The sequence below is a fragment of the Urocitellus parryii genome, chromosome 7 (assembly GCF_045843805.1).
Source record: "Urocitellus parryii isolate mUroPar1 chromosome 7, mUroPar1.hap1, whole genome shotgun sequence".
NCBI lineage: Eukaryota > Metazoa > Chordata > Mammalia > Rodentia > Sciuridae > Urocitellus > Urocitellus parryii.
Genome location: NC_135537.1, coordinates 67,746,252 through 68,024,336, shown reverse-complemented (window position 1 = coordinate 68,024,336; position 278,085 = coordinate 67,746,252). Strand labels below are relative to the sequence as shown.

Genomic DNA, 278,085 nt, shown 5'->3' with positions numbered 1-278,085 from the left:
CTGAGAGTCTTAAATAAGATGGATGCTACTTCTGAATGTGGCTCCTGAGTCTGTAGGTGGAGTTCCTATGTGACTTAGTAGACAGATAGCAAGGCCTAAGGCTGTTTTATGTGAACACTGCACAACACTTTCGCCTCTAGAGGGCACTGGTTTTTCAGATACCAAGGGATATAGGACCTTTTCTTGAAAATCCTGATTTCCAGCAGTCTAGGAAGCAGTCCATCCTCAGAAATGAGGACAGGTAGACCAATGAGACTTAAATACTCAAGTTCCGACATCAATTCAGCTTAAGGACTGTGTATTTTAATGAAATGAAAATAGCTGCTGTACTGATAAAGTGAGATTACAGACAGCTTTTATTAAAATTACAATTTATGAGCCAGGCAAGGTGGCACATGACTGCAATCCCAGCTTCTCAGGAGGCCAAGGCAGGAGTTTCTCAAGTTTGAGACTAGCCTCAATGACTTAAAGAGAACCTATCTCAAAGTACAATTAAAAATATATACATATATGGCTGGAGATGTAGCTCAGTGTCTGCCTAGCACATATAAGCCCCTGGGTTTAATCCCCAGTATCAGAAAAAAGTATTACAATTTGTGTTTTTCAAATTCAGTTTAATATCATATACTTTAAAAAAATTATTAATTTTGTACAATTAATTCACTCTCCTTAAACCACTGATTTTTAAAAGTATTGCATAAACCATTAGCTTTTTAAAAATTAAGTATTGTAAAACTCTTGAGTAAAATGAAACTATAGCTATTGCAAAAATAAATCACAGTTTCTAATTCACCTGTTCATTCAACAATTAGTCATCTATTGGAGCCAGACAGCGGACTGAACTCTAGATATATACTGATAAACAAACACAAACACAGATGCTGAGTTTGTGGGTCACGGAGATAACAGCCTTCCAATAGAGACAGAGAGTAATCAGTCACTCAAGGAAGTTTAAAAGCAAACTTTGGAAATATATGTATCATGAACAGAGAAAGATCAGACAAAGCTTCTCAGAACAAAACCAACCGAGATCTCAATATAGCTAGGGGAGGAGATTGATGAGAGAAGGAAATATATTCCTTGGTACTTAAACTAGAGAAATAAAAGGAACACTGACATATGCTGTTATACATGGGATGTTATTATGTACCCATATATAGATGGTTTCTAATACACCATCAAACAATACAGCAGATATCAGTAGAATTATATTCCATTTAGCAAGGTGAGATGTTTTAGAAAGTGTGAATTTCAAATGATGTTAGTAAAAGCAAGTGATTCAAGGAAAGCCCATAAGCCACTCCTTGATATCATATGCACTACATGTAAAAGTGTTGTGAGATGAACCATTCACATTTTGAAAAGGAGAACTCAAAGGATCTTCCATGATTGAACTCAAGGGGCCCTTCTCTGAGGTGGAAAATTGGCATTAGAACCATAGTGGTGGTGAGAGGGAATTAAAAGCTAAACTTCCTTTTTTGTTTCATTGATGGGCTCTTGACCGTTCCCTTAGGGACACTTAAGAACTTTTATATACTTCCGTCAATTGTCACATATGGTTAGGGTATTGTAAGAAATGACTAGTACGTTAGCACAGAATCTGCAATGGTATCAGATGAATTATTTGAATATTCAACACAAACAACATACAAGAGCGTTAGGGTACAGGGTTTTGAATTTACATTTCATACCTCAATAAGCTCAAATACCACTCATTTTGAAGATGGGATGTGCCATGATACATAGCTCCAGCAAATAAAATCCTAATTCAAAGACTGTCCAACATAATGAATAAAGGCATTTTTTGTTACCTATGTTACAATTTTGATTACCTCTTACATCTATGCCTCTTATATTATTACTATTATTAAATGAAACTCATGCTATCACTTTATAAATTTCAAAGGAATATATAAATTGATCAAGATTCATTGTGTTGAGTAAATTTAGAAAAGAAAAATACAGATGAATGCTGTATGTAAACTGAAAAAAACTGTTAGTTATCACTCCAGCAGTATCTTAGATAAAACTGTAGAATAATTTTGGTGATTCTTCTGTAAAATTTAGAGCTTCTGTATTTCAGGAGAACAAATCAGTTAATTCCTATTATGTTTTATGATTTTCCAAAGTTAAAAATAATGTCTCTTTTAAGGAGAAGTTACAAAGCAGATGAAGTTTTTAAAATCTGTTTTTATTGGTGCATTATCATTATACATGACAGTGGGATTCATTATGCCACATTCGTAGATGCAAGTGACATAACAATCTCATTCTCTAGTACCTTCTCTTTTTCCCCCTCCTCCCTCCCCCTATTTTTCTTGCTCTACCAATCTCCTTTCTATTATTATTTTTCCACTAGTGCATTATAATTATAGATGGGATTCATTGTGGTCTATTTGTATGGACATAGGATAATTTGGTCAGTTTAATTTCCTAGTACTTCCCATGCCCTCTCTTCCTCTCTCTGTCTTGAACCCTTTCTTCTTTATTGGTCTTCCTTCTATTTTCATGAGACGGGGATGAAATTTTAACATACTCACGTCTATAAATACGTAGAAAGAATAGAACCATAGAGGAATAAGTGGGAAAAAAGTAGACTGGAAGTCTCTCTAATCATTTAGAAAGATGTTAAAAATTTTGATGTGTGAAGCCCACCCAGATTGGGGTTAGGCTTAGGCATTTTTTTAAAAAAGACTCCTTGGGAGGTTTTAAAGGGCTTCCTGGGTTGAAAGCTGCTGTTCAACCCACAGCAGAGAGATCTGATGCAGAGAGTTCTTCAGTTAAGTAATGTGGAAACACCTGCCGACCATGCATCTCTCTGGAGGAATTTTCCATTCCTGAGTTTCCTAAGAAAACACTTACTGAAGATAATGGCATCTGTGTGATTAGACACAAAATAAAATTTGTTTTTACATAGTTTAACACTAGGAGCAATATCCAAAAACAATATTCCTGTCTCAGGTTTTCAACAAATCCTGTGTCTAACTGTAATAAAATACATTTTTTTATCTTAAAATACACTTTTTATCTTCCAGACCTTTTATCAAATGTCTACTATGATGTGCCAAGCATTATAATAGGAATGTTTACATGCAGATTGTTTTCTAGGGCACTTGTTAAGAAGTTACTCTCTCCTTGCCTCTCTAAATCAGAACTAAGTACCCTGGCTTCAAGGATTTGAATATGTGATCTGGGTAGATTTCATCCCAACTCTATAATTCATCAACGGGTTGAATGAATTATACAACAAATGGAAAGTGTTCCGCTATTATCATGTACTGCAAGGCACTGTACTGGGCGTTGTGGAGGATCCAGAGGTGGTGGTGACGATGACAGTGATGGTGATGGTGGTGGTAATGGCGATGAAGATGATAGTAACTATCACTTTAACTAGATTATTTCATTGAAGCCCTACAAAAGTATAAGTGGTAACATGAATCAATTTCTTTTAACCCCTAGTTGTCTCAAAATGATATTACAATGTTATTGACTTCATAATACTATTGACAAAGATTCTCCTTGACGGAAGATTGGTCAGATTTTCCTTTAGACTTCAATCCCCTTGTTTCTCTCTGTATCTGGCCTGTGCTACCCAATTGTAGCAAGAACTGTGTTGTAAGTTTAGAGAGAATCTCCCTCCTACCTCAATATCTGACAACCCTCAGTATCTCATCCAGTTCCTCATCTCCCACCCTTGGTATCCAATCACCCTGACCTGCCTTGAACAAGCATTTTATAAGGTTCATTTAACCAGAATCTTCCATATCCCTGGTGTTTATACTGGTTTTACACTGTTTATACTGGTTCATACTGGATTCAGAATGGATTCTAGTGCTATGCTGGAGTTCTCTTTTCTCCTATTGCAATAGTTCCTGAATAAAACCTACTTATTCTACTAAAATGGGTGCTTTTGTATCCTCATTTATAAAGGAGGAATGTAAAATGGGAGAGATTAAAGGAAACACCAGGGTTGCCAGCCAGTGAACAATGAACTCAGACTTTGAAACCAAGATGGCTGATTCTGTACCTAAAACTCATTTCAGAGTTGTGCTTCAAGAGCTTGTAATTCCAAGGGATTTCTCCCAGATGTACTTCCTTGCTTATCAATCTGTGACTCAGATAGGTGGTATATGTTAAAGCTCTAAGTTGGAGTACTATCTTTAAAGAAGGAATGACCAATAAATGTGTTCTCTAACGAGGTCCAATTTGCAGCTCTAGTGTCAAGGACAATATCCATTTGGTTAAGTAAAGCTCTGAGAGATGTGTTACTGAAAAAATATTGACTGAGTCTTGTCCCCTGCTAGGAAACATACTATGTATTTTACATGTGTGAAATTTAAACAACTTGTTACTTAAGGTCAACAATTGCTGTAATAAACCAAGGAGACTTCAGATCCAACAGATGTGTTTGATAAAAATGTCTGTAAACAGAACCTTGATCTGTGATTTTGCCAATAGCTTCTACTCTGTTCACAGTAGCTTAAAGATGTCTCTTATGATAGTCAACTAAAAAAAGAAGACAAAAATAAGGAAGGTCACTGTTCGGGGCAAAAAGTCTCTTTTAATAGGGTTTCCATTACAAACAGATGGTTCTGCAAATTGTCATCTGAGTGTGGCCAAGCAGCCTACAAAAGCAATAGTATACAAAAACCAAAACACAGTGGGTTTCAATCCTATTTGGTGGTAGTTTAATAGGACAGTCCTGAAGATACATCTTCACATCTTAAATCTAATGGAGTCTCCTTCAAATGGATGCTTGCCCTGCCCAGGTAACAGACATGTGAAAAAGAGAAGGAAATGCTAAGTTTCCCTTTTGAGATTGACAGTGCACTTATATCATACCTAAGTCTTCTACAAGACATATATATTATTTGACATGACACTCATTCTCATTTAACAAAGAAACAACCCATCAGGTTATCTTGTGACTTCTCCCAAGCATGATCATCAAGATTGAGGCACTAAAAGCTGAAACTGGAATCCTTGTGCTCTGCTACCAAATTGTCCTTCCATAACCATGTTAAATCAAAAAAAAAAAAGGCTAAATGAAGTGGGAGAATTGTAAATGACAAAAGGAATCCCTCTGTATTGGTGACCAGAAGCTGTTCCAAGACCCCACAAATGATCACCAATCTGGGAAGCAAGTTCTCTGCCTTCTGGTCTCTGCATCAAGTAGATCATGGCCTTCCTCAAATCTCTAGTGTCTACAGTGGATCTTTGCAGACATATGTTAAGATAATGGCAGTGATCTTGTACTCTTTTATACTTTCTCCCTTGTTTTGTCCAAGTTTTCTCTTTCAAGTGAACAGTCAGTGCTCATGAAATTGTAAACAATCCATTAGCTTTTGATCTGCAAGGCTGTCTGTAATGCAGAGTGTTATGGTTTGAATGTGAGGTGTCCCCAGAAAGCTAACATGTGCGATAATGCAAGAAAGTTTGGAGGAGAAATGATTGGGTTATAGTCTTAGCCTAATCAGTGAGTAATTGAAGTGGTAGGGTGTGGCCAAGGGGAATTGGGGTGTGGCTTTGCATGGGAATTGGGGCGTGGCTTTGCATGAATATTTGTATCTGGGAGTGGAGTCAGTCTCTCTCTCTCTTTCTCTCTCTCTCTCTCCTTCCTGATGTGAGCTACCTCCCTCTGCCACACTCTCCCCCAGTGATGTTCAGTCTCACCTTGAGCCCCGAGGAATGGAGCCGTCCTTCTATGGTCTAAGACCTCTGAAACCATGAGCCCTCAAACTTTTTCTCCTTACAGTTGTTCTGGTCAGATGGTCAGATTCTTTAGTCACAGCAGTGAAAAAGCTGACTAAAACACAGAGTAAGAGGTCTTTGTCACTAACAACATGACTTTGTTAAGATCACTCTCTGAATGTTAGTGGAAGGAGCCCAAAACTGTATGGGTGAAGCTAAGCTGCATCTGCAGGGAATGAGAAAGGAAAGGTCCCTTTCAGAAAAATAGAGTCACCTTGTGAAGATTCTTTTACACACACACACACACACACATTCTTGGGTTCCAGATGTGCAAGATCAGATGGGCTCTGATGCTGGTGGCATCTCACGGTGCTGCCCACCTCAGGCAGGGTTCCTCCCCTACATAGACTCTTCTCAGAGGCCTCAGGGCCCCCCATGAGGTAAGCACAGTCACCCCTTCAATAGGGCCCTCCACACCCTGTCAAGTCTCCCATGCCCCTTCAACAGCTCTACTCTTGCTCCTTCCAAAATCTTCTGGAGGCCTTATGAAGTTTCCAGAAACCCTGCATGCTCTGCAGTCAGTGGGAAGCTCTACCAAGACCACAGTGAAGCCCCATCACTGAAGCCCCACTGCTCTGTCATTACAGAGGGACCTCTGTGATCCCTCAAACTTCTTCTGAGGCCTCTCTTCTTTAGTCTCTTCCATTCTCTTAGGTTCCTTTCCAGACACTAAAAAGCTAATGGAGTCAGTTTAAAGGATTGGTCCTAGAAATAAGAAACTAGATTCCTGAACAAGGTAACTCCTACCTGGGACACAATCCAATCCCCTCCTAAAAAAAAAATGACTAGAACAGGACAATCTTGGGAGTGGGTGGGATAGTGACAAGCACTTCCCCACAGATCTCTCAGCCCCGGGACCCTTGGCATGGTTATCCAGCAAGTAGCCCCTAAAGCCTTCTCTGTAACTTTCTTAGATACCTAAGCGAAATATTCAAATGAAGAGATATTCAATCCAGCACTTGTTTAAATATACATCATTGGTTCCCAAGATTTCATCCCTATAGCAAGGCAGATCCACCATTCAATATCAATATTCAATATGATGGTGTTGCCCTCTGGTGTTCAAAAAGGGAGGAACTGTAAGCAGGAGTTTTCAACTTCAAAATACTCCTCACCTCAAATCATCCTTGAATTTTTGTATCCCAGTGTCTCTCCCTAGCCACCTAAGGTTACAGGAATTGCTGAGAAAAACACTCACAGAACCAGCCAGAGGGGCATACCACGTCCACAGAGGATGCAGACCTTTTGTTATATTCTTCTGAAACTGGAATTTTGCGGTGCATTGAAGTCAATTGGAGGATTTGAATTAAAACTTTACAAAAATCTGATTTTGATCATTATCCTATACATTCAGCGAAATACCACACTGTACCCCATAAATATGTACATTTATGTGTCGATTAAAAGTGAAGTAATTTTAAAAGTTTTCAAAGAAAAATAGTTATTATAAATATTTATAAAATAAACATAGATATTAAAAACTTGTTTTAGAAGTTTCTGTCCGAAAGCAGCTGATGAACTTCTAAGACCTCGGATCTAACTGCTCACCGGCTGGGTTAAGACAGAAGAACCTGAGAGATCCAGGTAGCAAATGTCAGCAAAAGACCAAGAATCCGCCAGAGACATCAGCTGATTCACAAACCATGAATAAATGCCTGCGGATGCTACTGAGGTGCCAAGGCCAAGAGAGATGTTTCCTCCCTCTCTGGGGACACAATGAAGAGTTCCCCAAATGACAGGTCGCAGCCAAAATTTCCTTGGCCAGCATGATGATCAGCTACATGTAAAATGACCAGTTTGTATATAATTCACATCAAATTTTAAATCTTTGTATGCATCCAGGAAAATCTGTGTCCAGGATCTCCATTACTGAAGCAGCGTCAGTCTGCTCCTCCAGCCCTGCTACATACTCTGTCTTCACTGTGGATGTTCCTGTGACTCACAGGCGCTCATCCTCTCCAGGACCAGCCCCAGGTCTGACAACTTACCCATCTTCTCCCAAGATCATCCTGTCTTGCTGCTCTAACCATCCTCATCCCAATCATCAACCTGGTGACCTTTGGTGTCCCTGTAGCCCTCCAGGTCATTACCCTTTCTGCTGTATAACCCCTTACCTTACTCAGATCCCTGGATGTCTCCCACCTTTTAATTCTTACACTCTAGCCTCACCCTGCCCAAATGCTCTGGTTTGGATATATGGTCTCCGCGCCAAACTTCTGTGTTTATGCAGAGAATCATTTCACCTCTAATATTTTCATCTTCCCTGTGGCCTTTCCCCTTGTCTGAGAATCCCAGCCAAGCATGAAGTGTGTGATCTGTTCATGGATGCCAGTGAGACCTTTGTGCCAGGGAAAGCATCAAGTCTCTGGACACCTTTCAAATTCTTTATACACCTTTAAAGTGTGCTGCCTTCTCAACAAAGCCTCCGCTACTGGCCAAGCACCTGAAGTTCATATACCCCTTATGTTTTAAGAGGAAAAGTGGAGTGGTCTTGAAAACACAAGTTTTATCTTCCTTTCTTTTGAAAACTGTTATCTATCACCAGGGGTTGAGTTTCCTTGTGTACCTGTTTGGTAAGAGTATTCTCAAGTGTCCTTGTCTGGAAATCAGACAATCCACCTTCCATTCCTGTGATTCACAGGTTCACAGCTCAGGAAGCAATAGAAGCCATGAGCTGGAAAGCCAGACCAAGGTCTGAATTGGAAGCATCAGCCCACAGAACCCAAAAGCATGCGTGCAGTCCTGCAAAGGTGCCATGTTGAAGAATCCACTGGGTGGATCCAATGCTGCAAATGGACTGATGAGTGATTTTCTGTAAACACATGGTATGAGCCAAAGCCACTTCCGCTGGGAATGAAGGCCCCAAGTGAGTCACTGCAATTCCAGACAGATAGGAATCTCAGCTCTTTCCTGGTCCTTTCACTGAAGCATGCAAACCAGAGGGAATCTGCTTCTATCAATAAAAGAACTTCTATATCCCCATTCAGCTTCCAATACCTTTCATTGTGCTTTACACCTTCATTATTGGTCATATAAATGGACATTAGAAACATATGCTCACCTCCCGTGGGGATGGTGCCACCTGGGTGCCTTCCCACAAACCCTGCCTTGGAGATGGCTCCCTCTTTGACCTGCCTCACTCCGTTGAAGTGTATCTGTGGGTTATGCCTGAAGCTCTTCCTGGAGAGCTAAGTCACCTGGAGATGGGTGACTTAGCTTTTAACTGTGTGAACTTGAATAAGGGACTCATCTTCCTGAGTCTCAGATTCTTCCTTTTGCTGTTGCCAAAATGAGTAACACTGGAAGGACCGCTTATGTTGTCATGATAAAGGGGACTCCAGGAGCAGCCAGAATATACCATAGGAACCAAAGGACAGAGGAATCCTCTTTATACAAAATAAGCTTAGGAGCTTATGGTGAAGTTTACCATCAGACAGTGATTCCTTAGAACACTAATGGAAATGGAAAATGAGGAGCAGCTGCATGTTAGACAGTGAATGAGGAGAAAACCAAATAAAGGGAAAAGCCTGACCCATTCCACTCGTGAGTCAGCAGACAGCACACACCTATAGAACTACTGACTCATGCACATTTTATGCTGGTTTTATGGGCATATTTTGAGGAGGGATGGAACAGAACTGGACTGGCCCCTGGAGATGTTTAAGACAATCTAGGACAAGCTTGGTGACTCTGAGGACAGCAGTTTAAAAAGGGATGGCTCACAGTCTTTTGTTGACCCTGTCACACTCTCCCCCTCCCAAGGCAGAGTTGGGTAGTGGGAAGAACAGAGTTGTCGTGAACACTATTAATCACACAACGCACATGTGTGCAGGTTTCAATAACTGTAGCAACTATTAATGTTCTAATGAGGACCCCCTCAAAGGAAAAAGGAAAGTGGAACCCTTCTAGGTAGCTCCAAGTTGCACTCAAGTCCAACCAATTCAGACACGTGAAGATAAGAATGAGTCTCTTGTCCCAAAGCTGTCCCTGAGATTTGAGCCTTCAGTTCTCTTCCAACCCAGGTAAAAGACGCAGGGACTTGGAAGGAAACACTGCACCAAGAATGGAAGGTGCTGACCACATCGATTAAGAGTACCCAGCTGAGGTATTTAGGCCTGGGTTGGAACCCTGGTTCTGCCATTTACTAACAGTATTGCCTTAGACAAGTTACTTAACTTTCTGAACATCAGTTTCCTTATCTCTCAACTGTGGAAAAAAAAAAAAACTTGTTAAATAAATAGCTGGTGAGCAAATGGGAATAGACTTTTTCTTTTTCACATGGAGTCTTTGTGGCTATTAAGTGAGATAATTATCTGGTAGGTATGATGGTTAATTTTATGTGTCCATTTGATTGGGCTGCAGAGTGCCCGGATATTTAGTCAAACATTATTCTGAGTGTGTCTGTGAGTGTGTTTTGGATGAGACTAACATTTGAATCAGTAGACTAGGTAAAGCAGATGGCCTCCTTAATGAGAGTGGCCCTCATCCAATCAGCTGAAGCCCTGAGTAGTACTGACGGACTGACCAACCCTTGAGTAAGAGAAGGAAGGGACTGTCCTTTCTTTCTGCCTGACTGCCTCTGGGACAATTTTTTTTGTTTTTGGTTTTGATTTTTTGTTGTTGTTGTTTTATTTCCACCTCTGCTCTCAGTCTCTAACTGAAATATCCACTCTCCCTGGGTCTTTGGCATTTCAGTATGGATCCTAAGACTGGTCAGCTTCCATAACCATGTGAGTCAATTCCTTATTTTACAAATATAATCTGTTTAGCTCTGTTTATCTGAAGGGCCCGGACTAATGCAATAGGTGTTTAAAGGGAAAAAAAAAGATTTTATGATCACTATTTTACTTATCTGCAAATTAAGCAAAAAGTAGTCCCTGTATGTAAAGTTGTTATAAAATTGCAATGTTGAAGAAGCAGGGGGAAATGCCTATAATGTGCTGTTCTTACTTGATCTTGAATTTGATCTTCTAAAACCAGAACTTATAAGTGTGTATGTGTGTGTGTGTGTGTGTGTGAGAGAGAGAGAGAGACAGAGAGAGAGAGAGAGAGAGAGAGAGAGAGAGAGAGAGAGAGATTGATTGATTCTGGGAAAGACATCTTAGATTTTCATTTGTAACTACTCTCTATTTGTATAGCTCTCTAAAGTTTAAGAATTGTATTATTTGTATTACGGTTTTACCATTCCTTACCTATGATGAAATCACAGAAATGCAGACCTGACTGCTAAAGAGAGTGAAGAAAGACCTCAATGGCTGCCTCTGTCTACACCTCACAGAGGTGGTGAAGGACTTTTATAAGCATGGACCCAGGAGGAAACCAACAGTGAGATTCCAGACACAGGAAGAAGAGCTATGGAGAACCTCAAGAGATTAGTAAAGAAAGAACATGCCACAAAAGGGAAGACCACTGGAGGAGGAGGAGGAGGAGGAGGAGAGGAGGAGGAGAGGAGGAGGAGGAGGAGGAGGAGGAGGAGGAGGAGGAAGAGGAGGAGGAGAAGGCATTCCATATGGGGGGAGGAGGGCATCCGCTTACCAGCCAGGGAGGAGGGGCAGTGGTGGCAGGAGAGGGACAGATAAGTCCACCCTGACTGGTCATGCTAGAGATGTGCTGCTTCCTGACTGGATGAGGGTGACTTAAAATGATTTGTAAGGAAAGAAGAAATAAAGTCAGAAGAATCTTTAAGCTTGATTCCTTTAAATTTATAAGGAGAACTAAAGCAGAGAGGGCTCCTATTGGTATTTATCTCTTCTTGTATAGGCCATGACTTTGAACGAGAAAGGAAAATGTAGGAAAAGGATTCAATTTTTTTTTTGGGGGGGGGGATGACTTTGGCTTCCAGAGGATAGACACTAGCAAGGAATACCACTGTCTCCAAAGGCCTTCAGACGGCCTGGCTGGCAGAAGGCACCTCCTCATGAAGATTTCAACTGAAATCTGAGTTGGGGAGGAGGAAAGGATCTATTACAATTTGTACTATGTAAGGGCAGAATGTTCTCGTTTGGATCTGGAATACCCTCCAAATTCTCATGTGTTAAAGGCTTGGTCCCCAATGCAACCATGTTGAGGTGGGGTTTGGGAAGTGATTGGATCATGAGGCTCTAACCTCATCAATAGATTGGTTTATTGTTAGGATTCTAATTGGATGGACTACTAGGAGGTGGTGGAAACTCTAGGAGGTGGGACCTAGTTGACGGAAGGTCTTGCCCCTGGCCCCTCCTCTCTTTCTTTGTCTCAGCTTCCCAGGTGCCATGAGGCAAAGAGCTTTGCTCCACTACACCTGCCCTGTGATGTTTTGCCTTACCATAGGCCCAGAATCAATGCAGCCAAGTGACCATGAAAGTGAAAGCTCTGAAACCATGAGCCCAAGTAAATCTTTCCTCCTTGAAGTTTTTTCTCAGGCGTTTTGTCACTAAACAGAAAGCTGACTAACACAGGGAGGAAGAAAAGGTCCATCACAATTTATACTACAAAAGGCCAATATTAAATACATGCTCAACATGTCTGTTTTAGTTAGCTTTTTTGCTGCTGGGACTAAAGGACCTGACCAAAAACAACTGTAAAGGAGGAAAAGTTTATCTGAGGGCTCACAGTTTCAGAGGTCTTAGTCCATAGAAGGCCGGCTCCATTCTTCAGGGCTCAAGATGAGGCAGGACATTGTGGGGGAAGAATGTGACAGAGGGAAGCAGCTCACATGTTGATCAAAAAGTGAAGAGAGAGTTCTACTCTCCAGATACAAAATATATACCCCAACACCACGCCTCCAAGTCCCACTTCCTCCAGCCACATCCTACCACTTCAGTTATTAATCCCTACTAGGGGATTAATTCACTGATTGGGTTACAACTCTTATAACCCAATCATTTCTCCTCTTAACCTTCTCTCATTGTCTCACATGTGAGCTTTCAGGGGACATCTCACATCCAAACCATAATAATTTCTTAGGAAAAAAATAAAACAGCATGAAGACTATCAGGAACGATGATCCTGGGCACAATTGCTTATTTATTAAGGTTTATTGACTAGGTAGGTGCTCTAGAGACTATATAGCATGTAGTTAAAGCTCTAGGTCCATATCAACCAAAAGTTCTAAAAAGTCCTATTGTCTAAGGGGATCCTGATCAGCTTCGTTGAAAATCTCATCTCTGAGAAGGAAAGAAATCCTGTTGCATTGAGCTTAATTCTGAATCACAAAGAGAGACTCACTGATTAGCAGTGGAGCTGTGACACTTTGGGATTTATAAGTAAACCCTTCATGTAGTTGAATAAGTACCAGAATTTGGAAAGTGTATTTCACAGATTTAGAGAAAAGATCGGTTTCTTGCTCAAGGAATATGATCTGATCAGAAAAATTGATGCTACTATCACAAGGAGGAAGAAGAAGGATGCACTAAACGCAGGTGGCTGCAGAGGGAGTTCTCTGACTTCTGATTTGAAAAGAGATACGTGAAGAAAAAAAAAAAACGGAAAGAGAATACGATTCACAGTGAGACTGGTGAATAATTTGAAAGAGAAAGATCCTCAGGAGCTGAGGACTGAAGACAAGGAAAAGGACACACGAGAGCACTTATAACCCATATTTTACTTAAATGTCCATTTGTAGAGGGCTTGTGAAAGGAATGTAGGATATGCCACTGCAGACATCAAGAAGAACAAAGCAGATCTGTATGAGGTGATATAAAAATAGTATAGCAGAAAACATTTTCAAGGTTAAAAAAATGTGAGCAAGGTATTATTGGGCCCAAACATAGAAACACATCTAAATGAGAAGACATCAGGTTATGGGGACCTTCTTAAAGACAAGCACCAAAAGCATTCTCAGGAAAAAAGAACTATGTTCACTGAGAAACAACTGGAAGATTTGAATGTCTTGTTCAATAAGAAGCCAGACCCCAGTCTTTGAAAGAAATAGCTTCAAAAATGAACATGGCATCCATTAGTACTGGAGGTTTGGTTCAAGAACAACAGAGCAAAACTCAAAGCACAAGGCAAACCTATTTAGCAAAGCAAGAAGCCCAACATCAATTACCTGTGGGACGCATTAAGACAAGTTCTTCCCAGACAAGTGTGGACAGAGCACCCAGAGCCCTGATGGTGCCTATCCTGTGACCCTCGTATATACAGATTATTTAGCACCCTCATTCCAACTCAACATATGCCCCAGTCTTAAAACCTCACAGACCATTCTGTTGGCTACAAAATAGTCCATTTTTTACTGTTGCCCAGATCCTAATATATACCACTTCTATCCTGTTCTCCAAGTTTCAATTCAAGTTCTTTTGCCTCTTCATCTCTACAAAATAGTAAAGCTGGATACAAAAGTGCACATATTTTTACAATTTATAATGATTCCCATAAAAGGGAATGCATTCCAGCAATGAGAAACAAACTATAGATATATAAAACAACATGGATGGATTCTTTTCTTTTTGGGGAAGTGTGGGATACCAGGGACTGAACTCAGGGGTACTCGACCACTGAGCCACATTCCCAGCCCTATTTTGTATTTTATTTAGAGACAGGGTCTCACTCAGTTGCTTAGTGTCTAATATATGATGGCAAAACAGCTAGTGATTACCCATGTGGTACAAATAATCTAACAGAAACAGACACATGACAAATGTATTGGGGTGATGGAAATATTTCATGTCTTAATTAGGGTGGCAGTTACTGGGATGTAGAAATCTGGATGTATATGTAACTATACATCCAAAATATGTGCATTTTATTTTACATAAATTATACCTCAATAAATATAATTACATGTTGGAATTTGTTCTCAAAAGCAAGACATAGAAGAGTCTGTACATTAATCTCATGTAAAAAGAAAATGAATTTCTATGTATGCATATGTATATACATGTGTGCAACACAGAGCACATACTCAGACACACTTGTGTATATATAGAAAATTTCTGGAGCATATATAAAACTTGTAAATTTCCATGAAGAAAAGGACTAGGATCTGGGATTGGAGGGAGAATTGTTTTTTATAGCATAACATTTAATACTGCTTAAATTGTGTTTTTTAATATGTGCACATAGAACTTTTCAATTAAAACACGGTCATCTTTTCACAAACTGTGTTTGGGGCAGGATCTAAAGGACTTGGATGTGTTCAATGCTTTAGGTGACCACGCATGGCAGCAAGGAACATCCCATCTCAACAGCTGATGCTTCCCCTACCTGCTGTGATCAGTCTGCCCTTTCCAGGGTACTCTCCATATCACTCCCAGTGTTCTCCTTCAAAAGCACAGGTTTGCCTAAGTAAATAAACCCTTGTTGCCTCCTGTTTCCTACAAGATAAAATCCAGTCTTCTTAGCAGGGCATTAGCAGGAAGAGAGGCTGTGCCATACACAGGATCATTTCTAAGCCATTTCTTGGCCTCAACAGAATTCTGGAAGTCTTTGCTCACTCACCTCCATTTAATTCATACCTGATCGATCAACCAGGCCTAATCAATCCTCCTTTTGAAAGCCTTCTGAAGTCTATTGCCTTTCTGTCTTCTCACTGTCACTACCCTAGACCAAGTCGATCTTCTCTTTGGTTTACCCTGCAAGCCTCCTAACTGGCAGCCCTGTCTCCAGTCTTTCTCCACTCCCATCTGCATTCCTTTAAAATGAAAATATTACCCCATAATTGCCTTGCTTATAACCTATCAAACCTGCCCTTGAACTTGAGCAAAGCGTCTTTAGCGGGGGCAGCCCCCTGGACTTGGCCCCTGCCTTTTTCTTCAAGGTCATGACTTACCAAATCCTTCCTCTTGATTTGGACTCAATTTCCACTAACTGCTGTTCACTGTTCAGTTCTTGGACACATCATTCTCTTTCCTCTGAGTCTTTCACATGATAGTCCTTGTCTTCAAACATTCTTCTACTCCCTTTGCCCTGGTCTTACAACCTACCTGGTCTACTCCTTCAGCATGAAGAGTCATAAATAATAAGAATGTCATAAAATAATGGAGGTAGAAAGCAAAGAGAAGATGGTAGAAGCAAGAGCCTCTTTGAGGCAGGATTCCCATAGGAGGCTGCTTCTAATGTAGTCTCAACCACCAGAAAAGATAAAATTGCTCAAGGTCAAATTAGAAGAAATATCAGTGAAATAGAGGAAGGGAATTGAGGGGGAGGGATAAGAGACAAGATAGGGAAGAATGCTGGAATAAATCTGACCTAACTTTCCTATGTACATATGTGAATGTATCACAGTGAATCTCACCATTGTGTACATCCACAAGGCACTAATTGCATGAGGAAGAGCATGGAGATAAGGGTTGGGCAGCCTGGAAAATGGAAATGAGCTGGATCCATCTGGTGCATAAGGGGTGGGGAGGAATGGGGGATTGGGTGGCCGATCAAAGCCAGAGAGGGCAAAGTGCCAAGGAAAGGAGTTAAGTCCTTGTTTGTGCAACAGGAAAAATGGGAACTATTTTTAAACTGGGGAGTAACAGTCTCTGTATTTTAGGCATGACCAGTAGAGTGTAGAGAAATGCAGCTGGGGAGACAAACCATCTTAGGGCAAGATGATGAGGGCTGGACCAGGTGGGAGCAAGTGGAACCAGCTGGAAGTGCTAGATTCGAAAGAGATGAGCAGCCATGAGTCCATGGGCTCGACGTCCCAAAGCCGGGGTAAAGACAGACAGACACAGGAAACACAGAGTATTCCACATTCTTACCAGAGTAGCTGGCAGGATAGGTCATTGGTTGAGATGGGAACCACACAAAGAGAGCAAATTGAGGGAAGAAAATGAATTAGATCTGGGACATATTGATGCTAAGTATAAGCTCAAGAAGTTGGTGTGCATAATTCAGTTCAGAAACGACCCGTGCAGCACTTTGCACAGAAACCCCTGTCTAAGACCAGGTGCAGTGGTGTATACTTGAATTCCCAGCAGCTTGGAAGACTGAAGCAGGAGGACTGCAATTGTTGAGGTTAGCCTCAACAATTTACCAAGGCTCTAAGCAACTTAGTGAGGGATTAAATTAAAAAGGGACGGGGATGAAGCTCAGTGGTAAAGAGCCTCTGGGTTCAATCACCAGTACCCCTGCCCCCAACACACACACACACACACACACACACACACAGAGAATGCACTGGCTAGAGTCCATTTCATCCTTCCCAGTGCCCATATGTTTCTGTGACTCCTGCTTCCCACATCCCAGTGAAGCAATGTAAATGTTTACTGTGCATGCAAAGAGCTGTAAAATCAAAGGGAGAGTGGACATAAGATTAGTATGTGGAAGATCAATCCTACAGGGCCAAAATTTTCACTAGAAAATGCTTCTTTCCCCAAGCTTGGGTCAGTCATGTTCTGACTTCAAGTTCCCTCCCACATCCCAGTGCTTCCCAGATGAGCAGCCAGAACACTCTGGACAACTCCTCTTCTCTGCTCTGAGCCCCTGGGGGTGCTTTGAAGTCCACAGTGTGCACATTTTTCACATAGTTATGAAGTTCCTTCTTTGCTTTTGAACTCTTTGCAGGTGCACACCTGTTCTCCCTAACTAAATTTTTAACTTTTAAAGAGGATGATTTATGCCAAGCATTTCATTGTTACAGTGAAGTGGTACAGTTTCAGGTACATAATACGTTTTCAAAAACTGCAAAAGGGATTGAAACTGATATTGAATTATTTGGGGGTAGAAAAGAGAATGAACAATAACCACCTTGAAATGACAAGGTATGATAGGAGATGGAATATTGGTTAGAGGAGTGAGATAGTGTCAGTTCCTAAAGTAGAAAAGAACATATCCTAACATAAAAAGGTGTTGTCCTTCTTTTAATAACAAACAACTTTGCATTTTAACTCTACTTGGAGAGAGGATAATACTGGCATTTAGATTGCCATCTGGGGATGGGGGGGCATAGCTCAGTGGAAGACTGCTTGCCTATTGTGCTGAAGGCCTTGGATCTCCAGCACTGCCAGAAATAATTAATGGATCAAATTGTCAACCAGTTATAAAGTTATTTCTTGGGACCGCCTTTAGTTTATAAACAATACTAGTACAATAAAATACTGAACTTGTCATTTACAGTTAATTATGCTCAGTAGTGCTAAACCACCCCTGAATGGCAAAACCCAGGGAGAATTTTTCACTTCCTTTCGTTAGACTTTTATTACTGTGGCCGTTGCAATGGCCACTCAAAGGAAGCATTTTCCTGACTCAGTTCATGACCCAGAAGAGGTGGGGCAACCCAAGCACTAGGGGGGACAGGGTGATCTAGGAAGGTATCTGTGGGACAGGAAGAGGGGACACAGGAAGTTGTTGTGTTTGTGTTGAGAGTTGATGAGGGCCACAGGGCCTCCAATCCCAGGATTTCCCTGGCTGTCCTTGTATTGTTCTATAAATGTCACTATATAGTACAGGCTCCCAACTAGGATCCCCTTCTTCCTCTCCAGGAAGTGAGACCCACAACTTTTCGCTGTCAGTAGGGGCAAGTGGGAACAGGAGAAGCCAGGCCTCAAAGTCAGTGGCAGGGGCTGGGGATGTGGCTCAAGCACTAGCACGCTCGCCTGGCATGCGCAGGGCGCTGGGTTCGATCCTCAGCACCACATACAAACAAAGATGTTGTGTCCACCGAGAACTAAGAAAAAATAAATAAATGTTAAAATTCTCTCTCTCTCTCTCTCTCTCTCTCTCTCTCTCTCTGTCCCCCTCTCTCTCTTTAAAAAAAAAAAAAAAAAGATGTTGGGTCCACCGAAAACTAAAAAATAAATATTAAAAAGCTCTCTCTCTCTCTCTCTCTCTCTCTCTCTTTTAAAAAAAAAAAGTCATTGGGGCCTACTCTCAGGAGCAGTGAGAAGGATGCTCAGGAGGGGGTAAGACAGGGCTTGCATCATAATTATGCTGAGGGCTGGACCCTCTATTCATTTCAGAGCATACCTTTCCTTTTTAAGATTCCCACAAGGTACAGGGTAAACAGCAGGAGAGCTCCTTCAGGGCCCTCACAACACCCGTTGGCTCTGGGTCACATTCCTTTCCGGACTTCACCAGGCCCCAGGTTACAAAGGCCTGGTTGCACAATTCTTAGTAGAGAGGGCATGGGGGTTGGGCTAGAATGAAGGGGAGGGCCCTGTGTGTGGCCAGATGCCAAGGCAGCCAGGTGGGGGCAGTAAGAGAATCTAATGTCTCAGTATCTCTGCAGAGGTGACATTCTTTTACTGCCCCCCTACCCCCCCCCCTTCCAAAGCCCTCAAATAAGACTTGTCAAGCTGCATCTTCTTGGTTAATCGGAGGGAAAACATTTCAAAACTTTCCTTGGCATACCTGTGTTTCAGTTTACTGAATAGAGGAGACACTTGAAAACCACAATCAAGAAGCTGACACTAAAGCTCCTTTTAGACCTCTGTTTTTCACAATTGGCTTGTTCTTGCCATTTTATGCTGTAGCAATGTATTACACAACATTCAAAATGAATATGGTAGCTGTTCCTGTTTAAACCCTATGCCATGATAGACTACTTTGGTAATCTTTTTTTTTTTTTCTCCCGGTTGGTAATCATTTCATAATTTTCTTTTACTAAAGACAATCTGTATGAAAACCGAGAAATATATGGATGATCTTTTTCGGAAGCACAGTTTTTAGTTGTCTCTAGAGAAATCTAACAGCCTTGGAAATATTCATTAGATCTTTCTAAGGCTAATGATAGAGCTGACAACTATAAAAATTAAGACTAAATTTATCTTGAGCAATTCACGATTTCTTTTCTTTTTCTTTCAGAATTTGGGTCTTTGGACAGATATTAATCTATTTGCAATGAATTCAATTGGAAAAACTCTAAATCCTTGTGACCAAGAGTGCTGAAGTTGAAACTTGCAGATTAATTGTAGATGTCAGACACACACACCTCTACATAAAACGAACCCTGTACAAAGCTGAGGAAGCTCCTAAGTTACCAAGAAAATTCCAAATAAACTATGAATTCACGTTATGAATTTGAGAAGGGTCATCTAGGAGATGCTTTAAGTAATTAGGATATTTACCACTGATGTGTGTAAGAGCCCCACATGAGTTAGATAAATATTTATTCATATATCCATTCCCAGGGCACACATACATACTCATAAACAAAGTATGGTTCACTGAACTGGGAAAGTAAGGCCACAGGAAGACTATGTATCTATTACAAAGCAAAAGCTTACAAGTTGTATAAATGCTTTTTTTTTTTTAACTTTTAATCAAGCTTCAATCACAGTAACTTGACAACTTCCTTGATAAAAGGTTCTGGAGCTACAGAAGGTAGAGGGCTATGGTGGATAGTGTCCCCTATATAGAGAACATGTACTCACCAACAACCACATCAAGGTGATAAAATGAGATGTCCTCAGTTTAGGATATTCTAACTTGGAAAATGAGCTAGTTTAAATATGAACCAATAAATTCATTCAATATGGGTGGAGGGCAAGTAAGAGGACTTATGCTTTAGTGCCCAGCACTAACTGCTAGACATGCTTAGCCAAAACACTTAACCTTTCTGTGCTTATTTCTCCTGGAAACAGAACTATTGGAATGGATGATCTCTTCTTAAACCCCTGCAGCTCTAAAATTTTGTGATATGTGACTAAACAACGGCTGGAGAACATTACAATCAATAAATATAAATGTAGAGTTAGAACATTGTGTTTTGTGGAAGTTATCTTAGGTGAAGCCTAAACTTGGTTTTCATTGACTATAAAACGAATGAAGTCTAAAAACTGGACCAATGAAATTTTAACTTCCAAGGTCTTAAGAGGTTGGGCCGTAATCTGATGGTGAAAAGCGTAGTAACTTCTCTAGATGGAAGTTGAATGTGTGCTGTAAAGTTAATGTGCAAGCAAGTTTTGTTTTTATTCAGGTCGCTCCGTGTTTTACGTGCTTTGGGTTATTGCTATTTTTAGAGTGTGCAGGCATTGGTCTTACTGGGGTGGTATATTTGCTCATGATGTGTTAGAGGCCCCAAAGCATTAAAATTGTGTCCATGATTACTCACGTCTCCTCCTTCCCTTTCTCTTGCCACTGGAATCCCCTGAGGGTGATGGATCTACCTGTCAGAACACTGGGTTGCTGCAACCATGGAGGGAGTGTCACAGTAAACTCTGATCTTGCAGGCAACTCCCGGTGAGTCTGCCTGAGCTGTCCTGTGCTCTGACTCTGGGGTCGCCATGTGCTAAGACCCAAGGGAGTCCAAATGGAGATGAGTCAGGGCCTGGCACCAACCCTGAGCTCCTCCCTGCTAGTAAACAGAACAGCTAGCTATTAGCTTCACTTGGAGCCTCTCAGGGCCTCCAAGACTCCAGGAAGAAACAAATACTTTAGAAGCCAAAACCCCAAGGCAAGGTAAAGAAAACAGAACTGTCCACATCCCCAGCACTGATTTCACGGCCTGTGTTCCTTAGAGGGGGAGGAGCTGTAGAAGGTTCCAGCTGAACTGTTTGACTTAACCTCTCAACCATAAGGGCTTTCTCTTTTCACCATTCATAAGAGGTGGCCTTTTGCCTTTGAAGTTTGGGAATTTCACAACTAGACTTTGGGAGTAAACCTTGGTCACTAATCCAAAATACATTTTTTTCTCCCCCCTTTCTTAACTTTTTAAATATTTTTTGCACTATTTTCTATTGAAGTGCTTCTTTCATTTAACTTTTTTTATAGTTTACTCCTCCCTGTCATTCTGGGGAGAAGCTATTAAAAGAAAACCACTGGATAGAAGAATATCACCAGATAACAAATGCGAATGGATCTAGAAAGTAATTTTGCACCAAACACTTGAAATACCTGTGTCTTTTGTGTTTTTCCAGTGCTGGGGAGAGGTTGGTAAGTACAGGCTAAAATCTTTGGAAATGTCCTCATGTTCTGGCTTCATGGCAAGTCTGGCCATCTGTCAGGAGAATGTGTCCCAGCTCTGCTGCTGCTGGGACCGCCTCTGGCCTTCCCTCTGCCCCTTTGGAATGTTACATTACCCTAAATTATCTGGGATGTCAGCTCTGTACTTATACTGTTCTTCCTAAGCCTGGAGATTCCTAAGCCTGTGGGTCTCCCCTTCTTCTCCTTTGGGTACCAGCAAGTTCTGTTCTGAGCGGAGCAAATGTCACCTACCTGAACTGGAGGCATGGCTGCTTTCTAGGTCCTTCAGGTAGCGTCCCACCTCTGCTCTATCAATAACTGAACCTCTGTTCCTTTTGCATCTCAGAAGTCGAGGCCAAGCCTGGGCTGGACATTGTGATGTCATAGAGCAGAGTCCTTGCCCCTCCCCATTGTTCAGCTGAGACCCTCCTGAGGGCACTTCCTCTCCTGCCCAGGGGGAGGGGTTGGGAAGGACACCCCTCAGTTTCCATTCAAAACCTCCTTTGGGATCTCAAAAAAAAAGAATGCCTTGGCAAGTCATAAACTGACCCACGAAATTACGAGGTCTTACATAGGAAGAAACCTTGGAGATGAGAGTCTAATGACTAGATTTCTCAACTAACTCCCTTGCATTACAAATGAGGATATTGAGACCCTGCAGGTCCAAGTGGCAGTATAACGAGAGCCCTGGGGCCTTCCGTATCAGCCTGCATGGACCACACTGCATTCACACCTGCTCTCCTCTCTGAAGTCGATCAACAGCAGCATTTTTATTTATTTATTTATTTTTGGTAGGGAAGACCATTCTTGGTTGAATTCACTTGCAACAAATGTCCATTTGGAAAATGTGTGTTATGAAAAGAAACGAGAGTCTGGGTGAAGATCATGAGTTTTTCTGACAACTATAGGTGCCAGGAATAGCTGGCTTCTGGTCTTAGCCCAGACGCAGAAATCTTAAGCCACCAGACCAATTCTTGATTAACAAGTAATGTGACTTCTGAGTAACTGATGTTTTCACTGAGATTTGATGATAAGCAATAAAGTTCAAATAAAAGTAAAGAATCTGTGTTTACTACAACGCCATATCAGCTTACAGTGTTTGCTGTGGAGGGGACAGGAAGGAACCAACGCTCAGTTACAGAAATGCATTCTCCTTGCAACTTAGTTCTTTTCTCTTTCAATTTCTTTACCTTTTCTACACTATCCTCATATGGTATTAAAGCCATTACCTGTGTTGCATGAGATGACTTGTACCTGTGAAGTCAGGGGACCCTATTTTCAGAATCTCTCCAGAAGGGAACATATATTGCACTTTTTAAAAATACCAACAGTTAACATTTTATATCCTGCTTCAGCATTTACAAGCCATTTTCACATATATCATTTCATTTAATCTTCACATCTCGGTGAGGTAAACAGTGTATTATTTTTAGTACAATTTTATAGATGAGAAAATTATAGCTTAGAGAAGTTGTGACTTGCTTAAGATCACAAAGCCGATTACATAGAAAGGTTAATATTAACTACACACCAGATCTTCCAGCCAAGCATTTTCCCCACCACACAGCTTCCCCAGGGTGGGAAAAATTGTCATTTGGTCTCAGAACACACTTGAAGGCTCAGCATTAAGCAACCCTTTGAGTAATGAAGAAGAAATTATTCCCATGGGTCATAAATACTATTTTACTAACCTCCTAAATGTCTTCATAAAAACTTAAAGAAATAGTTAATAAACACTAATTTCAAGCTTTAATATAATTATTGGTGTTCCATGTAATGCCACATCTGTGAATTCTCCTAAGGGAGCCGTTATGAGTAGGCACTATATTTTGCTACAAGAGATTATTTGAAGTATTGTTTATAATAAAAAATAAATTAGAAGCTCAACATTAGAAAAGTGATGGAATGGATTGTGTTGAACTCATGAAAACAAAGTTGTTGTTCAGAGTTTCCCAAACTTTGATCATTCATGCACCATCTTTGGAATGTTGCCACCTACACTAAAATTTACTCAACATTTTCCTTTAAATGAACACGTGTTTTACTAAAATCAGAGTATTTAAAGATATTTTAATCATAACCTAGGTAGATATACAGCACCAATTATCTGAAATGTTGGATAATGATAAAAACAAATATAATGAAAACAAAGTAATGCTATTAATGTATTACTTTGGTCCTGATAACCAGCAGAACACATATGACTATTAATACCCTTTTTATTTCCATCAAAACTCCATCTTTCTGTACTAAAAAATATAATAATAAATCTCTTTTTTTAATCACGTACCTATATCATATTCAATGAAGAAAAGAAGTGCATGTCTAAATTCAAGTCTCAGATATACTCATATTAATCTTACATACTAAATCAGTAACCCCCAAGACTTGCTTTAGAGATGATCTTGCTTAGAACAAGGTGTTCCCATGGAAGAACATGCAAGAATTAGGGCCCCTTTTCCCAAGTTTTATTCTTCTAGCTGCTACCTCAGAGTGGGGACTAGATCCTTGCTGTGTTTTGTCTTGGAGGGGCTGTACTTAGTCTATTACAGTCTGTGGAGGTATGGGTTACAATGCTTCCCCTTAACATGCATCTCTGTAATGAAACCTAAGTACTGCCTATAGCGAAGATGGGCACAGCCCCACCCCTGTCAGATGAGGCTCCAGGTTCCTAAGTAGTAGAATGAGGAAGCCTGCTCACCTCCATCAATAGGCCTTCTTCAGGTCCAGTGAAAAAGAGATATTTATAAAATCATTCAAGGGTTTTGCTCATTTATAGAAAGAGATTTTGTGTGTGTGTGTCACAGGGAGGTGGAACTTTTGTCAACACTTAAATTCCATTTTAAGCCAGAATTTCTCATATTGTGGTCTACAGATTACCTACACCAGAATCACCTACTTCATTAATATGTGTGTGTATATGTGTGTGCATATATGTGTGTGTGTGTGTGTGTGCCTTTCGTATCCATAGCTTCACATCTGCAAATTCAACCAACTACAGATAGAAAATATTTTAAAATAATTGTGTCTTTAGTGAACATGTACAAACTTTGTTTTCTTGTCGTTATCCCCTAACCAATACAGTTTAACAACTATTTACATTATCTTAGGCACTACACTCTTGAGACGGTTTCAAGTACTGGGATGGGAGAGCATGGCTATATATGCAAATAAGGGATTTGAGTCCCAAGGGGGGTTCTGGAAGCAACAGACATGATGGGAAACTGTATGTACAAATACACACACACACACACACACACACACAGATTCCAAATCTCCAGATGGGGTGAGGGACCCACAGTTAGTCAAGCCCTTCAGGGAAATCTGATGCACACAATCCCTGTAGCCAGAGGTTCCCCAACATCAGAACAGAAGTGTGACAGTGCCTAGAGGGCCTGTTAAAACAGACTGCTGGCTCCATCCATCAAGTTTGTGATTTTGGAGGAGGGAAACCCAAGAAATGACATTTTTAACAAGTTCCTGAGACTGATGGTTGAGACCACACTTTGAGAACTAGTGCACTTGGCCCAAGGAACCAGGTAGATCTAAGGGCATTTCATAAGCCTAGGAAATACAGTATGGGATCCTAATTTTTACCTACCAAAGACTCAGAAAAGGATTTGTTTATTAAAGCATTTCATTCTTTTTTGTTCCTGTTTTTCATTTTCTAATTATGATTTTTTCCTATGAATTATTTTTATTTTCCCCACTAAGATACTTGCAGTCTGTGTCCTTCTATTCAGAATTCTCCAAGATTTAAACAAATCGTTTTCCTTTATTTTGTAGTTTTAAAATGTGAGAATTCCAATGAATGAACACAACAGACGCTTGACTTTTCAGATGCCTGCACTGATCTGGTTTCAATGACCCATTGAACACCAGTGTCAGCATAGCAACAGTTACCAGGGCTCTGCCTACAAAATCTGTAAAGGATCTGAACAAACTACGTTGCAGAGATTTTAATTAAGCTTTAGTGACTCTGAAGCTGGACTCTCTTTTAAAGGATGTTATTAGAATTCAAAGTAATCCTGAAAAATACATCTAAGTCCAGGCCAAACTACTTATGCCAAATAGAAATGTAAGCATGCCTGTAGAATCAGAAAGATCTTTCTGTGGAATCAGAAAGATAGTGTTAATGTTTGTTCCTGTGAGATCCACCTCATGTACTCAAAAAAATAAAGCACAATATTTTCTCAAACAAAGGTAGTACTGTATACCTCAACGGAATTCAGTTTTAAACACTGCTAATGACATTATTAAAAGAAAAATGTTAGCCCAGCTGCAATAAAACATTTTCAGGCCAGTAAAAGTAGTTTGAGTTAAATGCTTTACAATTATTGCCCTTGAAAGGTTAAAATAATAAGTGACCACAGATCCAAGAAATACAATGCTTAAGTAATTAGCAGAGAAATTTTATGCTGTATCATCAGTGAAGTATAAGGAGTGCCATGGCTTAGATTCTGTAAGGTGATCCCTGCAGGACTAGTGCCTCCCTTTGCTCTAAGATTCTTCTCTGAAGAACAGAAAGCTATATACAGGATAAAGAACTCAAACGTTTTGGGAACTGAAAAAAAATATTTATATTTGGCTTTGTAGTACATTTGTTTAATTCTCTTTTGACAGGGCTGCCTGATCTTTTGGAAATGCTTTAAACTAAACATAAGACACACTGTGAAGACCTATATTCTCCAAAACTGGAGCTGATGTTGGTCTAACTTTCCCTAATCCATCTTCTCAAAAAAAATGTTTCTGCTTCTTACTTTCATCACAGAAATCTGCATCACTTCTTCTTTCTTTACTTCAAGTAGTGACAGCTAAAGGACACTGTCAGGCCACCCTCACTACAGTCTGTTGGAGACTGAATGTTTCCCCCATTCATGTGTTGAAACCCAATCTCCATTGTGGTGGTAATAAGAGGTGAGACATTTGGAGATCAATCATTTGTGAATGGATCAGTGCCTTATAAAAGGTCTGAAGGGAGCTAACACAGGCTCTTCTTCTCTCTGCTTTTCCTCCATGTGAGGATACAGTGTCTGACCCCTTTGGAGAATGCAGAAACAAGTCGCCATCTTGGAAACAGAGAGTAGCCCTTACCAGTCACAAACCTGCTGGTACCTTGCTTGGACTTCTCAGCCTCTAGAACTTTGAGTAATAAATGTTTATTATTTATAAATTGTCCAATCTTGGGAATTTTGTGACAGCAGCACAGATAGGTCAAGACAGAATCCAACCTCAATTATGCCCTTAGCACAAGGCATCTATCGCACTGTGTTCTCTGCACTGTCATTGTAACCTCTCCAATCTCCTGAAACCTCTCTTACCTTTTACTCTCTCATTCTTAGCAGTAAGACTTGTCTCCTCTGCAAAGAACACAGAGCCATTACATATTCTGTCTCCCACTCAAACCCACACTGCTCTGAATGTCCACTCTTAACTTCTACCTTCAGCTCAGTGGAGAGGCATCCTCCAGACACAGCCCTTGTGCCCTATGCCTCCTGTGGTGCTTCTTCTTTGGGGACTTGCCCCTTAGATTATTCTCTTTCGCTGATTTCCACCACAGTCTCTGCTGGCTTTCTTTTCTCAGCATAAAAACATTCTCACATCTCTTCTGTTTATGAAAACACAAAACCTCCCTTAACCCTGAAACATCCCTGCCACAATATAGCACTTTCAATTTTCTCCCCTTGTCTAAGTCATCCTGATGAAAATAATAATCTATTATACTTCCCTTCAAGTCATAGTGCCAATGCCCAAAGTAAGATAAGGAGGATGCAGGAGGATACAGATTTGAAAATAATTTTATATCTCAATCCCCCTTCATGACATCACTATCCAACCCTCCCAGGACTTTCTTTGAGCTATAGCTAGAAGACAGACTACCCACAGCCTTGCCTCAAAGACAATTTCCAGCATTTTAATGTGATTTTTCTTATTATAATTCTGTTTCCACTACATCTGGGAATGGAGTGTGTTCAGTTCACTGTCAGAAGGACACAGAGTTCCTTCTGGTTACTCATCAACTGTTTCTGTCACATCTCAGTGTTGGGATCACAAAGATGTAAGCACTCAGCCATTTCCCCACACCCCATGAGATCTTGGCATCATCTGTATATTCCCTTGAATCCTTTGACCTGCCTACTTTTATTTCTACTAGACTACTTCTGATCACTTGCCCTTTCAGTGTATTCCCCCTCTGAATTCCTCCTCAGTTTAATACTCTGGTAGCATTAAGTAATCTTTTCTCTTTTGTTTCTGTAGTCACTCCTTGATTCCTAGGATCAAATTGACTTGAAGACAATTGAGGGTTAACAGTAGCCTTTTTAAAGAAAAGGTGGGTTGAAAAGACTATCATGTTAAACCCAGGCATCAATTTGACATATGTCCCAATTCACAAGTCACTGAAACGTGAAAAGTGGGGGCTACTATTGGACTATCAGAAACACAGTCCTTATTGATTACTTGCTGCGAAGGGCTGCAAAGGGATAGAGACATGATACCTGTCAGAAGGAACTCCTCAGGTGAGTAGGGAGGAGACATTACACACCACTCAGAGGCAACTATGGGGAGGTGGCCAGCACCTCGTTGGGGGTTCTTCCTGCCAAGGAGGGTGTAAGCCACCAGAGAAATTAAAGTCTAGAATAATTAGTAAAGAACAAAAGATAAAGTCAGAGTTAAGTTTAAAGAATTGGAGCACCTGATAGGTCCAGTCCATGTAGGAGCTGGGGCTAGACAATTAGAAAATGGCCCCCATGGCTTATTTAACAGGGGTAAGGTTTCAAGGGCAGAATCTTGCTTAATGTCTTGCAGTCAGCAGGTTGATTGGCATCTTGGCAGGTCACACCCATTTCTGAGAGGCTATGTGACTACAGCAGATCACCCCATCTCCGGTGCTGTGTGGGATGTGGCAGAGAGGAACGGAAATTCACAATGTCTCTGGGCAGTCAACTGGAGAAAATGTCCACAGGAAGTTCCCAGACACCAGATTATCCTATTCACTAGGTTACAATGTGCAACACACAGCCCACGCACAGCTCTCAACAGGTAAAGCAAATGTTAAAGTAATGTTATTAAGATTGCCATTTGGGAGCTAAATCTTGAGTTCAATTCTTTGCCTAATTTCTTCATCTATAAAGTAAAAATAATGATACCTGTTCTTCAGGACCACTAGAAAGAAGAAATGAGATCCTAAAGGTAGACTTCATCATAATAGGAGCACAATGAAAAAATTCTTATTGATAAGTCACTATGATTTTTTAGTACTAATTAGCCTTATTATATTATTATGTTATTGAGAGATAAACCAGATATGCTACAGATTGAAAGAAGGAAGAGATCATCTTTTCTCAAAGACTCAAGAAAGATTTCATCCAGCAGTAGCCTTTGTGAAGAGCCTTTAAGGATGGATGAGTGACTCCTGAGGAGGGCATGATGAAGGACCATTTCTCTCTACAGTCCTGACACAGGGACGAGCCTGCCAGTGGACCACATCTAGGGCAGACAGGAAACTTACTTTGTACATGTTAAAATTTATAACACTTATTTGTGATTGTACCTGTGGAATTCACTTATTCTATAAATTCCTATTTATATCTTTGCTAAGAAATAAGCAATACTTATTGAGGTGTTATAATGTTCATAAAATAGTCAAAAAAGCAAATAAAGGATATTTTGAATAAGTGTTATTGTGAAATAATTTCAAAAGCATGTACTTGTTATTAATGACAGGCAGTGTATTATGTACTTCTTGGCTTGTCATCCTGTCTCTGAAGTACATGTTGTAAAGGAAGAAAAGTGGGTAATTATATTTCACATGAACATCAAATTGAGTGTTCCTTCCTTGTAGTTTTGTAATGTAGAATTGTGGCATGATTGTCCCCAGTGAGTGCCAGGAAAAAATGAAAAATAAATGTCTTTTTTTAAAAAAAAAAAAGTCTCTTAGATAAACAAGTAAAAACCTCTTAAAGTGGTTTGTAGTCACTGAACATAGATGTCCCATTAAAACAAACTCCATGGATAAGTCTAAATTCTATTGGTACGTTGGCATTTTATTGTATCAAATATTGTTTAGCATGAGATTAAATATATAGTTTTTATCTCAGTGAAATAAATATCAGTGTTATTATTAATTAAGCCATTATTGGCAAACTGAAATAATTTTGTATAAAAATAGCTTTAACTCTATCTGTATTGGTCTTAACTGGTGCAAACATAGTTCACAAAATGAACAAATAATTTCTCAATTTTGGTCTTTAATTGTAGAGGTTAATTTTTGTCTCAGATGTCTATTTTAATCTTTGCCTTCAAGGTGTTTATTGGAAAAACACAGTTGAAGGTGTGTCATTAAGATTTGTGTATTCTTCATAAAAAGGATCCAACATATATTATTCTAGAACATAAAAATCTTCTAACATTCAATAGAGGTTATGTCAGTAATATCCTTAGCTCAATCTCATTCCCAGGGTATTTCTTCCTACACACTCTTCTCTGAGAATATAGTTACTAACTCGATTTGTAGTGTCACTAAATATTAAAGTTTGAGATAAAACTCTACATAAAGAATACTTTATTGGACGCTAGTCATTTGGGAACATTTCTAGTAACTCTCCTGAGCGTGATATTTGGAAGACTCTAACCTAAGTCTTAGATTATCCTGTAGAGGCCCCTCAGCTTTCTCCCCAATCTCCTTGCTCACCTTTACATCCCGTACACAACCCTTCCTGGGTTCCTTAACCTTTTCCAGTTCAGTTTAATCAGTTCTTGCTCTCATGATTCCAAATAACAAATCCTTGGTGGCTTGCAATAACAAAACATTAACATCATACCATCATCCTGACAGGTCGGCAGCAGCAGTTCTGCTCTGTGCTACGGGACAGTTTTGGGTCTCTTCTGTGAGCCTCTCATTCTGGAATAACTGAAGATATCTATCAGGCACAAGCTCTCATTTATGGTGGAGAGTAGGAGGGAGCATCAGAAGCTGAGAGTTCAAGTCCAGTGTTGCCAACACACTCAAAGCCTCTAAATCATGTTCATTAGCCCAAGCAACTCACATGACCAGCCCTGACATCAATGGAGAGGCTAAGACACTCTTAACGAGGTAAGGAAAGGGAGATGGAAGTGAGTATTTGCTGACTAGAGCCCCTACTCAATATATAATAGAGGAACAGAGAGGATGACAAAAATAAGCAGCCTGTTCCAAAGGGGAAATAGTCATTGGACTGTGACAATTCTGAAATTCCATTGGGCAAGCATTCTGCTGGACAGGCCTGCTAGGCAGCAGAGGGAGCCAAAAAACCTAAATATTCCTACAACCTTGCTTTCACCCCAGCCCACCTCCACATACCACCCCTGATTCTTCAAAGGGGAAAATGGCCATTGACGGAAACCAATGAGTTATTGAGCATGTGATATCAGTTCCACAAATTATAAAACTATGTCCTGTATCCACTTAACCCTTATCTCTGTACTACCAGGAAATAAATCAAGAGCTACTGTAAAGTTAGCAGAATAGGGAGGGAAGGAAAGAAGGAAGGAAGGAAGGAAGGAAGGAAGGAAGGAAGGAAGGAAGGAAGGAAGGAAGGAAGAAAGGCAGATGAGAGAGAGAGAGAGAGAGAGAGAGAGAGAGAGAGAGAGACTGACTTTAGGAAATTTGGAATTTCTATTTTTTTAGGGTTCAAGAAATTAGAAGAAAGCAATTCCTGACTGAGATAGGAGTAGATGACCTCATGAAATACTTTAAGACTCTCTGGCTACATTAGTAGGAGTTGGAAAGCCTTTTTCTTTATTCCTTCCATTTCATGTATCACACACAAATAGTTGAGCAGAGTCAAAATTGACTGTACTGTCAGGAATAATCCATGAAAATTGTGTTTACTCATAAACAGATCCCTCTTCCCTAACTATATTGCTATTCTCTTTTGGAACTATTTTTTTTATTTTTTTTTTAGTTTCATTTTTCAGTTGTTGGTAGACCTTTATTTTATTTATTTTTATGCGGTGCAGAGAATCAAACCCAGTGCCTCACACATGCCAGGCAAGTGCACTACCGCTGAGCCCCAGCCCCAGCCCCTTTTGAAACTATTTTAATCAAGACTTTTGTTGTTGTTTTCAAGTAATATAAATCCACATCAAATGTACTCAAGCAAAACCAAATGAGTACAGGAAGGATTCTAGAGTATCTCATAAAACTCCAGGTCAAGAAAGTGGAATTTGTGAGTAACTGGAAGGAGAACTATAAAAATGGTAGCCAAATCTTCACAGTATGTGTTGGTATTTATGCTTTCATGTAACTGCTAATACCACTCGCCTTGTAGAGTAAGCCATTGGTGGGTGCAGATATAGTCATGGCCCGAAGGCACCTTATTTCTGTGAAGTGAGTCAGGGAAAAGTTCTCATCCCAATGGTACCAATGGTAGTTAACCATACAAAAGACTCATAAGGCATGGTTAAGAGACATGCTGACTCTGACAAAGCTGTAGACAGTAGCTGACTTCTAGAAGGGACTTTTCCAGTTGAGGTTCACACATTCTTGTATGCATCTGTCAGGACCACAGACCAGACAAACAAACTTATTTTCTCACCATTCTGGATGCTAAAGGTCTAAGATCAAGTGTTGGTATGGTTGATTGCTTCCTTGGCTCATAGATGGCTGCCTTTTCCCCACGCTTCACATGGTCTTCCTTCTGTGCAAGTCTATAACTTAATCTCCCCTTCTTGTAAGGGCACCAGTCATGTTGGATTGGGACCTATCCTAATGGCCTCATTTTTAACTTCATTCCTTTTTTGAAGACCTTTTCTCCAAATACAGTCACATTCTGAAGTACTGGAAGTTAGGACTTCACCATATGAATTTGGTAACATAATAGAGGACCTTCCCTTTTAAAAAGTGTCCTGTGTGAGTCTGTGCAATCAAAAGACCCTAAAGAACTCTATTAAGATTTTCTGATGTAAACAACAGGAAAAAAAAATTCAAACAGTTGTAAGAAAAAGGGAATTCACTGGGTCAAGGAACTAAAACGTCTGAATAGTATCATTATCTTTAAGCATGTCTGGATCCAGAATGAAAATACTGGCATCCTGTCTGTCAGGGTTTTGGGCTAGAAATAGATGGCTCCATCTGATTGGATTTTAAAAAGATGACTACTTACAAAGATGAAGACATGGTTTAGGGAAATTACAGGGCATACTGAAGTACCAGAGCAAGTAACAGTGGGACATTTTTACTATCTCAAGGACTCAAGAAGCAAAGCAGGAGGGGTTACCGGAACCTGAAGGCTGAGAGTTGTGTGGAGAAGGTCCCCTGACAGGAGCTGAGGCCTTCAGGAGAGAAATGCAGCCAGTCTGAGGAGACCCCACAAAGAGGGAAATAAATGACCCCATTTTTCTCTCATCTCCTGACAGTACTCCCACCTGGAGGCCAGTGAGAAGAGAGTTATTTAGTCGGCCAGTAGAGGAGAGGAAAGGGTGGACTTAGAACAAGTGGAAAATACCCTGCACTATCACACAGACCTGCTCGTGTGCTCTCCACCCTCTTCCCACCCGGGGCTCAGTTCTTCACCCTCACAGCTTGCAATCTGTGAGAAGAGAATTTCTCTTGCCCAGAAATTTTCCAACAAAAACCCAGAATTTAATCCCATTGACCTGGCTTTGATCACCCAACCCATCTCTATTTCAATCTGTATTTATGCCCATCTCTAAAACAATCCCTGTGGCCAAAGTCTGACTGAGCGGGTCAGGATCATCTGAATACCCGTGGAGCTAGGAGGATGAGGTCAATCCCACAGAAAACGGAGTGTGGAACAGGAGAGTGACTACCCAAAGCAAAATTAGCTATCATTACCAAAAGAAGGGGAGATACATAGAGACTGGATAGGTGAAAGCAGTCTATGCACATTACCCAGGTGACTTCCAGTACTCCAGTACCATCCTTGCTTGGTACAAGGTACTGACTGACTGCATTGATTGGATACAGTGTGTTTTGAGAACTAGTCATTGCACATAGTTGCTGCTCAATAAACGTTTATAGAGATTTGCTGGAATATAAATTTTAATAATTATCACATTCGAACTTCATGGACAGATTTATTTTTCAATTGGCTAGCCGGCTTTTCTGAATCCAGAGGATATTTTTTCCACTTCTAGTCTTTATTGTGATCATTATGAATGTTGACTTATGATTATTAACTTCTTGTTTGTAGAAATCTATATTTACATCCAAACACTGCCTCTTTCACAGTTCTGAATTAGTTTGTAAGCCCTGTTTATTTACTTTCATTAGACCACAGTCTTGAGAATTTCTGGCTTATTTACACACATCACCAGGTATTTTTTTAGACTCATTTAGCAAAAGATCATCATGAAAGAGGCAATAAACTAAAGTAAGATTAGAGAACAATTTAAATTTAACTGTTAATAAAGCTTCTTTGTTTCTGCCCGTTAAAGATGCCTATCAATGTTCCTAAGAGCTATTTATTAAACTGATAAAAAATGAATATTGTCTTTAAAAAGTCAAACTGCCTTTATCTGATCTCAAAGGTGAGCTTGTAAAATTAATCCTTCTGGTGTTTGCTTGTCGTTCAAGCAGAACTTTTCTTCTGCCCACACCCACTAGGTTTTTGTTCAGCTCCAGCAAGTTTTTGGCAGCGATTCTATCAATGGCTCTGTGAATGGGAAGCTCTGCCAGTAGGACTTGAGCAACATTTTGCAGGGGGAGAGCAGGAGGTCAGATTGAGCAGACATTAAAAATCAACGAATATCCAAAGTATATGAAGCACCCTTGTTAGGATTTTAATGCTACTGAAAAATTTCAGATAGGGAACATTCCCCTAGCTGTTGCCCATATTCTGGAGAGTGCTATTTATCTATTCCATACAAATTTATGGAAGGCCTTCTTGGTGGGAGGCTCTCATAGGTAGTTAACAAGATAAAAACCACAGGGGACTCTGCCTTAATGGAACTTGCTCTAACCGTAGGTCCCCTAGTGCACTGTCATGGCATCTGCAGGTTTGTCTGTGCAAATACATGTGATACCGTAAACTCCCTGTGCACACTCACCCTTGCACAGAACAGTATTAGTTCCTGAGATGTCAGGGAGAACACGAGAGAAAGCCTGAAATCATAAAACATCCCTTTCTCTGTTATCTCTGTGCAAAGTTAACCAGCAGGTTAAAGAGCTCCCCAAATCTCACTCATTTGATTTTAGAACACATGATGCACCTTAAGAGCAGAAGATTTAACTCCTTTCTGGCCTTTAAGTAAACATGCCCTTTATCTAAATTCCTGACTCTTACATGAAGGCTTTCAGGTCATTTCAGCTCATAATGGTCTTAGCATCTCCTTATTCTCAACTCTTTATAATACTTGGGCTTCATTACATACTCCCTCATAGTAATATCTGATTTTTGGATGTCCCCTTATGCTTCCTGAGGGCAGGGACCAGATTTAATGCCTCCTTATCCAGGGCAGACGGGAGCTTTATAACCACTGACTAAATTGACATGGTTGCTTTGCCTAGGTTAATATTAAACTTAGTTTGCATTTGTGGGCCATAAACCACCCAGTAATTAGAGGGCCATTTAGTAGGAGCAGCCCTGAATGTACCAGTAATGGAATAGATCTTGTCTGGTGGGTGGAGGAAGTAGGCAAGGCCTAATAAATATCCAATAAATTAGGTCAAAACTGACCCAGGAGACATCAGACGGGGAAGAGTTTATACAAAATTTATTTGGTGCACAATTCCCTCATTTAACAGAAAGGAAACTAGGACATAAAAGTTGCAGTTTGCTTGAGGTCACATTGGGTTAGTGATCAATAGATCCCAACCTATAGTTCTTCACCAAGTCTCTGAAGGGTAGAGTTAAGTTTGGGAGCCAACAAGAGGTAGAATCAATATGGTATTTGCTAAATCCTGATAATAACAAACACCAATTTTCAAATGCTTTTTAATGTTTCTGGTGCCATGTCAATTGATTCCCATATGTTCCTTCATTTAATCTTCACAACACCTCTGAGAGAGGTACTGTATCAGTCAACATCATTCCATGTGAGAAACAGAATCAGTCACACACATACACACAAGCACATATATACGTGTATATGTACACATATATGTATATATGTAGTAGGTTTATGTGATTATAGAGTTTGACAGGAAAAGTCTGACCATCAGGAATGGCAGGCTAAGATTTGGGGCACTAGGTGAAGCTGCTGTCCATAGGTCCATAGGTAGAATTTCTGCTTCAGCCAAGCCTCAATCCTGCTTTTAAGTCCTTTCAACTGATTGAACTAAGACCACCCAGATTATCTAGGATTATCTCTCTTAAAATCAACTGATTCTGGACGTCAACCATCTACCAAGCAAGTTCATAACACCTAGAATGGTGTCTTGTTGACTAAATGGAGACATGCCAAGTTGACACAGAAAACTGACTAATAAAAGTACTATTATTCTGAACTAGTTCTCCAAGTCCCAGGTTGGTGAGTAGCAGGCTGGACCTAAGCCTATTCTGCTTGTCTCATAGTCCATCTCAGCCACACAGCATGTAGTCTCTGTGTGCAAACTTGGGCATGTTCTTACATTGCTCTGAGGTTTATCCCCCATGAAAGGGAGAAAATCATATTTGAGGCACTGTGAATTGAATAATAAAAAGTGAGCTGTTAGCATAAGTAGGGACTTAACAAGAGTTAGCTTCCTTTCCTTCCCCTTTATGCCGTATCACATGCTCACACTCACGCACACGGGAGCTGTGCTCCTAGTCCAAATAAAAATTAACCCTACAAGACAAGCCCTAGCTCAGAAGTAGATTTCTTTCTGAAAATTTACACAAACACTGCAACTTTCAGGAGTGGCACATTCTTGTCTTTCTCCACATATATTCATACAATCAGCTTTACCCCAAATCTCCATTCTGCTTCAAATCCTGTCTACCAAAAAGATGGATCTATTTTCTGAGCCAGGCAAAGGAGGATTAAATGGTTAATTCATTAACTCTGGCTCTTGTTCTCTGACCTTTGCTTCTGCCTCATCTGAATTTGGTTGTCTTTTCTAAGAAAAAAGGTGTTTCTGCCTTCTTGTCATAGTTGTAGGAAATGGTCTCCTGTGCTGGACATTTCATAAATATCTTCCCCAAATTCATTATTCTGGTACTCTTTAGAATGCTGAAAGTTGTCTGCAAGGGTAAGACAATTGGATCTGTGAGGAATTCTTTTGTCTCCTAGACTTGGTAAGGCAAGAAGTAATTACACCTATTGGATTTTCAAGACAAGGGCAGTCACAATCCCAGGTCTAATAAATTTTCCAAAGGATACCACCTGATATTTTATGGTTTATCTTCCCAAAGTTGAAATCAACACTTTTAAATCTTCATGGCCATTAACTCCACCAAACGATAATGTTACTTCTCACTGGAAAATGACAACTGCATATTTTCTGTATCACCAACCTGTATTTCCTAGTGGGGGAGCTGATATTTACGGAATGTCTCACCTGCCTCTGCCTGTCATTCTCTAGCACATCTCATGGTAGCCCTTCTACACCTGATCCAGATGCAGCTAGAGAAAAAATAAGCTGAATCTCAAGTTAGCTTTGATGTCTCAAGCCTGAGGTCCTTCTGTGACAACAATTTATCTTATTCTCTCATTTCCCACTACCACTATTCCAAACCTCTCTGTGCTGTACTCTCAGCAGATGAACTTACCAAAGCCCTTGCAGAGAATTTCTTTCACGTTCTTGAATTGATCACCTCCTTCATTTCCACCAAAACTTCCTGTATCTGTTACTCTCCTTGCTCCAGTCCCTTCACTCTTGGAAGGACAGATACTCCTGTTCAAGGTCAATCCCCACTACATCTATGCAAGTTCTATTCTGGACTTCTAGCCTCTTTACCCTAGCTCCCACTCAACAACATTTAAACAGGTTTTCTCTAAGGCCACCAGTGATCTCCCAACTGCCAAGACCAATGGACAATTTCCTTTCCTTATTAGACTTGATCATAATGAAATATTTGACACTTTCTCCTTAAAAGATGGTTCCAAATCTCCAGGACACCAAGGAGTTTTATATCAGAATTGTTCATTGACTCTGTCCTTGAACCTGCTTTCTAAGCTGCTCTTCTGATTCTTATTTTCTTCTCATTCTGTACCTTCTTTGGATGATGTCCAGGCCTGACCAGCATTAGTCAGGTCTGCTCCCTCCCCACCCCACCTTCGTGCTGGGAACCCACTAAAAGCTGCCCAGCTGCAGCTGCAAGTCTCTGCAGCTCAGGGAAGTTCTCCAGGCAGAAACTTTGACCCACTTTTCAGAACCTTCTTCTCTCATTTGGTTTCCATCCCACTTCCTGGTACATGAAGCCTTGCTCTCTGCTAAGCCTTTTTGCATGCATGACTTATTTAGAGGATCAGCCTGGCTTTTGATTCCACTATAACAGGAACAAAATCATTAATGCATGAGTCCTTTCAACCTTTTCCCTCCTCTTGGCCTCTAAAAGGATTCTGACTTTGTTGACTTCATTTTATTCTCCTCCTCTACATTCCCGAGAATAACAGATTCATTCCTTGGAGAAATTGGGAGGGAGATAGGATCAGTGGAATCTACGATAAGCAAAAGACTTGTCAGTACAAGTAGGTATGTTTGAGAAGCAGTGTGTGATGAGAGGGAAGCAAATGGGAAATAGACAGGGGCTTTACAAAGTGTTACTATGGTCTGTGTGTTCATTCAAAATGTTAAAGAAGCTGGTGCTCTAGCTCAGTGGTAGAGCACTTGCCTAGCATGTGGAAGGCACTGGGTTCAATCCTAAGTGCCACATAAAAAATAAGCAAAGGAAATAAAGGTATTGTGTCCATCTACAATGAAAAATATTTTTAAAAAATGTTAAAGAAGTGCAAGCAAGTGAAATAACTTGAGTTATGTGGACAGTGATTTTGGGGTTTTGGAAGGCTTTCTTTATGACAATTTTGCTGTAAGGATAGTTCACAGGATTTTTTTTAGCAAACCACACCTCTTCACAAAGCTGAACCACAGAGTCCCCTTTGGATATCACTCCTGCAACCCAGACTTTCTAATATGGCCCTGAGGTGATCCTGGGTGGGACAGAAGGTCCAGGGGCTCAGCTGGCTTCACAAATAAGGCTCTGGGTTCCGAACTCAAAATCTTCAGATCAGTCTATCTCCTGAGCTCCAGAACAGGGCACTGAACTGCTTACAAGACATTTCATTCAGACATTTTGAAGACCCCTCATGTTCTACTTGTCCAATGTTATCTCTTTATTTTTGTTATTTCCTCCCCTTGATGTCATTTTTATGTCTGTCAGTAAAGGACGTCACCCTCAGCTAAGTCACTTAGGACAGAAAACTGGGAGTCACCTTTCCTGATGATAAACCTTCTCATGTAGGTGGTCACCCAGCTTCTCATACTTCTTAAATAAAGAGAGATGCTAGGGGCTGGGTTGTGGCTCAGAAGTAGAGCACTCACCCAGCACATGCGAGGCCCTGGGTTCGATTCTCAGCACCACATAAAAATAGATAAATAAAATAAAGGTATTGACAACTACAACTAAAAAATAAATATTTTTAAAAAGAGAGAGGTGCTAGACAACTTGATGTTTCCCAACCCCTTGAAGTTTTGAATTTGTTTACAATGTCATGCCATTGAATATTCTGTTGCTTGTACAATCAATGTTCTTCTATTCCCCACTTACACTCACCTCTTAAACATTGGATGATGCTTAAATTTTTTTTTCTCCAAAGTCTTCCTTGATTGTCCCAAGAGGACTTGATCACATTCTTCTTTGTACCTTCTTGAACTTATCCATATCAAGATAGTCTCACAGTGTCCTGCAATTACTTTATGTATTCAACAGTCTGTGCTCCTAGACAATAAAATCCTTGAAAGAGAAAATTGTTTTTACTTTTGAATCCCTAACACCCAGAAGTGTGCTGGTTTCTACTAACTGCCCAGTAAATACACATTTATTAATTACTTAGTTAACAAATGTTAAGAGCCCAAATTTAAAGATGTGAAAGATAAATTTCGTGAAGTTAAGTAATTTCCCTAAAGTTGTGCAATCACTAAGTGATGAAGCAGGATTTGAACCCTTTCTATTGCTACCAAGACCGTGTCTTTTTTATAACAGTAATTGCACTGCCTCCTGGCTGGTAAATGCTCTTGTACTTTAGAAGTTGATGTAAAAATGTTCCTTGCTGACAGTGAAAATGTCTCTTTATGGTGACATTTTTGGGATGTTTCTTTGGAGACATTTCAAGGATGCAGGAAGCATTTCAACAATTCTGTGCTCAGTGCTTATCTGTATGCTCATCGCTGAAGTTTTCCCAGGGTTTTCTAACTTCTGAGGCCTTTTCATCAGCATTTATTTGACAAACCCTAGAGGAGAACACTGTGGGAAAGAAAGTAAGTCAAAGTGGGAGTCCCCCAGCTCTACTCCCTGTGGTTCCTGGAGGGTCCATTTTCAATGCCAAAGGCACCCTGGAGACAAAAGAGGGGAAAGAGTGTTTAAAAGTTTATTTTAAAGAAATGAAAGGACACAATGGAGAGAGTTATTTAGAGGGACAGCAAGCACCTACCTATGTATTTTTCAGAAGTCAGGTAGACCAGCCATTAATAGCTAATGAATTTTTTTTGGGGGGGGATTAATTTCTGAACCTGTATCTTACTCATCTTATCTAATTGGTTCCCAGGATGCTGTGGCATGTGATGTCTGGATATAGCATGTCAGGAAAGGAAAAAAAAATGTTTGGCAGCCCACATTTTTTTTTTAATCATTTGGTCCTTCCCTGTTCAAGGATAGAGAGTGAGTCAAATTCATATTATTTATTTTGCTCAGTCAGAATAACTTTTGCAATTCTTATAAGAATGTGGAGTAATATACATTATTTATTGATTTATTTATTTAAATTGTACTGCTTTCCTTAGTGAATGGCACCTGCATGATCCATAAGCAGAAGCAAGGAGGGATAGGCAATTACAACAGAATTAGAATACCTTATTGTATGCTAAAATATGCGTTTGGATCTTTTCCTCCAAGGAGTTTAAGGCCCTTTACAGAGCCTTCATTACAAATAAGCATTCATTTTCTAACACCCCAGGAGAAAAATACAATGTATACTTTTCAACCCTATTTTATTCAACTATTTGGGAAGAGCAGTTAGCGACCCACTCACGGAGGGAGGAAAGTAGCGGACATTCATTTTAATTTGTTCCACCAACATTTGCTAAGCACTTTCTATGCATCAGGGACTGTGCTCTGTCCTCAGGATAGATTACACAAATAGGGTCTCTATTCTTGGCAAACGTACAGGGAAGGAGGAAAAAGGTTGTAGCAATTGTGTGCTCAACTACAAGGGCTGTGAGGGTCACAAGCATAAGATCATGGGTAGGGACAGGGATGAAGGAAGGCTGCCCCAAAGTGGCACTGGGTTGGGGTGGACAAATAGAAGAAAAGCCAAGAATATTAAAGGCAGAGGAAGCATATCTGTCTTTAATAAACAAAGAAGAGAAGACAAACTCTGGAAGGTTTGAGTAGAAGCTTGGAGGCAGGGAGTGGTAGTCCTGAGGAAGGCACAGAGAACAGAGTAGATAGGACAAAGGCCTGAGGTGTGGCCCAGGAAAGAACTTCCAAGAAATAGCCTCCCAGCTCCCTGGCTATCAAGGGTATATTAACCTGCCTCTGGGGGAACATTACCATTTTCTAGGTATGTCCTCCTCCTAGAGAGCTCTGAGAGAATCCTTGCCTCAGAGTTCACAGAGCTTGTTCCCTGTAGATGAGGGACTCTCAGAGTCAGGGAAACTAGCATCCTTCCACCTTCCCCTCCACAAAGAATTTAACAAGGAGCCTCCTGATCCCAAATGGAATCAGGCCTTCCTAAGAATGCAAACCATGCAGGCTTTAGCTCTCTCATCAGGGGCAGCCACTAGCTGCAATCCAGTGTTGCCTCCAGCTAGGTCATCATAACCCTCATTGCATCACCCTGGGGGACCAAGCACAAAGCCCCTGTCCTGTACCTCCTGTCCCATGGTTTCTGATAATAGCTCAGTAAATCCTCACATACAAAATGACTCCTGAACTATTATTTGATGATAACAGATTGATGCTCAATAAACACTTACACATAGTCATTATAGTGGGTCTCAATGGCCAGAGAAAAACAAAGAGGAAAGAAAGGAAGCAGAGAGAACTTCCACGGATCAGAAAGAAGTAATCATTTATATTAATTTACTGTGCATACTTACTAAATCACAAGTCCCATGGCTTAGCATGTACACGTTCTCACTTAATATTTATGACAATTTTTCTTCCTCTTCTTCTTCCTTTTCCTTTTTCTCCTTATTATTATTATTATCTCTATGTAACAGGTAAAGAAACTGAGTCTCAAAGGAGTTGGGAACTTTCCCAAGGCCAAAGGTGTCGTTTTTGGACTACAGATCAGGGTTCTTACTAGTCCCACCAACTTTGGGTAAGTGAGGCAGAGGCCCTTACTAGTCCCACCAACTTTGGGTAAGTGAGGCAGAGTGTTAAGATATTACAGTTCTTCTTGAGAATAAACAGCATGAGATTCTGCCTTCAGTTTTAATAACTAGAGATAGATTTTTCTTGGGAGAACCTATAGACTGAACCATCTTTCAACAATCTAGACCATTTCCCCTGGATATTCTAGATCACCTGGCCACTCCCTCTACCTCCCTCCCTCCCCCTATTGATTATCTTGAAGGATATATCATATCTAGTTATCTTGATATATATCTTGAAGGATATATTATATCTAGTTTAATTATCAACCTCCCAGAAATGACTATGATCTGGCTTAGCAGAGAAGTCAAAGATTAGGATCTGGGATCTAACATATGATGTCGTGACAGATGCCCACATTAAATGTATGCTTTCCTGAACATAGACTTGAGACTTCCCATTAGATGTAAGAACAAAAATTTCTCATAAAATTATCCATAAATAACTAGTGGGTGGTTTTAAGAGCATTACTTTTTTAATGCTCTTTGGCTACCAGATTTTCAAAAGTTCCACAAGAAGATCATCTAAAGATTAAATATGAATGTACATGAAGAACCATGACTTTGCTCTACCTAACCTAAGCACAAACTTTTATGATTCATTTTATGTATCTAGGAGGTAGATGTTCTGTCTTATTTAGCCTGCAGATAACATATTGTTAAATAAGTAAGCAGTAACATATTTTAGAAGAGTCTGAGAGTCAAAAAGAAATAAATGAAAATGAGAAAAATATGCCATCATATCGCCATGTTTATAAACATAAGGTAAGTTTATAGTTAAATGAAATAGAATTAAATACACTAGGTTATTCTTTTTTAATATAGTCAAATGATAATAGTTGCTCAGTTGAACTGGAAAACTTATTTAAAATGTTGTTTTAAGCATCAGACTTAAAAACTCATATTTGTTTTTACCTTCTATTATTCATTCATTGAGGTAGTTAATGAGCACCTACGTGCTACAGGGCACCATTCCAGGGAGTGAGGGTACACTAGTGAAGAAAACAAATTGTTCTCTTATGAAGCTTACAAATTCTACTGGGAGGAAACGGACATGGATTGATAAATATATGATGTGTCAAATGGGGGAGACAGTGAAACAAGTAAAAGCTCTGGAAAGTGATTATTTTAGATAGGAAAACAGAGAAGCCCTCCATCTTTGGTAGAAAACTAAAGGAAGTGAACACAAGAACTGAGAAAAGAACATTCCAGAACACACCAAGGAACTGAAGAAAGGATATTCCAGGAAGACGGAACAGAAAATACAAAGACCCTGATATGATTTGAATGTTTTTTCCAAAACTCATATGAAAATCCAATAGCTATTAACAGTATTAAGAGGTGGGACCTTTAAGAGGTGACTAGGTCATGAGGGGATCCAGAAGGCCCCTGCAGTTGCCATGCTTTTGGACTTCCCAGCTTCCAGGACTTTGGTAATAAATTTCTTTTCTTTATAAATTGTCCAGCCTGTGGCATTCTGTGATAGTAGCAGAAAACAGACTAAGACAGATCCTGAAGTGTGAGGCTACTTTTCATGTTTGAGGGACATTGCTAGTAAAATACGTGAGATTTAAACCTTAACCATAAATATAAAAACTTTTCCATTGTTTTAATTTTCTCATCAAACAGAAACAACTTTTTGCTCCAATTCATGTCAAAAAAAAATCCACCCAATTCCTTCTTTCTGTAATTCCATAATCAACTTATTTTAATTTTCATTTCTTTCTTTCTTTCATATCAGCTTTGGGGCAGACATCACAAACATGTTCCTATCTCAAAGTAGTGTATAGCATTGCAGTACCTCACAATATCCATTTTCATGATTCAGTATGGTTAGATTTAGGACCCAGGATTGAGAATTCAACCAGAAGAAGGATTGCTGACAGAAGGCCAGATGTTAGGGAGAATCAGAAAGGCCTTGAGGGACAAACATGTTCCAGACTCTGAGGAGGAAACAGGAAGAGGGAGGGAGGAAACCTGAGGGCCAAGGGGACAGTGACCCTCCAGGCATAGAGGTGGGTCCCAGGAGGCAGGATCCTCTCAGAGCTTCTCAGTCAGCCACACAAGGTCTAATAAAATAGGCAGCAGGCACCCCCAGCAAGAAATAAATAGAAACAATGGTGCTTCTGCCAGTAGGACTCCATGTTAAGTGTGGAGAGTTTCAAGCTCCCCTGCCCCACCAGGGCTATAAGACAAGATCCTCAATTTTTTTTGTTGTGCTCAGGACACGAGTTGAAACAGCGAACGCAGGGATTTAGTCATGATGTCCACCAAAGTGTTTGAGCCTACCCTTGAGTTGAGGTTGCCTGGTTCTTGACAAAGTACCACAATTGGGTTCTATCTGCTTTCCAGCACTAGGTCCTCCTGACCTCCAGGGGTCCCCAGTCAGCACTCATCCTCACTGACAGTTGCTGCCCACTCTGCACCCTCCTTCCAGCCATCTCCTCTCTTAGGCCCCCCACTGGCTAGTATTCAACCTGTAGAAAGTGCCAGAGCACAAACAATGGCATTTTCTACAAATCTCTGATATCAGTTGAACTTTTTTCATATGTCTTTCTTGTAAGAGAATGTTTAGAAATGTTCAGAGAATTTAGCCTTTAATTTTAATGGAAATCTGAATAACCAAGACTTTGTTGTTATTATTTATTCCTTGGGACCTGTTTTTCTTTGATGTTGTTTCCCCAACAGATACACTGAAATTTTCTTCCCCATGTCCAGATAAATATATCCTACGATCTTTTACATAAGTACTGGATCATGTAATGAATGCCTCCCATGGTTGTATGTAATTTATATTCATAACCTCCCTTATCCATAAAATGAAAACAGTATTTATTTATTATGCTTTATTAGTGCATAATAATTGTGCATAATAGCTGAGTTTATTTTGACATAATCATACACAGATAAAATTTAATTTACTCCATTTCAGTCTCTAGAACCTCCACTTTCCTTCCCCTCCTCCCTATCCCATCCCCTTCTTGTACTTATTGGTCTACCTTCCACTCACTTATTATTTATTTTTAATTCATGCTTTATTGGTAGACAAAAGGTGGAATTCACTGTACTATATTTAAACATAAACACAGCATCATTTCATTAAATTTATTCCACATTTCCTCCCTTTTACCATCCCTCCTTCATCTCTCTCATTCTCCTTCTATTCCACTCATCTTCCCTCTATGTTTATGGTATATTCCTTTGCTTTATTTAAGCTTTTGCATATGAGAGAAAACTTTCAACCCTTGATTTTCTGAGTCAGGCTTATTTCACTTAACATGATGTTCTACAGTTTCATCTACTTACCAGCAAATGCCATTATTTCATTCTTCTCTATGACTGAGTAAAACTCCATTGTGTGTATATAGACCATATTTTCTTCATTCATTCTTCTATTGATGGCATCTAGGCTTGTTCCATATTTTGGTTATTGTGAGTTGTGCTGCTACATATATTAATATGGCTGAATCACTAAAGTATGTTGATTTTAGTTCTTTTGGCTCTGTACCAAGGAGTAGGAGAACTGAGTGATATGGTGGTTCCATTTCTAGTCCTTAGGAGTCTCCACACTGCTTTCCAGAGTCATTGTGCTAATCTATAGTCCTACCAACAATGTGAGTATACCTTTTCCCTCACTTCCTTGTCATCATGTGTTAATATTTGTATTCTTGATAATTGTCATTCTGACTGGAGTGAGATGAAATATCAGTGTGGTTTTGATTTGAATTTCCCTGATTGCTAGGGATGTCAAATATTTTCAAGTATTTGTTGGCCTTTTGTATTCCTTCTTTTAAGGGTCGTCTGTTTAGTTGTTTGGCCCATTTACGGATTGGGCGATTTAGATTTTTTTTTTTTGGATGTTAAGTTTTTTGAGTCCTTTATATATTCTGGATATTAATCCCTTTTTGGATTGGCAAAGAATCTCTCCCATTTTGTAGGCTCTCTCTTTACACTCTTCATTGTGAAACAGTATTCAAAATGTAAACCAAAGTAGAATGTGAAATCTAGGCTCTGGGCTTTATATAGCACTAGGTCAAAGAATCTGGTTGTTGGCTTCAATAAAATCAGCACAGGTGATTGAGTCCTATTGCATATTTCTTGGCTGCCTCGGCAACCCAATATACAGGAAAACTCTGTGAGAAAATGAAAACTTTGGCAAGAAGACCAGAGGTTGCGACTGACTTTATAAAACTGTATTATTATAAGGAAGATTCCATTTGTCTTGATCTATCTGATTCAAACAAGTGTTTTAATTTAAGGATATTTTCTGAGCTCAGCAGTTTTTCTTGTTAATAATTTTTTTAACTAAAGAATAATTATACTCGATGCAGAAAATTCATTAAACATAGATATTCTCTCTACCTCTTAAAATCATATCCTCTAAACCTCAATCTGAATTGCTGCATGAAGGGGGATTATCTTAGCTCAACACAGCTTCAAGCACCATCACCTCTGATGTGACAGGCATGACCCATTCCAAAATAGGTTTTGAAAAAAGCTTTCTGAAGTATCCGTTGGTTTTGTCAGTGCTATCGCAGCTTCTTGACTATATTAGGTAGCTCCTGTCTAACTAGATTAGTATTTTCCTATAACAATTTATGGAGAAGTTCAGTAACTTAGGGGCTTGGCAAAGGATGTGCTGGGAATGTTGATACCCTTTACAAAGAGAACTACACTAAGTTTAATAAACAAGTCACTAGGCTGTAAACGTGCCTGTGATTCAGGATACTCTGGTTCTTTCTCATTCAAGAATCGGATAACATTTAGTCAGTGTGGTTGTGGGGAACATCTCCCCTATTACCCAGCCTGAATTCTCATTTTTCAGGTTTGGGAATTCACTTCTGGGTGTTACTTCTGGATCCTCTTTGTCACAGAATATTTACATCTTGATTTAAGGCCATTATGACCAATCTCAAAGATTTTCAGGCTCCACCTGTGTCAAGTACAGACTATATATGTGTGTCTCTGTGAAACACTCTATATCCCCTCCTCTAGGAAGTACCCTTGCATTTCCTGTGCCACATATACTCTAGGAGCAGCACCAGAGGGGGCTTTGCTTTTATGTCCTGTGTCTCTGAGTTACATATGTCATCTGATTAGTAGGATCAAGATGGTGCTTCCATTGAAGATCTTGCTGCCTCTACCTCCAGCTCAACATCTGGACTCGATTTAATCAACTGTTTCATAAAACTAGCTCTTCTCTTGATTTCTGACTTCTCTTACATATTTCCCCATCATCTGCACTCAACGCTGGAAAGCATTTTTGATGCTCCCTCTTCTTGGTCCTCTGATAAGTCCTGATTATTCATTCTTATTCATCTCCTCTATAGTCATCCTTTCTATGCCACATCACCATCATCATTCCAATTGTGTCCTTTTACTTTGTGATGGGACCGCAGCAATGGTCCCTGTGCCCCATCCTTCTTCAACATATTTTATGTACTTTGGCCACATTAATCCTCAAACAATCCTTTAATCATGGCATTCTTCTGCTCACAAATTTCCAATAGGTACCCATTGCTGGAAGGAAAAATTCCAAGCTCCTTCATTTGTCAGTAAGGTCATGGTGTTAAGCTATCTTGTTAATCTTATTTCTTAATTCTTACCTATCCTCAGCTTCAATGAAATGCTACCTACTTGCCCTTCCTTTGTATACCGTGTACATTCCACCCCTCACCTATGCCCATGCCATTTCTTTCGTGGTGGGCTAACCCAGTTGTCATACCGAACCTTTTTTCTCTTACTATCTTTTAACATAAACATTGAGAACACTGAACACTGCATGTTCTCTTTCTCAACCTCCCTTGAAACTTGGGTCAGGTATGTGTTGCAGTTTAACACTTGAATGTTGTCATTTGGTCTACTGTACTGCTGCCCACTTGTACTTAAAGAAAATTGATAGTAGTTAGTGTAGAAAAGCGAACTGACAAAAATGTCATTATGGGAGGATTAGAACCAAAAAAGGAGTAGGGTTACAGTTTCCTGGCCTACTCAGCTAAATTCAAGATTGTTGTCTAAGAAACCTAGTACCTATTCCTGAAAAGTTGTTCAGCTTTCCCTTGTTTGTTGAAAATGTTTGATTTTCCCTCCCTCCCTGCATCTTTTCTCCCTCCTTCCCTTTCTCCTTCTTTAATTTGATAGGAAAAAAAAAGAAGAGGGAGATGGAATTTGATGTCTTAGAAGTTAACAGAAAGATTTAAATTATCTCTTTTCATAAATAAAGATGGTGATTTTGTGTACTAACTAGAAGCCACATTTTAGTTGATCACTATGGCCTGGAACACATGAACTATTAACTAGTAATCATAAAGCTCTAGATTTCTTGTTTACCTGGATTTTATCTGATATCTTTAGAGATGTTAAGTCTTTTTTTTTTTCTCTAGAATGTGCTTAGGGGGGTTACCAAGTCAAATTGTACAACCCACACACTATTGACTTTAGTCCACAAAACAGTAGCTATAGAAACTGGAAAGGTCATTTAGAAAGGCCATGTTCATTTAAAGACATCTGTGGTTAACACCAAAAGAGAAAGAAGGAAAGCCCGTTGACCCTTAATCCATTCCATGACAGTTTTACTTCTGTTTCTGAACAGTGAAGTATGAAACAATTTCAAAGTCATGTCTCTGAACAAAATAAGTTGAAATCCAGCAACAGTTTGTGAAGGTCAGATCAAGCTCTGCCTTTGGATAGGCAAAGGATGTTTGATGCCTTTGTACATTTGGCCATTTTGCCTCAATAATCAATCATTTTCTCAAAGTTTTTTTAAACATTTCATTCCCTATAAGGTTTTAATTCTGGTATGTAGGAGGAACATCGGAAATGTTTTAAAAGGAAATATAGTCACGTTGGCCTCACAACACTTGTCACACGTTGAACCATGCTAGAGTTGTCCAATAAGTGTGGCAGGCACCTGCCTTGAAAAGCCACAGTCAGTTTGCAATGTGAATAAGAAACGTGACCATATGTATAACCAAGCAGGAAATAATCAAGAGCAGAAAGAAGGAATAGGAAGAAGGAATTGAAGAAGCCAGTGAGGGTATGTGAGGCTTGAAGAGGGTCTTGAATGATTAGTAGGTTCAAGACCGGTGGGAGATGACAGGGGAGGAGTGAGCCAGACATGGCAGCATGGTTTATTCCCTAGGGTCAGCAGATTTCACCCCGGAACACAATTTGTGATTGAATGGGAGAATCAGGTGTGAGTAATATACTTTAAAAGAAAATATTGTCAGACTTTTTAAACCACAACTGACAGACACAATGCTTTGTGAAAGAAAAAGGTGCTAACCAGAGACTTGTTTTCAAGCAGCTGGGTTTTTGAAAGATTCTTAGTTCCCCAATTTCTCATTTCTCATTTCTCATTTTCATTTATTTATTTACTTATTTTTGTGGTATTGAGGATTGACTCCAGGAGTGCTCTAACCATTGAGATACATCCTCAGACCTTTTTATTTTTTTATTTTGAGGCACAGCCTATTGACCAGACTGGCCTGGAACTTGTTATCCTCCTGCCTCAGCTTCCCAAGTCACTAGAATTATAGGTGTGTGCCACAATACACAGCCTATTTTCTCAATTTAAGAAAGAATGATAAATACCATACTTGCTTATGTTAGAACATTTGAGATGATAAATAAAATTTTAAAATTTAAAAATCTAATAATAAAATCACCTGGTAAGCTACAGCATAATATAAAGGCAAATGCTTACCATCTTTAACATTAATTGTTTTTTTTTTTTTGTCCATGGTAAGTTCATTAACACTTAAATAAGCTAATACACACAAATTCTGGCACGTAATTCTGGTAAGTATTTATGACCTAAATAATGTGTTCCAGGTTAGAAACAGAAGCATTCTAATAAATATTTTCTTTAAAAAAGAGAGATCTAGAATTATTTTATTGGACTCAAAGAATAAATGCCTTAATAGTAAAATGACACATTAATTTTAAACATAATTACATTTTCAAGTGGCATTAAATTTAAGAAATTATTCCTCATTGTAAAAGTTGAAGTTAATTCAAGAGAAAAACTCAATCTCCTTGGGGGGAAAAAAAAACAAGCAGATTTTAAAATAGGTCAGTATCCATAAAATTATAGCAAAGTCAAAAGGAATAGTTGAATCCTGATTTTATTATTCAATAAAATACTATACAATCACAGCATGCTGATTTTTTTTCTTCTCTTGTCAATGTTCTGAATTCAATAAATACCGGTTCAAAAAATCTGCTTGATGCTTTCAAAGTTCTTTCAAAGTTGACTTGTACCTCAGAAAAAAAAGGATATCAAGGAGAAACTACAAATGGACCATGCAGGCTTTGTTAGTCAGATTTTTCACCACTGTGACCAAAATACCTGACAAGAACAACTTAGAGGAGGAAAGATTTATTTTGGCTCAGAGTTTCAGAGGTTTCAGTTCATGGTCAGCTGGCTTCATTGCTCTGGGCCTGAGGTGAGGCAGAACATCCTGGAGGAAGGGTGTGGTGGAGGAGAGCCACTCAGCTCCTAGCAGCAGGGACAGAGAGAAACAGGGAGAGAGAGAGAACCAAAAACCTCACCTGGGAACACATGAGATTTGGGAGGAACATTCCAGGTCTAAACTTACAGTTTAATCATTTGAAAACTGTAATGACTGATCTAGAGAGTTAAACTGTTTCAATGAAATAGAGTATGAAGACTTTTAAGATTATTTTTCCTTTTTTACATAAAAATGCATATTTGCCATAAATAAATTTTAATAAAGAAAAGCTAACATTGTACTCAAGAAAACAGCAGGAAGGATTGAGATTTTTTTTCAAACAGAAATCTAAAACATAGAAAAAGAGTGAGTCTTTTGAACATATTCAAATGGTCCAAACTAGGGGACAATGGGCTGAGCAATCATTCAGTTACTAAAAGAGATCTTGTCCAAAAAGTCTTACTAGAAGATTTATTATTCTTTTGAACTGAATCCCTGTTTATATACAATATACACTAAGAGAGTAAAGGCATGAGCACCTCAGTCTTTTGACACCTGTTATGGTTTAGGTAAATTTCCCCCAAAGCCGTGTGCATTACAGGCTTAGTTGCCAGCCTGTGACACAGTTGGGAGGTAGTGAAACCTCTAAGAGATGGAGTCTACCAGGAGGAAGTTAGTTCATTAGGGACATGCCCTTGAAAGGGATATTGGGAATCCAGTCCCTTGCTGTCTCTTTGCTTCCGTGCCATCATCAAGTGAACAGTCCTCCTCCACCACATGCTCTTGCTATGCCACCAAAGCAATGGGGTCAAGAAATCATGGGCTGAAACCATGAGCCAAAATAAACCTTTCCTACTACTAAGTTGAATTTCTCATGTATTTTGTTACAGTGACAGAAAGCTGACTAATACAACACCACAATGTAATATTATTTCATTCTTGTACTTTCATCCAATCTCCATGTCTTAGGGATTCTAATTTCTAGATAAATTCAGAATTTGTCCATTTCTTCCCACCCCTACCATCTAGAGCCTAGCCTGAGCCATTGTTATCTCTCACTGAACTACCGTATTACCTTAACAGATCATGCCTCCAGTCTTATACTTGGCCTTTAATTCTTCATCACTGAGCCAGAATATCTAAAATATATGTCATACTCTGAGTCACATTTTTTTTTCCCAGTGGCTTTCACCATTATGATTCAATCTCAACTCAGAAGCACCGCCTCTCATGATTTGGTTCCAGCTACTTGTCCAACTCTACCTCTTGGTACTTTTTTCTCTCCTTCTCACCTACATATTCACCTAAGTCACACAAGAAATAACAAACCATCCACCAGTAATAATGGCTTCAAGAGAGGCAATAAAATCCCAGTCATAACAATTACTAGCCTAGGAGTCTGAGCCAGGTCTGTCTTACTCCATTCATATCCTAACAATAATACTGTACATTCTCTTTAGTAGCTTTCAATATTATTGATGAAACATATTATTAATAATGATATTGATGATAATATTTATTATTTTATTTTTAATATATTTCTTTGTGAAAATTAAACCTCATAAATGATTTACAATTCATTCTTAAATACTCTGCCCCAAACTTTCATTAAAAAGAGTAAATTACTCACTTATATATTTAATAAATAGAGAAAGAAAAGTTATTCAATCTTTCACCTCCTAGGACCTGCCCTTGGAATGCTTCAATAACACTTTATGGATAATTATAGCCAACACACAAAAAAGACAGTCTGAGAAAAACTCACACACTTTTTAAAAAGGACAAAATGATGACATTTCTTCATTAATCATTACTTATTTAGACATTAAAACATCACAGGAAATAAAACATCTTGAAAGATTTTAAAATATTTTGGAGAAGCAAGAACTTCCACAAGGTCCAGATTTGTTTCATGATTTATTCTTTGAGTAACAATCTGGTTATAAAGAACCCTTCCCCTCATAAGAATGGGTGGCAACCCAACCAGCATGCATCACATACAATCTGGCATGAGGCCTACAGTCCCCATTATAGACAGTGCCTACCTAATTGTTCCTTAAAAAAAGAAGAAAGAAAGAAAGAAAGAAAGAAAGAAAGAGCCTCCTTTAGTTGTTAGAACAAAGCTTTCTTGATGTGATTTAATCCATATCTGAAAGGTGTGAATTAAACCAGAAGCGTATCCAGTAGCTTCCAGTTTGTACCAACCTCCCTCTCCCCTCAGTCCTTCTCAATGGATAATTTCCTACCAGTAGAACACTGTATTGCTCTGGGGTTCCCTTTGATATGATCTCTAGTGGCCATGGGTATAACTATGCTGGCTTGTTTGCACTTGTCTTAGGGGCTAGGTGGAGGAAATTGGACACAATAATTAATTCGGATTGAATACCCAGAGGTGCGTCAAGAAACCTGAACTTGAATCTCAGGTTGCAAAAACACAATTCACAGAGAACATGATATTCCTCTCCCCTGGCCTTTTGCTGATAGAATTAAATGGAAGATTACCCCCTACTGTATTACATTCCCTTTAAACATCCTCCCTCAGAAGCATCAAAACTACAGGTAAAATGATATCACCAATATATTTCCTTGATTTAAAATACTACCAGGACAAATTCAACATGAACTTTCTAAATGACATTTAGGGGGAAAAAAAGAATCCTACTTCTATGGATTACTCCTATGTCAAAAACACACATTATTGGTGGGACTGTACTTTTTTTTTTCTTTTTTTCCTTCCAAGAGCAATGTTATAATGGAAAATCACCATGAACTCAACTTTATGAAAAGTTGAAAAATACAGACACGCTTTATGTTGAACATAAACAAAAATATCTAACTACTAAGCTTATTTCCTGGCCAGTAAGCATTAGATGTGTTTATGAAGCCTTGTAAAGTATTACAGCAGCTATGACTACATGGAAAGTCTCTTTGGGCAGGTTGGTGCATGATTTCAGTCTTATGAAGAGTTGTCATCGGCTCCTGGTAGGATACTAGCTTTTTGTAGTTGTCTACAATCTTCTAGTTGTGCATTTCAGAGTGTAGTCATCAGCATCTGGATAATCTTTGCATGGAATTCTGGAGTACTTATTAAACATGGTACAGGAAAAATTTCCCAGTTGATTAAAAGCACCATAATATCATCTTGCCTCTCTTCTTTCATTTTTTTTTAATTATGAAGGCAATATATGTAATTTTTTATTTGGAAAAATAGAGAAAAGGTTTTTTAAAAAGGATGTTTCATTACCTCAGCACTTAAATTTGCTGTTAATATCCTGTAGTATAATTTCATAGAGTCACACACATTGATTCTTAAGCAACATTTGTGTGATTACACAAGGTATACCATTTTGTGTCTTACTTCTTCCCAACACTGTATCATCACTTTTGTTCATTTTTAAACTCATTTTTAATGTCTACATACTATCACATACTATCAGTGCCATCGCTTACTTAATCATTGGCTATAGTATTTAGTTTTTGCCTCCATTACAGCTCCAAACAGACTCCTGCTATTATAAACAATTTTGTAATGATCATCTTTGTATAAAAGATTAGCAAATTCTAAAAATATAATGAGCCAAAGCATATTAATATTTATGGTTCCTGAGTCAGCATGCCAAATTACTTTTCAAAAGAAAAGTTATTTCATACAGTCATTAGTGATGTGCAGAACACAGATAAAATAAGGATATGGTATAAAGAATAACGAAGTCTCAGGTCAAATCAAACTGGTAGAATATCTTAATCATATCATATCATAATGTGTAGTCCATTTGAAAAAACACATTAGCTGGGCACGGTGACACACGCCTGTAATTCCAGTGGCTCAGGAGGCTGAAGCAGGAGGATCCAGGGTTCAAAGCCAGCCTCAGCAATGGTGAGGCACTAAGCAACTCAGTGAGGCCTTGTCTCTAAATAAAGTACAAAATAGGGCTGGGGATGTGGCTCAATGGTCAAGTGCCCCTGAGTTCAATCCCCAATATGGGGGAAAAAAAAAAACACATTCAACACAGGCTGCTATGCAAAGCATCAGTTTTTCAATTACCATATTAATTGTTTGGTAATTGGAGAGTGATGTTTGAAACATTTTACACACTAGCATCATGTTTCCCATACTGTCATTTTACTGTGTTCAGTTCCAGGTTAGGGAGTTATTGGAGTATGTTGGTTTGATGTGACAAACATAGAAATTTTCTTATTTAAAATGATGAAGAAAAAAATAATGGAAAATAGCTCCCAGGCAGCACATTTGGGGCAGTAAATCTGATGATCAAGAACAAATTGATTTAAGTGGTAGGAACCTATTCATTATATTGTGGGACCAGAACTGCCCTGCAGTTAGTATTCTTTTCTATAATATTCTTCTTTATAAACTTTACTGAGACTTTGAAAATAGGCTGTTTACATGATAACAAAAAGCCACCAAATATTTTAATGCATAATTCCTAGAAACAAAGATATTAATTACACAGCCACAAAACAATCACCAGAACTGGTAAATCACCAAAACTGGTAAATAGTGCACTATCACCACCCAACCCAAGAACTCTGCCCAAATGTTATTCAGTGTCCTAATAATGTTCTTGAGAGGGAAAGGACTCAGTTCAGAACCACGTGTTGCATTGTGTCATCACATCTCTTTAATCTCCTTCAAACTGGAACAGTTTCCTGGTGTTTCCTTGTCTTTTATGACCTTGACACTTTTTAAAAAATGGTCCTCAATTTGGATTTGTCTGATATTTTCTTAAAATTGTGTTCAGAATTTTGAATCTGGGGCAAGAATACCACAGAAGTGTTTGTTATTGTATTCTGTCACAGACAAATACTAAAAGTTAATTTATTGTCTCACCCTCAAACTTACAAAGGAAAAAAAATAAACAAATTCTCTAAACCTCGACAAAACAACCAATATTTCTCTACTTGGACTTGTTTTGTTTTTAGTTGACAGTAAATCAAATAGAAGGCTGCTGTACCTGCTAACCATTGCTGTTTAATAAACCACTTCAAAAGCTACAATTGAAAACAACAGCAACCATTTTCTAGTTCATGATTCTGCAGGTTGGCAATTTAGCCAGGTTCAATTGGCTGGGTTCTCTGGGCTGGGCTGGGCTGGGTTGGGCTGGGCTAGGCCAAGCCCGGCCAGTCTCAGCTGGGCTTGCTCACAAGTCTGTGGTCAGCTGTGGGGTCAGTGGGAATGACTCATGCTTTCAGGCTCCAAGTCTTCTAAGCAGAAGCCCTGCAGCCTCTTGAGGTCAAGGCTTAAAACTGTGACATCTTTACTTCTGCCTTCTATTGGCCAGAGGTCAATAAGTCAGATTCTGAGTTTTTATAACTAACAGTTTTCATGAGGCGAAAAGCATTTTGATTAAATAGTTAATTCAAAATAGACATTTGGTTGCCTATGGTTGTGTAATAAATTACTCCAAACGTAGTAGCTCAGAACAACCAGTTGATTTGCCCCTGATTTTTTTACATGATGAATTTTGGTATAATAATTTCATCTATACTATATAATATTATAAATATTCAGCAAATGAGTGAAAACAGCAATTAGAAAAACTGTTTAGACCTATATGTAGCATGAAGTAATTTCAACAGCTTCCAGAATTAAATATTTTTTTAAAAAATCTAGAAGAAAGTGGAATAGAATTTATTCATTTTATGCATGGAGAGAAATTTCCAACTTTTCATAAGCTCAAGGTCATAGTGATTTTCCATTATAAAGTTGCTTTGTGGAAAAAAAAAGTCAGCTGTTCCACCATCCAGTGCGACTTTACTATGGGAGCTACTCAATTGTTCTCTGTACTTTCACAGACCAAAGGATTTGGAATCAGAAGACTTGCTAGTATGATTTGGGATAGCCCAAATCTACCCTCTTTACTAAGGTGTTCATCATCTTTGTGTCACTTTCCTGTTTCTGTTTCCTAATCTCTAAATACAAATATGATATTTATATTCTAAGACCAATGGTTGCATTTATATTAGAATTATGCTGAAGTTTAATGATGTAAAATAATCTCCATTTGGTTGAGATACACATTTAAATTACCTTTATTCTGAGATTACTATGTCTTGTCAATTTATCTATGTGCAATTTATTTCTTCCTTTTTTTCTTTTTGCAAGATGATTATATTCCCTCCCAAAGCTATCCAAATATCTCCAAAAAGTCTTCCAAGTCTTCCATTTAATAATTTCTTTCTTTTACCAAGCCCAACAATCTTGGATTTTATTTATCAACTTTGGGTCAGTGGCAATCTCTGTATCAATCCAGTTTGATTTGCAGTTGTAGAATTTTGTGATGGGACCAGCTTGATTTATGTTTCCACTCATAAACCAATCCACTGTGGCCAGGGCTGTCATGTAAAGACATATTAGAATTACAAGGTTGTCACAAAGAAGAGAGAAGTTACAAGAGAAGAAGAAAGTGTGAGATGGTTTCCTGAGCAGATAGTTCCACAAATTTCCAAGAACCTTGGCATTTGATGATGATACTTAACTATTTGTTAATCAACATAATAGAAACAAAAATACACTCTACATGGGTCTATGGCCATTGAAGTCTCAGCCATTGTTGCACAATCAAGCAAGAATTATCACAATTAGGGACTGGGTTGTGGCTCAGTGGCAGAGCGCTCACCTAACATGTGCGAAGCCCTGGGTTTTATCCTCAGAACCACATAAAAATAAATAAATAAAATAAAGGTAATGTGTTCAACTACCACTAAAAACTAAATATTAAAAAAAAAAGAATTATCACAATTACCACTTCCCTCCACCACAGCTATTGCCTTCGTTTCCAGGATGGAAATGTTAGCAAGCTGTGGTAAAAGCTTGTCAGATAAGCTGGCAAGGAAAAGTTGATTAGCTAATACCATTAGAATTTCAATGATCTATCAGCAATAAAAAGTAAGAGGTTCTGGAAATTATGACCCATTATTGATATAGAAATACTCCAGCCATGCTGGCAAGGATTATAAATTTGAGCCATATACTGCTGTTTTAGCAACCAATTACTCAGTTGCCACTTGTTAAGAAACATTTATTAAGCCTCTACAAATCTTGCTCTCCAGGAAGAGTTCCCCATTCTTCTCTGTGGTCACTGGCCCTGTCAGCAACATTTATACAAGAAATATTTATCGAGCACCTCCAAAGCCCCCAGCAAGATAACAGACTGATACATTAATTTTAACGTAAAGTGATAATCTTCATGATAGATATGTAAAGTCTGGGGTGGGTCAAATTAGAACATCTAATCGTCTATAGCAGTCTGCACAAACTTATTTGAGATGACCCTTGAATTAAGTTTTAAACAGCTAAAGTTAGACAGAAAGGAGGAGAGAGAGTACTCCATAAACATATTAATAGAGAGAAGCATCACACTATGAGCAAGAAGCTCAATGTTATTAGGTATTTCAGGATCATAAAACACAAGAAAGCAAGTGTCAAGAAATGAGATTGCAAAAGAAAATAGGAGTCATCATGAAGAGCCTTGCACATCATTTGAAAGGGGGTCTAAATTTTATCTTAGAATTTGTATTTGGGGTAAAAATGGGAGTTCATAACCCACTTGAATCAAATGTATGAAAGATGATATGTCATGAGCTTTGTAATGTTTTGAACAACCAATAAAAAAAATAAGAAAAAAAAATATATATATAAGGAGTGGGGAGCCTTTGGAGCATTTCAGTGTAGAGAAACATAATGTGATTGACATTGATGAAGATCACTCTGGTTAATACAAGGATGATTAGATAGGGAAGGTGGTACTAATGCTAATTATGCCAGGTCTGATTTATTTTACTGTAACTCACAGTGTGCCATAGCCTTCCTGAGAGCAGTATTTAAAAAGGGTTATGATCTGTGAAAGAGTTCAGTAGCCACTGTAGCTAAATCGTCATGTTTACTCCAACTTTTATTCTTTAAATAATTTCAACATTAATTTAATTGCATGTCCACAACTTCTCATTCCCTTTGTTCTCAATACCTCCACCATCTCTCAGCTGCCCCTATGTTGGTTCTTCATGCCTTATTATCCTCTCCCTACTAAAATTTGAGAAAGTATGGTAGACAAAATTTTTATTTTCTCACAGTTCTGAAAGCCATAAGTCCAAGATTAAGGTCTTATCTGATTCAGTTTCTCCTAAGGGGTGCTTCCTTAACTTGCACATGGTGACCTTCTTGCTGTGTCCTTTTATGATATTTTTCCTCTGTGCATACACATCCCTGATGTCTCTATGTTGTCCGAATTTTCTCTTCTTATAAGGATACCAATCAGATTGAGTTAGATCCCTTTCATATGACCTTATTTAATTTTGTCCTTTCTGGTGCTGGGACTTGAGCCCAGGGCCTTTCACATGGTAGGTAAGTGCTTTACCACTGAGCTACATACCCAGCCTGACCTTATTTAATCTAACCTACCTCTTTGAAGGCCTTATGTCCAAATATAGTATAGACTAAAGTACTGAAGATTAGGGTTTCAGCCTATAAAGGGTACAACTCAGCCTACAATACCGTATAATTTAAGTTAAAAAAGAAAAAAAAAAAAACTATATGCCAACAACAACAAAAAAAAAAAAGAAAAAGAAAGGGGTTAAGGTTATTAAATGAAGAAGGCAGTCTTTAAAGTAAAATCCATAGTCTGGACAATTTTGTGCTGTAGCGTGGAGGCTGGCAACAGAGGAAGCTGGCTCCTGGCCAACCCAAGTTTGGCCCACAATATAGGACCAGTGAACACACATTACATGACACAAAGTGTTCTTCAGTGACCAGAAGAAAATCAAACATGGAGAGAGGTTTACACAGGGAAAAACTGGTCATGGAAACCCACCCATCTTTACCCTTTCCCCCTCTAATACAACTACTTGCAGAACTGGCTGGGAGAGACGCATCTGCTCAGGAACTCTGGTTGGTTGGGAGAAATTATTTACTGAATCCGAGACCAGGAAATATGGGGTCTTCAGGTGATGCAGGGGAGTAAGAATTGGAGTAAGAATCCCCCACCACATAAGTGGAACACAGGGGAGCCTTGAGATAAAGTCCTCTAGCATGGGCCAGCAAGTACTGGGTGCTGGGGGTGCACTGATTTAAAATCTCCAGACCAATTAGCATTCAGAGAAGAGCCTGGAACCCACCTAAGCCTAAACCCCACCTCCAGAAACTCGGCCTATGGGATTACCTCTCTCACTCCAGCAATTCAGAGGATGGAGCATCACACTCCAAAAGACCCCCACCTAAAACTGCTGAGAAAAGAAGCTAAGAATATTTTGAACTCCAATAGAAGTAATTCTTCAACTTTTTCATCAAGATTTTTTTAGAATTCTTTTTTGCTGTTTAATTTTGTGATCTTAATGGCACATGGACATTTATACAGTTTCCTATTTTTTTTTCTACTTCTAATCTCTACCATTTTTGAAGCCAGTTATTTCACATGGATTAGTTTTTTTGTGAACTTAGATGTTTGGTTAGTATATTTTAGTTTTGTTTTGTATACTTTTTAAAAAATATATATTTTTTAAGTGGTAGATGGACACAATATCTTTATTTATTTTTATGTGGTGCTGAGAATCAAACCCAGTACCTCACACAGGGGAAGCAAATGCTCTACTATGGAGCCACAATCTCAGCCCTTGTTTTGTATTCTTTTATTTTTTATTTTTTATTATTTTATTTAAAATTTTGCTTTTTATATTTTCTCCTACCAATCTGTTTCCTTTGATTCTCTTTTCTTCTGCTAACCACCAATCTCTTTGTTGTTCTTTCACTCTTCTTTTAATCTTTTACTTCTGTCTTCTCTCCTCTTCCCTCATAATCATCACATCCTCTATCATTTCTGTTCTCTCCCTATCCACAATTTGAAAATGTAAACATTTTGCAAACTTTCTGTTTTTATTACAGGCACAACTGATCATATCACTTCTGTTTATTGTGACAATTTACATATGGATGTCACAGTAGAAACTGTTTGGCTTAATACTGTAAATTGTTTGAATTGTTTCTTGTTATTATTTGTCTCCCCTTAAACCTCCAGGGACATTGTAAGTCCACAGGGTAGAAACTCTACTGCCTCAGGTCCATACTTTAGATGGGTAGACACACAAACAACATGAAAAAATAAGGAAACAAATTGTCCAAGCAAACCAAATACTCCAATAACAGAATCCATCGATATACCACAATGGAAGAAATGTCAGAGAAGGAATTTAGAACGTACATAGTTAAACTGATCTGTGAAGTAAAGGATGATGTAAACAAATACAGGTAGCAAAAAATCACTTTAATAAAAAGAGATTCTGAAAAACAAACAAACAGAAATCCTTGAAATTAAGGAAACAATAAGCCAAATTAAAAATTTAACAGAAAGCATCACCAACAGATTAGGCCACTTAGAAAACAGAACCTCAGGCAATAAAGACAAAATATATAATCTTGAATAAAGAGTTGACCATGAAGAAAAGATGTTAAGAAACCATGAACAGAACTTCCAAGTCTTATGGGATAATATGAAAAGACCAAATTTAAGACTTATTGGGATAGATGAAGACACAGAAAAGACCAAATTTAAGATTTATTGGGATAGATGAGGGCACAGAGATAAAAACCAAAGGAATGCACAAACTTTTCAATGAACTAATATCAGAAAATTTCCCAAATCTAAAGAACAAATGGAAAACCAAATACAAGGGACTTACAGGACCCCAAATGTGCAAAATTACAGCAGATCCACATCAAGGCACATTTTAATGAAGATGCCTAACATATAGAATAAGAACAAGATTTTTTTAAAGTCTGCAAGAGAAAAATATTAAATTACTTCAGATCTCAGCTGATTTCTCAACTCATACCCTCAAAGCTTAGAGGACCTGGAATAATGTATACCAAGCTCAGAAAGAAAATGGATGCCAACCAAGAATCCTATATCCAGCAAAATTAAGGTTCAGATTTGAAGATTAAATAAAAACCTCCCATGATAAACAAACATAAAAATAACATAACCAGAATGCCTGCACTTCAGAATATTCTCAAAAACATATTCCATGAAGATGAAATGGAAAAAAAGTGAAAACCAGTGAAGGGATGAACTACACTAAAGGAATAATCAATCAAAGGAGGAACTAATTCAAATTAAAAACTAGAAATAATTCCAAATAACTGGGAACACAAATCATATCAATAATAACCTTGAACATTAATGGCCTAAACTCATCAATCAAAAAACATAGACTGACAGATTGAATTAAAAAACAAAACTCAACAATATCCTGTCTCCAAGAGATTCACCTCATAGGCAAAGACATCCACAGACTAAAGGTGAAAGGATGGGAAAAAAAAAAAAAAACATATCATTCACATTGATTCTGTAAACAAGCAGGGGTTTCCATCCTCTAAAATAAACAAAGTTATATAAGCTATATAATTGTAATTATACAATTTTAATATTACCTTCATACATTTTTAGCATGTGTAGGTTGTTTTGAGAGCTCCCTTCCCCTGTATATTAATTTTTCTTGATTAGACTTGTTAGATTTTTATCAACTTTTAACTGTATTATTTCTTTTATACTTCACATATTTCTGCAAATACTCTTATTTTCCTTTCTACTACCTAAATTGAAAATAATTTGATTTGATTGCTAATCTAGCTTCTTTCTGATACAAATACTTTAACTTATAAATGTTCTTCTGAGTACTATTTTGTCCCAGGGATTCCGACATTTTAAGATTTTATTGTCACTTAGTTCAAGCACTTTTTATTTATATTTCTTGGGCTTTCTTCTTTGATCTGTGATATATTTATAAGTGGGCCATTTAATTTTGAAGTAGTTTAGATGTGTGGGGGTGAATATATATATATATATAAGGTGATTGATTTCTAATGTAATAAATCATGCAGGAAACATAATCTGCATGATTATCCATTTTAAAATTTCTCAAAGCTTATTTTACAACAGAATATAGTCTATCCCTATTAATTTTGTATTTGTCATTTTTGTGTATAGTCTATAAATAAAAGTAGATCAAGGTGGCTGATAATGTTGTTAAGCCTTCTATATCATTACTCCTTCTAGCAAAGTGAGAGAGCTTAAAATCTCCAAATATGATTGTGAATTTGTCTTTCTAGTTTTATTGATTTTTACTTTATGTATTTTGAAATTTTGTTATTAGGTATATACACATTTAGGATTGTTGTACTTTCTTGAAGAAGTTACCTTATTATGGTTATAAAATGTTCCCTTTTACCTCTGAAAATATTTTTTCTCAAAATTTATTTTATATTAATAGTTCTACTTCAGATTTCTCATGCTTATTTTCTCCTTATTTTGCTTTTAACCTACTGGTGTATTGATATTTACAGTGTAACATATGTATAGAACCTATAGTTATTGTTTGCTTTTATACATAATGAACATTTATACCTTTAAATTACGATATGTAGTTCATTTATATTTAAATTAAATTATTGATATTGTTGGGTGAAAAAAAAAAAAGAACACCTGACATGAAGGTCTGGGGAAAATTGGATAAATGATAGGTTTGATGATGTAATATTTTGGAAAACAGGTTAATAGCCCTGCTGTCGGGCTCAGAGAGAAGATTATTGAAATGCTTTTGTTGCAATTGTTCATTCTCTCATTTATCATATGGTACACACATATATACAAAAAATCCATAGGCTGAGATTATTTTATTAAAGAAGAGTTTGAGTTCCAGAGGAATTGCTCCATTCTCTGGTGCTCAGAGTTGGGGATGTTATAAATGAGATTGTGGAGTATTTACAGTTCTCGATAGCGGAAAAGCCTGAGATTTCTATGGGATGACTAGCTGAGGCAAAGACCAGATCAGCTCAAGGGACTAAAAGGCCAGACTCATTGGAAAGACTATGTAAGTATATTTTGAAATAAAAAAGAATAAAAAAGAGGGAATTATGTAGAATGTATTGTTGAGCAGGAGATAAAACTGAAAAATCAGGACTAATGCCCTAGGGATATACATGAGACAGCAACAGTGAAGCATAACCAAGGCTCCAACTTGTTGACATTAAGATTCAAAGCTGAGAGGCTCTAAGAATAAAAGATGAGAATTGTAGGAAAGCGGCAAGGAGAATTATGGAGGACATCTACCATACCTACAAGACCTGTGGAGGTATGAAAGCTGTGGGGGAAAATATGCAGTTACTTCTTGAAGACGGAGAAATCAGAGTCCTTGGGGAAGAACTCGGAGATTTTCTCTTAGAGCAAGAACATATATGGAATATTTAGGGAAGAGTTATGATGATAAATGATGATGTACCATTAATATGCAGAGTTTTAGAAACTGGGAAGCATGAAATAATGAGACTCAGTAGGGCTTTACTTAGAGTATTTCAGAAATAGAAGAGAAGTTAAAGAGTTTCAGGAGCTGGGGGTGGGTGACTCACTCAAGGACTTCAGTGTGTAGAGATGAGAAGGCGTGGTCTCTCGGCCCATTAGGGCTGCTTAACAAAATACTACAAAGGAGGTGTCTTATAAACAACAGAAATTCACTTACCCACAGTTCTGAAGGCTGGAAAGTCCAAGCACAGGGCTCCAGCAGATTCAGTGTTTTGGGGGCTGTCCCGCTTTCTCACAGATAGTTGTCAGCCTACTCTAACCTCACGTGGCAGAAGAAACAGTGGGTCTGTCTTGGGCCTCTTTTCATAATAGAACAAATCTTATTCATTCAGGCTCTGCTCCTATTATCTAATCACCTTCTGAAGACCCCACTTCCTAATACCATCACCCAGGACATTAGGATTTCAACACATGAATTTGAGGGGAACACAAACAGTTAGACAATAGCATGGACCTGCAGTGATTCTGATCCCTCCTGGGATGACCAAACTTAACAGGCTGAAAGACTTGTAAGACTTGTATAAATTAGCCTCCACAGATTCAAGTTTGATTAAGTGGCAAGGCTGGTGGTATTGTAGATAGAAAGGATGATTCCTATCACCTTCTCTATGCATTTTCCAATTTCATCTTTTACTGACTATTAAGAAGTTAATAAGCTGGGCATGATTGCACACGCTTGTAATCTCCGCGCCTTGGGAGGCTGAGGCAGGAGGATTGTGAGTTCAAAGCCAGCCTCGGCAATGGCAAGGCACTAAGCAAGATAGCCTCTGTCATACAAGTCCCACATTTTTTTTTTTTGGACAATCCCTATTTCCTTTTATTTTTACTTTCAAAAATCAGTTTTCTTCTAAGATGACTTTTTTCATGTAATACCTTGATAAACACAGAAACTAACACATATTACTAACATTTTCGGTCATCCAACCTTTTCCCTTAAACCACAAGTGCATTCTGACAACCTTGTAAGTTTTCAAAAGTGAGGGATTTACCAAATGTTTTCTCACTACATACTTTCTAGTTGGTAAGAATTTCTTGCTACCTATTGCTTGATCCCTGAGCTAATATAGATTGAGATTTGCTTATCCAACATGCTTGGGACCAGAAACGTTTCCGATTTTGGAATATTTGCATATATTTTAGAGGTTGAGTGTCCCTTATCCAAAAATCTAAAATTTGAATTGTTCCAAATTAGACTTCGGATTTCAGATTTTCAGATTTCAAATTCTCAACCTGTACCAGATATTTCAGCTTATTGTTATATGGGTATTTCACCTCATATCAATTTCTCTACTAAGTTATGCTGCAGCAACAGATAATCCTAAGGTGTCCATGAATGAAGACAGCCAAGGCCTACATATCACTCTCACCTAGGTAGCCACTGTAGGTCCATGTGGTCTTGGTTCAGTGTTGCCTTCCCTTGAGAGCCACGTGGAGGTAGGCTCTGTCTGTGCTTGCATGATGCTGAGGGCTGCACTGCCCAATGTGGTAGTGGGCCCTCCATATCCACTGGTTCTTCATCCGCAGTTACAACCAATTGAGAGTTGAACATATTTTCGAGAAAACAATAAAAAGGAACACAAATTTTAAAAATATATTAATATCGTATGATTATACTATAACAACGATTGACATAGCATTTGTATTTTATTAGGCATTATAAGTAATCTAGAGGTGAGTTAAACTATATGGGGGTATATGCAGAGGTTATATGAAAATACCATTTTATTTAAGACCCTTGATCATCTGAAGATTTTGGTATCTGTGGGTCAGTTTAGAACCAATTGCCCATGAATACCAAGAGATAGTGATACTCACTAGCTACATATAGTAAATGATATCTAGCTATTGAGTCCTTGAAATATGGTTAGTCTGACTTAAGATATACCTGTAAAATGCATTCTTTAAAAGACTTAATAGGAAAAAATGTAAAATATTTCATGAGTAACTTTTTGATTACCTGTTGAAATGATTTGTTGATATATTGGGTGAGATGAATGATATTATTAAAATTAATTTAACCTTTTTACTTTTTAGCATTACTACTAAAAAAATTAAAATTATTATGTGGCTTGCAGTGTATTTCTATTGGATGGTGCTAACCTTGGCAGAATAAAAGGAAGTGTTCTAGTATACAGTGATTCTTAAAGTTTCTACTCAGAAGTAACATATATCACTTCTGCTCATATATTTTTTTTTGTCCAAACAAGTCACATGGTCATGCCTAACTTTTTTAGAGAGAGGAAGTATAAGTGAACCACATGCACCCAGGAGACCAAACATACAGTAGTCTACAGCAGTAATGACAACCACACATCCTTTCTGTAAACAGTTACATTAATGCTGCTCTTGAGATTGACAATATTAAACATCAGTAAAGGCTGAACCTCCTTCAATTTATTACTCTCTACCCTTGCCTTACTCTTTGCACATGCCAAATGGATGCAGGCCTCCAGGCAGCTCTGAGTGATGAGCTAATACAAAGTAGACATTCCTAGGACAGGAAAAAAAAACACTTTTAAGAATCAAAGGCAATCCTGGTTAGGAGTAGTGATACACATAAATGCTGATCATCCAGGAAAAGCTGCAGGAGATAGATCCTCTCAATGGGGCGAAATCAGATCTGGAGTAATTTTTGGTTAGCCAAAATGTCACAAAATACATAAAACAGGTGGCACAACCACAGTATTCAGGTATTTAAAGCCGTCATGTAACAAAAAGCACTCTTGTGGTATGTTCATTATATGTCAGCAGAGGAACTGTGGGGGTGGTGGCTCAGCATAAAGACATGCAGGAAACTGGGGCTGAGAGCAAAGAACATGCAGAAGTTATGGATCTGGGTTGCACAGCAGATCTGCAACTTGGCAGGGAGCCAGGAGTTTAGATGCATGAACAAATCAAGCATCAGGACAAACTGGGGATCAAACTACATGTGTGAGCAATACAGAAAGTCTGGTCAGGGAAAAGAGTGGGAAGATGAGAAACAGTGAAGTTAAGCATGGCAGAAAAAGGCCAGAGAAGAGGCTTGACACTGTACCGGAAGGAAAGGGGCAGGGCAAAACGAACAGAAGCAGAGGTGCAAAACACCAAAAGGAAACCTCAGTGTTGTGGGTAACCTACAGCCATAGTGAGGGCACTTCCTGTTTGCTTCTTTCTGGTACAGGAATTGGCTTCTGGCTTAGTCTTGGACCTACTGGTCGGAGTAGGTAGGAAGATGAATCTTCCAGGAGTAAGGATTTTTTGCAGAAAGAGAAGAGAAGATTCTGACTGCTTAACATAAAAAAGACAGATGATTCCACAATGGGGTCTTTGAAGCACATGCACCTCACTACATAGTGCCTTCATAGTTACACATCGACTTCATGACTCATCTTCAACTGAGCACATGCTCCTCCAGAAGTGGTCGTGGTTGGTCCAAAGCCAGTCAAGTTCTCTTGTTTCAGCCTTCCATGTGGTCTAAGCCTCACCCAGACAGACAGACTGCCACACTGAAGCACAGAGGACTAGAAGCATGATTCACCCCAAAGGCCAATCAGGGGACAGTACATTCTCTCCTAAGACAGCCAGAAGGGCAATGTTTCTGAGAGCTCAGGCTATAGTTTTGTTTGTTGATTTAGTTGCTTGATTGATGGTGATGGTTGTGTTGTTTGGAGTTTCTGCCTTCACTCTTCCTTCCTTCCTACTTACCTTTTATCTTATCATAAAGATCTTCTGTTAACTTTGATGGTAGATGAAGGAAATTAAGTGGAAAAGTATAGAAGGGGGGGGGGCAAGGGACCTGAGAGGATGACCAGAGCTGGCCCACTTGCTTGAGGGCCATCAGGCTCCTGTGTGAGAAGGATGAAATGAAGTATGTCATTTGTGCATGAGGCCTAAAGGAGAAATGACTAGGATATCTGAAGAAGACTGGAGTGGGGAACGGGGTTCGGGGGGATGGGCCTTTTGCCCTCCCATTTCCTACCACACTCTCCTGAGGACCCCATCCATCATTCCCACAGCTTTAAATGACATCCTTATGTTGACAACTACTGAACTTCTGCCTCTAGGGGACACACACACACACACACACACACACACACACACACCAGGTTCCAGGTACATATTCTAGCTCTCCACTGGATCTCTGTATTTGTCTGCTTCACAAACATCTAAAACCTAATTCCAAAACTTAATATGTTAGGTAGGAGTTCAGGGACACCAAGATAAGGAGTTAGAAAAAAGCCACTGGAGGACAAGATGAGGAAAGGAGTCCTGTCCCTATTTACAATTAATCCCATTACCATGACGACTCTTGCCACTGGGGACTTATCACCATGACAACTCCTGCCACAGTTTCAAATTTTAAAATGACCAATGGAAGTAAAGTGGACAGTATTCTAATTAGGTTTTCTAAAATAACCAATGGGGGAAAATTAGAAAATATTCTAATCAGGTATCATAAGATGGGAGAAAATAGAGTAAGGTCTTCAATAAGGTATAGGGAAGAGAAAGTCCCACAGTTCAGGATATAAGACCCTAATTTCCAGACATGGAGCCTTGAGGCTCTCTCTTGCTCGGCCCAATCCATTCTACTTAATGGAGTGCTATCTTCACCTTCAATAAATCTATACTCTGTTACTTCTGTGTGTCTCGATCAACTCTTTGTGACACCAAGGACCTGGAATTAAACTGGACATCCCAACAATAACAAATGGATTCCTACTCACTCTTACAAATAGATTCTCCTCTGAGTCTTCCCTATGTTAGTTAATGATGCCACCATAGACCAGTCTCTCCAGCCAGAGTCATAAACAGTGATGCTTGCCTTCTCTTATTCTCATCTGCTGCATGAATCCAATAGGAAGTCATATTGATTCCTCCTCCAATTGAGTAGAGAAACCTGCCATTCCTCCCCACACCCATTGTATACAGGCGGTAGCCTCCTTACTAGTTCCCCCACTTCCTCTTCTGCCTTCTACAAACCACTCTCCACAAACTTGGAAGAATATCCTTGGAATTCCAGTGATTTCATGTTATTCTTATGTTTTCTTTCCTATCAAAGTTAAACCTTAATGTAATACAAACATGGTTACTTAAATTTCATGTATATAATGGAGCCTTCTTAAGTTAGGGAACCATATGGTCAGAAGGAAGCCATCTTGAAATTAAGGAATCATGTGATTAAGGTGGAGCCATTTTGAAATTAGAAACCATGTGACCAAAGTGGCATTATTTAAAAATCCTGTAAAAAGTACCCAGTCGCAGTTGTAGCCCTTCCCTTGTGCCCACCCCAATTTTAAACTAGCTAGTCATGTAGATAGTACCTCCGAACTCTTCCTATTGGGAGCACGGGGCAATATCTTGCTAAGGATAAATGTTGGCAGACTGTCAGCCCAGGTGTGCTTGCTTGCTGGATTCCCATTGGTAGTGCACCCTTCTGCAGAAGTACACTTGCCTTGCTGGCCCACTTCTGAGCATATGTTTGGTTTCTGGAGGCACCTCATCTTTTAACATTCTCTCACTTAAATGGCTTCATTTTTTCACATAGATTTACATTTAAGCTCTCTTGGACGCTACATCCTATAGGGTAACAAGTCTTAACTCGTATCACTTTCTCCTTTGCTCTCTACCTTTCAGTACCACTCTTCTTTCTTTCAACTGCCTGCCTTCTTATTCCTTGGAAAGGCTGTCCCTAGGTGGTCACTCTCCCTTATGATTATCTCTGACATTTGTTCATTTTACTCAAAACATACTTCACAATTCGTAATAACATTTTAACTTTATGTTTTCCTGTTTGAGCCCTAGCCTCTAGCCGAAACCTTACATTCAGAGATGCTTATTATGCTTTACTGTTATTGTTTTGGTACACATGAATTCCACCATCATAGGTGTTCAAAAGTATGATTGCTCAGAGTGTTTCTGTCATGTAGACAAGGACAAAACTGCTGTCAGAGCCACCAAGCAAATGTTGAAAGACTGTGCTGGACTAAAGGAGCTAAATTTTCACCAAAAAAAAAGTTGTCTCATTGCATAAGTAGGATATTTTCAGTCTCTGCTTCAAGACCTCACCCACCGACTATTCACTCATTGTGTAAGCAGGAGACCCCTGCATGTCATCATGCCTTGCCCTATACATATTGAATGAGGACACTCCTCTGAGAACACAGCAGGGTAAAGCATCAGCTCTAGAGGTCTGCTGGACACCTGGCAGGAGAGGAGAAGAGCTTAAAATTTGGTGCTGGCCCGGTGTACCTGAGCTTGCATCAGAGTGAATGTACTATTTCACAATACAGTCATGTGCTGCAAACAATGTTTCATTCAACAATAGGCCACCTACATGACAACGATCCCAGAAGATTATAGTGGAGCCAAAAAAAAATTATCACCTAGTGACATTGTAGCAGTCACCATGTCAGAGTGCAATGCATTACTCTTGCCTTTGTGGTAATGGTGGGGTAAGCAAACCAACTGGGCTGCCAATCATATAAAAGTAAGGCACATATACTTACATACAGTACATAATAATAATAATGATAATAACAAGTATATTGCTGGCTTATATAATAATAATATATAACATAATAACTATGTTGCTGGTATTAACTATATTATATTTTTATCATTATTTTATAATGCACTCCTTCAACTTATTTTTTAAAAGGACTGTAAAATACTTTGCATGCTATGCCAGTAACCGCCCCATGCATCTTATGTTTCCATATCTCTCAGTTGCATCAAGATGCCACATTGAGTGATTGACCTATGCCATCTAGGTCTGTGTAAGTACACTCTATGATGTTCATACAAACACAAAGTCCCCTAACTACACCGTCACTAGAATGACTCCTACTGTTAAGTGACACAGTACTGAAATTAGACTTCACCAGTGTCCAGGTCCCACATATCAGGTTGGAACAGAACAGTTAAGATCTGCTTCCTTAAATGGGACAACACAGAGGCATGAAGTTCTAAAGGATCAAGGAAGGCAAAAGAAATATTACCTAGGGAAATATGAGCATATTTGGAGCCAATACAGAGAGATAAAACTGTACTAGGAGGAGTATAAAGAGAGCAGGAGGGCTAGGGGTTATGGCTCAGTGGTAGAGCGCTCGCCTAGCACAAATCTAAAATAAATAAATAATAGAGCAGGAACATGAATCAAGTAGAAATAATAAGCAGGAGACCACCTTGAGAGGTATAGGGTGGTCATGCTGGAGAGCCACCCCCACATCCCATACCATGGGACCTGCTTCTGTCATTGCAGTTTGGTAGGGTGCCAGAAATTACACCTGCTCTCTTCCTCTTAAGAATGGTATGCCTTGGGCTGGGGTTGTGGCTCAGTGGTAGAGAGCTTGCCTAGAATGTGTGAGGCACTGGTTTCGATCCCTGGCACCACATAAAAATAAACAAATAAAATAAAGGTACTGCGCCCATTTACAACTAAAAAAATATATTTTTAAAAAATGAATGGTGTGCCTGAATGGTCATAAAATTTCCCTCCAGTATAAATTTGAGAAGTTGCATCAGATTGTTGGCAAGGCACACAGACAGAAACACAGGTTAGGAGAGAAAGGGAAGAGGCAAGACATGACAAGACAGGCAGGACTGTGCAATGGCTACTTGAGTACCAGGTGAAGAGTGTCTGCCCTTGAGGCCAGTAACCCTAGCTTCATGTCTACCAATGACTCATGGAAGCTCATGAGGGAGCACTTCAGTCAAACGATAGAGTGATCACAAGGCTCTAGCATACCCCATGAGGTACCCCAGGTTTCTATATTAATGCCCAAGATTAGGAGAAAGAAGAAAACACATTAGTAGCCACATCTTTCATTGCAGTGACAGAATGCCCCAAACATAATTTCTTCATTCAGAAAACAAAGGTTTAAGGGTAGGAAACTTCAGGCATAAATGAATCCAGAGACTCAAACCTTGCAGCCAGGGCAAAGACTTTATGTCCTTTTTTTCCTTCTTCTTAAGAAGAGAAAGACTTTTTAATTCACAATGATTCCTGGCCCTATTGGGTCTGATACAGTCATATACCTGCCTCTCAACCAATTATGGGGCTAGAATTATGGAAGGCATTTGCTGGCCAAGACCTGGGTGTTGCAGGAAGGAGACCAAACCCCACCTGAACTGCATGGACTAAGGGTAAGAGAAGAGGAATTCCCCGAATAAAGAGTATATTGTTAACTGTGAGAAGAAGGAATAGAGACTGGGAAAGCAAACACAAGACAACCAGGTGATCTGGATGAACCAAGGTAGATGTGAGTACAGGAAACCAAAACAAAGACATCATCGGGAGAGTTGTAGGACTGAGCTGAGTGAAATCAGAAGGTGTCATGAGGGAAAGTGACAGGAGCAGACCCATGGTACAAAAAGAAGAAAAGTTGGTAACTGGGATTATTAGAAGCATGGATCTCTGACCAAGGCTGATCCCAGGCTCCCCAGACAGCACAGCCTGAGGCACAACTTAATGACTAATACTTTCTTGAGAGGTAGAACCCCAGGGCAGCAAAAGTAAAGGGGAAAAGCAATAAAGCTGGAAGAATGAAAATCAAATACAAGATGGTCTTGCTCTTTCAGGAAGACTCTCAGAGGGCCGCTTCTATAAAGCAGCCATCTCCAGGTCTGGGAACAGTCCATTATAGGGAGGAATGGTGCCGATATTTATCTGCCATCTCCATTCATCAGTTTCCCCCCACAGAGTTAATGCCCCTACACTTCTGTGGTGTCTTCAGGTCCTATCCATATGTGTAGTCACATTTATCTAACCTGTGATAAGGTGTTTCATCCAGGAGCATGAGAAGAAGTAATGGGAAATGCCAAAGACTGCCTCAGGGAGTAGATGTGAGACAGGCAGGAGGCAGGTTGCTGGGGAGAGACAAGTCACAGAAGACCCAGGGGATGGGTAGAGAATCTAGGGCAGCACATAGAATGTGTCATCACAGGGTCATGTTTTCCATTCAGATTTTTTTTTTATATAAAAGACTGCTGCTTGGTGCTTAGTATATTGTGGGCCTTTGAAAAATGAGAATAGAGAAATAAATGAGTATGTTCAAGGCATTACACCAGGATCTTGAACACAATTGTGAGAAAAGCGTAGACTTCAGGCAGATGACTTCACCAAAAAAGGTCAGGGATTAGTTCATTTTGAGAAGAGCTCTACGATATAGATGGTGAACTGGACTTTTGAAAGATGCAGGCCTAACTTGGATTCCATGGTGTAATCACTTCCACATTTCCAAATGATGGAATTTGGGGGTTGCCGAGGAGCACCACATTATGTGCAAGGCATTATGTAGTGAACACATTATATATAGATCTATATCATCTGGCATTCTAGATGGCATATCACTCATCATTTTTATTTTTTAGTTGACATATAAAATGATACATATTTATGGAGTTCCCTGTGTTTTGATACAATTATACGTTGTGTAATGTTCAAATCAAGGTAAACACATTTATCTCTTCAAACATTATTTTAATGTTGGAAACATTCAAAATTCTCTCTTCAAGCCTTTCTGAAATATACAGTACATTATCATTATCTGTATTTACCCTACTGTCATTCATCATTTTTTGAAGATATGATTATTGAACTACAGCCACTCACTCCTATAATTATAACCAACAATTATGTAGCAGTTACGTGTTCCAACCCCTGTGTTAGCTCTTTTAATTGTTGCAATAATTCTATGTGATAGTCCATCAACCAGATTCACAAAGTGACTATAGGACCCCAGCCCATTAAGGATATAGGACCAGAACCACAGCTCAGCAGCAGGCAGTGTCAGCCATTTCTCTTCAATGGCAATTCTTGAGGCAGCCCAATGGGTTCAGGGAAATGAGTCCCAGAGTGCAGGATTTGTTCTGGCTTAGACAGACATCTCATTCTCCAGCAGAACCAATATCCCCTGTGAGGTTTATTTTTTCTCTTTTACTTAATAGATAATATTTTTAGAGCCATTTCGGATTTCAGAAAAAGTGGAAAGTACAGAGAGTTTCCATATGCCCCTTATCCCACTGTGGACATGTCTCCCCTTAATAGATAATAATTAATCTTATTAATATTTTGCATTAGTTTGGTTCACTTGTAACACTTGATGAAATGATATTAATATATTATTATTAACTAAAGTCCATGCTTTATTCTCTTTGTATTGTACATTCTATAAATTTTGACATATGATGGATGGTGATATGTTCCTACCATTATACTACCAGATGAAATAGTTTCACTGGTCTAAAAATTTCCTGTGTCCCACTGATTCATCTTTCTTTTCACTCCACCCCACCCAACACCTATCATCCACTGATCTTTTTACTGTCTCCATAGTTTTTTCATTTTCCAGAATGCTATATAGTTGAAATTATATAGTATATAGCCTTTTCCAGATTAGCTTCTTTCACTTAGTGAACTGCATTTGACATGGCTGCTTTTTAGTGCTGAATAAGATTTCATTGTCTAGATATATCATAGTTTATCTATTCACCTGTTGAAGGACATCTTGGTTGCTTCCAAGTTTGAGCCATTGTGAATAAAGCTGCTATAAACATTCACAAGCAGGTTTTTGTGTGTGGACATTAACACTTTCAAATCATTTGGATAAATACCAAGGCATGTGATAGCTGGATCCTATGTTAATAACACCTGTAGGATTATTTTATTTTCCTATGCATTTTGAATTTTAAAAATTCTACTATGAAACAAAGCATACATACATAAGAAGGATTTTTATAGGCATAGTTACAAGGATCCCTCAAGATAAACAAATACCCAGTTACGAGAGTCACAATATTCACTGAGGCCCAAAATGGCATCCCTATCATGTATTTATTGTTCACTTCTCCCCCGACCCAAGTCCAGATGTAATTTATCAATCAGGGATACTTTTTACCATAAACACAGGCTGGTAACATCATTAACATTTCTACTTTTTCCAGGTTACCAGGAAACAGAGCTGAACAGTCAAATATGTTCAAGTCTCTCAGAGGATTAACCAATTTTATTAAACTCTTTACTTACAGCCCTGCCTTTTATTATCTCCATTTTTAAAAATGTATATTTTTAGTTGTAGGTGGACACCATACCTTTGTTTTATTTTTATGTGGTGCTGAGGATCAAATACAATGCCTCATGCATGCTAGGCAAGGGCTGTCCCCTGATCCACAACCCCATCCCTTATTATCTCCATTTTTAAAATAGAAATCAATGCATAGAGAGTCAAGTAACTTACCAAGATCACAACATTCAGAAAGAGTGGTGCCAAGAACAAGATTCAGGCATCTGACTCCAGAGTATAGGACCCTGAGCTCTACTTTCTATGCCTTCAACATTATTTTTCCTTCATTCCTTCCTTCCTTCCTTCCTTCCTTCCTTCCTTCCTTCCTTCCTTCCTTCCTTCCTTTCTTCCTTCCTTTCTTCATAATGGAGGTAGTGTTTAGGTAAATAAGTAATGGGATAACGTCCCTAGAATATTTGATGATAAACTGTGACCAGTAAACTTGTCGTAATGGTGATTTTATCAAACTCCCTCTCTATTTCTGTGCTTTGGGGGAAATTTTTTCAAAGCCCCTAATTTCCATGCATGGGGAAGTCCCCAGAACTTATGGGTATTCTCACCCACTTAAGACCTCCTGATCCCCTCTGACTCAGGCCCCTTTACTAAGGCTTTCTGTCTCTATTTTATTTCCCACAAAACCCCTGATGCAGATTTTTGGCCATTTTGCTAATTTTCACAAGAAGTCCAATCACTTCAAGATTTTTGTAAAATTTTCTATATGTGCATGGGGTCATGGTGGAGTCACCTTGCACAATTCACAGTATTCCACTGCACATGGCATTTGCTTATGTTGCTTGTTCTCCTTTTCCTCTCTTCCTTCTCTCTCAGCTCTGCCCTAGTTTCAAATAAACTTCCTTTTGTCTCTCTTCCTTGCTCAGTAGGCTTCAAACCGCCTGACTTGTATACCTTATAGGAACAAGATGTACAATCTCTATAAGGTATACAAGCTTATCAAGGTTTTATCCTAAGAAAGGTAAGTCCCCCCACCAGAGGAACCCATGCACCATTTGTAATACCATATTTTTCCTTCTCATTATATTGTAACAGAATTAATTTATTAGTAGCCCTCTGTAATAGGTCTTCAGTGACTATATTTCTGATAACTATGATATAATAATGAAAACATCACCAGAAATATATTGCTAAAGATCTTTGTTTGGCTTATAACATTCTTGTTTCTATTTTTAGTTTCCCTTCAAATATAGCTAACCAAATAATAGAAAGGGTTGTATCATTTTTTTTCTCAGTTAACTGAGATTGTACTTATTTCATAAATATCAGATTCTTCAGTCCAGGAATCATATATCCAATTTTTTCTACTCTATACCATCAAATGTTCATTAAGTTTGGACATAAAATATGCTTTATTTACAATACCCATCTTTATTAATGTTTGGACAAAACTGTAGTTGGCTAATATATTTCTTCTCTCATTTTTAACTAATATTTTCTGATTTACCATGCGATGTAATTTACGTCAGTGCTAAATTTTTCTGTAAGATCTTGTAGTCACTAAATTTTCCAAGTATTTTGTAGGAAAGTACTTTACTACAAGTAATACTCTATAAGTATTTTGAATATGTTCTATTTGTAAGGTACTATGTCAGATACTAAAAATATCAAGATAAGTATAGTTATGTCACTGACCTTAAGAAATCTCAAAGGGCAGACAAGAACCCAAATAACCGTAACATAAGGTAGAACATGAATTCCATAAGAAAGGGTGCTAATGTGTTATGGAATATGTCAGTCAGTTCTCCATCACTGTGACAAGATGCCTGAGATAAACAACTTAAAGATGAAAGGTTTATTTTGGCTTGAATTTTCATAGGTTTTAGTTCATGGTCACATTGCTTTTGGGCTTATGGCAAGGCAGTACATTATGGGAGAGGCACATGGCAGAGGAAACCCATTCACTTCATGGTGGCCTGCAAGCAAAAAGGGAAAGAGTGAAGGGGTAAGAGTTCTGGTAGCCTCTTTGAGGGCATGCTACAATGACCTATTTTCTTTCACCAGGTCCCACATCCTAAAGTTTCTTCCACTTTTCAATAGTGCCAGGCTAGCAGCCAAAACTTTCAACACATGTCTCTTATGGGACTCTTTAGAACCAAACCATAATATTATGCCCCTGGACCCACCAAGTTCAGGTCCATCTCACACTGCAAAATGTATTTAGTTCACCTCCAGCAGTTCCCAGTCTTAACTGTTCCAGCAATGCTCAAAAGTTCAAGTCTAAAATCTCTTCTGAGACTCAAGGTAAACCCTTATTTGTAAGTCCCTATAAAAATCCAAAGACAAGTTACTTCCAAAATACAATGGCCCAAGATAAACATTTCCATACCAAAAGGGGGAGTAGGGAAATAATGAGGAGGAATCAGAACAAAACACAGAAGGCAAACATTTAATCTGGTGGCTCCATGTCTGGCATCTGAAGCACAATGTAGTAAGATGTAGGTCTCCTAGGGTTTGGGGACCCCCCACCCCTATGACCTTCCCAGATGTATTCCACATGGTCACTCTCTTGAGCTGACTTTTCTTGTTACCTGCAGCTTTCAAAAGCAGACATTCCACATTCCTGGTATCTCTACTTCCTGGGGTCTCCATTGTAGCTTTGGCTTTATTCTCGTAGCTTCACACATGGCTCCATACCTGCCTGGATTCTCAGGATTTATTTTTTGAATTCTTAGTGAAGGCATCCATGACCCCATAACTCTTGCATTTTGCATGCCTCCAAAACAGGCACCACATGAACAAAGCCAAGTTCTGTCACTCACTTGAGCAGTAGCTTGAAACATGGCTGCAGCAGCCTCTGAGTGCCTTGATGGCTGAACGTGGAGAAATGATCCCAGGGAAACAATTTCACAGGCAAATCTGTGCAAGTGGGATGCTCTGGGTCTCTCTTCTCAAAGGAAAGCCTTTGAATAAAGTTTATATTTTTTACACCTTTGAGTCTAGGTGGGAGTCTTGCTGATTCCTGATACACCCTCAAATCATCTTTCCTCTTATCCCAGTGAAAAGTTCTTGACTTCTTTTTAGTGGCACTAATTTCTGTAGTAAGCACAGCTTTCTTGGCTGCAACTTCAAACATGTTTCTTCCTGACCAAATTGCAGTTTTTCAAGTCTTTCGGCTCTCTCCTTTTCTACTGATTGTCACTGTAAATCTAAGAAGTCAATGATGCCCATGAATGCCCGAATGCTGTCCTGACTTGAAATTTCTTTCACCAAGTAAACTAGTCCATCACTTTTAAACTCAACCCCACACAAATTCTCAGGGCATGGACAAAACGTAAACAAGTTCTTTGCCAGAATGTAACACAAGTGACCTCTAATCCAATTTCCAATAGAATCCTTATTTCTGTATGAAACTTCGTTAGCACAGCATTTACTTTACATTTCTATAAAGCATTCTGGTCTTTTGAGCTCACACCACAAACACCAATTAAGCTCTACTGACAACTTTCTAGGCCTTCTCTAGCTTGCTTTACTAAACTTTTCCAAAGTCCTCTCACAAACCAGTTGCCAAGACTTCTAAAACACATCATCAGATATAGTCATAGCAATGACCCTGCTTCTCAGTACCAATTTTTCTGTTGGTTTTCTGTCACTATGAAAAGATACTTGAACAACTTAAAGAAGGAAAGATTTATTTTGGCTCATGATTTCAGAGGTTTCAGCCAATGGTCACTTGGATCCTTTGCTTTTGGATCTGTGGTGAGGCAGTGCATCATACAGAAGCACATGGTGAAGGAAAGCTGTTCATTTCACAGTGGCTGGGAAGCAGACAGATGGAGAGAAAGAGAGAGACTGGGGTCCCAATGTTCCCTTTAAGAGCATGCCCCTATGACCTAGCTTCCCTCTACTTGCCACACCTCCTTTAGGTGCTATCACTTCTCAACAGCACCATCAGTTGGAGATCAAGCCTTTAACATACGAGCTTTGGGAAACATTTAGGATCCAAACCATAATCTGGAATTTTAAGGGGAAAGAGTAATCACATCCAGCTGGGAAGATTGTGAGATAACATTAGATTTTTGACTTTGAAAACTAAGTATAATTTTGGTAGGTTGGGTTGATTGAGGAGGAAGGTGTGTTCAATATTGGAGGTTCGAAAAAGGCAAGTACTTGGAAACGAGAACATAAGGGGTATAATCAGAGATCAGCAAAGTGTTCTTGTTTGGGAGGAGCATTAGAGTGGAATTTGGAGTTCAGCTTTTAGATAGGGGATATTTGAAGGATACTGCTTCTAACCAAATACAGTGTGAGAAAGCTACCTTAAAATAGTAAAAATAGTTGAGGCTGAAAAACCCTTCTGGGCCAAAATGCTAAATCAGACTTTGTAAACACCATTTCATCGGGCCTTTTAATTGAGCAGGTGTGAGGTCAAGAACTCACTATTTTTTCTTGAAGAAAGCCAAAATGCAATGAAGTAACTCAAATATAAATGCTTTGGGCCGTCTATTTTAGTAATGTAAATTGGGTGCATCTTAAGCTCAATTGTACTCCTGCAGAGTTATAATTTTTCCCTTCAATCTAGATTTAGAAATTATGTCTGAAAATTGCTGATTGTTCTTGAGAGATGTGTTTATAGGTTCTTGTCCAAGTACTTGTTGACAGGAGATCAGGAATGAAAATCTGAGTGTAACAGGATTCCTGTGAAGGGCTGTTCTACTCTTCACCACATGCTGGAGAAAAGGCTGTAAGAAATTGTTTCTCTGGGTGGTGCATCTAGGTGGGATTCTTATTGTCCCACCTGCAGTGTTACCTAAGATGGGACAGCCTCACTTCAGTAAGTGGGGTCTAGGAGGATTGGACTTGCTGAGTCATAGAAACCTGACTAGTTATTTACTGGTGTGTTACCAAGTACAGGGATCAGTGTTCTTAGTATCCATAATCCTGGGAAGATAAGCTTCTAAAGTGAGGAAAATGCTAAATCAGTGGCAGCCACCTGGAGAATAGAGACTACAGGCAGACAGTAGGACCAGAGGGATCTGTTCCACATCACACATGAGCCCTGGGGGTGGTGGTAGTAGGGCTCAGGGGAGGGGTGGAGAGCCAGGGAAACAAGCAGAAAAAATCAGCTGAAGGACAGCTACAGACAATTGGCCTGTATTCTTCAAATATGTTAATTTCATCACCGGCACAGAGAGGAGCTATTATAGAGACAAAGAGACAAAAGGTATGACAACCAAACAAAGGGTGTGATCTGGGACTGGCTCATGGATCCAAAAGAAATGCCATCCAGGATGTTTAATGACTGGGATGATCAGTAAAATTAGAATGCGTGGTAGACGTTGTATCATAGGAATGCATATTATTGTTAAATTTCCTGAATTTCATTTTTCATTTAACTGTAGCTATGTAAGACAATGTTCCTATCTTAAAGAGGTTATTTAGGACGTATGACCATATATTTAGGAGAAAAAGGTCAGTTGTCTACAACTTCTTCCTGAATGGTTTAGCCAAAAAATTAAGAGTAATTGTGTGCATGCATGCATGTGTGTGTACAAAGCGGGCAAGGGAGAACAAGCAAATGTGGCATTGAAGAACAGTAATTTCCTGCATGAGGACTTAATGCATAATAAAACGTTAACCAAAGTGTGATATTTTTGTTGTAAAAAAGTAGACTTTACTTATATATTAAGGCCTGTGACACACACATCATGTATCTATAATGCTTAACGGTACTTCCAAAGACATTTTGATAAGCATGCATACTGTACAATAATGTATATCTTAAATGATAACTTAAAGATAGAGCTTTAGATTTGCTTCTTTTTATATTATAACAGAAAACAGGTGTATTGTTTAACATGATTGCTTCTCTTGCTATGCTGTAAACATACTGACTGGAATCATTCTTTGCATCCCTAAAATATAGCTATGGCTTCATAATGGTGGATTAACTAAATGAATCAAGTATCTATGTAAACAGAATTTAACAGAACACATTTAACTATCACCTAAAGAGATATATAGCCTGAACAAAACAAAGGAGATAAAAATGGACACCCTCTTCTGATGAATAAGTGGAAAGACCCCATTTAAAATCATCTCTTTGCATTTACAGGCAGTGGTATCCTCTTTAATCCAGACTCACATCTGGCTTCAGATCTGGTTCCTCTAGAACTTCTAGATGACAGATTTGTCAGGTGGCAGCCTATTACTTCCTACCTGGGGATTTCACAGAGGATTTCTTCTGAACCCCAAAGAAGTTCCTGACATTTAGTAAGGCCATCTGTTTGATCAAGCTACCATCCTGTTCCCTTCATGGGAAGTAATAAGTTAAGGACCACATAGACTCAAATGTCAAACTCATTCCAAATTATTAACCAAAACATAGAATGCTTGGCTGGAAAGAGATAACTCCTAAACCTTACTTGCTGGGAATGCAGTGGTATATGTGTATGTTGTAGATAGAGTATAAAAAAATAGAATTGATATATTTTAACCAAAGCCCAAATAAAATGTCTGTCCACTTTGAAAACTAAAATCTTTTTCCCCGTTTTTTTGAGGTTGCATGAATATACACATAATTCAAAATTTTTCAGGAGTTAGGGAAAACTTATTATCTTATTTTCTTCCCAATACTCCATCTGACATTATCAAAATTAAATGTGACTTTATAAATGAATAAACAAATGAAACTATTGATCAAGAAGCACTCCATTCTAAGTGTATTACCCCAATATGTTACTGATTTAAATATGATCATTTCATAAAGGAGAAGATCAGGGGCAATAAGAGGGGTAATCTGTATTCAAAGATGAAAAATAGAAAAAGCACAAGTTCATCATATCTGGCAGCTGCTAAAAAGTCAGCGGGTAAAAGAGAAAATAGGGCTACGCATTATTCATTGTGCCTTGTGTTCTCTGCCCAGGTATCATCAGATTACAAAAGCCTAAGCCAAGGCTTTTCTTGAGCCTTTGATGAGAGAGAATATTATGAGAATCTGAGGCTGCCAGAAACACTGGCATAATGGAGCCACCATCTATCTATAATTGTTGTTGGATGAGAGTGGGTAAAACGGTCTCCTAATTTTCATACATAGGAAGATCATGAATAATAGCCATTTTAGTGTATTTATTCAAGAAAAAATTAATTGAGAAACCTTCTACATAATAAATGCTGTGCAAAGTACTGGGAATAAAAAGAGAAATAAGATATGGTTTCTTATCTTATTACTTCACAGATAATACAATGAACTTAGGAAAGCACAATGACGTTGATTTGTGTAGGCTATCACTGGGTGACTGGAGCTGTAGCTATGATCTGGATTTATAAATCAGACAGACTGTAGGTTGAGACTGGCTCTGCTATTTATAAGCCACATGGATCCTGAAAAATAACTAAATAACTGCCCTCCTCCAACTGAGAGTAAAATGAGCCTCCTAGGCTGGTTACAGGCTCTCTGAGATCACGTGAGGAAAGCACTTAGCACAATGCCTGGCACATACGGAGTATGTACTCCACAAAATAGTCATGATTGGGGTTATTATTGTCTCTATAGAGCATATATCGCTGGAGTTAATCCTGGGCAGTTGTCAAATAATATTTTTCCAGTGCCTAAAAAGAAAAGAGGTGACCACATCTCTCTTGTGGGAGCCATTGTGGGTTCATCAACAAATCAGTTGTATACTGAACCTCAATTATTTTTTGACTTGGTCACCTTCACATCTAGTTACTAGCAAGTCTTATAAAAAGAGATAAGTAAACTAAATGTTAGTGTATTTAGCAAGACACACAACAGAGTCTCTCTAATCATTAGGCATGCAGAAAATAGTCCATCACAGATAGGTGGAACTTCATATGGTCGATTGCTCTTCTAAAGGGTGATGTAAACCTAAAAAGGAATGGATAAGGTCATTTTTCTTCCCTTCTAGTTTAACAATTTTATAAACAAATTTAAAAAGAGCGATAATGACAGTTGACAAAATATGACTTCCCAAAAGAAAAGTTAAGTCATGATCCACTCATGATCTGAGAAGAACTCAGTCTGAATAGCAGAAAAACAGGTCTAGGCCCCTTGAATGTTCTTCTATGTGCAATTGTCAACACAGCCATGATTATTGTAGACTGCATGGTATGAATTCACAGTGTAAATAATAAAATTGTGTGTTCTACTTCAGACTAAAAGCCAGGGAAACTTTAAGCTACACATCAAATTTTATATGTAGAGATGTGTTCTGTCTATGAACAGTGAGACTTAGTACTGCAAATCATACCATAGGTGACTATGTTATACTAAATATGCATATGATATAATAAGAATGACACTAAGTTTCTTGATGTGCTCATTTTCCAATTTTGGTAAATATCTCACACTAACTTTTAATGACAAAATATAAGCTTTCTCTTTTAATTCTTTGATTACCTTCCAAATTATAATCAGATTTTACCTCAAAATTAAAAGTATTTCCCCTCTGTAAAATCATTGATTATTCAAACTTCTTTAGCATTTCATAAAATTGACACAATATTTGCGTAGCCCTATGTCTTAAAAATTTGGTTTCTGTTTCCATAGAGACCTATAGGTTATGTTGAATCAAAAATTTACATTATCTCAATGAAATGCTTACCATGTACTTTAGAGGACAGATGCTTATTGCATTCTTTCTACTCCTTGGAACCACAGTAATAGTCTTTCCCAATCTGAAAAAATAAAAACAAGTGAATCTATACAACAATCTATGTATAAACAACCCAATGGAGCACATTTTCAGAATTTGTTCATCCCTCCTTGCTTGGGGTTGACTTAGTAAAGGAAAATCACTGGTGAGCCAGGGGCCTGGTGTCCCAGAATTCAGTGTCAGCACTGATCAACTTGGATAGGCTTACAAGAGACATGTACTGATTGGAATAGTGAGTATCCCTTCAAAAAAAAAAAATCTTGTCTTTCCCAAAACCTCACAATATGATTTTATTTGAGAAGAGGGTCTTTACAGGTATGATTAGATAAGTTAAAGTAGGTCCTTGGTATCCTCATAATTAGTTAAGTTATGGTAGGTCCTTGGTATCCTCATAATAAGAGGTGAAGAGAGAAACACTCACAGAAACAATGATGTGAAAACTCAGAGGCACATGAGGAGAGCACCATGTGATGACAGAGGCAGAGAATGCAGGGCTGAATCTATGAGAAAGGAACACCTGGGATTGCCAGCAATACCGGAGGCTAGAGAAAGACAAGGGACGTCGTCTCCTAGAGCCACAGAGAGAGCATGGTCCAGTCTACACCTTGAACTCTGCCACCTTTTTAGCTGGCAGGTCATTGCACAGAGCCTCTCTTCTCACCACCCTATAATCTGTCCTTCCCTCGGAAACCAGGGTGATCTCTCTAAAACCTAACTTTCATCCTGTCATTCCTTTGCATAAACACAACCATTGCCTTCAGGACAAATCCCCAACTTTCCAATCTTCCTGATCTGTAACAGCTTCCCTCACCTCATGCCGACCCTCCACCCTATAACTTCTTGTCTAGTTGTCCTACTTTTCTAAGGACTCCTCTTCCAACCATCTGGTCTTTGTGCCTTTATTCCCTCTGCCTAAAGCATTCTCCCTCCTTCCCTTTCTCTGTGCATCCCAACACCCCTTCTTCTGGCTAATGCTCTTCATTCCTGGCTCAGACATCCCTTCCCAGGAGGCCTTCTCTGCCCCTCCTAAGCACTCCCTGTGAACTTGCTGCTTCCTCCAACATGGCTTATCACTCTATGTTGCAATTGCTTGTTTATTTGTGTAACAAGCAGGAATTTTACCCTTCACTACCCAGGTGCAAAAAATGTCACATTCCATTATTTCTAAAATTAAAACTAAATGTGCTCCTCACTCTCATCCTCTTGACTCATAAGAATTTAATCTGTGGGCTTCCTCCCTGCTCCACACCCCCATGAGATCACCCACGAATTCTGAATTCATGCAATACCAGAAAACCATTCCTCTACAGAAAATGTATGCTAAAGTTGCATGCTGACCTGCTGAGTACTGGCTCTAGAGAGGACGTAGGGATTGACCCCCCTCCCCATCCCAGCAGTCCAATCCACCAGGTAGCAGACCAGGGAACCTTGCAGCTCCTCACTGCTTCAGCATGTATTGGCCAGTCTGGATTGACTTTCCAATAAGACAGAGATTCACCTCACCTTACACACATCCCTCCAGCATATACAGCCACCCCACAAACTCTTTACCTTCTTTGACATCTAGGGAGGCCTCCCCATGCACACACACAAGTGGGCACACCTGTCTTCCCCACTTATCCTCTACCCCATGCAATGAGTCAAACCTGAATGTCCCTTCTTAGGTTGTCTCAAGACAGAAAAGCTGTTTACTAGTTCCTGAGATAGGGGGATTGTGAGGTGAGTGGGTTTTGTAAATGCACTCTATGTCTTTCTATCTATGTGGAAATGGAAAAAGATCTTGATTTTCATTGTTTCTCATCTACCTCCCATCCATGCCCCCCAACATGAACCATAGCAACAAAACAAAAGCAATACAAAAACAAGACACCAGTTGAGTTTTTAAAACTACTCAAATGATTAGCTGATTTTCTTTCCCAGTAAACATAGAGTCACTTAAGGAGAGACAGTCTCCAAGTGCATCATGGTATTGTACTTGCTACAGTGTAGTAGTTGTAATTATCACACTAGTAGAAATGGGCAAATTTGTTAATGATGAAATAGCATAGAATAGGGTAAAAAGCATGGACCTGGGTGTCCGCAACTTATGACTCTGAGGTCTCTAATTTTTTTTTTTTTTTTTTTTTTGGTGGTTCTGGGTATTGAACCCAAGGCTTTGTGCATGCGAGGCAAGCACTCTACCAACTGAGCTATATCCCCAGCCCTATGTAAGATATTTGACAACCAAAGCAAATCAAGTCTTTAACATCTTCTCTTCTATTCAACAAAATTATTTTCAGTATACTCAAGTAATAAAGGGCAAATGACCATTATTTCCCTGATGAACTCTTTTTTTAAAATATTTTTTTAGTTGTTGATGGATCTTTCATTTATTTATTTATATGTGGTACTGAGAATTAAACCCAGTGCCTCATACATGCCAGGCAAGTGCACTACCACTGAGCCCTAACCTCACCACCCCCTGATGAATTCTTTAGTTTCAAAAAAATATTGACTATTTTTAAAAGTATATTTCAACTTCAAAGATACTTTAGTTGTCAAATATTTCATGAATGAACTAAGATTTGTATTTACTAAAGAGAGTTGAAAGCTGTTTTGCTGCTTTAAATTTTAAAAGAGAAAAAAAAAAGTTCCAAGTTGTTCACCTTGAATAATAGAGTGACTCAAATTCTGTTCATCTTTATGATTGTGTGCTATCATTTCTTACTTTGTTTGTTTTAAACAGAGGAACATTTAATACCACGGGGGGGGGGGGTCAAGACATGAATTGCATTCAAAGTAAACTCAAACCATTTAAAATGTCACAAACTTGCTTTCTACCAGCAGACTACAGCAGGAGGTCAAGCCCTGTGGCCCAGATCTACCCACACCATCCTCTGAAGGGCCCAGGTGCACAACATGCCTGGTCCATCCCTTTCCCAATGGGGCAGAGACTCGCCAGAATCTAGCCTCTGGTGCAAGACCACCCCTTCTGACCAGTGGACTACCACAGGAGCCAAGAGCTTGCCTAGACGGCCCACACCAGCACACTCAGATTCCAGACTATCAGTAGGCCTGGTTCACCCCTCCCCTAGGGGGGCAGACACCATCAGAGCATAGCCTTTGGCGCAGGACTTCCCGAAGGGGGAGGTCAAGCTCAGGGGCCCAGATCCACCCACACCCACTTGTGCTGGACCCAGGAGCACAGCTGGCCTAGTCCACCCCTCCCCAGGTGGGACAGACACTCCACAGAGCCTAACCTCTGGCCCAGGACTGCCCCTTCTGACCAGCAGATTACCACAGGAGGTCAAGCCCAGTGACCCAGATCCACCCATTCCAATTTACGCAGGTCCCAGATCCAGGATGCAGTAGTATCCATTGAGGGACACCAGCAGGCGCTGGAAGCCCAACATCAAGGTGAGGTACAGAAAATCTGCACAGGTACTACAAGAATATAGGAAAGAAACTGTAATATCTCAGACCCACACTGCAAGAAAGGAAGACAGAGACAACATGAAAAAACAAGGAAGGAAAGTGCCCCCAAACAAACCAGGACACTATAATAATAAAACCTATGGACAGCGAAGTTGATGAAATGTCAGAGAAGGAGTTCAGAAAGTTCATAATTAAAATGATCTGTGAATTAGAGAATGACCTAAATGAGCAAATACAAGCAAAAATTGATCATTCCAACAATGGGATAAAAGAGCAAATACAGGTAGCAAAAGATTGCTTCAAGAGAGAGATAGAGACCCTGAAAAAAAAAATCAGTCAGAAATCCTTGAAATGAAGGATACAATAAATCAAATAAAAAACTCAATAGAAAGCATAATCAATAGACTAGATCACTTGGAACAAAGTACATCAGATAATGAAGACAAAGTATAAAATATGGAAAATAAAGTTGATCACACAGTGAAGAAAGTTAGAAACCATGAACAGAAAATCCAAGAATTATGGGAAAGCATCAAAAGGCCAGATCTAAGAGTTATTGGGATAGAGGAAGACACAGAGTTTCAAACCAAAGAAACGAACAATCTCTTCAATGAGATAATATCAGAAAATTTCCCAAGCATGAAGAATGAATTGGAAAACCAATTACAGGACACCAAATGTACAAAATTACAACAGATCTATACCAAGGTACATTATAATGAAAATGCCTACCATACAGAATAAAGATAGAATGTTAAAAGTCACAAGAGAGAGGAATCAGATCACATATAGGGGGAGACCAATTCGTATCTCAGCAGATTTTTCAACCCAGACCCTCAAAGCCAGGAGATTGTGGAACAACATATACTAAGCTCTGAAAGAAAATGGATGCCAATCAAGAATCTTATATCCAGCAAAACTAAATTTTAGATTTGATGATGAAATAAAAACCTTCCATGATTAACAAAAGTTAAAAGAATTTACAAGTAGAAAGCCTGCACTACAGAACAACCTCAGCAAAATATTCCACAAAGAGGAAATGAAAAACAATGATGAAAGTCAGAAGAGGGAGGGATTACACTAAAGAAAAAAACTAATCATAGGAGAAACCAAGTCACGTTAAGTACCAAAAATTTTAAAAAAATGGTTGGGAATACAAATCATGTCTCAATAACAACCCTGAATGTTAACGGACTAAATTCACCAATCAAAAGATTAGCAGATTGGATTAAATAAAAGACCTGACAATATTGCCTCCAAGAGACTCACCTCCTAGAAAAAGACATTCACAGACTGAAAGTGAAGGGTTGGGAAAAATCATATCATTCACATGGACTATGGAAACAAGCAGGGGTTTCCATCCTCAGATCAAATAAAGTAAATTTCAAACTAAAGTCAATCAAAACAATGAAGAATGACACTACATACTGCTCAAGGGAACTATACACCAACAAGACTTAACAATTAATTATAAATATATATTCCCCAAACAATGGAGCAGCTATGTTCATCAAACAAACTCTTCTCAAGTTCAAGAGACAAATAGATCACAACACAATAATTTTGGGTGACTTTAACACATCTCTTTCTTCACTAGATAAATCTTCCAAACAAAAGCTGAACAAGAAATTATAGAACTCAATAATACAATCAATTAACTTAGACTTACCTGACATATAGAGTATTTCAACCTTCAATAAGAGAATATACTTTCTTCTCAGCAGCACATGGATCCTTCTCTAAAATACACCATATACTATGCCACAAAGCAACTCTTAGCAAATATAAAAAAGTAGAGATACTACTCTGCATTCTATCAGATCATAAGAGAATGAATTAGAAATAAATGATAAAATAAAAAATAAAATCCACTCCAACACCTGGAGCCTAAATAATATGCCACTGAATGAACAATGGGTTAAAGAAGACATCAAGGAGAAGATTAAAAAGTTTTTAGAGGTGAACGAGAACACAGATACAACATATTGAAATCTCTGGGACACCATGAAAGCAGTTCTAAGAGGAAAGTTCATTGCATGGAGTTCATTTCTTAGAAGAAGAAAAAGTCAACAAATAAATGACTTAATACTACATCTCAAAGCCCTAGAAAAAGAAAGACAAATCAACACCAAAAGCAGCAGAAGACAGGAAATAATTAAAATCAGAGCTGAATTCAATGACATTGAAACAAACAATTGAAAAAATTGACAGAACAAAAAGTTGGTTCTTTGAAAAAATAAATAACATTGACAGACCCTTAGCCATGCTGACAAAAAGGAGAGAAAACTCAAATCACTAAAATATGTGATGAAAAAGGAAATATCACAACAGACACTACAGAAGATAATTAGAAATTATTTTGAATACCTGTACTCCAATAAAATAGAAAATATCACAGTCATTGGCAAATTTCTAGAGTCATATAATTTGCCCAAATTGAATCAGGATGATATACTCAATTTAAACAGATCAATTTCAAATGATGAAATAGCAGACACCATCAAAAGTCTACCAACCAAGAAAAGCCCAGGACTGGACAGATACACAGCCAAGTTCTATAGGATCTTTAAAGAAGAACTAATATCGATACTCTCCAATTTATTTCAGGAAATAGAAAAAGAAGCAACACTTCCAAACTCATTCTATGAGGCCAATATCACTCTGATTTCAAAACCAGGCAAAGATTCATCAAAAAAAAAAAAAGAGAGAGAGAGAGAGAGAAAACTTCAGACCAATATCTCTAATGAACATAGATGCAAATATTCTCAATAAAATCTGGCAAACTGTGGGAGACCAACCTTGCATGTGACTGAGTCATACTCCCCAGCTGGCTGCTGAGATGCTCAGTCACAGAAATGTGCCAGAGCTTTCTCTACCCTTCTTGGGTTCGAGGGTCGGTGCCTCATGCATGGGTATGTCTTGCTACAGCCCCAGGGGTGAAGCTATGCTCACCTGTTCCTTTGTAATATAACCCCTTGCCCTGTTTAGGATAGAATCTTCCATGGAAGTGCCTTGTGTGTGTTCCCTTCTCTTACTGTGCCCTTGGGTGTGGCCTACCCAGGTGTCAGTCAACCTGCTGACAGTGGACATCATGAAGATAGACTCAGCCCCCTGAAACCTGACCCCTTGCCTCATTTGAATAGCTTCTCAATAAAAGGGGTCAGCACATGCTCTCGATCTCTCTCTCTCTCTCTCTCTCTCTCTCTCTCTCTCTCTCTCTTCCTGCGGACCCTTAAGGTCTGAAGAGCCGTCACAACAACCCCCAAAGAAAAAGGTATTTGTGTCTCTTGTGTGGTTATTTTGTGCAGCCCAGTTAGCCCAGTTTAACTGGAGTGACCCCTGAGCCTTTCAGTAGAAAGAACAGAAACCCAGCAGCAAATTGAATACAAAACACATCAAAAAGATCATGCACCATGATCAAGTGGGATTTATCCCAGGGATGCAAGGTTGGTTCAATATATGCAAATCAATAAATGTAATTCATCACATCAATAGACTTAAAGAATCATATGATCATCTCAATAGACACAGAAAAAGCATTTGATAAAATACATCACCCCTGGGCTGGGGATGTGGCTCAAGCGGTAGCTCGCTTGCCTGGCATGCATGCGGCCTGGGTTCGATCCTCAGCACCACATACAGAGATGTTGTATCTGCCGATAACTAAAAAAATAAAATAAAATAAATATTTAAAAAAAAAACAAAATACATCACCCCTTTATGTTCAAAACACTAGGAAAACTAGGAATAACGGGAACAAATCTCAACATCACAAAGGCTACCTATGCTAAGCCCCAGGCCAACATCATTCTAAATGGAGAAAAGTTGAAAGCATTCCCTTTAAAAACTGAAACAAGACAGGGATGCCCTCTCTCTTTCACCACTTCTATTTAACATAGTTCTTGAAACACTGGCCAGAACAATTAGACAGAAGAAAGAAATTAAAGGGATACACATAGGAAAAGAAGAACTCAAACTGGCACTATTTGCTGATGATATGATTCTATACCTGGAATACCCTAAAAGTTCCACCACAAAACTTCTAGAACTAGTAAATGAATTCAGCAAAGTAGCAGGATATAAAATCAACACCCATAAATCAAAGGCATTTCTGTATATCAGTGATAAATCCTCAGGAAGGGAAATGAGGAAAACAACCACCATTCTCAATAGCCTCAAAAACATAAAATAAAATACTTGGGAATCAACTTAAAGAAAGAAGTGAAAGATCTATACAATTAAAATTACAGAACCCTAAAGAAAGAAATTAAAGAAGACCTTGGAATATGGAAAGATCTACCTTGTTCTTGGATAGGCAGAATTAATATTATCAAAATGACCATACTTCCAAAAGCACTATATAGATTTAATGCAATTCTGATCAAAATCCCAATGGCATTCCTCATAGAAATAGAAAAAGCAATGATGAAATTCATCTGGAAAAATAAGAGACCCAGAATAGCTAAAGCAATCCTTGGCAGGAAGAGTGAATCAGGTGGCATCACTATACCAGGCCTTAAACTATACTACAGAGCAATAGTAACAAAAACAGCATGGTATTGGCACCAAAACAGACTGGTAGACCAATGGTACAGAATAGTGTACATAGAGACTAACCCAAAAAACTACAATTATCTTATATTAGACAAAGGTGCCAAGAACATGCATTGGAGAAAAGACAGCCTCTTCAACAAATGGTGCTGGGAAAACTGGAAATCCATATGCAACAAAATGAAATTAAACCCCTCTCTCTCACCATGCACAAAACTCAACACAAAATGGATCAAAGACTTAAGAATACAACCAGAGACCCTGCATCTAATAGAAGAAAAAATAGACCCAGATCTCCATCATGTGGGATTAGGCCCCAACTTCCTTAATAAGACTCCTGTGGCACAAGAATTAAAACCAAGAATCAATAAATGGGATGGACTCAAACTAAAAAGTTTCTTCTCAGCTAAAGAAACAATCTGTGAGGTGAATACAGAGCCTACATCTTGGGAGCAAATCTTTACTCCTCATCCATCAGATGGAGCACTAATGACTAGGGCATATAAAGAACTCAAAAAGCTAAACACCAAAAAAACAAATAACCCAATCAACAAATTGGCCAAGGACCTGAACAGACACTTCTCAGAAGAGGATATACAATCTATCAACAAATACATGAAAAAATGTTCATCATCACTAGCAATTAGAGACATGCAAATCAAAACCACTCTAAGATTCCATCTCACTCCAGTCAGAATGGCAGCTATTATGAAGACAAACAACAATAAGTGCTGGTGAAGATGCAGAGGAAAAGGTACACTCATACACTGCTGGTCGGACTGCAAATTGGTGCAGCCAATATGGAAAACAGTATGGAGATTCCTTAGAAATCTGGGAATGGAGCCACCATTTGACCCAGCTATCCCACTCCTCAGTCTATACCCAAAAGACTTAAAAACAGCATACTACAGGGACACAGCCACATCAATGTTTGTAGCAGCACAATTCACAATAGCTAAATTGTGGAATCAACCCAGATGCCCTTCAGTAGATGAATGGATATAAAAAAATGTGGCATATATACACAATGGAATTTGCAGGTAAATGGATGGAATTAGAGAAGAGAATGCTAAGGGAAGTTAGCCAATCCCAAAAAAACAAATGCCAAATGTTTTCTTTCATATAAGGAGGCTGATTCATAGTGAGATAGGGAGAGAGAGCATGAGAGGTATAGATGAACTCTAGATAGGGCAGAGGGATGGGAGTTACAGGAGGGGGAATGGGGTAATTAATGATGGTGGAATGTGATGATCATTATTACCCAAAGTACAGGTATGAAGATACAATTGATGTGAATATACTATGTTTACAACTAGAGATATGAAAAATTGGCTCTCTATATGTAATAAGAATTGTAATGCATTCTGCTGTCATATATAAATAAAAAAAGAAGAAAGATCAATGGAGTAAATAAAGGGGACTAAAAGGGAAGGAGGAGGATGGGATAAAGAATAAACAACGATATGAATCTGACCTAATATTTCTATGTACATATATGAATATACCACAGAATATCACATCGTCATGTACATCCACAAGACACTAATTTCAAAAAGCTGTAAGTAAATAGTAGAAAGATCAGTAGAGTAAAGAGAAGGGAACAGGGGGTGGGAGGAGGAAAGGGAAAAGGGACAAACTGGGGTCTGAATTAGAACAGATTTTATTCCTTCTATAATTTTGTCGATATGAATCCTAATGTTATGTATAACTGAAAAGACCAATAAAAAATAAAATAAAACAGGAAAAAAATGTCACAAACTTATTCATTCATTCATTTTCTAAATGAGTAAGAACTGACTTTTTAACTGAGAGTTCTCAGATTAACTTCAATGCAGAATTAAATGTTTACTTAAGGAAAATTAATTTTAACATGTGCCAATTTTGGCACATAGACTCCATTATTTGTTAATTTATTTGTTTGTTTTGTACTGGGGATTGAACCTGAAAAACCAGCCTCTATCTCAGAGCAAAGCCTGTCCAAGGAAGGGACATGACCTTTGTCCTTGGAAAGACCCACAGAGCACTCCTAGGCACATTCCCACCCTGATAAGTGGTTTATCTACAAATAACAGGAGAGATCTGCTTCACCAGGTGTCCCTGACTCAGTCAGGCTAGGTGGGGATCCATAGCAACCTCCTAGCAGCCACCAATCAGCATGAGACAGGGAAATACCTGGGATGCCAGATGACCCTCCCAGTAGTTTATGGTGGTTGATAACGTGTTGGGAAACCATGTAGTTCAGCACGTACACCCCTCTTGGCTTAAACCAATCAGTTCAAACGAATCCCCCTCTTGTAGTAACCAATCACCCCTACCCGACTTGTTCCCGCCAGTGAATGTGCTAATCATGCTTTAGAGTTGTTATTTGATTTTCCCGGAGTGTGTGATGATTTGCTAAGAGATGCTATGATGTATGTGAAGTCCCTGCCTTCTCCAAAGATTGTATAAAACTGCTGCAAACCCTGGGCTCGGGGCCTCTCATCGTCACCAGTTGCTGTGTGTGTGCGCACACGCGCGGAGGACAGAGCTAGCTCGCAATAAACACCTCTTTGCTGCTTACATGGATCTTGGGTCTCTGGTAGTCTTTGGGGGTCCTGAATTCCAGCATAACAAACCCAGAGGTGTTTAACCACTGAGCCACATACCAAACCCTTTTTTGTATTTAGAGACAGGATCTCAATGAGTTGCTTAGGGCTTCTATAATTTGCTAAGGCTGGCTTTGAACTCACAATCCTCCTGCCTCAGTCTCCCAAGTAGCTGGTCTTACAGGGGTGTGTCACCACATCAGACTCCATTATTGAAATCCAATAGAATCCACAATTGCTTAAAAATTAGCAACTTTGGGCCCCCCAAAAAAAGATTTTTGATTTTTGAGGGGAAGAGTGTTCATCCTTGGCATTATTTAGAATTGCTGATACATTGTATTTTAAACACACACACACACACACACACACACACACACACACACACTTGTGTTCACAGCGGCATTAGTCATAATATCCAAAAGGTAAAAGCAGCCCACATGTTCACTGATGGATGAATGCATAAGTAAAATGTGTTGTGGTCATAGAGTGGAATATTATTCAGTCTTAAAAAAGAAAGTTAATTCTGGCATGTGGTTATATGGATGGGCCTGCAGGATATTATGTCTAGTGAAACAAGTCAGACACTAAAGGACAAATATTATATGATGTCACTTACAGGATGTCTCTATGGTGGGTTTTAGGGGTATAGGGACTTACTGTGGAATGGGTACAAGGTTTCAGTTTGAAGTAATGGAGAGAGTTCTGAGGATGGATGGCATTGATGATTGTGTAAGAGTGTAAATGGACTTGATGACCCTGGCCTGCACACTTCAGCAATGGCTAAGGTGGTAAACTTTACCAAATTTTACCAGAATTTTTTTAAATACTAAAAAAGGGATAATCTGACTTTTAGTCAGTTTTCTTATATATAAATTTTCCATAGATGATGTTCCTCCTTACCACCTGAACTCGGGGCTGACCACGCCTACATACCCCCCTCCCACCTGTGTTCTCCTGGACTTTGGGCGAGTTACTTAAATTCTTACTTGAAACACGAACATGATCATTTCTTCAAGGAATAACTCAAGAAATTAAATAATTGCCCTTATCATATAGTAAATTCTTGGCACTGTTGTATTCAGATTTAAATGATTTTAGATGCTCTGATACCAGGTAAGCCAGGGAGGTGATCTTTTAGTGTTGATGGAGCTAGGAAGTGGCTGCATGATTAGCAGATCCTCTTTTAGAATAGAATTCTGTCAGTGGGTGGCAAGGTGCAGTTGCCGGTTCCACCTAGGATTTCACTTCTGTGAGTGTCAGTTTTATGAAGGCCCAGGCCCATCTCACTGCCTCTACCCAATCTTAAGCAAGCATCTTGCCTGTCTGTCCGTGCAGTCAATGAGTCAGCCCAGTGGATTTAAGGTGCTCTCTTTGACTAAATAGCACCTGAGGGCCAAAGCTCCTCAAGGGTAAAGTGAGTCACCCAACCCAGTAACATTATCAGGATCTTCTTGATCTGCTTGCAGATCTCTTGGCAAAGGTTGGAAAGTTGGACGTAAGAGTGAAATGATATCAACAGTATTTAACCATTAGGGTTTGATCTCTTGTTAAGTTATTATAATGATTTCTCACATATTTTTTTTTCTGCATGGAATCTATTAATTCTCAGAGGTAGCTTCTGCAGCACAAAGGAAGTTGCATGTGTTCCTGCAGATACAGGATATCATCAACCACATCTGACCTGACGACAGAGTGAGGAAGCCCAGTGCCTCTGGTAAGGGTACCGGCCAGCTGTTGCTACAAAAGTTAAGAGTGAAAAAAATAGCAGAAAATAGAAACACTGATATAAATACACAAAGCACACGCCACACAAAAATGATTGCCACAGTGTTCTCAATTCCAAAATTAAAAACTAGAAAGAACATCCTTTTCATTTTGTTATTTGAATTAGTTATAGAAAACAACTTTCCCCTGTTTTGCATAATAAGCAAACTAAATTCTATTATAAATGACAACCACTGTGATTCTGGGATCCAATGGCAACAATGTCACCAGAATTTAATGGTAATTTTTTTTTCCTAAAGAGCAAATTTTAAAAATGTACTGAACCCTATTAATCAAAAGGAAATAAAAATAATATAAAGAGAATTATCTCTAAAATCTTACTTAACACTTTATAATCAAATGATCTGGGCTGGGTATGTTGTTGCAGTGGAAAAACATTTGTCCGGCATATGTGAGGGCCTGGGTTCAACCCATAGAGACTCCAAGCAGAAGTTTTTGAACTGAAGGTTATTTTAAAGCAATTGAATGACAAAATGGGTTTTTCACCTTACCACTACAAATACTTGTCTTTTTCTCTAAATTCTTATATGAGTGTGTATGGTGGGGGGGATTATGTTTTTATTAGTGCATTATAATTCTACATAATAGTGGGATTCATTGTGGCATATTCACACATGCACATAATGTAATCTGCTCCATTTCATTATCCAGTATTTCCCCTTTCCCTCTCTTCCTCCCTTTTTTAAGGAAGGAAACTCATAAAGTGTCATTCAAGTTTGGAGAAAAGATAGAAATCACATAAGCCTTAATGTAAAATATTGGAATCTTACTAACAAGTAAAGGAAGGATAGAAGGGAAGGAAAGAAGGAAGAAAGGAAGGAGCAAATGATGAGTGAGATACATAAAGAAGTTAAAATATCTTTTCAATTCTCACTATTCCAATTTTGGTCCAAGAACTACAGCACAGCATCACCTTGATAGAAATGCAGGTCTTGGGCCACCCCACCCAACACCTGTGCATTTAGTACATGCACTTTCATAAAATGCCTAAGTGACCTGAAGTCCATTAAGGTGTCAACAGCACTGTTTTCCAGAATTGTACCAAGGCCGGATGTTGGCAGGGCTTCAGCCACCCTCTCTACCACTTTTAGCTCTGGTGCCCCGGATAGAGGAAGTGGTGACAGAGAGATCAGATGCTAGATTCAGGAGGCAAGAGTTTGACAGAACTAAGACCCCAGGGATGGGGACCCAAGAAAGCTTCATGCAAGACTTTGGAGCATAGCCCTGGGACCGAGACCGGCCTCGAGGGGTGCAGCTGGAAAGCAATCCCGAGTCTCGGCAGCTGAGGACTGTAGTTAGAAATCTCCTCTGGAAGCCAGAGGGCCCAGTGTTTCCTGTGTGTCTGTCTGGCCATCAGGGGAGTCGTTTTGTTGTGAATTCCATCACTCCCTATGGCAAGGGGGGCTTTCAGCCTGATATTACTTTTGAAAATGTCAGGTAAATTTTTAAATTAAAACAAAACCAGTTGACCAAGGAAGCTGTGCCTGAAATAATGAAGATTTCAGGAAAGAGCCCAGGAGAGGGCTCTTGACTGCTTGAGAAGCAGACTGTCACCCAAGAATAGGAACCACATTGTCAAAGAGCTGCTGCTGGCTACTGTAAAATGAATCTACTGCCAGATCTTGGATGCACAGACACCCATTAATGAAGAGTAAATATCTCTAGAAGCCTGTCTGGGGACATGTCAGCAACAACGAAAAACCTCCCCTTCTCTCACACACACAAAAATGGGTCGTTATTCTGCTGATAATCCTTCAGACATGTTAAAAGAGAGAGAGAGAGAGAGAGAGAGAGAGAGAGAGAGAGAGAGAGAGAGAGCTTATTATGGATGAGAAATAGAACAATATCACAGCAGGTGAACTCTCAACCCAGCAATTTCAACAGGGCCATGAAAATAAAGTACCACTCCGCAAGGAGAGTTGTCAATACAAGCTGAAATCATTTGTCCTGCAGAGAATATAAAACTCTCTTTTTCTAGAAGGGGGTCTTGAAGCCTCTCAACAGGAGAACACAGGCCACAGGCTGCCCAGCCATTAGAAATCCTGTGAGCAGAGCAAGCTTGGCTCCATTGTCAGAGTAACCAAACCTGCTGATTGGAACATCCTTTGTTTGCCCTAATCCAAGGGCAAATTTCACTTTTTAGTTAGAAAAAACACGGTTTTAAGTAAGAGTGTTATGCAAGGGCTAGCGTGGTGGGACCTTACAGAAAGAATGCTTCCAGCAACCACAGCACACCACGAGTTCTTGGAACCTGCTGCTCCCTTCATATTTGGCACTAACCAGCTTATTGTCCTTGTCTAGACAAGTGCTATGGGCTGAGTAAACAGTGAATGGCTGCACAAAGCCTCTATTCATCCAGAATGAAAATGTGTCAATGTGCAGTCTTTAAAGTCCAAGGGACCTTTGTGCAGAGGAAGAGCTATTTACAGTTACTTTGGTTTTAAATTAATATTTACTTATTAACATGGCAAAAATTAAAATGTAGCATCCTTACATTTTAAGTACAATTAATAAGTCATGCTGTTCTATTTAAATTCTAATAAAATATGAATCACTTTTGCTTGTTATTTTATTAATATTTGGTTAACTCAAGCTGAATAGGCTAAATTCCTTTTAAGAATCATTCCCATTTACAAACTTAGTTAATTCCCCAAGTCACTTCCTCAATTTTTTTAACCACATTTGCAAATTTCACATATTTAATGTTCTCTTTTACAGTTTTCAAATGCTTTCAGGGTAAACTGAACTGTCCTTAGAAGCAAACAGTTTGATTACCTAATAAATTGGGTGGATAGATTTATAGGCATAGATAGGAACTATTTATAATACTAGCTAAGTTCTTATGCCTATATGTCTAGAAGCAATAATGCAGATAAAATCAATGTCACAAGGATAATGTGTCAGATCCTTTCAAGGATTATACTTTAAAGGACAAATATAACAGATTATCCCCATGATTACTTATGCCTGAATATTACACAGAACTATTATTTGTGGGTTGGTTGATTTTGTTACATCTAAATTTAATTCTACAACTCCCTAAGTTCGGAAAAGCACTTTTCTGTACAGAAGTGGAATTGTAACATCCCGGGCAAGTTGAGTGGACTGTGCTGACCATGATGGTTCTTTTTTATTTTTTATTTTTTTTTTTTTTTGGTACTGGGAATTGAACTCAGGGGCACTCAACTACTGGGCCACATCCCCAGCCCTATTTTGTATTTTATTTAGAGACAGGGTCTCACTGAGTTGCTTAGTGCCTAAGCTAAATTGCTGAGGTTGACTTTGTTTTTTTGTTTTTTATTTCTTTTATTTTTTAAAATTGACTTTTTTTTCTTTTCATATTTTTTTATTATTGGTTGTTCAAAACATTACAAAGCTCTTGACATATCATATTTCATACATTTGATTCATAATCCACCTGAGGCTGACTTTGACTGGCGATCCTCCTGCCTCAGCCTCAGGCGCCACAGGGATTCCAGGTATGCGTCACCGCCCCAGCTCTCACAAGATGGTTCTTGATCAATCAGATACTCAAGGTGGGACTCAGGCCCTGAGGGTACATACCTCCAAAGGGGACGGCCCACAAAGGAGATAATTCTAAGTCTTCATCTTCCAGATCTTTGTTTTGCTTATTTGTTGTTATGTTTTGTTTTGTCATATTACTACAAATCATGAAAGCTGGTGCTCTTATACCACACTGCCCAAGGTCCCATAGTTGGTTATGGAGCAGGTTTTAGCTTTTACCTGTGCTAGTAATCTGCCTGCAGGTATTCAAAGTTTCTATTTAAAGTGTACTAATGATTTCACCTAACATTTTGTGATTGGTATGACTTTCAGATTTGTGGTCATAGAACCCCATGAAGGATTGAGAAGAATTTCTGATCCAAGGGATGATATTAAGAGGATTTGAGAGCTGTAGTCTGAGAAAGATCTAAAAAGAATGCAGACTTAATCATGCAATGAGGGTATTAGTGTAATTCAGCCAGAGTTAAGAAGGGAGGGGTGAGAGGTAGTTTATAGAATTCTTTCCACCAATCAAACTACACCTGGCAGTGGGTGGTGGTGAAAATGAGACAAAAACAGGGAACGTGGCTCCTATCTTCTAGCATTCCCCCATCTTGGTAAGTGACATCACCCACCACTGGCAGGCAGACTCTGTTTAGTGTAGTGATAATGAGTACTCTCCATGGGGCTACACTGCCTGGGTCTCCATCCCTGCCCCGTTGCTTACTATTCAATAAACCTTAGGCAAGTTGCTAAGTCTTTCCATGCTTCAGTTTCCTCATATATGTCACGAGGAATATGATAGCAATCACTCTGTCTTCCCTACAGAATTAGATGAGTTTACCAGCTAAATACCAATGATGCCCATTGTTACTTACCTTAGCAGTTATTTCACATCTGCATGTCTCTTTTTTTACTTGTAGTCCTCTGTCTAGAAGTCTCTCTACTTTGTTCCCTCTCTCATTTTTACCTTCTTTAACAACAAAATGCTTACTTATCCTTTACATTTCAACCAAAATCTCACTCCTTTCAAATCCCCCCTCAATTCTCCTATAGCTGCTCATTTCTCTTCTGGACCTTCAAAGCATTTATTTATCCCTTCTGTTCTTTTTGCATTATAGAAAGAAAAGTTATACTGCAGCTGTGATGCAGGCACAGGATTCAGAGAGGCTTAAAGAACTTCTCTCAGCATATTGTAAAGGAGCACAAACTATGGTTAAGTTGTGAACTTGAGGCAACTAAAGATGAAGAGAATATTCTGCAATGCAGCATAAAAATCCTGGCTACTTCTTTTTTAGAGTCATTTCCAACATCTTCTCACATGTAGACCAAGAAACAGAAACTTAATTGCAACTTTGATGAATCTAGGAAACATCTGTAACCCCAAGCCACACTATATCAGGAGGGAAATCAGATGGAGGAATTGTAAATGACTTGGCAGAACTGAGCAGGGTCAAATCTAAGTGCCTGCAGATGTTACACCAGCCAGAAATAAGCTTGACCCAAAGGACCACAGAATGACTCAGAAAGAGGAGACACCAGCACCCTGGAAAGTAAGGACGGGTAGATATTAATAATCAGGTTATTTGAAAAATCATAAAAGGGGAAATTTGCTCACAATAACCTCATTCCCACCTCTCTCAGCTTGGTGACAACTCCTTTGGAAACATTTGAACCAGACAGAATATTAATGAAGAGCATGGTGGAGTGATGTGTTAGAGTGAAAATGGGATTTTAAACAAATTCTACATACTAAAGCTCAAGCACCTGCCAGCCCCCTCTCCTTTGTCCAATTCAAAACTTGAGAAGCCAGGTTTATACTTCTCAGCAAGGGACTAGAAGAGTCTTCCCTGAAGAAACTTACTCTACACTCTAGAGAAAACTCCTTTCACAACTGACACATGGGGTCTGCAATGCACAAGCAGGTTGGCCACCCCATCGCAGGGTTTCTCACCTGGGAACTATTGGCATTTTGGATCAGATAATTCTCTGTTTTAAGGGGACTGTCCCCTTAAAACTGTCCCCTTAAAACAGCATCCTTGGCCTCTGCTCATTAGACAGTAGACTTAGCTCCGTGACAATGTCTCCAGGAAAAATCACCTCAAGTGAGAACCAGGGCCCTACAGGGAAGCTCATTAGTTCTAAGTTCCTCCCCAGAGTCTCCAATTGGATTTATTGTGTATCACCTGTCCTTTGAGCATAATCTCAATAGAGAAGACAAGAGACCCAGACAAAAATAAATTATAATTAATATCCCCTGAGAAATAAGAAAAGATGTTGCATATTGAAACAAAACAGTATGTTATATAATAGGACCAGAGACAAAGAAAGAATATTTGAACATAAAAATGCCCTTTAAGTAATTTTTAAAATTTGACAGAAAGGTTAGAAGAAAAAGGGATATATATCTCAAAAAAAAGTAAAACAAGAAGATGAAGACTGAACTAAAAACATAAGAACATTGGAGGATCAGTCCTAGAAGACTGACATCTAACTGAAACATTTTCTTTTTTTTTTTTTAGAGAATTTTTTAATATTTGTTTTTCAGTTTTTGGCAGACACAACATCTTTGTTTGTATGTGGTGCTGAGGATCGAACCCGGGCCGCACGCATGCCAGGCGAGCGCACTACCACTTGAGCCACATTCCTAGCCCATAACTGAAACATTTTCCAGGAGAAATACTAAGGGAGAAACATTAGTAGATAATTTAGGAAAATTATCCAAAACTGAAAAATAAGACTTTCCAGATATTAGTGATTATACCTAACAAAATATATTTTTAACAAATACCCATATTAACTTCATTTCATTGAGTATAAGAAAAAAATAAGATCCTAAAATCTTTGATGAGACAAAAACAATGTATACAACAGATTGGGAATCAGAATGACATAAAACATTTCCATAGCATTTCCATGGAAACAAGAAGACAATAGATCAGTGCATTCAGTAATCTTTAGGTACATGATTTGTATCCAAGAATTCTAAACCCAGTCAAATGATAAATCAAAAGTTTATGTTAAGTATAAAGTGGTAAATTTTAGCTGTAGATTCAAAGAAAACAAAGAATGAAAAATAGCCCTATTAAAGGAGGAAAAATAGAAAACAAAAAGTAATCATAGCACATTTTGTTCAATGTTAAATAATATATTCATAGTTGTGTCATCCATAGAGAAAAGGTGGACAAATCACCATGTCCCTGAAGTACCCCTCTCCATTCTCAAGAACCTAACCAAGTTAAGGGAACAAGAGTGAGTCTGGGCCAGAATGTCCAGATATGTATTATCTAGAAGGATGCTGACTTTCTCTTAGATGTACTGGGAAGTAGGGAAAGGCAGTGTTATCTATAGAAAGCTGCTTTCTTGCATTCACGCCACATTCCTTGGGGTGCTGTTCATACAATGGCAAAGCTAGCTGAGCTCATGATGTCACTGCTTCTGTAATCTAACCTAGAAAGCTCCCCTTTCTGTGGAAAGTGGTGCAGAGCAGAGCACTGGGGGCTCACTCATCCAGCTGGCTGCCACTGGACAAAGCATCATGAGGGATGGCAGCAGCGCTTTCTGGAGGAGCACCAGAGGCAGCATGAGAAATAGAGGTGCTACTTATTCAGCTCATTGCTTCTGGACCTTTCCCATAAGCATTTTGCAATAAACTTTATGTCTCACATCCCATCTCCAGTTGTCTTCTTTGTTCTCTTGGCAACCTATCCCTCTGATCTGGCACAGCTGAGCTGTGGCCAGTACAACAGTCAAAACAAAACAGGGAACACTGATATAGAACAGGCAAAACAAAACAAAACAAAAACAACAATAAAAAAATCCCTCATGTTATGAAATATTAGGGAAAGGATATAAGAGAGATAAATATCCTCATCTGTCATAAAAGAGATGAGAGCTTCCATTTCTGGCAAGATGGTAGTAGAATACAGAAAATACTTGAAAGTAGTGGACAGAAGGTAAAACATCTTAAAAGCATTAAGCTGGGGTGTAGCTAGTAGTAGAGCATTGGTCTAGCTTGTGTGAGGCCCGAGGTTCCATTCCCAGCACTGGAAAAAAAAAATAATAAGGAAGAAAGGAGTTCTCAGCTGAAGTCCTCAGTGGAGGCTAAACTTTAAGGGGTGAGTGGAATAGCTGGCTTGACCTCACTCTAACCTCAAATTATATGATTCCTTTTGGGAGAATTCCTATCTGAGACTTGCTTGTAACATGCAGTTTTTTTGCAGAGCCAAGATCACTGATATCTTGAAACTAAATGTTAATTAGTTCTGGAAATTCAGATTTGCTGTCTTACCCAGAATTTGTTTGATCCTTTGTCACCAAACAAACATGTCTTTAAAAATGTTCATTAGTTAGGTAAGCAAGGTGATAGATATGTTGATTAGCTCGATTTAATCATTTCACATAGTATACATACACCAAAGCATCCCATTGAATCCCACAAATGTATACAAGTATGGTGTGTGGATTAAAAATGATTTTTAAAAGTTCATTAATCATAATCAGAACTTTATAAAATATAAATATAAATTTATGTGAAGATATTTTGAAACTATATTTTTTTCCACAAAAGGAAAGGATGTTCCTTTCCTCCAGCCTTTAACTGTATATTATCTGTCACCTCGTTTCCCTTACCTGACCTCTCTCTAAGGCCTCCAAAGCTGACTGGCTTACACCAAGAATATCAATAAATTCAGATCCCTATGGTATATATTCATAAAATATGAATTCCAGATCAATTGGATGAACATATAGTATAAATGGGAGAAGGCTTCCCAAACAAGGAAAAAAAAAACAGAATCCATATATCATCTAAATGGTATTATTGGCAAAGTATCTGGGGTTGTGACATTTTTAAATAACTGTGATGTTTTAGACATGGAAATCAAAATAATATTGTCTTCAAATTTTTTAAACTTCTAATGTTTACAAAAAATAATAGTCAACGGGTCAGCTCTAACTTAGCTCCATTATAATTCAATGTATATTGTGAGGATAAAATAATAATTTATGCTAATAAAACTGGAAAAATAAAAAACATTTCAATTTTAAGGCAATTATTTATTTGATGTGGGACATGGGAGCACGTTAAGGTGTTTGGATGCAGGGAGGAGATGGATCTTGGTTTAACTCTGGGCAGTTTAGCTTACTTCCAAATGCCATGGCTGTCTCCTCCCCAGGTCAGCTCCATTTGGCCCTCACCCTGGTCTCCTCTGAAGATATTATATCTCAGTGATACAGATATGAGCGATACAAAGAAGCTCTTTAAAATATGAGGGTATTTTCTGGCCTTAGACTTAAATTTTTCTTCCTAGAACTGCTGTCTCCTGTCCCCTTCAAAGAAACTTTTTAGAAAAATCCACACCATCCAATTTTATGCATCAGGCATGCTTAGTGAGATAGTAAAGCCCAAATAAAATCAGCTTAATTTTCAATATTCTAATGCTATTTTCCCCTAATAGTTTCCTAAGGAAGTAGTATCTGATTTTATAACATTCCTTTGCCAATTATCTTAATGATTTGACATACCAGCCATTTATTAGGATCTGTAACTGACAGTACCAATTATTCATAATTGTAACTTTTTATAACTCCATTTACATTTACGTCACCTCCCTATCCATTTTTCAATAAAAAAGAAAGAGGGCAAATTAAAAAGAATTATTTTCTCCTCTGATTTTCCCCTAAAAGTACAAGAACAGCAGAGAAAAGACATTTTAAAATTCTGAAAGAACTGGTTATGTATCTTTTTCATTCAGTTAGTTTCTACATATTGGAGTTTTGGGGGTTTATGATATAAAAATGAAGATCATTCTGCCCATGCTTCTCTTAGAACATTTTCATATTGCAATTAACTCTTTCCACAATTCTCTCTCACTTTGAATTTTTTAAGTCCTTACTACTTATCTTTATATCTCTAGAAATAGCACTTTATTAGCTCTTAATATGTGTTTAGCACGTGTTTATGGAATAATTAATTTGTGTAATTCCATTAAATGTATATGGAAGTGAAGGGGAATAGCTGGGTCAAATGGTGGTTCCATCCCCAGCTTTCCAAGAAATCTCCATACTGCTTTCCAAATTAGCTGCACCAATTTGCAGTCCCACCAACAATGTACAAGTGTACCCTTTTCCCCACATCCTCGCCAGCACTTATTGTTGTTTGACTTCATAATGGCTGCCAATCTTACTGGAGTGAGATGGTATCTTAGGGTGGTTTTGATTTGCATTTCTCTGACTGCTAGAGATGGTGAGCATTTTTTCATGTACTTGTTGATTGATTGTATGTCCTCCTCTGAGAAGTGTCTGTTCAAGTCCTTGGCCCATTTGTTGATTGGGTTATTTGTTATCTTATTGTCTAATTTTCTGAGTTCTTTATATACTCTGGATATTAGGGCTCTATCTGAAGTGTGAGGAGTAAAGATTTGTTCCCATGATGTAGGCTCCCTATTTACCTCTCTTATTGTTTCTTTTGCTGAGAAAAAACTTTTTAGTTTGAGTAAGTCCCATTTGTTGATTCTAGATGTTAACTCTTGTGCTATGGGTGTCCTATTGAGGAATTTGGAGCCCGACCCCACAGCATGTAGGTCGTAGCCAACTTTCTCTTCTATCAGATGCCGTGTCTCTGATTTGATTTCAAGCTCCTTGATCCATTTTGAGTTAACTTTTGTGCATGGCGAGAGAAAGGGATTCAGTTTCATTTTGTTGCATATGGATTTCCAGTTTTCCCAGCACCATTTGTTGAAGATGCTATCCTTCCTCCATTGCATGCTTTTAGCCCCTTTATCAAATATAAGAAAGTTGTAGTTTTGTGGGTTGGTTTCTGTGTCCTCTATTCTGTACCATTGGTCCACCCACCTGTTTTGGTACCGGTACCATGCTGTTTTTGTTACTATTGCTCTGTAGTATAGTTTGAAATCTGGAATCGCTATACCACCTGATTCACACTTCCTGCTTAGTATTGTTTTTGCTATTCTGGGTCTTTTATTCTTCCATATGAATTTCATGATTGCATGCTACAGGGACACTGCTACATCGATGTTCATAGCAGCACAATTCACAATAGCAAGACTGTGGAACCAACCTAGATGCCCTTCAATAGACGAATGGATAAAAAAAAAATGTGGCATTTATACACAATGGAGTATTACTCTGCATTAAAAAATGACAAAATCATAGAATTTGGTGGGAAATGGATGGCTTATGCTAAGCGAAGCTAGCCAAGCCCTAAAAAACAAATGCCAAATGTCTTCTTTGATATAAGGAGAGTAACTAAGAACAGACTAGGGAAGAAGAGCACGAGAAGAAGACCAACATTAAACAAGGAGGAGAGGTGGGAGGGAAAGGGAGAGAGAAGGGAAATTGCATGGAAATGGAAGGAGACCCTCAGGGTTATACAAAATTACATACAAGAGGAAGTGAGGGGAAAGGGAAAAATAATACAAGGGGGAGGAATGAATTACAGTAGTGAGGGTAGAGAGAGAAGAGGGGAGGGGAGGGGAGGGGGGATAGTAGAGGATAGGAAAGGCAGCAGAATACAACAGACATGAGTATATCAATATGTAAATCAATGGAAGTGTAACTGATGTGATTCTGCAAGCTGTATACGGGGTAAATGGGAGTTCATAACCCACTTGAATCAAAATGTGAAATATGATATATCAAGAACTATGTAATGTTTTGAACAACCAACATTAAAAAAAAGAAAAAAATTTGATTCCTTTAAAATTTAAAGTAAAATTGGAATCTGTTATATTCAATGATATAAAAGTTTTAAATAAAAGTTTGTGAGCTTTGTAGTAATGAAAAAAAATAAAATAAAAATAAAAAATAAAGTTGACAAAATTGTTAACATGGTATCCATAAAAAAATGTATATGGAAGTGATTAAAATATATTATAATTTATCTTCAAATGATATATTTCCAGGCTGGGGATACAGCTCAATGTAGATAATTCACCTAGCATGCACAAGATCCTTGGTTCAATTCCCAGTATTACCAAAAAAAAAAAAAAAAAAAAACAACAAAAAAAAAAACCTACTCAAATCATGTGTTTCTAATTACAGTGTATTTCAAGGCACTGGAATCATCTCCAGTAATACTATACTCTGTGAACTACATCAAAATTTTCTATTTAATTTAGATTTCTTCCATTACTATACTGACATACTCTGATTTTTTATCTTTAAAAAATGATCTTGACCCCTTTTCTCCTTCCAATCATTGCCTCAAGTTCCTGATCCCCTTTCTTTATAGAAAATATCTATAAATGTTTTCTATATTGTTGTCTCTTTACTGTATCAGAGGAATGGGAAGTGGTGAATGGTCTGGCTTTAATCAGAGCCTGCAAGCAGCAAAAATGGAAAATCAGATAGGTACATGTGGAGGGACTCTGGAGAGTGGACCCAAAGATATGGATCTTTATGTTTTCCTTTAATACCCACCAGAAAACCGTCATTGCAGAGAAGATATGCAACAACTAGATAGACTGAATAATCTTTCTTAGCTGGCCAAGGTCTTGCACAATGTGCAACATTCATTGGAACCATGGTGGCAGGGTTGGCTGACCCAGCTGTTCCTACTTCTGAATGCTAAGAGCCACAGCCAAATAATATGATGCATAGCATTTTTGGATGAAAGTGATGCCAGCTAGCCATTGAGATGATATGATTATGTTAAGATTTACATTCATATGGATATTGGACTCCTGCTGTCCACCTCGGCCTGCTACGGGACTCATGGAGAGTTCCCATTGGTTGGGGAAGTGTGGTAGGAGGGAATTCCGGGGGAGGAACTTCCTCTTGGGATCCAGGAGAACACAGCCGCGGGCGTCGATCAGCGATCTTCCCAGGGGGGCGTACAGGGCATTGGCGGCAGTTTCAAAAAATAAAGTTTGTTCCTGCTTGAGTGGCTCGTGATTTTGTGCCTAGCCAGACTGCGGCATCTGAATACCAAACTGGAAAGCAGAGGGCCCCAAATCTGTGGTCTCAATATAATACTCCTTGAAAAGATCAACTACCATCTTGGATAAATTTATTATTTCAGAACCTTTGACACTTATTATGGATAAGAGTGTGACTTTCCTGCTTGAAATAACCTTTGACAGCACTAGATGTCAAGAGCTTATAGAATGTATTTTACCAACATGTTATCTTTTGTGACACTGCAAGACCATGCAAGCCCTTTTATAGCAAAACAATACGTGACAGTGAGAGTGTATCTGTAGCATTCACTGATCCTACCACATACCATGTTCTCTAGAGCATCAGCTCAAGAGAAATTTGGAAAAGTCCTGCTAAGGTGCCCATTTGCAGACAAAATCCCTCAGGACTGTTTCACAGACACTTAACAAATGCATGATATATGATGCCTTTTCCTGAAAAGTTCACTGCACAGGCTGTGGAATAGAGGGGTAGAAATAAGATTGGCTCCTTTCAGCATGAATCCTGTGAGCCCAATTATAGAAATTGTGTTTTCTATCCCTGCAATTTTGCTGGATTAGAGATCCTGATTCTCTCAGGAAGGAGGGAATACTTTCAATGGGGACATAATAAATGGTTAATTGAACCCATAACTACAACAAATGCTTGGTCATGTTAGACTTCTAGTGTTCATTGATCAGTGAAGAAGACAGTTACTCTACTGACAGGGGCAACTGACTTTATAATGAAGAGACAAGATAGCTGCTACTTTATGGGTCAGGGAAGAACCTGCAGCTTAGTAGTAAACAGGTGAATGTGTTAACTATGGCCTCACAAGGGCAATTAAGGTCTCAGTTCTCTCAGAGGTGAAAGTCTGGGTATTTTACCAAGAAAGGAATCCAGAAAAATTAAAGTACTATCCAAGGGTGAAGAAAATTTAAAAATAGGGTAATGGAGGAAGAGAATGAAGACAATCAGTTATGGTCTTAGGAAAAGCTGAAGAAATAGGGACTATGGCTTGTTCTACTGGTCCCTCCCATTGTCTTTCTTTCTCCCCAGACATCATGTCCAGCCCCCATCTTATCCATTTGTCCATTGTTGGATCTTGAGCACTTCCACTTTTTATTTTTTATGAGAAATGTTGCTGTGAACATTCATATACAAGGTTTTGTATAAACATATGTTTTCAATTCTCTTGAGTAAACAACTAATTAATTGGTAATTCAATGTTTAGTCATTTGATCAATTGCTAGATTATTTTCCAATAGGCTGACCTATTTTACTTTCCCTCAAGCAGTATACAGATTTCCATATACTTGCCAACACTTGTTATTATCTGACTTTATTATAGACATCCTACTGGGTATGAAGTGGTATTTCATGTGGTTTTAATTTGCACTGACTCAGTGATTAATAGTGTGAGCATATTTTATAATACTTATTGGCAATTTGTATGTCTTCTTTGGGGAAATGTTAATTTTTGAATACAGTGTGAGGTAAGGATTCAGTTTTATTTTTACCTATAAATGTACAACACCAGGGGAGGGGAGGGGGTATAGGAAGGGCAGCACAATACAATAGACACTAGTATGGCCCTATGTATAAACATGGCTGTATAACCAATGTAATCCTGCAATCTGTACACGTGGAAAAATAAGATTAAGATTACGTTCCCATTTGAATCAAATGTATGATATATCAAGATCATTGTAATGTTTTGAGCAACTAATAAAAAAATTTTAAAAAATTTTTTAAAAATGTACAACACCATTTTTGATTGAAAAAGGTATTTTCTCCATTGAATTGTTTTGGCACCCTGTTGAAAATCAACTATCATAATTTTCAGGGTTTATTTGTGGGTTCTCAATTCTGTTCTACTGATCTAATTATTATTCTTATGCCTCAGACATTGTTTTTTTGTGATGTTGGGAATTAAATGCATGATCATGCATTTCTTATATCATATTTTATGGTCAACACAAAATTACAATAATCTGATGTGGTGCTGAACATATTATAACATTTAGGGCAACTATATCTAAAAAGTGGAGAGGGTATATGGACATAAATTTTGTAAGTTTCCTATACTTTATTTAAAGTATTTGAATAGTGGTACCAATAGATTCTGATAAGTTGCATATAAATATTATAATGATCAGGGCAACAATTAAGAAAACTATAAAAAGCAATATACTAAAAAATATCATATGTAAATCAAGATTGAATCCTAAAACTAATTAAACAACTCACAAGAGTGTAAGAAGAGATAAGCAAAGGAATGAGAAACAGGAAACATAAAAAACAGAAGAAAAAAAAGAAAATGGAAGATTTAAACCCTAACACATTAATAATTACCTCAAATGTAAGTTATCTAATTAAACCAGTTAAAGACAGAGACTTCCAGAGTAGATTAAGAAAACACAATCCAATAGTATTTTTCCTATAAGAAACTTAATTCAGCCAGGTGCAGTGGCACACATTTATAATCCCAGTGACTCAGGAGGCTGAGGCAGGGAAATCACAAGTTCAAAGTCAGCGTCAGCAACTTAGCAATGCCCTAAGGAACTTAGAAAAACCCTGTATCAAAATTAAAAAAAAATTTAAAGGCTGGGGATGTGGCTCCCTAGGTTAAGCTCCCCTAGGTTTAATCTCTGGTACAAAAAAAAAAATAATTCTAATGCAATGATATTGGTAGGTTGATGATAAAGGTTGGAAAAATACACAATTCAAATATTAATTTTAAAAAGGAATAAATGCCTACATCAGTATCAGAGAGTCTTCAGAGAAAACTACTAGAGACAAAAAAGAAACATTTAATAAAAATAAGATTGACTTACCAGATAGACACAATGATCCTAAACATAATGGCATCAAACAATAGAGCACCAAAATACATGGAACAAATCTACCCTACTTGTATCAGTCCCATCCCAGGAAGGGGCTGGTTGGTGGCCTAGAACAACTTGTGTGGATATAATAGGTTTTGGACAAAGGCTTATCATAGCTGCTCTCCTTATCAGAAGACAAGAAAAATAAAACACTCAAGAGAGAGCTCCAAGGGCCTGAGCCAAACATTCACATTTAGATCAGTAACCTTAGGAAGAAAGGCCTAATAAAATAATGTCAAGTTCTCAGAGGGAGGAAGACAGAGCACAGAATTGTGGAAAATCACAAGCAGGAGCATGAATACCAAGGCAAGAAATACCAAGGGACTTCTTGTTACAGTTGAACAAATGGCATGTCCAGATAGAATGTTGCATAAAATCCACAAAGTTATTTAAAGAGGTCTACAACACCATTAAATTCGCAGACTGTCTTACAATCCAAACTTTACAAAAAATAATCATAATTTTTAAAAAAATCATTACCATTTATTGAGCACTTACTATTTCCAGGCCCTTGTTTCATAGTCCTATTGGAAACTTGCTGCTGTAATAACACAAATTAGTTATCTTACAGTTGTTTAGTTTAGAAGTCTATCATTGAGCCAAAATCAAGGTGTCAGCATGTTCTCTCCTTTATGTTCTTGATAGGATTTGTCTCCTTACCTTTTCCAGCTTCTAGAGGCTGCTCACATTCCTCATCTTGTGGAATTCCTTGATTCATGGCCTCTTTCCCCACAAGGCCCAAAAGCACTGGGTCAACTGACCGTGGACTGAAACTTCCAAAATTGTGAGCCAAAATCTAAGCTGATTTATCTCAGGTATTTGTCACAGTGATGGAAAGCTGACTAACACATGGACTGTTATTCTGCCTACCATAACTGTGAAGTGGGTTCTGTTATCCATAATTCAGCACCTAACTCATTTCTCAAATAGGGGTGATTCATCCTTGCAAAATGTGCAATGTCTAGGAACATTTTTGATTCTTACAACAGGGAGAAAGTGCTACCAGCATCTAGTGCATAGGGATGCTAAACATCCCATAATGCACAAGAGCAAAGAAGGGTCTGATCCAAAATGACAATAGTACTGTCAATGAGGAACTGTCTTTTAAAAACCTGAGACTTGAATAAGTAAGTATTTTGACCACAGTTACAATAATAAGTTCCAGAGCCATGATTCAAACTAATGCCCATCTGACTTTGGATTGTGACACTTTCAATTTAGCCACACTGCAGCATCATGCCATAAAATTGTTCTGTGACAAGCAAAACTGCACACAATCAAATGAGGACTTCATTCTGAAGGTGCAAATGCTCAAGATTGGTGCCTTGGTGACTTGGACAAAGCAGTTTTGTTCAGTAGTTTTAAACAGCTTAAGTCCTTTCATGGAAGCTTCCATTAAAGATAGTGGGCTCAGGCTTTAGAATAATCCAAAAAACAAAGTGTGTAGAGTAGTTCTCTCTCAATACTACAAGAATAAAGAAACCAAGCAGAAGCTGAGCTATCATGTCAATCTTCTGCATCTATTTACCTACTTCCCTAGTTCCTGTTGTTCCACTTGCCAGAATGTCAATTGCTGAGAATATTAAAAAATATGTGTTATGTAGGAGGATGGATAAAGAGGAGAATGAGAACATTCTAAGGACTCACTCAGCATAAGCTTTTGAAAATCATATCCCAGAGTATTTATGTAGGTAATGAACCATGTGTCAAAGCATGATGCAAAGCAAAACATGATACTAACCATCTAACTTGTGAATAGATATTATTTTAGCAGGGTGCAACAAAAAGTGAATTGCCCATTCACAGATTTTTTATAGCATTGTTTACTATTTTCAATAATCGCATTACATTTAAACATTAGCATTGCATAAACCATTGTATCATTAAATAAACACTGAAAATAATTACAACAGTATTATTTTCTATAGCCATATGTTCCCTGAAGCACCGAGAATTCATTTGAACATAATTATGGTATCTTAGCTGTACAAATATCAGCATGAATTTAAAAGATTCTATTAGGAACACTTTTAGCTTTCTTTGGGTGAACAGCTACATTTTAACATCAATAATAGCAATTCACCTAATTACATATTTGTGTCCATGATTTGTTTGGTCTAAATTATTTAACAGTTCAAACCAATTTTATTGCCTTGTGGAGTTTCAAATTTTAGGATATCACAGTGCCACCCCAAATAAAACAATATCAGATAAATGGGATATAGCATGTATGCAAAGGAAATTGCCCATCTTTAATAGAGATTAATATTGATTTAAGACTTCTTCAAAATTAGCCACTCTGCTGCCTCCCTGAAATCTACTGATTAGAAAATCAGTTTTCCAAGAAGTTTCAAGAAGCTGGTGATTCTTTCAGGGTCAACCAGCTCTTAAAATTAGAACCAAGACCAAATCTCAGGTTTCCCAATTCTGAGCTTCTTAAGAAGAGAAATCACACCTTCCTCATTTCTATTCTCCCTGAAGGGTTTGCATGCATCTGGCACAGAATAGGTATCTACTGAACTGAACTCTTAGCCTAATATTCTTTGTATTTACCAAGCTCTTGCAAATATCTTATTTTATGTTTAGAGCTAATATTCAGCTAATAGGCTGATTTCTCAGTCTGTTTGACACACACCCCCCCCACCCACACTCACACAATTTCTGGACCTGCCCATAATCCAGGCACTAACAAGTATTTACTGGTCTTCTGGACCATGCATGCAGTAGGGCTATGGTCATGTCTATTCTTGCTGTTGGGTGTTCTTGTTATACCTGCTGTGGAAGACTTTGACCATCATTTTAGTTTATATCTAATAAGCTTGGCTTTCAATAAGTTATCTAACCTCTCTTCTTCTCATCTTAAGATGAAGGCAAAAAAATTAATAGATCCTATTCATAGGGTTATGAGGATTATAGGAAACAATTTGCATAAGGTTCTTACCGCAATGCCCAGTATACAATAAGCTCTCAATAAATTAAGAAGGGAGAGAGGAATAACTATTGTTCTTGTTATTATTATTTTGCTAAAATATAAGGTCCTGAGGGCAGGAACTAAATCTGTTTGGTACACCACTAGAAATTTTCCCAAAGCTTCATTGCTTGGACATAGTATATGTTCAATGAATACTTGTTGAATAAGAGAATAATAAACCAGTCTTCTTTCTATACAGGCTAATGAAAGACCCCAGTTTTGCCCAGTTAACTCAATACCTATATGCATAAATTACCTAAACTTGAAATACAGACTTAAGATGTGCACAATTACTTAAGCTACTGAAAATTCACAGATTCAAGATTCAATATACTTAGAATCTAAAACTCTTTTATGTAATTAGAGTAAGGATAATTATAGCCTTAGCAATTATCCTTGTAAAGAACATTTACTAGGTACTTTAACATGTTTATCAAGTGTCTTCCCCCACACTATTGAGTTTTTAAAATGAACTAAAAATTAGTGGATAATCTTAGAGATTCTGTAGTGAAGATGGTCTTGTAGTCAAAAGGGGAGTTATTTATGATTTTAATTCAAAGAAAACTAAGTGCATAATATATTTCTCTAACCCAAATGCCACTGTGTCTGAACTCCATTAATGTAATGAAGACAATTATTTTGTTTTAGCCAGCCCCTCATTTATAACACAATTACTTCATGAACTAATGATAATTCAGGCCAAAGATATGCAATATTTTTAAAATGTATATACATTAAATGTGTATATATTAATATACTAAATATCATATATGGATAAAATGTATATATACACATTATATATTATATCATATATGTATATATAATATGCACACATATATAAAATATATACATGTATATATATCATGCTTACTGCCCAAAAGAATTTGAGATGGCTTAATATCACATAAAACAGGAGATTAGAAATAAAACAGAACATAAACAACTGTAGAAAAGTAGACAAATAGGTTTCAAGGAGTTAAAGTTGGACACTAAAATTATTGCAGTATTTTGGCAATTGTGGCAGAAATTGGAAGCATCTTGCATAACATAGTCTGTGTTTTCTGACAAAAAAAAAATTTTTTTAAAGCAAACACACTTGTCTGCAAGCATACTTTCTCCTGGGAACAAGCAGAACCAGAAAGATTGCCAAAACTCTTCTGGTTTGAATGTGCGACTCTTAGAACTGACTCATACTTCTTACAGGAAAGAAGTCAGGTGAGCAATTTAGAACTTTCCCACCTAGTTAGGGTTCCTGTCACAGCCCAGTGAAACTCTTCTGACTTGTACCATGCAATTCATGTCCTTTCTATGCAGGTCATATAAAATTATAAGGTGGACCAAAGTTAGACTTAGGTACTAAAATAAAACAAAACATATTACAATTAATTTAACACATACAAATATTATTATTTTAAAATAGATATTTTTAAAATCCAAAATAAATTTCCAGTAAATAGAGAACAAATAAATAATAGCCATACCCTTTATATAAAACTTCACAGTTTATAAAACGAATTTCACAGACATTATTGAAATTCATTGACTTATTCAACAAATACTTATTGGACATTGATGGTGTGCTAAGTACATGTGCTAGAAGAGGGCAGTATAAACTAGGATATGGTTCTTGCCTTCTCAAAACTTAGAATTTTCTGGGAAATATTGTATCATGGAGATATAATTAGTAAATTATACCTGTGATAAGGGCCATGATAGAGAATATTATAACTTTTGTACTAGTCAGTTTTTTATTGCTGTGACCAAAATATTGTACAAGAAAAACTTAGAGGAAGAAAAGTCTGTTTTTGAGGAATCATGGTTTCAGAAGTTTAGTCCATGGTCAGCTGATTCCTTTTCTTTGGGTTTGAAATGAAGCAGAACTTCATGGTGAAAGGGTATGAAGAAAGAAAGCTACTCTGTTCATATCAGCAGGAAACAGAGAGAGGCACAGAAGAACGTCATGCCTCCAGTGACTCACTTCTGGTAGCTATGGCCCCACCTGCCTATAGTTACTACCAGTAAGTAGTCCATTCAAATTATTAACACATCAGATGGATTAGTCCACTGAATTTTGCTACATTGCCTAACATATGAGTTCCATATGGGACATTTTAAAATCCAAATCATTATACTTTGGATCTTGAATGCTCCCTAAAGGCCCATGTATCAAAGGATTGTTTCCTTGCCCATGTTGCTATTGGGGGTTGGTAGAACCTTTAAGAGGTGGGGCCTAGTGAGAGGAGATTAGGTCATTGGAAGTGTGATGGGGATATTGGGACCTTGGCTCATCCTCTTTCTTTCTCTATTTGCTTTCAAGTGCCTTCAGGTTAGCAGTTTCTTCCACAATGTGCTTCCACCAAGATTTTCTCCCTTAGCTCAGGTCCAAAAGCAATAAGGTCAACTGACCATGGACTGAAGTCTCCAAAACTATAAGGCAAAATAAACCTTTCCTCTTTTTAAGCTATTTATCTCAGGTATTTTGTTAGAGTTATGCAAAGATGACTAATACAGAGAAGTACAGGGGATTATGAGTGTCGAACAGGAGAGCCCTTACTTAGAGTAGATCTGGAAAAGCTTCCCAGAAGAATTGAGATTAAGCTTAAGACCTGAAGAATGAATTAGGAAATGTTAAACAAGCCAAGAGCAGAGTGAGCATTTGAGATCAAGGAAATATCCTGTGTAAAGGTCCTGAGTGGGAAGGGTCACAACTGATTTTAAGAATACGAGGCTTTAAATCTCCTAGAATTTCTGAATCACAAGGTAAATATATGTTTAATTCTTTTGAAGAATCACCACACTGTTTTTGTATCAGCTACACCATTTTACATTCATACTACTCTTTAAAACAAGAAAAACTTTGTTTTGCAATGAGGAGTCATTGCTTTAAAAGATGGTATGGGACTATAGCTCCTTCCTAAAACAGACTATAATCCTAGATGGCCAGGCATCCAAAATCAACAGGCAAGTCACATAAGATGAGAGAGAGCAGGCAGGGAGATCATGGCTCACATCATCTGAAGTCTTCTAGACTGTACTCTTCTACAAATTCCATCACAGGACCTCATATATTAGAATTTGTCAATAGTCTCAGATGTAGCCAGCCATATTACAGTGGGTGGGAGACCTGTGGTTTCACTTAGTCACATTATGGAAAGGTCAATGCCCCAGAGATCAACCCAGCTGGTTCCAACATCTGTATAAAGAGTTACCTTGGTTCTCTGAGTATCTAAATGACTTCAGAGAGCAGACTTTGAGAGTGTTGGCAGTTAACAGTTAAGCTTCTCACCTTAACTCCAATTCTGACTCACTGCTTTATGACTGTGAGCAAACCTTTAGCTACTCTGAACTTCAGCTTTTTTATTTACAGAACAGAGATAATTTTTGTCTCACCTGGTTATTGTGAGGATTAATGTAGGAAAGCACATTGCAATGATAAAAATAAATGCTCAGTGTTGATAGTTTTATGACCCTGAGTCATGTTATGTTTTTCTTAGGGAAATTCCTAAGTAATTTTTCATTCCAAAAGGCTTCAGAATGTCTTCTTTTATACGCATAGAAGGTACGTTAGTATGACAGAAAAACTTTGGAGTTGGAAACACTTGAAGTCAAATGCCAGTTCTGGCCCTTTGGACTGGATGGTAATGGCATAACTGAACCTCAGTTTCTACATCTGTTAAATGGGGACTATAATTTATACTTCTATTTTTACTTTAAGTACTACATGAAATAACATGGGTGAAACTCATACTCTAGTATCCATTACATAGTAGATCAGCAGCCAATGCTTGATCCCTACTTTCATCTTTCTTTCTTCAAGTTGAAAATGTTGCATGTAATAAAGTAATGTCGATCAGTGCCTCACAGATTCTGGTGTGCAGAGGAAACACCTGGAAACACATAGGAAACACCTGCATTTGTTAAAATGCAGACTCTGATTCAGTAGGTCTGGGATTTTGCCCAAGATTAAGTATTTCTCGTAAGTTCCCGGAGGAGGCTGTCACAGCTGGCCATAGACCTCACTTCAAGTAACAAGGGTCCAGATGATCTGGCTAGTTTATTAATGTTGTCAATCTGTGTCCACATCAGAATGAGAGCCAGCTAGGTTATGATGGATCTTAATGAGACTCCCTGCTTCCTGGAAGAAGGATATAAAGTCCAAGACTTATCATTTGGTTTCATTTACATTTCTTGACCCAGAAATAAGGAGCATACTTCTCCTGTAGAAAAATCTAGTAAGAATTATTCTTGATCTGGAGGTTTGATAATCACTCTTTCAGGAATCTCTTAGGAATGCCAAGAAACACTAAAGATGAATGATAACAAAACATACCAGTTGCAAGGAAAAAGCAAAGATTCTCTTGCTTTTCCACTAGAACAGTGATCACAGAAGTTAGAAATCACCCAGAATGCATCATAGAAGGCAACAAGAACAAAATCCCCCAGGTTTTTCTTCTTTTTTTTCAAAATTGTGGTTAAATACACACAACCTACCACATACTATTTTAACCATTTTTATGTGTGCAATTCAGGGGTATTAAGTTCAGTCACATTGTCATCCAACCAGCACCTCTATACATCTCCAGAACCTCTTCATTACTCCCATTGAAACTGTCTGTATCCATTGAACAATATTTTTTCATTGCCCCTCTCCCTCCAGTCCCTGCCGATTGCTCTTCTACTTTCTTAATCTAGGAATTGCTTTTTCTAGCTTCCACATGTAAGTGGTATCAAACAACATTTGTCTCTGTGTTTGGCTTATCTCATTTAGTATGTTTTCCATGTTCCTCCACATTGTAGCCAATATCAGAATTTCATTTCTTTTTAAAGAGAAATAATATTCCCTTCTATGCATATTCTACATATTTTTGATCCATTCATATGTTAAAGTATATTTGGATATTTTCACCATATTGTGAGTGAGACTATTATGAACATGGGTGTACAAATACCTGCTTGAGTCTCTGCTTTCAGGAACCCAGAATGAAAACGGCTGCACCAAATGGTAGTTACAGGTTTGATTTTTTTTGAGAAACCACCAATATGTTTCCCATGGACACCATTTATATTCTTACCAACAATACCCTCCTCATCTTCGAAGAAGAAAAATGATATTTTTCAATGAGGAGTCAATTTTTTAAAGTTCCTGTTGGACTGCAGCTCCCTTAAGGGATAGACTACACCTGGGGACCTCTGACCAGATAAATGATTTGGTCTGAGTTGTTTTTGAATGCTTCATATTTTCCCCAAACCTTTCTTTTTGTTGTTCATGGTCTCTTCCTGTCCTTTAGAAAGGAAATTTTAGTGTGCTATAACAGAACGAACAAGACGTTTTTGAGTAGAATAACGTGGAATCTGGTGGTCATAAAATTCTGGTTCTAGTCCCAACTGTGTGTGACTGGGAAGAAGTTTACTACACTCTAAATCAGTGTCCTCAAGTGTCAACTAGGAACAGTACAATGCTTTCTCCACTGATATGAGATAATGCCTGCCATTGGTTTTCATAAAGGAAACAGAGAACTCCTAGGGCAATATCTCGTAGTTACTGGCACACACATGTGCACACACATGCACACACAGAGAACTCCACTTCTATTCATTTTACATATTTGGTTTCCCTATAAGATTGGTTTGGAAAGAGAGCTCTGTGGCTAACAGAAGCTGACATATGTCAACCTTGCTTCCTTTTCATTTTTTTTTCTTTTTAAATAATTTCAACATTTTTACTCTTTAGCCATTGTTTTTTGGTACTGGGGATTGAACTCAGGGACACAGAACCACTGAGTCACATCCCCAATCCTTTTTTTTTTTTTTTTGTATTTTATTTAGAGTCAAGTCCTCATTGAGTTGCTTAGAGCCTTGCTAAATAGCTGAGGCTGGCTTTTAATTAGCAATCCTCCTGCCTCTTCCTCCCAAGCCACTGGAATTACAGGCGTGTGCCACCATGTCTGGCTACTCTCTAGCCATCCTGACACATGGAGGTATCTTCTCTAATAGAAGGGAAGGTGGAAAAGGCAACTCTTCTGTTAACCTGTCTGTATCTCCCAGATAATCCATAATTTTTTTAGATTCTTTCATTGCTGAAGAAGGGACTCTACCCTCTGTTTCTTTTTTCTTTCCACCACTCTACTTTTAGTCTCTTATTATCTGATTTCTGGTACCAAGTCTCCATGACAACTATGTATTAGAAGTCACCTTCTCACTTTCTTAGTAATTCAATATTTGGGCATAGTGTGTTTTCCCCTTTCTTCTCTGAAACATTATCTCCCCTAGCTTTCAGAAAAATGTTGAAGCCGGACATGGTGGGACATGTTGGCACATGCCTATAATCCCAGCTAATTAGGAGGCTGAGGCAGGAGGAGCAAAAGTTAGAGGCTAGCCTCAGCATCTTTACAAAACCCTACCTCAAAACAACAACTCATTAATTAAGAGGGCTGGGAATGTAACTTATTGATAGATTGCTCCATGGTAGAGAGACCCTGGGTTCAATCCCCAGTACCACAAGAAAAGAAAAGAAATTGTTGAGATTCTGGTTCACCTCCTCCTGTGGCAGTTGCTCCCCTGACGACTCCTGTTCTGTGACAGTAGTAGTTCCCCACCATAAATTTTCAATTATTTATTCCTCTCCTGTATCTGGAATGTTCCCTTAAAGGCTTGTGTATTGAAGGCTTAGTCCTCAGTGTAGCAATGTCCAGATGTGCAGCTTTGGGGAAGTGATTAGTTCATGAGAATCTGACTCATCAGTGGATTACTCCATTGATGGATTCATAATTTGATGGCATTCGTGGAAGGTGACAGAAACCTAGTTGGAGGAAGTGTGTCAATAAGGGCATGCCCTGGCTGGGTATATCTTGTCTCCAGCCTCCCCGCCCCTATCTCTTTGCTTCCTGGCCTCCATGAAGTGATCAACTTGCACCCTTCCGGCCATAATGTTCTGCCTTATGACCAGTCCACCATCAGTAGAGCCTAGTGACCATGGATTGAAACTTCTGAAACCATGAGCCAAAATCAATCTTTCCTCTTCCTCTTTGTTTTTCTCAGGTATTTGTCAAAGCAATGACAGTTAATTAGCACTCCCTCCCTCAGAAATCATGCTGTTTCCAAAATTAGCTGCCATGCTATGAAGACCTAAAGTATAAGTAGGACCTATCCGTGGTTACAATAATCTAGCTTCAATTGTCAGCTGGACATTTCACATTAACTGACTGGCAATCATTGATATCAATGATTGAAACAATTAATTTAGTCCCTAAACTCCTTCCCTCTCCAGATTTCCTATTCATGTTATGGGAGTGGTGATCTATTGGTCCCAAGATTTGGCATCACTTTCAAATATTCTAATCCTTTGTCCCATCTGACTCCTCCCATATCTGCCCAACCACCACCAACTGCTATTTTTTCATCTCAGTTCCTCTGAAATCCCTTCTTCTTTCTCTACTCCATCCTTTACCAGACTACTAGAGGTCCTGCTTGGGCTCATCTCCAGTTGTTATCCCTCTTCAATTTTTTCCTGTGTATCATTACGTTATTTTTGTCACTCTTCTACTTAAATAACAGTGAATTCCTTTTACCTCAAAAGTACAATCTTGGGGCTGGGGTTATGACTCAGTGGCAGAGTGCTCGCCTAGCATGTGTGAGGCCCTGGGTTCGATCCTCAGCACCACATAAAAATAAAATAAAGGTATTGTGTCCAACTACAACTCAAAAATAAAATTAAAAAAAAAATTAAAAAGTATAATCTGAACTCCTTAATTCAGCATGTTGAATTTTCTACAATCTGACTGTGATATGGTGAAGTATATATTTGGTCTTCCTCTACATTTGGCATATAATTCCTAAAATACTTGGAATATCCAAAATGATAAGTATCTTTTTCTATGGTAATGAGTTGGCTGAGGGTTGGCAGCCCCTAGGTCATCAGGATGATGGCTGGTCATCGGAAATATTTAGACTGGATTAGAGGGTTGAGACTTTAAGTTCCCTGTCTCAAGCTCCAAGGAAGAGAGAGGGACTAACGGTTAAACTTATAACCAATGGGCCAATGATTTAATCAACCATCACTATGTAATGAAACCTCCATAAGGACAGGGTTCAGAGACCTTCCAGATAGTTCAACATACGGAGGTTCCTAGAGGGTGGGAACGCTCAGAGAAGGCATGGAAACTCCATACAACTTCCCCCACACCTCACTCTATGAATCTCTTCATCTGCATTCTTTATAATATTATTTATAATAAACCTATAAAGATATTTCCCTGAGTTCTTTTCTCTGTGTTACATTAACAAACTGGTTGAACCTGAGTGGATGTGTTATGCTTGAATTCGGGACCCCCAAAGACCACCAGAGACCCAAGATCGATGCAAGCAGCAAAGAGGTGTTTATTACGAGCTAGCTCGGTCCTCCGCACACACACACAGCAACTGGTGACGCTGAGAGGCCCTGAGCCCAGGGTTTGCAGCATTTTTATACATTCTTCGGAGAGGGCAGGGACTTCACATACATCATAGCCTCTTTTAGCAAATCATCACATACCGCGGGAAAATCAAATAATAACTCTAAAACATGATTAGCACATTCACTGGCGGGAACAAGTTGGGTAGGGGTGATTGGTCAGTACAAAAGGGGTATTCATTTGAACTGATTGGTTTGAGCCAAGAGGGGTGTACATTCTGAACTACATGGTTTCCCAACTTGTTATTAACCACCATAAACCACTGGGAGGGTTATCTGGCATCCCAGGTATTTCCCTGTCTCATGCTGATTGGTGGCTGCTAGGGGGCTGCTATGGATCCCCACCTAGCCTGACTGAGTCAGGGACACCTGGCGCAGCAGAACTCTCCTGTTATTTGTAGATAAACAATTTAGCAGGGTGGGAATGTGCCTAGGAGTGCTCTGTGGGTTTTTCCAAGGACTAAGGTCATGTCCCTTCCTTGGACAGGCTTTGCTCTGAGGTAGAGGCTGGTTTTTCAGATGTTGTAGGATTGGGTTCATGGCTACTTGTCAGAAGCATGGGGAAAATAATCAGAGCTTGCAAATGGCATTGGAAAGGTGGTGAGTCTTGGAAACTAAGCCCTCAACCTGCAGGATTGATGCAATCTCCAGGTGCATGGCATCAGAACTGAATTGGATTAGAGAGTGACAAACTGATGTGCACTGCCACAATATTGCTTGCTTGTTGGGTGGGGGAAAAACCCACTCACCTGGTGTTAGAAGTGTGTTGCTGAGATAAAATATAGAATAAATTGAGATTAATTTTATTTATATCCTCACTGACTAAATCTCTTGCTCCAGTTTTAAGAAGTGAGAATTCTAAGAAGAAAGAGTCTTATAAACTCATTTTGAATCAAAGGCTTACCTCTGGTCCAGTTGGCCACAATATGGGAGTCAAGTTTGCTTTTTCTGCATATGAATAGAACAGTTTTCTATATAAGAAGTACAGGCAAGGAGGAAATGATTTTGGTATTAAGAAAATCTCAGGCTGGGGTTGTGGCTCAGCGGGAGAGCACTCTCCTAGCATGTGCAAGGCCCTGGGTTAGATCCAGGGCACCACATATAAATAAATAAATAAATAAAAGTATTGTGTCCAACTACAACTACAAAAAGTAATTTAAAAAAAAGAAAAGAAAATTTCGGCCAGTGCCTGCTCTTGAGAGTGGTAAGGAAGAGTTAGCTGGCCCCCTGTCCCCCTTGGCCCACACTAGTTAACTGGATCCAACTTTCTTTAAAGCACCTGAATATAAATGGACACTGGAAGTTTTTTCAAGCTTATGAAAATGTAGTCTCCTCCACCTCCTGGAAGGGCTAAAGTCTATAAACCCCCCACCTTCTACGTTATCCTGGAGCAGTTACTAAACCCATACAGGAATGGTACATTTGTTGGATATCTGCCATAGCCCAAATGACAACCAATTTAGGTTTCTTTATTTGAATATATGTTTTTGAGGCTATAAAATATGGCAATCACTCAAATATTATAAACTAAAATGATGTTCCATACATATAGGATTGTCCAACATCTTGCCTTGTTGACTCTTTTATCAATTATTAGGATAAATAACAGACTCTACTGTGTAATATGAAGCCCAAAAGACACTAGTTATGACAACTATTAACTCATTTTTTCTTTACTATGATATTCTGTATATTGTCCAGATTAAAAATTGACATTCATGTTATAGAATACATATTGAAATTTGGCATAAAGATAAATGCGTTAGTCAGCTTTTCATTGCTGGTACAAATAACTGAGAAAAACAACACAGAGGAGGAAAGATTTATTTTAACCCAGAAGATTTCAGTCTATGGTTGGCAAGTTCCATTGCTCTGGGCCTGAGGTGTGACAGACACCATGGCAGTAGGGCATGGGGGAGGAAAATTGCTCAGGTTATGGCAGTTGGAAAACAGTCGGGGGTTGGGGCTGAAAACAAGATATACCCATGGATGACATGCCCCCACTGGTACACTACCTCCAACTAGGCTCCTCTTCTTACAGTTTCCATTGCCTTCCAATAATGCTTCCATCAAATTCTGAATCATTAATGAATCGATCCACTGATGAGGTCAGAGTCTTCTCTGACCTAGTCACTTCCCAAAACCCCACCTCTGGACATTGCTGCATTGAGGACCAAGCCTATAACATGAGTCTTTGGGGGGACATTCCAAACCATAACAATAAAGAACCATTTTTTAAAAAATGGAAAAAAATGCAGTGGATTTAATGAGGAGGTTAAGAATTTGATATTGAAATGAATTTGCCAACAAAAGAAAAGAACAAAAAAATTGTCTTCAAATAGTGTTTTAGAGAGGAAAACTCTAAAAGAGATTTTGGAGGACATCTAAATTAAACATCCTCATTTTTCTTTTTAATAGCTTTACTGAGATACATTTCACATATCCGTAAAATTCATTCATTTAAAATGTTCAGTTTAGTGGTTTTTAGTATATTTACAGAATTGAGCAACCATCATGAGAATTTAAGTACAGATAATTTTACTTACCCCAAAGAGATAACCATTAGCAATTATTAACAACCATTTGCTCCTGAATCCGCTACTCTATGTTATGTGTCTACAGATTTTTCTGTTTGAACATTTCATATACAGAGTCATATAGCAATTTTTGTTGCTCGGTTCTTAAACTTAGCATGTTCTCAGGGCTCATCCATGTTGTAGCACATGTCATTACTTTTTATGGATACATAATACCTCATTGTGTGGATATGCCACATTTTGTTTATCTATTAATCAGCTGGTGGGCATTTGGGTTGTTCCTGCTTCTTGGCAATGGATAATGCTGCTATGAACATTTGTTTCATCATGGACATATGTTTTCATTTCTCTTGGATATATATCTAGGAATAGAACTATTGGCTCATATGGTAACTTGATGTTTAACATTTTGAGGAACTGCCAAACTCTTTCCAAAGTGGCTACATCATTTTGCATTCCTACCAGCAACACATGAAGGTTCCAATCATAGCCTCACTAACATTTGTTATTGTCTCTTTTATTTTAGCTGCCCTAGTAGTTGTAAAGTAAAATTTTTACTATAGGTTTGGATCTTCCTTATTTAGGAAACTCATACCCTATGTCCCAGTTAGTTGTGAGTAAAATCTGAACTGCAGAGTTATGCTGTTTTAGAGACAGAGATGGAAGGATAACAACTGTTACTCCTGGTCACTGGGAAGGTATGGAGTTAAGGAAGGAAATGGGGAAAATACTACTAACGTTTTTCTTTTATATTCACCTATTGTTAAAACGGGCATTGTCTATACATGTATTAGTTTAATAAAATAATATCAAAACAAAAAAATCAAAAGGCAAAATAAGACCAGTTCATTTGTTAACCCTTTGGGAGTTTGGGTGAAAGTCTTTTTGTGCAAAAGGATTATATTATACATATATAAAGAAACATAAATGTATTATATAATAGCTGGATTGTATACTACATTTAAAATAATATATATCTGTAAAATATTTAAAATACTAGTAAGATGAAGCTTGACCAAATAAAATCTGGGTGTTCTGTGTAACACTGGCTGAGATTTGCTGGAAAGTTTGAATAAAGTCAGATTATGAATTAGTTGCATGGAAGAAGTTCTTTTTTGTGTGTGATTAAAATGCAATCAGTGGGGCTGGGTTGTGGCTCAGTGGTAGAACACTTGCCTTGCATTCGTGGGGCACTGGGTTCGACCCTCAGCACCACATAAATAAATAAAACAAAGGTACTGCATCCATTTACAACAACAAAAATAAAAATAAATGCAATCAAGGGGCTGGGGATATAGCTCAGTTGGTAGAGTGATCCTTGGGTTTTAATCTCCAGCACAATAGGAAAAAAAATTTAAAAAGCAATCAAGCTACAGTTGGTCATGCCCTCCTTGTCATTTTTGAACATGGTTTAATAAATAGACTTATGACTTGATAAACACTGTGTTGTGCCATTTGGCAGATTTGCTGGCATGCTGGTATTCTAGGGGCTATATTTTCTGATCTGGTGCAACAATCTATAGAAGATCATTTATACTTGTTTAGTAATTCACAAACTTCTACTAAGTCATTCTTCCAACACAAAGAATGAAATAAGTTCATGTAAGTTCAAATATTTAATGACAATGCCCACATGTGGATAGGCCTTAAAGTGGATAAATTTTGTGAACTTATACAGAAAGCATGGCAGACACAATTCACTTTTCATAATTTCATTTTCTAGGGACTATATATATTCCTTTACAGTTTGAACAAAACTGTTCAGTAGTTTTAGCAGAGCTGAAGTAAGGAGGTGGGGAGCGTGCAACAGATAGGACTGGGTCTTTAAAGTTTCTCAACACAGTTATTACAACTAATCACCTATCATCACTTTGTAAGAGTTATATTGGGGACTGAAAGCTTGATAATAAATATGGCAGAAAAGATCAAACTCAAGACATAAGGCAAAAATTCAACCAGTTGTGTAAGTATAAGATAATTTCTCCACCATTTTCCTGTAACACCACTACTCTTCATTGTGAGAGGTAGTCCATAGGAAACCAACAAAAGTGAGTACTACTTTATAAGGACTTTGACTATGTATTTGGGATAGCTAGGATCAGATCTCAAAAGGATAACAACAAAAGCAAATTTCAGAGACAAGAATCTACCATCATCAATATGCTTTTGCATGCCCAAGAACTTCAGACCTTTGGAATGAAGGATAATAATTAACTAATCATCATAGCAAAAATGTATACAGGCAGTAACCATGCCCTCCCCCGCCCCTTAAAAACCTAGTTCTAAGACACTGTAATGATCTATAGCTTGGCATGTCCTCAACACTAGTTATGCTTTCTAAGGAACTGAATTTGTAAACATACTTAAGATGAAAAAATATGCTCCTTTGGACCGAGTCCCAGAAAAGTAAGTAGGGAAGACAATTTGATTCAGTAATCAATTGAATCTTACTATATATGTTTTAGGGTCTCATAATTTAGAGGGTACTATTCTAATGTAAATGGTAGAAGCTACTTTTTAAATCAAGGTGGAAAAAAAACCCCACCATACCCAGAATTTAGAAAACATGCTTAGCTTTATTATTCCTCCATTGTTAAGCAACTAATAGTATATTTCAGAAGGGCAGAGATGAGGCAGAACCAAATAAACACAGCAAAAATTCAAATGTACTACAAATTCACTTACTTCTCCTAAGTAATCTCACCTATCCCAATCATATCCATCATTGTAAAGTGTGTTGTTTCTTTAAAAAAAAAGCACACATTTTTTCATTGCCTCACTTATAGTACTTTGATTACATATAGTTTTTCTTAGTAACTTAATTTCTTATTGACTACTTCTTTATGTTAGATGCCAAGGGCAAGCTTGACTTAGCTCATCTCATTCAGAAGCAGATTCAGGTTTTTCAGACACAGAAGCTTACACAAATTGGGAGACTTCTTTAAAGAAGAAAAACACAAATTACAAATGCAAAGTTATGTAAAAAAAAAATTAGAATGATATGGAAATCCAAATATGTTAGAAAAAAGGTAAATATTGGTAAATTCCATAAATGTTGCAAACTCTGGGAATATTACATAATATTTTTATTAACTAAATGCCTAGTATGTCCTTATAATACTTTTCATCTACATTTTTTAGTAGAGTGCTCTTTGGTAGCTTCTTTATACAACAGCTATTTTGTAATAGTATCCGTAATGAGACTAGAAGAAAACACTTCAGTCTTTCTTGAAGTATAGTTGATCAAAATTTGTTTAACATACTGACATTTGAGATCTATAAGTCATTTCAACCTCATACTCAGACATAATTGCTGCTTTTAGTACTCTTATAGGTTTATGCCTTATCAAAAGATTCGGATCAATTCTATTTCACACAATCTGCATCGCAATTTAAAAAAAATTATAGGGGTGTGTTGATGACTGTAGATGCTGCATCATTCTATACACTCTGACTAGAAAGCTATAGTTATGGCTTCAGTGCAAATTGAAACTTCTGTTCACATGTGTCTACATCTGATGATTGGGAGAACTTTCCACAGTCTAGCTTAAGACATTTCATACACACTTCTCCACACCTACACATTTTTGGTAAGAGGTGCAACAGGACACCCTCATGATGGATACACGTTAGTTGTGCACCTACTGCAGTGACACTAGGTGGCTCAGCATAGTGGGTAGTATTCTTGGTATTCCTGGAAGCTATTCCTTCACCCGGACATCTATCTATAACTGTATTAATCATAGAAATGACTGCAAACCACACAAATAAGTCAGCCTTCTACATCTGCAAATTCTACCTCTACTGATTCAATCAAGAATGGAAAAATATTTTTAATTGTATCTATTTTGAACATGTACAGGCTCTTTTTCTTATCGTTAATGCCTAAACAATTTAGTATAACAATGACTTACATAGCATTTACAGTGTCTTAGATATAAGTTATCTACAGGTGATTTAAAGTATACAGGAATATGTACATAGATGATGCCAGTAGTACATCATTTTATTTATGGGACTTAATCATCTGCAGATTTGGGTGTCCTTGGGGGTCCTGGATTAGATGTGAATCACAGATACTAAGGGACAACTATTTATTCCATGATACCTAAATTACATGTATTACCAACTTAATTTCCCCTTATCTAGAACCTAAAATACTTATATGCTCTCCACCATCACCAAACATAAAGGCAAGTACTAGACAGGGCAAGTCAAAGGGATAAGAGATCATTGTTAGCTGACAGTGGCCTTAGCATCTTTCCTTAGCACACTTTACAAAAACACATGACACTAGAACACAACGCTAAAGTCTCTCCACAAGTCATGGTAAGATCTGGGCAGAAAAAGAAACTTGAATTTTCCACATCACCAGCTTCAATTTTTCTGCCCTGATCTCATTTGGGGGCAAGTGTGCGTCTCTATCTGTGTGTGTGTGTGTGTGTGTGTGTGTGTGTGTGTACATCAACAGGCACTTATGTCTCCACACAAACATAAGTCATGGGATCTTGAAAGGAATTCAGGCTGCTACACATATACATGCACACACTTTTACTTTTTGTTTTAGCAAATAAACTTCACAATTAGAGTTATATTCCTGAGTCTCCAGGAATCCTCAATAAAACAGCCTAGGGACATTAAGGGAAATTACTTACTTGAGAGATAAGGGAACAAATGCCATGGAAATGAAAGTCAGGCTCAATCTGATGGCAGGAATGATCTGCAAGTTCACTAGCCAACTGGTCCAGAGTGTTCACCCAGAGCTGCTGTCACCAGTGTGTGGCAAGTGGAGCCCAGAGGAAGAGGTCTCAAATGGGGAAATGGAAAACACCAAAGATCAAGTGTGCTATCTTGATGGTTAATACCCAGGACAGAACTTGCTGGGTGTCCTAAAATAAATCTAAGTGGAGAATCTGAGGTCCCACCAGCAAATTGGATTTATACAACTAGAAATAAAACAGGCAATGTTAGAAAAGTGTTTGAGCTCTTGAGACAAAATTTGTCCAGATTAGATTAAGACATATTTGTACCTAAAGGCAGAGGAGTGATGAGGTGACTTCTTAAGGCATTAATTACCAGTCTATGATAAAAGAGAAGGATGAAAACATATTCCAGACATAGACAAATGTAGACTTAAGGACAATTCTTTTAACATTCTTCAGAAATCATATAGGCCATTTAAAACCCTGTAATGTATAAAATGTTTTCCTATTTAAGGAAACAGAAAAGAAGCTGTACAAATTTTAAATGTGCCTTTAGGGGAAAAAACAAAAACAAAAAACAGAAGAATCACCAAAATATTATTCTCCAATATTTTCTATTCCTAATAAGTTTTTCTTGAGTAATTTCCACGTGAATAGATATAAAACAGAATTTTGCAAGTAGCAGGCAATGAAGCTAAAAAAAGACCAAAACTTTTAATCCATCTCTAGATAAAAATTACAACTTTAATGATCCTTAGAACACTAAGTGAGAAAAATTGTAGAACTTCAATTGTACACAATACTTTCTTTTCTGAGGCTGTTTAAATCTTCTGGCAGACAATGTCTCCCATTCCTTTTAATTCGCCTTTGTGAATGTGACTCTCTAGACAAGGTTCTCACATTCATTGTCCCAGTGACGTCATATCTTCCATGGCAACACTTAGCCAGTCTTTTGTAAATAAGCTCAAGCAATTCTTGGTTGCCTTTCATTTTTTAAGAAAACTATTTTATGGATCCTTAAAATTTCAGATACCATATCTATTGAATTTCACACAAAATAAAATGCAATATTGAGGGAAATATCTTTTTTAAATTTTTTTCTTTGTTTTCTTTTGTAGAGGTAGAGATCAAATCCAGAGCCTTGGATATGCTAAGGAAGCACTCTACCCCTGAGCTACATCACTATCCCAGAGAATGACATTTTAAAGCATGAACACAAAATGGAAATTTGGATGAGTCTTGTAAGGCAAGATAGCAGGCTAGAGATTTTGGAAATGGTGCCAAGGTTATGTAATGATGTGCTTTCCCTTTCCAGCCCTTCAAACTGCATGAATACAGACTTGGTTAAAAGTCACCTGCAGAGGTAAACAGCAGCAGTAGCTTTGGAAAGAAACAGCTTTCAAATAATGTCATTATTTTAAGAAAGAGGATCTGAAACTACAACTGTGTAAAAATATATTTACCTATTGACAGAACTAGGAAGTAATGTGCAAAAATGAAAAGAACCAGAGTGTTTCTTTGGTGAGAGAATGATAGAGTATTTTAAAAAAACCTTTTAATCTTCTTGTTCTCCCAGCATCTCAGTAGCAAGGATTTGAAAATGGGTGCACCATCTGGTTAGAAAAGGAGAGGCAAGTGGTCTGACTGGTGGTAGAGATGCTCCCTGACTCTAACTACTCAGGAGGTCAAGCTTCTTGGGAAACCCACAAGGTAGTGGCTATGACCTCAAAGGTACGATTAAACCTGGGAATTTCTGTAGCTCAGAGGGAAGTAGTAACAGAAATAATTTCATACTTATTATCTCTCAAGACAGAGGGCTAGAAAAATAAGCAGCTGAGTCCTCTCTCCCTAACTGCTCCAGAGATTTCTTTTCCTTTTGGCTCTGAAGGAGACTGAGTCTGTTACTATGTACAGTCACCTCCAACTGGCCTTAATGCCCAGTTCTACAAAGCCATCTATAAACCCAGAGACTTTGCAAATCTTTGGTAAAATAATAAGTGATGAATTATGTTATTTAAAGGCTAGAAAAGAGAGCAGCATGAAGAAGCAAATTTGGTATTGTACCGCCTTACTAAACTATGTGTCTAATTCTGAACTTAAGAAAACAACAGTGCTGTTTCATCTAAATAATTGTATTAATCAAGAGTAGAAACTTGGGGCAAGGGAATGATAAAATACATACCTGAGTTAAAAACATACCTTATGAATTAACAAATTTGACAGGCCTAAAAAGTCAAAACTATGTTTGTGGTTTGCCTCCAAAGTCTTGTCTGATCTGGAACACTTCTGTTGATTTTATCTCCTGTTAAGGTGATCTACATAAGGCAGCAACACCTTTGAGTGTTCTCACTTTCTTTCTCTTATTCTTTCTGACTTGCCTTTCTCTTTCTGTCCTCTGGTTTTTCTTCCTTCTTGCCCTTCCTTTCTATTTATTTATCTATTATCTGCCTGTTTATCTGGCTATGATCATTTCCCCCAAGTTAATCACTTCCCTGAGGGACCAGAAAAAAAAAAATTGGGTTCCTAATATGGCTTTGTCAGTGTTCAAGGTCTATGATAGGTTGAAACTATAACTAAAGCTGAGGCGTCTCAGATCTGATGTCACCCTGTATTGACTCTGGTTAAGGAAGGATGCTAGGGTAGAACTCCTTCACAAAACCATATAGAAAGGCCAATGCATAAAATAAATATGAGTTCCATGTGAGAAAAGTATCACATAAATAAAAGACAGGAATTTATTTTAGCATCTCTGATATTCAATATTCCTTTCTTTATTTCAGTAATAAAAGAAAATGCTAAAGAAACCAAAGACTTATTATGCAAACTTTGAACACTGTGTCTCATTATTCTATACTCTCTAATTTTTGTATTAAAGAGATCACCTAGTTCATTGTGTATACATACCACAGTTTATTTATCCATTTATCTACTGAAGGGTATCTAGGTTGCTTCCACAGTTTAGCTATTGTGAATTGAGCTGCTATGAACATTGATGTGACTGCATTACTATAGTATGCTGATTTTAAATCCTTTGGGTATAGACCAAGGAGTGGGATGATAGCTGGGTCAAATGGTGCATTTGCAGGTAAATGGATGGAGTTGAAGAATATCTTGCTAAGTGAGGTTAGCCAATCCCCCCAAAAAACAAAGGCCGAATGTTCTCTCTTATAAGTGGGTACTGAACCATAGTGGGGAGAGGGGAGGCATGGGAGAAATGGAGGAACTTTGACTAGATAAAGGCAGGAAAGATGGTGGAATGAAATGGACATCATTACCCTAGTACATGTATGACTGCACATATGGTGTGATGCTACATTGTGTACAACCATAGAAATGTAAAGTTGTGCTGCAATTGTGTACAATGAATCAAAATGCATTCTGCTGTCATATATACCTAATCAAAATAAATAAATAAAAATTTTTTAAAAGGGAGATCAAGCTGGGTGTGGTGGTACAAACCTGTAATCCCAGAGGCTTGGGATGCTGAGACAAGAGGATCACGAATTCAAAGCCAGCCTCAGCAAAAGCGAGGTGCAAAGCAACTCAGTGAGACCCTGTCTCTAAATAAAATACAAAGTAGGGCTGGAGAGTGGCTCAGAGGTCAAATGCCCCTGAGTTCAGTCCCTGGCAACCCCCACCAAAAAAAAAAAAAAAAAAGAGTTCAACTAGTTCAGCAAAGGGCAAGAGATTTTTGAAATTGATAAACTTAAAGTTTTGAAGAAATCTTAGGAGGGAATATTGGAAAAGTCCTCAGAAAAAGCAAAAAAATAGGTAAAAAAATAAATGATTCATGGGGCAAAAAAAAAAAGGAAAGTTGCTGAAAAAAAGAAATAAGGAGATGATGACAGAACAATTGATGGCAGATTCCATAGGGAAAGTCCTAGGAAAAAGTCATTTGTGACATGATCCTCAAAAAGCAATATCTTAGTCAACAGATTCTCTTACTTAGAGTTACTGTGTTGCAACACAGTAAATAAATGAAAATTTGCTTTTCTTTGGGATAATTTAAGGTTGGTTAATAAAAGAAATAATGTCAATAGCTTTTTATTTTCCACTAAAAATATTAATTTTATGGCATTGAACTCTGTTTCAAAAACAAAAAGCCCAAATTATTCAAATGCCACTGCTAATGAATAACTTTTTTTTTAAGAGGACTTTTGCCAGATAAATCTTAAATGGACAAAATGTAAAAGAAGTCAGGAAAGTAAAACTCAAAAAATATAAACAAAGTATGTTTTAGAAGTAGAGAACAGAAAACAGTAACACTTTCCCAAAACAAACCAAAACAAAATCTTCTTTGAAAGAACTGAAGTCCACTAAAGCATAGATCTGGAAAAATCAGCAATTGAAATGAATTCTCAAGAACAGGAGGAGATACTCTTAGAATTCTGCTGTATGATTTCTAGAAAGTTCCATTTTGAACGACAGTGCCTAAAGTATACTATTCTTCATAGATCTACTAGAATTTAAGGTTAAAGGCAGTCTGATGAAAACACATCCCCTGATCTGCTGTTATCATCTTAATGACTATCATCAGCAATACTGCAATGCTTTCCCTGAAGCAGAAAGGAAACCAGTTAGATTTGTAAAGCAGGCCTTTGGGATTTCTTATGGTCATAATTGGATTCTGAAATGTCAAAATATGGTATCCAGACATGTGCTGCTTAGAAAGCATAACTTGGAAAGATAGCCAGCATTCTGAGTTTTTATGTCCAATTTAAATAATGTTGGAGAAAATAGTCCTGTGTGGTCTTGAGCAATTTCCTCAACCTCTGAGACTTGTTTTCTCAACTATAAAACATGAATTAAAATACCTACCTGATTGAGTAGTTGTTTAAAATAAATGAAATAATGATTATGAAGCATTTAACAAAGGGCCTAGCAATAGAAATGGTTTCAGTGAGTGGCAACAAAAGTATGTGAATAATCAGATCTAACTTACCCCTGCCTCATGGAGACTGTTCCTATTCCCTGAGAATAGCTTTTGGGCAGATGCCTGCTCTCCATCAGGGAGAGAATCCTGGAGAGCAGAGCTGGGGTGTTGCTGTGACCATGAAAGATCTGTCTAGAGTAGCATAGTAGAAGCAGCAGTACTTACGCAGGAGCAAGAAAAATATGGAAAGGAAAAATTGTAATGAATATTTTCAGAGTTCATAACTCTGTATTTTTACTAAAGATTTCAGGCAACTTTTAAAGCTGGAAGGAAGCTGAAAGAGATAATTTATGTAATCTCATTTCACACATGAAGAAACTGAGGACTGATGAAAAACTTCTAAAAACTATGTGATTAGTGATTATAGACCTCAACTGCTGACTTTTACTCCAGTGCTTTTTTTATTTCCATGACTTGACACCCTGTGTAACCTAGACCTACACAAGTCTTCGTGAGAGGCTTAGAAATGTCCATTGGAATTTTTGCTATAAGAAAGTGTTAGGATGGCCTTAGGCCTGAGCCTAAGCAACTCCATTTTAAAAACTCCAGTTTGAAACTTGCAGTCTCACTAGGCACACCCACAGAGACCTCTAGTATGGCCTCAAACAAGTTACTTCCCCTCACCCTGATAAAGAGAGTGAAGCCCCCGGCAGGCTGTCCTCACCTGATAAGAGGGAAAGGCATGACGATCAGGGTGGAGACCACCAGACCAGATGTTTCTGACCCCAGGGTAAATGATGTCACTGAGAAATCTGGTGGTAGCTGATAAGGATTGAAAAGGGGGGTAAAAAAAAACCCAAAATTTAGTATAATAATACAGCAAATGAATAGGGATTCAGCCAGCTGAAGCTAGAATGCACTCCAGCTGGAGAGCCTGATGAGGACCTGACATCCCATCACTTGTCATCGTTTCCCCAGCCTCTGCATGATCCTCACCATTCTCAAACTCGTCTGGACCTTGGTGAGAGCCGCAACTTCTCCCTACGACCCTCTCCTCAGTGGGTCATCCACTCCACGCCAGGAAAATCCTGCCTTGGTTCTGGACCTGATCACCACCTGTCTGAGTGTGTGTGCATCTGCTGGACATAAAGCCTAAGGCTTAAGACTTTTGAACTTAGCATGCAGAGGATGCAGAGGGAATGTCTGTCATTAGCCTATCATGATTAAGTGTGTTTTGCAGTGCTTAGAATTAACCTAGAATTGTTTGCTGTAAATTAATTAATCTAGAATAGTTTGCTGTGAATTGATTATGTCTCTTGCAGTGCCGAGCATTAAGGTTTGTCGTTTTCTTGATTAAGAGTGAAATTGTATTGAGTAATTTGAGTGAATAAATCATTGAAAGGGGCAGAAGCGTGTGGACATTCTTTATTTCTCCCCTCGACTGCATACGTTGCAATTTTGCCCCCTCTCGACAGCAAGGCACAAGAAAGGGAAGCAGATGACTGGAGGGTAGGAAGAGTTCAAGTAAGGAACCCTTGTTCATTTCTTTTGTTCTGGTGTGTGTGTGTGTGTGTGTGTGTGTGTGTGTGTGTGTGTGTGTGTGTGTGTGATGTTACTGGAGATATAATCTAGGGCCTTACACATGCTTGACACACATTCTACCACTGACCATCACTCTCAGTCTGAGTTCATCTTTTTAGTGTTCTCTTATGTTAATGGAAAGTCAAGAGCATAGTAAAAATATTTCCAAAGAGGGATGATTCTAATAACATATTTATAAGAAATGTACACTTGACATATATAATGGACTTAAGGAATAACATTACAATGATCTTAGTGCATGATCATAAATCATGTAAACTTCAGAAAGTATTTAATACACCACACACTTGAAGATAACTTCCAAAAGCACCTCCAAAATACTAAGCAATAGGAATTTGTTATAATTTTAAAAATATGAATGTAAGCAACTTTACAGAAAAAGAGCTAATAAATCGTCAATTCTCTTTTTAGTGCTTGAACTTAACTTCTAATATTTGTCAATATACCAAATCAACATGTAGTGATAATGTGTTTATACACTATTTAATATTATTTTTCCTTTAAACTTTTTTTATATGTTGATTTTCATGAGTCAACCCAATATATATACTTGTTAATTTTAATGATTAGTCCATCATGTTGTTAGAGTGCAATTAATGTATTTACCTTGTCCTTTGTTGTTTCCTGCTTTCTACTATGTTTAGTATTTTGTTTAAATATCCTCCACACCAAGGCCACCTTTGGAGTTATTTCCTTGAACTCTATTCTGCAATGCAGATTTTCTAGGTCAAAACAATATGAATAACAATAGGTACTATTGTGTTATTTCTATGTGTATTAGGCTCTCCAGATATTACCACTGTTATCCTAAAGATAATCCTTTGACGTATTTAATAATTTTATCCTATGCTACCTGTAGGCAGACTGAGACTAAGTTAAACAATTTACCTATAGTGATGGAGAAAGGAAGTGCTAGAGTTAAACCTGAAACCTAGTTCCACAAGACTCCAAAGACCATGCTCATTACAAAATACTGGTATCCTTAAGCACTGTAATCTCAGGACTCCTTTACATATTTAAAAATTACTGAAGGGGGAAAAAACCTAGAGAATGAAAATGAAAAGCCAAACTAAAAGATCATATTTTCTTCTAATATTTATTTTTTAGTTGTAGTTGAACACAATATTTTTATTTTATTTATTTACTTTTATGTGATGCTGAGGATCCCAAGTCCTCGCACATGCTAGGAGAGCATTCTACTGCTGAGCCACAATCCCAACCCCTTAAAGATCATATTTAATACTGGAAATGAAAAATTGGAATTTGAAATTGAAAGCACAATACCATTTATATTAACACAGAAACAATGAACTAGTTTGGTATAAAAAATGTACAAGGTTTATATGAGGAGCAATGCAAAAATTTGATAAGAGATGCAAGAAGACCAAAATAAAATGGAGACATACTATGGGTTAGGGATATAGCTCAGTTGGTAGAGTACTTGCCTTGCCTGTACAAGACCCTGGGTTCAATCCCCAGCACTACCAAAAAGAAAAAAGGAGAGATACTCCATACACATGAATTGGAAGACTTAAGTCATCAATTCCTCCCAACTTGGTCTATAACCTTAGTGCAATCCCACTCAAAAAAAAATTTATTTTGTAGAAATAAACAACTGATTCTAAGTTGGTATCAAAAGGCAAAAGATGCAAAATAGCCAATATGGTGCTGAAGCACAAAGTTGAAGAACTGATACTACCTGACTTCAAAACCTACTATAAAGCTAAAGTAATTACGACAGTGTGGTACTGGTAAAAGAATGTGACAGATCAATGGAACAGAATAGAGAACCCAGAAGTAGATTCATACAATATCATCAACTGATTCTTTGACAAAAGAGCAAAAGTAATACAATGGGGAAAAAAAACAGTCTTTTCAACAAATGTGCTAGAACTAGACATTCCCATGCAAAACAAGTGAATCTAGATGCAGACCTTAAACCCTTCACAAAAATTGACTCAAAATAGATCATAGACCTAATGTAAATGTGAAATTATAAAACTCCTAGAAGATAACAAAAGGGAAAATCTAAGTGACCTTGTGTTTGGCAATGACTTTTTAGATACAATGCCAAATGCATGATTCATGAAGGAAAAATACGTAAGCTGGACTTCATTAAAATTGAAACTGCTCTGTGAAATATAATGGATAAGACAATGAAAAGAAAACCACATACTAGAATAAAAATCTTTACAAAACATATAGCTGATAATATATTGGCATCCAAAAAATATGAAGAACTCTTAAAACTCAACCCAATAACAAAAATTAATAACTCAATTAAAAATTGACAAAAGATCTAAATAGACACCTCAGCAAATAAGAGATGGATAGATAGATAGATAGCAAATAAGCATATGAAAATACATTCTGCATCATATGCTAGGGAATCATAAATTCAAACAACAATAATGTATCACTATACTCCTATTAGAACATATACTCTAAAACACTGATACCACCAAATACTTGTGAAAATGTAAAGCAACAAGAACTCTCGCTTATTGCAAACGGAAGTGCAAAATGCTACAGCCACTATGGTAGACAATTTGGCAGTGTCTTACAAAACTAAACACACTTTACCTTGCAATCCAGTAATGATGCTTTTTGGTATTTCCCCAAACACATTGAAAACTTATGTCCACACAAATACCTGCCTGAAAATGTTTATAGACGCTTTATTCACAACTGCCAAACTTGCAAACAACCAAGATGTTCTTCAATCAGTGAATGAGAAGTTTAAGGGGAGGGAGGAAAGAATACATTAGTGGAGCACAGGAGATTTTTAGGGCAGTATAACTACTCTGTATAATTCTTTCATGGTGACATGTCATTATATATTTATCAAACCCATAAGATGGACATGACAAAGAGTGAAATCTAATGTAAACTATGAAGTTTGGTTAATAATATTGTATAAATATTGGTTCATCAATTGTAACAAGTGTACTTCAGTAATACATGTATACACATATGAAACACACATACGATACACTGTATGCATGAGTGTATACATGCATGTGCACATAGGGAAAGATAAGAAAATTTATAGGAATTTTGTATCTTTTCCTCAATTTTTCTGTACATAAAAAATTCTCAAAAAAAATAAAATCTTTTAGTTTTTAAAAAAGAAAATGTTATAGTCAATAACAAATTATAATTTGTTATAATCATGATATATTTATGATGTTTATGAATTATAATCACTGTGGACCCTTAAGGTTTTTGTTTGTGTGAGTTATATCTAACAATATTTACCATGTTAGAAATATTTTTTGAAAATAACTAATAAAAGTCTATTACATGGCAATACAAATAACATTTTTGTGAACTAGAACTATATTTTCCAAAATTAAAAAATAGTGAAGAGTTGCAGTGTTTGCAAATCTTTTTAACATCTGGCTTAATGAAGACAGCTAGATTTTCATATCTGTTTTTGTGTTCAGACTGTTGTATTATGTTGTTTTTGTTGAAATATGTGAAGAAAGTCTAACTTCATATATGTAGGTATTTGGGGAAAGGGTAGCCTTTGCATATAGTTGTGGATATTTTTCTTTGATACAACACCCAGATTCAACAAATGGAAGTTTCTTAAAGGCTAGTGCAATGTGATATCTGAACTCGCTTCATACTCTGTTCCATTAAAATTCACTGGGTTTCTTTGGACTCTGAATGGGTATTTTCACCATGGCATGCAAATGATTTGCAAATCAGGCATTAGTTGTTTGAGAAATATTTATTCATTTTATTATGCAAATTTTTCAAATGCTGGTCCATTTTTATTATACAATAAAAATTACATCCATTAATATCACTACTGATCTCATCAGAAAACAAAGTATTAAGCACATGATGGTGGATCACATATTTCAAAATTCTAATATTTACTTGGAAGTTTGGATTAGTCATGGACAACAAATATTATAAGGTATTTACCTTGAAGTTGACAGGCTTGCTCATTTCATTTTAGAGAAAATGCCTGTCAACTATCCAAGTCCTAACAACCATAGTTGTCTGCCAGTCATTCTTTCAAGTAAAATGGAGTTTCATGAAGAAAGCAGCTGCTTCAGTTCCCATCACAAACAATGGTCCAAGTGTTTTCCTTGAGACAAATACAAGGACTTTATACACATTTCCCATTTCATCACACAGTGCATTAAGAAGTGGACTCCAGAGTTGACATATAATAAAATTAGTAATTTTTATTTCAAAGACATGAACAAGCTAAAACTGTCATTTTTGAAATGTGTGCACAGAGTAGTGAAGAACGCAATGACTGGTATAACAGTGGGCTTGGTTCCAGGGGTTTGACCAACCATTTATTTCATGCCATTATTGCAAATGTCAACACAGTGAACAAAGCAAATGTCTCTGTTATCTCATGAAAATGATTTTGATCCTGAAAGGGAGACCATGAACCGCACGTTGAGAACCTCAACCACATTATATTAATCATGATAGCATAGATCTAATACCTGCCATTTATATACTTGATTCAGGCATACCTGTAATTCCATAAGGTGTATTACTGCTCATTATTAATTTGTTCAATAAATATTTTGTGTGTGCTGAATATTGGATGAGCACAGGAAATGGATACTTCTCATAAGGAGCCTAGAAGGAGCTGAGAAGATAGAACTTTTAAAGAGGACATCAGAAACTTGATAAATATGAAATTTTTAAGATATGCGGTGTATTCTTAATCTAAAAAACACTTTAAAACAAGGTGGATACAATGAAGTAATTATAAAGGAAAGCTATTAACAAGGAGAAGTGGAAAATTAAATGAAGCATGATACATTTATGATGTTTACGAATTATAAATACTTTTAAATGAAGAAATAGATTGATGTTTTTATTGTTGGCTATTTTATGCACTAAATGGAAATCTGACAAAGAAAAATTACAAAGAGGAGTTGCTTAGACTCTGGAACTGAGCAAATAATAGAGATTTATGGTTAAGTGGAGAATTAAAGACTTTTCTTTCAAGAACAGAATTTGAATGTTTTGCTAGTTTTAAATGCTTTTATAATTATATTAAAACTATAGCAGAAAGCAGATAACAATCTGATTAAAAACTGAGTGAGATAATATGCATTGCTATAATTTGCATCTTGAATGTCACCCAAAGGGCAACTGTTAAAGGTGTGGTCTACAAGATGGCACTCTTGAGAGGTAGTAGAACCTTTAAGAGGCAGGAACTAATGAGAGAACTTTAGGTTATTGGAGGAGGTATACCCTTGAAGGGGATTGTGGGATCCTGGTCTCTTTCTCTTCCCTCTTTTACTTTCTTGCCGTGAGATGAGCAGTTTTACACCTGCCTTTCCATAAAGCCCAGAGCAATGGGGCCAACTGAACATGAACTGGAAACTTTAACATTGTGAGCCCAAATAAATCTTTTCTCTTTATAAGTTGATCATCTTGGGTATTTTGTTATACTAACAGAAAGCAGGCTAACAAAAAATATGGTACTAAGAAGTTGGGCTGTTGATTATAGCTATACCTAAGACAATGTGGAAGAATTAGTTTATTAGAGATGTTTGGAAACATTTAGAGGAGCAGGCTGGAGAAAGTCTAGACTTGTGTTAATAGACCTTAAAAGGGTAATCCTGGCAAGGGCTCAGAAGATCAGAATACTGACAGGAGGGCTGTATTGGGAATTAGATTTGAGGCTTCTCATGTTAACAGTCTGGCAAAGAAGCTGTCTACTTTTTGTCCATTTCCTGAGGCTTTGTATGAGATTGAGTTTAAAGGTGATGGACAAGTTCACTTGGTGGAGGAAATTTCAAAGTAGCAAAACATTCATGCAGTGGCACAGGTTTCCTTGGATGCTTTTAGCTGAATAATCAGGAGCAAAGAGGAGCAGAACAGAAAAATTTGCATCTTGGCCAGAAACAGAATATGTATAAAGATGTGGCCAAGGAGAGCGCATTGCTAGTGCCAATAATAAAAGCCAAGTGCTTTGCGTAGGGACAATAGGAAAGATGCCTTGATGACAACTCAGAAATCAGCAAGGCTGTGGCCATCACAGACTCAGAGATACAGAAATACAAATTTGTTTCAAAGATTGAAGACTTTCTGGGGCAAACACATTTCAGAAGAAAACCTCTGGGTTCCCTCCTGCCCATGCAGAACTACCGAGGTAATCATTCCCCAGGATTTGTTTCCTCCTGTTCAGCTGGCAAAGTATTCATGGACTGTTGCAGCCGTGGTTCAAGCAGGTCCAGGTACTGCTTACTCTGGATGGAGGGCTTCGCATCTCCATGAGTCTGGTTTTGTGGGCATGTACAGTGTGGAAGACTTATGGAGTTATAGATGCTTCCACTAAGATTTCAAAGAAAAGCCTGGATGGAGGTCAGGAAGTGTATGGAAGAGCTAAAGTCTCTACAAACAGCTCTCAGTGAGGAAGCTACAGGAGTGAAGTTGAAGTTTCAGCCGGGACCCCAAGAAGGTAGATGTTCCAGCAACATGCAACACATGCAGAAGGAAGCTGCAAGCAGCATGAAAAGCCTTCCCAAGAGAAAGGCTAGGTGGGCTGTAACCAGTAAGTCCATAGGAGTGGTTTTTCCAGTCCTTGGCAGGCTGCTTCCCCACACTGTACACCTGGATGCTAGACATGAAGATTTAGGATCTAATGTTTACCTTTTAGGTTTCAGTCTTTCTGTTGGTCTATTATTATTATTATTATTATTATTATTATTATTATTATTATTTGGAATAGGAATGTTTACCATTGTATCTCAGAAGTATGAACTCATTCAATTTGATAGTTACAGGACCTCTTGGTTGAATTTGCCTTGAATCTTTTTTTTTGCCCATGTGCAAATAGATGTTTATTACAGAACATTTTTTTTAATTAAATGACTTAAACAAACAAAAAACCCCTATAATACCATAAAGTGATAATGACCTGGTAGCATGCAAATACTACAGGCTGGAGAGGTATGTTTGCTTTTAATGAAGGTACATATAATAAATTCCTAGGACATTTGACTCTAAAATGAATCTATGAATTGGCCTGACATGATTATATAATTAATAATTTAAAGTAAAATATAAACTTAAATGCAATTTAAAAAACTGGTATTACGCTGCAGGAGTCAATTTGAGGTCAGTGACTGGAGAGTTATATTAAAAAACATAAATTGAGGTAAAATCTTTAGGAAGAAACCCTGTGCCTAGGTACGTCTGAAGATCCAGGCTTGACTTCTGCTCTTGATGAATCCGATTCGGGAAAGGACGTATGACGCCCATCACACATCTGTTTCAAACCCAGCCTGTCTCTAAAGTTACACATCTCTTTACAAATAAACATCAAGTATTAACAGCTAAAAGATGCCATTGGGATAAGCTCCAAAGTCTGCTGTTTTCACAGAGACATATTTTAAGGCATCATTTTTAATCTTGGAACTTTAAGAACATCTTCTTTGCTTTAGCTGGTTTTCTGTCTCCGTTTTCATCTTCTTGGTAACTGGCAGGATCTCTCTTCTTGGCAAACTGTTTTCCAGTCGTCCCCACCGAGGTCTCCCATCTTCTAGCCATTGCCTCATCTGACACATCAAGCTCTGGCACTTCATCTTCATCTTCTTTTGTTTTTAGCATTCATTTGAAACATCAGTTTCTCGACTTTGGGATTAAATCCTCTGAATGACATTCTTACATAGAGAAGATCTTCACATAACAAGAAACTCTGCTCTCTTTCTCTTTATGCTCTGGCAAATCCAAGTACCAGGGCTCTTCACTGATGATCTTCTTTTCTTCCTCTCCTAGTTGTTTCTTGGTTTCTGAGTTCAATCCCCTTTGTATGAACTTCCTGAGCAGCAGGTTCTTGGACAACTTGGTCTTGTGCTCAGCCGCTATGCTGGCCTTGCCTGCCACGAGCCTCATCTACCAGCCTTGCCTTGAGTCTTCGAGGAAACTTCAGACTTAGACTTTTGAGCAACACTAGAAGAGTAAAGACTTTGGGGGGTTTTGGTGATGGAATGAATGCATTTTACATCTTGCAAATGAATAAGACCTTTGGGAGTCAGGAGTGGAATGCATTAGTTTGGACTTGAATGTCCCCCATAGGCCCATGTGTTTAAAGACCTGGTCCCCATCACAGTGCTAATGGGAGCTGGTGAAAGCTTTGATAAGTGGAGCTTCTTTACTGGGAACATTCCCTTGAAGAAGACCATATGACTTCTTACCTTTTTTTGCTTCTTGACCTATGAGGTGAGTGAAGAATTTTGTTCTGTCATGAGCTCCTACTATCATGTGCTGCCTTGCCACAGACCCAGTGCAATGGGGCCAAACAATCATGTACTGGGACCCTCAAAACTGTGAGCCACCAGGTGCAGTGGCATATGCTTATAATTCCAGTGGATTGGGAGGCTGAGCCAGGAGGATTGGAAGTTCAAAGCTAGCCTTAACAATTTAGCAAGGCCCTAAGCAGCTCAGTGAGAACTTGTCTCTAAATAAAACATAAAAAGGGGCTGGGTCCTGCAATCTGTACTTGTGGGAAAAATAAGAATTCATACCCCATTTGAATCAAATGTATGATATATGATATGTCAAGATCATTGTAATGTTTTGAGCAACTAATAAAAAAAGGGGGGGGGGGCGCTGAGGATGTTGCTCAGTGGTTAAGTGCCCCTAGGTTCAATCTCTGGTACCAAAAACAAAACAAAACTTGTGAACCAAACAATCTTTTTCTCTTTATAAGTTGATTATCTCAGGTATTCTGTCATAGTAACAGAAAATTGCCTAATATGTAAAACACTAGGGCTTCTTTGTTTCAAAAAAGCATCATTCTCTTAGTTGATAAATAGTTATCAAACATTTATAGATAACATCAGAGATTTTAAAATCTGAGAAATTTAAAGTGTCATGGAGTATTTTATGCTAGAAACATTAAAATAAGATAGCAAAATACTTTTTAAGGACTTCAGTGGGTACAAAAATGAGTCAGACATAAATTCTGACTTCATGAAATTTAGAGTTTTCCAGAAGAGCCAAGTCATGGCTACTGAAGAGTAGCACATTTTTGTTGCTTATTTTAGCTGTTCAATATATGAATCCTCTGGTAAATACCAGAATTCTCCTGTTATGTGAGTCTTTCAGGGAGGCAGAGTCTTGCCACCTGCTATGAAAGCCGAGGAGTCAGAACTCTGCCATTTTGACTGTGGGCACATAATCTAGGATGAGACAAATGTTTGTGTCCACCAAGACTATGAATCTTGAACAAGTGATGAAAGATAAAGAATTGGGAGAAGAGATTGCATTGGTTTCTAGACCCAATGTAAGCATAGGGATATGGCATTATTAAAAGTGGTATCATCTTTGGTCTATGCTTCTGTACAGTTGACAGATTACCCCGCCCAACTTTTAGCCTTCCATCATTCTGTGAGTATCCATCACGTATATGTATATTTGAAGAAATATAGTATCATTTATAAGTCCCTTCAGAGGGATACAGCTGGCCTTCACAAAACAGAGATCGTCTTCATGTAAGGAGCTCAGGGAAGCCTTCACTGAGATGTAGCATTTAGACTGGGTCACGTGACATAGGGTTTGCATTTGGGGAGCCTTGAGGATGGGTGGAAAGGAGTGCGTGTTCAATTTAGAAGAAATGGCATGAGCAATGACAAGGAGACAAAAGGGCCAGGTATTCGTGAGACTAGGAAGTCTAGGATGCTAGATTTAAGGCTTTGAGAATATAAGTAACTTCAAAGATGAGTTAGGGAAATTGTTCCAAAGCTAGAGCCTTCTGCCTTCCTCACTCCACTTCTGCTCCCTTGTTTTCTTGAAGGATTGGTGTTTTTTTAATCGGTAAATTTTATTCATGCATGTGTGAACATTTTGTTCTTATTTCTTTGGGAAATTTCATCACTGCTACATTTATTACAGGTCTGAACAGTGTTTGGGATTCCACTTAAACATGATGAAGTGAGGGAGGGTCATCTGAGGATTCTTTGGCAGATGCAAATCTCCACAGATTATGAAAAGTATTTCTTCCAGTTATCTCTTTATGTGATTGAAATTTGCCTAAAGTAAAAGCAAATTGTTTCTGGTAGCTTATTCCAGAGAGTTTTTTAAAAATATTGACTGTTTTTACAAAATAAGACTCTGCTTAGACAGATTTCTTTTCACTTAAATCTTTTATTAATATTTTTGTTTTATGGCTTCTCTGTTCCTTTGTCACCTGCACCCTCATGTGCATACCATGGTTCTGCTTGTGCTGATGACTTGCAATCTGTCTGGTTTATCTTAATTGCCAGCAGGTACAAAGCAATTATAACATTTTACCTGCTGGGATTGCTTGAAATTGCTTGAACCAAGGAAATAGGTACAAGAGCTGAGTTGTCAAGGCCAACAAAATGTGTAGGAAATATTGATAACATTTATGTCACCTACCATGGGCCCAATCCAAATTAAAGAACCAACATATAGAAAGGGCCAAGGAAAATCATAAGTGTACAAACTTCAACTCGGTAAACAACTTCATCTTTCTTGGTCAACTTAAAATATTTGAAATGCAAAGAGAAAGTAAGTGTTACAGACTTTCTGAAAAGCTTTTCCCAAGGATTTCTGGGGAAATAGTAGAGGAAAAATTCATAACTTTGATAAGATAAATCACAACTTCTGGTACCTGTAGAGAAGGGAAGCTATTGTCATGTTTGAAAATGCAGCCACCAGAGCATTAAGGGGCTGTAGCTTCCACAAGTGTGGTGACTGGTCTCCATAAGGGTTTTGAAAGGGTGAACTCTCAGATCATATACATTGTCTCTATCCTTCCTACATCTCCTGGTTGGGGTTGGGAAGACATTGTTGTGTTTAAAAAAATGTCCAATATAAAATTTAACATTTCAACCCCTTAAGAGTATGTAACTCAGTGTCATTGAGTACAATCACATTGGTGTGCAACCATCACCACTATATTCAGAATTTTTTCATCATGCCAAGCTGAAACTTTATTCCCATTAAATGCTAACTTCCCATTTCTCCCCACTATGTTTTGAATGTACTTTGTCCCTGCCAAAACTTAGGTCAAAATTTAAATGAGTAAGTAATGGTATTGAGAGCTAGTAGGGCCTATAAGAGGTTATTAGATTTTTAAAGAGGGATTAATGCTTTTACTTAGAAATGAGTTTTTGCTCTCATAGGACTGGACTAGCTAACTTGAGAGCAGGTTTTCATAAAGCAAGGTCCCCTCATCTCTTGTTTTGTCTCTCACACCTGCATACCTCCTCTTTATACATGCTTGCTTCTCCTTTCCCATCTCTGCCATGTTTTGACACAGCATCATATCTCCACCAAAAGCTGAGCAGTTGCTGGTGCCTTGCTCTTGGACCAGAGCTCTGAGCTAAATAAACATCTTTTCTTTGTAAAATTTCTAGCCTTAGGTATTATGAAAAATGAACTAAACACACTCTTTTTCCCCAGCCCCTGATAACCTCTATTCTCCTTTCTGATTCTAAGGATTTGACTATTCTATATATCTCATATAAGTGGAATCATACTATATTTGTCCTTTGGTTTCTGGCTTATTTTACTTACATAATGTCATAGTTCTTAGATGATATAAAATTTCTTTCCTTTTTGAGGTTGAATAATATTCTACTGTATGTATATGCTACATTTCATTATGCATTCATTTGTTGATGGACATTTGGTAGTTTCTACCTTCTGATTATTGTGCATAATGCTAATATGAACATTGGTATACAAATATCTGTTTGAATTTCTGCTTTCAGATCTTTGGGGAGTATAACCAGAGTGGAATTACTGGGTTATATATGTTTGAGAAACTGCCAATTGAAACTGTCTTTCATACCAAGTGAACCATTTCACATTTTCACCAGCAGTTTTCAAGGTTTCTGATATCTCTATGTCCTTACCAACATCTATTATTTCCTGTTGTGTATGTGGATAGATAGATAGATAGATAGATAGATAGATAGATAGATAGATAGATAGATAAAGATATATGCAATACCCATCCGATGGGTATGAAGTGATAGCTCATTGTGGTTTTGGTTTGCATTGTCCTAATGGAAAATGCCATTTGACATCTTTTCATGCCTATTGATCACGAGAATATCTTCTTTGGAGAAATGTCTAGTCAGGTCTTTTGCCTGTTTTTGATCTATCTATCCTGGGAAAATGTTTTAAAATTTTGACGTTGGACATTTTTTAATCATTCCATTTTCTAAAGTCAATGGTCACTACTATTAGTCATATTTACTTATTTCCAAGTGAAAAAAATTTCACTTTAAACTTAATTGAACTTTGAATACTGATATATTCTACTCAAATAATTGTGAACTTTACTAATTCTTGGACAAAGCAGATATTCCTAAAAACTATAAGTAGAAGAGTTGTTTTAGTTGCATTTAAAAGATCAATTGGATATATATCACTTATTTGCTTTATCTTGTAAAATTTTTATATTGAGTTGCTTATAAAATGAGATTTTTCGAGAGTAATTTCATATTTATCTCTCTTGGGTTTTTTTTAGTTATACATAACAGTAGAATCCATTTGATATAATTATACAGGCATGAAATATATCTTATTCTAATTAGGACCCCATTCTTGTGGATGTACACAATAGTGAGATTCACTGTGATGTATTCATATATGTACACAGGAAAATTATGTAAGATTCATTCCACTATCTTTCCTTTGTTTATCTCCCCTCCTTTCCCTTCATTCCCCTTTGTCTAATCTACTGAATTTTTATTCCCCCTCTGCCCCTTTATTGTGGGTTAGCTTCCACATATCAGCAAAAACATTCTACCTTTGGTTTTTTGGGATTGGTTTATTTCACTTAGCATCGTAGTCTCAACTTTAGAGTTATTTTAAGTTTTTAGTTTTGAACTGAGAATAAGTTCAGATAGGTATTAACTGGTTCATTCAGAAATTTCTATGGTTTTCTAATCTAAAGAAGTTCAGGGGATGCAGACAGACCCCATGATTGTTATGATTTTAACTTGAAAAGTGGATGACATTTGTAAGCATAGACCATAAGATAAGCAGCTTCTGTGCCCACACACTCCCACCATGATGTGCTTGCTGCTTTCCCACTAGCTTTTGGGCCAACCAGCCATGGTTGAAAGCTCCAAGACAACACTAGTTTGTTATGTTGTTATGTTATATATTTATTTATTTCCACTTTCCTCCATTAGAATTGTAACTTCATTAGGGCACTAGGCGCCTTTCTCTGTCTTATTTTTATCCCTGGTGACTAGTAAAGTGTCTAACAGAAGAGTTACTAAGCATATATTTGGTGAATAAACAAATTAATGGAAAATCTTGAAACTGAAAAAGAAATTTAAAGACTTCCTCCCCTCGCTTGGTATTATAATTTTAAGTAAAACTCTGTATATTAGGTTTCTAGGACTTGTGTAACAAAGGACCATAAAATGAGTGCCTAAAACAATGGAAATTTATTCTCCTACAGTTCTAGAGGTCAGAAGTAAAAAATAAAGGTGTAAACAGGGTTGGTGCCTTGCTCTGACAGAGAATCTGTTCAATCTCTCACTCTTGGCTTCTCGTTATGGCTAACCATACTTGGTGTTACTTGGCTTGAAGATGCATCAGTACAATTTCTGCTTCCATTTTCACATGGTGTTCTCCCTCTCATTGCCACCACATCTCTATCTGCTTGTAAAGACATCTGTCATAATGTATGGGGGCCCATACTAGCTCAGTATGACCATATCTCAGTTTAACTAAATTTATGCACAATCACTCTATTTCCAAATAAGGTCTCATTTTGAGGTACTCAGGGTTAGGATTCAACATATATATTTTTGGGAATGGAAGGTGGACAGACCCAATTGGATCCATAACACTCTATAACCAACCGCCTTTAGAACTTCATATTTCATTATTTTAAATATGTCAAGCATGTATTTGGCCCTAAGACAGGGCACTGGAACCAAGCTTGTAAGAAATGAAAATAACACAAATGCTTTATTTAAATATGTTACTATTTTGCATAAAATTGATACTTAACATGTTCAGAGATATTTGTTAGTGAGAAAAAAATTTTTAGTAATAGGTTTTCAGGTGCATTGTAAAAGATTTGTAGTTCTAAATAAGACTCATTCTATTCAACATTTTACATTGTTATTCACACACAGGCAATGAAGGAAAGAGCCTCTTGGTCTTTATTGTTCCTGTTCAGAGATAGCAGGAGAGAAGAGTGTTTTCAAAAACAGAAAGTAAACATCAGATAGGCAATCATTTCAATATTTATAACAAGAAACTAAAACTTGTGATTCCACATTTGCCAGTCCTCCCACATCCCTTAATTGGACAGATGGGTTTTATACTGTGCCCTAAAATATACTGAACTTGACTAGTCTTTATTGTAGTGTTACTTTTTTAATATTTATTTTTTAGTTATAGGTGGACACAATATCTTTATTTTATTTTTATGTGGTGCTGAGGATCGAACCCAGTGCCTCACACTTGGTAGGTGAGCACTCTATCTCTGAGCCACAACCTCAGCCCAAATGTTACTTTTTAACCTCAAGTATAGAAATGAATTTAGAAGAGTTGACCCTCCTTAAAATATCTTCTGCTTTGATACAGAATTGAGTAACACAATTGCCTTAGTTTCGGAGGGCTGCTGGGACAAAGGACTATAAACTAAGTAGCTTGAAACAATGGTAATTTTATTATCTTACAGTTCTGGAGACTAGAAGTTCAGAACTGAAGTGTCAGCATAGCCAAGCTCCCTTTGAATGCTCTAAAAAAAGAATCTATTTCATGCCCTTCTCCAAGTTTCTGGCAGTCCTTGGTGTTCCTTGGCTTGTAAATGTAACATACCAGTCTGTCTCTGTCTTTATATGGTTTTTGTCCATCCATATGTGTACCTCTAAATCTCCCTGTTCTTGTAAGGATGCCAGTCATGGGGTGTAGGGCCCACTGTGATCCTGTGTAACCTTATATTGGTTATATATGCAAAAATCCTGGTTCTACATAAGGTCACAGGTACTAAGAGTTAGACTTCAACCTACCTTTGGAGAGACTCATTGCAACACACTATGATTGTTTTCATTCTTTGAATGAAAGTAACGAAACATACATGCAACTTTTAAAATTCAATAGTTCGGTGTTGCAATAAAGCCAGTAGCTTCCTGTCCCATTATAATACTCTACCATTTTTTTGCTTTGCTAAGGCAAGAATTTCCACTGCTTTTAGTTGTTTCTTAAATGTATTTAGCTCTCCACATTATTAGATCTCAATTTTTTTATATTATCTGTTAATAGTCTACTGTGGAAGATAAAAATGTAGCTAATAACACCCAAATAAATCCACACTTTTCATTCTTATTCCTCTTTAAAAGGAAGTTAAGCTATAACACTATTTTTGTTAAATCAATATCCCATGATTATTTTATTATGAAAATGTGACTTTTATAGAATGATCATATAACGTATGATGATTGCATTTCTTTTCTAACTTTTTTTTTCTCAGTGTCAGTAATCAAATTTTTTGGCTTAATTTTCTATGTAGGCATAATAAATTTATTCCCAAACTCTGCCAGACCTCCTCTGCCAGAGCTTCTTTCACTGTTTGGCCACCTCAAGTCATCTCTTAGTTTCATTTCCTCTCAAAGCCACCATCCTGCTCATATGTGTCTTTGCTGTTATCTAGGTCTTCTCTGTAGTTGTGAATCAGGGACTGTCATTCTGGGTACTCCCTTTTCATTTGTCCTGCCTGGAAGTTTCTGTTTGCTTGATTCTAATATTTCCCTTTCTAGATTCCCTCATCTTTTTACAGTACAACTTCTAATAACTTTCTGAGAAAAGATACAGTGGGAGCCAAATACTTGAGTTCTTCAATGTCTGAAAAGTATCTTTCTTCTGCTCTCTCACTTGATAGTGTGGCCAGGTTTACAGATTCCTAAATGGGCAGCCAGAGTCCTTCAGACTTTCCAAAGCTTCATCTCATTGTCCTCTAGCTCCTAGTTTGCTGTTGAGATGGTCTTTGCCATTCTGATCTTCAATCCTCTGTGTGTGACCTGTTTGTATTTCTACTGTCTGGAAGATTTTTTTTGTCCTTTTATTTTGAAGCTTCACAATGATCACCTTGATGTACACCTCTTCTCTGTCCATTATTCTAGGCACAAACTTGACTGTCTCCATCTACAAAATGTGTGCTCTACAGTCCTGCTAAATTTTCTTGAATTATTTCCTTCCCATGATTTTCCCAATTTTCTCTTTCTGAAACCATTCTTATTTGAATATTGAACCCCTTGGATTGGGGTTCTAATTTTAATGTCTCTTTATCACATTATTTGTATCTTTAATTTTCATTTCACTTTTGGGAAGATAATTTTATTTGCTAATCCATTTATTAAATGTTTAATTTTTATTATTAAAAATTTAAAAGAACTATTTTGCTTTTTAAAAAATACCATCCCATTTTTATATCTCACAACTTTTCATCTAAGACACTGTTTTTTGTTTGTTTGTTTGAAGGGAGTTGTCTATATTATTTCTTTTCTCTGTTCATTTCTTTTTCCCCCATTTTTTTTGGTTCATATTTGTTACATGTAACATTAGGATTCATTTTGACATAATTATAAATGCATGTAATATAATTTGCTGTAGTTCATTTCACAATACTTCCCATTGCCCTCCTCCTTTTCCCATTCCTCTACTCTGTACTGGTCTTTCTGCTATTTATATACAGTTTTTTTTTTTTTAAATTAGTGTCTTGTGGATGTACATGATGGTGAGATTCACTGTGGTATATTCATTTATGTACATAGGAAAGTCAGGTTGGATTCATTCCACTTGTTTTTCCTTATCCTGTCCTTCCTTTCTCCCCCTCAATACCTTTCCTTGATTGCACTGACCTTTCTTCTATTTTGATGGAAACCCCCCCAATTTCTTTTCTCTTTTTTCTTTATTTTAGACTAGTGTCCACATAACAGAGAAAACATTTGACCTTTGACTTTCTGGGTCTGGCTTATTTCACTTAGCATGACAGTCTATAGTTCCATCCATTTACTGAAAAATGACATAATTTCATGCTTCTTTATGTATGTATGTGTGTGTGTGTGTGTGTGTGTGTGTGTGTGTGTATATGTATATATATATCACATTTTCTTTATCCATTCATCTGTTGAAGGGCACCTAGGTTGCTTCCAAAGCTTGGCTATTGTGAATTGTGCTGTTATAAACACTGATGTGGCTATATATCTATAGTATGTTGATTTTAGATCTTTTGGATATATATTGAGGAGTGGGATAGCTGGGTCATATGGTGGTTCCATTCCTAGTTTTTTGAGGAATCTCCACACTGCTTTCTAGAGTGGTTGTACAAGTGTACCTTTTTCTCCACAAACTTGACAACACTTATTATTATTTGTATTCTTAAAAATTGGCAGTCAGATTGGAATGAGATGAAATCTCAATGTGCTTTTGATTTTTGTTTTACTAATTGATGTAGATATTGAATATTTTTCATATATTTGTTGGTAGTTTATATTTCTTCTTTTGAGGTGTGTCTATTTAGTTCCTTTGCCCACTTACTAAGTGGATTTTTTTGTATTTGGTTCTTTATTTTTCTGGATATGATAGCCTTATTCTGAGGAGCAGATGGCAATGATTTTTTTCCCATTCTGTAGGCTCTCACTTCATACTCCTTGTTTCCTTTGCTGTGCAGAAGATTTTTAATTTGATACCAACCCACTTATTGATTTTTGGTTTAATTTCTTGAATGTTAGGATCCTGTTAAAGAAGTTGGTTCCTGTGTTGACATGTTGAAGTGTTGGGCCTACATTTTCTTCTAACAGTTGCAGAGTTTCTGGTCTAATTCCCAGATCTTTCATCCACTTTCAGTTGATTTTTGTGCAGGCTGAGAGTTCGGGGACCAGTTTCATTCTTCTACATATGAATATCTCAGTTTTCCCGGTACCATTTTTCAAAAAGGCTATCTTTTCTCCAATGCATATTTTTGGCATCTTTGTCTAGTATCAGTGTTTTAGTCAGCTTTCCACTGCTGTGACCAAAATACCTGATGAATGATTTTAGAGGAGAAAAAGTTTGTTTGGAGGCTCATGGTTTCAGAGGTCTCAGTCCCTAGACAACTAGACCCACACCTTGAGGCTCAAGGTGAGACAGGACATCATAGCAGAACAGCGTGGTAGAGGAAAGAAACTGGGGACATACTGCCAGGAAGTGTGGCGGGGGGGGGGGAGAGTTCTGCTCTACAAATATAAAATATATTTGGCACAAACCCCAATGACCTACCTCCTCCAGCTATACCTGTCTACAATTACCACTCAGTCAATCTCTATCAGGGGATTAATCCACTGATTGGGTTAAGGCTTTCATAACCCAACCATTTAAACCCTAAACCTCCTTGCATACACATGAAAGTTTGGGGGACACCTAACATCTAAACTGTAACAATCAGATTACTGTATTTTCGTGGGTTTGTGTTTCTGTGTCTTCTGCTCTATTCCATTAGTCTTAATGTCTGTTTTGGTGCCAGTACCATGTTGATTTTGTTACTCTAGTTATGTAGTATAATTTAATGTCTGCTATAATGATGCTTCCAACCTATCATTTTTGATCTCTCTGTTCATTTCTATCATCTCTTATATTATAAAGTTGTTTTTTCAAATTCTGGTAATGCTTATTGTTCTTTCATATGTCATACATGTTATTTATAACTCCCTGTGTCTGGGTAGGGTTTACTTAGAATTATGTGTGGCCCCACTCATTTGGATGGAAGACTACCAACTGATAGCACCTATAAAATTTCTGTCTTGGAAAGGTCCACTTTTCTGAAAGAAACTTCCAGTCTCTTGCCTGAATGATATAAACTTGGCTGTCAGCAAGAATGCTGACTCTCACTTATGACACCTCTTTTCATAGGATGCTCTAACTTCACCCTCAGTTATGCCTGGAGAACCCAATCTTCAGTTCATATGAAGAAAAGCAAGTTACCTGTCTACACAGAGTTAGGAAGGAGATTTGAGTGTAGTAATAACTTCAACTGATACTTCTACTTTTTAAGCTCACTTGTATCCTTACTTTCCCTGACTGGTGGAGCCTATATTTCTGAGATTTTTCTGGGTCTCTGGCTAAATGTAGCCTTCTCTACTTTTAAGCTTAAATTTTAGCTTTCTGTTTTGTTAACACACATATGATTTATTAATTCACCTTCAGTTTGCAAAAGATGAATTTCTTATTAGAAATTTCCCAAATAAGAAAGGAATTTTCCTTCCTTTCTCTTTGTTCTTCAGGGTTTGTTTTATTTTCATCTTTCAATGTCAGCTAGTAGAGTTTGGACAGGAAATAGAGATGAGTACATGTATATGTATATGACCTGCTATTTTGGGATAGAAGTCCTTGGATTATTCATTAACATATCTCCATGGAGGTGCTTGTTGATTAGCATTGAGCTACTAAACACTTTTGGAAAACCAACTCTCAGGATAAATTTCCCTTCAGTTGTCTTTTTAATTTCAGTAAATGTTCATTACTCACAATTTACATTTAGAAAATAACTTTGTTATTTGTTTTTGTTATTTAAAAGATAAACATATCAATATAAAATGATATGTTTATCTTTTAAATTTTTGCAAGTAGAATTAAGACAACACAAAAAAAAAAACCCCAAAATTACAATCCTACCACCTCAACATTTTATGGATATACTTTGGAGACTATTTTTCTGGGACATACAGAGCTTTGTTCATTTAAGATTTATCAGGTAAAGAAAATGAATTAGTGAATTAGTCATTTAAAATATTCCCACAATGAAAAGTCCTGGTCCAGATAGTTCCACTAGTAAATCCTGTCAGATGGAGCTGGGGCTGTAGCTTAGTGGTAGCGCACTTGCCTGGCATGTGTGAGGCACTGGGTTCAGTATTCAGCACCTCATATAAATAAATAAAATAAGGTTTATCAACAACTAACTAACTAAATAAATAAATAGTCCTGTCAGATGTTTATGGAAGAAATAATGTCACCTGTACACAAACTCTTTAAGCAAATACAATTATAAGAAAAACATCCCAACTCATTTTATGAAGCAAATATTTCCCTTATAATAAAGCCAGACAATATAAAAATAAAACAACTGCATCAGAGAGAGTAAAGCAGACTTTATTTTCAGTGTTCTAAAACACTAAGGGATGCCTGAAGGACTTTTTTCCCAGATTGGATCTCAAGCAGGTAGAAGTAATAGGTGTTGCTTGGGGAGGATGCAGGGAGACTGGCCCTCAGCTAGCTGGAGTAAGAGATTTTGGGCAAGGACACACAATAGACCAACAAAGGCCTCAAGAGAAACTTACTTGGAAATAATGACACTTAAAAAGCAGTCATATCCTCAGGAAATTAAAAAAAGAGTTACAAACATGCTGAGGCAAGATGCATGTCTAGGAAAGCCCTCATAAGACCTTTCTCCTTGGGCTGATTCTAAAATTTAGAACAAAGACCCTGTTAATTAGTGAAAAACACACCTGGCAGTCTGCAAAGACTAGGTGAAGTGATTGTTTCCTCAAATTCCCAATTTTCAGCAGAAAACCCTATGAGGTATTGGGAGGAGGGGGGAACCCATTAAAAAAAAAAGGAAAACAAGGTCTTTTCAAAGAACGAAAATAAAGGGGCAGAAAATATAACTGAAGAATCACAGACATCAGACTTGCTAGAAAAAGACTTCAAAACAACCATCTTAAATATGCTTAAAGAACTAAAGGGAAACATGGACAAAAACTAAAGGAAATCCGGAGAACATATAAACAAAATGAAAATTCTAGAACTGAAAAATACAACAACCAAATTGAAAAATCCACAGGTTCTTAACAGATTTGAATAGGCAGAAGAAAAAAAATCAAGGAACTCAAATATAGGACATTTGAAATTATCAAGCCGAGGAACAAGAAGAAAAAAGAATAAAGTGAAAAGAACCTAAAGGACTTATATGGCACTAACAAGCAGATCAATAGATGCATTATAGGAGTTATGGTGCAAGAGAAAAACACAGGTACTGGGGCACAGGTAGAGAGAGAGAGAGAGAGAGAGAGAGAGAGAGAGAGAGAGAGAGAGAGAGAGAACAGAGAGATTAGTTGAACAAATAATAGCAGGGAACTCCCTAAGTTTGCAGAAATCACAACTCTACAAATTCAATATCAACCAATCCCACGCATGATAAATCCAAAGAGACCTACACCATGGTATTATAATCAAATGTTGATAGAAAAAGACAAAGGATTTTGAAAGCAACAAGAGAAAAGCAATTCATCCTATATATGAGGTTGTCAATGAGATCATCAGTCAATTTCTGAAAAGAAAGTTTGAAACCAGAAGGCAGTAGGATTTTGTACATAATGTGCTGACAGAAGAACAAAAACAAAAGCTATCAACCAAGAATTCTATATCTGTCAATGTCCTTCAAAAATGAGGCTATTAAAACATTCCCAGAGGATGGGATATAGCTCAGTTGGTAGAGTGCTTGCTTCACATGTACAAGGCCCTGAGTTCAATCCCCAGCACCACACACACACACACACACACAAAGTCCCAGATAAATATAAGCTTGAACAATTAATTACCACAAGGCTTGTCTTGTAAGAAACAGTAAACAGAGTTCTTTAAGTTGAAATTAAAGATTTTATATAGTAACTTGATACTATATGAATATATGAAGGTTTTTGGTAAAGATAAATACATGGAAAATATAAAAAAAACAGCATAATTTTTGTTTGCAACTCTGCTTTTCATGTAGTATAGGATTTTAAAGACATGTAAAAAAATAATTCTAAATCTGTATTAATGGGCACACAATACCTAATTTGTGACATTGGTGGCATAAAGTAGGCTGGGAGAGCTGTAAAAAAGAAGAGTTTTTGTATGTGATTGCAGTTAGATTGGTATCAATTTAAAATAGATGGTTAAAAGTTTAGGGTGATAGATGCAATCCTCATGGTAAACATAAAGAAAATATCTACAGAGTACGTAGGAAAAGGAAATGAGAAGAGAAGTGCTCTGGAGATTATAGCTGTCCATTGTAAATATACTTAATGCCACTGACTACTACAATTAAAAATGGTTAAAATGTAAATTTTATGTTATGTATATTTTTGTCACAGTAAAAAATTAAAGGCTGAGTTGGGCTCAGAATATGAGAAGGCTGTGTGGAGAATTCATACTGTAATGCAAGCTTCTCAGTCACCTGGGCTATATGACTCAGTAGATATGGTGCTGAAATGTCTAAAATAGTTTAGGGATGTTAGATTAAAACTTTGATAAGTCCCTTTCAGTGAATCTGTTCAGGCTTGGAGGATTTGGGAGCAAAGTTATGCTATCTTCTATATACAACTACCCTCCGTTGAGAATTGTTCCATCTTACTCTGGGCTCTAATAGAAACCGAATCCTTGACCACAATCTATCAAATTACCCTGCAACCTGAGATGCCCATAATATACTAGACATATTATGACCCAGAAAATCATAAGTTTGGCCATGCCTAGGAGCACTCTATCATAAAGGGAAGTGATATATATGAATTTAAGCTCTAATTGGTCCTCGAAGGCACAAGTAAACTGTGTGAACAAGTGGCCTAGATACCTACCATCTCTAGGACTACATTGACTCCTACCTCTCAACTCAGATCTAAGGCAACAATCTTTATGACATGTTGAGAAAAATATCTGTGATTAATTGTAGATAGTTCTGCATTATATGGTGCAGAAAGTGGATAGCACTATGGTCCTTTCCTAGAGTGATCTTGAAGGTAGTAAAGGGAAATAGTATCAGTGGACTGAACTTGGAGCAGTTTTTTCTCATTTTCTGTTTGAACAGAAAGATATATGTATGAATCTACCATGTGTGAGGCCCTGAGTTCAATCCTCAACACCACATAAAAATAAATTAACAAAATAAAGGTATTGTATACAACTAAAAAATAAATACTAAAAAAAAAAAAAGAATATAATTAGAGAATTGGTGACAAGGTCTGGGGATTAACTGAATGGACACCTACTGTGAAGATATGTGTGTCTCATGTGAATATTCACTAAATAAGAACTCATTAGAGGGCAACCATTCAAATCAAGTGGGTGAAATGATCAGCCTTCTCCCCATCTATTCTTATTCTTGCCTAATGGATTCATAAAGAAAGTGGCTTTAGTGGCAGGATGAAGGTTTTTACATGAGCTCAGTAGATGAATTTTCACTCAAAAAAGGTCAATCTGGCTACAGCTATCACTGAGTGCCTAACTTGCCAATAGCAGAGACCAAAAAATAAATCACTATTCCCTGGAGGCATCCATCAGTTATCAGGCACATTACATTTGGCCACTCATATCCAGCCCTGGTTTTCTCATAGACACTTCTGGAAATCAGTTTCCTTCCTTGTCTAAAATGCTTCTCTGAAAACCATATGGTTATAAATCACTTTAGTCACCATCATGCTATTGTACACAGTATTTATTTAAACCCAGAAAATAATTTATTTTTTACTGTAAATAAAGCAGCAATGGGTTCATGCTCATAATAAGAATCCACTAATCTTATGCTGCCTATTACCCTGGAGTAGCTCATCTGATGTGGTGACAGAATAACTTTTTTTTGGTACTGGGGATTGAACTTAGGAGCACTTGACCTCTAAGCCATATCTCCATATTTTGTATTTTATTTAGACACAGGGTCTCACTGAGTTGTTTAGTGCCTTGCTTTTGCTGAAGCTGGCTTTGAACCCATGATCCTCCTGCCTCAGCCTCCTGAGCCACTGGGATTATAGGTGTCCACATCTGGCTTCAGATTAACCTTTTTATTATGGTAAAATACACATCATATAAAGTTTACCATTTTAACCATGAAATATACAATTCAGTGTCATTAAGTACATTAACAATGTTGTACAACCATCACCACTATCTGGTTCCAGAACTTTCTCATCATCCCAAATGAAGCCCTATGGCTATTAAGCAATTACCCCCATTCTCTTCCCTCAGCCCCTGTCAACCAGTAATTGGCCTTCTATTTCTATGGTTTGCCTGTTTTGGATATTTCATTATAAATCAAATTATATAATGTGCCTTTCTTTTTTAACCTTATGTGTGTTCAAGGAGCATTGAAATGGGGTTTGTAAGACTCAATAATCATGCCATCTGGGTTGTTGGCAACAACTTGTAAGGCTAGATAATGTTTTCTAGGTTTTGGTATATGTTCTAAATCAGTGACTATTACAGTTTAGATACAAAGCATCTCCCAAAAGTTCATGTGTGAGGCAATGCAAGAATTTTCAGAGGTGAAATGATTAGATTTTGAGAAGTGTAACCTGGCCAGTGGACTCATCCATTGATATGAATTAATCAGGTGGTAACTGTAGGCAGGTAGGGTGTGACTGGAGGAAGTAGGTCAATGTAGGTATATGCCTTTGGGGTTTATATTTCGTCCCTGGGGAGCTGAGCTTGCTTTCTGCTTCCTGTCTGTCATATTTCAAATTGCTTTCCTCTGCTCTGCCCTTCTGCCATGATGTTCTGCCTCACCTTGGGCCCAGAGCTATATAGTCTGTTAACCACGGATTGAACTTCTAAAACCTTGAGCCAGTATAAATTTTTCTTCCTCAGAGTTGTTCTTGTCAGGTCGTTTGGTCACAGTGACCCAAAAGTTAACCCCTGGAGTGGGATCATTGTTGTGAATGGCATGTATGGTTCAAAACCTTTGTAGCTGATCTGTGGAAGGAGTTGTGAAATGTTTAGAGATGCATGCTGTAAAAATTTCAGAATGTTGTAAGCAGAGCTTAATGGGTGATTCTGTTGGGAGCTCAGAAAACCACAGTGCCAATAGGATTTGGTTAGTAGACTGGGCTTGAATTTCAAAGAAGGAGGGCCTTAAAAAATTGATCTAGACTCCTCTCATGCTACTCTCTGGCAAATAAGTTGTTTATATTTTGCCCATGTCTTGAGACTTTCTGTGAGAAAGTAAATTTAAAGGTGATGAACTAATCAATCTGGCAGAGGAAATTTCAGGGCAGCATAGCATTTAGGCAGTGGCACGAATATTGCTAGTGGCCTTTAGCCAAGTTTGCAATAATAAACAAGAACAAAAAGCAGAGTATAAAGATTTGAAAAACTTGCAAGTTAGCCAGAAAAGTGTAAATAAAACTGGGGCCAAGAAAGATATGGTTGTTAAAGAGATTACAGCCACTAAACATATGCTAAGTAGTTGCCAAAGAGACACTAGGAAAGATGGCATCTCAGGAACTGGCAAGACCACACCCATCTCAGGCTCAACTGAGTAAAAGTAAAAATTTCTTTGAGATGAGACCATTGGAGTGCACAGCTTGTACAAGGGAACCTAGGAAGTTGTTTTGCTATGCTCAGCCACAGAGGCAGAGGCTGCTACAGTCATGGTCCTAGGAGACTTAGCTACTGCTTGAGATGGTGCTGGTTACCAGTGATAAGTCCTGTTTCCTCACATGTTGAAGTATAACATTAAGAAGCATGCTGAAGCAAGCACATAAGCATATAAAGCAGGGTTTATTTAAAAAGGGGGCCATAACTGGTATTCTGGTATCCCCAGAAGTGAGGATGTTCTGCCTTTTTATATGTCCTAGACTTCCCTTGTTCTCCTGCTCCCTTGCCTTCCTGCTTATGTGACTAGGCCCAGTAAATGCTGGGTGGGATGGCCAAAGGTGGGCAACAGGTGATCACTCCTAGGGAGGAGTGATCAGGCAGGAAGGGGGCCCAGGGCGAATTAATTAGTAACTTTTACAACTCCCTGTAGGGAGGGACAATTCCTGGGACAGGTTACTTTAGCAACAGGTTGGAGCTGGAGCAGGTTCTTGATAAGGGTTGAGGAAAGGCTCTGAAGGAATTAACATTTTAATCCCTCCATTCTCCGGATCTGACCCTTGCCTATCTACCTAATTCTGGCTTCAATGGTAACATACCTTGAGATCAACCACAGTGTACTAGTTCTGTAGGAATGCAGGATGATGGAGTTAGGGAGTCATGGATGCTTCCATTGAGATTTCAAAGACCTGGGAAGGCAGGCAAAATGTAGCAGGGCTGAAGTCCTTGTAGGTTGCTTCTGAGAGGATGACACATGAAGATGTGAGAAGGAAGGTGAAGGTGTAGTAGAGACCTCTGAAATTAAGAGATACCAGTAACATGAAATGTATGCCTAGTAAAGCTGTAGGAATCAAGCAGAGATAGCCAAGAAAGAAGCCATGTGAGCTGCAACCAGCAAAAGACCATAAGGGAGGAAATACATAAGCCCTTTGGAGAGAACATCACAATGCCATGTGCCTGGACATGGAGCTACAGAATTTGTTTTCCAAGCTGAATTTCAGTCTTGTTTTGGTCCCATCCCATCTTTCTGTATCCCTATTTCTCCCTTTTGGAATGGGAATGCTTCCTCTGTGTCATTATGTATTGGACATAGGTTAACTTGCTTTTGATTTTTATTCTCACAGTTAATAGTTTGCCTTGAGTCTCAGATGAGATTTTGGACTTGGACTTTTTGGGCAATGCTGGAGCTGTTAAGACTATGGGGACTCTTCAAAATGGACTAAATGTATTTTGCATTGTGAGATAAGTATGAGCTTTTGGGATACAATGTTATGGTTGAGATATTGTCTCACAAAAACTCTTGTGAGACAATTCGAGAATGTTTAAATGACCAGATTATGAGAAGGATTAATCCACTGATATGGATTAACCAGGTGGTAACTGCAGGCATGTAGGTTGTGACAGAAGGAAGTAGGTCAATGCCTTTGGGGTTTATATTTTGTCTCAGGGGTGCTGAGTTTGCCCTGCTTCCTGTCTGTCATGTTCTGAACTGCTTTCTTCTGCTATGCCCTTCTGCCATGATGTTCTGAGGTCAACTTAGACTCACAGTTATGGAGTCAGCCAACCATGAATTGAACCCCTGAAACTGTGAGCAAAATAAACATTTTTCCTCTAAATTGTTCTTGTCAGGTCTTTTGGTCACAGCGACATAAAAGCTTACGAAAATAGTGACAAATATACAGCATGGTCCAGGATTCAAGGGGTAGGCTTGGGAGTGGATCCCCACTTTTACTCCTAGTGAAGCACATGCAAAATTTTTGCTTTCCATCTCTGTAATTTTCTGCTTCTCACAAAGAACAATGCTCCCACTAGGGCATACCAGCAACAGTTCAATTAAATTGAAAGATGAGACAGTCACTTGACTATTTTGAGCTTTCTGCTATTTAGCCAACATACCAAGAAGGGATCATTGAACTACCTGAAGTGATTGATCCCTTCCTAGCAGAATGATTGCACACATCAAGCTGCTACACAATGGGAGAAGGAAGGAATACGAATGGAATGCAGGAGATTCTTTGGAGATGTTACATGGTACTTAGAATTACCAGGCTCTGTGATGTGACGTAATGGAAAACTACCACAATCCAACAGAAGTAGAAACTCTAATAGCTCAGATCCTTCAGGAATGCAGGTTTAGGTGTATTCAAAAGGCAAGGAACTACTAACAGCTGAGATATTTACTGAAGGTGAAGGGAATATTAAACAGGTAACTGAAGAGAAGGAAGATAGTTATAAAAATAGTAGCCATGACAATTTTACTAGTTGTAGATATAAGTACTGTAATATTTATGGGCATTTTCCTTCATTTTGATACATTTGTATGTATATTAACCAACTTTTTTTTTTTTCTGACTGGGTACATAGCTCAGTGGTAGGATGCTTGCTTAATATGTACAAGACCTTGGGTTTAATCCCTGGCCTGTTAATAGTAGATAACCTTACAACTTATTATGTATGTTTTGGAATGTCAAAGGGATATTGTGACCCACTAAGAGGAGGACTGGACATTGCTCAAAGAAGACTCTTTATCCTCTCTTGGGATAGGAGTGAGCTGATTTTGGTTGTAATGAGAGAAAGCTGCATCGTAAGGGCTAAAGTAGGATTCTGATGAAGGCTTTATTTAAATATTAATTATGGATAATAATAGGAGGTCAAGGTGACAAGAGAAGTTCTGAGTGGTTTTATACTATCAATTTTGCTACATTGGAACTACGTTTCCCAGAACTCTCTTTCCTTTATAGTTCTGGCTGAAATTAGAACTGCTGGCTGACCCTAATAGAAACTCACTTTTTTTTTTGGTTCCCCATAATTTTCCTGGATAATTTTGTTTTTACTATGTACTGAGGTCATGTTAAATGTGTAGATTAACTTAGGGTGAATTGATTCTTTTAGTAGATTAAGTCTTTCTATTCCAAGAAGAACATTCTTTTTAAACATTCAAGTCTACTTTTATATTTTTCCCATATAGAACTTTCATTTATATAAATCTTGCATATTTTGTTAAGTTTATTCTTAGGTCCTTGTCCTTTTGTTGCTTTAGGTAATGGGATTTCTTCTATTATTTAGGTTTAAAGTTTGCTCTCTGTGATCGATAATTTCATGTATTACTTTGACAAGGGTATAATGTCCAGTTTGGTTAAACACTTGTCAAGATGTTGCTTTGAAGGTATTTTGTGGGTGTGATTAACATGGATCATCTGTTGATTTTAAGCAGATTACCCTCATTAAAGAGGGTAGACCTCAACACTCAGTTGAAGCCTTAAGAGACCAAAGACTCAGGTTTTCAGAGAAGCAGAAATTCTTCCTCAAGACTCCAACATAGAAACTCTGCCCTAGTTTTCAGCTTGTTGGTCTGCCCTGAAGGTTTCAGATTCACACCAATATTATCTGTAACATCAAATATTACTTGAATTTCCAGACCTGATGGCCCACCCTACAGATTTCAGACTTGCGAAACCCCACGATCATGAGCCAATTCCTTAAAATCTCTCTCTATACACATACACACTATGGGTTTTGTTTCTTGGAAGAACTGCAACTAATACACTTCTTAATGCCTGGCTCTGAAACCCAGAGTTCACTAGGGCAATTAATTAACTTACAGTCTTAGAACCTAATTCCTCATCTGTAGAACTGGTATAAAATTACCCAACTTATGTGGCTATTGTATTAACATTGTATGTAGAATACTTTTGTGTTCTTTGTTCATACTAGGTGCAGAGTAATCTACTATGATGAAAGGAGATATACCCACTTGGTGCTCTGAGTCTTATTAAATAATTTAATCATCCTGAGTTTCAGATGCTATTAAATGTGACATAGGCATTTTATTTGGCACATACTAATATCACACAAAAATATTATCTTCTGGGCGATTATATATACCCAGAATTCAATTATTACTTGAGGTTAGTTCTTGCTACTTACCTGTCAGGTGTAGGCCAAGTTTGTTCCCATGAACCTACTTTCAATTTAGATACTAATCACCACCACGAGTTTGTTGTTAGACATAAATATGGTTAGGTGAAAGTGCTCAGCATAATCCCAACCATACAGATGTTTAACGTATTTTCTAGATGTTATGGGAATAATTAGAGTTTCAAAAATGGGCTGGATCAGTTGCTGTACTAAAGAGAAGCTTATTGCTTCATCATCTAGTGAAGACAAAATCCACAAGATCACAGTAGGGGTTATATTTCTTTTAACAATGAAGAGCAAAGAAGAATACAAAGGAGACATAAAGTTTAAATATAAAAGAAAGAGATGCGACGGGAAGATGATAAAAGGTCTCATAGACTTTCATCCATTTATCCAATCACACGCATGTGGTACCGGATCTCATCATCAGTTGGAGAGTATCTAGTACTTTCCAATGCTTGCCACCTTGCTCAGTCATTGCAACTAAGAAGTTAGCCACATCAACAACTTTTCCAGCAGGGAAGAGCTTGTTCAGTCTGAAGTATCATAGGATGGAAAGCATTAGAAATAGTTCCTGCTGAAAAGCTGTGACAGCTTGGGGAGAAATGTGACAATATGAACATGCAAATGACATATCCAGCTTACCGAACTGGTGAAGAGTTCTTTACCTTCTCTCGTTTTCTAAAAATATGAAAAGCTAACAAAAACCAGTTTTGATTAGAAGGCCATGCAGTCTCCTTTTTCCCTTTGTCTTCTCAATATCATCATCTTTTTTTTTTTTTTTTCATTGCATACTCTTATTTCTTTTAGTCTCGGATTTTTTCCACCCGTTCTGAGACCTCCCTCACCCCCTTCTCATTCTTGAGTTCTTGGTTCCCCTCTCCGCCCCGCAGGCCCGGGATGGTCCCGGGGCCTCACCTGTCAAGGGAGCGCAGGAGCTCGGCCCCGCCAAGGGACTGGCAGTGACGTAGTTGGGAGGATGGGGCCCGCGAGGTCCGTGGACGTCACTGCCGCAGCGGTCCCGAACGAAGCCCAAGAACGGGAATTTTCAAGGAAGGAAAGCCGGCGGTGTCCCCGCGGACAGGGCTGAGTGCACCACGTGCTTTGGGTTTCTGGTGTCGCTACACCGAAATGGCACCTCTCGAGCGGACTGAGCCCACCCCACACCCTCACCGCGCTCCAACGCAAGAGTTTAAAGCTGATGGGGATGCCCCCAAACCGCAGGGGCTTATGCGCACGCGCCTTGGGTTGCGGGGAGACTGGATGAGAAGGATGGGGGAGGAGGGAGATGTGCGGCGGGAGGGGGTCCAGGACCGAGCGCTGGGTGCGGCACGGGAGGAAGGCCGCTCTCGCCCTCGGCCGCTAGCCGGTCTCTCTGGGCGCTTTGACGGCGGCGCGGGGCGCTGGGCCTGCGGCGCGGCGTCGTGACGTCACGGTGGCGGCGGCCGTGGTTGGCGCAGGGTCCGCGGCTGCAAAGTGTGAATGTGAAGTCAGGCTCCGGGGGAGGGGAGGGGCAGGGCTCCGGCGGCTGCTGCGGCCCGAGCTGGTCGCTGGTCCCGAGCCCGCGCGCTCTGGGTCTGGCCGCTGGCTACAGCCGTCTTCTTTGCGCCGCTCAGCTCCATCCTTGCTCCGCTGTCCAGGACACGCACCTCTTGGCCCGAGGAGCCCAGAGGCGGCGACGTTCCCCTTCCGACTTTGCCGGTGTTGCCCCGGCTAGCACCCAGTCCCCCTAGCCCGCAGCCCCAAGCGCGCGGGTGCTGGTAACCGGTGCCGCGGTCGCCGCAGCTCCTTCCCGCCGGCGACCGGGACGGAGGGCTGGGCTGAGGGAGGCGTGAGCGCGGCTTCTCGGTCCGGGGTGGGCGCGCGCCCGCCCTGCCCCCGCCTCGGCCCGGCGCCCTGAGCCGCGGCCCCCTCGCAGCTCAGGGGCCGGCGGCCGCGGCAGGGCGGGCGCCGCGCGGAGGCAGGGCGGGCGTATTCAATGGAAGTATGTTACCAGCTGCCGGTGCTGCCCCTGGACAGGCCGGTCCCCCAGCACGTCCTCAGCCGCCGAGGAGCCATCAGCTTCAGCTCCAGCTCCGCGCTCTTCGGCTGTCCCAATCCCCGGCAGCTCTCACAGGTAATCACCGCCGCTGCGCCGCGGGCCCACACTTGGGGGCTTCTGTCTTTTGTTTCCCTCCGCCCACCGGCTTCACCCTCTTGACACCCCTAGCCCTTGCCTGCACACTCAGCCCGAGCTTTGTTCATTGTTTGGGGATTTCTAGGCTGGCCCCTCGATTCGAGAGCCTTATCTTTCCTTCCTTGCGACTGTCCACCCTCTGTTCTCCGGCCTCCTCAAACCCCGGGGGGAACACTTTGACCCTCCGCAGGCCAGTCACTCTCAGTGCCCAGAGGTTAAAGCCTCAGGAATGACTTTGTCCTCCTAACTCGACGTCTTGGTCTGGTAATGGGGCCCCTTTTTCTTAGCTGCGGCCCCCACCCCAAGTACACCTGTTCACCTCTGACACACCTGTCCCCCGTAACACTCCCCCCCGCCCCGCGCACACACACCTGTGCCGGGTTCTACTCTCGCCCGCCTCAGCTCAGGCGCGCCCCGCGGTGCTCTGATAGTCCTGCAGTTCTCTCTGAACAATAGGCCTAGGTACCCCCGTTGTTGCCTTCTTCTCCCCTGCTCCTTCGTTTCTGCAAATGGGCCTTAAAAGTGTCAACAGGGGAAGCAAGTCTGCAAAGTTGATAGCCACTAATCAGTTTTGCTTTTAATTTGGTAAAAAGATTTTAGGAGAGAAGCCATTGATGAGCACTCACAGGAAGATTTTGTTTGAATGGTCCAATAACAGTTGCTCCTGAGAATTTGTGTTTTTTCTTTGGTAATGCTCTTGGCCCAACTCCTTAGTCCTGGCTAATTTTGATTGCCAAATTTAAAGTAGGCAGGCAAAAAGAATTTTTTTTGTTTGTTTGCATGTGAACTGAATGCCCTCACTGCCTGCTGCAGTTAGTTCTGTGTTTATGATCACTTTTTAAATATTTTTATTTTCCAAATATTATTGCTTAATGTTATCTTCTATGGGGGTCTATTTTCTAACTCCAGTTATATTCAAAGTATCTTGAACAAGGTCTGCATTTTTTTTTTTTACAGCTAATGTGGACAGCACCTTTTATAAATTTTGCCTAAAATAAGTGTCCACTAAATAGTTATCATTTATATTTTTGCCTAAATTTTAGAATGAGCAAGAGCCTATATTGAGTATCCTTTTGCAGTTTTTTTTTAATTTAAAGCAGACTTCTTTCACAGCACAAGGTAGTATGCTAATGAGATCAGTGTAGACTTGTAAGAATCACTAAAATATGAAGTGGCATTTCAAATAATATTACATTATTACTAATTTTGAAGGTTAGATCTGTGACCTGTGTTTTTAATACTGCTTAAAGCATTTTCAGCTTCCAGAATTAATGTTGAAGAGGTATTAATGCATTGTTGAAAAGAGTTTTAATATTAATAATTAAAGGTTTTTAATGGTCGAAACTTTTTTTCAAATCTAACTATATTTTACTTCCTCAGATTAGCAGGCACTTCTAAATATTATTTTACTTCCTCAGATTAGCAGGCACATGACTAAGACCCATTTCCATTATGACTAAATAATAAAGGCAATCACTGATCATTTATAAAAGTATAAAATACGAATAACATTTTTGAGTTCCCTGAGGAGAAAATGAATGAGAGGGAAGATTCCAAGGGATTTAAAAAGAGGCTGATGCCAGGGGTGTTACCTGATGCCTTAATTAATCCACAGAGACCAAGTTTAAGCTACACTTTTTGTTGATTTATTTTCTGGATTTGGATTTAAATAGGTAACAGAATTAGAAAAATATGACTGTGGTAGATAAAACAAATATTGTAGGGTTACACATCATATTTTGTTAATGAAAACGTTTAAAAAAGTTTCCAAATCCTAAAAAAAAAATATAAAGGAGCTTCTCAAACATTGGACAGAACATTTCACAAATTAACACTGACACTAGACTTCAGGATGCTGAGATGTATGTTTATCATTATCAAGGCTTTGCATATTTTTTTTAAAATATTTTTTGAGTTGTCAATGGACTTTTTTTTTTTTTTTTTAAAGTGGTGCTGGGAATCAAAGGCAGTGCCTTACGTATGCTAGGCAAGAGCTCTACCACTGAGCTACGACCCCAAGCTGGCCTTGCATATTATTTAATAATAAAGTTTATGTTGATATTGACTTTTTGGGGGATGGAAAGGAATTTGTAATAGAAAAAAGGAAGTAGAAAACCTTGGAATCTTATTTAGAGCTCTATAAAATAAGTATTTCTTTACCCTGGAGCCTTTAGTTCCTAAAACCACAGTATAGAAATTATAAAATGTTTAGGCAGTTTTATAATTTTATTTAAGAGACTTAATTATTTTTAATACATTGAGTAGAAGTTATTTTAATTTTATTTTTTCTACATTAAAATTGGTTCAAAACTAGCATCCTTTTTAGTTCTTTATTTTTGCCATCGTTTTGGATCTCAGTTCATAGCAGGTAATTAATATTTGTTGAATGAGTGAATAAATAATTTTGTTACCTTTGATCATAAGTTTTAAATTTGAAAAAAAAATGTAAGGACATCAAAATAAAGTAGTTACTTGTTTATCCAAAATTTGTTTTAGAACTTGTTATTAGAGACTAATAGATCCAGGAAATAAGCAGAAAAAGACTCTGAGGAACCAAAATAGAATTGGATATCCACTCAAAGTTTCTTAGATTTAGGCAAATTTTTCTTAGTAGTGGGATGAGAGGCAGCTATGGCCATTTGCACTGATACCAGCAGAGGTTGACAGCAGACATACCAAAAACTAGGGATGGTAAGTAATACTCTTCCAAGCCTGCAAAGTTTTAAAAAGATACCCTGGGGACCTTTAGTTTAGGGCTTGAGTGTTGGCTACTAGGCATTGACATAACAATTATTTGAATAATAGTTATTAGTCAAAATATTGCCTAGTAAAGTCTGTTTTTAAAAGTTGAAAGATTTGCACTAAAAAAAAAAAAAGATTTTCATACCAAACAGTTTTAAGTGTTGGTGCTTAAATGGATATACTTGGAAATTATCTGAAAAATTCATTTATGTGGAACACTAACTCTTCCAAGGATTCCAGGTAAATGATGCATTAACTTTTTGTTTCCAGTCAGGTTGTATACTACCTTTTCAAGTGGTTAATGTGAGTTTTTAAAATTATTTGATGAGTAAAGATAATAAATGAACTCTGTTCTTTGCAATTTTGGGATATCTATTGTTGATAGCTGAATTCATTTCCGACACACTTATCCTTCAGAACCAAGTTTGTTCTTAGGGGAAAAAAACTATTGATAAGACAGAAATTGTGTCTTGTTCATCAAAGAAATGTGGTGGTTGAGCTATGTATTGATGGGGATGTCAGAGCACTGCACTTGGAGAATTATTTCAGTCTAATTTTCTACATACTGGAAACAAATATTATTTAGGTTGGACTTTTGAGGTTTAATTTTTAAACTATATCATAAAAACAAGTATTATTGAACAAAATATTGGGACTTAACATGAAAAGATGCGTTTTTAATACCATAATAAGCCAAATTTGAATTCTAATTTAGCATTTGTCTTTTTTAAAAGAAACTATATCACAAATATTCATTCACAGAACATCTATGAAACACCTTTTATTAAGTGTGAAAAAAATGTAAAGAATTGGTGGTTTAAGGAAAAAAATTCCTTGTGACCCTGCCATTCCTAGCCAGGTTTTCCTTTGTATGCCTTACCTTCCTTATACATACAAACTTCCCATTGTAGTCATTGTGTTTGTTCTCTCCTGTCTTTAGCAGTGTTTGTAGTATAGGATAAATTATGAATGTTCCCCTTGGACCCAAAGTCCCTTGGATAAGAATTGGTTCCTTCTTCAAGAAGCTTACAGGATTATGAGGGGGAAAGGTAGGATTATATGTGGTATAACTAGTGTATTGGTGTTACCGAGGTATGATGAAACTACAAGGAAGGTACACCAAAATATCTGGGATAAATTAGATGTAGCTTCATGTAGTAGTTGAGACTTCTGCTAAGGACCACAGGTTAAGCAGATGTTTCTAGACAAAATTGGTCCAATGCCAGGGGGAATAGAAGAAAGGATCACCCGCATGGGTATGTAATATGTAGATTAGCACAATTGAATAGAACCTCTGTGATGATGGGCATGTTCTCTGCACTATTCAGTATGAAAGTCACTGGCATATGTAGGTAGTGGCCACTTGAAATTTGGCTAGTATGCTAAGGAAGTTAATTTTCAGTTTAGTTTTATTTATTTAAATAGCTACATATAGCTAGTAGCTACTATATTGGCAGAGAAGATGTATAGATCATTACTTAATGATCTTTAGAGGTATGTCAGGTTGATCTGTCAGCAACACATTTACCAAATGTTGAACATAAATCTGTGTTTTTAGGTTTTTGTTGTTGTACAAAAAACTTAATAACTTTACATTTGTTTGATAAGGTCTATAGAATCACTGGGTTGGGCCGGGTGTGGTGGTGCATGCCTATAATCCCAGCAGCTTGGGAGGCTGAGGCAGGAGGATCATATCCCTTTCATGTCCAGTCATATATTATATTACACTTTTACTGTAGTAGATGTACTATGGTACCCTGAGTTTCTTATAAACTACAGTAAGCAAGAATATGTGGTTTCAGGAATGTTGTTTGTACTATTTGTACTTATTCCTTTTTTTTTTGCATTTATTCTTTTGTGAAATCTCATTTGTATGTCCTGTACTTTATTAACGAGGGCACTTATATATCCACCATCTCTTTGAAAATGTGCATTATTCCAAATTACTGTTACCATTATAGTTGCATTTTCATAAGCCTGCATACAGAAGCTTATAACAGGGGATAGTGTGTGCAGTTGATGATTCCCTTTACAAGGGACCTGTGCCACTGATTTTTGTGATTGACATTAAAAGTGTCTCTTGCTTATATTTTTCTTTAGCAGGACTTTTGGATTGTTGCTCCATACCTCCACCTGCTGGTAGAGAGGGCTCTTTATTTTCAGAATATGATGGCTGGAGGGAGAAGACAAGATGGCAAGTCAGGGCAGAGCAGAATATGGGGAAGAAAAATACATTGTCAGTCGAATAACTGCATTTCAGCAAAGGCTACACTACTTGGAGTTTTGGATAGACCAAACTTCAGCTCAAGATCATATAAAGTATGTGGCAAGAGGTGCTTTATAAAGATGCAGTAATCTTCCTTCAGTAATAATTATTATTTGTTCTATTTTTGGAGTAATTTCTACATATCAGATACCTTAAATGGTGTTTTAAATCTTTATAAAACCTCTCTCAGATAAATCACAATGGTGTTACTTTCATTTTTACCAAGGAGTAAACTGAGCTTTGAGGTATTGAGTAACTTATCTGAAGTATCATGTGATCTTTGAGAAAGGCTTATCAAGGTCCACCTCCCTCTTTTAATCTGGTATACCTGAACAGTAAAGGTGAGTGGAATATACTTAGAATTGTAGGTTCATGGATTGTGGATTTTGTTGGTTTATGGATGTGGATAGGAAAACAAAATTTGACGGACTGTTTGGCATGATTATTTGAAGCCATAACCTTCACTCTGGCCTTTTCAGTCCATATATGGGGTATTTTGTTCTAGATGCCATGTTTTAGGAATATGCAACTAAGCTAAATCATTATCTGGAAGTAATGTCCAGAGTGGTAAGGTGACTTGAAACTAACTACTTAGTTTGATGAGTGACTGAAATAATTAGAGACATTTAGTTTAGAGGTAAAAAGACTCAGATTTCAGCCATCCAGGGTGGGAATGGAGGTGGGGAGTTGTTGGTGAGAGATGACCAAAATTTGAAGAACTGTCATCTGAATGAGAGGAAGGAGAAAAGGAGTGGGACACTGGTTGTAGGCTCTCAATTGCTTCACCTTGTTCCTAATTTAGAGAAGATACAAGCTTCAAGTTGTGATTTGTTCAAGGAAACACAACAAGGTAGTGGGAATGGGTCACTCTGACCCTAAAGTCCATGGGTTCTCTTCTGCTTCCTTTTATCACATCTGAAAAGGATGCTACTTCAGAGCATAGAAAAAGAACCAATTGCTAGGAATAAAAGTTTGTGTTTGACCATACCAATAGTCGAATGAACACTTCAAGAGAGTATTATAGTTTGTCAGATAATTTAATCGGTGTTTTTCATCTTTATAAAAATTCTCTGTTGATATTACTCCCGTTTTTACCAAGGAATAAACTGAGTTTTTTTTTAATATTTATTTTTTGTTGTATTCGAACACAATATCTTTATTTTATTTATTTATTTTTATGTGGTGCTGAAAGTTTTAAGGCATCAGGCACCTTGTTCAAGGCATCATATGAACTTTGAAATGGGCTAACTCCCTCAGTTTTAATCTGGCCTTTTTTGCTTTAGATTGATAAATTTTTAAAAAGTGAGTGTATAAGCTGGATGTGATGGCTCATGCCTATAATTCCAGCAACTTGGGAGGCTGAAGCAGGAGGATGACAAGTTTGAGGCCAGCTTCAGCAATTTAGCGGTACTCTAAACAACTTAGTGAAACCCTGCCCCATAATTTAAAAAAAAAAAAAAATTGGCCTGGGATGTGGCTCAGTGGTTAAGCATCCCTGGGTTCAATCCCTGGTACAAAAAAGAAAAAAAAAAAAAGAAAGAAAAAATGTATAGCTTGAAGGTTATACTTTGTGTTATAAAATTGTACATTGTTTTTTTTTAAGTTTTCTGAAGAGCAGTTTGGCAACTGAAAATTTTAAAAAATGAATACTTAGAGGATTAATGTTTTGCTTGGTAATTTACTTTTAGGAATTTATCTTGAGCAAATCTTAAATTAAAAGATTAATCTTCAAGGATGCTTAGCCCATTATTACTTTTTGTTGTGAAGAATTGGAAACAACAAATAATTTGTAAATGGTTGGGTAGTCTTGTGGAATATGATATTTGTATTATTTCTGTATTAGATAACCACTTAAATGCTTTGAAGAATTTAATGGATATTAAATTTGCAAATAGCTAAATTAATTTTAATAGTTTTTATTATTCTCATATCATATAGCCACTAAAATGCTTTGAAGAATTTGAAGACTATTTAATCACATGGTGAAATGCTTATAGCATAATTAAGAAAAAACCCCAAGATATCTACAGATATCGAAGTTTTGTCACATAATATGCATACATATGCGTATTATACATGCTTGCAAAAAGGAAAAAAAAAAAAGCTAGATGTATTCCAAAATGCTAACTGAAATTTTCTCTGGATGGTGAAATTTTAAGTCATTTTAAACCTTTTCTTCATAATTTTATTGATTTTCTTCTATTAATAAGATTTTTTTTTTTTTTTTTTTTGGTGAGGGTATCAGGGATTGAACTCAGGGGCACTTGACCACTGAGCCACTTCCTCAGCCCTATTTTGTATTTTATTTAGAAACAGGGTCTCACTGAGTTGCTTAGCGCCTTGCTTATTATTATTATTGTTTTTGCTGAGGCTGACTTTGAACTCCTGATCTTCCTGCCTTAGCCTCCTGAGCCACTGGGATTACAGGCGTGTAGCACTGTGCCCAGCCAAGAATCTGTTTTTTAACCAAAATAACTTAGGAATATAAAGTCAAGCCAGTTGTATTTGGACCAAGGTCTCCAACAGAGTGGGAGCTCTCATGATTATAAATTCTCAGTTAGAGACAGTGGAGATAACAGCTTGAAAGATACTTGGATAAGAATATTGTCAAGGGATTTGACTCTTGTGGTTCTATCCAACTGGTTCCTTTCAACTTCACTATTCTCTAAGTTTTTGGGAAACTCATATATGTATAACAGGTATAAGGTATAACTCCAAGAATTATCAAGTTGTGTCACCCTCCCTGGGAGATGTTGGGAAGTAAAATGGTATGATTATTGTTTTAAAGAAGAGCTGGTGAAGAGGTCTTGTCCATGGACAGTGGTGGAAGGAAGGGAAATAAGAAGTCAGGAGTTAGTCCTAGGAGCTCATTTCCCTCGGAAGGTAAAAAATATTACTGCTTTTTTGGTTTGGGAGTTCAGATAGGTCATGAAACAAGCAATAAAAAGAGAGGAGGAAGAAGCAGACAGGTTTTCCTTTCTCTTTCCTTTTCTCTTACCGTCTTTGCTTCTGTGTGTGTATGTAGCAGGAGATGGATAAGAGTTTACTTGAGCATGTTGAGTTCAGGTGTCTGGGGAACATTTGAGTAGCAAGTCCAGTAGGCAGTATCTTAAGAGGAAGGTTAGGTCTGATGTTGGATTCTAACACAAGGGTTTTCAAACATTTTGTTCATATATTTCTTCAAAGAGCTTAAATAACAACAGCAAAAACTGTACCTTCTCACACATCTTGACTTTTTCATCTAAATTTATTTTTTTATTTTTTTGGTACTAGGGATTGAACCCAGGGGTGCTTTACCACTGAGCCGTATCCTTAACCCTTTTTATACTTTATTTAGAGACAGGATTTTGCTAAGTTGCTTAGGGCCTCACTAAGTTGCTGAGGCTGGCTTTGAACTTGCAATCCTCCTGCCTCAGCCTCCCGAGCCCCGGGGATTATAGGCATGTGTAAGCGTTCCCAACTCATCTAAATTTCAGTATTTGTAAGTGATATAATTTCTGATGTATTGTTTAAACCATGAGGCCCCATCTCTTGAATTTTCTACCACCTCTTAATAGTAATGCTTTGTTGAGGACTAAGCCTTTTACCATGCAGACCTCTGGGGAACACCATACTCAACTATAGCAAGAATACGGAGAAACCTCATTTACAACTTTAGTAGATGGTAATATAAATGCTTTATTTTAGTCGTATCACCCGTGTTTTTTTTCAGAATTATTTGCATAAAACAACAAAGTGATCAATAATCAAAATTATCTTAATGCTTTGTCAGGTAGCATCAAGATTTGATTTTCCTTCCATTTTCATGGAATTAGTGACACCTCCCCTTGAAAAAAGATTTGATACCCAGTGTTTAGAGTAAATAATTCTTTCAACATATGAATATGTATACATATATTTTTCATACTGGGATTAAACCCAAGGCTTTGTGCTTGCTTTGCAAATGCTTTATCAGCTGAGCTAAATATTAGCCTTTTAACAAATTTTTTTTTTTTTTTAAATTTTGAGACAGGAACTTTCCTAGTTGCCCAGTTTGGCCTCAAACTTGTGATCCTCTTGCCTTGGTCTCTGATTAGCTGGGATTGCAGGTGTGTATCTGTATCTGGCTCAACATTAATATTTTGAACTGTCGTTTTGGATCTGTAGGTGATGTTAGACCCCAAGACAGTTCTTCACCATAATTTTTTTAAGAAAGTGTGAGAATTAAGGTTTCATTTTTAAGAAGTGGCAGAAATGAGGAAGAGGTGAAGGGGGATAGGAGGCAGAGGTAGAGGAAAATCAGCATGCTGCATCAGCAGTGGGTTCTAGAAAATTGTGCATTTGGAAATTGAGGACCTAGTAGTCAATAACCCTGAAACATTCCATGCTCATGTCTTCTGGGAGTTGCATAAAACAGTCTACTGGTTTTCTGTATTCCACTTCGTTGCTGTATTTTGCCATTCTTTATAACTACACAGAAATAACACCAGATACATCTGTCAAAATTTTCTCTGGTTTTTGATTACTCCTAGTATTGGATCTCTATACTTCATCTCTCTTGTTCTTCTTTGAGAATGAAATCAGGATGTCAGAGCTTGAAAGTGACCACATAAATAATTCTATTCCCAACATTTTAAAGATTTAGTAGCTTAGGATCAGCAGATTATGTGATTTGCCTAAGGTCACACAATTAGAAAGTGGAGAAGCTTAGGACTGTAAATTTAGCTCTGCCAATTTTTAATCTGTTGCTTTTCTCACTATATCCCTGCTTCCTTGTAAAAGGATTGATCTGTAGGATTTAAATGGTGATCTTTCTCACAGGAACATTATTCCTGTGAGTGGCATGTCTTTTTTAATATATTGAAAGCATCTGTTTATAGATGAGTAGTTATTTGAAAAAGTTAGAGTATAAACACTCAATTTTGAAATCGTTTGAGTTACTTCTAATTAAAATGTAATCAGAGATAAAGTAAAACTGTTCTTGAAAGCGTAATGGGCCAGTTGGAAAGATAGCATTTGATTTATTGAAATGTGATTTCTGTACAATGTAATAGGAAAAACTTTTATGAAAGATATATCTCACCTGCACTTTAAAATTAACTGATGAATGAAGCCTTTTTCAACTTGGGGAATAAGAGAGACAATGTTCCTGATATACAAAGAACTAACTGCAGCATTTTGTGTTTACTATGTGTGAAGTGATGAGTAGTGGAATTTTTTTTAAAAACTTTTTTCATTTTGTTTTTTGCATGAATTCTTCAGAGCAAACATTGTTTTAAGAAAAGCAATGGATTTATCCTTAAAAATAACAAAAAGATTGTTACTTTTAACGAGCAGTACAAATTCTTATGAAAATAGACTATGCACTAGATAATTGGCAGAAGATGCAAGCATTTCTAAGAAGAAACAAATGTGGAAATCATGCGTAGCATCTCTAATAACCAAGAAAGTGCAAATAAAACTGGGGAGGGTAGGGGAATACTTTCACATTGGCAAAGACAAACAAAACCTACTGTTAGTAGGGGTGTAAGAAAATGGGTTTTGTTACATATAGAGTTGGAGCATCATTTGATTCAACCAGTTGAGATGGCAGTAAGTTTATATTGTACAAATGAAAATTTTAAGTGGGAATACTAACCTTTCTGCAGCTCTGGAATTTGTCCAAAGGAGAAGTTGTAAAAATTTGCTAAGATAATGTGTGTGCATAAATTTTTGGTAACAATTTATAATGTTGGTAATGATGAATATGTGGATTTATGTCAGTGTTCAATAGAAGGGATTTCTGTACAGTCTTTTTTTTTTAAACATCAGAAATTTATTAGTTGCTCAAAACATTACATTGATCTTGACATATTCTGTACAGTCTTTAACCTCTATTCATCTGTATGTTGAGGGGATCAATCACCTCCAATTGGTTTGGGGGATTGGTTAAATTAATAGTACTTTAATTCTGAAAACTGTATCCAGTAAAACAATGCCATATAGACAAATTTGTCACAGGAAAATGTGCATAACAACTTGAGTGGGGGAGAAAACTCATTGCAGAGTAACATGTTGCATTAGCTTACTAATGCAACTTTCTATATAACATATATTTGTAGATTTTCATGGAGAGAATTTTATATACAAATATATGAATATATCCAAGACAGTGAGTTTGTTCAGTATACTGTTAAAAGGGGCTCTCTTTGGGTAGTGAGATTTTTGGTAATTTTTACTAATTTGTACTTTTATAATTTTTGCAGGGGTGGTACTGGGGATTAAATTCAGGGGCAGTTGACTACTGAGCCACATTCCCAGACCTATTTTGTATTTTATTTAGAAGCAGGGTCTCACTGAGTTGCTTAGCACCTTGCAATGGCTGAGGCTGGCTTTGAACTTGTGATCCTCTTGTCTCAGCCTCCCGAACTGCTGGGATTATAGTTGTGTGCCACTGCACCCAGCTTATAATTTTTGTTAAACAATGAGAAAATATATATATATATATATATTGTAATCAGAAATCAACAGCACGTTTTTTAAATCTTCCCATTTAAAAATAGCTTATATTCGTTAGAATATCATTTAAGTAGAATTTTAAAATTATTAAAGAGACTGGGGTCTAGTTAGTCAATAATTTAATCAGTACAATATGTGAAAGTGAGTTATTCACCATTGTATCTCTGTTACCTGGCATGTAGTATGTGTTCAAAGGTGTAAATAAATTTCTATTCTTTTAAATTTTTGTTGTATTAAAATAAAAACATAGTGTTTTAATGTATGGAGAAATATACTGCATTCTTAATGAAAAATGAAGAAAAAGTAAGTATGTGATGGCTAGTTAACAAAAAAAATTTGTCTACTTCAAAGCCCTCAAGAATATTTATGAGATAGAATCTTAGAATATTAATATTAGGAGAGAGCATGGAGATTAATCTCCTCAACATACAGATGAATAGAGATTAAAGACATTACAGAAATCCCTTCTGTTGAACAGGTCTTGTTTTGACTTTTCAATGTAACCTGAACATTTTTGAAATGGATGACCACTTTATAAGGTAGTCCATTGGTGGGTTAAATAGTATTTACCAAAAATTCATGTCCAGCAAGAACTTCAGAATGTGACCTTACTTGGGATAAGCATCTTTGCAGATGTAATAAAGTTAGATGAGGTTGTGTTGGATTAGGACAGGATCTGAATTCAACGACCGGTATCTGTAGACTCTCAGAAACTCAGACACAAAGAAGCAGCCCATGTGAATGTGGAGGGAGAGATTGGAGTGATACAGCTATAAACCAAGAACAGCAAGGATTGCTGGAAGACACAGACACTGGGAAGAAATGAGGAACATTCTCCTCTAAAGCATTCAAAAGGAGCATGGCCCTGTGAACACCTTGATTTTTAACCTCCAGCTTTGAGAACTGTGAGACAATAATTTCTGTTATTTTAAGCTACCCAGCTTGCAGTACTATATAATAGTAGTCCTGGGAAACAAATACAAATGGCTTTTTTTTTTTTGAGAGAGAGAGAGAGAATTTTTTAATATTTATTTTTTAGTTTTCGGCGGACACAACATCTTTATTTTATTTTATTTTATTTTTTGTATGTGGTGCTGAGGACCGAACTCTGGCCGCACGCATGCCAGGCAAGCGCACTACCGCTTGAGCCACATCCCCAGCCGCCTACAAATGGCTTTGATTGTTTAAATTTTTGTGTTCATACTTTGAATCTGTGGACACTTACTGAACAGTATTTATGTACTTGTGCTCTGCTGGAGGTTATAAGTAAGACATGTTCCTGCTGTTATTTTTGGTGCTTGGTCCAGTAGGAAAAACAGCAGTGCAAATACATAATTACAATATGTTTCAATAACATTTTCTCATTAGGATAGTGTGCGAAGTTAAGTAATGGCACTCAGAATTGGGAAATTGTGAGAGGTTTTACAAAGTGAGATCATTGTACTTGATTTCAAAGTCCCACTTAGGCTGGGCATGGTGGTCCACAATTCCAGGGATTTGGGGAATATCACAAGTTAAAGGCCTGCCTGGGCAATTTAGTGATACCCTATCTCAAATAAAAATAGGAAAGGGCCGGGGGTGTAGCTTAGTGGCAGAGTGCCCCTAGGTTAAATCCCCATTACCATTAGAGAGAGGGGATGGGTGGGAGAGGAGGGAGGAAAGACAGACAGGCAGATAATGGAATCAACTTCCATGGTAACTCTGCTTTATCCTACCACCTCTTGTGCTGTTAGTCCTGCCTTGTTTAGGTCACATTTGACCTGCTGCAGTAGTCTCCTGCCACTAGAATTCTGTCTCCCCAGGTGGCTTGAAGTAATTTTGTGTGTGTGTGTGGGGGGGGGCACCAGGGTTTGAACTCAGGGGCATTCAACCACTGAGCCACATCCCCAGCCCTGTTTTTTTTTGTGTTTTATTTAAAGACGGAGTTGCTGAGTGCCTTGCAGTTGCTGAGACTAGTTTTGAACTCACAATTCCCCTGCCTCAGCCTCCAGAGCCCCTGGGATTACAGGTGTGTGCCACCTAGTCCAGCTTGAAGTAATTTTTTAAAATGCAGATTATGTCATTCCTCTGAAAACATAAGTGGTTGGTTTCTTCTCCCACTCAAAATTATATCCAAACTCCTTTTTATGGCATGGCCCCACATAATCTGGCCCCTGCTGCTTTTTCAGTTTCATTTCTTTTCACAGTGGTGTTTTTTTTTTATTGTCAATATACCAGCTTTGTTCCTATCTCTGATTTTGCTCTGGTTCTTCTCTTGGACACAGGATCCTCCAGTGTCTCCTTGACATTCAATCTTTGCAAAGGAAACTTCCTTGTCCTGCCCCACCATTCAAATAGCACACCCCTTCCCCCAGTCTTATCATCTTGTTTTATGTGTGTCACACATCACTAACTTGACTTTTTTTTTTTTCTGTATTTTAATGCTCAGCTCATATTCCATTTCTTTTTTTTTTTTTCTTTTTTTTTTTTTTTATTGGTCGTTCATAACATTACATAGTTCTTAATATGATGTATTAAGAACTAACTTGACTTTTGATCTACACCCCCACCTCACCTGCCACTTCTGCCGCCATAGGATATATGGGAGAATGTGTGGTCAGGAAACAGGGATCTTGTTTTCACTTTTTATTGCAGTGACCCTGGTGTGCAACATACACAGAGAAAGGATTCTATACAGAAGAATGAAAAAAACCTTACTCTTACTCTTTTAATTTCATGCTTATCATTTCAGAACATGTCATGATAATTTTTCTTTGGACGAGTACCAAATTGTATACCAAATATTTTATACGATTATAAAATCCCATCTTCATCTCTATCCCCTTTCTGACTTGGCTTCTGTGACACTGAAGCTCTCATAATTTGTAAGTTTATGTAAATCTCACTTAAGAATGCACTGAGATTTAGAACAGTACATTGCCCACAGCAACACAGCTGTAAGTGGTGTTTCTAGGATTTGAACTTAGATATTTTTCTAACTAGAGCTGCTCATGTGCTGAGCTGGTGTGGAGGACGATCCTTTTGGTGAGTGGGAGGTATAAATCCAGAATTAGAATAGGAGCCCTATCCTTTTGGAATAGAAATAGCAAACACTTATTATTTGTATCTATAAGAAGAACTGGGTGATAATTTGTTAAAAGGAACTTTAAAAAGTAACTTGAATTTTTTTTAGACTAGAATTAATATATGCTTGTTATAAAATACATGGAATATAAAAAAAAGAAGCATCATCCATAGTCCTACCACCCAGAGATAACCACTGTTAACATTTTAGAATATTTTAATCCAGTATTTTTTCTGTGCAGTAATGAAACATTATGATGATCATCTTTACACATGAATCTTGAATTTTGAAATCATTTCCTAATATAATTTCTAGATCAAAATAGATTCTCAAAATTTGGTTGATGCCAATTTATGTTCCCATGAGCAGTGCTTGAATGCCTTTTTATGTGATATTTTTATTTTCCTTTTCTTGGACTTTTGTTGATATTAAATTTGTAATATTTGTTTACTATTAATTACCTGTATCTTCTATGACTTGTTAAGATCTATTGGCTGTTTTTATTGGCAACTTAGCTTATCAGTCAACTTTTGAGTTATATTAAAAATGACCATTTTGTCATATTTATGCCAAACATCCAGTTCTTTTCCTTTAATTAAAGGGTATTCTATTTATACTGATAAACCTTTAACAAGTCTTAAGTCTCTTTAATGATATAATGGGAGAAATTTATTATTAATAAAAGTTTTTAGTATTTTAAAATCTTCCACTTGTAAATTTGTTTTTAGCATATGGATTCAATAATGATCTTTTTCATTTTAATGGTTGCAACAAATTATTGCCTGGCTGTCTTTCTGTATTTTCAATGAAAAAGGAAGATGACAGTATGAATATGTTTCCTATAACAAAGAATGTGAAATTGGAGGAAAAAATTTTATGCTTGGGAAAGTATACTGAAAATGAGGGGCCTGAGAATTTACAAATGTACTGCTGGAGCATTGTCACTTTAAGGCAACTGGCACACATAGTTCTTGGCAAGAAATCTTTTTAATTATGTGATACCTCCAATTTTAGAGTAAGAAAAATGAAAAAATAGGACCTATTTTAAACAGCTTTTTAAAGATCTTTAACTTTTTGAAGAGAATTTATATCTTACATTATAAAAGATTTTTTTAGTGCCTTATAATATTAAAATAGAACAAGATAATCAAAGATAAAGGCAGACATAAGTTATCTGAAATGTGTAGAAACAACATTTTGAGTTTTATTTTTTCTTTGTATCACATTGAAAATATTCCAACTTGATTTTTAGAGAAAAACTTTCTGGAAGTGACTTTGAGGATTTTGTGGTTGGCTTCAGATAATTCCATTTGAGGTGTAGTTTTAATAATGTTGCAGAGGTTTTCCACCCTCTTTTCTCTCTCAGCAGTGTTTTAAAGTGTCTTATTTTCAAATTGTGATGTGTTAGACCAGGAATCAAGTGTGCTGTGCAAGAACATAAAATTAAACTTTTAGAATTGTATTTTTATTTATTAAAAAAAAATTTAGATCCTGATTTTGTTGCATAGATCACATAAAAGTATGTGTATATAGTTTATAAATAAATGCATTAAAAGTGTGGAGAATGCTGCCTCAAAATGTCTTTATTGCTATGAATTTTTCATCTCTCCTTCCAAAGCAGGTGGGGCAGGGGTGCATGAAGCCCATGCAAAGTGAGTACAACATTTCAAGGGGTTCTTGGAATCTACTCATTATACCCCTAGAATAACTGGATTCTCATTTATCCAAAACCTTCCCTGTCGTGAGTCCAGTTACCATCAGCTTTTGTCTGTGAATTTATTTGACTTTCTTAACTAATTCTGGTTTTATTCTTTAAGTCTGCACTTTGCACAGCTGTCCTTGTCCATTGAGCGTTCTGAGTTCAGTGTGTTTGGTTAGACTATGAGCTCCTGAAGAGTGGACACTGTTTAGCTCTTTTCAGCATAGTGCTCATACTAAGTAGATTTTCAGCAAACAAGGCATCAAGCTTATCAATCCTGTGGGTGATGCAGTCCTACTGAGAGCACAGCTTTCTGCTGTACTCAGGTGCCCTCCTTTTTCCAACTTCCCCAAATGCCTTCCCATCCCCTACAATGGCATCCAGTCTTTTCTGTTTTGAAGTATCCTGTGCCATTTCAAGACAGCCACTACTAATTGTTAGAGGATTTCTGGAGAGCATCTTGAAGGGGTGTTAGCTTTTGCATTTCCTTATACAAAGCTGGTAAATGATATCAGCAGAATGATGGGCAAGTTTCTAAGCCTAAGACATTCTAAAAGATCTCTGGGTTCTTCCTGATGCCTCTGTTAGGTAATCTTTATCTTCAACAATGTGTGGGATATAACCCTGGTCAACACACCCCCTAAGCTTTCAGCATAAGTATGGAACTAGAACCAAATGGTAGTGGCTACAGAATTTTGCTTGTTGGAAACTGAATTGGCTCATTTAGGTATAAAACCATAGATTTCCTATAGAAACACAGTGGGGAACATGTAAGTAGCTTTAAATTTTCTTGTAGCCACATTTTACAGTGAAATTTAATGTACTTTGTTTAATTATATCCAGAGCATTATTAATTTAACATGTGATCAGTATTATGAAGATATTAATGTTATGTTTTGTTTCACAGTTTTGGATACTAAGTCTTCCAATTTCAGTGTGTATTTTACCCTTGGAGCACATCTCAATTCTGACTAACACCATTGTAAAGTACACTATTGCAAAGGGGCTAGTGAATCTCATTAGACAGCACAGCTCTAGAAATAATGACATTTTATGGTACATATTTGTAGGGGGTCAGGGAAAACTCTTTTCTGTAATTATATTTGTTGTGTAGTTTTATAATATGGGGTTATGCATATTACCGCCTTTTCAAACATTAATTATTAGGCTTAGAGATATCAAAGTTCTGAATAAATAAACTTCATTTTTATAGAGATTATGTAGCTTCAAATATGAAAAGATAATGAAATTTTAGCTTTATTTTACATTCTTTGCGTTGAACTGTTTTAGTTTCTTGGTTTTGGGAGAAAGAAACTTTAAACCTTAAATTGCTATTTTATGAGAAGCTATGCTTGTCACAGAGGAGCTAGCACTCATCCTTCAAACAGATTTTTAGATTGAGGGAGGCTCTTGGGTGAGAAAAGGCATAAAACTTTTTTTTCTTTTGTTGTGGGGGAGTCAGGTTTTAATATACCTCCTTGCATTGAAACTTGTTTTCTGAAAAAAAAATACAAATACCCAATATAAAAAAAGTAGAAAGGGTTCACTTAATTATGTGGTTAAGGATGAAAGCTAGTGCCCTGAGGAACATGAGTAGATGGTTCTTCATTTCTTAAAGAATGTTAGGGAGCTAGATTACAGACTAAGCACCTTGCATTGGAACATCAGCCAGAGGATCCATGCTCATGAAAGCAGTTAGGATAAAAATTCCTTAAATCTGTTTGAAACTTTTTCTTTATTTTTAAAATTGGAGCCTCAGATGTTTAAATCAATAACCTCAATTTTAGAAATTGTCTACGTAATTGAAGCAATATTACTGAAGATTTGGAAGAGAATAACTATTAATTATCTTCAATCATAACATTTAATGTATTTATATATATATCTTAAGATAGTTGTGATCACTGGATATTTTAATTTTGTAGCTTTTTGGAATGTAATACTGTTTAAAATATAGATATGTGATGTTAGCCTTTATCATAAGTATTTTATGTTGTCACCATATGATAACTTGGAAGGATGTGTAGGCTGATGAAGTACTTCTGCTCTGTAAAGTGATACAAGATCCATTTGTCATGGTTGTCTGTGACCTGCTTTCAAATCATACTTGAGCCTATGGGAAGGGGAAGGATATAAAATTCAGGACAGTTGTGCCATCTGTTTTGTTCACATTCTAGTAGTGAGAACTCAGTCACATGCCACACCTGTAAAGAGACTGGGAAATGGAACCCAAGTGCCTGGTTATATCCTCAGGAAGGATCTGAGAATAGATTTTGAAGGACAACTAGTAGTCTACCAGAACTTGTATAAATTAGTCTTAGCAACCTCTAATCAAGAAGGATTATAAAGCAGTTTACAGAGGAACAATTTTTGTGATTTTAACTTTTTTTCCCCTTTATTTGTATTTTATGCTGAATTTATTCCTGTGCCATAAATTGTGCACAAATTTATTCCTGTGGCATAAGTTTTTGTTTGTTCAGTTTCTTCTGGGATATCTTTTTTCTTTTTTTAATTATTTTCTTCTGCGCTACCTCCTCTTCTGGTTTAGGAACAGTTTGTTCCTTTTCAGTGAGGCTCATCTCAATGTGGTAGGGGATCTCATATATGTGTTAATCCGATCATGAGCTCTATAAGCATTATGGTGCACTTTGGGTGCTGTATTCACCTGGATATATTCAATGACCATAGAATCTACATCTAAACCCTTAAGTTCAGCATTACTCTCTGCATTTTTAAGAATGTGCAGCCAAAATTCAGACCTCTTTCTGGGCCATTGACCCTGTGTCCATCCCACTGTTTGGCCTGGGCAAATCTCCCATCTCCACTGTTGTAATGCCGGAATGGCACACATTGCTTCTTTAATGTGACATCTTTCAGATACTTCATTGCTTCTATAAAGTGACATCTTTCAGGTACTTGATGGCTTTTTGAAATGTATATCCTTCTGAGCAGTTTCACAAAGTAAACATGAAAATTCAAACCTTTTGATATATATGATTTTGTGGGTTTTTCTGGGTCAAGAGAGCAGCAAACCATTTTCACAGGTTATCTCAGGCCACTTACAGAAAGAGGAAGAGTGGTGGCTTCTGGGAGAATTCCTGTGATTTTTAATTTTTAAGGATTATGTTATTTATCATATTTATGTACATTAGTCTAACACCCAGCTTTGTTATACTTAACATTGTTTTAACTATTTTACTGTACTGTTTATAAGAACATGCTAAGCACACAGTTTCCTCCATATTTTGGGTTATTTCTCTAAGGATTTTTTTTTTTGTAGAAGTGGTATTATTAGACCAAACAATATGAACATTTTTATACATTTTTATTTCTATATTACTTCTACAAAGCAACCATTGCAGTCCTGTAGGGAGTGACTGATGACCAATTGTATAAAACTTTAAAAAATATTATACTCTTGAGCTCAGAGTACAACAGTGGGAATAGGTAACATTCTAACCTGAGACTACTCACATACCACTCCATTGCCCTAGTTTGGTTGGCATCCGAGTTCTGTCAGTGATAAACAGACCACAAAGACATCACCTGAAGAGACTTACTTAGCTTTAGATTGGTGAATGAAGCCAGTTACTTGCATCGTTTGTGGATGTTGATTTTCAGAGGTGTGAGGGGGGCCAGTGGCTCAACTCAGCCTGAACTTTTCCTAGTGTTTGGAACAAGCATTTTCCTGGATGAGGCTATAAATAAGCACAAGAAACCTTTAAAAGGCCCACTATAGTCACATATATTGGGCTGGCTCTTAAGTTGTATGCATGCATCTAGGAGACTTGAAAGGACTTTATGAACCCAGGATATACTTGAACTTTGAATGTGCTTCTAATATCCATTGGCAAAGATGGAAGTCTTATTGGCTTGAGGTGTTTGAGCAGACTCTTCCAATCTCCGAGTGACTAAGTTATGTAAAAAGGTGGCCCTTAGGAAGACAGGCTTAAAGTAAAAACAAGAGGATGTTAAGAAAACAACTGAGCAGAGATATCTGTGATGGTATACCTCAGAGGAGACAGATTTTACCCATTTTCCTGGGCATGATACTAAACAAAGGTGAAAGAAAACAATAGCAGCACCTTTAATGGGGCCAGAACTCAAATCCAGAATTGTGTTATCTAAAATCCCAAGGTTTAACAACAAAATTAAAAGACAAAAAAAGTAAATAATAGAAATTGACCCTAAATATTGGATTTGATAAAGACTTTAACTGTTAAGAATACATTAAAAGAACTAAAGGAAGCCATATTAAATAATTAAAGTACAACAAAATCAAAGCATAACAAGCCAACAAATGGAGATTCTTAATAACTAAATTGAAGTTATTTTAAAAATAACTACAGCACACCACTCCTCGATGTGATATGATAACATTTCACTTTCCCTAAAACCTGTAACATAAAGCCAAACTCAGGATCATTTTACAAAGGTACCTGAATAGGTATTCTTCAAAACTGTTAAGATCATGAAAAACAAGGAAAATAGAGAAATTATTGTAGATAAGAGGACACTGAAGAGACCTAATGATTAAATGCAATGTGATATCTTGTATTGGATCCTGAAACAGAAGAAGGACATTAGTGGAAAAACTGATAAAAATTTTTAGTTTATGGTGTTGCACTGAACGTGATTTCTTACTTGATATATGTATCATAGTTGTGCAAGATATTTACATTATGCATGTAAATACATAATGTATACATATGTATATGTACACATGTATTTTGTGTATATGTATATATGTATGTTATGTAAGTATAACATATTTACATAAAATATTAACTTTAGGGGAAAATACTAGCATTAGGGAAGTATATATAGGAGCTCTGTATTACCTTTACAATTTTTCTGTAAATAATCTAAATACATTCCAAAGTAGAAAGTTAAAAAAAGTCAAATGGAAATTCTAGAATTGAAGAATACAATACCTGAAATGAAAAATTGACTAAATGGGCTCAACAGCAGATTTGAGACGACAGTGAAAATAATCAGTTTACTTGAAGGCAGAACAATAGGAATTATTTAGTCTGAAAACCAGAAAAAAGTGATGGAAGAAAAATAAGCAGAGCCTCAGAGATCTATGGAAAACATCCACTGTAAAACATGCACGTAGTAGGAGTCACAAAAGGAGAAATTTCCAGGCAAATGGCCTCTGGAAACTTTCAATATTTGATAAAAACCATCAAACTCCATATCTAGAAGCATGTTGGCCCTTGCTTGGATTAATGCAAAGAGACCTTCCCCCAGAGATAGCATAGTCAAACTATAGAAAGAACACAATAAGAGAAAAACAGCCCATTTCATAGAGGGTACACAGTATGATTAATGATTAATTTTTTATCAGAATCAATGGAGGCCAAAAGGCTGTGGGATGACATCGAAAGTGCTGAAAGAAAAACAGTCTGTGGAGAATTCTATATTTAGCAAAAATATCCTCTAAAAATGAGGGAAATAAATATATTCCTACACAAAGGCTAGCAGAAGTCAGTAGATCTGCCCTACAAGAAATACTAAAAGAAGTGCTTTAGTTTTGGGAATGACACCAGATGGTAATCCACAGGAAGAAATGAGGAGCACTGGAAACATCAATATGAAGATTAATATAAAAGACTAGAAATACTTTTTCTCACTTCTTTAAAAAGCATTGACTTCTATCTATAAACAAATTTAGTACCTGTAACATTCCACCTCCTTCCCGTGTTTGATCATCATATCATAAATTGCTTTCACCTGTTTACCTCTTGGTCAGTTGCATGGGACTGTGATCATGGTTCTGAAAATTTCGGGCTTCAGGACACCTTTCCACTCTTTATTGAATACTCCGAAGAACTTTTGCTCTATGTGGGTTTTATATATTGATATTTATTTTATTAGAAATTAAAACTGAGGGGAAAATTAATAATATTCATTTAAAAATAACACTGATTTCATGTTAACATAAATACCATAGGGTTTTATTTTTTGTTTGATTAAAAAAAAACACCTGTATTTTCCAATACAAAATAGTGAGGAGAAAGACATTATTTTACATTTTCATATTTTATTCCTGTCTGCCTTCATAGAAGACAGCTACATTGTCCTATAGGCTTCTGCACTGAACTTGTTGGAATATGTTGCTTTGACTCAAGTATGTGAAGAAAAATCTGGCCCCAGTCTGGGTAGCTGGAAAAGGGAGGTCTATGTTAGAAACATTTTTTTGTAACTGAAACTCAGGTGGTGGTTTTGTAAAAGTTAGTTGCAATGTGAAATCTGAAACCATGTCAATGAATTTTTATACTTTATTGCATTAAAACCATGAATCTTTTAACAATGCATAATTTGATCTCTTGGATCCAGTGAAAGGGTTGTTGGGTGACAATAGCATACTGAGAATTGTGGAACTGTGTTTTCATTTTCATTTTTTATTGGAACTCTAATTTGAAATGAACATATCCCTTTTAAAATAAAAAGATTTCAGAACACAAAGTTTTTTTCAGTGAATACATGTATTGTTTGTGTTATAATTGAGAGTTACTTTTGCCAATTTTTGCCTATTTCTTAAATCTTAAATTTTACTTTGCACTTTGGTAATCAAATCTCAGATACTGTTTATTTCTAAGGGATAATGAGATATATAACAGTTTTTTATATGAAGTAGATTTGAAAAAAGAAAACTGTTAGGACAATTGAGTATTGAATAAGAATGTTTTTTGAAATAGCTTATAATTAATTTGTATTTAAGGTGTCTAAATTTAATGTTATATAAATTATGGTTTAGTTTAATTGGAAGCTGCAATTATAGGTTATCTATGGTTACTATACACTTAATTTAAAAACTAATTATGACATCACCATCATTATACTAATTGCTGTTGTACACATTGTTATAAATATAGTATTGCCTCCTTTTGATAAATTATATAATTCAGAAGAAATAAAAGGCAGTTAAAAAAAGCTGCTTACCAATTCCCCAGAATTAATTAATTAATCCAGAATTAAGCAATGATTATAGTTTCTTGAATGCTTTTCTTGAAAATTTGTTCAGGAAATATATATATGTGTGTATATATATGTGTGTATGTGTGTATGTATGTATATATAATCATATGTATGTGTGAAAGTATTTTAAGCAAATGGAATCATGCTTACATATTGTTCTGTAAATATGTAAATCTTGAACATTTTTATATCAGTGTAATAGACATGTGATTCTTTTTTTTCTTTTTTTTATTGGTTGTTCAAAACATTACAAAGCTCTTGACATATCATATTTCATACATTAGATTCAAATGGGTTATGAACTCCCATTTTTACCCCAAATACAGATTGCAGAATCACATCGGTTACACATCCACATTTTTACATAATGCCCTATTAGTAACTGTTGTATTCTGCTACCTTTTCTATCCTCTACTATCCCCCCTCCCCTCCCCTCCCATCTTCTCTCTCTACCCCATCTACTGTAATTCATTTCTCTCCTTGTTTATTTTCCCATTCCCCTCACAACCTTTTATATGTAATTTTGTATAATAATGAGGGTCTCCCTCCATTTCCATGCAGTTTCCCTTTTCTCTCCCTTTCCCTTCCACCTCATGTCTCTATTTAATGTTAATCTTTTCTTCCTGCTCTTCCTCCCTGCTCTGTTCATAGTTGCTCTCATTATATCAAAGAAGACATTTGGTATTTGTTTTTTAGGGATTGGCTAGCTTCACTAAGCATAATCTGCTCTAGTGCCATCCATTTCCCTGCAAATTCCATGATTTTGTCATTTTTTAGTGCTGCGTAATACTCCATGGTGTATAAATGCCACATTTTTTTTTATCCATTCATCTATTGTAGGGCATCTGGGTTGGTTCCACAGTCTAGCTATTGTGAATTGTGCTGCTATGAACATCGATGTGGCAGTATCCCTGTAGTACACTCTTTTAAGGTCTTCAGGGAATAGTCCGAGAAGGGCAATAGCTGGGTCAAATGGTGGTTCCATTCCCAGCTTTCCCAGGAATCTCCATACTGCTTTCCAAATTGGCCGCACCAGTTTGCAGTCCCACCCGCAGTGTACAAGAGTACCCTTTTCCCCACATCCTTGCCAGCACTTGTTGTTGTTTGACTTCATAATGGCTGCCAATCTTACTGGAGTGAGATGGTATCTTAGGGTGGTTTTGATTTGCATTTCTCTGCTAGAGATGGTGAGCATTTTTTCATGTACTTGTTGATTGATTGTATGTCCTCCTCTGAGAAATGTCTGTTCAGGTCCTTGGCCCATTTGTTGATTGGGTTATTTGTTGTCTTATTGTCTAATTTTTTGAGTTCTTTGTATACTCTGGATATTAGGGCTCTATCTGAAGTGTGAGGAGTAAAAATTTGTTCCCATGATGTAGGCTCCCTATTTACCTCTCTTATTGTTTCTCTTGCGGAGAAAAAACTTTTTAGTTTAAGTAAGTCCCATTTGTTGATTCTTGTTATTAACTTTTGAGCTATGGGTGTTCTATTAAGGAATTTGGAGCCCGACCCCACAGTATGTAGATCAGAGCCAACTTTTTCTTCTATCAGACACAGAGTCTCTGATTTCATATCTAGCTCCTTGATCCACTTTGAGTTAACTTTTGTGCATGGCGAGAGGAGGGGATTCAGTTTCATTTTGTTGCATATGGATTTCCAGTTTTCCCAACACCATTTGTTGAAGATGCTATCCTTCCTTCATTGCATGCTTTTAGCTCCTTTATCAAATATAAGATAGTTGTAGCTTTGTGGATTAGTCTCTGTGTCCTCTATTCTGTACCATTGGTCCACCCGCCTGTTTTGGTACCAGTACTATGCTGTTTTTGTTACTATTGCTCTGTAATATAGTTTGAAATCTGGTATCGCTATACCTCTAGATTCACACTTCCTGCTTAGATTTGCTTTTGATATCCTGGGTCTTTTATTTTTCCATATGAATTTCATGATTGCTTTATCTATTTCTACAAGAAATGCCATTGGGATTTTGATTGGCATTGCATTAAACCTATAGAGAGCTTTTGGTAATATCGCCATTTTGATGATGTTAGTTCTGCCTATCCATGAACAGGGTATATTTTATCTTCTAAGATCTTCTATTTCTCTTTTTAGGGTTCTGTAGTTTTCATTGTATAAATCTTTCACCTCTTTTGTTAGGTTGATTCCCAAGTATTTTATTTTTTTTTGAGGATATTGTGAATGGAATGTTTTTCCTCATTTCCGTTTCCGAAGTTTTGTCGCTGATATACAGAAATGCCTTTGATTTATGCCTTTAATTTCTTTCGTCTAATTGCTTTGGTCAGTGTTTTGAGAACTATATTGAATAGAAGTGTTGATAGAGGGCATCCCTGTCTTGTTCCAGATTTTAGAGGGAATGCCTTCAATTTTTCTCCATTCAGAATGATGCTAGCCTGAGGCTTAGCATAGATAGCTTTTACAATGTCGAGGAAAGTTCCTGTTATCCCTAGTTTTTCTAATGTTTTGAACATAAAGGGATGCTGTACTTTGTCGAATGCTTTTTCTGTGTCTATTGAGATGATCATATGGTTCTTATCTTTAAGTCTGGTGATGTGGTGAATAACATTGATTTCCGTATATTGAACCATCCTTGCATCCCATGGATGAATCCTACTTGATCATGGTGCACAATTTTTTTGATGTGCCTTTGTATCCGATTCGCCAGAATTTTATTGAGGATTTTTGCATCTAGGTTCATCAGAGATATTGGTCTGTAGTTTTCTTTCTTTGAGGTGTCTTTGTCTGGTTTCGGAATCAGGGTGATGTTGGCCTCATAGAATGAATTTGGCAGAGCTCCCTCTTTTTCTATTTCCTGAAATAACTTGAAAAGTATTGGTATTAATTCTTCTTTAAAAGTTTTGTAAAACTCCGCTGTATACCCATCCGGTCCTGGGCTTTTCTTGGTTGGTAGTCTTTTGATGGCTTCTTCTATTTCATCCATTGATACTGGTATGTTTAAATTGTGTGTATCCTCCTGACTCAGTCTGGGCAAATCATATGACTTAAGAAATTTATCGATGTCTTCACTATCTTCTATTTTATTGGAATATAGGTTTTCAAAATAATTTCTAATTGTCTTCTGTATTTCTGTAGCATCTGTTGTGATATTGCCTTTTTCATCCCGTTTGTTAGTAATTTGAGTTCTGTCTTCTCTTCGTTAGCATGGCTAAGGGTCTGTCGATCTTATTTATTTTTTCGAAGAACCAACTTTTAGTTTTGTTAATTTTTTCAATAGTTTCTTTTATTTCAATTTCTTTGATTTCCGCTCTGATTTTAATTATTTCTTGCCTTCTGCTACATTTGCTGTTGTTTTGCTCTTCCTTTTCTAGGGCTTTGAGATGAAGTGTGAGCTCATTTATTTGTTGGTTTTTCCTTTTTTTGAGGAATGACCTCCAGGCGATGAATTTCCCTCTTAAAACTGCTTTCATGTGTCCCATAGATTCCTATATGTTGTGTCTGTATTTTCATTTATCTCTAAGAATTTTTTGATTTCCTCCTTTATGTCTTCTGTAACCCATTGATCATTCAGTAACATATTGTTCATTTTCCATGTGATGTAGGATTTTTCCTTCCTTCTTTTATCATTGATTTCCAGTTTCATTTCATTATGATCTGATAAAATGCATGGTATTATCTCCACCCCTTTATATTTACTGAGGGTTGCCCTATGGCATAATATATGGTCCATTTTTGAGAGGGATCCATGTGCTGCTGAGAAAAAAGTATATCCACTTGGTGATGGTTGATATGTTCTATATATGTCAGTTAAGTCTAGGTTATTGATTGTGATATTGAGTTCTATAGTTTCTTTATTCAACTTTTGTTTGGAGGATCTGTCCAATGGTGAGAGAGGTGTGTTGAAGTCACCCATAATTATTGTGTTGTGGTCTATTTGATTCTTGAACTTGAGGAGAATTTGTTTTATGAACGTCACAGCACCATTATTTGGTGCATAAATATTGATAATTGTTATGTCTTGTTGGTGAATGGTTCCTTTTAACAGTATATAATGGCCTTCCTTATCCCTTTTGATTAACTTAGTCTTGAAGTCGATTTTATTCGATATGAGGATGGCCATCCCTGCTTGCTTACGAGGACCGTGTGCGTGGTATATTTTTTCCCTACCTTTCACCTTCAGCCTGTGTATGTCTTTTCCAATCAGATATGTCTCCTGGAGGCAGCATATTGTTGGATTTGTTTTTTTAATCCATGATACCAGCCTATGTTGCTTTATTGGAGAGTTTAAGCCATTAACGTTTAGAGTTACTATTGATACATGGTTTGTACTGCCAGCCATGTTTGATTATTTATCTTTTTTTTGTTTTTAATTTAGTTTGTTTCTCCATGATTAGCTTCCCCCCCTTGCCCTCTGTCATTACCGAGGCACTTCCCACTGATGGTTTTGGTGGTTGTTTTTCATTTCTTCCTCGTGTAGTGTTTTGCTCAAGACGCTTTGCAATGCTGGTTTTCTGGCTACAAATTCTTTTAGCTTTTGTTTATCATGAAAAATTTTTATTTCGTTGTCGTACCTGAAGCTCAATTTTGCTGGATACAGAATTCTTGGTTGGCATCCATTGTCTTTCAGTGTTTGAAATCCGTTCCAGGATCTTCTCACTTTCAGCGTCTGTGATGAAAAATCCGTTGTTAACCTTATTGGTTTACCCCTGAATGTAATCTGCCTCCTTTCTCTTGTAGCTTTTAATATTTTCTCTTTGTTCTGTATATTGGCTATCTTCATAACAATGTGTCTTGGTGTTGGTCTACTGTGATTTTGTGTGCTCAGTGTCCTGTATGCATCTACAATTTGTATATCCGTTTCCTTTTTTATTTCTGGAAAGTTTTCTGTAATTATTTCATTCATCAGGTTACTCATTCCTTTGGTTTGAATCTCTGTACCTTCCTCTATCCCGATGACTCGTAAGTTTTTTTTTTTGTTATCCCATATCTCTTGGATGTTTTTCTCGTGATTTTTTACCAGCCTTTCTGAGTTGGCTAGACTCTTTTCAAGATGATATATTTTGTCTTCATTATCTGACGTTCTGGCTTCTACTTGCTCCACTCTGTTAGTGATACTCTCAATTGAGTTTTTAATTTGGTTTATCGTTTCCTTCATTTCTAGAATTATTGTTTGATTTTTTTAATAATCTCTATCTCCTGATAAAGATGCTTAACTTTTTATTTTATCTGTTTATGTAATTCATTTTCAATCTGTTCTTTCACTGTTTGGATTTGCTGTCTCGTATCCTCTTTAAGGTTCCATTCCATCTGTCTAAGGTATTCCTTGAGTTCTTTATATAACCATTTTTCTGATGACTCTAGGTCCTCCTGAATATTTAGGCTGTCCTTCATTGTTTGTACTCCTTTTCTTCCTTGCTTTTTTATGCTGCTCATGTTACTTCTTGTTCTGTTTGACTGCTGAGTTACTGTTTACTCTTATAAATTTATTTGATGCTTGGGAGGAAAGATATTAGAAGGAAAGGGAAGAAGTCACTAAAGAGAATGAGAGTAGGCAGGTAGAATTCAAGGAAGGGGGAATAAGAAAATTGAAAAGACAAAAGAGAAAAAAATAGAAAATAAAGAAAGAAAAAAATTGTTTTTTTAAAAAAATAGTAATGATAATAAAAAATGAAAACTAAAATTTAAAAAATAATAAAATAAAAAAATTTTAAAAAATTAAAAACATTAAAAACAACAACAACAACAAAAAATGAAAATGAAAGGAAAAAAAAAACCCCAAATTAAAAAAAAATAAATAAATGCAGTCATAGAGTTTGATTAACTTCTCTTCCAGTAGGTGGAGCTGTGCCCACTGGGCCAAGCTTCTCCTCTCAATAGGTGGGAACCAATCACTGTGCAGCAGCTCTTCCTCCCAGACTGGGCAGGTCTCCAATCCTGAGTGTCTAGGGCCTTCTCTTGTGTTTCCTTAAGCCAGGCCCCGCTCATCTGTGATGCTCACCACAATACTGGCTACACGCCAGGTCTGCTGCTCCTGGAAGCCCTGTTTTCATGAATGCCTGGGCACACTCTCCCTGTTTGCCTCCCTCAGACCCTAAGTTTGTAGAGCTTGGGGCTGAGAACCCCCAGCGAATTTGCTTGCCCTCCGGTAGCCACGCCCCCGGTAGCTGGTGCAAGAGACCTCAGTTGTCAGCACTGGTGGGAGCGGTAGCTGGGAGTTCCGCGCCGCGAGTCCCGCGCCACTCCTGATTCCCTCGGTCTGGCTATCGCGCCCACGGGAGAGCTGGGAGGGGCCCTTAAGTTTCCCCCGCTGTGTGGAGAGGGATGGCTAGGGGATTACACACCTGTCGCCGCTGGTTTCAATGAAGTTATCTCCTCCGCCCGTGACATCAGTTCTCTGCCATGGTGGTATCCCATGCAAATGGTGACCATTCGTTCCCTCTGCCGGGTGACCAATGCAACGGGTGGGTCCTGACTGTGTCTCCCAAGCCCCGTTTCAATCCTGTGGCCACTGCCTATGAAGGCTCGGTTGGCTTTTACCTCTGTAAGTTCAGAAGGGCCGACCAGTTATTTCAGCGGGATCATTAGTGCTGAGTCACGAGAAGTAGGCGAACCGGAGCTTGAAAGCAGCCAATCTGGGCTCGGTGTGTGTTCTGAGAGGCCCAAACTATTCGCCCCAGATCCACGTCAGCTCAGCATTGCCTAGTGATCCTGAGCAAACAGCATTTAGACAGTTTACAACTCCCTATGCCCGCGCAGCTGAAGAGGTCAGAGACTTGATCTCTTCACGCCCACCGCCATGTTGGATCTCCGGTAATACTTCTTAACTCATTTTATAAGGCCAGGATTACCCTGAAAACAGACATGTGATTCTTATTTAATGACAGCTTAGTGTCTGTGTTACTACGTTGATTATAAAGTTCATGAAAAGAAACTTTTTTATTAATGAAAGCACTGCTATTTATTTTTAATTTTTTATTTTTTTGGTACCAGGGATTGAACTCACAGGTTGCACTTGAGCACTGAGCCACATCCCCAGCCCTGTTTTGTATTTTATTTAGAGACAGGGTCTTGATGAGTTGCTTAGCACCTCCGTTTTGCTGAGGCTGGCTTTGAACTCCTGATCATCCTGTCTCAGCCTCCCTGGCTGCTGGGATTATAAGCGTGCACCACCATGCCCAGCTGAAAGCACTGCTTTTAAGATTGGTTCCCACTCAGATATTGCTCTTGATCCTTTAGCATTTGTAATAAAAGACAACAGAACAGTAAAATCAATTGCAAACTGAAATTTCATGCCTTGGAGAGTATGTAAATTTTTTTTTATGAGATTTCCCTGGGCAATCTAAGCTATTCACAGTTTGACAGTTGAAGAAAAAGTTATCAAGGATGATAGTTTACTAGATGTTTTAAGGGAGTCTGATTTGACTACCAAATGTTTAGAGAAGACCTTTAGGAAAAATGGATGAAGCCTTCAAAATTTATTCAAAACTGGTTTTTTTTTTTTTGTTTTTTTTTTAGTGATGATCTCATAAGAGAAAAGCATGAAGAATTGTGCTATTATGCCATTTCTTGAAAAAATTATACCCCGAATAAACAGTTTTATTCATTCTTTTATTCTAAGAATTTTTACATAGTTGAAATTATAATGTAAATTTTGTTGAATGTAAAATAATTGAACTTTTGAGGATTTTTCAAGTCATGATCTTGAAAATCAACTATTTAGTATTTATAATTATATTTTGGTCCCTGATCTAATAGGACTCACTGAAGTGGTCTTTTCCCAGCATCATCTTTGTAAAATTACCTAAAACCACTAATTATCTTTGGAAAACTAGGAACTCGTGTCTTCCATTATATGAATGTAATGTAATGTAATATAATTAGGTTCCTACTGATTAAGATAGTCTATTAAGATAGTCTAGTCTATGTGGTGGCACTTAAAACAGTGCTGCAAATCTTGTACATATATGTTTACATTTCCATGTGAGTATATGAGTGGTATACATTTCTAGATGTTGAAGAAATTGAATCAAATGCTGTGTGCATTTACCTATCAAATTATATTCCCACTATAAAATTCTATGTATACTTTCACATATATGTTTACATTTCCATGTGAGTATATGAGTGGTATACATTTCTAGATGTTGAAGAAATTGAATCAAATGCTGTGTGCATTTACCTATCAAATTATATTCCCACTATAAAATTCTATGTATACTTTCACAAAGCCTCCCTTGTTCAAATCTTATCTTTTCTTAAATCAATACAGGGAGTTCAGTTAGGGGGAATGTGCTGATATCTAAATCTGTTTAGTTCCTAGGATTTGAATAGCAAGGGTAGGAACAGATCAGATAATGAGAGGTTCATTTGAAAATATATCCTAATCTGTTTGGCACCCGAATTGGCTAGTAGGAGTTTGAATAACTCATCTATTTCTTATATTATTTCCACACCCCCATTGGTGCTTAGGTATAGGTAAAAATAAAAAGGCATCTCATTACATTTGTTTTGCATCCACTTAATTATAAATGATGCTTTACATTTTTTATGCTATTGGTAGTTGTATCTTTAAAAATTTGTACTTCTTAGAATAATATTATAAGAATAATATTACAAATTAATAAGATTTTATTACATTACTAATATTTTATATAATCTCCTATCTTTTGACTTTTTCTGGTATTTTATTCATGCATAGCACTTTTGTCTAGTCAAATGTGTCTTTCCTTTTTAAGTCTTCCAGTTGTGTTCATGCTCAGAATATTACCTTCTTTGTTTCAAGATAGTAAATATATTCCTTCTGGTATTCTAAGGTTCTTTTACATTACTCTTTATGATTCTACTTCCACATTTGTTCCTCATGTTTCTATCTTTGTTCATCTGGAATTTAATGTAATTTAAGGAGTAACACAGGGATCTAGTCTTTTCCCCCTCTACTTACTATTCACTTTCTCCTAAATTATTCATTAAACAATGTATCTTTTCCTCATTTATTTGAAATAACAACTCTCACATATGAAATTTTTGCATGTATTTTTGGTCACTTCTGGACTTTGTATTTTGTTTCATTGATCTGTTTATGTGCCTGAATCAAATTGTTTTAAGTACTGTATCCTAATAATTTATTTTAATCATTGATAGGACTAATCTTTTTTCCCTACTTGATCTTAATATGCATGCTATTATTTTAGTATTTTGACAAAAACTTACTCGTGAATGCCCCATTCCTTTTCACTATCCACAAGAGATCCTATTGGCATTTTTTTTTTTTCTGGAATTGTTTGATTTGGTAGTTTAGGGTAAATGGGGATTATGAGTATTTGAAAATTAAAAAGGTAAATTCAAGTAAAGTGCTTAGAGAAGTGCTGGAACACAGCAAACAGTCAAGAGAGACTAGCTGTGCTGTATATTCTTGTTCCTTTTGTACATCCTTTACCCTCTTTATCCTGTTCCCTGCCTGATGGGGCTGACCTTCATGGAATATACATCAATGGCATCTCTTGCCCTCTGGCTTCTGGAAGGGTGTGGCCAATAGGAGAAGATGAGGTGTGGGGAGGAAAAAGAGGTTTTTAGGATATACTTTCCAGCCTCTCTCCTTATAGGCCTGTTTGTCTATGTAGGGCCATGCTTCTTGTCAGGTAGGTCCACTGTCATAGTGAGAATCCTCATTGGGGTTCAGTAGTCAAAGCTTCCAATTATTGCTACTTCTGAGTGCTTTACCCTGCTCAAACCTTAGTAAATAGTACCTTCATGAATTTCTCTTCTGTTACCCCACTGAGAGAGTTTCTTGCTGGAGCCTGACTGGTAGAGCTACTCTCATCTTGCTTTCCTCCTCCTGATCACTACTGCTAAAAATCTAATCTTCTTGTTCTGATCTTCTTTGAGATCTTTCAGTGAGATTAAAATTTTCTTCATAGAGACCTTTACAATTTTGATTGTTTATACTCAGATTTATTTTTATTTAGTTGCAATTTTAAATGGAATCTTTTTGTTATGTTCTCTAATTGTATTTAGGCAAAATTATTGATTTTGTATGTAAAATTTGCAAGTCAGTTATGTACTGATTTATTGTTTCTAGTAGTTTTTCAGTACCTTTTCTTGTTTAACTTGTAATTATCTGAAAATATTGTGTCACCTCCAACTAATGATAACTTTGCCTTTTTCCCCCTTTATTAGGAAGTATTTATTTGGGAATGGTTGTTTATTTTGTTTGGGAATTTATTGATGTTTATCATTTTTCACTTTTGATTTACTAATTAAATATAGTAAATATATTAATAGATATCAATAATTTGCTCTTTATGACTAGGTTGATTCTTACTTGGTTCAGATACGTTTATTTTTTTAATGATTCTACTTGCTAATATTTTATTTAGGACCTTCATAGCATTGAAGTTGATCTGTAGCTTTGTCTTTCCACTCAATGTCATGTTTTGGTAATATTAATTTGTTGACATTGTTTTTTTTTTTTTTTTTTAATGTGGTGCTGAGAATCAAATCCAGTGCCATACCTGTGAGACAAGTGCTCCACTGAGTTTCAGCCCCAGTCCCCGCACTCCCCCCTTTTAAGGTAAATTATCAACAATAAAGCAGTAAATGAAAGAGATTTTGAACTTCTGTCTTCCCATCTCTCTTTTTTTCCTTTTTGGATAGAAAAAAATCTTCAAAACAGAAAGTAAGTTAACTTGTTACCAGGGAAACTGGCATCATACATTGCTGATTATAAAGCTGCCTTTTGTATCAAAGTGGAACAAAGTACAATTTTTACAAGACCTAAAATATGTATGTAATGAAGTAATGACATATAATACCATCTTTTATGTGATGATTCTTTGATGTACTTTATCGCTTCCCTTGAAGAAGGATGGGTAGATATTATTAGTACTGTGTAACAAATGAAAAAAGTTAGGGTTAGAGGAATGCTGCTTGCAGAGGTAACATGGACGAGAATTAGCCCTAGAACTACAGAAACCTGTGACCCAGTGCTCCTTTACTTTATTACATTATCTTTAGGAATAGAGTGAATGCAATTTCATGAATCAGATCACATGCATGTTTCAAAATAGAAGAGAACTTGGCTCAGATTATATTTTCATGCAATTGTGTGGAAAGAATGCAGCAGTTTTCTTATAATATATATCAATTCAATTGATGGTTGCACGTGGTAATCCCAGCTGCTCTGGAGGCTGAAGCACAGGGATTATAAATTTGAAGTCAGCCTTGGCAACTCAGTGAGACTGTGTCACAAAAAAGCAAAACAAAACAACCAAGACTGGAGGGGGATATGGTTCAGTGCATGAGATGCTGGGTTCATAGATAGATAGATAGATAGATAGATAGATAGATAGAATTCATGCTTACATTGTCTCAAAGTAGTCACAGAACAGGTTTACAATTGGTGCTACAAATTGCAATACAGAATCACCCAGTTTAAAAACTGAAACTACCTTCCTACTTGAAAGGACTGGATAGGCTCTTCCTTGGTACAAATGGAAGAAAAAAAAAATACTGTCATCTTGTACTTGTGGACAAAATGTACTGGGTTTTCTTAAAATGTACTGGAGTTTTACTTATTTCTATGTTAACACATATTAATACTGAAAAATTAAGGGAAAGAGCAGATGAAAATACAAGAATCATTTGTAGTCTTGCCATCCAGAGATAACGCTGTAAGTTTAGTTGATGTTTAGCTCAACAATCTTGATATCAATCCATCTAAATATATTCTTTCTCTTCCTATGTGTAATATTTTATAATCAGTTTTTAAGAAAAATATAATTTTCCACATTTACAAAATATTTTCTAAAGTCTTAAAAATCCAAATATATACAGTATTTTATTGGTTAAATTTTAATTTTTAAAAATACCTTTATTGGAAGAAAAAGGTAAATTTGATGAAAGGAAAAAAATGAAATAGGCTTGTATCTATCTAGAGGGCTATTAGTAATTGTTTAGCAATTTTGTCTCTGAAAGAAAAGTAGTCCTAATTTGTGGTGTTTGCCAGTTTCTTTAGTGTACATACTCTTACATATAGTGTGGCTGATTTGAAGCTATGAATATACTGTCACCAAATGGGGTGCTGGGAAGACAGGTGCAGAATTGGTTCTCCTGAGCTAGTGTGACACACAGCCTGCAGCACACTACTGGTTGTATTGATGTAAGTTTTTTGTTAGTTGCAAGTAGCTAAAAATTTACTCTTTATTCAAACAATAAGGTTTACCAAGAAGACTCAAGGTTGAATGGCTCTTGGGTTTCATTAATTCTACAACTCAACATTATCATCACTGATACCCATGTGGGTTAGTTCCTTTTTTTCCCCTAAACTTTATATATATTTGTTGTTGTTGATGGACCTTTATTTTTATTCATTTATTTATATGCAGTACTGAAAATTGAACCCAGTGCCTCACACATGCCAGGCAAGCACTCTACCACTGAGCCACAACCTCAGTGGTTCGTTCTTTTTTTTTAACTTTTTTGTAATCCTGGAGATTGACAGATGAGCTGGGGTACTGGGGATTGAACCCAGAGGCACTTAACCATTGAGCCTTATCTCCACACCTTTTTATTTATTTTTTTTATTTTGAGACTGGGTTTCATTAAGTTGCTTAGGGCCCTTACTAAGCTGCTGAGGCTGACCTTGAACTTGTGATCCTCCTGTCTCAGCTTCCCAGGAGTCACTGGAATTACAGGAGTGAACCATTGCAACCACCTCCCAAATAGTTCTTCCTTTTTGTTTTGCTCTTTTCAGCGTGTTGGAGTTGTCTTCACTCTAGCTCCACTATGCTAGCAGTGGCTTTAATAATTTCATGTGTCCAAACATGACAACTTCCAGAGGGGAGAAAGTATGTATCTTTGTTTTATATGATTTTAAGTGCAAATAAACCTGTTCAAGAGGTTCCCCAACAGGCTTCCTGGCACACTTGATTGTTGCACTTTATTATTTCTAAACCAGTCTTTGGCAGGATAGATGAAACCTTTATGGTTGGCTTGGATCAGTCAGAGTGTACTCTTCAGGGCTGAGGCTGCAGCTACACTTCCTGAAATATATGGCTGCTCCAGACACCTGAACATAAGTTTACTTCTTTTAAAAAGGATCATATACCAACAGTATCTGCTGTACAGGAATTGCAAAGGATACTTCCAATCAGATTTCCCGCTTTAATAATTTATTTTAATTTTGTGTTAAAATTTTTTATTCATCCAGAAAAAAATGCAAATGCTAACAGTATTTTTCACAGTTCATTCTTTGAGATCATTATTATCCTGTTACAAAACCTAATAGACACCTCACAAGAAAAGGAGACTCCAGACTGGTAGTTCTTATGAATATGAGACTTAATAGACTGAACAGAACTCTGAAGCAAAATAGTAGCAAACCAAATCCAGCAATGTAGAATTTTATACCATGACCAAGTAGGATTATCCCAGAAATGGAAGATTGACTTAACATCCTAAATCAATTAATGTAATACACCATGTCAATAGAATAAAAAAGGCCACATGATCATCTCAATAGATGCAGAAGAAACATTTGACAAAACCCAGCATCCTTTCATGATAAAAGTACCCAGAAAACTAGAAATATAAGGGAACTTTCTCAGCCTGATAAAGGGCATCTATAAAAATCTGGCAACTAAAATTGTACTTAATCATGAAAGAGTGAATGTTTTCCCATTAGATTATGAACAAGATAAGGATGTCTGCTTGTGCTACTTCTATTCAGCTTGGTGCTAGGGGTTCTAGCTAGATCAATTAGGCAAGAAAAAAAAGACATCCAAAGAATTATAGAACTAATAAATGCATTTAACAGAGTTTCAGGATACAAAGAAAATTAATTATATTTCTGTACACTCGAAATGAGCTGACATGAAATTAAAACAATTTCATTTATAATAGCATCAAAAAGAACAAAATAATTTAGGAATAAATTTAATGAAAGGAGTACAAAACATTCTCTGAAAACTGTGAAACACTTCTGAAATTGAAGATTAAATAAATGAAAAACAGCCAATGTTCATGGATCAAAAGACAATATTGTTAAGATAGCAGGCCTCTATCCTTGGGATAGAGAATCCCAGCTGACTTCTATAGAAGTTGACTTCTCTGTAGAAATTTCAAATAATTGAAAAGGTATGCAGAATTGCAAGGGACCCAAAAGAGCAAAAACAATCTTGAAAAAAGGAGGATGAAATAAAAAGAGTCATCTGATTTCAAAACTTTCTGCAGTCTAGGCAATAATCTAGACAGTGTGATACTGTCATAAGCATAGGCATAGATCAGTGGAATGTAGTGGGGAGTCCATATATATCTATATATGGTCAATTGATTTTAACAAGAGTAACAAGGCCATTCAGTGGGGAAAAGAATAGCCTATTGAACAAATTGTGCTAAAATAACTGGATAGCCACATGTAAAAGGAATACATTTCTGAATATGCTGCAATTGGAATGAAGGTCAGTTCAGAGCCAAAACTTTGCTAATCACCAACACATGTAAAAAGCCTTTAGATATATGCACAAAGATGTCAAGAGACAGCCTAATTTAATATTTGTTTAAACACATTCATTTGACAACATGAGTGAATATTTTGGTAGGAGTCCTCAAAGAATTAAAATTCTAAAATGTTTGATTATGTGCATTTTAGAAATAATTTGCATACCATAAAATTCACAATTTTAAAATGTACAGTTTGAAGTTTTTAGTATACTCGTAATGTTGTACAATTTTTATTATTAATTTAGAATATTTTTATCATTTCAGAAAGAAACTCTACTCATTAGCAGTCATTTCTCACTTATCCTACACCCATCTCCTGGCAACTAGTAATCTACTTTTTGTTTATTTACATGTCAAATATGTGTATTTTTTAAACTACAAGTTTAAAATAGTTAAAAATATCCAAGAATTAAGTTGTAATCAGTTGGGAAACAATTTGAGCTTTTATATTTTACAGTATTCAACTTTAAGGGATTAAAATAGTTCATGTTTCTTAAAAAAATTTTACTAATCATTCCTTGTTGGATATTTAAGATGTTTAAAATTTTTCACTATTAATGTTGTAATGAAAATCTTTGTTGCTAAATCTTCAGGTTCCTCTTCCATGCTTATTTATTTAACATTAATTCCTAGAATTTGTATGCCTAGTTAAAATATTAGGTACAGTTTTGCCAGGCGTAGTGGCACATGCCTGTAATCCCAGTGACTTTGGAGGCTGAGGAAGAGGACTTCAAGTTTGAGGCCAGCCTCATCAACTTAGACCCTTTCTCAAAATTAAAAGGACTGGGAATGTAGCTCAGTGGTAAAACACCTTGGGTTTAATCCCCAGTACTGGGGAAAAAACTTAGATGTAGTATTCATTTCTTTGAATAAATATTGCCAGATTATATTTCAGAACATTTACACTGATTTTCACTCAAATAAGTAATGTAACAAAGGCTCATACATTTTAAATTATAATGTAGTAAATAACTAAATTTAATATTTTTCATATAAGATAGTATCTGCTTTCCAACTGAATGTTTACTTAACTAATTTTGGGGGGGTTGAGTAACAGGAGTTGAACTCAAGGGCACTTGACCACTGAGCCACATCCCCAGCCCTATTTTGTATTTTATTGAGATAATATCTACAATAAAATACAAAATACAAATATTTTGTATTTCAATAAAATACAAAATACAAATATTTTGTATTTCAATAAAATACAAAATACAAATATTTTGTATTTTATTGAGATAGGGGGTCTCATTGCGTTGCTTAGCCTTGCTTTTGCTGAGGCTGGTTTTGAACTTGCAATCCTCCTGCCTCAAATTCCTGAGCTGCTGGGATTACAGGTGTGTGCCATCACACCTGGTTTACTTAACTAATTTTGAGAAGTGCTTTCTGCTCAGTAGTTTAGAAACTTTTCAGTGAATGTAAGCGCTAATTTTAAAATCAAATGTACTTGAAATAATACCTGAAATAGGTAAAGCTACTGTGCTACCAACTTGTATCCCAAGTCCTAAACAAAGGACTCTTTTAAAAATATATTGTACATTAGTTGTAAACTGCTTATATTATATATGTAACTGGTTCATAGTTGTTCATAGAATGAATCAAACCTTCGGGCTTCATCAAGTTACTTATTTTAGTTTTTAAAAACTTCTGAATTTTACTTTTCCCTTTATACCCACTGTTAACACTTTTTGAGGAAGGAGGGAATTTATTCTAAATTGAGGAAATGAATTGGGTAAAAATGTGGCAGTGGTAATGCCCAGAATGTGTTCTGGCAATTGTAATTATTTGGCTGGAATTGTGATAAGTATAGAGTGAAAAGGAGATAGTAGGATTAAATTTGTGTCACCAGAGACAATTTAAAAGTGGTGTTATTTCTTTGTGGTAGAAAATATCCTGGAGGTTAGGGAAGGACTGCAATTTGAGGAAAGGGTTAGTATTTTGTTCTCTTTGGCATGTCCTTTTTTAACCTTGATTATATAGGTTTTTCTTATCATATCAGTTTAAATTATATCGGGTTTTTTAGAGATATGTTAGTGTACTGAAGGATCTCCCCTAGGGATGTTTGGAGGGAGGTGAGCACACATACACCCTTGCCTCTGCTGGTTTGTTTTTTCAGTGCCAGGAGCCTTATCGTACTCTGACCAGTGGTTCCCAGCTGATAGTGGCAAATTCCAGGAGATGTGGAAATTGGCAGGGGATTCCTGAATTCACATTTATTTCAAAGAGTTAACTTAAATAAATCTGATAGAGATGTGTATTAGTGTTTTTCAGATGTAATTACCATAGATAAATAAAATTAATTTAAACATAATTACCTAGTTCACAATTATTTATGCTATTTTGTGTTTTCTCAGTGGATACCAGAACAAGGTCTATTATGTGGGGGTATTGAAATTATTTCAGGGTTAAAGAGGGTTTGTCATACATCAGAAAAATAAGCATCACCTATACTAACCATGTCTTGTCTCCTAAAAGAATAAAATTGTGATTTAGACTCTTGAAACAGTTGGGCAAATTTCTGACTGGTTTAACATTGTAAAATGCATACCTAATTATTCATGCAAATAACAGAAAATTAACCATTACTGTTGGATACCACGAAAACTGGCTAAAAATTTGAAAAGGGGAACATTATGGTCAAACTTTTACACAATAAAGACTATAGTTTTTTAAATTTCAAGTCTGCCTCCTGCTGTAATTTAGAGAAGGTAACAATTTAAACCGAAACCAGGTTGATTAATGTTTGCTCTGTAAGGAAAGTCAGTTTTAAGAATTCAAATCAAGTCTTTGATACTCTTGAATAGATTACTAAAGCACTAGGTAAAGGGAGTTAGATAGATTTTTTTTTTTTTTCCGTTTTCATTTTTTGGTACTGGGGATTGAACCCAAAGGCACTTTACCACTGAGCCACATTCCTAGCCCTTTTTATTTTAAATTTTGAGACAGGTCCTCTCTGAGTTGCTGAGGCTGGCCTTGAACTCACAATCATTCTGTCTTAGCCTCCTGTAGATAGATAATTTTTAAAGGTTTGCAGATTTAGTTAATGACTTCATTTGGACCATGCCAGAGAATTTCTGGATTATCTTTAGAGTTGTCTTATTCCTTACAACACTCTGTGTCCCTTGGCTTTCCCATTTTCCTGATGGAGAGAACTGAGGCTTAGAATGTAACTTGCATCAAGATTATCCAACTAGGATGAGAGTACCTTGGATTTCATTCAGTGATCAAATAACCCAATGGCAATGTTCCCCTGCTTCAATTTTAAGAGGATATTTGTATGCATTTCAGACTGAACAAGAATTCCAAACTTTGAAGAATCCTGGGGAAATTTTTCCTCTGCAGTTTTATTATGGTAAAGCTATACTACTGTGGAATTTACCACTTTAACCATTTTTAAAAGTAAAATTTGGTGGCACTATATTAACAGTGGTATATGACCACCACCACTATTCATTTCCTGAACTTTTTCATCATTCCAAAAGAACTGTACCCCTTAACAATAACTTGATATTTTTCCCTCTCCACAGCTTTTGGTAACCCCTGTTTTACTTTCTGTCCCTGGAAAGAAAATATTTTTTAATTAGAAAGTTTTGTTGATGTTAGATGATCTAGATTAACTTGTACTTTCTTTGTACAGTATTAATTATAACTGAATTTCTTATGAACAAGAAGTACCAAGTACTTCAATGCAAATTAAAAGTTATTTTTGCCTTCTTTGTCTATTCTATTTTAAATAAAGCATTATAATTATATATGTTAAATATAGAAGATTTCCTTTTTTTGTTTTATTAAATGTAAACAAATGGTGTTAAGAGAAGTTCTTTTTTTTGCACCTTACCAAACAGCTTTTTATATGGTGTGTTCTAGTTAGAGGTCCTAAGTTGCATTATAGTCAGTCAAAATTGCCTTTGCAATTAAATTCCTCAAAATGGTAGCATATCCAAGAGATGATTATGTTTTTGCCAACCTGCATAAATTTGTATCATGTTCTCCTGGCTGATAGTTGTCAAATTGCACATGATTTAAGTCAAGCTTTTTAAAGGAGAATAGAATGTAATTATTGTTCATATTCTATTAGTACTGGTTACTGGGAGTTCTGTGCTTTGGCTACATCCTGGGATTTGCCTTTGTTATGTTGTTGTTCCATTTACCCTTGAGCTTGTGAAAAACCTAACACCCAGGTTCACCTATTTTACTGTGACCTTAGGATGAAAGTGTTTCAATGCTCCCTTGTTGCATTCCTGCCTTTACTTAGTTTTTCCTGAGTATTCCTTAGTTTTTCCTGAGTATTCATGGAGTCATTTCAGAAGATATCGTCAACATGTTATAGCATTTTCAGTGACAGGGTCAGTTCTCTCACTGTTGGAAGTATCCTTAGACATTTTCTAAACAAATTCACTTACTCTGCCTAGTAAATAATAACAACAGTGATAGGAACATGAGTTTTCCCTTGGCTAGCCACCATGTATTCTTGTTTCCTTCTTCTAAATCAGTGTCCATTTCAGAACTGGTTGGAAGAATTTTGAATACCAACTGCTATAGCTTGCCTTCATCTTCTGATGGTACTGAAGGAGCCATGGTTGTGGGTAGGCTGGATTTGAACCAAAATATTCACTGTTCTAGTCCCAAAGGGCATACATTGAGCTTTCTTGTCACTTTTTTTTTTTTTTAATTCAAAGACACTTTTTCTGACCTTGACATTACTGAGGTGTCCAGAGAGCAAGGAACATTATCTGTATCTATATTTATTGTATGTGTGAGAAAAAGAAAACAGATGGGAGCACTGCTATTTAGTTTGAACAATTACCATTTGTGAGTTTTGGCTTTCTAACCTCCAAGTCCTCTTCTGTTTGTGAGCCCAAAGGTTTTGGGTTTAGCCATCTTTTCTTCTCTCTGGGTTATCTTAGCATACCATCTTGAGTGGAGATTATTCCCAAATTGCCCCCTCTAGCTCAGCTCTCTTTCCAAGCCTTGAGACCCATATGCCTAACTGCTGAATGGACATTTCCACTTATTTGTCCCAGACACTTAATCCCTCTCATGAGACACGAAAGCAAAGCAACCTCTGAGTTCTCATCACTTTTCTTTGTCCTTATGGCCATTGTCCTGATCTGGACCTTAATCTCTTCTGGATTAAGGCAACAACCTTTTTACAGATCTCCCTCAAGACTGAAGTATTCCACTGTGCTACACCTTTCCATACAGCAGGACATAAAGTACTTTTCACAAAATGCAATGTGTTGCATTTTATACTAGATTAAGTCCTTCGGGATCCCCTTTTTCTTTGAATACAATTCAGTTTCCTTAATAAGATTGACAAAAATCTTTATTACTTCTCTAGTCTCAACCCCCTTACCACTTCCCATTTTACACTCTAACTGTATTAAACTTTCTTTGTCACTTTTATTGTGGTATAATTTACACACAATATGATGAATTTTAACAAGTATGTACACCCTTGCAGTTAATATCCCAGTCAAGATATGTACTCTTCAGTCACCCAAAAAGGTTCCTTGGGTCCTTTTGCAGTCAGTCCCTCCAGCTCCTGCCTCAGGTAGCCACTGAGCTGATTTCTATCACTGTGCAAGAGTTGTGCCTTTTCTAGAACTTCATATAAGAGGATCATACTAAATGTACTCATTTTCTGGCTTGACTTAGCACAATGCATTTGAGATTTATCTACAACATACTTTAGTAGTTTGTTTCATTTGTTTTTGCTGAGTAATATTGTATGGATGTGCCATAATTTATCCATTCTTCACTTGATGGATGCTTCTGTTGTTACCATCTTTGGTTATTATGCATAAAGCTGTTATGTACATTTATGTTCAAGTCATTTTTTGAATGTATATTTTCATTTCCATGAGAGTTCTTTCTAATTGCTCTACATCCTTCCCAACACAAGATATTGTGAATCCTCTTAATTTTAACCATTCTGTGGGTATGTTGCAGTATCTTGTGTTACAAGTAGCATTTGTCTCATAATTAAATATGTTGAGCACTTTTTCATATTGCATTTTAGCTTTTTGCACATCTATTTTTGACTTTTCCAAATCTTTAGCACATTTTTAAAAATATCTATTTTTTAGTTTTTGGTGGACACATTTATTTTTATGTGGTGCTAAGGATCGAACCCATGCCTCATGCATGCTAGGTGAGCACTCTACTACCAAGCCATAATCCCAGCACATATTTTTAAATTGGGGTCTTTGCCTTAAATTATCAATAATTTTTATACACAGATGTGTGTTCATGCGCGCGCACACACACACACACACACACACACACACACACACACACTTTGGATACAAGTTCCTTGTCAGATTTATGTATTACAGATATATTGTTCGAACCTGTGCTTTGCCTTTTTATATCTTAACACTGTCTTTTAAAGAACATAAGTTTTTAATTATAGCAAAATCCAATTAGCACATTTTTTTTTCCATTATGATTAGTATTTTTCTGTCTGGAAACCTTTACTTAATCCAAGATCAAAAATATATTCTCCGGGGCTGGGGTTGTGGCTCAGTGGTAGAGTGCTTGCCTCACATGTGTGAAGCACTGGGTTCAATTCTCAGCACTGCATATAAATAAATGAATAAAATAAAGGTCCATCAACACTAAAATATATTTTAAAATATATATATATTCTCATTTTTAAAAAATTTTAGTAAATGACCCATTTTGATTTTTTAAAATATTATAAGATTGAGTATTGTGGGTTTTTAAAATATAGTATTCATTGTATATTTAATTTTATGTTTTAGTAGTTTTCATTTATTTATTTTCCCTTGGATTTCTTTGGCACCTTTGTTGAACATCAGTTGAGCACATAAATGTAATGTGTTTCTTAACTCTATTCAGTTCTATTGATTGAAATGTCTCTATGCTACACTATTTTGGATTGTTGTAGCTTTTTATATAAATCTTAAAATCAGGTAGTAGAAACACTCCAATCTTGTGTCCCCACCCTCCAAAAAAAATAAATAAATAGAAGTTTGACTGTGCTAGTAGTTTTTAATTTACACATAAAATTAGAATTCGCTTGTGAATTTCTGTTTTAAAAGCCTGCTGGTATTTTAATTGGGATTGTATTGAATTTATGGATTATTTTGAGCAAAATTGACATTTGACAACACTGTTTTCCAGTCCATAACATGTATTAGTTCCCTAGGACTGCCAAAAGAATGTATCAAAAACTAGATAGTTCAAAACAACAGAAATTTGTTTCTCAAAAATGTACTGGCCAAAAGTCTTGAAATCAAGGCATCTCAGGGTGGTGCTCTCCAAAGGCTGTAGGAGGAAACCTCCTTTGCTCTTTCAGTTCAGGGTGGCTGACAGCAATCCTTGGCTTTCCTTACTTTGAAGAAGCACCCCTTCAGTCCCTGCTTTTATTTTCACATGGCTTTTCCTCTGTGTTTCAGTGTCTATGTCTAGAATTCCTGCTTCCTTACAGAACACTAGTCATACTAGATTTAGAGCCCATTCTAATCTACCATGTTCTCATTTTAATTTGATTACATTTGCAAAGACCCTTTTTCCAAATAAAATCATATTCAAAGGTACCTCAGGGTCAGATTGTTTTTGTTCGTTTGTTTGTTTTTGTTTTTGTTTTTGCAGTGTGGGAGATGGAACCCAGTGCCTCACATAAGTTAGCAAATGCTCCACTACCGAGCTACATCCCCAGTCTCAGGATTAGGATTTTGACAGTATCTTTTGGGGAAACACAACCCCACAGCAACTTGATGTGTTTCTCCATTTATTTAGATCTTTAATTAATCTCTAAAATATTTTAAAGTTTTCAATATACAGATCTTGCACATATTATTCTCTTAAGTTTATCTGTATGTATTTTATATTTGTGGATGTTTTTCCAAATTGTATTTTTAAAATTACATTTTTCAATCTTTTTTATGGTATATAAAAATACAGTTGACATTTTTATATTGACCTTGTGTCTCTTGACCTCGATAAATTTTATTCTAGTAGCTTTTTAATAGAGTCTAGGATTTTCCACACAGTTATGTTGTCTGCAAATAAAGCTACTTTTCTTCCTCCTTTCCAATTTGTATGTCTTGTGTTTCTTTTTCTTGCTTTAATGTGTTGGCTTTGATTTTTAATATTGCGTTGACTGGTAGAGCAGACATTCTTACCTTCTTCACAATTTTAGGGCAAAAGCATTTAACCTTTTATTGTTAAGCATGATGATAGCTGTAATTTTCCGCAGATGTCCTTTCTCAGGGAAGGAACTTTTCTTCTATTCCTAGTTCAGTAACAGTGTTTATTATAAATGAGTATTGAATTTTGTCAAATGATTTTTTTAAAAATCATTTGAGCTCAGGGTATCATTTTAATTTTTATTCTTTTAATGTTGAATCACATTTATTATTCTTTTGAATGTTAAATCAATTTTGGATTCCCAGAATAATCTCTACTTTTGATAATGTATTTCCTTCTTATATATTATTGGATTTTATTTAGTAATAATTTTTAATAATTTTGTGTCTGTGTTTATAAGGGATATTATTTAGTCTGTGGTTTCCTTTTTTTTTTTTAATGTCATTATCTGGTTTTGGTATCAGTTGATTTTCAGTTGATCTTGGTGTAGTTTTCATTGTTATTCCTGTATAGAATTCATTGAACTGCTTTGAATTGTAGATTGATAATTGTCATCACATATGAAATTTTGGGGCCATTATTGCTTCCATGGTGCTTACTACCTTTTCCTCTTGGGAGCCTTAATAACTGTATGAAACTACTTGATATTACCCCACAGGTTTAGATTCCCCTTGCCCTTCTTTCTATGCAGCAGTTTGGATAATTTCTAATGATCCTTTCTTTTGTAATGTCTTAACGGTTATGGTTAAGCCCAACTTTGAATTTTTTATTTTTAGATATTATATTTTTCAGCTATAGATAATTATTGTTTTTAAGTTTCAATTTTTTTGACGTGTGCATATTTTCCTTTAAATCTATGGATATACTAATAATATTTTCAAATCCTTGTCTACAATTCCATTATCTTGATCAGAGTTTTTTTTTTTTTTTTTTTTGTGCTGAGGATTGAACCCAGAGGCATTTAACCACTGAGCCACATCTCCAGTCCTTTTTAAATTTTGAGACAGGATCTCGTTAAGTTGCTTAGAGCCTTGTAAATTGCTGAGGCTGGCTTTGAAAAACTTGTTATCCTCCTGCTTCAGCCTCCTAAGCCTCTGGGATTATAGGTGTGTGTTACCATGCCTGGTGATTAGTTTGTTTTTATTGGCTGATTGTTTTCTCTTCCAATTTGAGGTCATGTTTTCTAGTTTAGTCTTTATTTAATTATAAATTTTGATTTTTTTTCCTTTAAAACAGCATCTTTAATTTTGATCTGGTAGGCAGTATAGTTGCTTGCAGATGTATTTGATTGTCTTGGCTTTTTATAAGCTTTGTTAGTGTGGTTCTACAAAAGTGCTGTCTGATAGAACTGCACTGACAGGCTAGTTTTGCCTTCTTCTCATTAAGGTATGACATTTCTGCGATCTCCTTGGAATGTCTTGGGTATTCTGTGAGATCTCCTTACTATGGGTGGTTGGGAATCACATTATTTCCCATCCCTATTGTAGTGATTCTTATCCTTTTCCTGTCCTCATGGAGTCTTATTCTACACATGCCCAGTTTGTATTCAGCCATAGACTCAAGGGGACTCACCTTCAAACTTCTAGAGCTCCTTGTCTTCACAGCTCTCTTCTCTCTGGTATTCAGCCCTGTTGTACACATCAGCCCTGCAGATTTCAGAGGCCTCAACCTAACTGAACTCCATTCTTATCTCCTCACTTTGTGGGACTGTTGTGCTTTGAAGGATTCTCTGTTTTATTTCTAGGTGTGGTGACTGCTTACAGGGGAAACCTGGACAGTCACGGGCCTCACCTTGGTTTTTCTCCCCTTCTCTTTGGGAACCAAGCCCTGTTGTGGTTTAACATCTAAAAACAGTGTTTCATATTAAAAGCATAGCTGTGTAATTGTTTATGATGGGAAAACTAGGCCAATACCAGTTACCGTATAATTTATGGAACTTTGTTTATATTTTAGTGGCCGAGATTTAGCTTACCTTTGATAATTTGAACATATTGCTTTTTCTGCCTTGAGCTCTTTTTCCTACCTTTTGTACCTGATAAACACTCATCATGTCAGGGTCAGATTCTGTCATTTTTTTCCTAGTAGTTTTCCTTCATGCTACCAAATCTAGGTTAGATGCCATACTTGCCATACTCATAACCCTGAATATTTGCTTGTAATTGTAATTACTTGTTGTATATTGTATCCCCAGGGCCTAACACAATGAGGATCTCAAAATCAATCTCTCACCCTTTCTCCATGCAGTCGTAGATGTGGAGATGAAATGTACTGAAGTGCTTTAAGTAAACTTTTTTGTGCTTCTTATTTGATTACTTTGGAGAGGGTGGCAACTATTGGCCAATGCCATTCTTATTCAGAAGTTTTCTTTTTAAATTTGCATATTTCTTCAGAGATTACTATTTTTGTTCTCTAATGTCTGTCATAAATACTTTTGTGTATACTTACCTACAAATAGTGGTCTGTTCATAATAATTTCAAAAGGGAAGTTTTTTCCCCCAATCTACAAATAGGTCTCATTAAAAAGTATTTCTCAGCTGGGTGCAGTGGTACACGCCTGTAATCCCAGCAGCTCAGGAGACTGAGGCGGGAGGATCAGGAGTTCAAAGCCAACCTCAGCAAAAGCGAGGTGCTAAGCAACTCAGTGAGACCCTGCCTCTAAATAAAAGGGAATGTGGTTCAGTGGTCAAGTGCCCCTGAGTTCAATCCCTGGTACCAAAAAAAAAAAAAAAAAAAAAAGTATTAAAATAAAAACCTCTAACTACTTAGTTGTCATAGTAGCTTTGAATAAACCAATATGGTGAGGTCTTATGTGGTATATGGAGGTATATGCACTGTCTCATTGAAGAGCCTTTAATATTAATAGTTTTCTTATAAAGACTTCTTTGATTATTGAATTGAAGAAAATATATTTATGTTGTGATAATCTTATATCTTTTACTTATCAGAAAAGAATATTTTCTTTTTAGTTTCCATTTCATAGAGGTGTGAGTAATTGCATTTTATTTTAATATTCCTAATAGAAAGATTTGTTGTGAATTTGGTTCAATTTTGCTTTAAGTTTAAAATTGAAATTGTCAGCACACAATGAAATTATGAGCTGTCCTTATAGTACTGTAGAATCTTAGAACTAGCAGAGATCTTGGGAGTCATTTGTTCTAACTTGCCCCATAAGCTCCTTGATGGAGACTAGTTTGAGGCAGTTCTTTTCAGTTTTCATGGTTCTAATTGTAGAAATTGCTAGAAATTGTAGTAAGTTCTTACGGTGGTAATGTTGGGTCAAATTCTATTTTCCATAAACAATTGAACATTAGTCTTACAGCTCTGTCTTCTATAATTTCAAAGAATTAAGCTGCTGCTTCTTATTTTGCCTTACAGCAGTTTAATACCTATTTTGTCTCTTCTTATTCTTTGCCTGAAGCATCTCAGTTGTAAATCTCATAGATAGTATTCCTATCTGCATTTTAAAATGTTCAGTATATATGCATCTTCAATAGTACTGTTCAGAACTGAATTCAGTGTTGTAAATGTAGCGGGTATTAAGGACAGTAGTGCATCCTTGGCTTGAATACTTAACTGACTTTCAGTGCCTTCTAAGATTACCTTCACCAATTGTCTCTTATTGACCTAGAATTTAAACATGCTGGCTTTTTTTTTTTTTTAAGAAATTAAAAAACCTTAACAATTTAGCCAGGTGTGGTAATGTGTGCCTATAGTCCCAGCTACTATAGGAAGATCCCCTGAGCTCAGGACTTCAAAGCCAGCCAGGGCAACATAGCAAAACTGTGCCTCTTAAGAGTCTTAAGGCCTTTGAACTGAGCTAGCTGGGCATTACAAACCCTGTCTCTTAAAAAACAAGCAAAGAGGGGTTGGGGTTATAGCTTAGTGGTAGAGCGCTTGCCTATCCTGGGTTCAATCCTCAGCACCACATAAAAATAAATAAAAATTGTGTCCATCTACAACTAAAAATTTTTTAAAAATCCAAATAAACAACAACAAAAACTTCAAATTTTGAAACCCATTTCTGTTTTTCTATGCATACACAATTTATTTATGTCAAAATGTAGACAAAAGCTTTTAAGTTAATTTTTTAATTCAGCATGCTGATTTATCCTTTATATTTTGTATGTATATTTGATATACTTTTGTCTAAACTCCATGTTGGTGAATAAACTGTGGATCAGGACAGATCAAAAGAAAAATTCTGTTAGTTAACTCCAGATTGTTCTACTAGTTGGACATTAGGTACTTATCTCTTGGTATTGGTTGGGGCTCACATTGCTCTTTTTTTTGTTCTTAAGCATGATAACAAGCCTGTGACTTAGAGTACACCATTGTGTGTTCCTTTTCTATGTTCAACCTCTGCAGTTATGGGCTTTACACGATTGTATTTTTCCTTTTGGAAATAGTGTCAATATTTTCCAGTGTGTTTTATGACATTTTTTTATAGTTTTTAAGATATTATGAGCAGAGGTTTAACAAGCAGATCTTGTAAGTCCCTTGATATCATAGGTTGATGTTTTTCTGGATCAGAAGACTTGAATACTTATGAAATGTCTAGGTGTTTTATTGCTTCCCAGGAGGAATCGCATACCTGTTTCCCTCAAGTATTGGGATACTGTAATATATACCAGAAATCTTAATTCACAGCTCTGGTTACCATATCTTTAAATTGTTTTTTTGTTTGGTTTTTTTTTTTGGTTAAAGAAGCTTTGCTTTTTCCTCAGTTTTATAGTTCTTGAAATTCATACTGTTTGAAAAATTACAAACCCTGGTTTTTTAATAAAAGAAACAAACACAGACTTTTACTGTGATTTATTTATTATTCAAATGGCCTAGAATCAAAGTGATAAAAGTACAGTTGGGGGGTTTTACTATAGTGTTCACATTTTTTATCATAAATTTAGTTATAATTTTCTACAGACACTATATTTGTATAAAGAACTCTGTGATAGGCTATTTCTGTCCATTGGATTCCAAAATTATAGACACTGATGTCAATGCAGATGAGGTTCACCTAATTTGGTCAAGAGAGGGACATGAGTCTCTATATGGGTAGTTAAAGGCCATTGCCAAGATTGACAGGTGTCCTGTGGGTGGCAGAGTCCCAGGGATAAATTTGCTCTTGGATTACTTCTCTTAAGAAACAATGATCAAAGTCATACCTTTTTTCTATTGATCAAACCTAAAATAGGTTGGTTTTTAACTTAGTTTTTCAGATATTAGCCTTATAAACCCCAGAAAGATAATAAAGTTTTATACTTTGTTCTTGTAGTACAACTTTGTTTTGGAAGGTTTAACTGTAACCTATGCAGTAATTTTGCTAGGATACTCAACTACTTATTATCTTGCTGTGTTTCACTAAGGATTTGAGACAATAATTAATACAAAAAAAGTTTATTAGTGTAAAAGAAGCAACTATTTGGCAACAGCCTTCGGGGTTTTTTTTTATTTTACTGAAAATTAAGGAGCCCTATAACTTATGAAGATAAGTTAGTACTAAGTATGTCTCAAAATAAGAAATAGTTTTAAAGCCATTAGGTTCATGACATTCAAAAAGTTAAGCATACTACTTTAAGAAAAATTGTGTCATCTGAGATTTTTGTAATATTTAAGTAATGTAAATGTGTCATTAGCAATGGAAACTTTGTGATTTTAGTGTGAACTCTTTTAATTTATATAGAAAAGTTTCTGATCTGAGAGCATTTCGTTTCGATTATTTCTGTATTACAGTGTCAGAGATATAGTAGAAATTTGAGAACTAGATGCTGGGGAACCATCTTAGGGAGCCAGCCTGTTAGCTGGTGTGGAAAATGAAAACTAAGAGCCTAGTCCTGCTAGGGGTCAGGGAAGGTTTCTCAGGCATCTAACTGGCATAGTGCAAGCTCCCCTCATGGACTGATGTGATTACAGTTAGGCTTGGAGTCGAGGTGAAGCTAGAGTGGTTAGGGCATTATCATTTTTAGATCTTAGATATTTTTAAAATTTGCTAAAATTTAAGGAAAGCCCACTCTGAGCTAACTATTCCTTCACAGATATGTTTAACTTCTATGAAGGGGAGGAAAAGAAGACACAGAGAGATGGTGATTTGCTCAGGGTCACTGAGCTCATGGCAACGAAGAAATAGACCTACACACTCATCTTCAAGCCCACTAGAGTTCTGAGATGGCAAAAATAATCTCAACAGAAATGGAATGTAGCTCAGTGGAAGAGCACTTGCCTAGGAAGTACGAAGCCCTGGGTTCAATCCCCAGTACTACAAAATAAATCTCACCAGAACTTTGGGAACTGCCTTTCTTACTCTTTTATTTCTTCTCTGGATCTCAGTTTTAATTTCTCCCTCCTCTCCCTTTCAATCCTTCTCTTTTAGACTAAAATACAGATTCTTATACTTACTCTTAGCCAAAAAGACATTTATAAAAATATCTTTTAAGTGTACAAAAAAACAGCAATTGTATTTGTGACAGTATTTGAGCAACTGATTGGAAAGGAAGCATGAAGAGAAGGGAAGCTAAGCATGATAGGAGTGGGCTGATTTAGAGTGTGCAACACAGGCCCGAGTGGCAGAGAATGACCCTGAAGCCCTTATTATCCACTGGCTCTGGCTGCACAACCTCCTACAAATGAGTATTGGGCTAAGACACACTCTGCTGCTTTGTCCTGTTCCCAGGCATCTTTGGAGTTTGACTGCTGAAACCATAGTGGGCTAGGGAGAATACTCAAAGACCCCAACACTGACATGTCAACCTGGTCTCATGACAAAATGAAAACATTGATTGGTGTAAGGATTAGCATATTAAAGTTTGGTAGTCCTGTAGCAAGAAGTGAAAAGTTTTCAATTGAGGAAAATTTTGATTTAGATATGTAAATTTTTTTATGCTTCAGGTTGACAGGTGTAGAATTCTTTTATTATCTTTGTACTGAGGATTGGATAATGAAATTAGCATGAGTGTTTGAACTACTCAGGCTCTATTCAAATATTTTAGAATCATCATTTGTTTACTGTGGATATGCAAATGGTTTTTATCTCCTGATGGACTGCTGTCCATGACGCAAGTCTCATGTGTGTAAGTTTAAGCTGCTCTCATCTCTCTCCTAGACCTCTGCAATGGAAGCTGAATTGCCCTAAAACACCTGCATTTACTGACTGAAGAAAAAGTCTTTCTAAAATCAAGTCTGCTCAACTACTTCAGCAGGATGAAGACAGTACACCTTCATGAGGAGGCCTCTGGTGATTCCCAGAGGTCTCACCTGGGTTCCCCACTGCTCCAGCCTCATCTGGCCCTGGCCTCCTGTGCTCAGGTTTCCCTGGTCTTCTGTCTTTTCTACTTGCCTTCCTTGGTTTTGTCTCCTGGGCCCAGGCTCTTCTTTGGTCTGCAGGACCATTCTTCCCATCTTTTTCTATTCTTGCTCCGTAGCAGGGAAGTTTCTGACACTCTGAAAACAAGTTCTTCACCTCTTAACTAGGTCAGACCCAGACTTTGTTGGCAGTTTCTGTGAACCTCATAGCTCTTGTTAAAATTGTAATTTCCAGTTTGTTTAATTTGATTACTGTAAATTCTAACTAAACAAGGGAAGGAGCTTTTTACTTAGTGCTTTTTTTCAATGATTTCATCCTTGCCATTGGGTACACAGCCTGGCACATAGTAACAGCTTAGTAAATATGCTGAACCCTTGAATGAAAGTTCATAAAAAGCTTTTTCTCATCAATACTACCCAAGAGTGTGTAATGAACTGCAGGCTTGTTAGGGGACAAAGCCATCTGTGTATCCACAGTACACAAATGATGATTCTAAAATATTAAAAAGAGACTGAATAGTTAGTAGCCGCCTACTACTATGGATGGTCATGAAGATGGGTGAGTAGAGGCACAGTCTGTGATTAGATGGCTCACTCAGTCACGAGAGTAAGACTTATACCAAAAATGTTAAGATATTAATGAGATTGCCAAGTGATTTTGAGAATAATATAATTTTAGTTATTTGAAAATGCACTATTAATAGCCTGATCTTTTTCAGTAAATCCTGAACGAGTGAATTATAATGTTAAGTAGCACAGAGAATATTTACGACAGTCTCTAACATTCATGAAGTGATTCTAGCTCCAAAGGAAATAAAAAGTTGAAGAAATTCAATGTTAGAAGTTGAAAAGAGTAAAATACATTAATATCTTCAAATGCAAGGATTATGTCTGTGAAACTGGCCTATGTGGAAAGAATGAGGAAATTTTTAGTCCTGCAAAGTATTTTTTGAAAATTGTTTCAAGACATTCTTTTAGCATTAAGATTGTAGGAGTGTTTGGGGCTAGCCTGAGATCCCTTCTGTCTATATTTTGGGAGATTGTTAGGTCAGCTAGGGTTTTCCCCCCTCTTCCAGCATTACTTAAGCTGTTCTACTCTAGCACTGGGGTTGTGGCATTAAGCATGCCATGGATAAGAAGCCTGGCTGGGCAGTGCATTCTCAAAAGTCAGGTGCTTACTCTTGGAAGGCAGCTGCTTGAGGTTCAAGGCAGTTAGTGTCCCTCTCTTCTGCCTCGGGACAGCTGGTTGTTTATCAGACTCCTGAGAAGTCTTCCTTGCTCATTGCTCACTGGTAAAGGAGAGAGAGAGATTATGCAGCGGGCTTTTGATTGATTCAATGGGAATTACATTGATCTGGTGTCTGGCCTTGGTTCTTATAAAGTGGATCACTTCTAAGGTAGGCCATCTTCACTCTTAGGATTGTGATATCAACCATTAATGTGCATATTTGATAGGAATAAAATAGGTAATTTTCTTCTCCTTTTGCCTCAGTTTCTATTTCTGTGATTAAGAGAGCCAGAGTTTTTTCTGCAAAAGGCTTAAAATTACTGTTTGCAAATTTTATTCTTACCTCACTTTATTCCTCTTCAAGTTTTTTTTAAACGGTGTTATTCCTGAGTATCAAAGTAGCTTTCTTCAGTTTCATTCCCTTAAAGAAGTTTTTATGATAAAAGAAGTTCAACTTTAAGTTTATAAAATAGAATAATTTAGGCTTTTGTCTATACATATTTTAAACATTTTTTTGGAGAATGTTACTGATATTTGACTATTCAACATATAATTATTGAGGATTTCTAAACAAAAATAAGAATTTTAAAAACTGAACTCACCCTCTGTCATATTCTCTTAAAGGTCTTTCTGCTGTTAAAACATATGCCTTAGCTATAATATATTGACAGAAGAGTAACTGTTTTTGAAGTTGAATTCTGAACATCAGGCTGCAGAAATTCTTGATGAAATGTTAGCTAGCTTGTTATTATTTAGACAAGAATAAAAAATAAGAAAATATTTAAGATTATACTATTTGAAATTATTTTTGCTTTACTTCTAAAAAGATTATATCTTTCATCCATTATGCCACTTTTTTCTTTCTGTATTAAGAAATTGAAAAGTATTAACATAAAATTTAAAAAGCTATCACTATTTGCTGAGTAACACTTTGCTGAGCAACATAGAGCTTTTATAAAGTTAATTTTCTTTTTTAAGCAAGACTTTAATCCCTGCTGTGTAATATTCACATCTAAGCAAAAACATTTTAAGTGTGTTTCTTACTTGGAGTGGTCTTCTTTTCTTAGTGAATATGATTGAAGCATAGTATACTCAAATTAAAAATTCTGGTGTATTAAAAGTTAAACATGAATTTTATTGCATTGACAGTTATTTACTTGTTTTTAAAGGATTAGCTTGCCAGGTTATACAAGGAAGGTCAATTTCATGTTAATAATGCATTAGGTGAATTATGGATGTTTTTGAAGTCTGTACTTTTTAATGCATCACCAAAAATGTAGAAGAATGCTAATATTTTATTTTTTTTAAAAAAGAATAGGAAGTGAATCAATGCAATATTTGAATTCTTTGGGCATTCAAACTACAATGTTTTTTTCTAGTACATGTAAGATTAGTATATTCTGAAAATGCTCATTTTGCCTTATCAGAGAAAACTGGTTTTAGAATTTTGGCTGTGCTTCATCTATTGCTTGTGTGATACTGTCTTTTGGTATTGTTACCAAGCATTTTATTTAGTGCTACTGTGTTTAAGCCTTGTAGCCATTAGTTTACTAATCTGCAAAATGGGACTAATAAAGCCCACCTTATAAAGTTCCTGTGAGAATTAAATGCGATATTGTATGAAAGCACCAGCATCATTTTCTGTTGTTACTTTTACCATGTAAGAAAATACACTTGCTTTTGTGAGCTAGATCATATAGTGGAAAACTGAACAAAGTAAATACAATGTCACTTTAAATGTCTTTGCTGGGTTTTAAAACATCTGTCTGTAAAAGTTATGTATTAATGAATACTGGGAACAATTTTAACTCCTTTTCTCATTTACCTTCAAATCAAATCTTTATGAAAGAATGGTTCACCCTGTTTCAAGGTGATCTAGTGTCTTACCAGAGCCCGCAGAACGCCTATGAACATGGCAGTGAACCCTTCGGAACCTTAACGTTTAACTTGTTTATGCTGTGGCTGTCAGTTTCTGATTAGCTCAGCCTCGCCCATGCTTTGACCTATACTAGTTTGCTTTACAAGCTGTTCCCAGAATGGCTAAATTAGAAGAGTCACGAGTAGAAGCCTCAGTTATTTCCATTCACTGGTGAGGTGAGGTGGGAATGTGGATGGTAGCCCAGAGTGCTTTGTGACTGATGTGTGACATAGGATTTTGATGAAATTTGTTTTACTATTTTTATTAAGAGTAAAAGTTTGCTAGTATACATTTTTTTGGTATTAAAAATTGTATTTTGCCTTTTAAACACAGTATTTGACCACATATTATCAGCATTTCTGACAGCTTTTTGTTCATTTCATTTCAATTAAAAAGATTTAACCAATTTAAGGCTTCAGAGCAAGACCATCCTACTGATTTTTTTTTAATGACAGCAGAATGCATTTTGATTCCTTGTACACAATTGCAACACAACTTTACATTTCTATGGTTGTACATGATGGAGCGTCACACCATATGTGCAGTCATACATGTACCGAGGGTAATGATGTTCATCTCATTCTACCATCTTTCGTGTCCCCATGCACCCTCCCTACCCTCGCTCCCCTTTGCCCAATCAAAGTTTTTCCATTTTTCCCATGCCTCCCCTCTCCCTGTTATGGATCAATGACCATCTTTAAAGAAATGTATGTTAAGTTTGTACAACAGTCTTGGTGTATAGAACACATATAATTTTTTAAAGCAATGTGATTCTAACATGGAAGTAAAATTTTATTGTTCCATTTCATAATTTATAGTATATTTTTCCAAAATGGATTATTTTAGATCACTTAGCAAGATAACTTAATAATATTCATCTTAACTTCTCAGTCATATTCATTAAGAAAAGAGGATGCTTGGATGTACGAAACAAGCATGCTCAAAGTGTTGTGCTTAAGTGTGAATCTTACACACCAGGGATTAAAATCTTGCTTGAAAAAGAACATTAGTGCATGATTTATCACTCAGATTGTATTTGTTGATAGGGGTGTGTGTGTGTGTGTCTGTGTGTCTGTGTGTCTGTGTGTTTATACGTGCACACACAGTGCTGGGGATTGAACACAGTGGCCTTGTGGATGCTAAGCATGTGTTCTACCACTGAGCTGCATCCTTGGCCCTTACATACCTATTTTCAAAGTCTGTTCTTTTAAAAACATTTTTTTTTTTAGTCTCATTTGGATTCATTTAGTAAAAACTGTTATGTACCTCAGTATACCTTTTAAGCTAAGTATTTGTTGACCTGTCTTAAGTTAGTATTTTATCATTAACTGAATAACTTGAATATTTGCACATCCCTAAGCAATTTGTTAATATATACTAAAAATTAAATTCCTCTTTCATTGCCAAGCTTTTGCTAAGATTAATATAGGTCTTAGCATCTTAATATCTAAATTAGTGATTATATGAGTCTAAAATCATTTACCTTAAAATAAATTTAGTATGCCACAGATAAATGATAATCTAGATTATTTATGTTCATTAGTTGGTTTTTGGTAGAATGCTGTTCTATTTTATAGAGAAATGGTGTCAGTTTTTTTCATTGTTCTCAATATGTGAAGTAATAAATGAGAGTTTGCCTTCCTAATTAGTGGTTATTTTAGGAAATACCCTTCCTATATTAAGAAGACTATTAGAGATAACAGCCTAAAATTTGTTTTCACAGGCTATTGTCACTGGACATTACCAGATTGATAGGTACTGATCATGACAAACTATTATATAATGATATCTGTAGTTTCCATAATATGTTTGAATTGATAGAAATATTTTTTCCATATATGCCCTGTTCAGGATGTTAGACTTACCCCCTATTATAACAGTATTTAGGGAAGGCCCATAATGTAATGAACTAAATATCTCATGGAGGGGATTGGAACAGCAGTCAGGAGTGGCTCCTTTTAGCATCAAGTGATGTTAGTGGCTGTACACTCTGGAATATACAGTTTCCCATGAAATAGTGCAGTGTCTTCATTAGCTAGTCCCTTGTTGGGAGATGTGTCAAGCATGATGTCAGGGGTATATTCTGTATGACTTAGTCCCTTGGGATTTGAGGTCATGCTTTTTTCTTGTAGGTGATTTTAACTTTAAAATTCATCTGTTTTGTGAATATGTAAGAACTGTGTGTGCTACAAAATTCAAAAGGTACAAAGATATATACATTAGAAAGTCTTCCTCTTACCTCTCTATCCCTTAGTATCCTTGGAGAATATTGGTTTTGATTGTTGGAATTTTATTTTTGTTTGAAATGTTTGTTTCTCTTACATTTCATGCACTGTTTTTCTTTTCCATGAAACCATGTAAAGGTTTAATTGAAATGTTCTGTTTCAAGGATATAACTTAAAGTTTTGGGGAGTTGTTTTGCATACTAGATTTAAGTGAGAACTTCAAATAGAGTAAACTTGATTTTTTTCCCCTTTGACATTTGTAGACATACAGTTAGGGACTGTAAATTGCATGCTGGAATTTGTTTCTTTTTTTTTGGTACCAGGTATTGAACCTAGGAGGCTCAACCACTGAGCCACATGCCCAGCCCTTTTTATTTTTTCATTTTGAGACAGAGTCTCGCTAAGCTCCTGAGGCTGGTTTCCAACTTGCGATCCTTCTGCCTTAGCCTCCCCAGCTGCTGGGATCACAGTTGTGCATCACTGCCCCTGACTGTGCTGGAGTTTTTTTCTGAGGGAAGAATATCATTCATCTTATAAATCAAAATGTGATCTTATGGCTTTAATATGTATTTCTTTTGTTAATAAGGTTGAACATCTTTTCTTTTGGTTTAATGGTTTGTTATTTATTAAATGTTTAGTATTTTCTTCACATATTTTAAATCTTGTATTTATTTATTTACTTATTAATAATTTTAGTTGCAGATGGACACAATACCTTTATTTATTTTTATGTGGTGCTGAGGATCGAACCCAGGGCTCACATGTGTGAGGCAAGTGCTGTACCACTGAGCCACAACCCTAGCCCCTAAATCTTATATTTAAAATATACAAAATCACAATACGATTTGTTTATGTTTTTTCTATTGACTATTTCCCCCATTTCTTTGCAGTGTCATACCACTTTTTATATTAATATTGCATAGTGCTGGTTTCATTTATTGCTGCTTTTTAAGAATTTTTAGGTCTGTTAATTTATGGATTACTTTTGGTGTGCTAGGCACTGTGCTGAATATTGGGATTTGTTCTGTATCTGGATACAGAAATGAACAAAGTTCTTGCCTCCACAGAGCTTAGATTTTTAATAGGAAATTTGGTCCAATGTATCTTCCAGACTTTTAAAATGTATGCATTTATATTGATCCTATTGTTAATTTATTCATCAATTTATTTATAAATTATTCATTTATTTACAAAAAACACATTATTAATTTATGTATCATGTATTTATTTAGAGTTCTGCTTTTAAATGATAGGTTCTGCTTTAGGGTAAAAGGTATTCTTGGGGAGTAAGACAGAGAAGGCTCTTACTTTTGTGGAGCTTCTCTTTTAGTAACAAGCAGCCAGGATAACATAAGCTAAGTGCCACACAGAGGACTGAGGAAAGGAGCTGTGGAACAGGCTGGCTTTCAGGGAGCTTTAGATTTGGTAGTCAGGGTATGCCCATCTGAAGAGATGACATTCATCTAAGCCACGAGAGACACAGGGACAGTGATTGCAGTGCACCAGGATAGAGGAACAGGTCAAGTGCAAAGGTGAGACATTTGAGAAAAGTTGAGAAGAGCCAGGAAGGCCAGCATGGCCACATCACAGTGGTGAGGGAGGGGGCTAACAAGAGGACAGAGACTTGTGCAGAATACTAAAGGCTCTGGAAATCAGAACCTAGAGTTTAGAACTTACTCTAAGTGTGATGGGGAGCCATTGGAGGTTACGGAGCAGGAGCTGAAATGTTCCCTCTTGATTCTATGTGAAGAGAGGACTGGGGGCCAAGAGAAGGAGCTGGAAAAGCAGCAGATTGCTTTTCTCCTTCCTTTTCCATTTCATATTTCCTGCATGTTAGTCCCAAATAGTTTTCACTTTGTACCTACTTTTATGGTAGTTCTTAGTTATATTGTATTGTTTGTCTTTCCCCTAACTAGAGAATTCCAGAGCAGATTCCATATCTAATTTCCTTTTGTATTATCAACTTCTCTTGCACAGTGTTTCACAAATAATAAATGCATGTTTGCTTAATTGTGTTTTAGATCACAATTCATTGTTGTGTATTAAAATATATGCTTTTTTTTTTTTTCCCTCTAGAGGCGTGGAGCTATTTCTTATGACAGTTCTGATCAGACTGCACTGTACATTCGTATGCTAGGTAAGCACTAATTTATTTTGTATCAATGTTAGTTAAATTATCATGTTATTTGAGGTAGAGGTATCTTTCATTAGGTAGCTTTCATCACTGGTTATAGCAGAAATTATTAATTTCACTGAAGTTTAGAATCTGGAAGCCAATATTGAATGTGATATGAATAAAGGAAAGCATTCTTCATGAAAAGTAGTATTATAGGGTTGCTTCATACTAAAGAGATGATTGCCAACATGGATGAAGACGAGGCCATGAAATACCTGATCAGATAGTCCTGTTGCTGGAAGTGTTTTGTTTTCAGTTGTCTGGCAAGAAAAACCATTTGTCTTCTTTTTAGTCCTAGTGCTTAAATTTTTGATGTATTACTCAATTTCATAGGTAAATTACTTCGCTTCATTCTTACACTCCATAATCCCTTCTTTTTAATTCATACTATCGAATATGTATATTCAGGTCCCAATAGGCAAATTTTCTCATTTTTTGTTAGAGGAATCTTCCTGTGCCTCTTCTCATCTCAGAATTCCTCCCTAACTTTAAGATACTGAGCACTGAGCCATCCTTATTTTTTAGCAACCTGTTTGTTCTTTGCTTCCTTCACAAATTGCTTTTCATACTCTTCAGACCAAATATTCCCCAAGGACCTCTTATTCCTTTTTTCTCCTCTTTAATTTATCTTGTGCATCTCACCTGCCTCAATTCTGTTCTAAGGGCTAGGGTATAGCTCTGTAGTAGAGCATTTGTCTAGCATGAACAAGGTCCTGGGTTCAATCCCCAGCACCACCAAAACAAATTCTGTTCTCCTTTAGAATATACTTTTTTCCTCATGAATGATCAGCTTTTTCCTCTTTACTATCTCCACTTCTAGAAACATGTTTAGGATTCTCCTATCTTTAAAGCAGAGTTTCAGACTCACATTTTCTTTAATTTTATGGACCATCTCCACATGGGTATGTTATGAATACCTCATGCTTAATGCATCTGCAAATTGATTTTGTGTTCCACAGGTCTGTTTGGTGGTCTTTTGCCATCTCAGTAAATAAAACCCCATTCTCCCCATTGTCAAGTCAAAAACTTAAGAGTCATTTTTTATTTCTCTTTCTTACATACTCCACATCTAATTTATGAGCAAATCCTCTGGTCAGACACCTGCAAAATACATGTAGAATCTCACCACCCCAGTATTGTTACCAGCCCAATCTAAACCATGGTTGTTGCCTCATCTCTTGAACTTGTTCCTTGACTGGCCTTCCTACATTCAACCGTGTGCCTCCACTGTATTCTAGTCTGCAGCCAGAAAACCTTTTCAGACAAAGCTAAGTCATCTTACTCTTCTGTTCAGGATCCTCCGATGGTTTTCTGAGAGAACCAGCCACAGCTATTACAATGACCACAAAGGCCCAGTGTGATCTGGTCCTACTGCCTCTCTGACCTCACCTCCCAGGAGTTCCCTCACTTACCTCTCTCCTGACAGAGTGCTTATACTTACTTTTCCTTATTCTCTGAAACCTCTCACTTCTGATAGTCTTGTGGTGCACTGTCTTACTTCCCTCACGTCCCTGCTTGTTTTCAATGGGGACTTCCCTTCACATGTTTGAATCACTGCCCTCCCCACCATTTCTCTTTAGTGTTCTCCATGTAAAGTCTTCCATAGAATGAAATTGTGTATTTGCTTTATTATTTGTTTTATCCCATAAGATAAAGTTCATGAGGACAGGGAATTTCTGTATTTTGCTTACTAATATATGTGGAGTGCCAGATGTGAGGAGCACTTTTTTGTCACACAAGAAAGGGGTGATTAGATCTTATGAGTTGGAGTTTCGGTAGATGGAATGAACCTGGAAGTAAGTAAGTGATGTTCTTACATAGAGAAACAAAGGGTAACAAAATTGCAAGAGCACAGGAGATGGGACTGAAGACTTGGGGTTAGGAGATTGAAGGTTGTAAAAATGTAATGGGAAGACTGCTGTCTTTGGAACCCACAGGGCTAGGTTTAAATCTTCACTCACTGTTTACATTAACTTTGTGGAAGGGAACATTGCTATTTAACTTCTCAAAGTCCAGTTTCTGCATCTGTAAAATGTGGATGAAGATTCCTTTGGCTCTTTGACTAGGGAACTAAATAAAGCAATGTCTGTAAGACAAAAAGAGGGCCTTGTGTATGGTTGGGATATAAATGTTTCTGTATAGAGAAATGGGTCTGTCCAAAAATCACATGAGTACATGTAGGAACAATACTGAGCTTGTAAACACCAAAATTTAAGAACCAGCTAAAGACCTTGGGTTGAAACTGATTATGAGAAGAGAGAAAGAAGATTGATCAGATCAAATACATAGAGGAAAGTATAGTAACATTATAATTTATTGCACATTTGTGAAATTGGAAATTGCTTGAGAATAGGTAATGTATTTTCTATTTTTCATATCCCTTATAGCCCATGATATGGTGTGAGACATAGAGTGACTTTTAAAAGTTTGTTCTGAAGATTTTCTGTCTCCTGTAAAATAGATTTGGTTTCCCAGTGGCTTTTTTTTTTTTTTTTTTTTTTTTTTGTAAACTTCACATGAGTAGCAAGGTATTAGATTGGATTATCATGCACCTGAGTCATCTTTCAGAAAACTAACTTTAAAATATAGATTATAAGAACTATTATTAGTGTAGGGGTACTCTAAAAAAAAATTTCCTTATCCAGACTTAAAACTTGGTGCTGAAAATTTGTGAACTCCTTCAAATAAATCAGCTCTTAACTTCTTGCTCCATATGTATCATTAATGGGATACTTCTTATGGATGTGATGCCATATGGGCCTCTTTTTGCATGTGGGAGCTTCTTCACAAATGACAGCCTTCTAAACTTACTTCTGCTCTTAATTCTATCCAGGAGATGTACGAGTAAGGAGCCGAGCAGGATTTGAATCAGAAAGAAGAGGTTCTCATCCATATATTGATTTTCGTATTTTTCACTGTAAGTGTTGGCAGTCACAAATGTTTCTTTTAAACTTTCAAAACTAATTTAGGTTTTCATAATATTATGTGGTTTTCCAAGTGGAAATAATACAAAAAACAAAAATTATTTTGTGTTTGGAATTTTTAAAAGCATTTAAGTCATAAGTGACACTATATTTCTGGATGTTAACAAATGCTTAACATTTGCTAATTGGAAAAGGGGGTATTAGGGGCTGGGGTTGTAGCTCAGTGATACAGTGCTCGCCTAGCATGTGGGAGATCCTGGGTTTGATCCTCTATACCACATAAAAATAAATAAAATAAAGGTATTGTGTCCAACTACAACTAAAAAGTAAAATATTAAAAAAAAAGAAAAGGGGGTATTAAAATATTAACACTGTTTTAGGGCTGGGGATATATAGCTCAAGTGGTAGAGTGCTTGCCTCACATGCACAAGGCCCTGGGTTCAATCCCTAGCACCACACACACATACACACACACACACACACACACACACACTCACTATATATATATATATATATATATATATATATATATATAGTGACATATACATATATATATATATATACACACAAAAATATAGACACTTTTGTTTTAGTTTTTCTTTTATAATTTAACTGTGAAATTACTTTCGGATATTCATTTCTTTTAAAATGTTTTTTAAGAAGTCATTTTTATTACAACTGATTTGTCTCTACTACTCTAAATAATGTTGTTATATGAATGATATTTTATAAAGGTATTTCAGTAGTTTAACAAGGTGTTACCATTTTATGTGAAAATGCACATCACCTTCAAACATCTTGGTAAAATGCATATTTTAGAAGCAAAAATTCTGCGTGGGTCTATCCTATAATGTAGGAAAAGGGAAAAACAGAACTTCTAAACCCCTTCAATATTAAGTACATTAAATCTGTTTCTGGAGGAGTTCCACTTTTGGTCATGTTGGGTAAAGTAATTTGGATTAACACCCTAACTGAAAAAATGAGAAAAACTGGATAAAATATGAAAGACATGTATTCAGTGTGTCTAAATATTAATAATAAGGCAGAAAGATGAGTCTGGCTTTTCAGACCACTCTTTCCTTGAGTAGCATGTGCTGATTCTGAGAAAGGTTGATAAGAAGCACTACAGAGCTTTCGATGGACACTTAAGGCTAGAGAAGCAAAAACAAGTATATAAAGCCCACCAAGGTTATGGGGTGGTTAGGTACTGGTAAACCCTTCATGCTTAGGTTGGAACCCCAAAGTGCTACCCACACACTAGAAATAAATGCCAGCTTTGAACTATCTCAGTCAGATTATAGTTGATCCATGACTAATACTTTCTGCTTAATGAGGGAAAGAAACTTACTTGTCCTTCGAGGTTGCTAGCCTCAAACACAATCGTGAGAAATAGCCCAGGCTAAATATTCATTAGGACTTTGTATTCTTGGCACATCTCTTAAGAATGTGCATGGACACTTGGGACCTTGGTGAAGGATTACTTCTTCCACTAGTAATAAATGCCTCCAAAACTTATTGTCATAAAACAATCACCTTTTTTTATGCGTATGACTCCAAGAATCAGGAATTCACTCAAATCTATCTTATTTGACTTACCTTTGCTGGATGACTTCTTGCTCTTTAATTCGGAATGGCTGGAATGCCGATACTGCGTCCATATGCCTGGGGCCATGGTTCTCTTCATGTCATATCCTGGGGCTGGAACCTCAGCATGGTTTCTGCACTCTTAGGTCTGGTGTCAGCACCAAGAAGGCTGGAATTCCTGGGGCTGACCAGCATTTCTCTTTCCATAAATGGCAATCTCAGGGTAGTTGGACTTCTTTTTGCCCGGTACTAGGGGTTGAACCCAGGGCCTCACATACAATAGGCAAGTGCTCTACCAGTGAGCTGCAGCCCCAGTCCTTGTTTAAATTTTATTTTGAGACAGGGTCTCACCAAGTTGGCCAGGCTGGCTTTGAACTAGTGAGCTCCTGTCTAAGCCTTCCAAGTAGCTAGGATTAAAGGCTTGCAACACCATGCTTAACTATAATTAGACTTCTTACATGGGAGCTGCCTTTTCCCAGAGAAAGTATTTCAAGAGAAAGGAAGTGTAGGAAATTTGTTTCTGAAGGTCTGGGCCTGGACCCTGCAAAGCATTATGTTTCTGTATTTTCTTGATCAGCCATGTCACACAGCTTGCTCAGACTAATGGAGAGAGGATGTAGGCCACAGTTACCAAAGGGAATACAGTTGAAAGTTTTTAAATCTTCCTTCTTTAATCTGGCACAAAATTTGTTGATAAAGTAACTTAGGTTCTATAAGGAGAAGAGATAATCTCACAGAAGTAGTCTTTGAGGAGACAATGGCTGAGAAGTCTTTACAAAGTGATAAAAGACAGTAAGGCATAAACTTACAGACTGAGGTGGCGCATGCCTGTAAACCCATTGGTTCAGGAGGCTGAGATAGGCGGATCATAAATTCAAAGCCAGCCTCAGCAACTTAGTAAGGCCCTAAGCAATTTAGCAAGACCCAGTCTCAAAATAAAATATAAAAAGAGCTGGAAATGTGGCTCAGTGGTTTAGTGCCCCTGGGTTCAATCCCTGGTACCAAAACAACAACAACAACAATACATTAAGGCATAGATTTAAGAAGCACTATAAATCTCAAAAAGAGAAACATTAAAAGAAATCCACATTACATATTGTATACTGTTACATAGTATAACTGTAAATACTGAAGTCAAAAAGAAAATATTAAAGTTGTGAGAGAGAAAAAAGTCACCTTCAAAAGAGTGGTTATGAGATTGTCAGAAGCAGATTGTTTCATTTTCTTTTTTTCTTGGGGTCCTCTTACTTGAGCCACAGTGTATAGGGTGTATTGATTTCAGAGGTAACTTCATCCTCTGCATCCTAGGTGGTGATGGTGGCCACACAGATGTGTTGGTGGGGCAGGGCTGAGGCAAGGTAGTTCATTTACAAAAGAACTGAAATGCTAAAAGACAAAGGAAAGATAGCTCTGCTGTGCTAGAAAAACTAAATAACTGTCAAACTAAAATTTTATCCACAAACTTCTACAGAGTAGAAAGAAAAAGACATACTTCATAATTATTATGTAAGGCCAGCAAGGTCTTTATATTAACTAACTGATGTGGATACAACAAGAACAGAAAATTGCAGCCAAATCACTCATGGATATGCATAACATAATTGAATTAAATCTGTAGTATATTAGAAGACTAACATATTTTGACCCAATTTGTGTTTTCTAGGATTATAAGGTTGGTTTAATATTGAAAAGTCAATCAGTGTAATTTGGTACAACTTTATAGGAAACTATAAGACATTATAGAGGAAAATTAAGTTGACCAAAATAGAGACATATACCATTGTTCATGATTCAGAAGACTAAATAGAAATGTCAGTTTTTCTCAAATTGACCTGTGTATAGGTGTAGTGAAATAATAATAAAACTCACTATTTTTTTCCTAATGGAATCAACAAGCTGATTCTAAAACTTATATGTAAGATTGAAAAAGTCAAGAATAACTCAGACAATCAGGAAAAAGAGCTATTATAGGATTTGCTTCTCCTGGATATCAAAATTTATTATAGCATATAATAACTAAATTAGGATGATATTAGTTAAAGGATTGACAAATGGGAATAATGGCACTTTTTGGAGTCCAGAAACACATCCACACGTCTATGGTATTTATGACAAATGTGGTAATGTAGATAGAAGGTAATGATAGAAGGTGAACAGTGCTATCAGATGGATGTCATTATGGAGAATAATGAATCTGAATTTGTACTAGACATGAAAAAAATCAAATTTTGATGCGTTAACTTTGCCAAATTATGCTGATAAGTCAGATAAGAGGAGGAATAAGAATTGATATAGCTATGGGAAGATGGTGGTAGGGAGGCCTGTGATAGGAGTGGATATAATTATGAGAGAATAGAAAGCTAGGAATTAGAGATAGCAAGGACAGACAACTTTTTTTTAGAGACTTACATTGCAAAGGGGAAAGAAAGAGAGTGATGACGGGGGAAGTAGAATCACTGAAGCTTGAAATTAATAGCAAAGTTAGAACACAGTTGAAGACTGTTTAGCTTACAGGACAATTTGTAACTTTGAAATATTTATGTTTATGAGAAAGTATGAACTAAGTCAACTAAGTAGTCCAATCAAGAAGAAAAAGAATAACAAAGGATATCTAAGAATAGGTGAAGAAAGCAACTAGTAAAGATAATAAACAGAATTTAATGAATTAGAAAACTAAAATAAAAATAGAGCTACTAAATACTGAGTTTATAATAAATTGGTAATTAACTTAAGAAAGGATTTAATGAAGTTAAGATGCATATCCAAAAATTATAGGGAAAGGCCCAACAGATATAAAGAAAATTAAGGAATCAAAATAGTCTATTTAGCATGACTCTAAAAATACACTTAAATAGCTGTATGATCCAGAAAATTTTCTTGAAAGTTGTAGTTTATCTTATCAGAACTGAATGAAGATAATTCAGCTACATGATATCAACAATTGTCAAGATTTGTGGGGCACCTGTGAGGTTAAAACTGTTTTCATAATAATGCTAAGATGTTAATTTGCCTTTCTTACTCTTATTCTCTCACACAGGTCTAGTGGAATTTTCTGAGGCTACAAAATGTGTGATATCTCACATTCGGTATAGTAGCAGATATGAGAAATAGCCATATATTGAAGAGATTTACAGAAATGTAAAATAGTATCTTTCTTCCCTCCCTCACTTTTACTTATTTATTTTGATGAGCTCTTGCTCTGTTGCCCAGACTGGCCTGCCTAGAAACTCAGCTTCGTGGATCCTCCTGCCTTAGCTTCTGGAGGAGTTGGAACTGTAACAGTAACAGGCATGTGCCATTGTGCCTGACTTTCATTAACTTTTTCTTTATTTTGAAAGACAGTTTTTTTTAAATTAAAAATTATTTTGTTTATATTAACATGTTGTGGGCTTATTGTTATTTTTAAATGAAGTAATAATATGTTTCAATTTTTAATTAATCCTATATTCATTTCCATCAAAATAAAAACATATCTGAAAAAAATAATAGAAATTAAATAAAAGATTGGCTTCAAATTTATAGTAAATAAACAGAAGTAATATTTTTATAAGTCTCATTCTTGTTCTAATTTGCATTTGTTTGATAACTACTGATTCAGCACTAGCTCACATGTTTACTATTACTCCTAAAACTGGCTTGGGTAAAATAAATTTTCTCTCATACATAATTAGTACTAGTGGAAAGTGAAGTTTCAGTTGGGAGAACAAATTATAATTTGTAATTATAAGCAATACTTATAAATTGCCCTTAAAATCTTCATAGTAATTACTCCATGTCAAAAAGAACAGACATTTGTGCTGGAGATGTGGTACTTTCGTAGCATGTACGGGGAGCCCTGGGTTGGGTCCTTGGTGCCACAAAAAATAAAAATAAATAAGTAATAAATATTTACACATTCGCAAATTTATTTTTAATTAAATAACAAACATGTATACATTTACATATTTTAAAAAATATTTACATATTTTTAAATAAAATTTCTGTATTTTAAATTTTAAATATTAGATACTTATATAGTAAACTTAAAATTTTTAATTTTTATCATGGTAAATATCAATTACCATACTCACAAAAACTAAAGTTATTTGGAGTAGATGATAAACACAAGAGTATAAAGGAATCCTCAAAAACAACATGTTAGAGAAAGTCACATTAAGTGTTCTCTCTCAAAGCCTGAGGGCTGGAGATGCAGCAGATTCTTCCAGATTTTTTTCAGAGATTTTAAAATTCTTTCAGATTACAGAAAATAAACCATTCAAATTTATTTTGTAAAGCAAATGTAGCTTTTTTAGAAGCAAGTACAATATTTTCACTGTAAATGTCAGTAAAAAAACATTCTACAACTATTATCAAAAAGAATAAAAGAATAATGCTTCCTTCTTAGTGCGGGAAGCAAGAATGAATCAATATATAGTTTTTTTTTCCCCCATAACAATATAGTGGAAACTGGCGACAAAAAATTGGTTGCTTCTGAGAGGGAAACTGGGTGGCTTTACAACATGGAAGGGAAAAGAAACTTAAGACTAAATAGACATAAGACTAAAAGAGACATAAGACTAAATATATTGATGGTGATAACAAAGGCAAACAGGTTAGATATTCTTTTTAGGAGATAAAGATTCCCAGATAATAAATGTAACTCCATGACAAACAGTGGTCCAAAATAATACACTGCAGTATGAGGCTTGACTACCAGGGTTTGGTAATCCTGATCTACTGATAAGAGAACTTTGCAGTATAGTATTTTAGAAGAGAGGACAGCTCAGTTGTGAGAGCAGCTTGCTCGCTGCCTTTTGGATCTCATTGTGCTATTTATCAAAGGTGATGAATATCTAAGACTTTAGGTTGTAGTTGGAAATTATCCTTGTAGAATGAGTTTCTTAGATACAACAAAACAAGACTATCTGTCTTTATTTAAAATATAATTTGGAGAGGAGAAAAAAAGGAATTTTTCTTTTCTACTGGTTTAGTAGGATCTGCTTATCACACAGCTCAGAATTCCTTAAAATATTTAATCCAGTGTTTTTTTGTGAAATGTGATCTAATCAGGGATTGAGCACATGCTCCTGCTATGACTAAAACTTGTTACCTTTCTCCTCTTCTACTGACTTCTTTGTTTAGTTTTGTCTGAACTTGTTCTCTGCAGGAATTAACTTCTAAAGCTTGTCCTTAATTTAACCCTAGGCTTGAATTTCTGCAAGTCTGAGCTGTCTCAGACTTCATGACCAATAGTCATTCTTTTCTTTCCAGTTGTGAACCTCAAGGTTTTTTCCCTGTGGAGTATATCATTTCCCCTCACACTAGTTGAAGATATTTTTGTGGTGGCAAGGTTGTTTTGTATCTCTGCTTTCCTGTGAAGTGTCCTGGGATGAGGATTCCTATGATTGAAGTCATATACTCATTCATCTTCTATAATTTCAGACTTGGTAGAGTTCCCTTAGCTTAAACAACTCTGTAGGATGGGTTTAAACCTTCAGAGGTACTAAAACATCAAAATCTGTGGAGGTACTGAAGAATTAAATGTCTATAATAAGCCCTTTTCCTTATTTACATATAATTTAAAATAATACTATTTTTCACAGTGACACAAGAACTTTACATACATGCTGAAATAAAAATAGTTTCTAGATGAAGGCCAGGTATAGTGGCACAAGCTGTAATCCCAGGAGTTTGGGAGGCTGAAACCAGAGGATCACAAGTTCAAGGCCATCCTTGGCAATTTAATGAGACCCTGTCTCAAAACGTTGAAAAAAGGGTTGAGGATGTAGCTCAGATGTAAAATGCCTGCAGGATAGAATCCCCAATATCTGTCCTCCTTCCCAAATAATTAATATTCTGATCTTAAAATTCTGGATATGTGTATTAAATTCATTGAAACTAGAATTTTCTCTGCTTACAATTTTCTCCTTTTCACTTTTTTTTTTTTTTTTTGTATTGGGGATTGAACCCAGAGGCACTTAACCATTGAGCCACATCCCCATCCCTTTTATAGACTTTATTTAGAGACAGGGTCTCACTGAATTGCTAAGGTTGGCTTGAACTCGGAATCCTCTGTCTTAGCCTCTGGAGCCAGTGGGATTATGGGTGTGTACCACCATGCCTGTCTACCTTTTCACTTTTACCTAAATTTACTATTTATTACACTATTAATTTCTCTGTTGTAAAAATCTTGTGTCTGTTTTTTTCATTGCTTAAACCCAGTTTGTCATTAAATCCAATGTATTTTTGCATTCTAAAATAGCTGCCATGTTTATCTGCTCTCTGACCTCCTTATCTCATATCCTCCTTGATCTAGACCTTTATCACCACTGTCAGGGATCATTCTGGTGAACACCTAACCCTTGTCCTTACTTTCAGAATTTCTGTTTCTTGCTTCATCCTCTCTACTCTGCACCCAGGGTCAGGTCTTTCTCAAGGGAGGGAAAGCTTAAATATGGGGGGAAATGTGTATATGCTGTTAGTATGTTTATTAAAATATACTAACAGCATATACATCTAAAGAAATTAGACATCCACACTGCAATATTGAGCTTTTCTTTGAAGATTTTTATATATACATTAGCAATGTTTGGGTGATATAATGAAGATTCATTCTCTGAAGAACCAGCTAGATCCAAGACAGCTTGTCAGGGAACAATTACAGGCCCCACTGTTAACTGCAAGCAGAACAATAATTTTATCAAGTAGATTACAGTTTGTGATGCCATGAGTTTTTGTGGTTTGGGTTGTGTTTTTGCCATAGCTCTTATTCTCTAAAGTAGTGTACATTTATCTTCACAATAGGATTTGCCATAGGCCTTATTATTCAGCAAGTTTTGACTGAAGTGTCTTTCTAAAATGGGGCAAAAAATGTAGAAGAAAATCAGGTGAACATAGAAGCACACTAAACTGCAAAAAGCAATCAACTTAACTATTAAACAAATGAATTAGTATTACAGTAAGTTAAACAAAGAATCAACAGAGGTGCAGGTGGTAGGAGTTCACTTAGAGACTCTGGAGAGGGCAATTTGGCAGTATATACTAAGTGATTTAAACATCGTTCCTCCTCTTTGGTTTTACTATTAGAAATACATGCAAAAGAAATAATCCTTTATAAATGTTAAGCTACATGCAAAGCCATTCAAATTGGCCTTATTTATAATAGGAAAATGTGTTAAATTAATTAAAATGGTGTTATTCACTGAAGTTTATAGAAATAAAGGACCAGAATGTTTATAACCCACCCTTAATGTTTAGAAAAAAGAATTGGGTCTACACACACAGGTAATGATATAGCAGACATTATTAATGGAAAATCTCAGTAAAGAGTCCTCTTTGAATTGTTTGTTTCTATTTGTTTAACTTTTTGTATTTTGAAATTTTCTCTAAAAAGTTTAAAAGTGCATTATGAAATTAGAACCCATAAAAATCATAGTTTATATTGAGATTACGTATTTGTTGATTGATATTAAACCAGTCCTCTGGTTGTTTACAAAAAACTGAGTTCAGACTTTGGGAAGACATTTTTAAACTTGTTTGTATTCATGGTTGTAGAGGGTGGAGGGATTTTAATGATCATGAATTCTCTTTGCCAAGACATGTTTCTCAAGGATCTGGTATAAATCTGCAGTCAGAGTTAGTTTGGCAGCTTTGTCATAATGATTCTGCTTTAATTAATACATTCTATAATTTTTAAGTCAAGTATTTTCTGAGATTGGATCTGTCATAGAAAGCTCTTATTTTTAACTAGCTTTGCATGTGTGTGTGTGTGTGTGTGTGTGTGTGTGATAGAGAGAATGAGAGATACTCTAAGTATTCTCTTCATTCTAAAATAAAATTTTAAATAAATAAAAATTTCCCCAACTCAAGAGGGTTTGAAGTATTCTTTGACCTGTTTGTATTTTTATGAATTACATCTTTTCTATTATAGCCCAAAAGATAATATTTATCATACATATTTACACAGTTTATGAGTTTGAAAAAGGGATTTTTCACATAAGAAAGTCATTGATCTCATTATTTTAGAATAGCCAGAAACATTCCTTGGAGTATTGTCTCAAAGTAATATTTTCTTTTTGGAGTGTTCTGCTTTGTGATTTAATCAGCACACTTATCAGTGGGAATAATATGAGTAATTTGTGTTAAAGCATTTGGAAGCTCTTAGCTTGTAAAGATACTGTTAAAATTTTTAGATGCTCACATTAGTCAAAAAAATTTATTGGGCCTTCTAGAAGGACAGTGATTTCTTACAGAACAGAAAGGACAGGCTCTGATGCAGTAGGGAAAGTGTCACAAGTAGTCCATAAGTATTTTTACTGTGCTAGTCTGTAAGGATTTGTTTAGGAAACAAAAAGCTGAGTTGATGCTTCACATTTAACCTCTTTTTCTCTTATCTGTTCCCCAAAGCTGTGCATAGAATCCTTTAATGAAATTCCCAAATTCAATGAGTGCTACAGGATGAGCAGCAAATAAAGTATCTCTAGCTCTTTAAAGTGTATGATGATTTTCTATGCCCTAATAAAAACAAGTGTTGGTTGGACTTAGTGGTTTATTTTTTAGCTATGAGAAGCTTGATTAGTTTCTGACAAATATTTAAACTGAAAATGTTGGCATTAATACTTTGCAAGACCCAAAGAGAAACTTTTTAACTCCTATCTCATTTTTCAAAGATCCCTACCTTTCAGACCAGCCCTGTCTCAGGGTATTCTCACCAATAAGGTGCAGATTTCTTGTCCTCTGCATTTAATAAATATATTCTTCCCCCCCCCCTATTTAAAAACTGGTGTTATAATTACACAGAATAGTAGAATTCATTGTTACATATTTGTATATGCACACACTATAACGATATAATTTGATCAGTTTTGTTCCCCTGAATAAACATTCTTTTTTTCTATAATTTTATTTTATTTATGATGGCCCTTAATTTTAAAGTATTTAATCTCAACCATAATTTGGGGAAATCTGTTCAAGTTTGAGGCACCTACTAATGATGAGCAATATGTAAACTAATAAATTGGTAGGAAAAGGTGGATGAGGGGACAGATAAAGGAGGGAGAAAAAAGGAAGTTGATCAATGGGAGAGAGAGCAATAGACAGAGTGCTGGGCTGACAGCACAGAGGTTTACCACAAAAGTGGTCTGGAACTTGTAGCTCCCCACGGTGGGCTCCTTTGCTCCTCAGTGTGGTTCCCATACTGTGGCCGCCTTACCTCACTGGGCTTTCAAGTTTCCACTTTCACACAACTCTGGAGAGAACCAAGGGATTCACCCATTTCTGTTTTTTTTTTTTTTTATTTCTTTAGAATAAGTGGCTTACATTTAGTAGGATAAAGGAAATCAAGAGATTCACTCATTTCCATTTTTTTCTTTTGCATAAATGACTTACATTGAGTGGGCTAAAGTAAAAGTTCCAAATAGTCCTACAAAGATTTCTCTCTGTTCGGTTGGCTGTTCTCTTTAAAGTATTTTGAATCTTAAATTAATTTAACATAACGAAGTGAATTTCATGTTGATTTTTTGTCAAAAATTCATTTCTTGTTTGCTCTAAATTTAGTAATTCTTGTAGTTACACTTTATCTTGAGCTTATAGAATAATAAACCCTAATATCTTTAAATATAAAAGAATTATTATAATCCCATTCCACATGCCCACTTAGAAAGAGATTCTGGCATGCTTATTAAATAGTAATGGAAGTTGTCAGCTTGACAGTTCTCTGCGTGGAATTTGCCAAAGCTCATTGACGTCATCCAGACCAGAGGGCACAGTGTCTGCCAATGTCTGACAAGATGTAATACAAGGAATGTTTCTTTACAGTTTCTTCACATCCACACAAATGTAGTTTTTTCCATTTCTTTTTTATTGGCACACAGTAATGTTCCAGTCCACATAAATGTGTTTTGCCCATTATTTTGAGCTCTTTATTCATTTTTGTACTGTACTCCACCCCATGCTAGGGTAGCAGGGGAACCATTCAGGATATTTACATCGTAGTCTAAAAGCTTTTAAGTTTTGGCTTTTAGTTTTATTTATCTTTTTAGTCCAGGTCTCTGGTGGCTTCTGGCTCATAGTAGAGACTGAATGTGTTTTTATTGCCTTGAATTGACTAAAGTTGTATATCATCTACCAGTTAGATTTTATAAGGTCCTGTTTATAGTTCTTTAAATATAATCTGTATTAACTGTTAAACAAGTTCAGGCTAACCAGCTGCCTTTCCCCTGAGTCAAGTGTCTCATGTTGTCTCTCTTACAGTGAACTACTATGAAAACACAAAATTTGCCCTAAAATTTTCCTGCACTTCCTCATGTGCATTTGATTTTGATTTACTTCCTATCTTCCTAAGAGGGCTGTGTTGAACTTTATTGTTACAGAGTTAGTTGTATGCTCTGAAAGGACATCTCTTTCTGTGTATCTTGAACTTTAAAGCTGGTTTTACTGACTTAGATTATCTAAGTTTTTGCTATGTGTAGTAACTCCCATGCAAGGAGGGGCAGCTTCCATTATATTTGGAAGCTTTTAGTGCTTCTTTTCTTCACTTCAGGCATAAAAGTTGTTGGCTTGGCATTTCCCTCATTCATGCATTTTTTTATTAAGTTATTTTATTTTTTTGTTAGCTTTTGTACTGTGCTGCTTGGTCATTCCTTTCCAATTCACAAGCATACTTTTTTCCAACCATTATTTGTTTGGTCTGCTAATGTGGCCGTCTGTCATTCATAATTTTAGTTTCTCATTCAAACTTGAGCATGCCAACCTACACTTAGAGCTGTGTAGTCTAAGGTCATATTTTGTCTGGAGTTTCTGTTAAATTAATTTGTTCCCAATCATTTATTTGAATCATATCTGGTTGTTTCAAAAACAACATTTCCATAATTAAGTTCATGGAGATATTGCTGGAAACAATCGTCTCATGTCCTTTCCCCCATCTTTTCAATGAGCCACGTTCCTACCTCCTGTCTTTGACAATCCCCTTGCCAAAATGGTGCTTGTAAAGATCAACACTATCCTATTGACTTGCATCATGAGACATTCTGCACTATAGATTCGGATCTTTTAGAACTCATCTAGTTTCCAGGTGGTTCTGGAATGTCTACATTGGAAAACCATGGATTTTTGTTTCATTATTGTCCCAAATTTGGAAGAACAGAATGTTCTTTCTTCTAAATATCTTCTTTAACCTCATAGCAGAAATCAGGGAACTGATCTGGGTTGGACTAATCTTAATACAGTTTAATACTTGTTTAATTCTACTTGTATTTTGGAGAATTGGTGAAATTGGAAATTCAACTTCAGGCTTTATTTTGTCTCTTAGGTTTTGAAGGAAATGCTGTATTAAGACCTGTGTCCTTTCTTTCACAGCACACAATAAGGGAATTAAACATTTAATGAGTAAAAAGCTAAAGTTATGAGCATAAGAGGGATACAGTATAAGAGGGATACGGATCTCTAATAACAAGAGTAATCTTTTTAGAGAGTTTTCTATCTCTTATTAAATATTATCAAAGTGGATATTGAATTCTGCAAACTAAGATTTTAAGAATTGCTTGAAGGAAAAATATTGGATATGCATTTTAGTCTCATTAGTGTTGATATAATTTTAGATTATTAGCAACTTGTTTTTTATTTATAATGAAATTTACTATGTATTCATTTTAAGGTAATGAGACTGTATGCATATTTTGAAATCTTTTAAATGTGTGCAATTTAGTTCTTATGTAATCAGTGGTTTTTCAGGATGAAGTTATATAGTTGTGAAAAATCTGGTTAAATAGTATGATGTCATGTGTATAAAATATTTGATATATACAATAATAATCATTCATTAATTTTAATTGCTTGTTTTCTTGCTAAAAAATGTGCAGACATTGCATGTATTATCTCATTTAATCTCTACAACAAGTCCTGTGAGGCCTGTTTTACAGATGAAGAAAGTGAGGATCATAGCTTGCTTAATGTCATAAAATTAGTGACAGCTGGGATTCTGAATGTGTCTACTTGAATGTGTCTACTTCCTAAGTCCACTTTGCCCACTCTGCTGTCATGCTTCTCCGTATCAGTACAGGCTTCTCTTCTCTATTTAACACCAATGCTCCAGGCACCTATCTCACTTTCCCCCCATCTGTCCATGCTACTAAGTGTGAAAATTCATCTGAGAAAACTTTCCCCAAAACATAGGATAAATGTAATTACTCCATATTTACAGTAGGCTCCCAGATACTAGCACCTATTCTTTTTAAGGGAAACAAAGAGAAAGGGAAAGTTAGAATGTAGAATAACTTCAGATCTTTTGTTCCATTATTCTGTTCAGATCTTTTATTTATTCAACATGACCTTGCCCTAGACAGAGTAAAACCTAGTTCTGACTTTTTTAAAAATGAAAAAATTTAAGCAATGTATGTCTTTCAACTGTAATCGATGATTTCCCCCCCCCAAAGGCATAGACAGAGGTTTTTTTATAAAAGTAGATATATATTTAGGGGAGAATGGGGGCAATCTCAAGAAAGATGCCTTTGAGGTAAAACAAGGAATATATATAGATTCAAGGGAAAATATGGGATTTTTTAAATATCTTAACTGGTTTTTATAGCTTTATAGTGGCAGATATAGTGACTGCAGGGCTCCCTCTTGTGGACCATTAAAGGAAGAGGAAATAATGGTCTCAAGATCCATAGACTTTTTCTGTTAAAAAATCTCCTGTTTAATCATGGAATATCTGTGACATCTTTTGACCTGGGATTTGAATGACATAGAAGAATCTGTGGGAGTGTTTAGGGGATGTGTTGTTTCTCTAGCCCTTTTTGTTTCTTTAACATAGGGCTTGTGTTTCTTCTCTACTTTCTAATAAGAGGAAGGAAACCCAAGAGAAGAAAAATACCTTTTAATTTCACCTGCTATCCTATATTTTATTTTTTGGCCTAGTGAAGCCAAGGATGGATGCCTGGACATAATATCCATGATCACTAAGTAACAGTGTTCATTTGGTCTGGTGGAAGGTGATTAGTTTGTTCATGGTCACATAGTGAGGTAATACGATATTTTAGAAGGAACCAGCAAAGCCAACGGCTCCTTAATAGTAACTTGATTAATTCACTGAGCTCTCTTGGCTTTGTAAGCTGGATTGGAATGTAGGTAACCATGTAAACTAGAACAAGACTTGGCATTTAAATAGTCTGAACTTGATGGAAGCCGAGCTTTAATAAAAAGACTGGTTTAATCTACTGTATATTATGCTGTGAAATAAATAATGACTTGTCTCATGTCACAGAATGAGCTCATGAGAATATTTGTAATAGGGTCAGATTTTTGTTATTATTCTGCCAGAGGGTGAGCTTTTTAATAGTTACCTGAGTGAAAGGGCACTACATTTTCATGGTCACTCTTTTCTCTTTTCCTCATGAGTCCTTTTCTATATAATCCTAAATTATAGTGTTCATGGATGTTCTTTCACTCTGTGGTGGTCTTATTTGCTTTTTTCACTCATGTTCCCCTCTAACCAAGTTGACAGAAAAGCTGGGTGCAGCCTTCCTAACCTTACCCTTCTTTATTGCCCCAGAAGGTATGTTTGTAAGTTTTTTTACCATAACAGTTTTACTTCTAACCACTATAGGGAAATCATAGTATATGTGTGTGGTGAGTAGAGTAGAGTGGGGGGCTGGGGCAGAGGAGCCAACATGAAGAAACTAAAAATTTCCAGCAATCCTAAGATGATATCATCGTGTCTTATTCTGATTTATAGTTCATGTCCCTTTCTTAGATCATATGTTGGAAGCTGTTCTAGGATAATTCTGGAAACTTCTCTAATTTTGTTTTAGAAAACTTACTTTCCAATTTGGCATGCATTTAAGACACCATTGAAATATGCTGTCTTTACTTGTTTTACTTCTGAGGAGCTATCCTAAGAAGATTAATTAGGCTGTATCTAAGGATTTAGTTATAAGGATGTTTACTACAGAATTGTTTGTAAGGCAGATAAGAGACAGTTTATCAGCAAAAAGGCTAATTACTTACTTACAAAAAGGCTAATTTCTTACTTCAGAATAATATAGGCTAGTAAATATTATGTCACATATACCTATAGCCATCTACATGAAAGGATGCCCATTAAGTTTAAAAAAAAATACTGTGAATTTTCTTGGATAAAAAAAGTCTTACACACACACACACACACACATATATATATATATATATATATATATATATATATATATATATATATATATAAAGAGAGAGAGAGAGAGAAATTAATAGAAAAATATCTAGAGTGCCAGAGTATTAACAATAGTTGTTTTCTGGCCTCCTAGGCAACTTTCCCCATTTTCAAACCTGGCTAAGCAGAAGAGAAGACTTGGGGTGGGTGGCTAATCTCAGAAAAGACCAGAAAAACATACTATTTAAAGGAAGGGGATAGCTGTCACTCAAAATTACAGGGTAACAAGCTCAAGGGGATAGTCTTTCTGAAATAAACACTAAGCTGAAAAAGAAAAACTGACCAGAATAAACTATTTCAAAGTTCTGTACTCCAATTGGACACATAATCATCAGCAAAGTGCTTGGTAAAGGGTGAGGCTGATGTTCTTTAGCAAGAGGACACATGGTGAAAACCAGTAACAACCCTTCATTCTTGCTCTGTGCCCACATACCTGGAGTGTCTCATAGCTGAAGCCAGGTACAGCAGTGGGGACACTGTTTTCATAAATTTGTATATGCATGTTTTAGTCAGCCTGGTGAATCCCTAGGGGACAGGTACAGATGTTTTCCTTGTTTTAAGCTCCATTTGGTGCAGCAGCTTCCTTAGTAACATCTATATCCCTACCTCCCTACTTACCTACCTTCTTTTTGGAGCCTGACATTTAAGAAAATTTGTGTAGAAATAATTGAATGGAAACTTTAGTTACCAAGCATAAGCAGTAGACAAAAGCAAATGGAAAAGCAAAGGCAAAAGCAATTTGAAGTCATAAAATGTATGACTTTAGTTTGCAAGAAGCAAAAAATAAACAATCTTAGAGAAGTGAAAGAACTGATTTCGGAGTTGCCTCAGTATAAAGACTTAGAATGACTAGGTGTCAGTAAGGCACCGTCAGTGAAACTACAAAACATACAAACAGGAAAAACAAAATAAAAAAGAACTTGATAGAAACCATCCCAGAGAAAGCCTATGCATTAGAATTATTAGTTAAATATTTAAATTTATCTTTAATGAAGCTAAATGAAATCATGGACAAAGAACTAAAATTAGGAAAACAAGGTGCAAACAAAATGAGCATCTCAATAATTATAAAAAGGAATTGAGCCGGGTGCAGTAGCATACACCTGTAATCCAGTGGCTGCTCAGGAGGTTGAGGCAGGAGGCTCCTGAGTTCAAAGCCAGCCTCAGCAAAAGTGAGGCACTAAGCAACTCAGTGAAATCCTGTCTCTAAATAAAATACAAAATAGGGCTGGGGATGTGGCTCAGTGGTTGAGTGCCCAGAGTTCAATCCCTGGTACAGAAAAAGAAAAGATTATAAGCATTAAAATTTGACTGTAAAAGACAATCTGAATAAATACTGGTCTTTGGTAAGTGTCAAGCAAAAATAAATAAATAAATAGATATATAGATAAAATAAGGAACCAAACAAATTCTGGAGCTGAAAAGTACAATAACTGAAAATGAAGAATTCACTAGAGGAGGGGTTCAACAGCAAATTTGAGAAGAGAGAAGAAAGAATGAATTTAAATGAGACGATTGAAATTATTCATTCTGAGTAGTAGAAAGAAGGAAAAAGAACAAAACCTGAGAGATGGATGGGGTACCATCAAAGTGAGTCTTATATCTAAAGTACATCTTTTCTACAGAGAAGATGGACTGTGTGTTAGTCCTTTTTTTTTTTTTTTTTTGCTGTTATAACAGAATACCTAAGACTGGGTAATTTATAAATATCAGAAGTTCATCCATCTCCTGTAGTTTTTGAGGCTGGGAAATTCAAGATCAAGGAGCTATATATAGTGAGGACCTTCTTGCTACATTTAATACAGCAGAAGTAAGAGGAACAAGCACAAGCAAGGGAAAGGGGCAGAACTCATCTTCTTATCAGGAATTCAATGATAAGCAATCCCAGGAGGAGAGGGGCTGAAAAAATATTTGAAAACAAAAACTTCCTAATTCTGGTTAAGACATGAATATATACATTTAAGAGGCTCAAAGAACTCCAATGAGGATAAACTCAAAGAGATCCAACTGAGACACATTGTCATTGTAAGAGAATTCTGAAAGCAGCAAGAGAGAAGCAACTTGCCTCACTAAAGGAATCTTGAATAAAATTAACAGCTAATTTCTCATCCAAAAACTTAGAGGCCCAAAGGCAGTGGGATGATAGGGAATTAAAAAAAAAACTATTAACCAATAATTCTATATCTAGTGAAAACTATCTTTCAAGAATAAAGGAGACTCCGATTAACACATAGTCAGAAAGATAGAAGACAAGGGATTTCGTTACCAATAGACTTATCCTACTGGCAATGCTAAAGGGGGGAGTCCTTTAGGCGGAAATGAAAGAATGCTAGCAGTTATCCAAAGCCATAAGAACAAATAAAGAGCATTGGTAAAGGCAAATACGTAGGTAAATACAAAAGCCAGCATTACTGTACTTTGGATTTGTAACTCCTTTTTCCCCTATGTGATTTAAAAGGCAAATACATATAACCGTTATTTTGTCTATCTTAATAGGCATACAGTGTTTAAATATGTAATCTATGGCAATAACAATATAAAGGGAGAGAATGGAAATATAAAGGAGCAGAGTGTTTTACCATTGAAACTAAGTTGGTAGGCAAACTAGCTTATTGTAAAGTTCAAAGGTTAATTGTAATCCCCAAGGTGATCACTGGGAAAATGATTAAAAATTATACAGAAGAGGAAAGAAGAAGGAATCAAACTGGAACACTAGAAAAACATCAACAAAATTTTTTAAAGGCAGTAGATAATGGAGAAATTAAGGAACGAAAAACAGAAGAAACAGAAAACATGGCAAATGGCAAAAGTAAATCCTTCTTTCTTAGTAATAGTACTGAAATGTAAATTAAGTATTTTTTTCTCTTTAAAGGCAGAGATCAACAGGTTGGCTTTAAAAAACACAGCTTGATACGATTTGAATATGTCCCCTAAAGTTCTTGCGTTGGAAACTTAATCTTCAGTGCCACAGTGTTGAGAGATAGGACCTTTAAGAGGTGACTAGGCCCTGAGGGCTCTGCCTTTTTGGATAATGTTGTTACCATGAGATTGGATTAGTTATCCTGGGAGTGAGGTCCTGTAAGAGGACAAGGTCTGTCTTGTTCTCTTGCTTGCACATGCTCTTTTCCCTCTTCCTTCTGCTGTGGGACAATGCAGCAAGGAGGTTCTTACAGATCCGGCCCCTCAGTCTTGGACTTCCCAGCCTACAGAACTACAGGAGATGAACCTCTGTTTTTTTTTTTTTTTTTTTTTTTTTTTTTATTACCCAGACTCAGGTATTCGACATACAAAAGGAATAAGACAAATTCTAGCTGTTGAGTAGGAAAGACTCATTTTAAGAGAAAGGACACAAAGAGGTTGAAATAATAAGAATGTGAAAGGATATACCATATAAATCATAATGAGGAGATTGGGAGTGGTTCTATTATTGTCAGACAAAACGATCTTTAAGAAAAAAGGCTGTGGGAGACAAAGGACATTTTATATTGCTAAAATTTTCAATCCAACAAGAAAATATGACAGTTACATACACATATAACCACAGACCTCCAAAATACAAGAATTAAAGAAAGAGACAATTCTACAATAATGGAAACTTTACTGCCACATTTTCTAGAACGGATAGAACCAGATCAAAGATTAGTAAAGAAATAGCAGACTTTAGCAACACTATAATCCATTTGGAGTTATAGCAGAGCACACATTCTTCTCAGGTGCACATGGGCCATTCTCAAGACTAGACCATATATTAAACTATAAAGAAGTCTGAATAATGTTTTTATAAAGCATATGTGGGGTGGGGCACAGAGCTCACCCTAAAATACAAAGCTAAATATTTTATTTGCTAAGTCTAATCCAGAATGTGGAATGAGTAGGGGTAAGTGTAGTTCCCTTGGGCCAGATTTGGTTTAGAGAAATGGCACTGGTGTACTTGCAGGAAACATTCTGTTTTTTTGGCAGGGAAGGAGAGCACCATTTGGTAGTGAAGCTCAGAGGGCTCCTCTGTCCTCTCCCAGCACCTGCCCTTCATGCCCTCAGAGAACTTGGGCAAAGAGTAGGTCCAGGAAAACTCATCCCTTTCAGTAATGATTCTTAAAAAAACAAACAAACACTGGCATATCAGGTAATTTAATGAAATAAAACAGTGGAAGAGAGCAGCAGAACTCAGTGGTTGCAGAACACTTGATAGGAAAACATTGCTATAGAACAGATGAAAATTGGGACTAAACTCTCTACCACTCACTTAAAATACTAAATGAAACAAAAAAATTACCAATAGAGCACTAATCAATGAACTCAAGGAAGGAGTTGAAACATGTATTCAGAATCAGGAAATGGTAAGGACAAAATTTCAAATACATTACAGAAATGAAGACATGGGGAAGGAGAACAAAATAGTCTATACTAGAAAGAGTGGGTATGGAGAAAGAAATGAGAAGAGCAAGCAAAATAAATAGTGAAAGGAATTAGTAATAGTTAAAAAGAATTGAAATATAGAAGATAGGTAAATGTGTTTTAGCAGAGACTTAATAAGTGTTCTCAGGTATACAGGGGGGATAGGGATAATATTTAATCCTCCCCCTTTTTTTTTGAGTAAGATATTTTTTACAAAGCACTTGGAACATTGTGTTAACAGAATTTAATCTACCCTCATTTCCTCAGACTAATTTTAATTTAAACATAATCATTTAATATTTTACCATTTTGAGTCTATTATGTTTTATGTACATTATACTGATAAAGATCAGAAAGTTAACTCCACAGTTGTTTCACATACTTTGTATTTTAGACTCAGTAGAATGAAAAATGGGAGAAGTAGATCAAATAAGAGTGTGCATTATTTTACTTCTGGTTTATTTGGGTGTGTGAGAACCTCTCAGATATTTCAAAAACAATATACCTTTATACAATGTGTTTTATAATTACCTACTATATATGTGACGTTCTTGTTAGACTTGGGAAAACAGAGATGAAAAAAGGTATGTTTTGCCTGTACTGAAACTCATCCTTTGTTGATGAGACAGACACATAAGCAATTATAATGTATTGTCAGAAGTACTGTAATGCATGAATGCGGGGGTTGCTTTTGGACCCAGAGGAGGGGCCTCCTACCTCTTTGAGATCCAGGAGAGTGCATTCAGGTGTGCTTCCCAGAGAAGGTGACACCCGAGTTGAGTCCGGAGAGAGCCAAAACCTGGAACATGTGCAGCCTTCTTTTCTAGGGTAAGGAGATGGAGTTCATAATAAGATGACGATGATGGGGAGCCAGTGAATTAGAAAAAAAAGTGATTTGTCATCCTCTTTTCTAAGTCCTGCCAGAATTGACCATTTACTTTTTCATTCTTAGTTTTTCAATTAAAAATAGAAATAAAATACCTCTTCTCTCCTAGAAATGTGGCATAATGATTAATAAATTTTTAAAAATACTTGTGTGTAACTAGGAGTATTGTAAATGTAGCATATGTACAAATATGAGTTGCTCTTCTTACCTTTTACTCCTTTTATTTCAGCTCAATCTGAATTTGAAGTGTCTGTCTCTGCAAGGAATATTAGGCGGTTACTAAGTTTCCAGCGGTATCTCAGATCCTCACGCTTTTTCCGTGGTACTACTGCTTCCAGTTCTCTAAACATTTTAGATGATGATTATAATGGACAAGCCAAGGTGTGTACAGCTTTCTCAATAATTGCTTGACATGTCTACTGAGGCCTTTTTTTTCCCCATACAGTACGGATTTGTAGATCCCTATTTCTGTCTGCAAAAAGCAATTGAGCCAATTTTTCAGATTTTTTTTTTCTTCAGATCAACTTTCTGTTCTGAAATTAGGGATGACAGAGCAAGGGAAATTTCTGAAATAACTAAAAGAGTGAAAATATTTCCATTTATCACAACATTAAGTAATAAGTAGGTCAATAGATCATTAAACTATAAGATTATACCAAATCTTAATGCGGGGAAGAACATTCAAGTTTGTGAATGTTCATTGTTTTTTATTATTGCCACTTTACTGGCAGAGACCAAAAACGTTGTCAGATAGAATTTTTTAAATTGAATACTTGTTTTTAATTGACACATTTGTACATGTTTATGAGGTACAGTATAATAATTCAATTAGAGATTACCTGAATATTTGAGATTATTGATAAGGAAAATCATAGAGAGCATAAAGGAGTTGTCTGAATTCACCCAGCTGGGTAGGGGTAACCTAGCACAAGAAATTAGGTTTCATTATTTTCAAATGTGTTTTGCATAGTATCTTTCAGCCAACAGATTTTTGGCTGGGTGTTGTGGCACACACCTGTAATCTCAGTGGCACAGGAGGTTAAGGCAGGAAGATCATATGTTTGATGCCAACCTCAGCAATTTAGAGAGACCCTTGTCTCAGAATAAAAAAAAAAAAAATAGAAGGGGCTGGAGATGTAACTCGATAATTAAGCACTGCTGGGTTCAATTCCCAGTACCAAAGAGAGAGAGATTTTTGAGGAGTTAGACATTTCTTAGCTAAACCCAATGAATGTGAGCTTTATTTGCTTCATATTTATGTATTTAGAGCTAATGTCATAATTCAGATTGAAGTTAAATGAACTTATTCTTGACCACATGAGGATTTTAAATAATCTTGAATTTTAGTGTATTTTAAATTATTGTTTGACTTAGTTTTATAGGCCAAAATTTATAAACTATTTTTTTTAAGATTTTGTAAATTTTGGGGGTACCTTCATAACAATCACATTAATGTGAAAAACATTTGCTTTTTGATGAAAGAAATCAGTGGAAACTGCTTATACTTTTTTTAAATTTTGAAAAGTTTACAAGCTTGGCTTTATAAAATGAGAATGTGATCTGTGTGTTATTGCTTATATCAGTACCATCATAATTTTAACAAACTCTATTAGTACCATCTTAGTATTGCTTCTGTCAGTTTATACACAATGTATATAACATTTAATTTCTGGAAATAGAATAAAATCTTGTTCTTGAAAAAGTCCACAAGATGTTCAGGTTGAGAGTATGTGGTGTAGTGCTCCTTGCGGCAGCACATATACCTAAAACTGGAATGATGCAGAGAAAATTAGCACAGACCCTGGGCAAGGATGACACACAAGTTTGTGAATGTTCCATATTTTTTTTTACTATTGCCACTTTACTGGCAGAGACCCAAAACGTTGTCAGATAGAATTTTTTAAATTGAATACTTGTTTTTAATTGACACACATTTGTACATGTTTATGAGGTACAGTATAACATACCTGTATATGTTGTGTAATGATCAAATCAAGGTACCATTTCTGTCTCTTAAAAAAAAAAAAGAATATGTGATGTGGGCTGAGAACAAAAGATATGCAAAGCCTTGAGTTTTATACTAGGCAATACCAATAAAAAAGAGTGCCCAAGAATTTATGGTATAAAAATATTTGTTTTTTTAAGGATCTTTATGAGATTTACTTGGTTGGCTAAAGTACACATCATCATAAAAGTTCATGTAGTAAGTTCTATTAATAGCTCTAAAATGCTTTTTAAAGATAATAAATATCCCTTAAGTTGGAAATGTTTTTAAAAACATGAATAATAGATAATTTATGTATGGTATAGTATTAATGTCAGGTGCCTGAGTTCCAGAACCAGACTAAGATCCCATCTTTTTCACTTTCTAGCTGAGCATATTAATGCTAAGTTTTACCTGTTTTCCCATCTATAGACTTGCTTGGTAGTGGGTGTCAGTGTTAAGGTAGCCATTTTAATTCAGTTTTACTAGATTTTTAAAAATCTAGTTTTTAGTCCATGCAACGTATAAGTCACACTTCTGTGATGTTTAAATTATCTTAGAATTCGTGAAATTTTGTGGGACTATAGGAATAAGTTGAAAGACTAGGACCTGTCTACCTGTACATTCATTAATTGAAAAACAAAATAATGATTTTATTTTTCAAATTGAGTTTATATCTTTGGGCATTTTTTGGAGCCAAAAGAAGAATGATACTTGGTATTTCTTGAAGTAAATCAGTCACTTTCCATTTTCATTAACTTCTCTATGGACTATCTACAAAAGACAGAGAATGTTATTAAAATTAAATTACAGTAGGAATGTTTGGTTTTCATTTCAGTGTATGCTGGAAAAAGTTGGAAATTGGAATTTTGATATCTTTCTATTTGATAGACTAACAAATGGTAAGTGAAGAATTTGACTTACTCAAGTTAATGTAGCCTCTAGATTACTGCATTAATGGTGCAGCCCCTGGTGGGCTGTTGCTTTCATTGACTCAGGTTATGAGCCCTCTGCTGGCAGAGGGAGCATCATTTTGTGTCTTTTTTATAGTGACTTTTCTAAATGTTGACAATCTCACAATTTTGTGCTTTTATTATTACCCTAAGCAGTAATCAAAACTCATCATCATGATGATGCAGCCAGTTGGCAGTTATTGCAGCTATTTTTAATAATCCAGAGTAATTTATTATCTCATTATGGCCTCAATTTTCCCTTTTTGGTTTCTTTTAGATTGTGGCTATTTATAGTGACCTCTTCTGGTGCTGTATCCCAGTGTATCCCAGGTGATTGGTGGCTTGGCTGCCACTTGAGATGCATCCTTTCCTGAAGTGCCGTGGTTCCCAGGCTTGCTTTCTCTGTGTTCTTGAGAGACAGACATGTCATGTTACAGTCAGCAGCAATGGTTCCCTCTGGCACTGCCTCTCACGGTGGGATAGGAAGAGTTTGTAGCTTAGGAGAATGTATTGGAATCTCTATGGAGTAAAAGTGGTTTGAATAAGATGCTCACAGGTGATCTGATCTGCCCCACCCACTCCAGAGTTTGGTTTAGTTTTGTTTGGGTTGGAGATGCCATGGTTCACTATTTTCTTTGGGAACCCAAACTGGATTCCCTTTGGGAATATCTTTTATTTAGGATAAATATTTTTGTGTAATTCATCGTGGTATATGCAATTCCTCTAGCTTTCCCCCCCTTTTTTTTCTAAATAGCTTTTTAATAAAATGAAGCAAAGTAGAAAGTACATGGAGAGGAAGTCAGTTCTGACTATTTGTAATGACAAAATAAATATGTGGCTTGCTGCTGTCCTTTGAAATCACCTGCTTTTGCTTATTTCACTTTGGGGTGAAGCTCTTTCATAAGAAACCAATATATAAAGTGGACAAATAAACACAGCTTTATCTTGAGCATCAATGTGGGCCTTATAGCATCACCCCATTATTTCCTCTAGGCTGTATGCCATGGATACAGAAAGTACCTCTCTGCACACCTTCTGCTTTGTTTACACATTGTAGGCAGGAAATAGAGTGGACTTATGCTTGGCAAAATGGTCAAGTCAGTGAGGTTTGCCTTTATCAGCAAAGTCACCTTCCACTTCCCTTTTTATTTTTCTTCCCTGTCTGTTTTTCTTCCACCTCTCCTTTGCCCTTTGGTGATTAGGTGTCCTATTGCTCTCCCTGCCCCCACCTTGGCAGTCAGTGCTAGAAAGGCTCAAATGTCACTAACAGTTGGTCTTCCCCTGGGCTTTCTTGAAAACACAGGTAGTGAGATATCAGGTGACTACCTCCTTCTAGATCTCGAATATTTTCCTTTCATAACTCAATACAAATATTACTTTAGTTATTATGTCAAGTTATTATATTAAATAAATACAAATGAAACACCTTTAAGGTTTAGCCTTATATAACCTGTCAGCTCATAGTCTATTATTAGGCTGCTGAGATGCCTGTCATTCATTGAAATCGTTGATTGTTCACCTCTAAATTTTATTTTTAGAAGTCCTCAACAGGGACTCAGGGATGCAAGTAGAAATAAGCTTAGTATTGTGTAGGGTGGTCGGAAGTGATAGCCTCCAATCTATATTAGTTAACTTAGCACTTTACCTTCGCTTTGATTACCTAACTTCTTCATCTGTAATTGTGGAGAAGGTGGTTGAATGGCTGCTTGTTAGTGCTGATTTCAGATCATGAGGGGTTAGTATAATCTGCCCATGGTTAGCCACCTTTGTTTTATAGGAGGTGACGCACACAGTCAATTACAGCTACCTAAAAGTTATAGAAATTCTCTACTTAAAGAGATGTTATTGAACAAATGGTCAGAAGGAATTTCATCAACTCGCATTATGCAATCATAATGGATTTCCTTTAAACACTATTTACCCTGAAACTAATTCCGGATATGTGTTCTTGTTATCCAAGTGTATACTTTCCCCTTCTTGCTTATTGATCCAGTGTTTTCTTGTATTTCTTACTCTGGTAATTCCCCAGATGATACTAGGAAGAGGACAGGGAGAAGTAGGAGGCAAAACTCCGTGATTCATGCCAAGACAAATGGTCCCCAGCTGTCTGCTCCAAGGAGGAAAATAGTTACTGTCTGCTAGATATACTTGATGCTCCTTTTACAGGGATGAGAGTGAAGTGATGCTGTGGGAGCAAGATATAGCTTGCTGCCCCAAAGAGTTTCCTGGTTCCTAAGGACACTATGTGCCAGCCTGTGTTGTGGCACTGTCTCTGGAGGATCACTTTCTAAAAACCATTGAGGGCCACTAAACCTTAGGCAGTTCCATCTTTTGGTATATTTTTATGAGATAGCTTTTCTATAATTACAGTTTTCTTTTTCAAGAAAGTGTTTATTTTCCTTTCTATTTAAAAAAAAAAAAGTTCTCCTGTGTTGTTTTTTTTTGTTTGTTTGTTTAATACAACTAAGCATGTCTTGTTTTGAAATGTTTTATTGACTTGTATTCTCATTCACTGTATTAAAATACTCAGTGTTTTTTGAACTGAAAAAGGGAAGAAGTATGCATGCAGTTTTTCAGTTTGATATGGGAAGTATACTTGAATTGATTAGTTCTTGACAGATTCCCGGAAAGTTCTTAGTGGAGGATATTGTGTGTGTCTCTTACCATTGTTTGCCTGAATTCCAGAAGAAGATATTTCTCCCTTAGGTCCTAGCTTTTGTAAAACTTATTCTAGACCCTAGAAATTGGTGATTTGTTTTGTAAGATTTGGACAGTGATTTTGGAGAACTGTATGATAACCTGAATACACAGAATGAATATACCATTCTAAAATATCTATGTACACAACTGAAGAAAACTTGGTTATTCCAGCAGTAACTGTGGGAATAAAACTCACTTTTTCACAAATGGTTCCAAATCATGTGGATTTGTGTTTGTTCCAGTAGGGTGTTATTAGGACTTGAATCCATTCTAAAAGGTTTAATTTTTTTTTTTCCTCTTTCCATGTGAAGGTGATATGCCAGGTACTCGTGAAAAGGAATCTCTGGCTCACCACATCCTTTCTAATGTTGCTCATGGCAAATATTGCTCCAGTTAATTTACTTTTTTTTTTCTCAGCTATGATTTCTATTGACAATTGTATTTAGTCTGTTTTGGATTACAAATTCAGTTAACTAGTCCTTTATTATCCTTCTTAAATATTAATACTATAAAATTCAATTTGGAACTAGTTAATCTTTTTTACATCTTAGTAAGAATCATAAACTTCTTCAAAGAATATTAGAATACTGTATATGTTGTTATCTGAAGGTTAGCAGTTGGCAGTAATTTCTGACATCATACCCCTTTAAAACATAGTCTATTTAATATCTGTATGTGTCCTTTAGAAGAAGTCTCTAAAACTTTGATAAATCTAATATAAGATAAAAAATGGAGAGCTATAGCATGGAAGGGAAAACTAATCACGATAAGGATAGTACGTTTTCCAAATGTGATTTCTGTACTTGATATGACTCTTGTCATTCAGTGATAAAGGAGTGGAAGTTGAGGATGAAGACTTGGCTGTGTAGGGGATAGAGGAGCTGAGAGAAGCCCAGATTCTTTGTTGTTTGAAAGAAATGGGAATTTAGAGAAGGTTTGAATGCTGATGCCTATTGGAACAATATAGGAGAAAGACACTGATTGATTTGCATGATAGTAGGTGTCTCTGATGGAACTAGAAAGGGACCTTCCTTGAGGAGGTGTGGATGGATTTGCTTTTGACTGAAAGGGAAACTTGAGGGCTTGTGGTTTTTCTGTGAAGTAGGAGGCTGTGAAGAATGAGGAGTAGTAGATGGGCAGTGAGTATGCTGAAAGTTTGAGAAGAGTAGAAAAGTCTTGAAAATAAGCATTTCCCAGTTCACTGGAAAAACAGTAAGATTGCTGGGCATTGTTGACCATGAATCTTTAGGGACATAATTTTCCAATTTCCCCCTGCAAAAAACTCTTAGATTTTCTGCTGCAAATATGGAAAAGGCAAGTGATTGAGTGTATAGTTTTGATCCTGGAGCTTTTGAAGAGGTCACTGATCTGCCTTGCCCTGAGTACCTAAGAATAAATAGCCTTCACCCAACAAGGTTGCAGCCAAGTTTTAGTTTTAAAAAAAAGCCAGTTTTAGTTAAATCTAGGTGATAGAGGGCATATTAGAAGAAGGGGTTAAAAGCAACCATGTTTTAGGTGCTTTGGGAAGTTGAATTGGCTTAATCAGTGTGTGGCAGTTATCAAAGTTTTCTAATTATTTTGGTGACTTTAAAAAAATAATCTATCTGAAAGGTTTATTTTTTAGTTTTTCGGTTGTAGAAAACTGAAACAATAAAAGTTTTTCCCCCCTTAGAGTAGAACAAAATTGTTACATTTGAAGTTCATAACAGGTAAAATTAAAAAGAATTAGGTAGACCAAAAGTAGAAGTGAGGATACTTACTTTCTGAGTTTTGTATTCAAAATCCAAATTGGAAAGTGCAGTGTTAATTATGTTACTTTATATGTTTTCTACTAATGTAATATCTCTTCTTTCTTTTTAGGAAATAGTCTAGTAAGTTTAACCTTTCATTTATTTAGTCTTCATGGATTAATTGAGTACTTCCATTTAGATATGATGAAACTTCGTAGATTTTTAGGTGAGTCTAACCCATTTAACAATAATAAGATTTGTATGAGAACTTGTTTAATTTTTTTTATCAGATTCATCAGTTATCTATTGCTCTGTAACAAACCACTTAAAATTTTTTAGTTAAAACACATTTGCCATTGTGCACCACGTGACAGCTTTTTGTCAGTGACAGACTATATGTATGACAGTGGTCCCAGGAGATCATATACCCAAGTGAATTGTAGCCACTAAAGTTGTGCAAGTACATTTGATGATGTTCCCACAGCAATGAAATTGCCTAATGTCATACTTCTCAGAATGTATCTAGTCAGACATATTCAGATGAAAGACAGTAAATGTGAATTGTGAGTTGATTATCATCTCTTGAAATCTGGACAATTTTAGCTGATAGTTCCATGGAAAATATGAGTGGATAACTGACAATTATCACAATTTTTGTACTTTTACATGTCACCCATTTACAGTACAATTGGGATCTTTTTTTCTTTGATGCAGTTATGATTCAAGAAGATTACCACAGTCAAAATCCTTATCATAATGCAGTCCATGCTGCAGATGTTACTCAGGCCATGCACTGTTACTTAAAGGAACCTAAGGTAAGAGGTGGACCTTGACTTTAGGTGTAAATTATAAGAAATTTGCTTTGAATTTACTTTCAGAGACTTTTTCCTAAGTTCGTGACTTGGCTGCACTGGCAGCCAAGAACCAATCTTCCACAGATATTGCTAAATTAATATAGTAATTGATTTAAACTCATATGTAAGAGTGAGTCTAAACATAAAATAGAAAACAGAGGCAGAAATCACAGCTTCCTCAGTGACAACCATGATTATTAACATTGTCAGTAATTCAAGGATATCAGGCTCAATTGGAACAAAATTCTTTGTAGTCCATGTAAGTTCAGTCTTGAAGACAAAATGTAAATACTAAAGGGAGAAATGATGTATGTATGTTTTTAAGTGTGTACTGTAGTAAGGGAGAAGGCAGTTGCTGCATTGAGGGCTCAGTGATTCTATGTCCTTAATCAAAGCTTTGGCTTTTATAGAGTTCATTGAGTTTGTTAATGATGAAAAGTGTTTAAAATCACATTTGTCTTCATTTATCCACAAGCCTCCCCAGCCTGCTTACCTGCCATCTCTTAGATTTCCTAGCTCCTGGCTGTAGTTAGGTGTGGCCAGTGGAAGATGGGTAGTGGGAGGAGCCCTCTCTATTTAGGTCAGCCCTCCTCTGTGCTTCAGAGAATTTATCTCCATTATTTCATTTTCCAGACTTGCACGGAGGTTCTTTATCAATTTCTCCCACAAAGTTCTCAAAGAAAGGTTTCAGGTTGGCCTTTTAAAATTTTTAATTTAAAAATTGGGATAGTTGAGAGTATACATGTGTCAAAACTGTATGCATAAAATGTATATATTTTATTACTGCATGGAAGTTATACCATAATAAAGATGATATTAAAAAAGTCATGATACATATAGTTAAAAAAATGGGACATGAAAGATCAGATGACTGGCTGTGTTCTCAGTTCAACTGGCACAAACTGGTTTAGTTGTTTTCCTCCTCACATCTAGCCAGAATAAGGGGAGAGAACTGTTTTAAAGTAATGCTAGGGGCACTACTAGGCAGATTCTGGGGTAGATGTCATTCATGGGCTCACATGGCTCTCAGTTACATCTGCAGGTGATGATTCCTAAATCTCTCTCTCATCTCTGATTTCTTTTCTATACTTAGGACTCTTATCTCTAGTAGACATCATCTTTTTGGTGTCATACAAATACATGCAATTCCACAAACACAAAGTGGAATGTATCATGTGCACATTATTCTTGCACTGAGTACAGACTACATAGCTGATGACAAAGAATGTATATAAGAAATGAATTTTGATCTTTGAAATTTTAGTTGTGGAACATGTCAGAACCTAACATGAAAACCACAAGGATGGTCAGCCCTGTGAAGTGCTACAGGAGCACAAACCAGTCCTTTGCTGAGGAAGTAGCTGGAGGGTGGATCCGTGGAGTTGGGCCTTATAGGATAAGGTTAAGTAGAATTTTGCCAGAAAAAGAGAGAGTTCATGAGAGCAGATGCTAGACTCAATGTGACTAATTTAATTGTTGAATTTCAGTCAGCTAATATTAGACTTTTTTGTTGTAGATTGTTTTATTGTATCAAATAAGTTTGGTAATGATTATTGAAGATAAAACTATAAGTGCCAGTTTACAGATTTCCCTCTTGTGTGACTTGACTTTGTGTGTGACTTGTTCTGAATGTATACATCCATTGGGAGAGAATTTTATTACACACTTGACCTAAACTTCTGCCTGCATGATTCCTCAGTAGCTTCCTTAAATGTTAAGACTACAGGAATAACCTTGCATTTAAATTACATTATTGAAATTCAGTGATCAATTTATTGATAGATAAACACTCTGGAAATTATAGGTCTTCTACTTTGTAATAGCTCCAATAATGAAAATACACACACCTGTGTTTGTCAGGTTTCAAAAACCATTTAAAAAATAAATGGTTTATACTTCAGCTATCATTTTAGGTAAGTGTGTTAAAAATGAAGCAGTATAAAGATAAGCTCTGTAAACTCCATAGAACACTGTTATATCACACCTGCCACAGTGTCCTGATAAGGTAGTACCTGGCAGGTGTTGGTGGCATTCATGAATAGTCTGCCTGAAATAAATGACATGAAGTGGGGGAAGACTGTCAACACTACCACTGGCTGCTAATTCAAAACTACTCTAGTGGTGTAGAGTTTACTTCAAATATATGATTAATTATTCTTTTGTCACATTTTAGCTTGCCAATTCTGTAACTCCTTGGGACATCTTGCTGAGCTTAATTGCAGCTGCCACTCATGATCTGGATCATCCAGGTGTTAATCAACCTTTCCTTATTAAAACTAACCATTACTTGGCAACTTTATACAAGGTTAGTGCAGTTTTATCATCAAAGTCTGATTTTTTGCATTTTAGAATAAATGTTTCATATTTTGAAGAAATAAAAGTAGCAAAAATAAATTCTCAATGAATGCTAGAATTTTGACCAGATTAATATTACTGACAAATAATTCTTTGTTTAGGAAGAGACTTGCCATTAAGTAACTAAGAAACATACTTTTTGTAGAATACCTCAGTACTGGAAAATCACCACTGGAGATCTGCAGTGGGCTTATTGAGAGAATCCGGTTTATTCTCACATTTGCCATTAGAAAGAAGGTATGTTGGATTAAGACAAATTTAATTTGCTATTAACTATGGAAATTAAGTTGGCAAATAAATCTACAAAGTTTTGAAATTAATGTTATTATGTCCAGGTGTTCTATAGTTTTCAGTTTTTGTTAAACTAAATGGATAAATTATCTTATTTAAAAATATATTTATCAAAATTTCAAATGTTTAATCCTGTACTATATATCCAGTCTGTAATATTTTAGTGGCTATTTATTTTTATGAAAGACCATTCTATGAATTTGAGTACTAGAACATTTACTCCAGATATAAAAGGGCTCAGTCATAGGTTACTACTTAAATAGGTCTTACATATTTCCACTGTATGCTCAGCTGAATAAAATCTTAAGGTCTAGGTGTAAAGGCAAATTGTGTAGAAAGTAATTTTTCTATATAACAAGTAGATTCATTACAGTCTGTCTCAGGAAGTTTTCAAAATTGCTGAGAAGGAAAGAATGAAACTGTGTCCTCAAGAGCATAGTTCTAAAGTCACTTTTAGAGCTATTAAAATATATGATGAAAAGAAAATAATATTTTAGAAAAATAATTTAATGTTAGGCAGGACATTAAAAGGACTATTAAAAGTATCAATGTAAATAAGTTCAACATGGTGGTGGTGAACTGCCATGGTATAGTTCACAAACAGACATGAAAGTAGTGAAAATAAAAAGGTTTTACTGATGCTGCACATAGAGAAGATGCACTTCAGAAAACCATGTACCATCCATCAAGAAAAGTGGTGAAGTGTCAGGGTGTATGCTTGAGTATTAAAATTTACACTCATTTACCTTTTTCCTTTTATAATTTAAAACTGTTTTCTTAAAAAACTGTTTTATGTAATGACTATAAGGAAAAAGCTGGACTTTATTTTTTATTTTTTTAAATCTATTCATGGTTACCATTTGGAGTATGACAATACTTCTGGTAAGTAAACTGTTTCTTGCTGTAGCACAAATATAAAAATTGCTTAAACTGTACAGTATTTATTTATCTAACTTTGGGGATGTTTTTATTAAGACAGATTAACATATTTGCCTCATTGTTTACTTTTTATCCTGTTTTGCATTTGATGATTAACTTTGTTGATTTCTTTAGGTTTAATAAAAATAAACTGAAAATGAGGAAAACTGTTAATAGTATCCTTTTACATTTTGTTCATTTAGGGTTTATTTTACTTTAATCAATTTTGTGAGTGTTTTAATGTGTTTGTCAGCTGTTTGCTGACCATTAAACAAAGATATACTTGCATTAGAACAAAGGGAAGGGATTTTTCAGTGTATTACTCTAGTTACTTGACATGAGGTAATTTTAATATTTTATATTTGCTATTTCTATTAGCATGTCACCTTTTTCTTCCAGAAATTTGAATATTCATATACAAATATTTGATTAATTCTTGAATTTGACTTTGAATATATAGTCAAATTTAAATTTAATTAATTTTTTAGTGGTATCATCAGAATTTCCTTAGGCATATTTGTCAAAATGCCTGAGGTGGTCATTTGTTGAATGGTCTAGTATTCTCTCCATTTGAATCTTCCTTCTGCCTTTCAAATCTCAGGCACCAAAGAGAAACCAAAGTTGTTTATCCTCAGCACAAGAATTTTCCAGCAAAGAAACCCTAGAAAAGGATTTTCTCAAATACCATACCAATGCTATATTCATTTTTTTTTAAAGCAAATAATTCTACCTTGGTTAGCAAAAACAAAGGCACTTTTTTGGACTGTTTGTATGTTGGCATTTTCTTACAAACTCCCTTGGTTTTAGTTTTGATTGTTTTAATAGTCTTTAAATGAATTTTTTAAAATACATTTTTTTTGTAGATAAAATTTTTAAGTTGGATGACAGTTTGAATATCTTAGGGCTCTGTAAAGCTTTGCTTAAGGGGAAAAATCAAGAATAATTATTTAACTAAAAGTCTTATACTTTCTTCTTATATTTATTTAATTACAGGCAACAAATGGAGACTCAGATAGGTGCTTTGATACTGGCCACAGATATCAGTCGTCAGAACGAGTACCTGTCATTGTTTAGGTCCCATTTGGATAGAGGTGACTTGTGCCTAGAAGATGCCAGACATAGGCATTTGGTTTTACAGGTAAAATGAGGGTTGGAAAGGTTGTATTTCTAGGGTAAATTATGTTACTATTACAATAAAAATAAAATATTCTAGAGTGTTTTTTCAGGGTAGTTAATCTGGAGAGACAGCTAAGGTGTTTCCTTAGTCAGGATACACTTTCTAGGAAAGCATTGGCAGATCTGCTGCCTGGTGTTTTTTTTTTTTGTTGTTTTTTTTTGTTTTGTTTTTTTTTAGTTGTAGATGGACACAATACCTTTATTTTATTTGTTTATATTTTTAAGTAGCACTGGGGATCGAACCTAGCGCTTCATGCATGTTAGGCAAATGCTCTACCACGGAGCCATATCCATGGCCCCTGAGCCTGGTATTTTTATACTCAAGAATTCTGATGAGAAGAAAATGTCTGCAAGATCAGAATACCATGATCAAATTATGTTGTGGACATGTACAAATATGGCATAATTAATTCCGCTAATATGTATAATTATAATGTGCCATTGAAAAATAACAACAAAACCAACAACAACAAAATATATATATATATTTTCTTTTCTTTTTTCTTTTTAGTTTGTTCTGGGGATTGAACCCAGCATCTGATGCATGTTAAACTTTAACGTGTTGTATAATTGAGCTATACTCTAGCTCTTTTTCTTTTTCTCTTCTCTTCTATTCTTTTCTTTTCTTTTCTTTTGCTACTTGGGATTGGACCCAGGGCAATTTTACTACTGAGCTACATTGCCAGCTCTTTTTATATTTTATTTTGAGAGAGGGTCTCGCTAAGTTTCTAAGGCTGGCCTTGAATTTGTAATCCTCCTGCCTCAGCCTTCCAAATCACTGGGATTCCAGGCACATGTCACCGAACCTGGCCTCTTTTTCTTTTTTAAGTGTTCTTTTTCCCATTGTTAGGGTATGTTTAAACTTAGTACAATTGAGATCTTATGTTTTTTTTTTCTCACCACAAATTTAACATTTTGTTTGCTAGATGGCTTTGAAATGTGCTGATATCTGTAACCCTTGTCGGACCTGGGAATTAAGCAAACAATGGAGTGAAAAAGTAACAGAAGAATTCTTCCACCAAGGCAAGTTATAGTATTGACTAATAAATTATTCAGTCCATGTTTTAGCATTGCATGAATAAAATAAGAACTCAGCATTTATAAGAGCCTCTTGATATTTTTAACAATAATTCATAGATGTGCATACAGCCAGTATAATGTGCACATAGTGCAAATTGAGCATCTGTTTTGAAAATTAGTAGTCTTCTTTTGGAATTATCATATATACATATACTTATGCATTTATGAATATACATAGTGTAGGCTGGAAATTTTATTGTACAGAAAGATTTCTCTGAATTTGCTCCATCCCTTATTGTATGTGGAAGGCATGTCCGTGTAAACATGTAAGACTTTTTTTGTTGTTGAATGTGATTCAAAGTCAGAGCCCAGGGGTCTCCATTTTATGCTGCACCCTTTTAAAAACTAAGTTTTAAACTAAAATGCTGATAGAATTATAGTCTTGAGGGTACATTAGTAAAGGTTTTCTACTTCTTTCATTTAAATATCAACCCAGCAACCTTTTCTATGTATGAATAACTTAAAGTTTAAAAAATAATCAAGCTGTCTCCCCCCTGGAGATGGCCTGCATTATCCCTTTAATGTGCCTTTTCTTTCCTAAATAAACCTCTGTCTAAAAGAAAAGAAAAAAAAGAAAAGGAAACTAATTGAGAAGTTGTCTTCATGAGGGTTAAATATATTTTTCTAAGGTACTTATAGGAATGATGCAGACCTTAATTATATATTTAGCCAATAGATGTGTTCCATCTTAATAATTCCTTTTTTAATTTTTAGGAGATATAGAAAAAAAGTATCATTTAAGTGTGAGTCCACTTTGTGATCGTCAGACTGAATCTATTGCCAACATCCAGATTGGTAACTATATACATTTAAATATAGCTGGTTTGAAAAAATGTCATTTTAATTTTGTCAAGAAGAGAAATTATTCAAAATATACAATCTATATTGAAATTGTGCTCATTTCTAGTTTTTAAAATAATTTAAGAAATCTTATTCTTGTTTTCTCTTGTTAGGACTCTTTCACCCTCTGTGCCCTTCCATTCTTTGTTGTCTGCATCCCATGACTCCTTTTTCTTGAAGACCCAGCTCACATGATGCCTTCTCCAGCATGTGCTTTTCACTCTGCAGGCAGCGTTAGGTGGTCCTCTTCCAGGCACCAAGTGCTTACACTATTGCTCACACCTTGCCTTGCCTAGAGTATTCCTAAAGCCTGGCACTGTACCCACACACAGGAGGCTGTGGAGAACTGTACGTTGAATGAACTACTAACTGTAGTAGAACACAGTGAAATATTCTGTGATTAAAGCATTGTGGCTTGTAGAAGAGCAGAGGAATGATAGCCTGGCATTGAGTGTTTTGGGGTTTGGTTGTAAAGTAGGGAATGGTGGAGACAAGTTGCTCAAGAAGGTTTTGAGGTAAGAATGTAATTTTGATAGATGGTATTGATTGAGTAGGGCCTTTTGAGCATTAGGTTGAACTTCAAAAAAAAATAAGGTTTCTAGAAATTGAGAAGGTAGAACAATTCTGTGGCATAATACTGCGAAAGGAGGATCATGCTGTAGAATCAGAAATTCAAAAATGTAATTATTCTGTTGTAATTGTAAAGGATTCCCATGTGGAAGAAAATGGGTAGTGAATGGCTTGACTGCAGAGGGACAGGTAGAGAAGCTGTGACGAGAGTGGTCAGACCTATAGGAGTGCATAGGGATGCGGAACCTCTGGGAAAGCCCAGACTGGCCTGGAGTGCGGAAGTTAGCAGATGGATAATACAGTTAAGAAATAGATCTGCTCTGTCTTGATTGTCAAGTAGGATAATTTTCAAATGCAAAACAATGGATGAAATATGGGCAAAAGGGAATTGAAGATGAGTGAATGAGTAGTAAACTTACTCTAGCTCTTTTATATAAATGTCTTTTTGCCTGAGGAAATGACTCCCTATTTTAACTCATTTTCCCATTGTTCTAGATGTAGAAAAATGTATAAAAATCTTAAATATAGTATATAATTATATGACTATGTAATTTTTATTATTAATATAATATATAAGTTGTAGATTATGAGCTCCAACCTATCTTAATGCATCTGGGTCAATTTCATTGAAATACTCACAGAATTAAAAACTTGGGTCTTAATAGGTTAATAGAACTTGCAAGTGAGGTTAAGAAATTCACAATTTTTCTAAGAGTGCAGAAGCCAGACTCCTCAAATTGTTCATCTCGAAGTGCAGGTCTGGTCAGTGTTGGGCACTTCTAGAATGGGTTGTCAGAGGACCAGGGATAAGATAAATGATGTGATGAGGAGAGTGGACATCTGCTGACTCCTCGCAGCCACCCTAGGAGTCGAATACTGCAAGTCTGCCATTTTCAGATAGTTTGCCCACCAATAGTTAACAAGCTGTAGGTGTAGGGCTTCAAATGGGTCTTTGTGATGTCAAATCTTAATAGTGATTACCTGGAGCCTGCTTAGGATTTGTAAGTGTGAGTCATGTGTAACAAATATAATCTTCTTTGATGTTAGTTTTGCTGAGTAGTACCTGGGTAAGAGTGAGGTGAAATCTGTGCAGATAGAGGCAGCTGTGCTTGAAGGGTCCCCGTTGACAGAGTGTACCTCCGAGAGGCAGCTGCATGCCTGTGCCCACAGCCCTGGCGTAGGTATTTTTATCTCAACCTGTTGTAACAATGGCGAGAATCACATAAAATGAATCATGTAACACCTACACTAATAAGGTTCTACATTTGGGTGCAAGCCCTCAACTGTTGGTGATTTAACTGTAAAGGCCTGACTCAGCAGGACATGGTGGCTAGAGGATAGCTGCCAAAAGCTGCTCTGTTCTTGGGCTGTATTAACGACATTCTTCTCTGCTATCTCTTTCTCCTCACCAGAACATAAGCTCCTTGAGGGTAGAGATGTTGTGTTCTGTATCCCCAGCCACCCTGGATGGAACAGTGCCTGCCCGACAGTAGAATCTCAAGTTAATATTATGTGGAGGGAATGTATCAATAAAAGAAAGTTTATTGCAGATCATCATAACTGTTCAGTTACCATAATTATGTAAACTTAAAAAAATATCAACCATAAGACCATATAGGATTTTCCTAATTAAAAATAGTTTGGGATAATTCCTTTAATTTCAGTGAGATCCATCTGTGGTCCACATATTTTACTTCAAGAAAACTCTTAAATGTGAAGACTCAGAAATACTGTGTACTAGTGTGCTCTGTTTATTTCTCACTTTATTAACAGGTCAGAATTTTAGGAAGATAACGTGTATGTTTTGATTTGATTGATAAACTATTTCCTAGGAGGCTTCTTTGGACTAAGTGAGATAGTACTTAGTATGAAATCAGATATGATGTGCAGTAGAGTATTGTATAACCTACAGATACAAACAATTCTGAAATGACTTGTTCTCCTTTTCTACGAATTGAGCTCCATCAATTATACGAGTTATTTATAAAATAGGATCCTGGCGCACTTTTGGTGTTCAGTGCAATGATTTTTAAAAGTTAATCTCCCCTGTTATCTTTAAGCTGATTAATTCTTCTTCTGAGTTTTAGTTCTAAAGTTAATTAGACAAATTGTCCAATTATTATCAGGAGAGGTTTCTGTCCCTGAGGGGTAAAGCAGTGAGTTCCCCAGTTCCAGTTCTGGCCTCAGCACCCACCTCCTGGAGGAGACACCCCATCTTGGCCTCCAGTTGTCTCACTGAAACTAAACTTTGAGTTGTGTTGTCCTAGTATCCTCAGAGTCCATGTGGCCAGTGCATGTTTGCATAAGTATTAAGATGTGGTTGTTCAACTGAGAGACATAATCAGAAAAGACTTAATAATGTTTACCAGTTTACCTTTAGGTAAAGTTCCATTGAGTTTTTTAAGTAATAGATTCTTCAGAGAAGATGTGTAAGTTATACATGAACACACATATTTAGAGTTTTTGAAAAGATTTAGGTAGTATTGGAATAGGACTTAAGAAGGTTAATGTCGTCTAGATCTCTAAATTGCGAGCATTCGTTAATAGCTGTTTTCTCTTATTTTTCAAGGTTTTATGACTTACCTAGTGGAACCGTTATTTACAGAATGGGCCAGGTTTTCAGACACAAGGCTATCCCAGACAATGCTTGGACATGTAGGACTGAATAAGGCCAGCTGGAAGGGGCTGCAGAGAGAGCAGTCCAGCAGCGAGGATGCCGATGCCGCATTTGAGTTGAACTCAAAGTTATTACCTCAGGAAAACCGGTTATCATAACCCCTGAACCAGTGGGACAGACTGCCTCCTGGAGGTTTTTAGTAATGTGAAACGGGGTCTTGAGGTGAGAGAACTTACTCTTGACTGCCAAGGTTTCCAAGTGAATGATGCCAGCATTATTTATTTCCAAGATTTCCTAAGTTGGATCATTTGAACCCACTTTTTAATTATAAGACCTGAACATACAGCAATATGCTTTTGGCTTTTGTGTGAAACCTTGAATATGCAAAGCCCAGCAGGAGAACCCGAAAAGAGTAAAAAAAGAAGTTTCTCAGTGTGCCACGCATTTTTCAAAGCATTTATTCTTCAAACATGAAACTTGAACTGAATCTTTCAGCAGCAATCTCTTGGAATTCAACCAGTCTGATGCAACATTGTGTATCTGTACCTTCCACTAAGTTCTCTCTGAGAAAAAGGAAATGTGAAGTGCCCAGCCTCTGCTGCCTCTGGCAAGACTCAGTGTTTACAAATCAACTCTGAAAATATTGGTTCTAAATTGCTTTGGAGCATGATTGTGAAGGAACCACTAAAAAAAAAAAAAAAATTTAAAGATCAAACTTTAGACTGCAGCTCTTCCCCCTGTTTGCCTTTTTTCTACTTTGGATGCCACCAAAGCCTCCTGTTTGCTGTATTTTATTTCGTGCACTGGAAGCTGAGCATTTATTCCAGTGCATTTATCATAGAGTACCGCCAAGCTTCTACTCCAGTGCTGTTTGGCAATGCATTTTTTTTTAGCTCTTAGTTTTTAATTTGGGGTGGGAGGGGAGGAACGCCAATGTCCTAGCTGTGTTATGATTCTGCAGTGAAGACATTGCATGTTGTTTTCACTACTGTACACTTGACCTGCACATGCAAGAAAAAGGTGGAATGTTTAAAACACCATAATCAGCTCAGGGTATTTGCCAATCTGAAATAAAGTGGGATGGGGAAGTGTGTCCTTCAGATCCAGGGTACTAAAGTCCCTTTCGCTGCAGTGAGTGAGAGGTATGTTGTGTGTGAATGTGTGGATGTGTGTTTGCGTGCATGTTTGTGCATGTATGACCGTGCATGTGTTATGTTCATCCATGTGGGAAAGGATTGGAAATGTAAGCTTTTATTTATTATTTTAGAATGTGACATAATGAGCAGCCACACTTGGGGGAGGGGGAGGTAGGTAAGCTGTAACAGATTGCTCCAGTTGCCTTAAACTATGCACAAAGCTAAGTGACCAAACTTCTCGTTTTGATTTGAAAAAAGTGCATTGTTTTCTTGTCCCTCCCTTTGATGAAACGTTACCCTTTGATGGGCCTTTTGATGTGAACAGATGTTTTCTAGGACAAAATTTAAGGACTAATTTTAAACTTAAAACATTCCACTTTTGTAATTTGTTTTAAAATTGTTTTATGTATAGTAAGCACAACTGTAATCTAGTTTTAAGAGAAACCGGTGCTTTCTTTTAGTTCATTTGTATTTCCCTTGTTACTGTAAAAGACTGTTTATTAATTATGTTTACAGTTTGTTGCAACAGCCATTTTCTTGGGAGAAAGCTTGAGTGTAAAGCCATTTGTTAAAGGCTTTGCCATACTCATTTTAATACGTGCCTGTTGCTGTTAACTTTTGATGAATAAAAACCTATCTTTTCACATTTTTATCTTTGAGATTTACCTTATAACTCAGTCCTTTGGAAATCACAATACTAAATTACTAGGAAGCCAGGGTTAGCTGTTTGGCTCTTGGGTTCATTCATCAGATGTTAATTCAGTCAGAGCTATGTGCCAGCACTGTCCTAGGGGGTTATCTACTATTATCTGCACATTACTAGTGTGCATGCTGAGGCCTGGTTACATAGTTTGCTCAGAGTCTTGGCTAGTAAACATGGTAGAGGTCAGCTTTGATCCGGCTCTTAACTCCACAGCCTTTTGTACCCATAGTTAGGAACTGCATAAGATTACCTCTTGGCCTTTTTAAAGGAAGGTAGTAAGAAATAGCCACTCATATTAATGTAAGAATGATACCACTGGGCCTTTCCTACATCTTCCCAGTTCTATGTTCCTTTGTTATAAGGGACATGGTGCAAACTTTAAAGTCAAACATATTTGGCATTTGTATTAAAGAGTGATTTGTCCAGTGGAAATATAATGGAAGCCACTTCAGTAATTTTCAATTTTCTAGCAGCCACATTTGAAAAAAAAAGAAATAGATGGAATTAATAACATTTTGCGCCATTATATCCAAAATATTTTATTTCAATCTATAGTCAATTTTTAAAACAATGATCTTTTTACACTTTTTTTAAAAAAATCTAGTGTGTATTTTATACTTACTAGCACATCTAAATTCAAATTAGTCACATTTTGAGTGCCCAATCCCCACATGTGGCTAGTGGCTAACATATTGAACAGCAGGAGCACAGACCTTTGAGGATAGCAGAATTTTTACCAGGGGAAGGCCAAATGGCCACTCTTACTAGTGGCATCACCTTAGCAAATTTGGTATGTCCAGGGTCTGAAAGGTCCAGAGTAGAAGCTTACAGACATTTGTCAGCACATGGAGAATAGAACTATTTCATGGCAAAATCACATTAACCAAGCTCACAGTAACTGATATTTTTTAAAACTATCAATATTTTAATTCAAAATGAGAAATGTAACTATCAATCATTCTCTCCCTTTAGGCAAATCTTCTTGAGAAGCCAAATTATGAACAGCCGGTTCACTTGGTGAGCATGGATTCTGAGCAAGGGAAGCAAGTTGCCTCATGCCTCCATCTCCTTATGGAGATAGTCCTGCTGATATTCATGTTTGTGGACCAGGGTACCCTCTTCCCCTGGAAGATGCTAGAGATTCTCTGCCAGTAGTTACTTCTCCACATTAGCTTCTGATTGGCAACTCCATTAGATGTCATTGCCTTCAACATTGTTTCAGTTGAGCTTACCTAGGCTCCGTTCTACCTGTGTGTGCTTACTTCTGCTCTGATCAGTTGTTTGTCTTATAGTTTAATACTCAAAAGATTAGCTTACAGTTTCCACATTCTCAGGGGGACACCTTGGTGTTGCTTCCATTTTCCTATCAGTGTAATAAATCCATTCAAAAGTCATGTTTTGTTATGTATATGTGGGAAACACCTTTTATAGCCCTGCTTTTTAAATGGAGCATATGTTCCTTGAACATTGAATTTTGTAGAAAATTTTGAGGATACAAATATTGAGATCACATTTTTTAAAAATAAGCAAATATGGAACAATGTAAAGTCCACATGAATTTTTAAGATAAAATAGGAGACTTTAAAGAATTGTTAAGCATGTAACAGCCCTTTCAGGCTCTTGGCCTAATACTTCACTGGTGAGGGAATCTATTCTTTATGGATTAAGGTCCTTGGAAAGCAAATCTTGACAAGTCCCAGCTTAATGACAAAAATTGGTTCCTGATCAATATTTGTACTCACTGTAAATGTGATGGTTTGTAATGACCCTCTTTGTATAAATAGTAACAATTACATTTTATGTCCTTTGCAAACACGGGAAATATCCTTGTACCTGGTGTACAGGTTAGAGGTGCTAGTAACTCCTTCAAGATTCCAAAAAGGGTCTCTTTTTTTCAAAATGCTTTCTTGGCTTTTATTAAGCTTTCTATTTTCTTAAAACTTTAAAATTTTCACATCAGAAGTTTCCAGTGTCTCCAAACATCTATAAATATTTTAATGTATAAACTTTGTTTAAATTCCCTATCAATACCTGCTGATTGAGAAAAGACACAATTACCAAAAATAACTAATATGAATTAATATTGCTTTTAAGGAAATATGCATACTAGTCCCTACAGCATCAACATACATTTAAAATATAGTAGAATAGACATGTGCAGCCACTTCCTGTCAAGGTCCTAAAGATGACCTGTCATTTCAAAAACCCTGAAGGGTCCATGGTCTAAAGGTGGGGGGCGAATTGACAAAGGGCACATAATGGGTCTCTATCTTCCTGGTTCCTCTGCTTAGCATAGGGCTGGTATAAATTGGACTATCAGTAAATATTTGTTGAACAAATTAATGTTGAATTAATGTTCCCTTTTTACCTATCAGAATATCACTAAGAGAAATTATACTGAAACTAGTCTGTTTGTGCTGAAGTCATGTGGTAAGCAATATCTGAGTTCCTGTTGTGTACAGAGCATGGCACTGAATGTAATAAAAGGGGTTTTAAAATTGAAAACCATGGTCTCTGTTCTCGAAGTGTTTGGGTGACAAAATAATGTATGAAGTGTTTATCATGTTTATCTATATCATTCAAAATGAGCAAAGTGTTGGAGTGTTGAGAATGGATGACTAATGGTAAAAATGACATCATTTCTAGTAAATCCTATGTATAGCTGTTAATATCTGAATCATTTGGCTTCCACATTTGGTTCTAAAACAGTTTTAAATATCCAATGTACTTTTAGTAAAATTCTTTTTTGTCAATTACATCTTAAAATCTATACTGACACTTTTAAGTTGTCCTGAAACCAATCTTAGTCTGGTGGGTTGGCAGAGGAAGAAAAACAACCCTGTTTTTAGCATTTGATTTCTTGCTGGCTATTATTTAAGACTGAAGCAAAGTGACTTAGTCTATTGTAGCTATCCACTGATCCCAGTCTCTATTAAAAGAATTCCATCTTGTATTTATCTTTAAGCTCTGCATCTAAGATTTTTTTTAAACATAAAATTTGTATTTCTTCATTTATTGGGCTATATTCTCTAAAAAAAAAATCAGGAAACAAATATCACAAGCCCCTTTGCCTTAGCCGAATTTTATGAAAATTACATATTTGTTTATACACACACAACATAAATTTTGAAGGAAATGACATAAAGAAGTGCACTTGTTTTAATTTGCTCAGGTTGCTATCAAAAAGAACCATAGACTGGGTGACTTAAAAACAACTGGTATTCATTTTTCATGGCTTTGAAGGATGGAAGTCTAAAATCAGGGTGCCAGAATGGTTGGATTCTGGTGAAGGCCTTCTTCCTGGTTACATCCTCAGGTGGCCAAGAGAGGGCTAGCTCCCTCTTCTATAAGACCACCAATTGCATCATGAGATCTTTGCCCTGGGACCTAATTACCTCCAAAGGTTCCACTCCTAATACCATCCTATTTAAAGGTTAGGGTTTCAACACAGGGATGAGGGGAGGATGTTACACGTGCACTTAATAACTAACCTTAAAGTTCCTAGGTGTAGAGCTTGGGGGTATGTCTCAGTGATAGGGCACTTGCTTAGCATGTGCAAGGCCCTATGATCAATCTCCTGCATCACACACACTATAAAAATTATTAGGTGAACTATTTTAGAAAACTACTGGGATTTCCCCTAAGAATCATCACAAGATGAGGGTTAGGTTTTTCTATTACAGGGCACAGGGACTCAGATTAAATGGGAGGGAACTGGGAGCTCTAATCATGGATTTATGTGGATGAAAATAATGGAGATCACTCCTAAGGCCATGCCTTAGGAAACAGAACCTGAGATGTGATCATTCTGAGACAGAGCTGCTTTCTCCCATACTCTTGGCTACCGTTTCTCTTCCAGCTCTCTCTTTTGCAGTCTCTGTTTAAGGTACCAGTATAACATGATTTTTAAAAAGCATTATTTCTGTAGCTTATAAGACTTGGGTTTGATTCCTTTGGTAAGTTACCATATCTTTTGAGTGATTTCCTACCCTGTAAAATGTCTTGTTTAAAAGTAAAATCATGTGTTGACACTTTGAGAGTGCTGAATCAATGCTACTATGAATATGCTTCCTAAGTCATTTCCTCAAAATCGTTGCATAAAATTCCTCGTAGGTATAGCTGTACCTCATTAGTATCCTTATTTAAGCTCCTGGTACTACCTACCTTGCTCTCTTAGGTTTCTTATTCAGCTTCCTAGGGAAGAATCTAATTAGAATACCTACTGAGGCTGTGTCCCTGGGCACAGTGTATGTGTTATCAGGTATTCTGCCCTGCAAAAGGGGAAGGACAAGGACCATCAATTTGAATCCCTCCCCCATTAGCTCCCCTGTGCTACTCTACCCCACTTGCTAACACCAGTATTTGAAAATGACTTTCTGACAAAACAAGTTCTCATGCTTTTCACCTTTAAGATGATACCAGAAACTGTTTCTGGTTTCATCTTCTTTCATCTCTTGATAAAAAGCATGTCTGACCAATGAGGAGGGATGGCCATTAGGCAACAATGATAGTGGTTCCTTGTGCCTTTGGTAAAAAACCCTTGATTTCTTTCCAAATTAAGGCTTTTCCAGTTGTGAAGAAAGAAGGATGTCTATGTGACATGCATTTGGTATGGAATAGGAAGCATTATTTGGGTTATCTTAACAACTGCTCTCTTGAGAATATCTAAATGACACTCATGTTCTACGCTAATCTTACAGGAGTCATCTCACCTTTTCAAGAGGCTGGAGAAGCTGCCAAAGAGAAAAATGTGAGAAGTTCCAGCTGTAGGAACATTAAGTCTTCTAGCCTTTACGAAGTGAACTAAGGTCCCCAGAGGGACCTCTGCAAGATTTCTGGGTGCTTGCTTGGTTACACTATTTTTATTATCCTGTCTTCAAGAAAGAGTATTAAGGTCAAGGAAGAACTAGCTTACAAGGTTTCCAAGAGAAGTCTAAGAAGAATCTTAAGAGATTCAAGACATTCGCTCAGAAGAAGGATGAACCTATAAAACAAGAAAAGAGGTCCTTGTAATGAGCGTTTGTGAGCAGTATTGCAACAGTCTTATTATGAAACCGACTGTCATTCAGCCTGGCAGTCTCAGAGCTGCTTCTGTTGGATGAACCCTGAAAGAATTTCTTGTGCCATGTTCTATTCCCAGAGAACTATTTTTGGAGAAGTTATCAGAACAATATTTTTTCCAAAGTGTTTGTCTCTGGTAACTTATTACTTCATGTCTTCCTCTTCACTCTTGAGACAAAAAGACTCATAGGAATTCTTGACATGGCAAGAAGATGGAATATTATAGTCCTACCCCTTCCATCCCAATCTGTGCAAGTAGATGCATACAATAACACCTATTACAGGTGACAGCCCCTAGTCCTAGGAGAAATCATCATCTATGGTGGTAATAACTCATTTAGCCCTTTACTATTCATAGAATGTGCCCCAAATCATTATTCCATTTTATATATATATTTGTACACAGTTTTAGTTGTAGATGGACACAATAACTTTATTTTATTTATGTGGTGCTGAGGATCGAACCAAGTGCCTCACACATGCTAGACAAGTGCTTTTACCACTGAGCCCCAGCCTCAGCCCATAATCCTCAATTTTTTTGAGCTAGTGAGTACAATTCCCATTTTTTTTTAAGAGGGTGTGATATGGCCATGATCACATGAGGCTCCAAGTCCAGTGATGACTCATAATTTTTGTCTATAAAATGAGGTTCACTGGACTAGTTAAAACATTATACCAGGTTACTTACCTTTGTAAGCTTCAGCTATAAAATGTA

At 36.9% G+C, this 278,085-nt stretch overlaps 1 protein-coding gene, 1 long non-coding RNA gene, 1 other non-coding gene and 1 pseudogene across 5 annotated transcripts; 2 read left to right on the top strand and 2 right to left on the bottom strand.

The window, feature by feature from the left end:
- Nucleotides 1-143,750: 143,750 nt before the first annotated feature.
- Nucleotides 143,751-144,239, bottom strand: LOC113197585 (M-phase phosphoprotein 6 pseudogene; annotated as a pseudogene).
- A 21,705-nt stretch (nucleotides 144,240-165,944) lies between these two features.
- On the bottom strand, nucleotides 165,945-166,943 carry LOC113197605 (uncharacterized). Its single transcript, XR_003302719.2, has 3 exons — nucleotides 166,509-166,943; nucleotides 166,236-166,287; nucleotides 165,945-166,126 (listed from the first exon to the last, which is right to left on the bottom strand). It is a non-coding gene; the product is annotated as an uncharacterized LOC113197605 (long non-coding RNA).
- Nucleotides 166,944-167,500: 557 nt separating this feature from the next.
- Nucleotides 167,501-274,194, top strand: Pde7a (phosphodiesterase 7A). Of its 3 annotated transcripts, none has more exons than XM_026410011.2 (14): nucleotides 167,501-167,706; nucleotides 228,332-228,392; nucleotides 231,265-231,348; nucleotides 252,632-252,783; nucleotides 255,225-255,288; nucleotides 259,900-259,995; nucleotides 260,484-260,584; nucleotides 262,797-262,928; nucleotides 263,124-263,215; nucleotides 265,181-265,325; nucleotides 266,290-266,386; nucleotides 267,158-267,238; nucleotides 270,423-270,692; nucleotides 273,282-274,194. In XM_026410011.2, exons 1-13 carry the CDS (start codon nucleotides 167,569-167,571, stop codon nucleotides 270,626-270,628), a joined length of 1,449 nt encoding a protein of 482 aa, XP_026265796.1. In that variant the 5' UTR covers nucleotides 167,501-167,568; the 3' UTR covers nucleotides 270,629-270,692; nucleotides 273,282-274,194. The 3 variants fall into 3 exon arrangements, with proteins under 3 accessions (XP_026265796.1, XP_026265793.1, XP_026265797.1); XM_026410008.2 differs by having other exon boundaries at nucleotides 270,423-271,612; XM_026410012.2 differs by lacking the exon at nucleotides 167,501-167,706 and adding an exon at nucleotides 222,082-222,281 and having other exon boundaries at nucleotides 270,423-271,612.
- On the top strand, nucleotides 254,141-254,248 carry LOC113197610 (U6 spliceosomal RNA). Its single transcript, XR_003302725.1, has one exon. It is a non-coding gene; the product is annotated as a U6 spliceosomal RNA (small nuclear RNA).
- Nucleotides 274,195-278,085: the final 3,891 nt, after the last annotated feature.

Excerpts from the sequence above, each read along its gene's own strand:
- Pde7a (XM_026410011.2), top strand. The coding sequence starts at position 167,569 with ATGGAAGTATGTTACCAGCTGCCGGTGCTGCCCCTGGACAGGCCGGTC. Across the intron at positions 228,393-231,264 it reads ACTGTACATTCGTATGCTAG|GAGATGTACGAGTAAGGAGC; the intron begins GTAAGCACTAAT and ends AATTCTATCCAG. Across the intron at positions 263,216-265,180 it reads CATTTGCCATTAGAAAGAAG|GCAACAAATGGAGACTCAGA; the intron begins GTATGTTGGATT and ends ATTTAATTACAG.